At 42.7% G+C, this 288,358-nt stretch overlaps 14 protein-coding genes and 4 long non-coding RNA genes across 33 annotated transcripts; 10 read left to right on the top strand and 8 right to left on the bottom strand.

Annotated features, from left to right (window-relative positions):
• Nucleotides 1–58,628: 58,628 nt before the first annotated feature.
• Nucleotides 58,629–60,934, top strand: tdgf1 (teratocarcinoma-derived growth factor 1). Its single transcript, XM_077020621.1, has 6 exons — nt 58,629–58,934; nt 59,031–59,080; nt 59,169–59,324; nt 59,609–59,723; nt 59,849–59,958; nt 60,511–60,934. Exons 1-6 carry the CDS (start codon nt 58,915–58,917, stop codon nt 60,612–60,614), a joined length of 555 nt encoding a protein of 184 aa, XP_076876736.1. The 5' UTR covers nt 58,629–58,914; the 3' UTR covers nt 60,615–60,934.
• A 17,833-nt stretch (nt 60,935–78,767) lies between these two features.
• Nucleotides 78,768–81,829, bottom strand: c3ar1 (C3a anaphylatoxin chemotactic receptor). The gene is made up of 2 exons (XM_077020617.1): nt 81,376–81,829; nt 78,768–81,025 (listed from the first exon to the last, which is right to left on the bottom strand). Exon 2 carries the CDS (start codon nt 80,977–80,979, stop codon nt 79,942–79,944), a length of 1,038 nt encoding a protein of 345 aa, XP_076876732.1. The 5' UTR covers nt 80,980–81,025; nt 81,376–81,829; the 3' UTR covers nt 78,768–79,941.
• A 1,086-nt stretch (nt 81,830–82,915) lies between these two features.
• On the bottom strand, nt 82,916–110,744 carry apc (APC regulator of WNT signaling pathway). 5 transcript variants are annotated; one of them, XM_077020611.1, is made up of 17 exons: nt 109,350–109,575; nt 104,963–105,163; nt 101,415–101,567; nt 96,151–96,235; nt 95,505–95,700; nt 95,158–95,266; nt 94,925–95,038; nt 94,736–94,819; nt 93,373–93,453; nt 92,370–92,468; nt 91,716–92,094; nt 91,349–91,444; nt 91,101–91,240; nt 90,929–91,006; nt 90,711–90,827; nt 90,388–90,602; nt 82,916–90,281 (listed from the first exon to the last, which is right to left on the bottom strand). In XM_077020611.1, the coding sequence occupies exons 3-17, from the start codon at nt 101,547–101,549 to the stop codon at nt 83,906–83,908; spliced, it is 8,304 nt and encodes a 2,767-aa protein (XP_076876726.1). In that variant the 5' UTR covers nt 101,550–101,567; nt 104,963–105,163; nt 109,350–109,575; the 3' UTR covers nt 82,916–83,905. The 5 variants fall into 5 exon arrangements, with proteins under 5 accessions (XP_076876726.1, XP_076876728.1, XP_076876725.1 ...); XM_077020613.1 differs by lacking the exons at nt 104,963–105,163; nt 109,350–109,575 and adding an exon at nt 110,725–110,744; XM_077020610.1 differs by lacking the exon at nt 104,963–105,163.
• On the top strand, nt 109,942–146,198 carry epb41l4a (erythrocyte membrane protein band 4.1 like 4A). 2 transcript variants are annotated; one of them, XM_077020615.1, is made up of 24 exons: nt 109,942–110,195; nt 110,400–110,660; nt 120,609–120,713; nt 123,398–123,449; nt 124,027–124,105; nt 124,319–124,416; nt 124,604–124,724; nt 127,723–127,810; nt 127,905–127,993; nt 128,242–128,305; nt 128,641–128,732; nt 131,543–131,620; nt 132,134–132,249; nt 132,982–133,072; nt 133,236–133,319; nt 133,670–133,783; nt 135,276–135,323; nt 136,001–136,078; nt 142,245–142,364; nt 142,474–142,521; nt 142,626–142,694; nt 143,523–143,633; nt 143,800–143,878; nt 145,443–146,198. In XM_077020615.1, the coding sequence occupies exons 2-24, from the start codon at nt 110,562–110,564 to the stop codon at nt 145,551–145,553; spliced, it is 2,034 nt and encodes a 677-aa protein (XP_076876730.1). In that variant the 5' UTR covers nt 109,942–110,195; nt 110,400–110,561; the 3' UTR covers nt 145,554–146,198. The 2 variants fall into 2 exon arrangements, with proteins under 2 accessions (XP_076876730.1, XP_076876731.1); XM_077020616.1 differs by lacking the exon at nt 110,400–110,660.
• A 3,069-nt stretch (nt 146,199–149,267) lies between these two features.
• Nucleotides 149,268–154,929, bottom strand: LOC143526039 (uncharacterized). Its single transcript, XR_013133802.1, has 4 exons — nt 154,847–154,929; nt 153,449–153,502; nt 151,968–152,016; nt 149,268–151,842 (listed from the first exon to the last, which is right to left on the bottom strand). It is a non-coding gene; the product is annotated as an uncharacterized LOC143526039 (long non-coding RNA).
• Nucleotides 154,930–155,637: 708 nt separating this feature from the next.
• On the bottom strand, nt 155,638–164,553 carry gal3st1b (galactose-3-O-sulfotransferase 1b). Of its 3 annotated transcripts, XM_077020620.1 has the most exons (4): nt 162,434–162,853; nt 157,760–157,913; nt 157,493–157,598; nt 155,638–157,342 (listed from the first exon to the last, which is right to left on the bottom strand). In XM_077020620.1, exons 2-4 carry the CDS (start codon nt 157,876–157,878, stop codon nt 156,446–156,448), a joined length of 1,122 nt encoding a protein of 373 aa, XP_076876735.1. In that variant the 5' UTR covers nt 157,879–157,913; nt 162,434–162,853; the 3' UTR covers nt 155,638–156,445. The 3 variants fall into 3 exon arrangements, with proteins under 3 accessions (XP_076876735.1, XP_076876734.1, XP_076876733.1); XM_077020619.1 differs by lacking the exon at nt 162,434–162,853 and adding an exon at nt 164,418–164,553 and having other exon boundaries at nt 155,638–157,598; XM_077020618.1 differs by having other exon boundaries at nt 155,638–157,598.
• Nucleotides 164,554–167,547: 2,994 nt separating this feature from the next.
• On the top strand, nt 167,548–170,249 carry srsf9 (serine and arginine rich splicing factor 9). 2 transcript variants are annotated; one of them, XM_077020608.1, is made up of 5 exons: nt 167,548–167,644; nt 169,076–169,273; nt 169,401–169,573; nt 169,677–169,849; nt 169,984–170,249. In XM_077020608.1, exons 2-5 carry the CDS (start codon nt 169,116–169,118, stop codon nt 170,203–170,205), a joined length of 726 nt encoding a protein of 241 aa, XP_076876723.1. In that variant the 5' UTR covers nt 167,548–167,644; nt 169,076–169,115; the 3' UTR covers nt 170,206–170,249. The 2 variants fall into 2 exon arrangements, with proteins under 2 accessions (XP_076876723.1, XP_076876722.1); XM_077020607.1 differs by having other exon boundaries at nt 167,552–167,644; nt 168,888–169,273.
• Nucleotides 170,250–170,291: 42 nt separating this feature from the next.
• On the bottom strand, nt 170,292–174,351 carry triap1 (TP53 regulated inhibitor of apoptosis 1). Its single transcript, XM_077020609.1, has 2 exons — nt 174,097–174,351; nt 170,292–171,409 (listed from the first exon to the last, which is right to left on the bottom strand). The coding sequence occupies exons 1-2, from the start codon at nt 174,241–174,243 to the stop codon at nt 171,332–171,334; spliced, it is 225 nt and encodes a 74-aa protein (XP_076876724.1). The 5' UTR covers nt 174,244–174,351; the 3' UTR covers nt 170,292–171,331.
• An 848-nt stretch (nt 174,352–175,199) lies between these two features.
• On the bottom strand, nt 175,200–190,056 carry sgsm1b (small G protein signaling modulator 1b). Its single transcript, XM_077020601.1, has 25 exons — nt 189,703–190,056; nt 189,561–189,604; nt 187,939–188,014; nt 186,985–187,147; nt 186,586–186,738; nt 186,415–186,482; nt 184,234–184,376; nt 184,027–184,158; nt 183,792–183,916; nt 183,613–183,680; nt 182,102–182,265; nt 181,846–181,972; nt 181,241–181,367; nt 181,045–181,109; nt 180,810–180,955; nt 180,572–180,700; nt 180,320–180,484; nt 179,804–179,875; nt 178,258–179,721; nt 177,973–178,097; nt 177,783–177,865; nt 177,561–177,670; nt 177,387–177,483; nt 176,954–177,121; nt 175,200–176,805 (listed from the first exon to the last, which is right to left on the bottom strand). Exons 1-25 carry the CDS (start codon nt 189,707–189,709, stop codon nt 176,717–176,719), a joined length of 4,110 nt encoding a protein of 1,369 aa, XP_076876716.1. The 5' UTR covers nt 189,710–190,056; the 3' UTR covers nt 175,200–176,716.
• A 1,558-nt stretch (nt 190,057–191,614) lies between these two features.
• git2b (G protein-coupled receptor kinase interacting ArfGAP 2b) lies at nt 191,615–201,219 on the top strand. Of its 4 annotated transcripts, none has more exons than XM_077020603.1 (20): nt 191,615–191,865; nt 192,869–193,002; nt 193,365–193,477; nt 193,688–193,793; nt 193,923–194,009; nt 194,095–194,225; nt 194,352–194,446; nt 194,613–194,658; nt 194,916–194,964; nt 195,148–195,220; nt 195,410–195,507; nt 195,618–195,729; nt 195,895–196,037; nt 196,278–196,430; nt 197,107–197,316; nt 197,497–197,583; nt 198,088–198,158; nt 198,439–198,630; nt 199,551–199,614; nt 199,993–201,219. In XM_077020603.1, the coding sequence occupies exons 1-20, from the start codon at nt 191,814–191,816 to the stop codon at nt 200,197–200,199; spliced, it is 2,223 nt and encodes a 740-aa protein (XP_076876718.1). In that variant the 5' UTR covers nt 191,615–191,813; the 3' UTR covers nt 200,200–201,219. The 4 variants fall into 4 exon arrangements, with proteins under 4 accessions (XP_076876718.1, XP_076876717.1, XP_076876720.1 ...); XM_077020602.1 differs by having other exon boundaries at nt 191,617–191,865; nt 194,913–194,964; XM_077020604.1 differs by lacking the exon at nt 197,497–197,583 and having other exon boundaries at nt 191,619–191,865; nt 194,913–194,964.
• Nucleotides 201,220–201,358: 139 nt separating this feature from the next.
• Nucleotides 201,359–205,504, top strand: LOC143526036 (glycolipid transfer protein-like). Its single transcript, XM_077020606.1, has 5 exons — nt 201,359–201,721; nt 202,508–202,566; nt 202,691–202,824; nt 203,165–203,315; nt 204,137–205,504. Exons 1-5 carry the CDS (start codon nt 201,541–201,543, stop codon nt 204,317–204,319), a joined length of 708 nt encoding a protein of 235 aa, XP_076876721.1. The 5' UTR covers nt 201,359–201,540; the 3' UTR covers nt 204,320–205,504.
• A 2,649-nt stretch (nt 205,505–208,153) lies between these two features.
• On the bottom strand, nt 208,154–226,672 carry LOC143526033 (protein FAM222A). Its single transcript, XM_077020600.1, has 3 exons — nt 225,821–226,672; nt 219,002–219,135; nt 208,154–210,830 (listed from the first exon to the last, which is right to left on the bottom strand). Exons 2-3 carry the CDS (start codon nt 219,090–219,092, stop codon nt 209,458–209,460), a joined length of 1,464 nt encoding a protein of 487 aa, XP_076876715.1. The 5' UTR covers nt 219,093–219,135; nt 225,821–226,672; the 3' UTR covers nt 208,154–209,457.
• Nucleotides 226,673–230,250: 3,578 nt separating this feature from the next.
• Nucleotides 230,251–234,908, top strand: LOC143526030 (ankyrin repeat and LEM domain-containing protein 2). The gene is made up of 11 exons (XM_077020593.1): nt 230,251–231,097; nt 231,338–231,520; nt 231,808–231,995; nt 232,122–232,310; nt 232,399–232,521; nt 232,592–232,655; nt 232,753–232,922; nt 233,000–233,106; nt 233,240–233,421; nt 233,560–234,028; nt 234,288–234,908. The coding sequence occupies exons 1-11, from the start codon at nt 230,716–230,718 to the stop codon at nt 234,433–234,435; spliced, it is 2,205 nt and encodes a 734-aa protein (XP_076876708.1). The 5' UTR covers nt 230,251–230,715; the 3' UTR covers nt 234,436–234,908.
• A 1,290-nt stretch (nt 234,909–236,198) lies between these two features.
• zdhhc8a (zDHHC palmitoyltransferase 8a) lies at nt 236,199–246,595 on the top strand. The gene is made up of 10 exons (XM_077020592.1): nt 236,199–236,832; nt 242,817–242,938; nt 243,078–243,235; nt 243,577–243,749; nt 244,142–244,244; nt 244,374–244,465; nt 244,584–244,713; nt 245,017–245,125; nt 245,212–245,318; nt 245,393–246,595. The coding sequence occupies exons 1-10, from the start codon at nt 236,729–236,731 to the stop codon at nt 246,338–246,340; spliced, it is 2,046 nt and encodes a 681-aa protein (XP_076876707.1). The 5' UTR covers nt 236,199–236,728; the 3' UTR covers nt 246,341–246,595.
• Nucleotides 246,596–248,997: 2,402 nt separating this feature from the next.
• On the top strand, nt 248,998–274,353 carry arvcfa (ARVCF delta catenin family member a). Of its 5 annotated transcripts, none has more exons than XM_077020595.1 (18): nt 248,998–249,119; nt 250,922–251,132; nt 258,969–259,121; nt 259,497–259,607; nt 262,324–263,266; nt 263,747–263,930; nt 264,130–264,247; nt 264,586–264,745; nt 265,145–265,162; nt 265,426–265,497; nt 267,293–267,420; nt 267,641–267,791; nt 272,005–272,197; nt 272,436–272,547; nt 272,691–272,778; nt 273,007–273,083; nt 273,265–273,368; nt 273,752–274,353. In XM_077020595.1, exons 1-17 carry the CDS (start codon nt 249,079–249,081, stop codon nt 273,355–273,357), a joined length of 2,853 nt encoding a protein of 950 aa, XP_076876710.1. In that variant the 5' UTR covers nt 248,998–249,078; the 3' UTR covers nt 273,358–273,368; nt 273,752–274,353. The 5 variants fall into 5 exon arrangements, with proteins under 5 accessions (XP_076876710.1, XP_076876711.1, XP_076876709.1 ...); XM_077020594.1 differs by having other exon boundaries at nt 248,999–249,119; nt 265,381–265,497; XM_077020596.1 differs by lacking the exon at nt 265,145–265,162.
• A 134-nt stretch (nt 274,354–274,487) lies between these two features.
• On the top strand, nt 274,488–276,378 carry LOC143524949 (uncharacterized). Its single transcript, XR_013133529.1, has 4 exons — nt 274,488–274,705; nt 274,889–275,535; nt 275,713–275,740; nt 275,835–276,378. It is a non-coding gene; the product is annotated as an uncharacterized LOC143524949 (long non-coding RNA).
• Nucleotides 275,880–276,553, bottom strand: LOC143524951 (uncharacterized). Its single transcript, XR_013133531.1, has 3 exons — nt 276,398–276,553; nt 276,279–276,327; nt 275,880–276,155 (listed from the first exon to the last, which is right to left on the bottom strand). It is a non-coding gene; the product is annotated as an uncharacterized LOC143524951 (long non-coding RNA).
• Nucleotides 276,380–277,675, top strand: LOC143524950 (uncharacterized). The gene is made up of 2 exons (XR_013133530.1): nt 276,380–277,172; nt 277,343–277,675. It is a non-coding gene; the product is annotated as an uncharacterized LOC143524950 (long non-coding RNA).
• The last annotated feature ends 10,683 nt before the right edge of the window (nt 277,676–288,358 follow it).

Raw genomic sequence — 288,358 nt, 5'->3', positions numbered from 1 at the left:
CAACTAACAAAAACCATACTAGAAAGAAACAGACATAACTACACTAACAGGGTGAAACAAAAGACAACACTACTCTGACTCCCTATGTCCAAAACAGATACGAACCCACAACCCAAACAAAATGGCAGCCACTTCCTACTCACCGTGTGCACACACAAACCACCAATATACATATATCTATACACAACTCTATATAGTTATAGTAAAGGAGCACGCAAATCCAAATCCAAAATCAAAAGGTCATACACAGTATAGCAATATCTCAAAGTTCTCAATCTCTACGAGGTCGGCAAGGCTGAATCGCAACGGGAATCCTCTCATTTCCTCCTTATATATCAGGAAGCCGAGGGCGGAGACTTCATGTTCCCAGGGACATCAGGGAATATACATATGTGATGTCAAATACATCACAACACTATCTGGCAAACAATTTTTAAATTCTTCAATCAGAACTAGCTCCTTGAGCTGTTGCAGGGAAGTCACATCACTAGCAGAACACCATTTGTCAAATAATACAGTCTTTTCTCTGGCAAATTCTACATGTGTCTGTGTGGGTTTTTTCTTCAATTGTCTAAAGTTCTGACGGTAGGCTTCTGGCACAAGTTCATATGCTCTTAGTACAGCAGCTTTCACAGTGTCATAGTCTACACTCTGCTCAAGTGAAAGAGATGAACACACATCTTGGGCTTTTCCCACTAGCTTACATTGCAGGAGTAGAGGCCATACTGCTCTTGGCCAACTTAGTGTGGTAGCAATGCGCTCAAATATTGCAAAATATGCATCAACCTCATTTTCTCTGAAGGTAGGGACCATGCTAATCTGTCTACTGATGTCAAAACGTTCAGCAACAGACACAGGAACAGTTGGGTTACCGGAAAGATGAATGGAACGGGGCTTAGGTACAGGTGTAGCCAGAGGAGCAGGGCTAGTCGGCGTTGGGGAGGCGGCCTTTCGAGGTTGTGGTAGGGGTCTCTCCAGACCCATACTCAGCCTTTTAAGTGTCACCTCCTTTTCCGCATCTATTTGCAAAGCCCGCAGTCGTAACGACTCTGCCTCGCGTTCCTGTATCTTGATCTCCAACTCCAACTCTTTCAATTTTATCTCCATACGTGGATCAAACATGGGAGAACTCCTAGGTCCCATCCTAGGACTAACCACAGCTTCTGATTCAGCTCCAGCTGGGTCTGTGCTCTGGGCCAAACCAAGTGCAATACCTGGAACTTCCTCAGCCACAGGCAGCACACCACGTTCTACTAGAGATGACTCTAGCAGCTTCCTAATGTCCCTCTTGGTAGCAGAGCGAGGTATAACCACATCAAAAAAAATCAGCTATAGACAACAGATCAACCTTACGGCAACGATCTAACAGCTCATATGATGGGCTAAGAACAAACACAGACAGGTCAAATGAAGCCATTATGGAACCCTCAACAATGCAACAATGTGCACACAGCACAACACGCCCACCCACAAAAATGCCTAAGCCAGAACCAAAGGCAATGCCAGCAGAAAAAAAAAATACACAAAGCAAAAAAGAGGGGAAGAGACAGAAAGAAACAGGGAAGGACGAGCCCCCAATTCTGTTACGACCTATCTAGGCTCTAGGCCGTAACAGGGGTGTGAAGGGGTGGAATATGGATGACAGTGATTCAAGAAAATGTAAAGTATTGGTGTATTTACAAGTATTCACAAACAGAATATATATACAGGACAAAGTGCACACAGGTACAAACGTCAGAAGTGACCCAGGCCAAAACAACTAACAAAAACCATACTAGAAAGAAACAGACATAACTACACTAACAGGGTGAAACAAAAGACAACACTACTCTGACTCCCTATGTCCAAAACAGATACGAACCCACAACCCAAACAAAATGGCAGCCACTTCCTACTCACCGTGTGCACACACAAACCACCAATATACATATATCTATACACAACTCTATATAGTTATAGTAAAGGAGCACGCAAATCCAAATCCAAATCCAAAATCAAAAGGTCATACACAGTATAGCAATATCTCAAAGTTCTCAATCTCTACGAGGTCGGCAAGGCTGAATCGCAACGGGAATCCTCTCATTTCCTCCTTATATATCAGGAAGCCGAGGGCGGAGACTTCATGTTCCCAGGGACATCAGGGATTCCTGGAGTGGAACACGGACTGGACAAACCTGTAACAAAATGCTTCACGCGAACACATAAAAAGACAGGGTCATAACAAATGGTTGTTTATTTTCAAAATGCCCAATCTTAACGTCTTCACGTTCTCTCATGTTTCGTCCTGGAATTACATTTGTTGTGAAACGAAGTAGTACTTTAGCCTAAATTCCAGCACTTTTCAAACCTGGAACACAATGCAACATTAAAATTCGTCAGGTAAATGTTTTTTCTTTCTTTTCTGCGCTCCAGATTTCTGTTTACTTTAACTATCCTCCACTGTATTTCCCGCTGTTTGGCGGATACCAGCCGGTTACGGTCGGTGCTGGATCAAACCATTTTTCAGTGGGAGGAGGGGGTGTATGCACTTAATGGAAAATATGCAGATAAAAAACATATATATTTTAGCCATTGAGCTTGTTTTGAGTACAAAATTTTATATTAATGAAAGATTTCAAGATTATTTAAAATTATAGACTTTAAATAAAAATTAAATTGCTGGGCTCTTTGATGGGCCCCCCTGGCCCTGGGGCCCGGGACAACAGACCCGGTTGTCCCCCCCTGTCGACGGGGCTGCCTGGCTGTATCATTGTCATGTTGAAAGACCCAGCCTGACCCATCTTCAGTGCTCTAACTGAGGGAAAGAGGTTGTCATCCTCTCCTACAGTGCAGTTGTCCTGTCCCATGTACAGAAAAACACCCAAAGCATGATCCTTCCACCCCCATGATTCTCAGTAGGGATGGTGTTTTTGCGATGGTACTCATCATTCTTGGTCCTCCAAACACAGCGAGTGGAATTAAGACCAAAACGTTCTATTTTGGTCTCATCTGACCACAGAACTTTCTCCCATGACTCCTCTGGATCATCCAAATGGTCATGGTCAAACTTAAGACGGGGCTGGATGTGTGTTGGTTTAAGCAGGGGAACCTTCTGTGCCATGCATGGCTTTAATCTATGACGTCTTAGTGTATTACCCACAGTAACCTTGGAAACAGTGGTGCCAGCTCTCTTCAGGTCATTGACCAGCTCTTCTGTGTAGGTCTGAGCTGATTCCTCACCTTTCTTAGGATCATTGCTACGCCATGAGGTGAGATCTTGAATGGAGTCCCAGTCTGAGGGAGATTGACAGTCATGTTTAGCTTCTTCCATTTTCTAATAATTGATCCAACAGTTGATCTTTTTTTACCAAGCTGCTTGGCAATTGCCCCATAGCCCTTTCCAACCTTGTGGAGGTCTACAATTTTGTCTCTGGTGTCTTTGAACAGCTCTTTGGTCTTAGTCATGTTAGTAGTTGGAGTCTTACTGATTGTGCAGGGTGGACAGGTGTCTTTATGCAGCTAACGACCTCAAACAGGTGTGTAAGGCAGCATGCTCTGCGGAGCGAGGGGACGGACACAAATGCTGAGAAGAGCGAGATTTATTACAGGGCATTCCATAATCGTCGTCACTAAAGCAGTCAGGGGTCATAACGGGGGGGCAATCATAACATTATGGGCAATAATAACACAAATAAACCGGAATAACGTAAACAAGGCAAACACGAGCAAGGCAGGGAAACAAAGAGTACACGAATCACAGAAGAATAGCAATACACACTGGAACAAACCACGAGAGAACGAATAACCGACAAGAGGCTAGGGAAACACAGGGACAATAAGTACATGGAACTAACAAGACACAGCTGAGGACGATTACGACATGGGCGTGGCAGACAGAAATCAGGGAGACAGACAAGCAAGGCGGGGCTACCACGAGGAACAGACACACTGGCGTGACAGCGAGGAGAGGGGGGCGTAGCCCTATGTGACAGTACACCCCCCCCCAAAGCGTGCCACTCCGGGCACTCTGCATGCAAGGGCAGACAGGACAGGAACCAGACTAGGACAGGACAGGGAACCACGGTACACGGCGAGGGACAGGGACAGCGGACACAGGACAGACCAGAGGGACTGGACCGGGCAAAACAGGACGTGGGACCTGGGGCATGGCAGGGACCGGAGACATGGACACCGGCCAAGAGCAGGGCTGGGGCAGGGCATCAGAGGCAGGGCCAGGGCGAGGTACAGGAGCAGGCCTGGACAGGACAGGACCGGGGACAGACACGGGAGTGGGGCCAGGGAACAGGGCAGAGGGAAACACAGAGGCAAACACGGCTTGGACGACAGACTGGGACAGGAACAATGTGGGTCACGACTTGGGGAACTGAGACAGGGACAGGGACAGAGATAACACCACAGGAAACAGACACAGGAACAGGAATACAGACCTTGACAGACAACCACGGGGACAGGAACCCAAACAAAACCCGGGACAGGACTGGGGATCAAGGGGAACGCGGGCAATGAAACAGAACAACCAAGGGGAGGAGCAAAACCATCGAGTCCATTCCCACTAGAGGGCAGCACAGTCTCAGGGAAAACAGGCGGGGCCAGTTGACGGGCAGTGAGAACAGGAACCGGCATGGTCTGCCGACGGGCAGCGGGAACAGGAACGGGCGTGGACGACCCCTTCCGGGTCGCGGAGACAGGTTGCTGAGGTGAGGAGATGCACTCTGGGGGTGGAGCCGCCAAGCCGACGTCCTCGGGGGGCAGAGCCGCCGGGCCGATGTCCTCGAGGGGCGGGACCACCGGGCCGACGTCCTCGGGGGGCGGGACCACCGGGCCAACGTCCTCGGGAGGTGGAGTCGGCCACTCTTGCTGCGAGTGTCCACTACTCCCCACCAAAAAATTCTTTGGCGTCTCTAGGGGAGAAGCTGGCAGGATCAAAGGAGGGAGGAGCTCCTCAGGGAAAGAGACTTCGTCCTGCGCTGTGGGGGCGGGGCTCTGAGTAGGGGGCGTGGTCTTCCTCCTTCCCCGTTCTGGTCTGCGCCTGGAAGAACATACAGACACTACAGCTTCTCGGTGGCTTTCATCGTGACTCCGCCTTGTCGGAGGCACCGGGAGTTCACAATGGCTCTTGAAAGCCAACCGAGAGCCAAGTCAGCGCTCATCTGCACATTCATTCCGCCTGCCCGAATCTCGCGCCACAGGTTGCTCCTCCCTGTAACGTTTATTGAGTCGGGCAGACACATAGCGCTATCAGGGAGCTCGTCGCTAAAGCTAGAAACCGAAAGTGACTTCGCTTCGAACTGAATTAAACCAGCCAACATCTCATTACAGCGATTGAACTTACCAGAGTCTCGCTCTCTCGCTGAGTCCTTGTAGGGTCGGTTATTCTGTAACGCAGCATGCGCTGCGGAGCGAGGGGACGAACACAAACGCTGAGAAGAGCGAGATTTATTACAGGGCATTCCATAATCGTTGTCACTAAAATGACACTAAAGTCGGGTCATAACGGGTGGGCAATCAGAGTAACACAATTAAACCGGAATAACGCAAACAAGGCAAACACGAGCAAGGCAGGGAAACAAAGAGTACACGAATCACAGAAGAATAGCAATACACACTGGAACAAACCACGAGAGAACGAATAACCGACAAGGGGCAAGGGAAACACAGGGGCTGTGTTCGAAATAGTCTACTACATACTACTAGCATACTGATCGAGCCCCAAATCAGTATGCCGTATGCAGTATGTGACCAAATTGAAAATTTCCAGTACGCGAAACATACCCGGATGACCAACTACTTCCGCAAAATATTCCAGTACGCGAACAGAGCTATCATCATGGTGTACTGCATCCCATCATGCAACGCTACGTTCACGTGACCCCGTAGTGTGCTTTGCTTTTGTTGCATACTGGAAACTGTACTGCATACTACTACGAGGACCAGTATGCAGTATCCAGTATATACAGAGTCCAGTATGCAGTATCCAGTATGTAGTAGTCTATTTCGAACACAGCCACGGACTATAAGTACATGGAACTAACAAGACACAGCTGAGGACGATTACGACACGGGCGTGGCAGACAGACAGAAATCAGGGGGACAGACAAGCAAGGCAGGGCTAACGGGCAAGGAACAACAGAACCACGAGGAACAGACACACTGGAGTGACAGCGAGGAGAGGGGGCGTAGCCCTACGTGACAAGGTGCTTTTAATTTAGAATAAGTGGAGTGGAGGTGGACTAACAGGTCTTTGAGGACCAGAATTTGTGCTAATTGGCAGGTGTTCAAATATTTAACACACAAATAGATTATTAAAAAATCATACATTGTGATATATATATATATATATATATATATATATATATATATATATATATATATATATATTTATATATATATATATATATATTAGTGGTGTCAATTCCAGGTTCCGCGATTAAAAGTCCTCACCAGGATTTTGCTCAAGCTTGCTAGATTTTCTAATTAGCAATCCAGGTAAAATTTGTGGAATCAACACAATCCAGGAAGCCTGAGATATATATATATATAGTGTGTGTGTGTGTGTGTGTGTGTGTGTGAGAGAGAGAGAGAGAGAGAGAGAGAGAGAGAGAGAGAGAGAGAGAGAGAGAGAGAGAGAGAGAGAGAGAGAGAGAGAGAGAGAGAGAGAGAGAGAGAGAGAGAGAGAGAGAGAGAGAGAGAGAGAGAGAGAGATCTTCTTGGCCTTCAGAACAGTACGAGTGCTTAGGTTCTACTGGATGCTGGCTAATGAATTATGTATGAGTGTTTTACCATGTGGACATGATTGCATTGTTCATTTCCTGCAGACTCTATGTCTGCTCGGTTCTGAAGCAAACAGCCCTCTCCGTATCATACCTAAGGATGCTTACTAGGGTTCAGATTTGAAGACTGTGTATACCAATGAAGCAATAAAAACCCGCTGTCATGTTGCTATAGTCACTCAGCGATGGTACGTGCCATGTGGCATTATGCTGGTGCGTTCTCATGCTGTTTAGTGTCCACTGTGGTGAGCATTTAACGGAGTGTGCATAACCGCCTTGGAGGGATGAACATGGACAACAATGATGTCCAAACACACCGTGCCATTCACACGTCTTTTGGTGCATGTCTGGGGCATAATGTGTGAAAACATTACACAGAACAAACAGAACAGGCCACCGCTGCCGGTACCACTGACACCTGACACAAAAGATGTTTTCAAATAGCTTTCAATCCACTTTTTTGTATCCAGTACTCAGAATGAATGAAGTTGTTTGTTTTTTTTTTTTACAATAACATTATAAATGTAGTGCCTGAAATTACTATTAATCATTATTCATTAGTGTAGCAAGTGCATAACTATCAAGTGCAAGGAATAACAATGTAAACATGCAATTAGATATATCAGGATTCAGTTTTAAATAAAACCAACCCAGTTGCTGTCTGAATTTAAAAAGGGATTCTGTGACTGATTACGCACTGAATTTCTGAATTATTTCCCCAAAGTGAAAAACTGCGGTATAGGGTCAATAATAGTGAAATACAAAGTAGATGCTGTGTTTTGACCTAGAAGAATACATATTACCCAGATGATCTTGTAGAGGTGGTTTAAGAATTTGGAATTTTACCTTGGAGTTTAACCAATTCTTTTAACACTCAAGGGACACGCTGTATCAGCATTTACACTGTGGAAAATCTGACTCTCTCATTCTCCTCCACACATGCACAGATGTGGACACACACAAACACAAACACTTGGGGAAAAATCCAGTCAATAGATCCAAAGTGCTGATACCATGAAAGAAGACAAATGAGTGAGAATTAGGATTATAATTATAATACTTTTCTGGAAGTATTGAATATTTTTTCACCCATGGGTCCAGTGCAAATTAAAATATGCTAAAATTAATATTCCCTCATGAGAAAAATCCCCAAATTAGCAGTGACATTACATAAGGTCATCATTATTTTTGTTTTTTTTTCACATATATGAACTCCACATGAAATGCGTCTAGAATCTCTACAACAGTTCATGAGGTCAAATGAGTCTTCTTTCGTTCTTCCTAAGAGAATTTGCGCATATATTACCATATGTTAACTGCTTAAGCTAACTGGAAGGATTGTTCTGGGCAATTTTAAATCGCTCCAGATCACTGTCTGACACCAGGAGGCAGCTTAGCACTTTGTAAAAGGCATTTCACTCAGACGTATCTTAATTGAGATCTTCAAACATTTCAGTGCAGAGCTTCCAATCTCATTTGCTGGCACTACAATTGTCAATGTCAAAATGAAGTTTGAAAAAAAACCTGCACCATCCTTTGGCTCATTTTTATATTTTGATGTTTAAATATATATGTATTTATCATTGCTGACCTTGCATACAGTCTTTAATGTTTTAAATCCACACATTTTTCTGCTTTGTGACACCTAACAATTTGTTTAGAAACTTAATTTTCTTATAAACAATATTAGCTATCTTAAGATATAAAGTACACATATCCCAGTGTAAAATCTATTTCAGAGCTTTACCAGTTTGTTGAATTTAATTAATACCCAGAACTTTTTCACTTTTGGCCAGCCACACAGATAGATTCGTATCTGGTCTTTATCTCGCCATTGTTTGTATGTGATGGAGATGTGCTATGTTTAATCACAAAGCAAGAGCAAGCATCATGTTCTCTACATGGTGTATTATCAGATTCAGATTTGTCTTGTTTGTCTGGTTGTAAGATAAATGAGATGAGAGGAGAACCGACACTCTTCCCGTGTTCCTGAGGGTCACGTTGGGTTGGTGCTGTTGCTCCACAAGTTCCAATGTGAAAAACATTCCTCTCCTTTCTCCAAGACACATTTATCATCCATCATCTATACTTTGGCCAGATGGGTCAAAACAGGTGCGTGTTATTGACCCTCAGAGAAGATGGAAGACACGGGGGGAATTCATTGTGGTGGGCAAAATGTGCTTGCTGTCATCTCTTCTCTAGTCAGGCCATCTCCAGACCCTGCTGGCATTTGACCCTGGCCTGGTTTGAGGTATTTTACTGCCTGCCTTTTTTTTTTTTGCTTTACCAAGACCTGTTCATCTTCTTCTTTAATCAAACGGTTTTCGTTTATCAAAGACGTACTGCATTTTTGAGTACTCTATTTTGAACCGGGGATTGAATTTCGATCAGTCAGATAAACAATGGAAAGAAATGCACATCTGAATAGGCTTTCAGTGACTTGCCTTTGTTGGGCAGAGTTTTGTTTTTAGAGTTAGACATACCTTATAACACATACCATATCTGTTGCCTTTAAATCTCTTTATCAAAAGAAAGCAACATACAGCAATGACAGTATATCTAAATATTTCCTGTCAAATCACTTTTTTTCCAGCTCTGCCAGCTCTTCTATTCAACAGTTTATCAATATTCACACTCCCTCCTACAGCTGAAGTTCCTTTTAAGTGGTAGCTCACCTCTTTGAAGCCATGTTGAACAGAAAGAAATCTGTGTAACAAGACGAACAGGAACTTCAAATACATTTGTGTTAAAGAAGTCACACCCCTCTTCTCTACTGACATGTCTTCTTGTCTGCAAACTAAGTTAACATTATCCTTTGAGAGTTGTACCATTCTTGTGTGGGATGTGTAATTTGATGAATCACAGAATCCTTGAAACACAGTTGAAATACATAGTTATCTCAAAGACAGATGTTTTGTCCGTGCCAGGATAGACTATATAAATCAGTATTTTCTATAGTTATTTGACAAAGGTAAGGTAAAGGGTAGGAAGCCTGAATCGGAGCAGTGGGTAACATTGTGAGATCAGAATGGCTACATTGTATATTATGTTATATTTCTAAAAACAGAGTGGGCTGCATTTACATTTCACGAAGGAAAAGTGACAATTGTATTTGCTGATTTTGTGGGGTGTACGAGAATGTATGTATGTGTCTGGGATGTGTGTGGTGTGTGTGATGCGTAGTGTAAGGGATGACCTCTGTGGTAGACCTAGTTGCTCTCCTGAGTAAGTGGTTGACCCAACTCCAACCCCTCCAGTGCAACTCTCTCACGGGATGACTGTCTACGCTCCTGTCTGTCAAATAAAGCTCCATTATTGATGGCTCTCATATTCTTGCCCGTCCTTGGGCATGTCTGTCAAGTTTCTCTCTTTCTACATTATGAAACCATTTAATGAAATATAAATGTGCATTAAATATTGCAATGAGTGTCTTCTGGCTTTTGTCTTAATTCAGAAGCTCATAAAGCTCTGTCCCTTTTCTCCACAGCACCTGCATACTCTTCTCTCTCTCCGAACATCAAATGGTACTCGTGCAGGGCTTGAAAACTAGCCAACAAATAGGTTTGAGTATTTAGCATTTTCAGGGAAAACCACACACCTTGCAGTCCTGTGATGAACAGCAAAGAAAAGCAAAGGCTGTCTGTGCCGAGCTCTTGCAGTATTTGAGGTTTGAAGGAGATAAGATCTAACTCACAGATATACAATTAAAAGGGATTCGATTTTTACCCGCTGCCATCATTAATGCTTTTGTCAATAGCAGAACTTGAATACGATGCTTGTTATTCTCAGCATTAGGCAAATAGAGCATCTACATTGATAATGATACCTGCTCCTCTAGCCAGAGCAGTCCCACAAAAAAAAAATGCAGAAAGAAAGCAAATCACAAACACTATTTCTCGCTCCTTCCGCCAGCAAGCACTGCCCTGATTCTCTTTCATGTCCTGCAGAGGGAGCCGTGATTTAGAGCAGCAAACGCAGACTGAGGTCCCCACACACTTAAAATCACAGCTTCTCATGCGGGCTCATCTTTGCATGTCCTCCTTGTACTGACATCCAGTCTTTAGATGTATGAGAATGACCTGCTGTGAGCGTTGCACAAAGGCTCAGAGTGAACTGAAACTGTGGTGAATCATACAGAGAAAAGGCACAGAACACATTTTCCTTCTTTTTTCCTGCCTACTGCATGAAACTGTTATAGGTTTAAAATATACGGTGTCCTGTCTTGATTAGTAAAGACTCATACTAAGGCCAGAACGCTGGCTTATTAACTGTATGTACACAAATCCTCAATGTGGACAGATGTAATGCCTGAATCTATAAGGTTATGTAGACACTGCACTGTGTAATTTTCCTAGTGGGTCCTCTGACTTTTCAAGAGAGGAATCACAATTTGACATCAGAAATGGGGTGTTACCAAGCACACTTCAAGCCTGTAAAATTGTTGATTCTGTTCAAGTCACAGGAGCAAAAATCATTTTTAACATGGCTTCTGTCAGCCAAAGTTGTTTGTGAACTACCTTAAGTGCTGATTCACACACACACACACACACACACACACACACACACACACACACACACACACACACACACACACACACACACAGAAAGAGAGAGCGAAAGAGAAACAACATTTTGTACAGAAGTCCTTCTTCATCTGTGCAAGTAAACTGCTCCTGAATCTCTATTTCGAGTAGGAATCAGTTTATATCAGAAACAGTAAATGTTTAAATCAGAACATTCATTCAATGAATCAATGCAAACAAATATGTTATTAATGCAATGTCCATATGTCCATTAGTATGAAAGTGTTTATCCCTACTATATATTTTAATTATGCTATTGCATATTGCGCTAGTGAACAACTTATGATTACTGGTTTCTCACTTTACTAAAATTAAACATGTTAACTTTTATGATGGAGGAATTGTAGTGCAAGTTTGGTAGCTTCTCTTATTTGATCCCAAGTTACAGTGAATCTTGATTGGGGTTTTAGGAGAGACTCTTACGAGTCACAGAGAATCAGTTGTGTTACAAACACACTCCCAACAAAAGTGATTGCTATGCAGACAGATGCAAATTTGGATGTCACTTGAGACCCAGTGAAGCTGTGTCAATAAGCTGAGGGTTACAGATGAGTTGCTCTATGCATAATCTCCATTCATTGAGAATATTTACAAGACAAATAAGAAGTTGTGAAGTAGGAGGATTTGTGGCAGGTGGCTGCATGACATTTCATTACAGTCTCTATGAGTATATATATATGCATATATATATATATTAGTGTATACAGTGTATATAGTGTAGCACTTCCTTTAATTAACTACAATAACAAACAGCACTGAGACTATTGCGAAATATCTCAGTTTGAAACGGCAGCCATTCTGTTAGGAATCTCCACCATTCTTACTATTGTGGCAGCATGAAGATGCGAGCTTTAAGGTCTTATCTACTACTCAACCTAAAATGGAGGAATAACATTAATTCCCAAAAGTCAGCCAGGCTTGGTGGGTTCAGGCTGCATTTGGTGGTGGTGGTGGTGGTGTAAAGTTAATTCTTCCTTTATTGTTTTCTGCCATAGCTTTGAAACTGTGCATCAATAATAGTTTCTTAAGTAAAGCTACCGATCCTTTGTGCTAATATTAGCTTTGGCATTTTTTTATACAAAGGCTTTGGCTCACATGGATAGAACAATATAATTGGGTTTTGAATCTCAATTATAGGAATATATGCCTCTGCATCAGCATAATACCATTTTATTCAGGAACCTTCTCAAACTGCAATATATTCAGTAGAAATAATTATTTTGATACCTGTATGTGGTTGTTATTTATTTCAATTTCTGTTGTGAAAGGCCAGTTACTTGTCTACATAGTATATCCTATTAATCTTTTTCAGTTCTTTATCCAAATATGATTTAGATCAATAACAAAACAAAAAAAAACCCCAAGAATCAATGCTGAAATGGTGAATGACCAGTGTGTGTGTGTGTGTGTGTGTGTGTTCTAAAAATCATTCGAGATCCGAGCCTTCATATAGACCTCACACCTCTTGCTTCTTATCACAGTCCTCATTCATCATGTCTTCCTAGCCACAGATGGAACTGTAGATATTTGCACTCCGAGCTCTTGAGGAAAGGTCTGGAAGTTCAGTAGTGTGTCACACTCACCCTTAACGTAAATCACGGTGACAGCTGAAGAAATCTTACATCGAGCCAACCTCCGAGTCCTCCCCTGTAATGCTGACCTTTTGCATTCAGTTATTCTTTAGAAACAGCACTTTCCTGGCTGTGTCAAGGGCACTGCACAGATCCATTCTGCAAGCAAAACCGTCTTACATGGTGATGGTTTTAGGGGTTTGGTGGACATTTCTAGCAACAAACAGTGACACTTTGTGGTATTTCACCACCTGTTGCCATGTGAATAAGACACGGGCATTTGAGAATTGAAGAGACAGTACAGTGTCCAGTGGCTACAAGTTTGAATCCTGCCGCAGTGTCTCAAAGAAATGATAGCAAATATAAACCTTCAAATGCTGGATCTTTACATGCTTTTGGAGAAAAGATAACATACGTTTGCAGTTTTCTCTACGGGTTTTAAGATCCCAATAGAGGGAAGCATAGTATTTTTGAAGGGAGTTTATTCTAGGTATTTTTACTGGGAGTTTATTTGAAGAATTCTAGGTAGCCCAAAAAAATGCATGGTCCTATATGTCAATAAAGTCAGACATTCAAAAATGGCACTGAACAACAGCTGCAGTTTCTTTCAAGAAAGTGTCAGCCTCCAATTCCTTTGGGAGGAATAATTATGTAAGCATTTCTTAGACATTTCTTATGTTTTATTTGCGGGTGATTAAAGGCTTTGACAAGAAAGCAAAGAACACTGCCCACTGATGTTCAGGCTAAAATCTCAGGGATTTTCAAAGGAAAAGCAAGCATGCTATTCAGAGTAAGAACACAGGCATTCTCACTATATAACTCCCACCCATTCCACATCAATCACAACAAATAAAGGCAAGCATATCTTTTTTGTCATAAGGCTTGTAGTTGCACCTTAAGGTAGAGCCAAAAAGCCAGCTCTACATAGGGTCCCAGTCCCACAGGCCTTGGTGGTTTTGTGAATGTACATTGGCAAACAGTTGGGCAGAGCTCTGGCAGGGTGCAAATCTCCAAAGATTCTGAGCATTTGCAGTTACTTTTATAGAAAATATAAGTAATCGCACTGCTGTGTGGGCAGAGGCAGCGCATTGGACAAGCCTGCAAATCTAGCTGGAGGCAGAGCGCGGGACATCAAATGAATTCTATGTGCAATCTCCCAGGAACAGATATTTTCAGTTCTGGTAATCTTTCTTACAAGTCTAGTCAAATGGGTAATCTGCAGAGGTGAAAGAGCAGCGAGACTTCGGGTGTCACAGAACCAATCGTTCATTCATTCATTTATTCATACATTCATCACAATCAGACTATTCTTGTGATCAAAAAGATCACCTTGCGGACGGGACTCCATTGCAGAGTGCTGTCTCCATCACATTCATTGTCATATTAGTGCCAATCCTGGTGCATATATCTGTCGGACATTAGCAGTCTATTTATTATTCACACCATCATGTTTTTGGCGAGCGCCTGCTAGGAGTCTCACCTCACCGTGGCCAGATGGCTGGTGACAGACCTCAGCGACACTGAGCCATCCCTGAGCAAAATGGCAGTCTGATGGCCTGCCCCAGCTTGACAGCCGACAGGAGCGCCCACTATTCCAAAGATGAGGAAGGGGGAGGGACATTCCCATTGTCAGGACTTGCTGTTTCATCAGCCCCAGAGATCCCAAACATCTTGTTTTGTGTGCCGGCCACCTGATTGATCATGTCTTCGCACCGAAGCAGGGCGATCTGCTGAAGTAAACAATTACCTTCCTATCAGTGACCTGTCATGTACCACATCCATCTAGCCGAGCCTTATTTTCCCATGCCTCATGACAATGAATAGAAAACTAGCCTAGCGTTGCATGACAGGTAAGCATACGGCGTTTTAGAGTCCACACATGCTTAAGGATGATGGTATCAGAGAAGATTTGATATTTTTGGATGACTTCTTGAGTGGGTATACCGTCACAATGACAAAAAATGGAAGGCGGGAAAGCATAGCGTGGAAGGCGAGAAAGCGTAGCGCAGAGTAATCATTCCGATTCGGTTGACTTGGACTCCTCGTTTCTTTAAATGCGTGGCGGTGTCTCATAGTGAGGATGTCAGACGTAGTCGAGCTGGCTGCTCACAACCTCCCAGTTGTTTCCTTCTTACAGAATCAAGCTCAAGAATAGTTATTATCATTTCAAACGCCCATTTATGTAAGCCGTATAAACATCTGTCATTGCAAGGATGGCGAAAAAAATGGAAAAAGTGATTACACCAAAACATACAAGGTCGCTTACAGTTCTGGTAGATTTCGAGGGCTGATTATACGCTAACAGGTCGGCTATAAATGACCAAAAACATGACCCTTTTGGTCTTGCTGTGGGTTTTGTTGTTGGTCTGAAGACACCTCTCCTTATCAAAGGGAAGGGCATATATGCACAGAAGCCCAAGACGAATGGGCTCCAGTCAAGCGTGCAGGGTTTGACCGCCGCAACTTGATGGCCATGATAAACGACCACGTCGCTGTGTAGTTAACCAGTTTGGCCCCAGTATTACATATGCATGGGGGCTGTGGGCACCACGTTGCTGCTCTTCAAGGGCCTTTTCTTAAGGCACAAGCCGCCTGAAGCGTGCTAAGGGTCATGATTACTTCAAATAAATATTGTGGCATGTGCCACAGACTTCAGCCTTGGGCTGGTCATGGGGAGTGAAGAGAAGCACGGCATAACACTGCGTATCTGTCCGCATATTTATTTAGTTGATTCATTTAATGTTTTAGCTTTTGTTTTGAATAGTTTAGCATTCATCTTTATGATACGAGTTAGCGCTCTATAATTGTTACCTTTAGGTGTACCAAATGAGGGTGGGCCTGTGACTGACAGGGCCCCTAAAATTATTACATCATGTAATGTTTTTTCATTAGCGTCAAGTGTGACATCTTGTTTTGTTCTTTAATTATCTTCATCCCGTTTTCCCATTGACTTTCAGTTCCTTCTTTGCTTGTTTTCACTGTGCATCAGCAAACATTGTTAAAGGCTTCAGTGATATAATAAAGATCTTGTTGCTCGAGCAGAAATGCCATCCGAGTCTTTTTCTGTACAGTCAGTAGTGAGATGCTGCCATGGAGCTTGAAGAGATCAAGCAACGCATCAATGAGCTCAAAGGAAGACGGTGAAGACGGGGCGGAGCACCACGCCTACCCCCTATTGGTCGGTTCCTGCCGGCCAAGAGCAAGGTGGTTGGTTGGGAAAGATGATGAAGAGAACAGTTTGGCGAACCTCAGCAGTGGAGCCCAGCTGCCGCCTAGTGAGAGTGAAAGAGCTGAAGACACAGAGGCAGGTGTGGACAACAGGTGCTGGACAACTGGGTGGTATCTGCCATGGACTTCAGCCTTGGGCTAGTCAGGGGGAGTGGAGACGGACATGGAGAAAACTCCCATAATGCCATGCACCTTTTCACAACTTAATTTAGTTTATATGTAATTTTTCATCTGCTGTTTATATAGTTACCAAAAAGCTGATTTATGTGCTTGTTGCTGTCTACTCTGTTTCATATTTTAGTTAAGAATGAGCAGTTTAGAATTATCACCATCATTGTGATTTTTAGTTGTTCATTGCACCTCTTTTACAAATTATAGTAAAGACCGATTCCCTCAAGTGTCTTGTGGAACCTTCTTCCACGCTGGCACTACAGTCTTCATGCAGATGTGCTCTTCCTCATCAGGAGGGGTAATTTTCAAGATCACCCAATGACATGTCACACTTCAGCCATTTTTATCTTTCCATGAACCGCCAAACTGCAAACCTCTCACGAACACCCGCCACTGCAGACTAAACAGCTCAGTCCTCATTATGCTTGATAAGAGAAAGCGTGAGGTGCTGGAGACGTGGGAACCAGGTCAGACAGACCAGCCAGTGTGTCGTGACACAGCCACACTTCTTGCTCATTAGAGGATAAGAGCACATGGCTGAGGCTTCGTGTTTTCTTGAAGTGCTCGGCTAACTTGTGTATGCTGCTTCGGCAGGTAAGACGTGCGAAAAAAAAAGACCAAAACACCCTGAACCCTGTGCCTCTTCTTATCTGTCTTTCTTCAAAAGTGTTGATTGGCTGTGATTTGATGTAACTAGAATAATGAACTCATTAATTACCACAAGAGCCACTTTCCTAAAGAGGACTCCTACGGAATTTACACATCATTCTTCCCTCATTACTTCAGATGACAGTTATTAATTCAGCACATTTGTTTCTATATGCTAATATGGGCAAAGCTTTGATAACAGTTTCAATCTAAGAAATGCAGTTATTCTTTTCATAATACTAAGTTGGGTAATTGAAAGATTGGTAGAGTTGTTAAAAGCCATTTCGTGTTCGCTCATTTGAGATATTTATTTAAATTTCTTGCTTTTTGGAAAAGCCTTTATTGGAGGTAAACAATAATTAATAATTCATTTCAAGATTATATTTTGTAGTTTTATTCGTTACTTTGATTCTGTACATATGATGTTAAGTTAAGCTACATTACCACGCCTTCAAAGTTTCATAATGCTGATGGTAGTTCATTAATACTAATGGTAGTTTCATTTATACTTATAATAGTTTCAATAATACTAGTGGTAGTTTCATTAATACTATTGATAGTTTAAATAATACTAATAGTAGTTTCATTAACACTAATAGTAATTTCATTCATACTAATGGTAGTTTAATTAATACTAATGGTAGTTTCAATAGTACTAATGTTAATTTCAACAATACTACTAATGGTAGTTTTATTAATATGAATGCTTAACCTCTAGATGTAGATACATGGCCATGTAAGTCTGTTCAGCAATTAATATTTCATTATGTTTATCTACAATTTGACAATCCATTACCAGATCAGAACAATATACACTAGATTACAATCAGCAACAATTACTTCAAACTCAGGAAGCCTTTTGTTGTACTTATCTTGATGATATTTCACTTTACCTGTCATATATCAATATAACATCAACATCAATGTGTTGCTATCTCATACATCTTAAGTTAAAGATATGTCAGATGTGTAAATGTGATCTTTGTTCATTTAATCTCCAGGGCTGATTCAGCTGTGCTAGCAAAGTTATTTTCCTTTCTTTCTCTCTGCACACACCTGTGATAAGTTACCTAAACACAGCTCCTTTTGTACGAAGGTTATAATTATATAATTAGCATTGGCATGTGTGAGAATGTGTGCGTGTGTGTGTGTCTGTGTGTGTACCTTTTCATACAAATCCAAAGCCGATGATCCCACTATACATTATATAAACCTAATTAACTTCAGAGGAAAGCTCGTGCTGTCATGTCTCTATATGAAAGGATTTGTGTGCGTGAATGGAATTTGAATCTAGGCTCTCTTTTGAGCAGGGTGTCTGCAGATGAGAGTCCCTCAGCAGCGTAGCTGGTGTCTTTGTAAATGTATGTTGCCCTTATGGTTTACACTCTCTGCAAACATTTATTCTGAAAATAAAAAGTTAAAAAAGGTTTCATTGAGATTCACAAGGGTTGTTTGCAGTGAAAAACTTTAGCTTGAACGATTGAATAGAACATGCTTATGAATTCTGCATCTGCCATATATTTATCTCAAACACAACAATTTTATCCTTTTGATGTGGTAGAAATTTTCTGGTACCTTTAAGAGACCAAAAATGTATAAGGGGCTAAAATACTGTTGAGAATACAGATGACTAAACAGGAGTGTTTATGTGCAATCTCAAAAGTTTGTGTGTCTTTGTATGTGCGTGTTTGTGTGTGTGCACGTGTCTGTGCGTGCCAAGGAGAACTCCTATGTAGTGTGTGTGCATGTTTCTGCGTGTGTGCATATGTGGTTTTAGGGTTTTGTTTGCATGGTTTTGGATATTTTACCCTCTGTTGCAGGTTACCCTTACTCATACTTCTGTCCTTCAAGTGCAGTCAGCAAGCAATATAAAGTAGTGTAAAGCAGTGTAAAGCAGTGTAAAGCAGTGCTGTGAAGTGTCTTAGGAGACCATGAATTAGAACTTGGCGCGATCAGCCTCTGTTCCAGCCTTCACAGTGGGACCGAATGGGTTGATTACCCAAATCTCATTTCTCTGTGTGACTGGAGATAGAGCAAGATCAGCAAAAGCAAGTCAAACGTCTCCATGTCTCCATGTATTTGACTCACTAGGCCAAGAGAGCAAGACCGAGACACTGATGAGAGGGGATTTCCCAAAAGGGCATGACTGAGTGCACTTCACTCATGCACTGTGCACTCGTGTAGAGCTCATTAAAGCTAATTGCCATACATTGCAATAAGGGTAAATTGAATGATGAAAAGCATTTTTTGTCTGTTATCTTAAGCAATAAAGCAAACTCAGGTTGTAATCAAGGTGTACGGTTCTCATTAAACGTGACTTCAATTAAAGGGGTTGAAGTAGGATTTTAATATGAATGTTGCCAAAGGGGACTTTTATAAATCAGTTGCAGTTACTTAATCGGTCACAGCTAAGCATTTGTTTCTAAAGTGGAATTTCCATCCGGAGACCAAAAATACTAAGATAACAATTAAATGAACTGCATTGTGACAAAGGCAACTCTTACTTTATCTTAGAACTATTTAAAGCACATTATACATTTTAATACAAATATTAATCACTAGTTTAAAAAAAAATCATGCTGCTCATTTTTAAATACAGCTTTGTGAATCTTTCGTCTATGTGTCAGCTCACTACATTACAAGTTGAAACGATGGCAATAATGATATTGTTAGTGTCACGCTTCAGCCCCGGACCCCGCCTTTCAGGCGTGTGTTAACATAGTCCACGTCTTTATATGTACTTCGGTGGGCGTGGCTGAGTGTGTGTGTGTGTGTGTGTGTGTGTGTGTGTGTGTGTGTGTGTGTGTATGTTCACTTGTTTCGTTAGTCTAATGTCACACCCGTGACAGTTAGATACCCAGTAGGCTGTAAAATGAATGAATAAATAAATAAAGTTAACAAAAATATTACATTTAATTGCTGAATTATAAAGTTACTAACTATGATTTGATTTTGGTAAAGGGATTATTGTTATTGTTGTTAATCATTGTTTGTTAACTTTGTGCTTTGCTAGCTGATGTTCTAGAATGAAGAGCATATTTTGGAAGGTAGTGAATCTGAGAAGGAGGTCTTAGGTTAACCTTGTCAGCGATTGGTCTGAACAGTTCTGAACTGTTGTGCAAGCTACTTACATCCATGTGTGTACATGTGTAAGTGTGCTACTTGCATCCATGTGTGTACATGTGTAAGTATGCACATCAGGGTTTTTGTCTGACATCCATCTCAAATTTTGAGAATTGTTGGATAATGTAAATGTATTCATTTGGATATCAAGAGGTTGTTTTGTGATGTCCATGCTTCTGTCAGTGGTTGTCTGCACTTCTTCAATGAAGTTTCAGAGCCTTCAGAATGTTCAAAAACGTGTCTAGGATGAGCAATGACTCAGCATGGACTTAACAGTATGACCGCAAGTCATGCATGAGAAATCAACTGACCTGTTAGCCATGGCAATGCTGTGATTGGCTCCTTATGGTTTTGGACATGCTTCTGTTTTGTACATAACTGAAAAGCTCACCCATTCTTTCTTACGTCTTAAAGGTATAGACCAAAAGTGGTCAGCTTGGTATGGTTTTGTGTTTTTTGACTACTGAATATTAGTCATTAAAGTTTAAAGAAAACTTTAAAGGGGACATGGCACTAACAATTTGCTGTACATAAAAGTGTTCTCACCTCCAACTGCTAGACTAATTATTAGGCAGCAGAGACCCAACAGATCATCTCTTCTGTCAAAGACTTTGGGAGTTTTATTATAATCCACAACAACAAACAAAATGGCTCCCTAAGGAGTCCTTAACTACTCTGCATAAGAATAAGAGAATGTAGAGAGAGAGAGAGAGAGAGAGAGAGAGAGAGAGAGAGAGAGAGAGAGAGAGAGAGAGAGAGAGAGAAAGTTAAAACATTACTTCCTAAACACAGACAAAGGTCAGTAGAAACTGGTCACTTACTTCTACAGATTAATGACTAAGATATTAATTCTATTATGGATTGTTACAAATATACTATTATTTATTTGGTGAACAGACACATTACATTTACTATACACATTACATTAATCTATAAGACAGTAGGTTTCATGAAGTTTGACACCATAAAGAGAAATGCACATCTCTGTTAGGTGACCCATTAAAGGTAGAGAACTGAGCTTTTCCACTTATCACGTCCCTATGCTATGCGTGTTCAGGATTCCACTTCCATAAGCCACTAGGAAACTACCAGTTGTCTTAAGAATATTAATTATATACACCTGTTGCTCATCGCCTACTTGCATTTAAAACAGGTTCAGAACGTTTCTTCTCTATTAATATGGACCTGTATTGGACCTGTATTGGATTTTGATTGGTTGGATTATCCCTGGTTATAGAGCATATGTGTCCTGTCTGGTCTTGCTGGTGTTTTAAACATCTGTGTTGTTCTGACTGACTCATTAAATGGATATCAATAAACTCAATCCATGAGCCTCCGAGTTTCTTTGATCTGTTTATTTGATACAGTTGGCCAGTGCACCTGTGGGAAATTAATTATTGCAAGAGGGAAGCTAGAACAAAAACAGACAAACCATATATATAAAAAACACTACACCATTGTCATGAAATACATTATGTATTTATGTTATGCACATGAAGTTTGTGTTTAAACACACTATTGCAACATTGCTGATGAGTTAGATTATTCATCCTATGCATATTTCATATTTAATGTTTGCATAAACTTAATTCTAATATGTGCATAATGTATCCTTCTCTTATCTGAAAGCTCCCAGCCAATATAATCTATATAAACAGTGTCTACAGGATTTGCCTGGGTTGAGGCAATTAATTTTATACCGCTCTGGTAAAAAAAAAAGAAGAGACCAAATTTATCAATTTTTCTGGTAACTATTTGGATGTGCTTTTGTTCTATAAACTGTTTTAATTTCTCCCAAATTCCAAATAAAATTTGTGTTATTTATTTGTAGAAAATGACAACAGCTCAAAATGTCAAAAAGATGCAGTGTTTAACGATCTCAAATAATGCAAAGCTATTTACTTTTTGCACAACACTTTTTTTTTTATCTTAGGAAGAGTTCAGAAATCAATATTTGGTGCAATAACCTCGATTTTCTTCCTTGCTCTCCACCAGTCTTTCACATTGCTCAGTGCTCGTTAAAGAAGATTTGCTTCAAATAATTACCTAACCAGGACCTCATTAAATAGAATGAGATGTGCCTGTGTTAGAGTTCAACAGACGCTGTAATGAAACAGCTGACATACATGTAAAGTAAATTTGGAGCAAATTGGCATGAACCTTTTTCAAGGATCTACATATTATATTTATAGGTTTTAATGACCTACATATATGTAGGTCATTAAAACCAATGATGGGTAAAGTGAATATGATTGATTTGTTAAAGTGGCACCTGTCAAGGGGTGAGATATATTAGGCAGCATGTGAACAGTCAGTGAAGCTGATGTGTTTGAAGCAGGAAGCATGGACATCTTTGACGTGGCCATAATTGTGACGGCTAGACAAGAGGGTCAGAGCATCTCCAAAACAGCAGGTCTGGTGCGGTGTTCCTGACATGCATTGGTTAGTGCCAAAACTGCTCCAAGCGTGGACAACCAGTGGACGGGCGACAGGGATGGGATTACCCAAGGCTCACTGAGGGAGCACGTGGGGAGTGAGAGCTAGCTCATATGGATTGATCTCATGTGAGATCCACTAGATGAGTGAAAATGTTACTGTGGGCAGTGCTACAAAGGTGTCAGAATGCACAGTGCAACACACTTTGCTGTGTATGGTGTTGTGTGGCTGCAGACTGCCTGTAATGTTTCTGTTGTTCACCACTGAAAGCCCCTACGACGGGTACGCGAGTGTCAGAGCTGGACAGTAGAACAATGGCACTTTTGGAACAATGGTGCAATCGTGCTGCTTACCTGGGGAGAGATGGCAGCAGAATGCACTACAGGTAGAAGGCAAGTTATCAAGAGTCAGTGTGGTGCCATCAGAGTCAGTGTGGTGTTCTGGCCGAAGTCCTGCTTGAAGCCCTTGAGTCCTGGTGTTCATGTGAATCTTACTTTGACACGTAACACAAACCTACATTTAAATGAAGCTGGAAAGGGACCTACACAAAATAAGGCAGGTGGTGTTGATGGCAACGGGAAATACAGGGCGTACAGACCTCAGAAAACGTTGGTTTTCAGGAGTGCAGTGAGGCAAGGGCATAGTCAGTGCGGTCCAAGGTCAAGCCGGAGAGCCGAGTCCAAGATGAATCCTAGGGGTAGGCTGGGTACGAGGTCTGAGGGGAGGAGCAGAGGTCAGTACACAGGTAGGCAACACAGGAGAATAGACACTTGGTATGCAATACTTTGCAATGAAGAAGTGAACGGTATTGAAGCTACGCAGGGTGCGATTAACAAGAGGCAGGTGAATGTAATTAATATCCAGGTGATTGGGACCTTGAATTTCGGGACATTGCACCTCTAGGTGGAGCTGTGGTGTTGAAGGGTGAGAGTCGTGACAACAATGTACAACATTGATACAAGAAGTTCAGTACTGATAACATAGACATAGCCTAGATTATCCATATTCAGTAGTTTTGCAGCCTACTTACAATTAGTGCAAGGCTGAAACAAACCCCCACTATGGCCTCAGAAGTACGATTGCTCCAGGTGTTCATTGTTATTCACCATTGTTATTTGTAATTTCTTCCTAAGAGCTTCAATCATAAAATAAAACCAGAAATTGCAGCAATTTTTGTCTCATTACCAGTTTTAAAAAGCTTATTAGAGCCTCTGCCTGAGTTAGGAGGAGGGTAACCTGAGCTGCTGGCCTGTGCTTCTGTTAACATATTAGCTACGTATTCACACTTACATTCTAAACATATGTGCATGTGTTATTGATGTTATCTAATTATGCATGTTCACCTACATGAATTAAACTGTGTTTAACCCCTCTGGATAACAACTTGTTTGAGTTCAATAAAGGGTAAACAACATATTGCAAAGATTAGTGCAAAATGAAATCACCATTTCAAATAAAGGACAATACTTTCAAAAATGTCTAATAATGCTATGCTGCGAGGAGTGTGAATTGTTCAGTTGTGATTTTATCTTGATTCTAATCCAAAAGTTTGAAATATGACTCAAGAGCATTTTATACTTGAATTAGATTTAATTAGTTTAGTTTTTTTTGTTTAGCAAAAATTACATATACTAAATCACTTAACATCAGGACTGGATTATAGTACTCACTACTGGATTATACTTTACTATAGTACTGAATAGAATTCTTCTGTAGGGTAGCACCAGCTGTGGGCTGCTGGTTTATTATGTAGCTCGCTGTGTCAGAATGAGGGAGTAAGAGATGTTATCTGCTGATGTCTATTTCAGAGTGTCTCCCCTTCTTACACTGAGACAGGGAGACACCTTATCACCACGAAAAAGACTTGTCATGGATTTTGGGAGTGACTAAATATGAACAGCACTTGAAAGAAGAATCATTTTGGGGGGGGAAAAAAATGAAACAAAAAACAACAGTGGAATAGAATGGCCTTGCAGCTTCATAAAAATTTCAGCATCTCATGGTGTTGGCAGATGACCAGCGAGAAACTGTTTTCTGAACTTGAGAAGAATCTAGTGGGCAGGTAGCGATAAAATTTAGGGTGGTGATAGGTCAGCTTCCTTCAAACACAAACTGGAGTGGGACAATCCCTGCAGGCAATTAAAGCTTGTTAATGTAGGAGTGTTAAAGTGATATGAGGGGTTAAGGCAGTACTATAATTTGAGCGCTGATGGATGTCTTCGTCAGTTGGAAGCACTCATTCCCATATTTTAACACAAAATGTTCAGTATCTTGAATTACAACCATTTCGACTTATAGAGCCACAATCCTGCGGAGACTGTATATCCAAAGACAACTAATCAGTAATCATGAGTTTTATCTTAATTTTATGATATAATTTGATCCACTCATATATGGCTTTATTCCTCTTCTTCCCTCCCACGATACAACTGATCTGTTCATTTTCTTTTGAACTCCGCGTCTTCTTACAAAGCCCATTGTTCTTCTGTGGTCTCGGGTCGCATTCACAAATTGTTAGGTGTTATCTTGTTAGGCGAAGCCGACATGATAGTGAGTGCAGTGTGGGACGGCTGGAGGCCGGATAATGGGGCTTTGGTTTTAACAGGAGGCCGGCGAATAATGAGAGGGCGTGAGCGATATGATCACCTCCCCACCTCCAACCCCCACTACCCTCAGCTCCTGAAGAGTCCCAGCAGAGCAGGGGCAAATGAGCGGCCATTTAATCTCCACGAGCAGCCACTCTTAGGGACTGGCTCGACGCCATGCCAACCACCCCGCCCAACACCCCCGCAGCATGGTCTCTTCCGCTCAATCTGCCGCTACAAAAACCACCCATCTTCCTGGATGGCATCGTCCCCGTGGTCCAGATGATCATCCTAGAACCTCTTTACCTAGATGACTGAACAGGCGTTGTCTCTACTTGTGAAAACTACCATATACTGTGCGCATACCATACACATAGAAAAATGTGGGGATGATGTCAGCACAATATGTCATGCCTAGTATTTGGGCCGCCCTCACATTCCACTCACAATCATTGGTTCTCATTTTCAATCATTGATTTATTAGTTATTCTGGGTTAGCCCGAGTCGAGTGCATCACCCTTCTGGTCCCTAACCTACCGATGGGTTAGGGGTTTGGTTTGATACTTTTACTGGGCAGTTCTAGCCAGCTCCTCCTCCGATTCAGAGAATAAATGATTTCAAATATTATGGTGCTTTTGCCAAAGGTCCTGCAATTATAACAATAAAATCCAATGTGCCAGTCGAGAGCTTCTTTTCCAGACTCTCTCTGACAAATGTTCCCTCTGATAAATTTCCCCTTTCATTTCTGAAATTGCAGAAGTTAAAGAAAAGAGGCAGGTGAAATGGAGAGCAGGCCTGTGTGACCCTTTGAATATTAATGTGGTTCTATCTTGAGAAACAGGGGGGGGGGGGGGGGGGGGGCAACGTTTTTGCCCTCATTCCCGTGGCTGACAAGAGACCCCAGCGTAGAGTAAGAGAAGGGAAAACACACCGTTCTGATGATCGCCATGAATCAGCACAACATCCCATCACCTCAGCCCAGCTGGAATGTGGCTACAAGGACGCGCACTCATATAACACCCTCCCCCCTCCTCATCTCCCCCCGATCACTCTCCCGCTCTGGTTCGGATGGCACTTTACGCTTGAGAACAAAATGGCTGTGTAGTAAACAAACGAATTTCACTCGGGGCTGTGGCAGCTTTCTTTTCCGTTTGCACAGTTGTAGTCATGCGGTAAAGATGCCCGATCGTTTACATGGGGCCCGGAGCTTTATGGGATTAGACGATGCTTGAATGAGGCATGCGATACCAGGTGGGATTTTCATTCAGCCGAAAGAAAAGATTAAGAAATATTAATGAATTCCTCTGTCATGCCCTGCACTTCAGAAACACCAATATCATGATATAGAACCAAACGTTTCTTAACACAAACAGGGAAACATACAGTTGTGATCAAATTTATTCAACCCCCAATGCTGCGAAGGGTTTTATGGAATTCAGTGCACATTTGTAATTGTGTTCATAATGAAATCTTACAAGGACTTGTTAAAGAACTAAATGCAACTAAGATAGCATCAATTTTTTTTGTCATAAAGTATTAAATGGCCTTTTTGTGATTTCTTCATTGACACAATTATTCAACCCCTTTACGACTACCACTCCTAAGAACAGAGGTTCATTCCAGTGTATTCCATCAGGTATTGAAAACATCTGTGGATGTCAACGAGCAGCAATCAAGCATGATAAGCACCAATTAGGCAGATTTAAAAGGACTGTGATACTCAGCTCCTTCTAGACATCTACTGGTGTGTTTCCAAGCATGGTGAAGGCAAGAGAATGGTCCCAGAAGACAAGAGAAGAGGTTATTGCTCTTCACAAGAATGGCAATGGATATAAAAAGATTGCGAAGTTGTTAAATATTCCAAGAGACACTATCGGAAGTATCATTCGCAAGTTCAAGTTAAAGGGCACAGTGGAAACGTTACCTGGTCGTGGCAGAAAGAAGATCCTGACCGCGACTGCTGTGCGCTACCTGAAGCGTAATGTGGAGAAAAATCCCCGCGTGACTGCTAAGGAACTGAAAAAAGACCTGTCAGATGTGGGCACTGAAGTTTCAGCTCAGACAATAAGGCGCGCACTGCATAACGAAGACCTCCATGCCAGAACGCCCAGACGCACCCCATTGCTGACTCCAAAGAACAAGAAAAGTCGACTGCAGTATGCCAAAAGTCATGTGGACAAGCCACAAAGGTTTTGGAACAGTGTACTGTGGTCAGATGAAACTGTTTGGGACAATGGACCAGCGCTATGTTTGGAGAAGGAAGAACCAGGCTTATGAACAAAAGAACACCTTGCCTACTGTGAAGCATGGCGGGGGGTCAATTATGCTTTGGGGCTGTTTTGCTTCTAATGGTACAGGAAAGCTTCAACGTGTGCAGGGTACCATGAATTCCCTTCAGTACCAGGAGATCTTGGAGGAAAATGTGATGGAGTCAGTCACAAACCTGCGGCTTGGGAGACGTTGGACCTTCCAACAGGACAATGATCCGAAGCACACATCCAAGTCCACTAGAGCATGGTTGAACATGAAAGGCTGGAACATTCTAGAGTGGCCATCGCAATCACCAGACTTAAATCCAATTGAGAACCTCTGGTGGGACCTAAAGAAGGCAGTTGCAGTGCGCAAGCCTAATGTGACTGAACTGGAGGCTTTTGCCCATGAAGAATGGGCTAAGATACCCATAGGTCGCTGCAAGACACTTGTGTCAAGCTATGCTTCACGCTTGAAAGCTGTCATAACTGGAAAAGGATGTTGTACTAAGTACTAAAAAATAATGTCACTAGGGGGTTGAATAAAACTGATAATGATGTGAGCACAGTAAAGACATTTGTGGTTATTCCATCATAAATATTATGTTATGTTTGTCTAATTTATAAGTGCCTCTTTGATATAATTGTAAATAAGATGACTGAAATGATCAAAATCAATGTCAAACTGGCCAAAACACTTTATTTCAGTGGGGGTTGAATAAATTTGATCACAACTGTATGTAATCTATTTTTGTGGGTTTGGTATATGTTGTACTGGATGTTGTTCTGGTGAAACTAAAGCCGACCCGCCCATTTCAGTCTCAGTCATGGCCATTTTCCTCTTCACTGCGGTATACGTAAGGCTCTGTCCTCCAAACCCTCCCTTTACCCATAAGTTAATGATGGCCTCGGGCTAGTTTCACTGCTCCCTGAATTGCTATTCTCTCAAAACGTGCGTAGCGTGTGCAGAAGCTAAGGCCTACACGTGTTCCTTTTAGGATGGAGGCAGCCTTTACCTGACGTGACAAAGTAGGGACAGACCGTCAAACCGTGATGCTGGGCTGAGGCGTGTGAAAGGCACCAGGACGGGAGACGTCTTAGGCACAGCGGACTGGGGAGAGATTGGCCCTTTTTTGTTTTCTTTTCTTTTTTTTCGGAACGACACTCTCGCTGTGCTTTCTGGAGGGGGGGGAGCAGCTCCACTTAAAAAGACTCGCGGCTGGCCGGAGCGCAGTTGAAAAGCCACTTAAAAGCCGACTTTCATCACTCTGCAGTCCACTTAAAGGAGAAGGTCATTACAGCGGCTACGTTCTACAGAGCATAGCATGCAAGGGCATGATGCTCCATGTGCTGTTCTTACTGCAGGGATTTTTGTTAAGGTTGCCCTTTGAATGGTACAGGATAAAGAGCACAATGCAACAGACTCCAGAGTTAAGCTCATCATATGGCTATATTACCAGTTTGTGTGGGCTTCTCAGCTCGTCTGATGGTTCTGAATATAATACCTTCTGTTGCCAAAGTCTGATTCCCTTTGAAAAATGTGTATTTCTGGAATTATTCTAAATGTTCAGGAATACATGTCACTTGCATGCTCAAATCTTTGAGCAGCTCACAAGAGTTCCTTTGTATGTTCCTGTTCTTAGTGACTAGAAAATCTGAGTCTTTCTACTTTTAAATGACACTAAAAGGAGAATTCTATAATAGTCGACATCCATGCTTCTTTCTACGTTCCACAATAGGCTCCACCCCCAAGGAAGATAACAGAGAATTTCTGTCCCATTTTGTCTTTTTGCAGAAGAACCATTTTTTTGCCTTAGCATGATAAAGATCCATGTGATTTAAGTCCATGACAGCAGTTACAGAAGCTCCTTGTAGAAAGTACACTCAGCAAAACCCATCTAACTGGAGACAATGCGTTCTTGCATTCCTGTCCTACCTCTAAGGTAAATACTTTTTCCCCCCAAGTTGACAAAGGAATTGTGCCTTTCATTGTTTCTCTTTTTAAATTCTGATTAAACGCACAACGTTCACCGCCAACATATTTCTAATTAATATTGAGACAGTAGAGACTAAGATTTTTTTACCTCAGCACCTCATTTACTTTACCGTTACTCTTCAGTGGCATTATATTTTTAGTCTGCTTTGAAGTTGTAGGAGATGGCGTCAAAAGGAAAATATGTGAAACCGAGTAATGAGAGTTGAAAGAAAAGGAATCACATGGCACCCAAAGTCGAAGGACGGTATTCAAGCAAGAAGTCTTGCTTTCCTTTCCCCTTTGGTTTCCCTCCTACTGAATCTGCAGATTCCCTTTGTTCAACATGGCCCCGGGCTAATGTACAAATGTTCCGTCTCAGAGTGGAACTACTGCTGTGAGTCCTACTGCTCTGGGCCCTGCAGGCACTGGGACACCTGCGTTCTGTTGGTGGAGAGACTCACGAGTTCCTTGCAGTGTGTGTGGCCACCCAGTGATGCATTTGACAGCTTGCGCCTGCCGAATTTCAAGGACCCATAGATAAAATAAAATAAAATCAATATTTTTTTCTGTGTTTTTTTTTTCAATGCCCAAATGACATGTTTACGCTGTTGTTGAAATCGTCCACCGAGAGAGAAACAGAGGATTATGGTTTTCGCGAGAATACCCACAGGCGAACAGCGCGTTTAAAACCGAGCCTCTTTGCATAGTGGCGCCCCTGTGACAGCGAGTGTGTGTGCGCCACTCTTTCATGCTAAAGAAGGAAACAGATGTGTCGTCACCCTCCTTTCTCCATCTTTTTCTCTCCTTCTCTCGCTCATTTGGATCTTGATCAACAAGCGCACACACACACACACACACGTCGAGCACACAAACACGACGAGCTAAGCAACCATCTGGTGTGGATAGTAGCGTTTCTATCCAGCCTGGACCCTGCTCGTTCGCTCTGAAGAGAACATGGGGCAGATGGACGAGTGATTTTGCTCTACTAAGAGGACGTGCCTTCACGTCATACTAACCACCCAAAATAACCCAACCGCGGCACCTGAGTGTGGAGGAAGACATGCTTGGCACGCGGCCGACCTTCTCTGCCTCACGGGCAGGTTTCTCAGTCGATCCCGTTTTCATTGGAATCCTGAGGAAAATCATTCAGGCCCACAGACGAATGTGGAAATGCAAAGTGTTCTTTTGTAAGTGGAGCAGGTTTCCTTCAGGAGAGATACCCGGAAAGTGCTGACAGTTTGGTCAGCAAACCTTTCCCGAGAGGTGCTTTAAAGAAAGAACACACGGTTCCTCAGTATCCCCTTAACTCGCTAGTGCTCGTCCGATATTAAAATGTCATTTTTTTAATCTATTTTTCTCTTTTCATGACTTAATGAAGGCCAAGGCAGACACAGAGACAGGGAACAGTTGAGAATATAGGTGCTCATAATTGCTTTCATTTTCTCAGTTAAGCTAGCCTTAATGGAAGACAGAATACCTTTAGATGAGAGTCTAATTGAGAAGTTTCTTAAAATTGCTTTGTGCTCATATGCAATGCCAAGGTATTAATTGTTCTTTAATAGAAACAGTTTAAAACACTAGGTGGTGAGTGTTCACTCTCGTTTTACGCCCTGCTACATGTGGTGATGGAAAAGCTGCCACACAGGTTTGCGATTTATTTTTTTAGGCTTTTTTTTTTGTGCTGAACTTTAAACAGGTTGCAGGAGGGATTGCTCCTGAGAACTGACGGCAGCTGAAATCGTTATTGCTCCTCATCTAATGAATGGACAGTTGGCACCATTTTTGTCAGAATTCATTCAATACTTGTTTTTAGCTTAGCCTTTAGAATTTGATTGAACTGCAAATGTGAAATTAGGCATATTCTCTACAAGCATGCCAACATCTGGACAGTTATACTCCATTTAAAATGGATTCTGAATTAAATAACCTAGGAGTACACACACTCACACTCACACACACATGGATGCACTCATTCACATACACACACATGTGACAAGCATCTGCAAATGCTCTAAGCCTAAATTCCTATTTAGGCATCCTGTCTTGCACAAATTAGTGTTAATTTTAACACTGTATGATGGAATGACATAGGCCTACATCACACCCTACATACATCACACCCTACATTTTTACTTAACATCACTATAACCTAAAGTTAGCAATTTCCAAAATTTCAGTCATGGCAGCTTAAAGTTTGTTAAATTATTTACAACATCTAAAGCGATGACTGCTGTGAGAAATGTTCCATGCCACAGCATACTGTATAGCAAGCTTCGCAAAATGAAATTTTCACTTATTGAAATCTGGGATCATCAGCACAATCCAATAGTCTCAACAGAGAGGTAAATTATTGATGTTGACATAAAAAAAAACAAATTGCATTTAGTATTTGAAATGCACGCGATGTTCTGAGATTTGCTTTCCTCATCTCTATTAACCTAATGACTTTACTGATAAAGGAACCGGTCATGTTCCTTTTTTTTTCATTGCTACAAAATCCAATTATACGTTTGCTTTGTGGAGAACATTAATGGTGGAAAGAAGTTAAATGCTGAGCTACCAAGTATTCTGTTCAATGTTACTTCAGAAAAGGAATATACAGTATGTCATGCTACCCAGTGGGCTGACATGGGTTTGCTTGTGATTCCCTAGACAACAGAATGCTTACTGTTCATGTGTTTTTGCAGGATTAATAACATTAATAAAGGCCTTTGTTCATAGATGAAATTACGGCCACTTTTCAATGACTGCAGTGCATATGTGAAATGTAAGAGACCTAGCATGTGTTATTACATAGCTGTAGATAAAAGAGACAAGGCTGTCTTTGTGTTGGTCTCTGGTTTCAGTCAGATCAAAAGTGGCTTCAAGAGGCTTTTACCTCAAAACATTCCATGCAAGGTTAAAAGCCACCACAAAATTTTGGATCATAGGTCTGGGTGCATTACTTTTTGTCTTTAATCTTTAATCTTTTTTATCTTTAAGTGAGTCTTTCTATCTGTCTTATTTACAAGCCTCATTTCCTTGAACATCGCCGGTACCCTAGATGCTGACATTGATCACTATTGCTTGGTTGCTAGCGTAGAACATGAAGTGTTTGAACAAAACATTTACACACAAACACCTATGGCTGTAACTTTATGTTCTGAGATATTTTCAGTAGTTCTGCTCTACTACTGCTTCTGAGATGCCAGTGGTCAGCAGCAGTGGAGAGCCATACGTCTAGCAACTATGAGTAATCCAGCAGCAGTGTCCACACTGGAATCTGAGAGCATGTATATGCAGTGATCCAGGCCAAACTTCCTCCCTGACCTGCACATCCCTATACGGATGTCCTTCATGAAACAAGAGGATTCATGGACATACACGCGCTCCTCCAACTCTGATGACAAATTTGGGAAGGAAGGATAAAACCTGTGATGTTACTTAATGTGGAAAGCAAAGCCTCTCTCTGTCTCTCCTCTTCATCTCTCTCTCTCCCTCTCTCCTCCTTCTCACCTCTGTCTCTCACTTTCCTCTTGACCATTCTATCCTGCTGTATTCTCATCCGTGGCTATTTCTATTTGCCATTCAAGCAATTCTCTCTCTCTTCCGCATCCTGCTGTTTATCAGCGAGGGACGTGGCGGTTCAGATGCGTCAATAGCTAATGGGCACAAAGAGGGAACAGCCAGAGCATTACTGGTGTTCCTATAATTGTTAGCGGCAGTATTAGACCTCGTCACCGATCTGTTCAGTGCTTAAGCTCAGAGCACAGGGGCCCAGGCACAGGTGGCACTGAATAATAAATAATAAAGGACAGAAGAAGTCATAGAGCAACATGTTGGCGGATGCTGTCATGCAGTCTGATGAGACAAAGCTTTCTGTCGAAGTGCACGTACATCAGAGCTCCATTAATGCTCTGGCCCTGTAATAATATCTTGTACATTGTGTCATTCGAGGACATATCACTTATTTACTGTTGTATGACCATAATCATAATGCATATTTTGGATGGAACACATCAGCCTGCAACATTTACAGTTCTGAAAATTAAAATGTCCAGGCAGAAAAGGGACGAGATTTAGACACAAGAATGCCGACATCCTGCGCCACGGTCAGCTAGCGCATCCTTGGGCGATACCTTTAACCCGCGCCTCCCCCAGGGCTAGCGCAGCATGCCCACCTGGTTCCTCCTGCCCCGTCTACGTGGACCTGTTTTTAAAGATTCATGCAGTGTTGGAAAACAAGCTGTGTACATACTGCTTTGCAAATGCTCAGCACCCCAGAGAGAAGATGCATAAGATAACCTGCAATGCGGGCAACTAGGCAGACAGCTGAGAAAGTGAAATCCGTCATCAATGACCACACCTCTGAACACTTAGGCCAACAGCACTGCAGATTTGTATAAACAGAGGCAAAATCTGGGGGAACCAAGAAAAATGATTACAATAAACCTGTGCCGTCATTGACAACCCATTTCTTCTTATTTGTGTAATTATATTCACTTGTGAATTAAAATTTTAAAAGCTGGCAAAGGAATCTGACAGCTAATTACCCTCGTTAGCAACCTGTGCAAAGCCAGATCTACATATTTACAAAAATCCAGAAAGACTTGCACATCGTTCATGGTTTTACATTTTTTCATCCACAAGCCAAGATGAAGACGTAGAAACAGCGCTGTACCTCATCAGCGTTCACGCCAGCCCATTATTCTCCAGTCCAATACAAGTGACTGATAATATTCCCCAATTAGCAAACAGGGTCATTTGAGACGATGCACCATGACTGCAGAAAATGACGCACACAGGTTCCCAGCTGCTCTTTTACTAGCTGTGGATGTCATTCATGAGAATAACAGGACAACAGAGTTTCAGAACTCTTCAAAACGTGATTTTGTGCAGCATCGTTCAAACACGGCACAGAGAGCTTAATAATTACAGCATCAAAACAAGCAACAATCAACGCATGGCATTGGTTGGTTCGGAGGTAATCAGCATATAGTGTCTGGTAATCAAAATGTGTTACGGGGCCCAGTGTATAAGGAGAAGTAACTGGAGAAGCCAGGCAACAGCAGCAAGTCTAAAAGTTTCGTGTTTTTTTATAGGTCATAGGCACAAAAACAACTCTGAACGTATGGCCAAAGTATTGGAAAATCTAACCTTATAGGGTTTGCAATAGCTTGGACAGTTTTACACAGTGCAAAACATGGCATCTTTACAATAATGGCTAAGTTATATTCACAGTACACAGAGTGCATTCGACAGGACAGAATTAAGTGCAAACTAACCTTTTCTAGATTTAAAATCTAATAGAGGTTCCCGAAATATGGTGTTAATACAAGTAAGGTACTCCAGTACAAACAAGATAAGATGGACATAATAAATGCACTTTAGTTGTACCTTTCATATATGAAACAGCCCGGCGTCAGGAGAGATTGGAGCTGTTTACTACCAGATTTGACATTGTAGCAAAATGTCTATGTAGCAATTCGTCGGGTCAGGATCGGGGTACAGACTCAGGAAGCAGGTCTATGAAGCAGAACCCTGTTTTTATTACACAAAATAACAAAAAGTTTACACCAGTTTGTGTCAGCAGCAGAATCTCTCTCTCTCTCTCTCTCTCTCTCTCTCTCTCTCTCTCTCTCTCTCTCTCTATGCTTAGGAACCTGCTGGCAGCAAAGACAACAAATAAATAGGTTAACAAGCCACAGGTGCGACCAATATTAATTACCCGCCGGTTCACCCGGGCCATCTCTCCTCCCCGCAGACAATGTTTGGCCACGCCCCCAGTCCCACAGTTTATTTTATGCTGCAGTTTTGATTTATGCTCGTGTTTGATATTTATGCTGGTGTGTTTGATTTATGCCTGTGTGTACTACAAATGCTAGAATGTTTGATCTAGCGTTTATGCTACACTAGTATTTTGTATTCTGATCTGCAGAGAATTACTCACCAAGGTGCTGAAACGTCAAATGCGGATCATTAAATCATTATTCTGAACATGAAATCATTATATAATGCACACAACGTTACCTCACAACTGGACACGCACTCACCACCCACTTCATCAGAAATGCCCACTTGCCACTTGCACTCACTGGAGGAATATTGAATTCTTTGTTTGCTTTTTGCAGTTATGTTTATAGTTGCGTTTAATAGTGTATCAGTTTGCACAGTGGTGCTAGAAAACAGCACTGATGAAAAGTTGGGGGGCCTTCATCAGATCTACACACCAGATAGGATATAACACAACCCTGTATACCCACGAAGGTGATTAAACCTTAATTTAAGTCAAGGGAGTGCTCAATATATGCCACTATCATTATTAATATGGCGGTATTTACATAGCTGGATAAATGCACAGTGTTTCTCCGGGGCCAAACTTTTCATTCCTCACTACTGAACCAGTAATGAAGTCCCTTTTATGCCACTGTCAGCTGTCTGACTTTTGATGTACCTCTCAGATTTCTATGCATTTTCCAGGATGCATTTGAAAATCAAATGTGCCATCTCTCTGGGAGCGCGGCAGTAATCCTAAGTGCATTATTGAAGCGCTTAATGGGACGGCAGGACTGCAAAGTCTCTCCCTCTGTCTCTCTCGGCTTCGTCCTTCCAAAAGACCCACTCTTAACCTGCTGCCACTGAACCTATGAATACGAGTGTTGCGTTTGGCTCCCCACTACACCTACGCTTCAGGTCACCTTTTTATTGCTAGCTGCTCTGCGAGGCACATCCAGTTTTGTCTGGTTGCTGATTGCTGACTTGTTTCACTCCTGCTGTTTCAGAGCAAGAGGTCAAAGCAAGAAGTCGTAGCTGGTGATGAGCCACGCCCCCACACCTCGACAATCAGACAGAGAGCGCAGAGGCCGGCCCCAGTCACTCTGAGCAATCATTAACAGAATCTGCGTTTAAATTATCGCTGGCTAACAAGGCCATTGCTCTGCTTTTAACCTTCAGCCTGTGTCCTGATCACAATCATATGATGAAGTTTATTTATTTATTTTTCTTGGAACCAACATCATTCATCTTGAGCGTCTCCACAAGCGTTGTGACACTGGATGTGACCCCCTCCCCTCAAAGCCCTCCCATGCCTGATCTGACCTCTATGAACCCTAATTTAACGTTCTGTCACAATAGCTCACTAGACACCGGTGAAGGTGCTGGTGTAGTACAGTGTTTCATAAAATAACGAGGATGGGTGCACCAATGGGGGCGGGGGAGCCAGACGTGTCAAACCATTAACAGCTCAGTGTGTTAGTGTCAACAAGTAGTCGTTGATGTCACCATTACGCATTATTCTTTGTGACGAGGGCGAGACATAAAATTCAGAGTGTGTCTCTCAGTGTCAGGTGATGACCTCATAACTAATTCAGTGATGTCATGCTTGAGTGGAATCTGAATTTTTCCCGACTCCACTGATCAATTGAGAACAGAGAACATCTGAATGAAATGCATTTTACTTATGAAATCAAACAGGATTTAAAGTTCCTTCAAAGACACCAAACTGACCAAACTTCTCAACATGTATTCTAGTCATTGCTTTCCTTTTCCACTGGTCTTATTTCATGCTTGAGAGATCTCAATGCGTCATTGTATTCTGACTTGCAGAAGTTTAGAGGGTTTTTTCTTCTAGATGGCAGAAACATCAACCATGGATAGACATCTGTGGAATACTCAGGAACACACACCATTCAGCTTCACTCGTTTGCCAGATAAAACTGTGGATTCATCAGACTGTGGACACAAGTCTCCCTGCCTTATGTTTAGCAATTTCAAGGTCTAAAAAAGAACAATAATCCATTTGTGAATTTATGAATCTTGAAAACACTTAAGTTCTGCTTAGTTAGATTTTATTTGCAAGTAGATAATTTAATTGTCTAATTTGGAGGGAAACCACTTAAATTACTACTCACTTCATCGTTGGAACAGCCAGTACAAAATTTTTTTGTATTTTTATTAACAGTATATTGGTTTGTTTCTTGATTTGCATTCAAAGATATCTGAATTTCAAATGTTATTTGTGTATGGGAAAAAGGCTATAAAATATTTTCCACTCACCTCCTTAATCCCACCAGCAGCATGACTACTACCACCATCACTAATCATCATCATCATCACCATCATCATAATAATAATGCTAGACTCTACCTGCCCTCAGTTGGTTAATCCAGATTTGAAATCTCCCTTCAGAAGAGCACTGGTGTAAGACTCCTCAAGGGGAGTCCATTCACCTCTTGTGGTCTTAAATGTAATGTCTTTTCCCAGACAAATTAGGGGGCTTGGACGTGTCTGTCATACATTATACCAGCCTGCTGAGAGCGCTTGTCTTTGCAAGGCTAAAGCTAGGTTATCCAAATACCTGGTCATAAATATCTGAATGACCTCCTACAACAGAACAAGCATGACCTTTAGGTCTGCAATATAAACATGCCACTAGCTTATATATATATATATATATATATATATATATATATATATATATATATATATATATATATATATATATATACCTCTTTTAAGTTTTGCTTCATCTTGAGGTTTCTTCTTCTCAGGGAGGTTTTCCTCACCACTGTCCCATTTGGTTTGATCAATGGGGGCTTGGATCCAGACATTTTTGCGAAACTTAGATTAATTGATTGATATAATATACATGATTTCACAAATTGTTCATGTTAACCTGATTAATCTGGAAAAGCCTAAACAAATATATTAGTCATAAATGTAGACTGCATCCATGCACACACGGTATGGGGGGAGCTCTTGTCTGGCTCTTTTGGTGCTGGTTCAAGAGGTAGCACGCTAACCACTCATATAGTTTCTTTCATTTTTTCTGGTCTATTATACCTTTATTAATCTGTTGCTGTTGTAGTAGTAGAAAGCAATGTTTTAAATGTCATCACTTGCCATTACCTGACAGCATTGTAGAAGTAGGCCAGACAGTGTCTGCAACGGGTAAACAAACCTGAAAATATCTGGTGTGCATTTATTTGCAAACTGTTTTTCTGTCACAAATAAAAATGGCAATATGTAAAATTTACTACAGATACATATACTATGTGTAGGCAAAAATTCATATTGATCAAAGTGATGTGTGATGTTATAAAATACGATTTGAAGGCGTCACACAGGTTGTGATATGTATAAGATGTGTATTTTGAGTCATTCTTTGGGGAGAGAGTGCTATTTTTATCATCACTCTTTTCTTCCTGAATGTTTGAGCTAGGCACTCCTATCTTTTTTCCAGGGTGACAGCTGTCAGAGAAGACCAGCTCAACCCTCCTTCTCTGAGATTTGAAACACACACACACACACACACACACACACACACACACACACACACACACACACACACACACACCAATTGTTTGTTGCACATATCTGAGAAACATTGATTTCCCGAAAAATGCTGCGCTGTTATATTCTCTTGATCCAGAATTTGTAAAGGCTGTAATCACTTCTCATCACAGCTGTTATTTGCTCAGATATATCACTGAACTCCATGCGTGCCTGTTAATTCAGCATTGCTGGCAGCAAGTCAGCTCTCAGAAATATTGCTGTGTACCGATACCACCTGCGAGAGATTGAAGTGTCTCCACAGGCGTCATGTGGACTCCTGGCCTTTTGTAATGCAGCATGATCAAGCCTGCAGCTTGGAGCCTCGGCACGGAGATGTGGTCCCTAATTTCATGTGCACGTCCGGCCATCAAAACACTGTTGGTCCTATTCATCACACTGATCACCCACATGCCTACCAGCCTGGTAGTGAGACATGTGATAGTGTCCTCAAATGAGCTGCAGAATTTTAAATATAAGTCAACAAATCAGTGCTTTTCCCAGACCTGGAGGAGCACACATCATACATAGCTAATGTAAGACATGTAGTTAATTTAGGTGCAGGATAGTTTAAACACCACTGACTTACACATCACATTTTGCGAAGGATCTCGGTGATGAAAATTAAGTCGGTGTAGCAAAACGATGTGAAATAACACAGCGCTGTGCCGTGAGTCAGCAGGTGGAAGAGCCCTGGTGGATTATAAGCAGAGCTTTTGTGAGGGACTCCATGTGAAGCATCTGGGGATGACAGAACCAGTTTAAATTGGCTGTTAGGAACGAGCCCTGCACTCCTCCGGGTGCTGCGGAAACCTCGGTGACGGCCTGGCGCTGGAGCTGTGGGGGTCAGCGAGGGTCTCCTCTGCCAGAGACTGCACCCCAAAATGTGGCCGCATCATTACCGGTGGTCAGACAACTGACACACCCCCCCACCCAACACCCCCTTCGGTCACGGAGAACCTGGTAGCGCTGTGTGCATGCTCCCCGTGCCTGGCTGGTAGGACATTGCTCTGCAGCTACAGCTTTCACCCACAGGAGATCCGCAGGGGCATCTTCAGAATTCTGCCCAAACACATCATCACGAGCATTTAAAAAAAGCCGAAGGTGGAAAACCCCCCTAAACACACATAGCTCTTTTAGTCGCAGCATGTGGCTTTTTGTCCAAATTCTCTCTGTCGCTTTTCTTCTTTATTTCAAAGTGCTTCTAGAAGGCATTGTTGGCGTCGATAACATAGGCCGAAGTTTGCCGCGTGAATGTTTGAGCTCGACCAATCAGCTTTTCCCAGTGTGCTGGAGTGCCTCCGGCGCTACATGTAGCTTCTCTTTCTTGGCACTCGCACCTCTTATGTTCACTGTTCACTCTAATGTTCACTGTTCAAAAGGGAATCAGTTCTTCCTCGGCCATAAACTTCAGTAACTATTTCCCAGTACCCATGAACTCAAAGGCCCAGAAGAATGCAGATATGATCATTTTTGTAAACAGGACGCATGATTCTTCACACTTTTATGATCTAAGCCTCAAAGTTATTTTAAAGGCATATCTTCGTATATTTGACTGTATAGTTTAACAAGGACTTTAATTTGATTCATAGAAATTACTATGCCTATCCATCAGTTTTAAAGCCATTTTAAAACAGCAGGTACATGTCATCATACCCCCTTAAGCAAATATGGAAAACGTGCAATAAAGTAACCCTTTAGAAATAGTCAACCCTCATCGAAATGGTCTGTCCATTTCTTAATGAACAAGGAATATATAAATATTTGTAAGCAGGATAAAAATAATAACGGGGAATATGAAAATCCAGAAAGTAATTTTATTTTTTCAACCAGTTATATGATTAGCCAGTGCCATCACTCACAGTGACCCAGGAACTTACCTCAGGATCCAAATTATTCTCATTGGCTGACCTCCAGGTTATAGCCATTATGCAAATGAGAACACCAATCACTGGTCATGAGGTCTGATTTAGGCAAATGCACCTGCTGGAGCTCTAAGCCTAGGATTAACATAGGTTAAGCTCTTCCACACAGGGCTACAACAGAAATTATGAATGAAACCTCACAACTACAAACAAAAGAAAAGCACCAAAGTAGACAACATGAGGGCATGATGCACTCTGGGTTGTCGTCTTCATTAATATTGTCGTATCTTGGAGCAGCCGAGGAGCACGTTTCTGCATTTGAATACATTCGGAGATGAAACTTCTTGTTCTGTCTAAAGAAAAAAATGCAGCAAAGGTCCTTTGGGAAGTTCAAAAGATGAGAGGCTTTGTAGGGATCAGGTGGGCAGGCAGGGTACAAATCATTTGAAAACAGGATGGGTTTACTAGCTGATGGGATGATAATAATACCGCTGTTGTGTTCCGCCTCCTTAAAACCTCCCTGTGGAATGACACAGGAGACACAGCTGAAGGGTTACAATTTGAATGACAACGTAAACGCATGTTTGTGTGTGTGTGTGTGTGTGAGAGAGAGAGAGAGATACTGACAAAGGTGCACACTGCTATATTCATACACTGAGTATTTCATCCAAGTTATTTAAATTGAGTGTTGAGGTTGTACATCTTCTCCCAATAGTTCAATTAGTTCTTCTCTTTCCAAAACCGTGAGCGGGGTTGCGTCAAAGTCCCTGTGACTGGTACCACAGCAATACCACTCCAGGCAGCACATTTGTATATCAGTCACATATCCGTAGCCAATACAAGTCACATATATACCAGAGGAAGGGACTGTGTTCCCTTCCGTTGAAGTGTGATAGCTCAACACCTCGTCTGTGAGGAGCAACACGAATTCATGCTCCTGTAACTACTGTGCAAAGAGAATCACTAATATATTACATTTTGCCTTGACATGGACCAGAAGGGAGGTGAAGGGGGTCTTAATAGTATTTGTGATTTTATTTTAAATATTTTACAAATGCATTTCTCTTAAATGTCAGAGGAGCACGACCTTTGCCCATATAACTGAAGGTCGGCATGATCTAGGGAGCGAAAACAGAACCAGGTGTGCTCTTGTGGAACATTCTGCAAACTTCACTTCATCGCTATGACTACAAGGGCCCAAATATTTGTCCTCTCACAAGCAGAAGTGCAAATAGGATTCAGACACAGCCTTTTCCAGATGAAACACGTAGCATTGAGGGTTTACCACAAATTGCAATACACTTGCAACAAGCTTTGCTGAGTAGATTTCTCAATTTTCTCCATTTCGCTATTATTTGCTGTGGAAGAAAGCTGAACATGAGTATGCACAATTGCATGGAACATGAGGAATACAGCTCACTGCATTCTGGGATAGATTAATTTCAATGCGGTATTTTTAGACCCCTCCATCTCCTCCCTTCTACCCACACACACACACACACACACACACACACACACACACACAAACACACGTATGCCCTCCTTTGGGCTTCTTTCAGCCAAATGCACATTTGACAGTCACTCCTGCACGTTCAGCCATGAGAACCGAGAACCGGAGTACTTACTGGCAGAAGATAAAGCGTGTGAATTCAAATCAAAATCCCCATCGAAGTATAAAGCACTTGAATTGTTTGAGATAAACAGTGCTGAACGGAATAATGGATTGCAATTAGTTGTCTACATGGTGACTTATTTGAAATCATATCTATATGTTCTGTCACATAAAACACATATTACACACATAAATACTGTTAGTAATAACAATATTTAGAATTATTTTACCCATCTGTACTATCATTAGTCATGAACATAAGAGAGAGATATAATTATTAGGAAAAATTGTTGAAGAAGACCAATTTTGGTGACATTTTATTCTGAGTAATCCTGGCTAGATTAAACACTCTGTGACAACTGTGAGGAAACAGGGTGCCAAGCTGAGAGCATATCAATAACGTCTAGCTTGTATTAACGACAGTACGGTACTTCACAAACATGGGCCAATGTCAAACAATGACTGACAAAGAACATAGACAAAATACACACTTAAATACAAGACACAAATGTAACACGTAACAATAACGAGACAGGTGATACAAATAGCACAGATGAACACAGACACTCTAAGAAACACACAGATATAAACACATGTAGACACAGACAAACACACACACTTTAAGAAACACACAGGGATATAAACACATAGACACAGACGAACACACACACTTTAAGAAACGCACAGAGAAATAAACACACGTAGACACAGACGAACACACACACTTTAAGAAACACACAGGGATATGAACACACGTAGACACAGACGAACACACACACTTTAAGAAAAATGCACGGACATATACATCTACGAGCCCGAGGGAGGGGAGGACCATGACACACTCACTTTCAGAACTGGTCTCTTGTCTCATTGAATTATTCCACTTGTGAGTAAATATGAGTATCCAGAGATCATATCTAACCATGTATATGCATATATTTTTCTCTGTTGTATCAAGATGCTGTTAATTTATATATTTGTAAATAAAAAACTGCAAAGCATGTTTAATTAGGGTCCCTTTTAATCTGTATTTAGATTAAAGAACAACATTTAGGCTGGTCTGGCAACAGTACCATCCACATGGCCTTTTGTTTATGTTGTGCCTTTCTGTTGCACCTGCTGTGTGTTCTGGTTTAATGCCATGCCCCACACAGGTCACATGTGTTGACTTTCTTTGACCGTGTCACCTGTGTGTCATTATCTTGCTATAATTTTCCTTTATAAGCCCTTTGTGTTCATGTGCCTGATTGCCGATCATTAATGTAATGTTGATTTTCTTTGATTCCTATTTGTGCACACTAATGTTCTGTTTCATTAAACTCTTCAGTCTTCAAACTTGCGTTAGCATCCTTCCTTCTTTGCCATAGACACAGATTAGTTCATCTGTAATGTAATTAATCTCTAATAGGTATACAGATTAGTTAATCTCTACATTTTTAATGAATCTGTAAAAGATATACAGCATATTTACATATTTCTGTCCTGATGTCAGAAATATAAAAATAATTCTCGTAAAGTTAGTAGACAAAATTTAATCAATGTTAAATTCAACTATGCTCCCTCAGAGAGCAGTTTGAATCTGAAACTAGGACTACTAAATATTAGATCCCTGTCATCTAAAGCATTGCTTGTTAATGAAATGATTACCGATCATGATCTATGCATGCTTTGCTTGACGGAAACCTGGACCCGACCAGACGACTATATGGCCCTAAATGAAGCTTCTCCCTCTGGCTATAGATATGTCCATAACCCCCGTCCAAATGGTCGAGGAGGTGGGGTCGCTACAATATATGACTCTGATATAGGCATTTCTCAAAAATTTGGCTTCAAGTTTAATTCTTTTGAACACCTCATCCTCACTGTATCAAATGTTTCAAATTTAACAAGCAACAAAGTGTCACAGTCGTTTATGTTAATTACTATTTACCGCCCCCCTGGTTCATACTCTGAGTTCTTGCAGGAGTTTTCAGACTTCCTGTCTCATGTAGTGCTATCAGCCGATAAGGTGATTATAGTGGGTGATTTTAATATCCATTTTGAAAATCGGTGTGACTCTTTTAGCATTCATTTTCAAGCAATTCTTGATTCAATGGGTATCACTCAGAATGTGGTGGGTCCTACGCATAACTGTAGTCATACTTTAGACTTGGTCTTGTCAATTGGTATTGACATATCCAGTTTAGCAATTCTTCCTCAGAGTGAGGCTGTTTCTGACCACAGCCTCATAACATACGAGTTGTGTCTAACTGACTGTGTTCATCGGCCACCCCGCTATCAAATTAAACGAGCTATAACACCCAGCACCATAGCCGCGCTCACTGATATTTTACCGGGTCTGACAAACACTGATCCACTTGTAGCTCCGGAAGGACTAGAGCGTTTCACCGAGCACGTCGAGACTTCCCTTCGTACAGCTTTAGACAAAGTTGCACCACTACGATATAAGAGAGCCACGGAGAGAAGAATAGCGCCATGGTACAATGAGCACACGCGTAGCCTCAAACGAGCCGCGCGGATTCTGGAACGTAAATGGCGAAATATGAAGTTAGAAGTGTATAGACTATCATGGAAAAGCAGCCTTATTGAATATAAGCATGCCCTCCATATGGCAAAGTCCTTATACTTATCGGCCTTAATAGAAAAACATAAAAACAACTCAGGACTCCTTTTTAAAACTGTTTCCAGCCTTACGAGGAGTCATGAACAAAACAATTATCTTATTCCACTAGAGTGTAGCAGTAACAATTTTATGAAATTCTTTAATGATAAGATTGATAAAATTAGGGAAAACATTAGTAGTGCTATCTCAGAGCCTGTCAACATGCCAATGCACCTTGACAGCTGTCTGGTCAGCTCTGATGCCCTGTTAGAGTCTTTCTCCCCAATTGGTCGTGAGGAGCTTATTTCACTGGTGAAATCTGCTAAACCCTCCACATGCATACTAGATGCTGTACCAACCCATCTACTTAAAGAATTACTGCACAGCAATGTAGAACCGTTGCTTACTATAATAAATTATTCTCTGAGCCTGGGCTACGTTCCCAGTTCATTTAAACTTGCAGTCATCAAGCCGCTAATTAAAAAACCTGGTCTTAACCCCCAAGAACTGTCCAACTATAGGCCAATATCTAATCTGTCATTCATATCCAAAATTTTAGAGAAAGTAGTTTCTTCACAACTCTCTTCCTTCTTACAGACAGAACATGTCTTAGAGTTATTTCAGTCTGGATTTAGAGCTCATCACAGCACTGAAACAGCACTAACTAAAGTACTGAATGATCTCTTAATATCCTCTGATAAAGGACACATTTCGTTTCTCATACTGCTAGACCTCAGTGCTGCTTTTGACACCATTGATCATAATATTCTACTTAATAGACTGGAGACACTCATTGGCATAAGAGGTCAAGCACTCTCCTGGTTCAGGTCCTACCTGACAGATCGTTACCAATTTGTGCTAGTAAATAACGAATGCTCTGAGCATTCTAAAGTAAAGTATGGTGTCCCACAAGGATCTGTACTGGGCCCCATATTATTCTCATTATATATGCTACCACTGGGCACTATCATTCGTAGGCATGGTATTAGCTTCCATTGCTACGCAGATGATACTCAGTTGTATATATCTTCTAATCCAGATGATACAACCACAACTCTCAAGATTGAGAACTGCGTCCAGGATATTAAAAACTGGATGGCGTCTAATTTTCTTAAACTAAATTCTGACAAGACTGAGGTACTGATTCTTGGGCCTAAAGCTGTTAGAAGCAATTGGGCTGATATTCCCCTTACCCTAGATGGTTTTTCAGTAACACCAAAATCTACTGCAAAAAGTTTAGGTGTCACTATTGATTCTGATCTTTCATTTGACACACATGTATGCAATGTCACTAAGGCTGCCTTTTTCCATTTACGTAATATTGCCAAGCTGAGACACTTACTTTCTTTAGCTGATGCAGAGAAGCTAGTTCATGCTTTTGTCTCGTCGAGATTGGACTACTGTAATAGTCTTCTAATTGGATGCTCTAAACAGTCCATAAAGAAGCTACAACTTGTACAAAATGCCGCAGCTAGAGTCCTAACCAAGGCTAGGAAATTCGATCATATTAGTCCCACTCTCGCTGCACTACACTGGCTGCCGATTAAATATCGCATTGAATTTAAAGTTCTCCTGTTAACCTATAAGGCGTTAAATGGTCTTGCCCCACAATATCTGAGTGAACTCATTGATTACTACAACCCATCTCGCCCTTTGCGCTCCCAAAATGCTGGATTTCTCGTAGTTCCAAAAATTAGTAAAACTACAGCCGGAGGCAGAGCTTTCTCTTTTAAAGCCCCTCAATTATGGAATAGCCTTCCAGCTCCAATCCGAGACTCTGACACAGTTCCAATCTTTAAATCTAGACTTAAGACTCACCTGTTTAGTCAAGCCTTCAGCTAAAATTCCCCTTGTAAGGTGTAGGGGCTTGGGGGCCCCCAGACGTTGAGATTTCTGGTGATCTGAGATGTTGATGCTGTCATCCAGCTGTGTCTTGGCATCACTCTATTTGTGACTATGACTTGACTGGAAAGCAATGTCTCAGTGAGCCCTCATGCCTGTGGTCACCTCTGAACCTCTCCCTTTAGTTATGCTGCTATAGATTAGTCTGCCGGAGCCACATGCTGATCACTGGCACGTGAGCTACGTACATTTAAATCAACGGTGGTTTAAATTCATGTCCACTCAGTCTGTATTATCTATCTTCTTGCATGGCTCTACCCAAGACGATTGGATACAGGCACCTGCAGGCACCTGGGGGATGGTCTGGCTGCCGGTGGATGTGCTGATACCGGGGTTCACCTGGGGAGTAACACTGCAGTCGGAGCCTACAATACCAGCATCACTGCTCCGACACGGAATGAAAGCCTGGCATTCATCAACAGACATTTACAGTGACAATATCAAAACCCAGAACTTTCAATTCTACCTTTTACCTAGTCTGATTGTGTGAATTATGTGTGACTTGTGTATTTGTGTGTTAACGGGCCGCCCAATGGAGGATGGGTTCCCTTTTGAGTCTTGGTTCTCCCGAGGTTTCTTCCTATTCCTCACCATCATAGGGAGTTTTTCCTCGCCACTGTCGCCTTTGGCTTGCTCATTAGGGTTCTGGACCCATAGTATTGTTAACCTTGTAAACCCTGTAAAGCTGCTTTGCGACAACTTGAGTTGTTAAAAGCGCTATACAAATAAACTTTGATTGATTGATTGATGTCCTTTATATTCTCTTCACCAGTGAGTTTAATACCTTGTTGACTATATCCTGAATGACATGAAATTGGCTCTGTAACATCTCATTATATTTTATTATACCATGATATCACATTATTACATGCACAGACACAAAAAAACTATTTCATCCCTGCTTAGTCAGTAATAGTTCAAATTATGGCATTCATATTCCACTATGAATCAACTGTTCAACTGTTTTTGACCCTTTTATTTCAGTACACACTGCATAAACCCTAGTAAATAATATAAATACTAATAAATAATAAATACTAGTAAATAATATAAATTTAATAAATAAATACTCCTTTGAGATGTTTATCTGGGCTGTTTCTATCAATCAGTATTTTGTGTCCTCCATGACTTACTCTTTCAGGAAAAAAACATGTCTTGTGATTGTGTGATGTCCCAACTGAAGAATGAAGCTCTTTACTGGGTTTATTTCCATCATCGCATTTGGTGCTTAATATGCTCAGGAGAATTTGCTTTTCGATTCTGTAATACTGCACTACAGGACTCCATTCATAGAGAGTATAGTATATCCAGTACTCTCATTGAACGTCTACCATGATGCAGAGGCGGTTTGTATGGTGGATGTTCATTGACTTGGTCTCCAGACCCTAACTATTCTGAGCTGCTGTTTCAAAGACTTCCAGATATCTGTCCACTTTGAAATAAAGGTTTCTTTGTCCTTTTGCTCTGAGTTCTAAAACATTTCAGTCTCTGCAGGCTTATGCCTATTTAAAACTAAAAATACTTCAACATGTTTCACTGGGATGTCATCAAACCCTGTTCATCTGATTATATCTTGCTTTCTTTCCATCACTTGCCTTAGTTATTCTTCTCTCAGTTTCTCCACAACTTTTTCATTCTCTGAAAGACTCCCTATGATATTTGGCATTCTGTCAAAAACACAGGCGCATCCTTTGAACGGGACTGAAAACTCCACAACATTTTGTTCTTTTCCACTTTAAAACATGAATCATTGTTTGGTCGTTTTTCTGAGTCAGTGGCTCAGAGAATTGTGACTTGGGTTTTGAAAGCCTTGAAGAACCTCCAACCACACTGTTGATGTTAATGTTAACCTCTTATGAAGTTGTTCCACTGACATCCAGGATTCATTCCATTCAGACGACGACCTTCATTTGTTGTTGCATTGGGATGCTTGAAGCTTGTCAAATTTGTCATGTCTTACTTCCTTCTCACTTATTTGTCTTCCATGGGATTTCTTCCTCTGCTCATATTCCATCCATGATTTATCCTTACTGCTTGGCTGGAGGTTTAGGATTTTTTAGGAATGACCCTGTTCTAGTTATCTATTTTAGTTATATATATATATATATATATATATATATATATATATATATATATATATATATATATATATATATATATATATATATTTAAAAAGGTCTGTGAGGGTTTTCAAGAATTTGTCCATACTGTCAAGGTTGGATGGCTCTTCTTTAGGTTAAGAAACTGAATAAGTCTATTTTTTCTTGGTATGTCATCTTCAGGTTCAATGGGTTTTGCTGACCACTGTGTACAAATCCACTAGGCTTGCCCAGGGCTGTCTGCTTGGTTTTGTTTGTCTGGGTAGGTGACACCTCAGGTGACCCCTCAGGGGACAGCTCAGGTGACCCTCAGGTGACCCCTCAGATTAATTGTCTTCTCTCTCAACTCTTCTTGGTTTTAACATTACAGATGTACACCTAAAATTGCTCTCACTAATGAATAAGAGATCATGTAAGATCTCGCCCTCAGTTCCTTCGTACCCTTCTACCAATAATCTCTCGGTGTGACTCCCCACATTTTCTAATTGTTCTGTCTGAGAATATATAAAAACATAGAAACCACAGCATGGAAAAACATATGTATTTCAAATGTATTCAATTAAAGCTTAGTATTCATTTTCTAAAATAAAATAATCTTACAAGAAATTGCTTTTATAATGAATTGTCAGATCCCTTTACTTAAAATGTCAACATTTTCTACCATTTTTTCTTCTATGATGTATAGTTATAAAAGAACCATCATGTCTGTTACAGATAACATTGATCCCCATTTCATCCATGCACATCAATTAACTCTGTCGGTGAAGTAGTGCCAGTTTTTTAAAGCTCGGAGGAAGGTAGGTAAGTTGCAGAAAAGGTACAATAAACATCTTAGTCACAGTTTCTTTATATCACCAAAATGTCATTGTAATTAACCCTGCAGGGGGCGAAGCTTCTATGTCCCATAATTTTTAACCCATCTCTTGTTCCAGCCCACAGCTTGCTTTGGCTTAGTCATTCAGTGATGATTGTTTGAACAGTTTGAATTAGTATGTGCTGTGCTGCTGACCATGGTGCACCATCAGATACATGTGCGTTCCTCTCAGCAGAGTTACAGCATGTAGCAGACACATTTCAGCATAACTTTCAGAAGAATATTGCCTGCACTTTTCATCCTGACGTTGTAGGATGTGTTTTGAAGAACCTTCTGGTTGAGTTTGGAAATCTTGCATGGTTGGTTTCAGTGGATTTGTCAGGAACTCTTTAATCATAATGACATTGTTCTGAGAATGATTTGGCAGTTTGAGAAGGTTAATGCAGCTGCAGAGATGCGAGTGTGATTACACTCACTCCTCTCTGAGGATCTACTTCCAGCTTATATTACTGCACGTTGTTTATATAGGAAGACTACACTGCAATTGTGCCCTGCTGTTCAGTAGAGGAACTCTGAGATGAATGTGTGCATATGCACTCACCCACACACACTGATGAAGGACCTCTGTGTGAACTGTCCTCTCTCTCTCTCTCTCTCTCTCTCTCTCTCTCTTTCTCTTTCTCTCTCTGTGTATGTGTGTGTGTGTGTGTGTGTGTGTGTGTGTGTGTGTGTGTGTGTGTGTGTGTGTGTGTGTGTGTGTGTGTGTCAGAGAGCCTTGAGGTTGTGCTTTAAGTTCATTCAAATATTTTTAGATGACACCCTTGTGATACAGGTTGGTGGTAATTTATGCAATAAGCCCTGTTATCTCAGCACTTAAGGTTGCCTAAGGAAAAAAAGGTTCTCACTTCTCTGTTAGTTTAACAAGACTGAACATATGGCTCCTCATTCCTAGTTATTCCTAGTTTAATGCTGCAGTCAGGGTGGATAACACGATAAATTGGGCTGCAGAATTCCATCTAGAAACCAAAAGCATATTAACTGTAGGTCTGTGCTCCTCAGGACACTTGATATGTGTGAAACGTAAAATCAGCTTGATATTATGACATCTAGCCAGTCTCCACATACATCAGGAGCACGAGAAGATAAAGAGGAGGAATAGAAAACTCTAAACGAGCTGTTCTTTAATAACCTTGTGTTGCAAACGCTTTGTGCCTGGCCAGCCCACCCTATTAAACATCCTGACTTGTCTCCATATCCCTCAGTAATAAGGTAAGGGTTACTAGTGCCGTACCATATTTATTATTAACATGTAGGAATGACAGAGAGAGATATGCAGCATTCGCCGTAAACTCATATCTCAGCGTCAATAACAATAATAATAACAACAATGATAATAATAACATATCTTCTATCAGGCTTTATTAGAGAATACCTAAAATCACTGGACATTCCAGGACATTAGGTGAACCTACCACATAGTCATAGTTTATAGGTGTATAGCAACAGAGTATAAGACTGCAGCCCACCCAGTGCCGTGTGCAGTGTGAACCATTGTCCTTTCATCTCAGGGGGCAATGCTGAGCTCGTATTATTTGCATGACACACCATTCTTAGTGCAGCACTTACAATGACATAGTAGGGGCATGGTGGTAGGTGATGTACTGGTAGGAGTGTATTAGGCAGGAGAGTATGGCCTGATGGCTATTTGGTACTTCGAAACATGCTTAACTCTAATAGGTTGATATAGTTTCGTTCATTTTCAAAAGGGCTGTACTTTAAATATTCTCGGTGTATTTGTTGAAGACAGGCTCCGAATACTTATCCCTTGAGATAACAGCAAGCATACTTGTGAAAACAGAAAGGATTCATTGCACTGCATATTTAGCTTGATCCTAATTGAAAGTTGTTGACACCCTGATGCTTAACCTTTCAAACTGAACGCAGAAAGGAAACCACCATTGACTCTTGAGACAGCTCATTAGAAAAATGAAGGTCAGTCTCAACATGGCTGATGGTTATTTGACTGTTATCCATTTTGTCAGTTTTATAAATAAAAATCATGTTGTTAATCAGCTCAGTCGATCACCCTCCTTAAATCAGCCAAAACTCTGTCAGCGGATAAACACCCCAAAACTCCCAGATTCTCGTCATACTTCATCTTCGACCGTTTTTCTGTGTTCCCCGACTGATCAGATGTGATTGCATGTTTTGGGGACAGTATACTATTGGTCTATTTGTCGTATACCAGATGCTGTGTTAACAACCACCCTATAAATGATAAATTAAGAAATTCTAAAGTCACTCGTCACTGAACATTGACCTTTTAACCTGTTGCTCATTCCTGTAGCATTGGCCCAGAAGTTACATCCAATTGCTAGATGTTCTGACAGGCATGACTTAAACAGCAACCTGGGAAATTGGGTAAGATGGCCTTGTTTATCTGCACAAAAATGAATGAAGGACCCCTGTAAGAAAAAAAGAAGAGGAAAAGATCTCTGGACAGTTAACAAGGCCTTGTCACCAAGGATGACTAATTAAGCGAACCAATGAGCAGCACGTGTGGCCTTATTTTGTGCCAGCAGGGGGCACCAGCAGGTCGGCACGAGAGTGCAGGCTCCAAGGTTTGCCCTGGCATGCATGGATTGCTCTGAGCCATGTAGGCTGCAGACCTGGGGCATAATAAAGTCAGTGGTGCTTTGGCTTCCCATCACACTGTAATCATCTTTTATCGGCCACATCATGGTTGGGACCAAACTGCATTTAATGGATTTAATCAGTTGTCACCCCATAATGTGTATGGCCTTGCCTTCTGACAATTTGATTTTCACACCAATATTATATGTAGTCAGCACTAATATACTATATGAAGCAGAGGTATAAAACAGCTTATATTAAACAGAATTGGCTGGATACTAAATTATTTCTAATCATTCAATTCAAACTTAAAGACATCAGCTAAGCAGATGACGGCACTACCAAGTTTAAAATACCATTTCTATTTTTTAGACTATTAGGTACAACAACAAATGATTCCCTGACTGAGGTCTAACAAAGCAGCTTTCTGTCAAGGAAATAGGTCAAAATGTTAAACTATGTTTTGGTGACTTTTCATGATAAGTAGGCAGTCCACATGCATTTACATCAGTCTGTGTGATTTGTCAAATGACCAGTAATCAATTCTGTGTCTCCTGTGGATGAATAACTTCATTAACGTGACTTTTACACAAACGAGCATCCTGAGAAGCTTCATTCGGGGTGGTGTCTGGATACACGGATCCGGCTTCCTCCACCTGCTCCTGGCCCCCTAATTAGCACTTCTGACAGGGAACATGGCAAACAGTCAGCCCAAACAGACAGAAGTGCACCTGAGAGTAGCCCACAGCCCACGTACCTCCTCACGCCATCTATTTCTGTCGCAAAACCACAAACCTTTGGCCAACCACAAAACGTGACAGCCGCTGTAGAGAACGAGAGAGAGGGAGAGAGGGCCTCCTGACCTTGGTAGCTGGGAGAAAGACCCTTTTGGTCATTAGCTGATTCTATTCTCTGCCAGATTCATCATTCCAGATACGCTGCTCCTATTTTATCATCTGTAATTAAACATCATCAGCTCTCCGTCACATGCGCAAAATGGACTGATTAACCCCATCTGCTTTACTGTCCCACAGATAAATCTAAAAAAAAAAAACACTCGCTGCTCGCTTTGCCCCATTGATAATGATGTAATCATGGAAATAATGAGAAATTAAGTAATTGCTGGCTGACTGATATAGCAGATATACAGTAAATCTTAAGCTTAGCTGAAAGACTGATGAGGTCATCTTGATTGACAGTAGCATTGAGGGACAGCAGTTAGTACACAGAAGCAAGGCTGTTCACATGGAGTATATTTCGAATTTGGCTTGTTGCGTTCAACTCTCTGCAATGGGTTTAAAGCTCTTCAAACTACAGATGTTAGCAAGATACACTGGCCATAGCCTTTGAGGGTGGAGGGATGTGGGGACTGGTTTTAACAACTGGACTGTAACAAACCAGATTTTCATGTACCAGGATGGAAAGAGAGTGTATTTAGTGTTAATAGACCTGGTTCTGGCCAGCATTGGAAGGGGGGTGTCAATAGTGAAATATATTGGGTGGTTATGTTTGGAAAATGAAATCGAAATATTTCGAATCTACAATGAACACACCAAGTTGCCTTGGGGGTTCTTCACGTACACTGACTGTACAGACGAGATCCATAGAAATAGTCTGGGCTTTGGTGCACACTGCCTCTACCTTGAATAACACTGAAAATACAGGAAGACACCTGGACAAAAAGGAAAACAGTAACCAATAGTAAGCAGTGAAGTTTGATTGAAGATAATACAACTGAAAATCTGTTCTTAGAGTCTTATGGTATTGTCTTATTTAATTTAATAAACCATAGCTAAAGGCTCAGATAAATGGTTTACCGTGATGCTAAATGATGATGTAACAGTTGGTAATACTGGAATAAATCGAAATAACAGGTAAATAAAAAAAATCTGGAAAATCGCTGGGGAGGAGGGCTCACACAGGTATCAGAAGATGAGGTCTGACATGACGTTGAGTAGCTAGCAGGTTTGTATAACAAGGGTCAGATGCGATTGGCCGCATGCGCAAAGATGAAAGTGTTTTATTAAAAAACAAACAGAAACAGGACGATAATGTCAAAAAAGAACAATCCAAATGAAACCACAGACAGGAAACTAGTAGGTTACAGCTACAGCTTACCTACAGCTTACTAACACATCGAACAGGGAAACCATGGGGAAACTAAATAAAAACAGAGCAAAAATACCAAACAAGCAAGAGCTAATACAACTGAAATCAAGAACACAACGACCGACATCAAAGAATAAAGAATACAGGGTTAAAATACAAAGACTAACATGACATAAACTAGATACAGATACTAATGATTAAACGAGGCGGAGACTGAAAGAGGGGGCGGGAACACAGAGATCAAAGCAGAAGCACGTGGCAGAACGAAAGGGCGTTGCCGTAGGAACCGCAACCGACAGTTTAGCGTCCAGTTGTTTTCTTATCCATACAGGTTTATTAAATGTAAAATGCACATAGATTCTGTCATATATCCGTTACAATAACAGTTATAGGTATAGTAACTATACACATCAGTATAGTAACATATAGAAAATTATATTTATTTAAAAAAACTATTAACTAACAAGTATCTAAATTGGCAGTGAAACTTTTTAACTGGCCTGGCAAGCAAACGGAAGTTTTCCAAAGACAATATTGCCCAAAGAAGAAAGAAGAAATTGAAAACAAGTTTTTTTTTCCAAAGCTACAGACAGTCTGTAGGAGATACAATATTTTTTTCCAATGATAGTTGTAATTCATTATTTATCGTTCAAGTAGTGAGTGAAAGTAAGACCTGCACCAAAATGAATGCCTTAGAGTCTGAAAAACAAATACATGCCACTTATTTCAATTTAGGCAAAAACGTTTATTATCATTTTTGCCTGTGTGTTTTAAGACAGCCTGGTCCTTCTCTCCTGGTCACTCAAGACAGGTGTGAGAAAGTAGCTTCAGAGTAGATATCTGCTCTCACCCAGTACATATATCCACCAGTAAATGTACCATTCCACTTGGTTCAGATTAAGGAGTCATGAGTAGCCTACTCTCGGGCCACTCAGTCATGGTTGCATGGTTGCATAATACTTGCACGTTCAACACAGAGAGACCTCGTGTGGTGGCATGTGTGTCATTTCTGCTTGGGGGGGGGGGGGGGGGGGGGGGGGTTAGCACGCATCACCCAACATAACACATTATATGAGTAGTGTGAGCAGGAATTATAGGGTGAGGACACGTTAGCCCCTAAACTATACCTATGTCTTTATGAGAGTGTGGATCAGTGTGCAATCCACTGCACTGACAATTCTATGTTGCATGAAAACCTATTCTGATTTCATGCCATGAATCTCTAGTGTGTGGATATGATCTATATGTTCATGCATGGCACAGCAGATGATCTATATGTTCATGCATGGCACCTTAGATGATCTATATGTCTGTGCATGGCACAGCAGATTATCTATATGTTCATGCATGGCACCTCAGATGATCTATATGTCTGTGCACGTCACAGCAGATGATCTATATGTTCATGCATGGCACAGCATATGATCTATATATCTGTGCATGGCACAGCAGATGATCTAAATGTTTGTGCATTTCAAATGATCTATATGTCTGTGCATGGCACTGCAGATGATCTATATGTCTGTGCATGGCACAGCAGATGATCTATATGTCTGTGCATGGCACAGCAGTGCTTTAGTCACAGCCTACACTCATTGGGATAAAGCAGCTTTAGCTCATTGGCAACACAAGAGTCTGTAAAATTTTTTAAATGTAGTTAGTCTAGTCTGGCTTTACTGTAAGTTATGTATATGTGTAAATGTATTTTGGGTAAGTCAAATCAAGGTTACCTGTACAAGCTTACCAAGGCTACTTGAAGCCCTTTCTTTGCAATAAATACATGTATTAATTTAATGAACACTTAACACGTGAGGTTCTATGCACATTACAACAAATTCCTTTGAAAACTGGGTTGAGTATAGTTCCAGGTTTCCCAGTCAACTAAAGCTTAAAGCTGTATGCATGTAGTGTTGATAAAGACTCTGTAAGTCTTTATTTTTAATTAACAGATCACTTAATTTTGATTAATTAGATGTTGTTTTTTTTAATGGATGTATGACATCTTTGTGGAAACATTTGTTTTCCACATAATTTAAAAACAAGTGTGAAGGGCCTTTAAGAGAGAACAAAAATAACACAACAACATAATTACTGAAAAGCCAGAATGTATTTATGTCTAATTATTTAATTAATTTAAAAATACTGGGCTAAAAAAAACAAAGAAATTAATCACATGGTGAGCATGCTGTTGTAAAAAAAAAACGTTTCAATAAAAATATCTGTCTGAATCAGTTCCGAATTAATGAACCTTTATTTAATTGCTTAGATTATGGTAGTGTGGCTGTTCTTTTAATTAGATAATAATCTGTACATTACATTTGAATATGATTGTTTGAAGGGCCAGAAAATGGAGGCAGGACCAATTCTCTGGTGAAATGTGGTTCCTGATGACGGTTATGAGCAAAGGCGGCAAGGATGTAATGAATTTGAAAGGCTTAAAGAGTGAAAGTTTCCCTGCAGTAGCATTCCACAGGGAAATGAGAAACGCATTGGCCCAAGACAAATAATTTGCATTTCATTTCTTTTCAGAATGGGTTCATTTTCCATCATAGATGAAAATGTAACTAATTACAGACATGATACATAGACCCCTATGGATAAAAAGGAGATAACTGAGCACCATGCATCATTATCAGACTCTTTTTATTTCTTGATACAACATTTATTCTATATAAAGACTTACAATTCTGAACAAAACAAAAGGTGCATATCTGAGCAGGGAGAGACAGTGAAAGCAAAATTAGATGTTTGTACAAAATTAAGATGGAAATGAGTGACAATACCCAGGTGACCTTACACTTTAGAACAACACAACATCCAAATCTTTTGCGGGTGTGGCTACTGATACCTCAGTCTTGAACTGATTCCCCAAGTGAGAAACATGAATATGGATAAAAGGTTAAGTTTAACTTCCTGTCCTATAGGAACTCAGTTTTCCTAATGCCCCCTCTGTGAGGCGTTACATGGAAGAATGTTTATGGCCATTTAAAGTTGTCCTGTGCTCTTTATTTGTTGGTGTCAACCACAAAATGATTCACAAAATAATGAGTCATTAACAAATAGATGTCACTGCAGATCATAGGTCATTTCTCTTTAATTGGTTCAGCTGGCGTAGCCTAGACTAGGACGAGTAATCTTTACCAATCTGATGCTTTTAGTTTTGGATATTGTTGGTCTTTTCAGCAAGGGGGACTTGGGGGTCTTGTGCGCATATTAATGTCTTTAAGGCTTACAGTGAATAATTCCAGAGCGTGAAGAATTATGGACATTTAAGACCCAATCAAAAGCACAAATACTGTAAGGCAGGCCAAATAACGCTTTGAACACTCTGCCATATAATGATGGTTGTTTACCTGCAAAGCTTTTAAGAAGTACAGCCCAGATAGAGCAAGGGACTATTTTTGTTGCTTGAATCAAGAATCCTTTCATTATTAAAGAAAATCCCAACAGTTTTGAAGCATTCTCCAAGGTGTACACAGAGATGTGAGGAAGACCATGCAAACAGCACTCCAAAAAAGGCCACAAGGGACACTTTAAGAGGAAGAGTCTGAGTGGCTCTACAGAACTGGGGATGTAAAGGCAACTGTTCAGCTCCGGCAGTGTTACGGGTGGCTGAGGCAAGAATTAGCTTGTAACAGAGAGAGGGAAGGTGGAGAAAACCCTGCTCTGATAAGTCAAAGCATACTTCTTCACACATGAAACATATTGAAAGCAATGCCATGGACATTTTAATTTGCAGCTTCACTAGAAATATCTCAATTGGTAACGTGACCGCTGATGACAGGTGATTGGTCTGCTGGTGATTTCTGAACTATCAGGAAGAATTCTGAAGTTAAAATATCTGCATCATACTTCATTGGGTGGCATTTCATCATGTGACTACTAACGTCTTCCAGTCAGAAACCTTACAAATTGCATAATATGTGTCCAATGAAATTTGTAGCTATAGGTCTATGAAATGGAATAAATTAGAATTCTGTGTTTTTGGTATATGTCAGTTTTTGGTATGTCAGTGGAAACGTTACATAGCACTGGAAAAGTTTCAGACTTGCCAAGCAAATCATACTGACTTAAATACAGTTCATTTACTGATTGCTCTAGCATGTTTCAGTATTTTATCCAGAACACACAAATTGATATATTTATTATGCAATTACCGATAGGCCTATATTATAATGTGTCTGCTATTTAAATTTCAATCGAGAGAAGGTCAAACTGAAATTGAAATTTAACTTAATTGTGCTATTTTGTTTTTTAATTTTTATTATTTAGTCATTCAAAGGCAAACGCTGACACAAAAGACGGACTCCACACTTGACAGTCGGACAGTTGCTTAGAAGAGTTTGTTCCGTATTTGCATATCGAGTATCCGACGATAGGTCCGATCTCATCCATGCATGTGGGGTGGAGGAGGCAGGGCGTGTATGTGTTAATTGGCCACCTAAAGTGCAGTCTGTAGGTACAGCCCAACATATATGTTTCCAGTCGGGAACTAGTAGAGATGTGCTGTTTTTTGTGACCTGTTCTTGTAGACGGAGAATATTTTAAAACCAGGAGCATTATCTGTTCATTCGCTTATAAACGACAAAGTTAAGACCTCATTAATCCCGTGTGTAATCGGAGCGGGGAATGAGTAATTCGTTCTTCAGGTAAGATTATTCCTGTTCTTAAAACCGTGGCGTTTCAGTTTTCACTACTTTTTTATATTCTTTACTTTCAGGCCTAACGTTGAACTTTTACTGCAGGGTTTTGCTGTCTGCGGTGGTGGCATGCCAGACCTTGACGCTTGGATCAGGTAGTTGAGCTCATCTGCATTCGGTTTCAACACGGTTTTTACTTTAACGCAGCTGTACTTTACTTCACCTGTCCCCTGTTTTTTCAAGGCTGTGAGGGAGTAGAATGTGGGAATCTAAAATCGTCCGGGAAGCCTGATCAGCAAAGTGATTTTTTGAATCAGTTTAATGAGATGAATGCGCCAACTTCGGAACGCCAACACCGCGACTCGGCAGCTGCTTTTCCTTTTATCGGCTTAACTGGAAGTAAGTGGTCGACAATAATGTAGTGTCTGTGCAGTTGCAAGAATGTAACATTAGTTATCATATATTTTAAATTAACTTTTAAAAAGTTCTTATACAAGTGGCGTGCACGAAAGCGTCTGAGTACTGTGGACCCCGGTGCCCTTGGATAAAGTCGGTTGCTTGGAAACATGCGTGAAACCAGCTGTTACTGCATCGCACAGACAATGCAAATATCCTCTTGTGTTTTCGATCACACTGTTTTTTCACAATGTTTTTTGTTTCTTCTTCGTCGTGTATTATTAAAGGTGCAACACAGAGTCGAAACTGTTGTAAGAACGGAGGCACATGCATACTGGGGAGCTTTTGCGCCTGTCCAAAGTACTTCACTGGGCGAAGCTGCGAATACGACGAACGTGTCAGGTAATGAAACCTCACACGGGGGGGGGGGGGGGGGGGTTCCCATTACAGACAGTAGAAGCCCTCCAACCCAATTTGTATTACTGATAGAACAGCATAATTCTGTATGGATATTTTTCTTCCCTCAGGCATTGTGGGGTCATACCTCACGGAGAGTGGGTACAGAAGGGCTGCTCATACTGCAAATGTGGATATGGAATGCTACACTGTTTCCCTGAGGTCTTTCATGGTGACTGTGGTAAGCACATCGGTTCGGTTCATCTCTGTTCGCAGTAACGATTAGCTGTGTGAAATGTTGATGGTTTCGGTCTACCCCATTCCAGTTACAGCTACAACAGCACACACCATACAACAGAGGACAGTGATTATGCAACTTCATCTCACTGGCATAGTAGTGTTGAGTCACCTGTGTTGTTGAGGCTAATGAATATTTAACTGAATTTCAAGCTTGACGTCATATTGGTGCTGCATATCAATGCAGGCAGACGATCTGTCTACATCAAAATCATGATAAGCAGGGGCATATGGAGTGTCATACTAGGAGCTAAAGGAAGTTTTATCAGAGATCGGCTGGAATAGGCCACTGGAAGACTTCACACCTTATCCACTGACCAAATAGGGTTGTGAATACCCTAGCCTAGACTTAATTCCAGCAGACCAATACAAGATTAGTGAGGAGGGTCTTGTTTCTCAGGCCTGGCCACGTGTGAATGGTCCCACTTCCCCCAGGTAGTCCTGAATGGCCTGCATGTGTGTCCTTGTCTTTATTCTGTTCTTCTTCAATTCACAGACGACTCACAGGAAGTGCGTTGGTTTCGTTCTGATGCTCCAGGAACGTTGCTGAGCAAGTGTTTCCTGTCCCTGTCGTTGCTTCTTTCATTACTCTTTTGTTGAAGACTCTGGGATTCTTTTTTATTCCATATAGATTATTCAGAAAATATAGACCCACCCCAAGAGAAGGATCACTCTTTTATAAATGTAAATGTGTACCCTTGTGTTTTTTTTTTTTTCTTGTGAAAGGCAGCATCGAAATGATTTTTTTTTTCTTCCAGTGGAAGTGAAATCTAGCTGTATTCAAAACATCTGTTTTAACATGGAGTTTGTATATATAGGATTTATACTCCAAAATATATTGTTTGTGTTGCTGTGCATTTTGCCCATGGAGCTGTTTCTGCTCTCATATTTGTTTCAGAATAAACAGATATATCGGATGATCCTGTGTTCTGTGACTTTCGATTTTGCTTGTCTCTTACCAGGAAACACTCTCTTTAAAAGCAGTTGTGTCTTCATCTGTAGTCAAAACGTCGTCCCAATGTTCCTCTTGAATGGGAGAGAGTGTGATAAAGCCTAGATAACCCATGAATGTTAACCTTTCTGCTATTTTCCCTTATCTTAAACAAACAATTATCCAGGCCAATCAATCACAACAGCTGCTCTGACCTACCACGTAGCCCTTTGGGTCTGCAAGAGATGTACTGTACTGTCTGTCAGTAGAGAAATGAAATTGTCTTGGGTAATTAATTTTCCCATCAATATCTTGGATGATTATTTACTGACCCCAATTTAGCTTTTTCATCACAAGTAATGCAATACAACAGCGGGTCTGGATAAAAACAGGGTTTGGCTTTACAGAGGAAGAAATGTGGAAAAAAATGTGTTTCTGACGACCTCAGAAAAAGGCTTGCATATAGGAGTCCTTATTGGATAGTGGACAGGCCTTTCTTTGAAAAATGATCCTATTTCCAGTTAAAAATTGTCCAAAGTGTCACAAAGAAATAGAGGTTGGAGCTGTTTTGAAGGACCAAAGACAGCCCACCATTTCGTAAGCCCTTTCATGGACATTTCAATTATTTCTTTTGTCTGTCCTTTTTACATTGATAAGCAAAGTCCCAGTCTTGCCTAATTGGGATAGGACGACTTAATTTTTTAAACAAGTTAAAAAACCAAATACATTTAAAAACTGTAAAGTTTGAATCATAATCTTGAAAGGTAAGTGGAGGTTGTAATGATTACTTGTACATTTTAATGGAACCAATTTAGACACTGGGGTCAGATTTTCACACATAATTGAAGACTGTATTAAATTGTGATTTTTCATTAGTAGCACTTTCATAATTAATCATAAAACTAATACAACTCATAATTCATAAAGCTAGTCTTAATCTGTGTCCACAAACCTTTCCACCTATTTGGTTTATGCATATGAATGTATTATGACCTTTCTCTTTCTGTCTCTATTTATTTATTTATTTGTATAGTCTATGTTTTTTCCATGAAAACTTGGACCCAAAATTGCTACAAATTTCTGTGAAGACGATAATGCATGGAGTTCGCAATGCTGAAGATAAGTACTGCTCTCCAATGAAGTCTCTATTTCTGCCCAGGAATGGATAGGTACCAGCCAAACAGCTGCACTGTGATTATCACTCCTCTCCCATTGAAATGCACATGCTCGTCGTTATTCTGGTCTCTGGGCGAGGGTGCCGGGGGCCGGGGGCTGGGGGGCATTACAAAGTCCTGCAGCTTCCCCATTACTATCAATTGTGACAATGGCCAGTTTTTCTCCAACATTGACAGTGGTCACTGAATGAGATGCCCTTTCTGCTCATGTTTAGTACTTTTATTGTGAAATACCTAGTCATTGTCCAGTGCAGCACTCTAATTTGAATACTTGTTCAAATACTCTATAGTACTTATGGTGATGTTTGACATTAATTATGATGCAAACAAGAAAATTGGTTGTTTTGTTAAAACAGGTGACCCCAGTCTCTTTTATGACATTCCCCACCATCTTGGCTAGGACTCTCAATTATCTACTTAACTGTGTAACCCCTTAGACACTAAGCTGAGGTAGAAGTTAAAATAAACAAGCTGGTTTTCAATACATTCTCAATACATACGGTTCACCTCTATCCTCTGGCCCCTTAAATCTCTATAAGAGGCAATAAGCAATCCTTTTGTTAAGCAAGTTCCCACTGATCTCCTTAACATAAGCTTCTCTGGCCTCTAACGCTGAGTGATAGCATGCGACCAAATGTAGTGTGAGGAACATTCTCATGCAAAGTTCACCTTAAAGCTGGAGGACGTCTGGCGTTCTAAAGAATCACAGTCGATCCTGACCATAAACGGATGGAAAGATAGGTGGGTAAAGGGTGTGCTACTCTCTCAGGTAGGGCCTGTAATAAATCACCTCCTGACAGACCTCCTCTTGCTGGAAGCATATCCTCCTCTGCTTCTTGTGCACCCCACTGATACAATGTGAACATTACAATGGCACCAGTTCGTATGCACAAGCTTTGGCAAATCTCCTTTGATAGAAACCTGTGGTGCAGGTTCTGCTGGGCTGAACTGACACCACAGGATCCAGCAGTATGAAAAGGTTGGATGCATGGGATTACATGAAGGAAACCTATCCACACTGTTGGCAGCTTTTGGTGGGGGGGGGGGGGGGGGGGGGAATTGGAAAGAGTCAGAGCAAACATGTCAGCACGGTATTATGTAGCAGCATGACTGATCTGCAATCATTTTCTATTTTGTGTCTGTCTCCAATTAGACTTGCTCAGAACAACTTTGTTGGAGGGCTCATCCTATGTCCACTCGATGAGAGGAGAGATAACAACAAGCTCTAACAACATGGAAGAGGTCAAGAGACTTCAAATGAGATCCATTTCCTGTCTCCCCAGGTGTTCCCTCTTTGTTGTGCCACTTTAAGAGTGTTTCATTCGATTTAATGTAGCTGCTCACCGCTATAGATATGCATGAACCAGTTCAGTCTCAGCATAATAGAGTGGACCACAGAACATCAGCTTTTTTATTGTTAATTCATGACATGGAACTCCAACCTTTAAGGAACATACCATAAAGGATGCTGGGGTGTAAGGATTTTTCTTTCACAAAACCTACTCATTATCTGAGAAAAGTCTTTCTCGTGAGCCACAAGGCATGTGTGGAGATCCAGAGAAGGGATAAAGGATTTCTTTTGAAGGTTATCTAACTGAATTTCTGCAGCTTTGAAGTTAAAGCCAAGATATGCCCATTAACCAAAAAATAAATTCCTTTCATATACTTTATCATCCACCTTCCAATACTCTTGTATAAAATCTGATTTATTACTGAAATCTAATAAATTCATATGATAAAGCCAAGCTGCTGTTAGACTGTGTGGACACACAGTGTATTCTCTATGTTCTTTAATTCTCATTTCATTTGTATCATGCTTATGGTTTTGTTTATCTTCATTTCATTTCACATGAATTACATTTTTCTTTTTTGAAGACATTTATATGCTCATCCATCCTTATAGTCTCTGCATTCCATCAGAGTTGAAGCCTCAAATATGATTGGTTCCTACAGCTGATTTACACTTATGCTGCTGGTGGTGTTTGAGTAAATATTTTTATCCTTTCATTTCAAATCAAGAGACTTAATCATTTTACCTTTGTTAGGACCACAAGTGTTTTGCTGTGATTCCAAACTGATGCAAACCTGGTGGATCTGGGGAAAATCTCAAATGAAATTCCACTTCTTGGTGAACTCTCTTGAGAATTGGTTTGCTGTTTTTATGCACACCTTTAAATGCACAGTGGCTGGTATTCAACTCAATGCTGTTTCATGAAGATTCTTATATAACTTGCATATGCTTCTAAAATCAGTTCAGGACATCACACCAGATCTGGAAATCAGATGAAAAAAGTTTTAGTGACCAGTGCAAGCACAACTGTATAAAAAGATTATTTTTAAATTATTATATACTGTATATTCCCTTGACCGAGCAGTGTATGTATAGAAGGTTTCATGGCTAGAAGCATAATTTACTGGGAAAATATATATAGGAGATATATATATATATATATATATATATATATATACAGTTGTGATCAAATTTATTCAACCCCCAATGCTGCGAAGGGTTTTATGGAATTCAGTGCACATTTGTAATTGTGTTCATAATGAAATCTTACAAGGACTTGTTAAAGAACTAAATGCAACTAAGATAGCATCAATTTTTTTTGTCATAAAGTATTAAATGGCCTTTTTGTGATTTCTTCATTGACACAATTATTCAACCCCTTTACGACTACCACTCCTAAGAACAGAGGTTCATTCCAGTGTTTTCCATCAGGTATTGAAAACATCTGTGGATGTCATCGAGCAGCAATCAAGCATGATAAGCACCAATTAGGCAGATTTAAAAGGACTGTGATACTCAGCTCCTTCTAGACATCTACTGGTGTGTTTCCAAGCATGGTGAAGGCAAGAGAATGGTCCCAGAAGACAAGAGAAGAGGTTATTGCTCTTCACAAGAATGGCAATGGATATAAAAAGATTGCGAAGTTGTTAAATATTCCAAGAGACACTATCGGAAGTATCATTCGCAAGTTCAAGTTAAAGGGCACAGTGGAAACGTTACCTGGTCGTGGCAGAAAGAAGATCCTGACCGCGACTGCTGTGCGCTACCTGAAGCGTAATGTGGAGAAAAATCCCCGCGTGACTGCTAAGGAACTGAAAAAAGACCTGTCAGATGTGGGCACTGAAGTTTCAGCTCAGACAATAAGGCGCGCACTGCATAACGAAGACCTCCATGCCAGAACGCCCAGACGCACCCCCTTGCTGACTCCAAAGAACAAGAAAAGTTGACTGCAGTATGCCAAAAGTCATGTGGACAAGCCACAAAGGTTTTGGAACAGTGTACTGTGGTCAGATGAAACTAAATTAGAACTGTTTGGGACAATGGACCAGCGCTATGTTTGGAGAAGGAAGAACCAGGCTTATGAACAAAAGAACACCTTGCCTACTGTGAAGCATGGCGGGGGGTCAATTATGCTTTGGGGCTGTTTTGCTTCTAATGGTACAGGAAAGCTTCAACGTGTGCAGGGTACCATGAATTCCCTTCAGTACCAGGAGATCTTGGAGGAAAATGTGATGGAGTCAGTCACAAACCTGCGGCTTGGGAGACGTTGGACCTTCCAACAGGACAATGATCCGAAGCACACATCCAAGTCCACTAGAGCATGGTTGAACATGAAAGGCTGGAACATTCTAGAGTGGCCATCGCAATCACCAGACTTAAATCCAATTGAGAACCTCTGGTGGGACCTAAAGAAGGCAGTTGCAGTGCGCAAGCCTAAGAATGTGACTGAACTGGAGGCTTTTGCCCATGAAGAATGGGCTAAGATACCCATAGGTCGCTGCAAGACACTTGTGTCAAGCTATGCTTCACGCTTGAAAGCTGTCATAACTGGAAAAGGATGTTGTACTAAGTACTAAAAAATAATGTCACTAGGGGGTTGAATAAAACTGATAATGATGTGAGCACAGTAAAGACATTTGTGGTTATTCCATCATAAATATTATGTTATGTTTGTCTAATTTATAAGTGCCTCTTTGATATAATTGTAAATAAGATGACTGAAATGATCAAAATCAATGTCAAACTGGCCAAAACACTTTATTTCAGTGGGGGTTGAATAAATTTTATCACAACTGTATATCTGCTTGAATATAATCTGTGTTTGGTGACATCTGCTCTACCTTTGTGGCATCATATACCATTATGAAATATTGACAGTAATATCTACAACTCCGCCTTTTGTGTCTCTCTATTACTGTGTCTGTCTCTTGTCTCTCTCTATCTGCTCTCTCCGTCCTTCTGGGAGTGGCCATGGCACTGTGCTAGAATGCTGTGTGGCAGTGGCAAATGCCTCTGTTCAGTGGGAGTAAACAGAGCTGAAGTGAGTAAACAGCAGGAAGGCCTCTGGGGCTCGCCAGGACCAGAGCTCGGACTCTGGAGACGACCCCCATGTTCCCCGTAATGGGAATGGCGGGTTAGCAGGAGAGCGCTGTCAGACTTACACTCACACAACAGGCAGTGCCGTACATCACACTGGCCAGGGACATATTTACCCTTAACAAGCACCGGTGGGTGGGGCAAGGTTAACTTCCCATCAGCCACAACAGTGTAGGTCCTCAGTGCCAGCGTCCCTTTATACTCTCGTTTTGTTTGGTTCTGTATGGATTTTATCATCCTCGTTCTTGCTTTCTTGATACGTGTTGGTATACATGTTGGTGTGCTCTGGTTGTCTTGTGATTCCTACATCATCCTTCTCCAGAGGCTTCTCTTCTTATCTGCAGTGCATTACCAGAGTAGGTCTTGAAAATACTTCCCAGGCCATCTGGTTTCCACACTGCTGCCACAGTCCAGAGGAGCAGCTGTGTATGGCCTGGGTGGTTAGCATTCTATCAAGAAGCCTCATTCCAAATATCCTTTAGTCTTATCTTAACAGGCCAAGAATCCTGTGTCTAAACTGTCAAGAGCCAGGTTAACAGGGCCACAGGAACTCAATTGTCTCCGGAATGTGTGTCGATGTGTTCTGCACTAAAGTCAGTAACATTTTTAGGAAGCAGAACCCTATCGTATGACACTCGAAATGAGCAAATGATGTCTTGACTGATAGAGGCAGCAATGGAGTGTGTGGACCAAACATACTCTTCAGACAAAAGAATCATCCTCAGGGTTTGTACTGAGTCTGAATTAAGAAGCGAATGCAGTGAAACAGAGACTCATAAACTCTGAATCTATACATTTTCTCTTGGCTTAATAAGCCCCGACCACTGGATTTAATAAAACAATACCCTGATTCTTGATTTGGGTGCAGGAAGAGGTGCTGTAGCTATTTCGGTCTACATATTTTCATGAACAGCATTCTGGGTGCAAGATCCAGAAATCAGTGATATTTAAAAACATGTTCCAATAGCGCTCTGTGTCAGAGTTGTTGCTTGTAAACAGTGGAGAAAAAGCACAACATTTATTTTTTTTTGTTTATAATGCGCTACGAATGGCTGGGATAATAATAGGCTAATAAGATAATGTAGTTGTTCCGAGCTTCTAATGCGTGCAAAACAGGTCTCCTCTATCTAGAAGAATAATTGAACATGAGCACAGCTTTTAAGTACACAAGAAAAATATTGAGAAGGAGAAACTCTTGAATTAGTTGGAAAAAGCCACAGGGGTGCAGTAAAGGAGAAGAGAATGGATGGAAAGCTGAGGGGGAGAGAGTGAGACAGAGAGAAAAAGAGTGATTGAGACATCTCGGCGTGGTGCTCCTGGAATTGGTGGTGGTGTTGGTGGTGAGGCTGGAAGGCTTTGGGAGGAGGTCTAAGGTCAGAAGGAGGGAGTGATTACTCCAGCTGGAGATGCCCGGGTCTGCGATCCATCACCCCACCACTCCCCCCCCACCCCCCCCACCTCCAACCAACCAACCGTCACCACTTTCCCCACACACCTCCCCTCACCCCTCCCTTACCCCGCCTTCTCCAGGATAGCACGCGGCGTAGATGGGGAACAAGGTGAACCGTATGTGCCCGAGTCCCCCTGGACCTCAGCTGCTTACCATAGGCATCAGCTCCGACCACTTCATTAAGCGGCACTGTGGAGCCATGAATCAGCCAGGCAGTGACGCATGGTTCCCTTCGAGCTCCCACCTGCAGGCCCAGGGGGATTTCTTAAGGGCTTGTTATGGTGGAGATGCACCTTTTCATGGTATTGTAGGTAGATGAATTATTTACTCTGATCCCAGGACCTGTGGTTAAGTTGCAGGTTGGACATGAGGGGTCAGAATCACTGGTATTCTACTGCCTTACTCTCTAAAGCAGGCATCAGCATGACTTACACGCATCTGAAAGCAAGATGTTTGACTTTTTTATTGTTATTAAAGTAAGATTTGTTCTTTTATTCCCAGGCCCATTGCCTGCTTTAAAACCTTAAGACACCGAAAGATAGCACTTAGGCTCCTTTAGGAGGAACACATCACACGCGTAGAAAGCTATATAATCTTGAGTTCTCCTAACAGAGACAGAGGCCACAGATTTAAAGCCGTGTATAAACTTTAAGTGGCTGTCAGCTCCTTGGGTGCAAAAACATCTTGTCCAAACCGAAATATCTTTGGCCGACAAATTCCTCTCTCCACATCTCTTGGGATACAAAGGAAATCTGTCCATGATTCATGAACAATGCATTGATAATCAGTTTGCTTTTGATCACACACACACACACACACACACACACACACACACACACACACACACACACACACACACACACACACACACACACACACACACACAGGGACTACATTAAATGTGGACAGGGGTTTCATAAGGGGAGTCGGGTGGGGGGCGTAGGATGTATGATGATTCTAGGACCAGAGACTGACAGGGGGCCCAAAAAATGATTAGATTATTAGGTGGTGGCGCAGTGTGATATCTTGTCTTGGCTCCCAAACTCCTGAGTGTGGATGGATTAAAACGATCTCTTCCCCCTTCTCCTTCTCTCACTCCTCTCCCGCTGTTCCTTAAACACGTGTGAATCGATAAAGCTCAGTTATCATTAACTCCATGACTGAACTCATGGGTCATGGACACACACACCCCTCCCCACACACACACACACACACACACACACACACACAACCACCACCACCACCACCACCAATGTGGTCACAAATCTGTCCAATCCTTTGGCTCCTTTAATATCTTCATCTCAGCCAGGACTCTTGAGGAGTGTAAGGTAGCACCACAGTTCTTAGTTAAAACGGATGAGAATACATTTTATTTTCCATAAATGTCCTTAACGAAACTGCATTGTTTCTTTATTAACAATACACTATACAAGGCTACTTTTGTAAGGCTGTAGTTTTTGATAACTGCTCAAGTATGAACCCCAGCAACCCTATTTTAGGGCAGAAATGACGGAGGCATTTCCCGCTGTCAGTAAAGTGGATGCTGTATTGCCACTGTCAGAAACTGTGCTTCACATCCACTTACCCTGAGGTGTAGGTGCTCTCAGGAGAGCGTATCCTGGGGGAAGACGCCCTTTTGTTACAGGCATGAAGTTGTCAACGCTGAGAACGACGCGTTTTCCAGCCACCGCCATTCCAGTCCATGCACAATAGCCTACGCGCGCACTCTGGCAGAAGCACGAGCATTTGTCACCATATTTGGTGACTCAACTGTTTGACTAAAGAATGCTCCTGGGAACGTTTGTTAAACCTATTCTCGGTGCACACGTAGGGGAATTTAAACGCACGAGCCACAGCGATATTAATGCAGCTAAAATGTGTATCTGGAAAGGGCAGTAATCATCATCGTTTATGTGGTTTCAAGACTATGAGGTGTGACTTGCACATGCTGGTTTTTTTTTTTTTTTTTTTTTGGTGATGGAGAAAAAGACTGGATGTGCGTTTTAAAAGCTTGATCTCTCCGCTATCGATTCCTGAGACAGCATAAAATGCAACACTGCCATCTTGGGGTGGAACTCTAACGCTTCTACGCGGCTTTTGGTCGTGTAGCATGTTAGATGTAAATGAGAGCGCGTGTTCCATTAGGGATGTGGTCGGGTGCCCTTGGCGCCGCTCTGCTGGGAGTTACCGCACAGAAGCAAAAGACAAAGTTGCAGTGGCAAAAGTGCAGGTCACGGTGACTTGTCTCTTGTAATTCTGCTTGCAAAGCGCAGACAGGATGTGTTTGTGTGTGTGCGTGTGTGTGTGTGTGTGTGTGTGTGAGAGAGAGAGAGAGTCGCGAGAGAGTGTCGCGGAGGACGAAAAGAGTAGTCACATTTAGCATCTACATTTTATGACACCAGGATCCCTGGCTAAATTATCAAACAAAGCTTTGGCATAAGTGGACTTGCAGTGAGAGACAAGCAGTTATATATGGAGTGAGTTCATTTAAGACGCATCCCGGGCATCAAACCGATTAAACTCTTTCCATATCCATTTTGCTGACAGAAGTTTAAATGTGAAAATATGATTCCTGTGCATTTCTTGCATTGTTGTATACCACGCGTGCAATACCGCGGCGATAAATATATAAAACTTTATTGTCTCATATGCAATCTAAAAATACAACCCTTCTTTGAAGATGGTATAGTGTAACAGAAGGAGCCATTTCACAGTAAGAGACAAAGAGCGATCCCGTTGTGCAGCACCAGACTACGGCAGTACTACGAACACAGCAGACCTCACACCTTTTCTGTAATATGTAAGGCAGCAATAAGACATGGCAAGTCCCGCAGCATTTACCCCCAGGACAGTAATTCTGGTTATGCTCAACAAATCATGGGAGCAAAAGTTATGTATCCGGAGTCACCTTTACTTAAGTCTGACTTAAGGCCTTACGCTGTAGCAATGTACAGTCATCACCAATTGTGTCAGAAACCTTACACCTTGTAAGTCTGTGGTTAGGGATAAAGACCTGCCTGATGCTGTGAAATTCATTGTAATAAATGTTATACTGCAACTGTCCAACATCAACAATCAGTTTCTGCTAAAAGGGGCAGAGGGCTGGTGAGCACTGGATGTCTTTGAGACGTATTCTCCTCTGAGCAGTGACCAGCACAACACCTGCTGCCATGCCAACTATCAAGTTAGCGTCACTGTATTGACAATGACCTGCTGCCATTGTGTTGAGAACAACCTACTTCCATATTATTGAGGATGACCTACCATCAGTGTTTAGGAATGACATACCAGCACAGTGTTTAGAATGAACCACCATCATAGTGTTTATGAATGACCTGCCATCAGTGTTGAGAATGAACCACCAACATAGTGTTTATGAATGACCCACCACCATGGTGTTGAGAATGAACCACCATCATATTGTTTAAGAATGACCCACCATCACAGTGTTTATGAATGACCCACCACCACAGTGTTGAGAATGAACCATTATAGTGTTTATGAATGACCCACCATCACAGTGTTGAGAATGAATCAACGTAGTGTTTATGAATGACCCACCACAGTGTTGAGAGTGTTGAGAATGAACCACCACCACAGTGTTGAGAATAAACCATTATAGTGTTTATGAATGACCCACCATCACAGTGTTGAGAATGAACCATTATACTGTTTATGATGACCCACCATCACAGTGTTGAGAATGAATCATCGTAGTGTTTATGAATGACCCACCATCACAGTGTTGAGAGTGTTGAGAATGACCCACCACCACAGTGTTGAGAATAAACCATTATAGTGTTTATAAATGACCCACCATCACAGTGTTGAGAGTGTTGAGAATGAACCACCATCATAGTGTTTATGAATGACCCAACACCACAGTGTTGACTGATGACCTACCAGCACAGTGTTGAGAATGGCACCAGCTACACACTTTGAACAAGGTAAGCTGCTTGCTGACGAATTATGCATGGAAACTACAGTCTTACATGGAGAAGCTACAGTCTGTAACTATGCCTATAAAATGCACCGATAAGACCGATGTGCTTAATAAAAAGTCTGGTGGGTTTTTAATAAAGTTAGGGTATATTTAATGCAGCCAATAATAGTTTTAATATCTGATCTCCAAACAGGTGTAAAACAGCTCGATAGACCATCTTGACAGCTAATTTAAAGTTATGGTTTCGACCATGAACTTCTCTAATCATCATTCTGCTTAGACAAAGTGAAAGAACAACACTGCTCTCTGGCGGGAGCTCATGGACAACTCTGCCTCCTTGTGTTTAGTAAGGGTATTGCGATTCTCCTACCTGAATTGCATGCGATGAAACAATCACATTGAAAGCCGTGTAGTACAGTAAAATGACGTGCCATCTACCCATGAGACGCAATATTGAAAAGGTAGAGAGAGAGAGAGAGAGAGAGAGAGAGTGAGAGAGAGAGAGAGAGAGAGTATGCAGCACTTTAAATATTTAATATTTAGGCAAAGATGAGTTTTCATATTACCAATAATTTACTTACTAAAGCAAATGGACACTATGGGATCATTGTTTCCCTTTCTAGTACATTTATTTTCTTTCACACCTGCCTTTCCCACGGGTACCATGTAATTAGTGTGATAGAGAGAGAGACAATGTCCCCGAATGCCCACTATCAGAGCAGGCTGATTAAAACTATTAGTCCTAACCCTGCAGACACCCTGACCTGTCAGAGTTACTTAGTGACTACTCTTGCCTGGGAGACAACATGCTGAGACGTTACTTGCTCTCTCTCTCTCTCTCTCTCTCTCTCTCTCACTCTCTCTCTCTCAACCAATCAGCAGTCCCATTATGGTATCGCTCTCCCCTCTGGTCCCGGTCTCTGGTCCAGGGTCTGAAAGCTTGGCTTCATCCTTTTCCATGAAAGGTCTTAGTGATCCTATTCCACCCCCGGTTCACTCAGCCTGTTGTTGCTCCATCACTAGCGTTCCTCTCGTTCACGCGGTCCCTTGCCCTGCGCCTCTGGCACCGGCCTGGGACTTCATGGCGAGGTCTTCTCCCTGGCATCCTGCCCAGAGACAGCTGCGAGGGTAGAGGCCGTCGAGCTGGTGGAGGTGGTGGAGCTGATTGGAAAGCTCTACACATTTGTTTATAAAATACACTGTTGGATTACTTGTTAGCTCGCATTTGGCACAGCTATCAAAGAAGGTGCAACATTTCTCATCCACATGCCGTTGTAATGGATAATGACGCCTCATACTATATATAAGCTGTAAATCAGCATCCAGCTATATATACCGGCAGTTTGGTCAAAACCCACATTACAGGCCCACACAGGGCAGATCACTCATTTGACCTGCAAGATTCCAGAGTCACGCACATGTACCAGCATTCCTTTGCAATTAGCACAAGGAAAATTTTGACTTTGCAAAGTCTGGGTGATAATCCCTACACTGCTGCTGTCATCAGCTATTGCTTGGTCTGGTGTCACATACTGGAGCCAAAGGTAGAAGCAGTGTGTGTGTGTGTGTGTGTGTGTAAGGCTCCAGGACTCTGTGACCTCTCTCGCAGGGTAGCATTTTTATGAGGCTTTAATGAACTGCCCACACGCCATAAACTGAAGCTACATGAGACCAGCAGCCAGGCGGTGAAGCTCTGTGTCTCACTGTGACCTCATTCAGAACTCAGAGCTGATGACACGCAGACAGAACCTCTGACTGCCTCCCACATTCAGCACAGCAGCCACCGTTTCTTTAAGTGATGTTTGTTTTGACCCTAGGCCACTCCTGTAATTCCTGGGGGAGTCTGGGAGTAGACTGGGGTCAAAAATAAAAATAGAAAAATATGGGAATTATGGGATAATAAAAAGATCTAGTAACATCTGACTTCATCTTTGTCCTCACAACTATATACAAACACACACACCCACCCACACACACACACACACACACAAACACACGCACACACCCTACACAGTGCCAGACTGATGGTCCATGAGCACTGCATCCCACACCCAGGAGACTTTCCAACAAATCCAAGCAGGCAGCTGACCATCCCACTGCAGGAACATCAAACCACAGTTTTGTCATGCCTTCTGGCTGACTGTACACACTTACACACCAAGATGATACCCAGACAAACTGTAGACAGGACAACAGTCTACATTGTTCATCGTGGGCACCACAGAATGCAATGCCAGCTATAAATTCCATAGCTGAAAACGTCACAGTCAACTGCAGAAATGGAGTTTTATTGGAGATATTAAAAATAGACCTAAAACACACTGTTATATTGACTTTGGGGCTTCACCACAAATGTCAATTTGTTATTTATATATTTATTTGACATATGTTTATTCAAAACATACTTTCAAGAGACTACTTGAGGTGTTTGTTTGTGTTGTCTGTTCTTACATTAGGTCAAGTGAAATCTTACACATATAACACTTTTTACAACACATCACTACAAAGCAGCTTTATGAATGCGTGGGTTCACATCCCTAATGAGCAAGAGGATAGTTTGAATGGCAAGGAAGAGCTCGCTGAGTAGAATTGGGGAAGAACCCTTGGGAGGACCACGACTCAAGAGGGAAGTCATCCTCCACTGGGCATGGCTATGTCCACCATATGATAAGGCAAGGCATGTTTATTTTTTCTTCTTCTTCTTCTTCTTTCGGCTATTCCCGTTTAGGGGTCGACACAGCGGATCAAATTCCTCCATCTGGCCCTGTCCTGAGTGTCCTCCACTGACACACCAGTCACTCTCATATTCTCTAACACTGCATCCATAAACCTCCTCTTAGGTCTACCTCTCCTCCTCTTGCCTGGTAGTTCCATCCTCAAGAACCTCCTACCAATATACCTCTCCTCCCTCCTCTGTACATGTCCAAACCATCTCAATCTCGCTTCTCTAACTTTATCTCCAAAAGCATGTTTATTTCTATAGCACCTATATGTACCAGAAATTCAAAGTGCATTTCACAGGAAAAGAAGAAGCTTATTACGAACTGAGATCTGTCATCTTGAGACGGTTGCTGTGGAAAGATATAACAGATGTTGCATGATTTATTAAAATTTAAATAAAAATCAAAAATAAGAATTTAAAGGAATAAAATAGAACTTAAATGTATTAAATAAAGAATTTTTTTAATCAAATTAATAAAAAGGTTTACAATAATACAAGAGTTGAGAGATTGAGAGAAATTAAGATAAGGAATGCATAAAGAATTACAAATTAAATAAGATGATAATAAGTAAAAAATAGGAACTGGAATAACAAATGGAACTAATGCAATATTTTAAAGTACAATGCCATAGTACCATAAAGCCTGCACTCCGAAGTCCAGTGACATGTATCATAAAATAACTTTATTAAAATAAATATACAACTAAAATCTAATGTAATTGCAACAGTACAAGAGTAATTCTAATTCTAAAACGAAGAAAATTTGCTGCTTAAAACATGACTTGTCTGGCCATTTCTACGAGTATAAGATGTAATGCGAGCTATGAAATTCTTTTCATAGGAATTTATGAATTTCTTTTCAAATTTTAAGTCTGGCTGAATTATCTTTAAACTCCTCTTTTCCCCTTTCAGTCACGGCACCATTTTAGCACTGAACCTGCTGTGACACACAGATGTGTGCTTCACTGCTTCACTCCACACTCGTAAAGCACCACGTTCAGAAAACACCTCGGGATAAGATCAAACGCTGGCTACGCGCTTAAGGCTGAGAGTTGAGATTTAAGTAGAGATAATATCTTAGTAGGTGCGTAAAGTTCTTTGGAAACATTGCTGTCGACGAGGAGATGTGGTGAGCAGATGGGGGGCGGGGGGCATAGATCCTGGACTGGAGGGGTGAAGCTCTGTGCTCTCTGCTCTCTGTCAACATGTGCGCGCACAACTTGATTGACAGCTCTAATGGCCATCCAGGAACTCTGCCTTGTTTCTGCCCGATAACTTCTAGCTCTAGCTCCTCCTACCCCACTGCCTCTCTAGGCGGCCCATGGATGACTTGTACCTTTGGTACTGAGGGACACGGATTCACATTGGCCTCATCAGCACCAGCCTGGACAGACACATTCAGTCTCTCACCCATCTCTCTGTGAGTCATCGTTCCATGTTTTTGTTTGTTTGTAACTAAATGCTGCATGCTTTTTTGGGTTCTTTCTGGATCATTATGTTGTCAACATTCATGCATTCGGTGATACAAGAGTCATACTGGGCCATAACTGCTTTCGAGTCATTACGAGTCATGAAAACTAACCTGTTACCATTGAATGCAACGTTGACGCCAGCTTTCGCTGCTCATCCATCATCCTGAATGACTATGCCTGAATCATCATTGCAGGTGATGAACTTGGCCCGGATTCATGACAAACACAAGCTAAAGAACTTCTGGGAGCAGAAGATAGAGAGGCACAGTCAGACGATAAGGAGTGAGGAGTACAGAATGAAGAAGAGTGCTTTGTCAAAGTGCGTAAGACTGCCCCAACTTACACCATGTGGACTAAATTACTTCTCTGTAGCGGTGAAAAGGTCTCCATCAAGGCGCATATTGTGTTTCTATCGCAGGGATTTTTCTGTCTGTGTTATTATTGTCTGGAGTAGGTAATTACCAAGAAAGTGCCTGTCTAATATACAGAAGTTGTCTAATATAGCCTACAGAAAACAATATACAAAATGACTTGGGGTCGAACTGCCGTATTGGCAGAGAGAGGACAACCGGGTTAAGAGGTGAACCTTGGAAAAAATAATTGGATTTCTGCAAAGTCAAATCTTTCTACGCAGTTTAGGCTTTGGGGTGGAAAGCGGTTTGTTCGGCGGTTTCTAGCTTCAATTTGTGGCCATTACCGAACTTGATGTGCAGCTTATGCCAGCACCAATCAGTTTGTGTCGACGCCTTCCCGGTAGACACGGTGCCGTGCTATACACTCGGACATAAATAACAAAAAAATAACTGTGTTTTAACCGGAGGCTGAGTACCTCAGGATATGTAGCTAGGCCTGCGAGTGGGCGCGATCCGTGTGAGACGAATAATTTCAGTTGCATTGTGCTCCCCTGCACGCTTAACGGACAAAGTGGTGGTAAGTCTTGGTTTCGAAAACGGTGCATTGACATTTTAACGCTGCTTCATGCTGTGAGCCACGTTCCTCCTCCGCTGTCCCTACCTGCACTAAGGTCAGCGTGGATTAACACGTGCAGAGTTACAAATACCCACTAATCCCTGTGCTTTGGTGTTCCCACTAATCAATGAGAACTTGTTGCTTTAGCAACAGCTGCAGAGACGAGGGCTGCTGACCAGACCTGTAATGAATATAAACATCGCTCACACACATCCAACACAATAGGCTTCTGGGCAAATCCATCGGTTCATTAATAAGGGACGTGAAGTTAGCATTAAGTCTGAGTTAGAATGTAGCTAGTTACGGCTGACAATAATCAGGTGTCGGTTTCGTCTGTTCTGCTGTGCGCTCTCCTATTACTGCGGCACGGCTATTTACGATTACACAAATAAATCGATATGATTCGTCAGGATTTTGCTCATGTGCCATATTTCCTGTAAAAGATTTAAAAAGATAAATCATAAAATATATTTTTTATACTAAATATAGTGAATATTCGGTAGCCTATAGAGACGAGATCTGTCTGGGTTACATAAACCTGACTTTACAACATGGTAGCAGTGCTAAGAGATTAATTCGATGGTTGTAATGCCCAGTACATCTGTCACCCTCACACAGGTTACGGGAGGAGTGGGTCAGGAGACTACAAAATCGGAACCAGCACCTGAATGACTGTATGATGGAGGAGAAGATTAAGAAGGCCCGGAGACTTCAGGAGATTTTAGGCTTTCTGAGAAGCAACTAAATTCCACCATCATCCGGCCCAGATTCCACCCAGATTTGGCTGGCGTACACTTGCACTACTTTGCACACTATACATTCAAATCCTGCATAGAGTCTGAAATTATTCAACGTGTTGATGTTTCTGAGTGTGTATTGGTGTTTCTTTTCACAGCTGTGGTACAGTAAGACCCACCCGTAAAAGTACCCATCTAAAAGAAGCGTCCATGTCACATCACATATTTAGACTTAGATAACAAAAAGAATTGGATTTTAACCACAGGATCTGTGGCTAGAAAGCTTTAGTATAAATGAATAAATAAAGTTTCTCGGCAACTAAAGGCAGTATGAGGAACTCTGAAACTGGAAAGTTTCATTTTGCAGTTCATTTATATAACTCCCGCTGACATTGCATTAAAAAGGGGAAGAAAATTAACATGGAAGTTGAAAGCTGGATGAGAAGGAAACTAGTAAGTTTTGTTCAAGAATTTGATTCTCTGCAATAGGGCAACGTCTAGAGCTAAAACATGTTGCAAACACCTTGAGAAGCAAACGTCAGCCTTGCTTTTCAGTTGTGCTCTGGTGCCACCTGGTGGTCAATAGAAAAACTTGCACACAAAATGTATCGCGTTAAAGCACAGAATCTGAAGTGAAGTGAAAAGTCTCCATTTCCCCTTTTTTGTCCCAGAACGCTACAGTATTCATGATAAAACATCATGAGGATTGGTCTACAGACCCCCACCCCCAAAAAACATACAAACAAATTAAATCAATTTTGTGTTCCATGTTTACCAGGTATCAATCCAGTATAACCCTTTGAACCTCTTTGGTCTTTTTCTGTTTTGAGGTATTATTTTTCCATTTAAATCATGCATTAACGCCACAAATTGTCAGTGTGCTGTAAATGAGATTGTAAATGATCAACCTTAATCTGACTGATACATCCAACATTACCAACAAGGTCAAGCCTATCTAACTTCTCTGGTGCAAGCGAGGCTTACACAATTCAAGAATGGCCAGGAATAGAAATTCTACATAAGCAGTTATTTATTGAAACCTCAGAAATAGAAAGTGAGATTAAAAGGAAAATTCCTCACAAACATTGCCCACTGCACACATTGTAGAATGCTGACTAAAAGGATCATTCTGGAACATTCTTCAGGTTCCTTACATTACCCAAACTGAATATGAAACAGCCTCACAGCTGAAAATGAAAAGCAAAAATATGTTGTTTTTTTTTATTATTATTATTTTTCAAATTTTATCAAATAAAATAAAATTACATTTAAAAAATCCCCTGAAAATATTTTAAAAATTCGAATATGTAAAATATCACATTATGATTGTATAAATATAAGATATAAAAACACATTTTTATAAGATAACAGTCAAGATTATGCCTTAACAAGAGCCTTGTGTGTGGGCTCAGATTTCACTTTTACAACATGGAATCAGCATTCAGACAGATCCAGCGCTGAGTAGATAAATGTAAATTAGACAAAAGCTGACTGCCAGGCAAACAGTTCTCTCTTTGATTTTCTTTTCCTTTTTTAGTCAAAAGCAAGTTCTGGACTAAGTCTGACAATCTATTCAAGAATGTCAAATTTTCCTAGTCATATCCTCCTTAAATCGACAGTAATCTCCTGATAAAATCTTCAGTGCATTGCATTCCGTAATTAAATGATGGAAACAAGTAATTACTGAGGAATGCTGTCTCACTGGACCACAAGTACAATCACATGTGTGGGAATGGCCATGAAAAAAAACAGTTTGTGAAGCTAATGTTCTTAATACTTTCACTATAGTCAGAAAAGTACAATAAAGAAAAAGTAGTCAATACTTAATGGCTGCTTAATATCCACACAGTCTAATAAATGTATAATTTTTATAGTAATAGAATAATAGCATATTATAGTATAATAAATATATGTTTATTTATTGTAACATTCAAAGTACTCTAGCTAAGGATAGCTTTACCACTGCACAATTCTGTCAACTGCAAAGTAGACCCTATAGCCAAAAAATGTCAGTGATATGGTAAAACATACCTTCTACTTTGTTATATTAATACTAAGGATGACTATGTTGACAGGTATCTATGTGCAATATATTGAGTCCCAGTCATAGAGTTTTATTTTCTTCATATGGCCTTATGTGGTCAGAGCTGTGCCTCTGAGGAGTTGGTCGTACGAGACTGAAGTCCTTTGGTGTTCACTGTAGAGTTTGGACCATCTTCACTGAATGCCTTCTCAAAGACCCGTCTGAGAGAAAGCTTAACCTTCTCTTTGAAATCCTGTCCCATAAACACATATAGTACTGGATTCATGCAGCTGTTGATGTATGCCAAAGAGATGACCAGTGGGTCCAGTGCACTGGCTTGCTCAGAGACCTGTTCCCCTCCGTACACTTCTACCAATCCCACCACATGGTAGGGCAGCCAGGACAGGAAAAACGCCACAACAACGGCCAGCATGATGCGGAAAGCCCTCCCCGAGCGGAACTGGCTGCTGCTCACCCTCCAGGCGATGAGGGCGTAGCATGCCACGATGCACAAGAGCGGTACGAGGAAGCCAAAAACAAACCTGGTCACGGCTGTCGACTCGTACCGATGCGAGCCATCGGCATCAGTGCCGTTTCCGTCCCCGTCCTCGTAAACGTACGCAACTGTGCAGATGGTTCTGTTGCAGAAGTCCTCGGTCTCCCTTAGGATCATGATGGGCAGGCTGAGTAAAAGGGCCATCAGCCAGGCGATGGCACAACACACCCAAGCCAGCCTAAGGTTCCGATTATTCTGAGCCCAAACTGGTTTAACAACCTGGATGAAGCGGTCAAGGCTAATGAAGTTCAGGGTGAAGACGCTGGCAAACATGTTGAGGACGATGACGGCGGGTAAGACTTTGCACATGACATTCCCATAAGGCCAGTGGCCTTGTGAGAGGATATCTGCCACAACGAATGGTATGGAGAGACAGCACAAGAGGTCAGCAATAGCCAGGTTAAGAAACCAAACAGTGTTCACGGTCCTTTTCATTTTCAGTCCAGCAACCCACACTACCAGGGCATTTCCAGGTACTCCCAGGACACAAGTCAGACAGTTGAAGACCAGCGACACCTTTGTGATAGAATTACTCTCCATCGGAGTGTTACAACATTCCTCAAAATGTAAAAAATCTTCCAAGCAGTTGATATCATTCATTCTGGAAAACGAAGGAATTCTCTTGGCTTCACTCTTCCTTTAATTACTAGATGAAAAGATGTTTAGTGACATATCATATATATATATATAGCCATCTCAAGTAACCATCTCATGTTAAATGAAGACTATTCTAGATAGGTTAAATGTTTTGGTTTTTTTTTGCTTTACATGGTAATTTGTTATAAACATTACAAACAAGATTATGTGAAGTGAACATTAACATGATACTGCATTCACAGCTTTTATCAGTTTTTAAGAATGTTCATTTTGAAAAGGTGTAAAGGTTAAAAAATGTAATTCTTATATCTTAGAACTTACATCTTGAATGTTTTGCACAAGTTTTATATATTTATTTCATTCAAATATTTACCACTCAGAAAACAGAAAGCGACTTACCCTGCTGAAACCGTGACTGTCTGTAAAGTTCTGCAGCTGTTATAGTAACACGAAGAGGAAAAGGAAACACTTTTGCAACTGCAATTAGTCCAGCCTTTCGTATCAGTGATACATTGAGGGCTGGACACACAAACCAGCAAAACAAATGCATGCTTTAACTCAACCAAACAAATGCTGCTACCAAATGTTTTAGTGACCATAGTATCCCCAGTATGTTTACAGGTGTTGTAAAAGTAATATTTAAAAAAATAAACAAACAAACAAAAAACGTAGCCAAATCTGTTCAAAATTGTTTCAGAAGGCACAAAATCCATGGTCCATCTCAGTCCCCAGACCAAATAGAAAACCTGTGGTGTAAACTGAAGAGGAGAGTGCATAGAAGACCCATGACTCTGGATGATTTAGTGAGGTTGCGCAAAGAGGAATGGTCGAAGATCCCTTTCTGTATTCTCCCATCCTGTGAAGAGTTATAGGAAAAGATTAAGTGCTGTCTTGTTGGCAAAAGAAGGTCGTACAAAGTACTACCAGAGTTGACAATAATTGTGGCACACGATTTCATACATAGATTAAGATTTATTTCTTAATGTGAATTAAGAACTCAAAGATTTTATTAGAAGCCAAATAACATTTCTTAACCAGGGGTGCCAATAATTATGGAGGGCACTGTAAAAAGCCATAGATCATAGCTGATAACAGGAGCATGAGGCAGCATAATTCTTCTTTTATGCTGATGCAATAAAAAAGAACTCATTGTGTCTATTTGTGCATTTTTTTTCTGGTCAGAGTGCAAAGTACTACAGAAACAAGTCTTAAAATGTATGTGTCAAGAGGAAGTTAGCAGAGGTGTCATTTCCATTATCTATGACGGCGCACTCAGGAAAGCCTATGTTTATGCATGTTTAAACATATTAATCACTGACTTCATAGTTTACTGAAATAATCTGTTAAATCACATTCATAACAGACGGAAGGATGTGTTTATTTATTGGTCAAAACAACTGCACAAAAATGTAATCAGAACTAAAATGTAATCAAAGGTGATTAGTCAGTTCACTTAAAATATGAGCTTATCAAAAGAACTAGTTATCAGACCGGTGGACAGTGACCAAATCCAGCTTGTCAAATCATTTACACAATTAACACCAATTAAACTGTGTAGAAAGACAAAGTGTGTAAAGAGATTTACAGCAGATTCACACTGTTTTACAGAGTGAATAGAGATTTACAGCAGTGGAGTAATCACACTGGAGCAGACAGAGCACTCAATGTAAAGCATTTAAGTGCTTTAGTTTAACAAGTTTAGCCAGTTTAGCATGGAGTGAACTAAAGACCAGGACTTGAAAACTTTCAGGGTAAAAAGTAAATTTTTGCGAGACAAAGGGAGCACTTAACAAGGATTTTCGGCTAAAGAAAAATTTTTGAAGCCAGAATAGCTAGAAACTTATGAACGTATAACTTATAGATTCTTTAGTGCCCCTAAATGAAATTAAATCTGACTTCAGTATATATATGGAAGTACATAAAATGCACAACAACCAACTCTCACCAAAATGGCGTTTATTATGCAGATTTCCCATTTGTAATTCGAAATGTGTGTCAAACATCAATCAGTCTACTTTATTGCATGAGGAATAAAAAAAAAGAAGAAATGGTCATTCACAACATATTTTGGGCAGAGTATTATATCTGATTATGTGCTTTAACAATAACTGTGAATAAAGGATAAAGTAAAATGGGAAAAAAAAAATGTACCAACACCAAAACCTACAGTAATAATTTAAAATTTGAAACTTCAGTCATTCCAAGACCAAAGTGTCCTTTAAAAGACACTCACCTCACCTTGAAACATTATACACAAACAGCAGAGCAATGAATCTATCTATGTTTTATACAATCTATGTCCAATGTAATTATCCTCATTTTTTTCTGAGGTTAATTCCTTACTTTCAGAAGCACACACAAAAGTGTAAAATATTACACTACAGCTATCAGTACGTGTCCACAGAAATGTTCATCTTTACTTCAGGAAATATACCAGACCATTGGATCGGTTCATGCAAGGAGCAAAAATCATAAAACGTACAGTATGTGGCAATAAAAATTAGCCTGACATTTTGAATTAATACAGGTGTACACTTTGCTTAAAAATCAAAGTCATTAGAACTGAAGCCCACCAAAGGTCTCTGAACATCCAAAATATCCCACTTAAAGTGATTATCTATGTCAAGTCAGGCAAGATGCAAGATCTTGGCACAAGTTTAAATTAAATATATACATAATTAAATCTGTACAGTACAAATTGACATACAATGTCCTTTGCAGAGTGCCCCTTCGCTCGCTCACTCTGATAAGCAAGTGTGCCTGCCACAGTTCTACCAGCAAAAATACAAGGCCTTACATTGGCTTCAACTACAACACTTTCAACAACAGTTGTACTTTTTCCACAGAGAAAGACGAGTGAAAAATATGATCCAAGCTTGTTTTAACTATTTCTGTCCTTTATCGCAGTTTAATGGGTTGCATTTCTCCTTCACACAGAGGTAACAATATAGGACCCACTCTCTGTTGCGTCTCCTTTAGAGTCTTTCTTTTTTACACTGCTGTTAACTGGAGTAGGTATCTGAGATGGTCGTGGCGTTGTACTGTCAGCACTGCTCTTTCTGGGGCTTGGTGTGTAATTAAAAGGACTAACCCTGGCAGCAACTGCACCACCTGGGGAGCTGTGTTTGCTGGAGTTGGTCGAGCTGAAAGGCGTACGCTCAGCAACTGCAATTTCATGACCCTCTGTGGCTATGTTTGGGTTGCTTAAAACTGGCTTGACATCTGTAACCTTTTTGTCAAGACTCTCACTACTCCGAACTAAGTTCAAGTTAGTTTCCGAACCAAGATGTCGTGGGGCAGCATTCTCATTTGCTGTTGGCTGCTTATGGTGCACTTCACTTAAGTCCCAATCGTTGGGAGGTACTTTTCCTGGCAAACTATCAATAACTGGAGGTGTGTTTCCTGTTGGTGACTTACTAGATCTAGGGTTATTAATAGGACAATCTTCAATCCTCACCCAGACATCTTCAGTTTTAGAAACTGCAGCGGTCATCTGATGCAAGGTGCCAACATGAACTGAATCGTTACTTGTATCGGACAAGTCGAGAGTCATTGAGGGGCCTGCTTCATTCTCTTTCATTTTCCTCCAAGTTCCTTTCCGTTCTAGTCCCCCTTCCTTGTTGTGTCCTGGTCGCTGAGGTGGATTAGCTGGTTGGCGTTCATCTTCACTTCTACCCTTTTCACTGGATTCAGATGAGGCAGAAAGTATGGAGGAGCTGCTTCCTGTTCGTTTCCAAGTCCCAACTCTTGGAAGAGAAGATGAATGTTTGCTGTGTTCTCTTTTCCAAGTTCCCGTTCTGTTAATTGGGAGTCTTGAGGGGCTCTCTGAATGGGATCGTGAGATGTCATGCCGTCTAAGCACCTTACCATCTCCATTTTCAGAGGAGTTCTGGCTTTGAGGGGACTTTCTCCATCCACTTCCTTGGTAAGGCAGAGAAAGAGACATGTCTGGTAAAGATGGGCTTGACACAGGTGTTTGTGACTGGCTAGGAGAAGGAGACAAGGATTCAAAAGAAGCAGATTCTTCTAATTTCCTTTTAAGCGTAGGACTAGGGGCCTCCTTAATAAAGGTAGACTGGCGAACAAGTCCAGGTTTCTCAGATCGGTCAGACTCGCTCCCACTTGACTTTGTGGATGACATTCGAGACAGCTCTGCCTTTTTTGAAGATCCTGTAGTTCCACACTGATTTAGACTTTTTGAGGCAGATTCACTCCTGGGAATACCACTCGTGCTTCTTGGCAACCCACTCTGCTTTGGATGAGTTTGTTGGCCCAACTGCCTGCCTGGAGAAGTGTAAGGTATTCGACTAGACCCTGATGGTTTGGATGCAGCACCAGGTGAAGCAGTACGAGGTATCTGGGAGAATTTATTAGGTGGAGTCAGACCATTCCTACCTGGTGAGACAGAGGTGCGACCAGGAGACTGCATGGGCCTTGTTAGGGATTGCTGAGGTGGTCTAGAAGGTGTGGAATCTCTGGATCCTGATCGAGAAGAGGCTTTACTTGACCCTCCTTGAGAGGAAGGTGGTTCTCTGGCTGGACTAGGGTCTGATTTTAATGGGGTCTTTATGGTTCTAGGAGAGTTTCCAGAATTTGGTCCCTGGGGTAGGGGTTTCATGAGTTGACCACGTGCAGGAGGCTTTTTTGGAATAGGGCTGGTGCTGGGAGAACTGCTTCTCACTCCAGGTACATGAGTCATAGTCCTTCCTCTAGAAACTATAGGAACTTGAGTTTGTCGCTGTTGAGAAGCCATGCACTCAAGACTGGGCCGTGGCTTTCCAGTGATGAGACTTTTATAAACTTTCTTACCGCCTTTTATGCCTTTGGCAGCTTCTTCATCTTTCTTCTTTGTCTCCAAAGTACTCTTTTCTCCAGGTTTCAATATTCTTGGGCCTTTGTTGTTTAGAGGCTTATTGTCATCTTGATTTGAAGGGATATGGAAAGGTGAACCAATGGACATACCAGACTTAAGAGAAAGGATAGAGTCTGAATCAGAGGACCCTTGCCTAGACAGACTAGCAGCAGCTTGGTGTAGACTACTAACAATTGAATTAGCACCCTCTTGGATGGCTTTCCAGTCAAATGACTCCGAGTCTGGTGATAAGGCTTGCTCTGAAATAGGACTGTGTGTATCTGTGAGATCCAGTATGAGGTCTGGTTCTTCTGCTAAAATGCCATCAGCCAAAACATTTTTATCCTCCTTAACTACCTGGTCATCACTCTTACTTCTTGGCAGTTGCTTCTTTTTCTTTGGCATTGCAGAACTGATACATTCTTGCAAAAGGTCGTCCTCAGAATCAATACTGAGAGAGCTAAGGGAACTATTCCGAGAGAAACACACTGGGGTATCTTCAACGTGAAAGGCTTTTGGTGCATAACCAGAGGCTTGGGGCCTGGGCATTTCCACCTGAGTTGTGACCTCTTTGTGGGAGCAATCTTTGTTATTGTTTTCCTGGTCAATGTCACTTAGTGAACTGAGTGAGGAGTTTCTTGAGAAGCATACTGGAGTGTCCTCAATTGAAAACTTTTGCTTTTCATCAGGCACCGTTGCTGTATTCTCTTTGGACCCTAGAGGAAAACTTGGCTTCTGAAGGGGCTTTGTTGGGGCAGTCTGAAAGACAATCACTCTGTTGGTGTTTCCAGTCTGCTCTACACTGCTCTTTAAGGTAGGATCTTTTCTTTGTTCTTTATCTTTCCGGAGCTCAGCCTTTTCTTTAGAAAGGTCAAGATCGTCATCCTCAAAGTCAAGTGAACTCAGTGAATCATTGCGGGAGAAGCAATAAGGAGTACCTTCAATTGGTGTGTAATGATGCGGAGAATCAAAGGTAAAACCTGGGCGTACCCTTTCCTCAGCATTTGCAGGCTTATCAGCAAAATCTCTGGGACCTGCTTTGGGCTCTACCTTTTTTGTTTCTATGTTTTTATCAGGAAATGATGCTGCTTCTGATAAGTTACTGGGAACATCTGGTCGTTTAAACATCTTTACTCTGTACTCACTACTTTGTGGCATGGGTTTCACAGGTGACGTTGGCTTCTTCTTTTCAAAATCATGTTGAACTAGATTGCCAGTGGCCGTAGGTGGATGCTGAGGTGGATCAGACATTTTTTGCACTCTAAAAGGCTTGTGTATTTTACCTTTTGGCATTGCGGAATTGATACACTCAGCAAGAATGTCATCACCTTCATTCTCAGCTGGTGCACCTTGTGCATCAGAAGATGCAACAATATCTTTTGTTTCTGCACTTTTACCCTCTGGGACGGTGTCTCGTCTCTGACTAAATACCTCTACATGAGCAGCTGGAATGTCAATAGTAGCCGGCTCATTTGGAGGTGAATCAATAGTAAGGTCACTAAGTGATGTTGCCGTGGAGAAGTTAATGGGCGTCCCTTCTACACAATATACCCGAGGCAGGTCTTCTCCATGAGTTAGTGCCACATGTTTCTGCTGTTGTCCTCTACTTTGTGAGGGAAGTAATTTATAAACAGGTAGTTGGCTTGGTTTACGGGCCACTGGTGGAGGTATTCTTGATGTGGTTGGGGGTGTTTGTTTCTTGGGTTTTCTTGATGACTTTCTGGGCATGGCTGAATGTATACAGGCTTCCAAAATTTCAATATCATCATCATCATCAGAGTCATCCAAAATGTCTTTCTCAGCTTCAGCACTTATTGGAGGTTTCTCTTGCAACTTGGACTCTTTATTCTCCTCTTTCTCAGGTTCTGTCTCATTTCCATGATCATCCTCATGAACTGGAGGCATTATCTTCAATTCAACATCCTTTGGAATAAATGGTTCATCCAGACTTAATGCACTAAGGCTGGAGGCACATGAAAATCCATCTGGTGTGCTCTCCATTGCAAAGTGTAAAAGTGTGTCATTATCTGGAAGGACTTGCACTTTTTGCACAGCAGCATTAACAGCTGCGTGCCTTGGGGCCATATCCCGTTTTTCAGTGTGGGGTGGTACAGTAACTTTCTGTTTTATAGATGTTGAACGTGGAGGTGGTGGAGGTGGTGTCTTGCTACGACTGGGAGGCATTGTTTGACCGGGGCTGTCAGGCAGATCACTAGGGCTAATTATTCCACTGACCATTCCACTACATGGTTCACTCTGGACAGAGCTTGCAATGGAGTGGCTTTCAAAACTCTCAAGAGAGCTGACAGAAGTGCACCTGCTGAACATGAGTGGGGTCTCTTGTACATAATGTTCTGGGGGACTTTTGGGGGTCTGGGCACCACTCTTGGATGGTGATTTAGCACCTGATGAAAATTCCACAGTCTTATGATGTCTGGAACCATCTCCATGGCCCACATGTGATCCCTGGTGCCGTGGGGGCTTTATTCTAACATAATGGCTAGATGACTGACTTTCTGTTGTCCGTTGACCTGGAACATTAGTGGCTTCTTTCTCAGAAGCAGGGAGAGTGGGGTAGTTACTTGCTGCATTGACATTTCGCTTACAGCTCTCCATTTCATCTTCTGAAGACAAGGATGATAGGGAGCTCCCCCTTGAGAAACAAATAGGTGTATCCTCCACACAGTAGGTCTGCAGCGTTTCTTGATTTATTGTAGGAGCCTTGCAGGTTGTTTTTTGAATAGCTCTGCCAGGTCCTGGCCGAGTTTGAGCTGAGGATGGGTGGAGTTGCTTTTGCCTACTCGGATTCTTAATAGATGAGACAGAAGATGAACCGTCCTGGTTTAACTGGTCCTTGACAGAACTCTGAGAAGATGTTTTTGAGTGACTGAATACACCCTTCTTAGAAGAAGCATCAGAATACTTCAAACTGTAATCTATAGGTTGTTCTACATGATGATCTTCATTGTATTTCATGCTGTAATTGGTAGGCTGATCATCAAGCTGCTCTTCTTCTGAATAGCGCTCACTGTAGTTGGTTGGTTTATCGTCACCAAAATCATCCACACTGCAAATTGTCTGACTAATTTTCTTAGTCATTCCGTGAGCAGGCCCACTACTACTCTGTTCATTAGATGCCCTTGTTCTGAACCCTCCAGACATGTCATGTTGAACAAATCTTGGCTGGTATTTTTTAAGTTTATCTTCACTTTCACCATTTCCCTCTGTGTATATTGGGTATCCTGGACTTTGGGACCTAGGTGGTTTCTGATCAGAGCGTTTCATTTCATCCTCTAGGATCTTGGGCCTTGCCCACCTCTCATTCTGGCTTGGGCTTTGACGACCAGAGTTAAGCTGCTCATCTGAATATTTCAAACTGTAGTTAATTGGTGTGTCCAGATCTCCATCTTCATCCTCCATATGATTTGCATTGTGTATCTTATGGGCTAGATCAGCTGGATATTTCCTATACACACAGCACTTGCTTTCATCATCCTCAGAGTAGGAATCCACTGACGGCTTCATCTGACCTCTTTTGCCATAACCATCAGTACTGTTCACGCTATTGAGGCTGTCATTGGATGCTCTGTACTCCAGTTTGGGCATTGGGCATGGTCTGCATGATGGGTCTGGTTTGTTGTAGCTGTAAATGTTCTGGTGACCGTGAACTCCAGTCTGCCGTCTCATCATGTCATCTTGCACCATGTGAGGGTCCGGGATAGAGCCTGCAGTCCTGTCCTCCAGGCCTAAGTGCATACCTTGTACCTCCTCCATTACCATTGCTATTTGCGCTGCAGTAGTTGGAATCTGCATTCCCATTCTTTTACCAGAGTCAGGATCTGGGTGGAAACCCCTTCGTTCTCTATCTAAGCTCTTGTCCCTCTCAGCTCTAACATTGTCTGCATTTCCCCTGTTCTCCCGTGAAGATGGGCTGGAGAGCACCGGTGTGTTCATGTAAGGGGACCGAACTCCAACACCGCTAGTGTTATAACCATCTGACCTGCAGACCCCATCATAATCACCATAGACATTGTGCTTGTGTCGAGGTTTTGCCCTGTGAGAAGCCTTGGGACTCAAATTGTCTATGTTATCAAATGTTTCAGAAAGATGTTGGGCGTCCAGTTCCTCAATTAGTGCTTTCTGTTTTCTTACATGTAGTGAAGGAAGGCTCGACCCAGGGGACATTATGTTGGCATCTTTGTATTTGGCAGGCCGATTAGCCATAAGGTTCCTCAGGGCTGCAGCGCTACCCATAGCAATCATTTTGTGTTTGGAGTGAATCAGATTCTTTAGCATGCTAACTGCTCCCATGTCCCACAGTGCCTCTTGGTCCTTTGCATTTCGAGCTGAAAGATTCCAGAGAGTTCCACAAGCATTGCTCACTATGGTCAAACTGTGAGACTTAAGGTGCTGAAGAAGTGTCTGCAGACAGCTGTTCTCCCTCAGGATTTGCCTAGGGAAACATCATAAAGAAGCATACTTGAGCAATTCCGGTAATAAAATTGCGATAACAGCAACCATTTGCCTGTAACGGCAGCAGCAACATAAGACAACTGCACCTGTGCTCCTCGTTTGTGGCTATAAGACTTGATACATTCCTCAATATGCCTCCACCACTTTCGATGATGGCAAGGTTGTTGGTCTGGCTTCTGTAGGTTAGAGTGCTGACTAAAAAGGCTAATGCCCCAGCAACAGAACAGATATCGGCCTTGTTTTCAGTACAGTGAGCTGATAGGTTCCAGAGGGCACTCAGGACGCTTTTTAGTGTGGATTCCTGAAAGAAAGAAATTACTCATAAATAAAGTAATTTATATTATATAATACAACAATGAAGTCTGCCCTGCTACCAAGTCAGTTTGATCATGATGTAAAGGGCCCTTACCTTCTGCACCTCAAGGGCACACTCCATTAAGGCCCTAACGCTGCCAACCTCACGCAGAGTCTTTTTACTATTCACGTCTGCACGCCATGACAGATTTCTCAAGACGCTGGCAATTACCTGAGCGGAAACAGCATTATTTCATCCACCTTCACACGTGTTTGACCAATGAGACATGTGATTCTAAAAATCACCCTGTGATTCTAAAAATAAAAGTGTACCTGCTGCAAGTCCTCACTCTCTGACTTCAGCTGAGCCACCATAGCCCTCATACAGCCCTTCATAGAGCAAAGAGTGGCCTGAAAAAAAATTCAGCAGTATGTTTAAACTGCTGACTGACTTGATACATTGACCGGTTCAATTCATAAACGTGCAAAAGAGGTGCCTGACTACCTTGTTGGCTACATCCCCAAATGTGAGGTTAGTGAGGGCCATGCCAGCATATCGTCTTAGTGTAACACTGTAGTGGTCACTGGTAAGACCATAAATCTCACAGTCCACCTGTAACAGCTCTCCTATAGCCTGCAGTCCCCCTACACACAAAGTCAACCATTCTCTTAAAAACATCACAAACGCTAACTGCAAATCAAGTTACCGTACGAATATGGGCTGAGTAAAAGGCAACAGTGAGTGAATTTTACCAAGTTCGTTCATAGCATGTCTGTGCTCCTCATCAAAGGACAGCTTCATAAGGACACAAACCGCTGGGCAGATCTGATGCTCCACAGGGGAAGGCACTAGAATTATAGAAAACATTATTAATAATAATAAAAATGGCACTCAGCTGTAATATCAGTCAAGATTAATGTGACATCTTTTAATGTTTGTTCATTTAGTTTTTGGATGTACTACATTTTTTCGAAATGATCTCATCCTTCTCAAAGTGGGGACAAAGATAAAGTGGGGACAATCCACACACTAAACTAAAACGAAACGTGCACCTTATCAATACGACCGTGCGTTCCAGATTGGTTATACGGATGGATTACACAGCATTAAAGTAATTACTAGGGTTTTTATCCTGGTCCACGCCTTGCTCGTGGCTTTCCTGCCACTCCCAGCAGGTCTCGCAGTACGCTCTGATCTGCTCCAGCAGGTGAAGCACCCGTATCTCGCGTCGGCCGCGCTTGTCGTCCGGCTGCGAGTGGATGATGTTGTGCAGGGCGGCGCTGGCCCGGGCCCGGGCCTCCTTGCTGCCTCGCGAGTTGCCCAGTAGCACGGAGTCCTTGTCGTTGCCGTGCAGGAGCTGGATGAGCAGCGGCAGGCAGCCGGACTGGCGCATGGCGATGCAGCTGTCCTGCGAGCTGGACATGGCCAGGAGGGTGCGGGACATGTCGTCCTTGTCGTGCGTCCCCAGCATGGACAGCAGGGAGTACACCATTTCCACCTGGTTGAGGGAGGAGAGCGGGAGACGTCAGTTTTCACAGGTACGCTGCCAGGACTCTACTAATTCAGTTCTCCCCCATTAATAGTTCTCAATTCTACTATGAAACCTCAATTCTAAATGAAACCTGAAATTTCTCCATCCCATTTGATTTATATTTGTACCATTCAGAATAAAAGAATATCCACCATCAGATGTAGTGGATTTTTTTAGGCCTCTCTACATTAGACCTATACTGGCAGTAAAGGGAGAGAAGAGTTTCATGTCTGCTGCTTTACCTTGGTACCCAGATGACTGGTTAGTCTACGTGGGACCGAATAGCTCCCCCCACTACTCATTTCGCTGGCTGTGTCGTGATCCGCACGAGAGCTTGTTGCCTAGGAGACATAAAAAAAGCGTGTTATCATAAAGTTTGAAGTTCTATTATTATATATTATATTAGTTTGAAGTTTTATTATAAAGTTTGAAGTTCTTACTCTCAGGGGAGAAAAAAACCTGGTAAAGTGCATGCTAGCATGGTGCTAGTTTGATTCCCAAGGAGCACATGTCCCATCATACTGATAAACATGCCTAGATAAAAGCGACTGCCAAACACCGTTAATGTAAACCAATCCTTAACCTCAGGGCTACTATAGCGTCATAAGGATTTGTTCCATGGAGACATCTAAGCACTACTGTGAGGTGGTCTGGCCCAGAGTGAATACTGAATGCTGTTCATACACCTGAAGATGATTTCAGGAAGTTAGTGCACTGTAGTTAAAGAAAACATTTAGTGAAGTACTGAAGGTTTCCAGAGAAACTGGATATTTTTGACAGAGGAGCATCAATAGGCTGTGTGTATGGAAAGTGTTTCTATGGAAAAAGAATTCTCTTTCTTAAACACACGCACAGGCATATGTATCTACATATGTAAGTGTAAAATAACTTGATTTTTGCACCTAATCCGGTGATTGAGACTGGCACCATCTGTCCGCAAAATACCATTGAACCCCATGGCAGTAAGCCAGGAAAACAGTTCACAATTCACCTAGGGCCCTGTGCTGGAGATCTGAAAGCCCCCCTGGCTGTGTACGGCCACAAACATTTCCATCGCATTTGCATTCAGATCATGAACACTGAGGGCACACTGAGGCTCCTGGCATGAACCTAACAGGCTTCTTAAAAAGGCCGCTTACTTGGAGAATGCAAAAATGTTCGTTTCCGTTGCCAAAATGACACTAAACCGTAACGGATGTCCCTCAGTGGGGAGTGAATGGAAAATTGCGAGACTGTTTGTCTTACCTGAGAGCAAGCTCCACTCCCAGTGCCCGTGTCTCCTGAAGCCTGAGCCTCTTCAGCTTGGGCTCCGAGGTCGTGCTTGGCCTGAGAAAGAGAGGACGAATCGCAATGTTACGGAGTGGACAGTAACGAGGCCAAGACGAGGCGGACAGGAGCGTGCGGACGGAGAGTCGACGGGATGGAGATGGAGAGGGCAGCCTAGCCGTATGAGAGAGTAGAGAGAGAAGCAGCGGACGCAGGGGTGATGCGCAGCAACAAAAGAGACGGGACAGGTCGTGTGTTATAAGATAAAGCGGTCATTGAGGACTGAATCACTGAGTGCTTGTTAGAGAGAGTGTGAGCTAAAGGGTGTGTGTGTGAGAGAGAGAGAGAGAGAGAGAGAGAGAGAGAGAGAGAGAGAGAGAGAGAGAGAGAGAGAGAGAGAGAGAGAGAGAGAGAGAGAGAGACTAATTCAGTAGTTGCTAGGCTGGGGCAGCTGCAGGAGCATCCTGACCTACATAAACTGCTCTTTCAGCCTGCTGGATTAAGAGTAACAGAGGGGGTGGGAAATCGAAGGCGTCCAATAGGATTCAACCTGTCAGACAATAATGTCACAGTACACCAGCACTTGTAAACTGCACAAACGTGGCACACCGAGGAACCTACACATACATTAACATGCAAACCACATTGGTGTACTTGGACATACATGCAAGCGACATGCTTAACACAGCCTAATCTTTATTAATCACCATGTACGCACACACCCAATACAGTAATTTGTGTATAATCAATGATGCGCCCTGAAACCAAGCGTCATGGTCCCTGACGTCTAGATCTGGAAGCTAAGTCACGCTCACCAATATTCACATTCAGGCATTAAGATAATCTACTTTTAGTAAAACAAGCCCAACTAAAATTCAATGGTGACAATAAAAAAAAGTTTGTATCCCCTCCTGTAATCACAGGACACAGTTAAAGACAATGAAGAAATAATACTGGTTTATAGCTATAACAAGATTTGAATAGCGGAACAAGTGGATTAGAACTGGAACAAGAACTGAGGGCCTTTAGTCCTCTAAGGGACATTAATCTCCTTTAATATCCCTGAGAGCCCGAAATGGCTCAATAATACAATTACAGCTTCTGGAATCTTTCAAATCATCCAATAAAAACTACAACCTAGAATCTCAGAGTTATGATTTTAATATTTTAATACGCCCCTTGTAGTGAACACTAGGTCAAGGCATAGGCACAACCATAAAGTCTTATGAATGTCAGGGAAATCATTCTGAGTGACTCGGGGGCTGATCATGGATCTGTTCTCCGACTGCTTAAATGTGCTGATCCTGTCTAGATCCTGATCGCTGGGGGATCTGTAACCTACCTCAGCCTCCGCCGACTGGGAGTGCAAGTGCTGCCGGATCCTCAGCATGTCTTTCTCGATCTGCTGGATCCGCGCCACCCGCGCCTGAGAACAAAACGAGACGGGAGTGAGAAGTGGACGAGGCTGTCTACGGAGAGCTCTTGGGAGCGGAGGTCGGGTGTCCCCGGGCGGGAATGGCGTGGGACTCACCTGGGCCCTCTTCTCCATGTCCTGGCACGTGCCCAGCTGTTCCTCCATGGCTGCACGGATCTGCCTCGCCTCGTACTCCAGCTGTCTGCGTGTCATGTCTGTTTGCAGGGAGAACTGCACCCCACCCACAAAAAAAAAAAAAAAAACTCTTTACATTTCAGCATCATGCAACAAGTTCAGATTGTACGTTCCATCACATCACTTTTCTTGAGTGGATCCTACTTCAAACTCACACTCTCAGTCAGGGGCAGGCTGTCGATACGTTTGGTGAGGTTCTGTAACTGGGCGTAGTACCAATCTTTTTCCTTCTCTTCTTTCTCAAGCTCTGCCATTAACAAAGATCTGAAGAGATAAAAAATAAATAAATAACATAATAAATTCTGATATGCAATCTTGACGGTATTACACAAGACTGTAATAGATCATTTCTCTGCTTGTCAGAAATAAGTGATACTCTATGTCAGCCTAGCACCAGCAGTAAACACACCGCCCACAATCCTTTTTAAATGCAAGTGTGCCCTCGCAGGAAAATATTGGAGCTGTATAGAAGCAGCGGCCGGGTCCACCCGTGCAGCCTCACCTCTCCTTCTCCAGCTCCTCCAGGTATCCGCCGCTGTCCCGGCCCCCGTTGCCCACCCCGCGCCTGGGGAAGGAACTCATTGGGCTGGGGCTGGGGCTGGGGCTGGTGTCGGCGGAGCGGCCAGAGCTGGAGCCCTGCCCAGAGGCCTTCGCCCTCAGCTTCACTCCCGGGAAACCGCTGGGGTCCAGGCTCATCTCTGGATGATTGAAGAGAGTTACAATGAAGACACCCGGTAAAATGAATAGCTAGGCCTCTAGCTACTGGATAAAAATATAGTGGGTAAAAATCTAGGTGACGGTTGTTTTTTTTTTTGCATGTGTATGCAGTACAATGTAATAACTTTACCAAAATACTTTATAAAAAAGGGATTTTTTTTGCCCCTTGGGAGCCCACAGGTTGTCCACATTTTTATTCTGTTCCAGCTACAAAGTCACCTCTGCCAGGTAATCAAGGTGCAGGATGCAGATTACTTCACTCAGGTGTGTAAGGATGTGGAAATACAGGTCTAACTCAAAACAGTACACATGATGAAAGAATCCAGAACAAGCTGAATTCCAGTCATCTGATAAAGTTTATGGTGCATAGATTTACCTGAATATTAGAATGCGACGCTGTGACAAAGCAAATCCCAAAATCAATGTCATACCTTTAAGTCTCTCCAAAAAGTCGATCTGCCCTTGTGAATCTTTTGAGTCTTCTTCAATACTTCCTTGGAGCTGCTTCAGCACTTCCTGCAGCAGAAAAGCAAACATGTATTTTTTCCTCTCCTCTGATATGCCAAACACAGAACCTCCATCTGAATCCTCAGATCCAAGAGATCAAGCAAACTACCAGAGTAAAAGGCAGCAAACGTCTGATTCTTTCTCCTTGTGGGTTACGGTGGCTGCACTGAACAGGGAGGTAAAGAAAACGTCCAGCGGGACGCTTTGATGTCAACGACATGGCCGTGAGGAACACCAATCTGCTTTGAAGTCACACGGTTGTGCTTTTGCTAATCCCTCATGGTTATGATTACATTTCAGATGTGTCTCTGGGTGTGAGCTAGGGGGTGCTGATCGCCTTGTTAAAAAAACATTATCTTCAGCATGTTGTTAAAACGGAGCTTCCCGTCTCCACGGGCATCAGTGTTGGGTATTAAGGGCATCGAAGCTGTGACCCTGAGTTACTCCAGACTCTGCAGTATTTGGCAAACAGGCGATTGTGACACAAGACTTGAAGGACTATGCCAAAGAGTCCAAATTTTTATAGGAGATTAACCTATGCTTGAACAAGGAGGTTAACCTATACTACTGAAAGATCTGGAAAGAAATTCCATTTTGATCACTTTTAATTTTCATCAGAGATGTGCGAGGTGCATATGGCTCTATTCAAACAAAATAAAGGCAACCGCAAACAAAGCACCAGGTACAATCAGGTTTAGAGAAGGACTTCAGAAACTTTTAACTTCTCGGCATCGAACTCATCTACTCAACTGCCACAAAATACCAGTGCTTATTACCAAAATACCAACCAGTTACTAACAGAGTCACCCTCCTCTCTACTTACCACAAGTACCTCTTTGCATCCTCACAGTCACACCAAAAAGTATCCATAAACATTCGCCATGTCAGAACGCAAAAATCCAATAAACGAACGCTAGCGACAACCCTCCGTCCAGAGGACCGAGTCCGTCCACCTAATCAAGGAAGTAAGTGGCAGAAAAGGCCCCCAGCAGAGCGACCGCCCCTCACGAAGCAGCCGCTTCCTCTCGTCCCGTCGTCACAGCTGCTTCCCAATCGGAGCATTCAGCAGCTCCGCCGGGAAGACCAGGGGTGGCATGTCGGCTGCCCTCTGACCCCTGTGGCCATGCGCCGTCAGACGTGTTTGAAAGCCCAGAAAGAAAGGTCGGCCCAGCTCGCCCGCCTTCACTCGGACGCCGAACAGAAACGGGACAGCGGCGAGAGGCGGTGCACTTCCTCGAAAGGGAGTGACGACTCTGAGCAAGCTCTGGAAACAACAGCTTCATTATTGGTTGGGGGCGTCATATGATGAAGGAGCTCTTCCCTGGCCCTGAGTCAGAGCGCTAGACGGAACAGGCCACTGATAACAATGCTGGTTTTGGCTTAGCGGACTTGTTATAAGCGGACTTGTTTGGCTAAAATAATAGTTTAAAATAAACTGATAAAACCCAGGGAACCGTTATTATATTATTTTATTGTATTATATTATTGAGTCCCTTTAAATCCACATTAGGGTAAATTCAGTCTGATGCTCAGGCTTCGTGAGTATAATTTGGTTTTCGTTTGCACAGTTCAATGTCATAGACGGTGTTGGCTTACGGTGTTCCAGAAGGGACAGCAGATGCCCTTGAAAGTCTTTGTATCGGATGCACTCATGCATGGAGGCCCCACATGCACCCGCACAACCCCACACACACCTACTTTAAAATGACATCCTATCCTCTCACTAATGGAAATCAATGTGCAGCGGTAGCCATCTGTGAGAAAAGGAGCTACAGATTTGGGGGACATCAGACTGTTCTACTCTGAGGATTTTCCTCACCATGAAGTCGGTCAACAGAGTCACAAGGCACGGCGTCATGATGGCGGCAGCGTTTGTGAGCAGGGGGTGATTGATAAAGTGGCGGTCTAAGGAAGGCCCATTTCTGTGCGGCCATGCCGATAAAAGAGCTCACACATACAGGATATGATTAGGATTAAATGGGGTGCTGGAAAGCAAAGAAGCACATTTACAGAACAAAACCAACTCTCCACCTAGGAACCTTCAGACTATGTTTAAGGTATGAAAAGAACTGCAAGATATGCTATGTTCAAAAGATTTTTACGATTCCCATAGGATTTGCTTTGAATCTGAAACTAGAAACCTTTTTTTACTTTAATGAACACATTGTAATGAATCTTTTGGGGGGGGTGTGTGCAGGGGACACACAACAAAATCCCCCTACTTACGCAACCACAAAACAGAGTCCCTTAGAGAATAATTGCACTTTAGACAAACCTATTTTGGTGCAATGTCCAAGTTGGCTTCAAATCAGTGTCTCTGCTAATGAAGGCACTGGCTACTCCTGTTTAAGTGGTGAGATCAGAACAGCTCTGAGTCATGTAAGTGGCGAGGCTCGTGGTGTGACAGTGTTCACAGCCGAGCATGGGACCTTGGAAACGGGATTCTTCCAAAGCACGTGGCTGTGCGGGAACCACACTCACCACGCTCGAAAACACCGAGCCGACACAGCCGTTGGCGAGACCAGTTCCAGCCTCCACGGGACTCTCGGGAGTGATGGTGGTGTTGCAGTCAAAGCTGGCCCAGACAGATGGGAGTAAATGGGTGGAATTTTTGACAGCAACACTTCTTGCCTGACACGAAAAATTTAAGAGGCTTGTGGCCACTGGAGAACTAAAGTTGTCCAGCGCAAAGGAAGCGAGCCGACAGAGGCGAGACATTCACGCACATGTTTGTCTCCAGCAGCCGTGGGGAAGAGGAAATGGCCACGGGACGGAAAGGAGCTGCATTCATCGGGGAAACAAAGCCAGGAAGGGAGCGTCTCCAAAATACCCCTAAAGGAGGGGTGCACACGGCCCCTTACAGGGGGAGGCCGCGGTGTGAAGAGGACAGGTCTAGGATGTCAGGCATGCGGTGATGCCCCTGACAGCCATGAAAAACAGCGATACAGGGATGTTCTGACGAAAAACAAGCGATCAGATTTGATTAACTCGTCGTTAACCTTTGCCTAAAGGAAATCGCTGACCACAAAACGGAAAAACAAAGGTCAATAGTACAGTAGACAGAATACAGACTGTGCACATTCCTCCATTCTCTTATAAGAGATTACACCTCGCTGAAAATACTGAATATCAAAGGAAGAGCATTCCGGTTACAGCCATGGTCAAAAAGAGAAAATACTTCTTAATGAATACTTATTTCACTAAAGTTTCATTAATTCTACACCTTTCTAATTAGGTTCTGGTTCTGAAAATGAACAAGTAAAAGGCTAATGTTGTGAAATCTTTAAAAGTTGGAGGAAGGCAACCCACTATCCACATTCTTAACATCCATCAGAGCTAAAACTGTATTTGGCCAAAGTAGCACTTGATTAGTGCTGCAGAGGCTGTGATTACTCCTAGGGTTGACATAACCACTGGCACTGGGGACAGCTGAATGTGCCCACATGGAGAGTTCACTCACATCAGGTCTCCTAAATGTGGGATCTCTTACATAACTTAAGCATGAACAGTGATTTAACTCAGAACCTAGACAGATAAAAGCAGATCTTATCCCTCTCTCTCTCCCTCTCTCTCTCTCTCTCTCCCTCCCTCTCCATTAGCAAGCAAGAGATGATGGCATCTTGCTGAAAGGGATGAGCGCAGGCTGCAGTGCCTGTTCTTTGCAACAGAAAAGCATCTGGTCGACAGTGCTGACTGCACTAAAAAGTCCTCTCAGTCACGATAACAGAATTACGGTTAGACATTGCAAAAAACTGTCTGCAAGGAGAATGAAGAGACGGACATGAGAATGGCAAAAGGGGTGCAAACCGATTTGGAGCGCAATCTACATACAACAGCTAGCATGGCGACATACAACATCTAACATACAACATAGAGCGAACACACAAACACGCAACAACTTGCTGCAAATTTTTTTTACATTCTATGAGTTCCCCAGCATACATTAGATCACATCTCTCATTTTTAGTACATAATACTATCATGACTGACTTTGGTTAAACAACAGGCAGAGATGTAGGGATATACCCAATCAAAAATGCTCCATATCCCCTTAAGAGTCCAACTGCGAATGAACATGTAGCACGCAAATCTGCTTCCGCCTCAAAGATTCCCCCCTAGCAACACCAAACACACCTACATTAAATTGTGCCAATACCTTTTTTATGCAGGCATTCTCAAACATGGCAATGCACAGATTGAGACTCTGCAGTGTGCTCTTTTCAAGTCACCTGGTCAAATACCAGCAGAGCATGTAACCGTTCAAACTTGCATTCGAAAACTACCTCATAAACGTCACACTGGATAATCTGAGGTGATTTAGTTTTGTGCAACCGGGAGATCTGAAAAGTTTTTTGAGAAAGAAAAGTGAATGTCTGTTCGCATTCAGTTCTTGCTCTCGCACCCCCTCGAGTCCCGGCTGAAGGCTGCCAGGTCAAATCAAAAGGACCCGCCTCCCACCTAGCAGGCCGGCCCCAAGGCATCAAAAGACCCCAAGAGCCGCACAGAGCCCTCGGTTCCGGGCTTTTAGCAAGAAAGAAGGGACATTCAGATGGATCAAGGGGGACACTTTGCCACGGAAGGCTGGACGGAGAAATGCGTACAGTAATCAAAAGCACTTTGACGACTAGGTGCACAAGAACTGGGATGAGAGAGACATGAAATAAAAGGACTCTTTGGGATAGCAGCGGTTTGAGGAAATTCTGAGTGACGGGGTCATTTTAAACGGAGACAAAGCAACAGCTTTGTCTTTTCTTAATGTCAATCGCCATTTTATTTAGACCCATTGCTCTAATATTCATTGCCTATGTGATGTATATAGAATTCAGAAATAATAAAGTCAGTATTGACACAAGCCTCAAGATACTCTGGAGACAGCTGAGACTACTCGCATGGTCTACATGTCTTGAAGGCATTGTTGAGCTTGAATGTACATCTGAATATGAAATGGCCAAATATTTAACTGCAGTCAAAAATATACAAAACATGGTGAATACACAAAAGAGGTGAATACAGATCATGAAAAATAAACAGCAAACACCTGACCAGCATGGCTCCTTCATTTTTGGAAAAAAAATTTGTAACTGCAGTGAAATGGCTGCCTTCCACCTGATTCAATTTTGTCTGCTATGCTGTTTGTGAATTTAAAAAATGTTGTGGTTTGTTTTTTGCTATACGTGTGGAAATGTACCTTCATATTAGAGGCCTCAGTCTCCAGTTTGTTGAGGTGGTTGGAGTTGTCCTCAAGCTCTTGTCTCAGGTTGGAGTTCTCCATCTTCAAGGCCTCCACTTGCTTCAGCAGCTGGTCATAAGATGCTGCAGCCATCTTGGACTACCTCTTGACCTGCAAGTAGAGACAAGATTCCCGTTGGAAAGATGCCCGTTGGAATTAATCCTGAACATTATAATTAGTGAACTCGTGGGCCTGTGTGCACCATTTCCTGATACTAAAAGAGAAAGGGTACATAGCTGGAAAAATATCACATAAGACAAGGGAGAAACAAGGCGGATGAATAAAAGACTCAGACCACTGAACTCTGCTTTCAAAGTTCTGGGATCAAATTTTAGCCGTTAGTTTTACTTCCAATTTCAATTCTGTGAACATAAACTGTAGCACAAATCAGCACCTCGGTGACGTGCATGTCTCCTATACGTTTCCTCAGAGCCTAAATTTAGGCTACGAGCCCTAAACAATAAGCGCCTCTCTGCAAAATCAGATCCACTGGAGTCACGAGGAGAACTGGTACCACGCAAAGCGGGGCAAAGCAGGCGAGAGTAGCAACGCAGCGTGGCTTCCGTCGAGGGAGGCACTCGGGGCATCTTTGCAGCGAGGGGAGGTGGTGAGGTGGAGGAAAAGGAATATGTGCATCACTCTGTTGCCACAATGTTGACAAACACGGCTCAGTGGCTGGCTTAACGTTACGGGGAGTTTAACGGAATCACCGCATCATTACGAAAATGTCGCTGTGTGAGCTCCAGGGCAGAAACAAATATGCCTGGAAAACATCCCTGGAGGATGTTTGGTGAGTAGAGAAATTAGTGATTAAAGCATATGAATTACTCTACGACAGGTTACATCACCACTACGATATGAACCGACAAACAGCTTAATTCACGGAATTCCAGTCAGTCTACTCCGGTGTGCAATAAGGAAGTCATCAATGGATCTGCTGGATGCCTAATCAATATAACCCTATCAATCCTGTACACAACACGTGACATGAGTGAGTGATGACCGATTTGCATCCATTTTAAAAGCACACAATATCCACTTATCTGTGGTGTGAATCCCAGATGAGGTGAGGCTACACTACACAACACAGATGACTGCAAACAGCATCTGAGTCCTGTCACAACTCAACAATGTTGCATTTCTATGAATAATATAAAATGAGGATTATGAGGAAAGTGTGGCAAACGCATAATAAGATCACATCTATCCTGATTTAAGTGATGCACCTTCCCTCCAACAACCAAAACTGGTGTTTAATGTATGAGAGGGAACCAGTGACCCTAAGGGAGATCGAGGGCTGGAATTTCGGTTACAAACCTACACACACTTGCTTTGACTCATCGTCATCGTCATCGTGGCTATTCTTCCCCATCATACATCATCCTGACGTGCTTTCATTTTTACGTTAGCTACATCATGACATGCAAATTCGTTATAGTATCAAAGGGAATAAATAATTTAACCCAAGAACAATAACAGATGTTTATACATATGTATGCACAAAGTATGAATATAGGAGATGGTGTATGTATGCGGTGTAAATAGGTGTCGGGTTACGTTGGCAGCGCCTTCGTGTTTTGCTATGTGTGGTATGTACTTCACCACCAGAATGCAAGCTGTTTGTGTATGGCCAACTCTGCCTTTATTAGAGGTCTAATAACCAGTGCATCAGCCCTGACTGGCATGCTGTGAATTTCTGTGAATTCCAGTACTAGCTAATTAACTTAATCAGGCTCCTGTGCTTCAGAAACAAATCAACGGAGGATATAACAGGGTTTGGGCATCGTGACAAAGTCCAGGCAACCAGGCCTGGCTGTGTACACCGTACGAGGTAAACCTGAGCAAATAGTCTACCATCAACCAAGGTGACCGGTTCAAATGACCAGCATTTATACATCTCATGATATCCAAAATCTTAGGAAGACACGTCTTGGTGTTTGACCCAATAGTTTCCCCCCTAATTTGGCCTGTGATCTGCCCACAAAGACGAGGTCTTTACAATAGATTTAATGCACGACGGTCACTGGACTAAACTGCTCCTCCAAATCTAGACTGTATTACAAAAGAATAGTTAAATCACATACCTAATAAAATAGGAGTTGGCCCCATAAAACAAGCCCCAGTCTCCTCCTACTATGGTAATCATACCAGCAGTTTTCCCTATATTGTTGTCCATATGATACTGCAAAAGAAGGCAGTGCCTTACAAATGGCTGAGAGCAGAGGGATCACAGGCAGCAGCCGCCAACTGCCACAGAAATCTGCTGACACACATCTGCTGACACATATTCAGTGAAGGAAACTTAAATGCAGCACAGAAGCACAAAACGCATTTTTAAATATATGCATCCTAAAGGACCAAGTTCAGACGACACCGATTAGTCCAGCGTGAATTCCTGTTATAATCCCTTTAAGAGTCGCACCATTTCGGAGTGTTTCGTTACAGAACACACCATCGTGGAAACAAGTCTGGGGATGAGAGGAATATTTACAGGAAGCAGCAAGGAGGGGAGGCGGCCTCTCTATGATAACCAAAGCAACTAAAATGGTCGACACTGTGACAAAAGGTTTACGCGAGGAAGGGGAGTGAGCAGCCTCTAAAGGGGGGGGGGGGAATGACACCAAGAAAAAGGCTTTGCGGTTCCTCATGAATATTTCAATAGGTTCACCCTGTTTGTGCAATTAATGTGATGTGCAGCTAATGCAAAAATAAATAAATAAATAACAACTCCACACCCCCTAGTTTGATGACCTTAACTGTATGCATTTTGACAGAATACCTTTGCATTTGTGGTGGCCACTCAGGGGTGCAGAGCGTGCATGCATGTGCATATGAGCAGTAATACCGAAGAAACACAGGTACCACCCACCCCACCACCGCAAGCCTGTCTCAAAAAAAAAAAAAAAAAACCTGCAGTCAGCTGCAGAAACGCAATCGCCCTGCCCCACGCCCCATAAACACCCTTCTGACACCCCCTCACTCTCAGTGCACACCCCCAGCTCCGTTCTCATCACTATACATCTTGCCCTGGCGACAAGATCGTTGAGGAGTGGATTGCAGGCGGATGCTGAGAATGCCGTTGCCGCCACGACACACCTGCTTTGTTTAAAGCATCCCCGGTAGTCTGAGGAACACCGTCTCCCTGCCACCATCTTAGCTGTGAAACCTTCCGTTTCATCTTCAGTGCAAAGCCAAGTGCTTCGTCCCTATCCTAGTTTGGCTATGCTGTGCAAGACGTACATAGATCGCTGTTCCCCTCCCCATCACAAAGCCCTTGTATTCTCTCAATAATGGAGCAAGGAGACCATCGGCGCACATCCCCCACACCCTCCCAGTCTGTCCCTCAACCACCATCAAAACAAAAGGCTTAGAGGAGCCGCCTCGCTAGTCACGCAAACACGCTAATGTCACTCCCCCAGGAGGTGCTCCTAGTCCCTGCAGAAAAGGGGAGCAGCATGTGCGTTTGCCATCTCCTGTGCGAGAGTGGAAAAAAGGAGGAAACCTACCCCATTTCGATGCCAGTGACAGCCTCCATCCCATCTCCCCTTCAACTGTGTCATTTACATGGGAGCATCCAGGCAGCCCGGTCACATGGGTGCAGCGCGAGCCAATCACAAGACGCGGCTGTCAAGGCCAGTGTTGCAGTGGCCGATGCTGGCTGGCTTGCATCCAGGCTGACGTGCAGCTGTTTTCCCTGAATTAAAGCGCTGATGGGGGGGTGGAGCAGACCGGGGCACCACACCGGGGGGAGGGAGGGGTGACGCATCATAATGGCTTAAAGTCACAATTCTGATCAATAATGTCAGTTCACGTTCAAATTACAGACAGAATTAATATTGAATGCATTGTTATAGTAGCTATCAAATTAAATAAGCAAGAAAGATGAGCAAATTTCATCTTTCACCTAACCCCATTTCCAGATTGTCTTTTCATCTGAATATTAGAAAAGCTTTACTACACTCCCACACATTTACTACGCACCCACACCAAGGGTTAGGTTCACTATAGGCTATAGTAAAAGGTTCACATTCACTATAGCAGGGGTACTCAACTGGCAGACCGCGGTCCGGATCCGGACCCGAACGCAGTCCTGTCTGGACCCAATCTCATTCCTGATTAACTGGATACGGACCAAAAAAAAAATGGAGCATTTATTTCAGGGCTATTGAAAAAACACTCCATCACGAGTGTTACGTTTGCCACATTTAGTTGAGTACCCCTGCACTATAGGTTATAATAAAAGGCCCATAGAATTATTACTTGAATTAAAATGTGAATTTCTGTATTGCAGATAAAAATATTTACAATATTTCACGTCTATATTTATCTCTCATCATGACTTCCATTCCATGACATCTAGCACATTAGTGTTTTTTCAAAGCATGGGATGGGTTATAACAGGTGCTCACCAATGAACACTGCTGTGTGATGTTCTCAAAGTGTCTACTTAAGCAGCTGAGAGTTCCTGCATGTTTCCAATGTTTTAGCAGGGAACCCTCAGGTATATGTTTGATTCCAAGGTCATGAATTTGTAAATTATGTGTAATAATAATAACAATACATTCATCACAAAGTAATATGCCTCAAAAGTACACAAATCTGATATCAAAACAAAAATAAACTACAAAGTAGAATGACCAAGCAATAGACAGTAGACTATAGAATTGCATCTATATCTGATCACCTTTAAACCATTATTACCAAGACAGAAGTCAAAGTTATAAACATTACACGGACTGAAACACACTCATTTGAGTCAAACAGTGACTCCCATTTTAATCATCAAATTTTTACTAGAAAGCTTAGTTAATACGTTTATTCTGATGTATGCCAGTCAGGACAATGTGGACTGTGATCTTAGATGACTCATTAAAGTCAGGCCAAGTCTCTTTCAGAGATCTCAATTACAACTAATACGAGACGTCCTGCAAAATAGAGCAGCTTTAGCAGCTACGTCGAGAAACTCACCTCGTTCAGACAATTTATCACCACACCCAAAGCAAAGACAAATCTAGCAAGATTTTTCAGAGCACACAAATCCTTTAGCATTTTATAAATACTTTTAAAAGCATTTTTGTAAAGGGCTCATCTCACTCCAAGACTGCAAAGTCAATATTAGAAAATAATAATATTAATCATTGTCCAAAAAAACTTTCTATACAACACTGTCCCTGCATGGGGTCACACTTTCCATCTTGAATATCGTGTTCTGATAAATATACAAAAACAATAAGTAATTTATGGTGCAATCCTCTTTTCAATGAAAGTCAAGTCTCATCTTAAAAACTGTTGAGTGTTTCTGATACTGTTTGCAGTATCATTGCCATTCAGTGAGCACTGGCACTGATGATACTGATTAGCAAATATGCCTAACTTAAGGTTTGTTTACCTGTGAGCACCAGTTACTATTGTGTGTAAACAAAATGACTTGGTTTGTTAAAATAACAGAGAGAACCATCTGACATATTTTGGAACAAATAGGGATTCGTTTCTACATTTGTTTCTGAATGCTTTAATACAAATCACACAAATCACAATTGCTATTCGGTCGCATATGGGGGACAGGGCCAGACCAATCATAGTGCAACAGTGAATGATGTAAATAACAATACTGCTGTGCCTTATAAACCTGTACTAGCTCAACACCCATTTCCATGGGTCAATGCCATGTTGAGAAATATCTGTCAATCACATTACATCCTATCAGCAGTGTTCAGGCCCAGTGATGAACAGGGTACAGTATTAGATATCTTGTAGTTATGGCTTACATGGATGGAAAAATAACCTGTCTGACTCAAAAGTAAAAGCCTGAGACCTATATATTTCTTAGATGGAGATTTGAATTAGAGTCAATTTAAGACACCAAACTAAAGTTTGCCATGAGTTCAAACTGAGGCTTCTTGACTCTTGACATAGTGAACTATTATAGTGTGATTTTGTAGAGTTTCCATATCCACGGAGAAAAAAAAGCCAGGTGTGGGCAAGTTGGAACCAGGTAAGCCTTCCAATAAATCCCAGTGGTAATAACTACATACGTACTGGGAGAAAACCTGCGGTAAGAAAGATGACATGAAGAATTCCATTAATCACAGGGACTTAAATCTGTTTAATGCAGCCCTGCTTTAATGAGTGAAAGGCATAGCCGAGAGTCAAACTGCTCTGAAAACACACTGAAAACTCTTTTCCAGTTTACTGGGAGTGTCTGTCTCAAACCAGCCTACAGCTCCAGTCTGCACTGTTAACATCATTGAACCCTAGAGGCCTTTAGTATTATCGTGCATCACTGATACTGTAGCAGAATTTTCAATGCAGAATTAGAGCCCTAAGAATTGCTGTCCCTGAAAAAGTCCTTGTCAGCATTAGGTTGAATCACATTCAATGGCCTGGACATTTTTTTTACTGGGTAAGTGAATAGAAGGCCTGGAAGGAGGAGGATGTACTCTGTTTTTTCCTTTTCATGTAAATGAGTTCTGAGTCTGTGAAAGACTTGAAAATGAACACTGGCATGGGCCCTTGTTAGACAGGCCACTCTCACGGATGCACTCACTAGGAATGTCCCACACATTATTCCCTGTGTGGGAAAATGTTCTATGGGAAGTGATGTACAATTAAAGGCTGAATAAGCCCCCCCTCATCCCCCCACCACGTTTTCCTCATCTAAACTGGTAACATTTTGAACACTTGCTTAATGTTACCAAGGATCCTCAGACATATGGATTAATCAATTAAACAATATTTTTCACTAACCCAATTTACTTAATTGGCATGTAGCTAACTGGCCTCAAATATTACAGGTGCTCCATCAGAGTTTATTTTGTAATACGAGTGCACGTACATCCTAGGGTATACGAGTACAAGAATGTCTTCAAAGTATTTGGATTCTTAGAAAAATAATATAAAGTGTTATCTCCCTGTTAAAAGTTGACCACCTCTGGTTTAATTAAATCCAGCGTTCAGTAGCAATCAACCGCAAACGACGATGGCACACAAGTTAATCTTCAGCAAAACAGTTAAGCTAGCGATAGCTAGCTAGCTAAAGATGTTTCATTCAACGCTGTGAACTTTACTGACGATGACTTACCTCAAACTCAATGACTTTACCCATCGAGGATTATTGTTAGAAACATCAAGACTCAATTATTGAACGTCGTTCGTCTTTTTCTCTCTTGCATAGTTAGCTATCCTAGCTAGCTACACATAGTACTGCACATTAAAAACAAAGACGGGGTAGCTAGCCAATTTTAACGGCAGCAAAAATAAATAAATCATTTTCCCCTCGTACCGAGTCACTGACTATCGTAGACCGTATCGTATATCTAGATACGGTTATACACCTTCTCATTTGTATTTTCTGAAACACCAAAGTAGCATTAAACAAAGTAGTAAGAGACCTTGTAGTTAAGTGCACCACGGACCCACAGCCGCTGGCTGTTGACTAAAGTAAACTACAGTTATACTAAAAGTCCTTAGACTATATTTAACTGGCTGTGCTAGCTGGCGGTGTTTTTGACGAACTTTTCTAGGACGGCGACGGGAGGCTTCACGGTCATTTGCTTTCGTGAGAAAACCAAACGGGCATCTCGCCAGGAACGGGGGTACAAATAGTTGCCCGATATAGCTGCGCTGGACGGAGATGGAGCTTCTGCTGCACCACCGCGCTGCTTGTACTCCAGCCAGCACACACAACAAGCGAATAACTTCGCAAAAAAAATAGTTACGACCTGATCCTGCGTTCAGAAGACCACACTTGTCTAAAACGCGAATCTAAACGTATATATTTAAACCCGATTGGAGAGCTAGACTTATGAACGAAGTCTGATAGATGAGTTTTAAAGACTCGTTTCACGACTGCTTGTCTTTGCTAGCTGGGCTACCAAGGTAAATTCTTCTTACCTGCACCAACATTCGTCCACTTCGCCAAGTTGTGCGACTCTTATCGCCCTGTGCAGAAATGACCCAGTAAAAACATCATCCTCACTCAAACAAAGCACCTCGCTCTGTTCAGTTACAAAGTCTCTTCTCCGCGTCTCGGACAAAACTTTTTCTTTTGTGTCTGAATGTTCTCTGGTAACAAGCGTTTACCCCTGACTATCACGCCATATTGTGAATCGTCAGTACACTCATACGCATGCGCACTGAGCTGTCGCTGCTAAGGGACTTCACATTGTTTTTTCATAGCAGAGTCGGCGCGAGAAATAAATATAATAAATAAATACAATAAAATAAGGCTACTGCATATATGTGTTAAGCTATAGTCTGGGGTGCAATGCTTTCTCGTCCGGAATAACATGCAATTACTTAGTGATATTAGCTAGTAAACGAGTTAACTGTCTATTTCAAAAGGTCAATATTTTAGTCAGGGCAAATAACCTAATTATAAATTCATATAAACGCATTTATAGAGCTATGTGCTTATAAATAAAATATAATGGCTGACATTCTGTCTGTAGGTCCATGGAAGCACAAGCGTGCGTCTTTCGTTTTATTCCGACAGATGGCAGGAAAGTTGTGCTTTTCGAATCACTTGTCGCGTCCTAATAGTAAGTGGAGTAACGAGGGCGGAGTCACGTATGTGGGGACAGTGTAGCTCCCTGGCAACGGACCGGCGGAGAAGTGGATTCAAGGCACCTACGTTTTCAGGACTGGACGGAACATTTATAGGGACGCATGTTGGCACGCAGATAATGGTTTCGGATGAACACGAACAAGAAGGGAACAGACAAAAAACGCGGCTGAAGGGTGAGGAATTACTTTTGCCACTTAAGATCAGCAATTCACCTGACAACCGAACGTACCATCATCAGTATTTACAAGGAACTGTGTTACTTGGTCTTTGGGTGTTCCCAACAAAGGAAAATGCCGATGCCCATTTCGGTGATGCTAAATTTGAATAGTTTTGGCATAACGGATAAATAAAATAAAAAAACACTCCTCTTGGTCCAGTATGCAACAAAGGAGTCCACCGAACAAAGTGACCGGGTGGCCCGCGTATGGTGTCTCTTCTTACTACTAAGAGGAATTCTCGTGATAAATCCCAACCTTATGTAGACCAGTACGAAAACATTTACGGAATCTGTAGCCAGCACTGTCACCGTCCTGAGCAACATGAGTTGTTTCTGTTCGGTCCAAGAGGAGTTCTACTGCGAGGTGCTGCTTCTGGACGAGACGAAGCTCACCTTAACGACCCAGCAGCAGGGCATTAAGGTGAGCGATGGTGACTTACGGAAACAATTATGAGGATTTTGCGTCCTCCAAATCTGTTACTCACTGTCTCCCTCTCTTCTCCTTTGTCCATATGGTTCTTCTAATACATGTACACATCCAGGAGAATTCCAACAGTTCCACCCCGTTTCCAGACATCAGCGCTCACACTACTGAGTGCTATAACTGTTGTGCCACACCTATTGGACACAATAGTAATGCTCTAATATTAAACAGCATATTGATTCAAAGACACAAAAATTAGTTCTGTTGTTCAGCTAGAAAGCAATGTTGAATTGTGGTTTTCCCCACAATATTGTTAAATAAAGTATGATTTTTGTAGTTATACAATTAAATTCTGGTGAGGAAACAGATGAGCATACTCTTTGTATCTCTATTTCTATCTTTTATTTGTCCATAGTATTTACACTCTATGAATTTAAAAGTCATTGTACTTGACTTTTAAATTCGTATACCTGTTGTAGGTTCATTTTGGAGCTATATTTATGTGAATCTTTGTCCACAAAAATGTCTGATTTCTGATCTCGGCACATCTTGAAATAGAAATATAGCCTGTAATCATTACAAATATCTTGCCAGATGTTTATTCTGTTATGCTGTTTTTCTTCAGTGGACTGCATAAAGTGTATTTTTACAAAACCCTGTATCACCTTCAGATGTTAGACATACTCTACCACATCTCCTCTGAAACTATTTTTATCTTAGCAGGGTTTTTGCAATAGGTCATGATAGGATGCACACGCTCACATACACATATTATAGGACATACACACACACACACACACACACACACACACACACACACACACACACAGCATTGGTTATATCAGGTTGCTTATCTGCTTTTAATAGTTAATGGTGAGCAGGTGGACCCTCTGGTGACTTTCTCTCCATACATTATGTGTCATATGTAAGTAGGGCTGAAGCCAGGAGAGACTGTCCTCCTCCCGGGGGGGCCACAAACCAACAGTGTCGATCCAGCCCTAATGTAACACACCTGCAGGTGCCATTTGCAGCCTCCTCAGTGCTGTAATGACCTGCAGCAGGCGTTTTAGCACATAAGCCTCCAATACCCAGCAGTCCTCCATGAACAGCGTTGGCTGTCCTTGTCCACTGTCTCCATACAAGCACACATTTACATACTACAACTTGTTCGAAGACAATGCAACAATGCTTAGTTTCAGTTGGTAGGTGCTACAGATAGGAGGAAGAAAAATCATGCAACAATATAGTGTGGGTCTCAAGGGCTATAATGTAAACCTCTGAAACATGATGTGATTTTTCTAGTTATGTGTGTATGTGTTTGCTACATTAATAATCTAGTTTTAATCTAGTTTTATATCTAGTTTTAAAAGGTTGTTGTTCTTATTATTATTGCATTCTTAGTATCCAAGGCAAGGATGCTTTAAAATCAAGACACTGCACAATTCTTTCACATCTAGTCAACACACCGGTGAGAACCAGCAGCCAGTTGCACACCACATAGTCTTAACCAGAAACCACAGCCCCCTGGATCACGGTATCAGCAAGGGGAGGGAGAAGAACTGCCAGGATAGGGTGCCATCCATCACTGGGCATGCAGACATACAGCCATTCACACAAACTCACACCTGGACAGTTATTTTGGGGAGGCGATTCACCTAACCTGGGTAGCATTTCTGGTCTTGCGGTTGAGTAGACAGACGATGCGAGAAGCATTTCAGAAGGGCAGTTGGATCACAGTGTGGACTCAAGGTCGCAGGGGCATTCATGCACTGAAACTATGTTGCGGTTCACCTTTTAATTCTTTGTTCAGACAGGTCAGAGGCTGCTTTGTAAACAACGTCTGCTGGGGATGAAAAGCTATTGGTAGCTAGCCGTGTCCCTGACATAATATGGCAGTCTCGTTTACCCTGACAGCCTCCTTCCTCAGAATTCAGTACTCATGCGTGTGACAATCAATAGCATTGATCTTATGACATCTAAACAAATGACATGTATCAAGTTTGATACATGACCATTCCCGGAAGTCAACCAGCTTGCGCCACTCAGCACTGACGAATGTTGGCGAGGGGGTAGTGCCCGTCAGCTTGCCGGCCCTCAGGGGCCACGTCGCCGGCATCAGGGTCTTAGAGGCGTCCGCCACGATGAGGAGCCTGCACGCATGCTCATCCGTGCACGCTCTCACGCTCATGTGCACACTCGCACCCTCTGCACAAAGGGCCCATTGAGCTTGCCCGCGGGGTGTGCTGGTACTTTATGTGAGCAGCAGAGCTGCTCGTGGGTCTCCAGCTTCACTAAGGAAAGGCAACTCAGATCAACAGCTCAGACCAGCAAGGCAAGGCTTTGTTTTGTCTGGCCGTGCGGGCCGCAGCCTCCTGACATTTGTTAACAAAAGCAAGGCCATATTTTTTTTTCAGCCCGGACCAAAGGTGCTTCTCTGGTGCGATTTAAATCATCTTAGTTTCTCTAGTTTCCTCCTACACAATGGCATCTATGCGCTAACAGGTTGTGTCCCTCGATGGGCAAAAAGAATAGGCAGTGTTTCATGCCTGAAGAATCCCATGTTATATATCCTGATAAATGCCCTCTAGGCCTCAACAGGAGTCGAGCTTTAACAAAATAGACCCAGACCTGTTTCCTTAGATTCAGTAGAGTTCAGAATAAACATCACAACAGGATTTTCTGATCTTCCTGCAGCTTGGACTAGAGTGCGGTGGAATGGTTGGAAAAGTTTGGGACGTCTGTTGGGAAAAGTAGGAATTCCTGCATGTGTAAAGGGCAGTAAAGCGTCACGGATTCAACGGCTCTCCCAGCCCACGCCTTCTTCTCTCATCACTGAGTGGAGGTGGAGCTGGGGGAAGGGGTGGAGGTGGACGGGGCTACGTTGTTACATTTGGGAGCGTGCCTGGTGTCCTGACCCTCTCTCGGCACAATGTACGAGGCATCTCTCTGTAGCACGGGTGTGATGGGCTGGAACGGATTCCCTTTGACTGGACTTTGGATCAGGAACCTCATCCTACTTTAAGGGGTTATCTCCTGATCTTCTGGAACTGGTATCTCACTCTTAGTGCAGATGAGTGCTTCCTTGTTTTGCTCGCTGCCGTAGAGCCGCCTGTACTGAATAACCTGTTTGCTGTGCGCTTATCAGGTGCCAAAGAACCAGTCAGCTGGCAGCATGCTGTGGTAATGCAAACTTTTAGATGCTGGGCCTTCCCACACCAGCGATTGGTCATTTTATGCTGGCTTGGGGTGGATTATCACTGATCCTGTAAATCCAGTTGTAAATACGTCTGCTCCACTCAAATCTGCTGTAGTAGAGAGTGTACTTTAGTTGACCGTAGTCTGGTGATCATTTCCAAGTCTTCCCATGTTCCATCCCATCCCGCAGTTCGCAAGTGGCGAACACGGTAACAAACCCGACCCTTTATGACACAGGACTTTATCCCGCTCAGAAAAAAATCAGTTTGCAGACAGATTCACTGTTGCCCTAAAGGAACGCACCTGATTGGCAATTGCGCAGACATCCTGCGGCATTCCTCAATTGCTCACAGAGAGCTGACAGCAGACAGCAGGTGTTTTTTATGGTTTCTAAAGGCCTACGACACCTATGGCCGTAAGGGCAAACATCGCCAAACTGCTTGCGTTTCTCAAGATGATAAGTCAACCCTTAAAAAAATATGGCTTTATATATGAAGCACAGGCAGTGTGTTTCTCAAACGAGTCTTATGAGTCTCATAAGTGTGTGTGTGTGTGTGTGTAGGCGTGTGTGATTTAGTGCCTAATTTTATGACCCTGTTAGAGGCAGGTACAGGCATTCCCCGCGCCTGCATTCTACAGAGCAGGCGGCTCATCTGATCCGTTGCCGCTCCCATGCTGCGGCCCACGGGTTCACAACGGTGCAGGGTCATCAGGAGGCAAACGAAAGATGACAAGACGGTGACATGAAGGGACGGCGCAAAGCACGCTGTGTGACACCTCACCAGAAACAGAAACTTTGTTCGCAAAGCTGGGTTTGTGGAGATAATCAGAACATATCACTGGAACATGAAATGACCATGTTTCCAGCTTCAACGTGGCAGTGTTTAACCAAAGCAGAACACCTTCACCCCGCGAAAAAAAAAAACTGCTTTTTAGGTCACTCTGAGTGAAAGTACTTCCCTGGGAATGCAGTGTCCATCTCTTAGGCTTTTCTTATACACAGGTGGACCTATTAAAGGAAAACAAGGGGGATGAGAGAATGCACGGCTGCCTCTCCTGTTGAAAGTGAACGTCAAATCAGATTTTTAACTATTAATTAACCCTGTCAAGCAGAATTCTTCTTAAACCTAGCCTCATAGCCTTGAGCAGTCATTACCGATAATTAGAAAGAACGAACTCAAGACTTGCATGAAATCTGAACAAACAGATGCTCAGTGCCTGCAATCTCCATAACAGGTAACAATTGGGAAGAGTAAGGGAAACTGTTATTGTTTACACAGTTACACCTAGAATGTTGGTTTAAACAAAGGATATTGGCTTGCATATTGAGAATAAGATTCAATGTCATAGAATGGATTGGTTATTACTCCATTAACAATTAAAACTGTGTTAGGTACTGAAAAGGTGCTTTCAAGAGCTGTTCTAATTAAGGTGCAATGATTTTACCGGCATAGAAGCTTGCAGCATTTAGAGGGGCTTTGGGGTGAGGGTGAGGAGAGAACAAGCCACGCACCCCTCAGCATCACTGACCGTTTTGAAGCCACGCAGTTGAACGAGCTCCCCTGTGTAGCCTATAGGAATTAACTTTTCGTCTACATTCCTTAAACACATTAACCACAATTAATTCATTTTCTGTTGTGTACGTGAACATGCTGTCGCGCGTGTTTTGGGATGTATTTGTATCTTTTGAAAACCCTTCAACGTTATAGCGTTTATACTGCGTCATCGTGGTTGCAACAAAATACAAATAACTCCTGAAGCATTATGACCATCCTGCCAGGGATTCACAACAGCGATGTGCGGCACTCTGTCTTCTCTGTTCCTTCTTTGCTTGTCATTATTGTTCCATGGGGCCGAGGAGTTCTTCCTTGCACTGAATACAGAAAGGCTTCGCTTTCCGTCGTCTAATTGGCGTTTGAGGAACGACGTAGCCCCACTGCATTAATAAAGGCCTATTACGCATGAATTTTCACTGATCCTGTAAATCCCAGTTGTAAATACGTCTGCTCAACACAAACGTTGTCTTACTGGAGAGTGTATTTTTATATTACGGTAGTCTGGCAATTATTCCCAAGTCTTTCCGCCCACAGTCGTGAAGAGACGCAGCCAGGCGTTCGTTGGCGGTGTGCTTGGTGCACCTGACTGAGCTCTGATGCTGGATGATAATTACCTCAACCTGGTGAATCACGTGTCGTATTGAAACACAGTAAAACCTGCTATAACGTATGTGGGCCCAGGGTACTGAGTCTAATGTGTAGTATACACGGCGTTTAGATCAGTTTGTTGAGGTTTTAAAAGAGGCAGATAATATCAACACATGGATTTCCAGCGAATAAGCTAAAGTTGCGAGGACGGCGGGGTTATAAAGCTTCCATAACAAAAGCTTGGTGCTTTCCGTCAGCGACATACTGACCCATCCCTTTGGAATATTTTATTTCTCGAGCAAATAAAAAATAATGCCCCTACCTGTATGTTTTATTAGATCACCCTTCGTCAATTTATTTGTTCATCCACTTTCACCCTCGAGCTAGCTTCTATTCTGTTTAACGTGTTTAAATCGAGTCTGATAGTATTGTTATTGCTGGGAATGTGAGCTACCGGGAGTAGTTTCTGCGGCTTTCTGCAGCCTTCTACCGGAGCTTCACGCGCTGCTGGGGTGTTTTGTACGCATACATACATCTCCGTGGCCGCGTTCACCCCACGCTTCTCTGGTTATATTGCCAAGTGATCCGCACCCTTTGCTTACCCATGCCTACAGTGTTTTTCTAGTGCCTTTCTGGGCAACATATTTAATGTAAAATGTAATGTTTAATTTACTTATATATGGTCAGGTAACATTTTATACATGCTTATAACCATCCACACAACAATTTGAGTGAAACCTCTAAAATCTGAAACAGTCCTAACATGGAAATGTGTGGTTTATTGCTAGGACCTCTGAACTGCCCTTATTTCAAGAGCTTTGTGTATTGCCTGGTAACTATGGAAACTGGGAGGGCCTAGGATTGACCTGTTGGGATGGTTTCATGCATCTGGATGGTTTCCAGCGGTGACCAAAAGATGGTGGGAAAGGGAAGTGGGGGGAACTGCAGCTCATTGTGATCATCAGACACATAATGGGGCCATCGTGGCTGCTGACCTCGCCAGTAGTCGGTCCAAGTGGGTTGAGGCAGCAGACATATTCACTGGGAGACAGCGTCTGTGTCAGCGAAACATCTGCTATCGAGGAACCCTCCACAACACACACACCCAAATTCACCACCCTCTTGCATTCAGTGATGCGAAAACACACACACATACACACCCAGAGTTAATGTGCCAGTGGAGAGCACAGTCTGCAAAATCGCCGATTGTTGCCACACCCATACAGCCTACAGCAGCAGATGGCCAGATCCCATCATGTGATGACCCTGTTGCCATGGGGACAGTGAAGCATGGTAAAGGGAGTTAAATGTTTCGAAGAACACCTTAAATGAATCTCTGTAACCACAACCACACATAACGACCTAACCACACTCTCACACGATCAGTAAAAGCTGCCTGTTGGATTCCAGACACATTAACAAACACACTCCCTAGCGTTGTCTGGGTCATATTTCTCACATATTGTTGAAAGGTGTTGTTGGTTGTATAAAGTATACTAGTATATCGGTGCAGGTGTTGTTTCACTGTCTCCCAGGGCAATTACAATGAAACAATGACCCATATTCCCAATGAGCGTAAATCTCCTTAAAGTTGTAGTGAGAGTATCACAGTGTTCCTTGTGAGCTTAGCTGAGCCAGCTGTGGTAGAAGGGGCGGAGCATGGTTACCGAGCAACATCTGGCTAATCTCTTATGTGGATGGGTGGAAGCAAACAAATACAAATGAGCTCTATTTAAAACCCATTGGCACATGGGGAAACAGAGGGGAAACATTCAGCCACATCATGACCTGCCCAGGCACCTGTAAGTGAAAAAGAAAGTTTAAAAGACAGCGGATTAGGCTCGGTGTCGTATGACTTATCCATGTGGGGGCAAGGTTATCCTGTGTAAAGTTGTTCGGCTCAAGCATGCGAGTTTAGCTGCAGGAGGGTTGTTGTAATTAGCTAATCTGCCTTGCACACCTGGCACGTAATACCACAATTAAGGTACTGTATGGTTCAGCTTTACCCCAGAGATCAATATATAACCTTTTTTTCTTTTATGTGTCTCAATAACTGGCCTTTCGCTAATTCGTCGTATTGATTGCAGCAAATAGATTCAAAGGCAGCTGTATTACAACAGTCTTTTAGGTTCAGTTCATAGTTTGAGAAACAGCTTTAACAGATTTTAATGTGTATGGCTTAATTGCAATAATTTATGTAACAGGCCTTTTTCATATTCTGCATGGAGAAAATTATTTCACAATCCACCCTATAATGCAATGTTTGTTTCTGTTTTGGGAATCCAAAAAAAACCTTTCCTCTCACATCCTCCATCTCTAACCTCTGACCTGGACCTTCATTAAAAATGCTACACCATTAAAATTTACTGCTGAAATCCATCTCTGTCCACACATTTCCTTTGTATGTTTATTATTTGAGACTGAGGTTTAAGAACTATCATACTTTTGAGAAAAATAAATTGTGCCCAACAATGGTTTCCAGGAGAAAACCATCCAGTTTAAATGTTTATTTCATATAGGTTAGTTTAATGACTAATATAGCCTTCAGCTTTTGCAAGAGCCAACTGACCTTCTCCTATAACAAGCAGTTCCCTCTGACGACAGCAGGAGAGGGTAAACACAGTCGCTAAATACTCGGAAACCTCATTTCCTCTTCGTGCTTCTCTCACCAGTGTTATTTTAATGGTTCCACCCTGACCATCCGCAGTATCTTATCAAGGAGGGAAATATGGCGGGAATGCATGCAAAGGTTTCTGGAGGAGCTCTACCAACACATAACGGGACCTGCAGCGCTTTTCCCGGCTGGACCCTGTGCCAGTTTCACCACGGTTCCTCCTCACACACTGGTGCCTTGGCAAAATCTCACTTCCAGAGCTGTGCCCCCGCAGGGCATCGTTGGGGTTGAGTTACCTGACTGACAGCAGAGATGGCCAACAACTCTAGTTACAGTATTTCATAGTAACTGAGGTGGCTGAAGACTATACTACTTTTGTGATGGCCTTTGGGAATACTGAAATCCTGGGGATTCAGTTACAACTGGTGTAGCACTCAAAGTTTGGCCACATGGCTAGAATAGCTGGTAAAAAATCTTCTTGCACAAATGGTGCACAGTTTTCAATGTGAACAATTAACGATCCCCTGAGTATTTTCTGCAGAGAATCACTGATGGCTGTGCAGACTGATTCTGCATGATTAATTGATGATCTATGGGTTTTGAGTCATCTCTGAAGTTTTCCTCCTGAGTGAGTAATTTGAGCTGGAGTGACACATTGTGGCGCAGTTGAAGATAGTCTATATGTGTGTGTGTGTGTGTGTGTGTGTGTGTGTGTGTGTGTGTGTGTGTGTGTGTGTGTGTGAAAGAATAAGTACTGCTCCAGGCAGAAATACTAGCCACAGTTCAGGTTCCTCTCAGTCCCATCAAAGGTTGTGTCATTTGACTCAACATGTGTCATAAGTGTGAGCTGTACAACAGCACAGACAACACACAAAAAGATTTATTGCTATCTGACATCATAGATTTATGACATCCTTTAATTAAGACCTTTGGTTGACAGGACTGAATTGCAACATAAGGCTATATTAAAATGTCAAATATCAAAAATGTGTAATTTTCTGCAGACCTAAGTATTCATCAGCAATATGTTTGCATGTTCCTAAGTGATCGTTGGGTCTGTAAGAGAAACGTTACCTCACAAGTGTCAAACAAGGTGTAGTGCATAAGCTGTCATGTCTAGTGACTGCATCTTCCCTTTTCAGTGAGAGAATCAGTAAACGTGGAGTATGTCGTGCGGCAGATCCTGACATTAAAAAGGAAACATTCATACTTGTTATATTAATGTTTCATAACCCAGTAGCAGGAGGGCGGAACAATCACAAATGCCCTTCCAGACAAAACCACAGAGACATCTGCAAAGCATCTGACAGCACATCCACGATCACTGTCTGTTAAGCTGGGACGTGAGCTTTGTGTGGGATTTGTTTACGATTTACAGAAAACATATTCACACAGGCAAAAAATAATGGATGCCCAGAGAACTCAATAACACAAGATAGCAAGTATGATCAGTTATATTTTGCTGTCATATTCAAAATTGCCTCAGTTTAGTCAGTTCATCACATTTCTGAAGTAAACATTATTATTTTAAACCCATTCTTATTTATTATGGAAGGTAAATATTCAGCAATGTTAGTCACAAGGTAAAAGTATGCCTTCTTCATCTTTGGTCTTTAACATTGTTGGTCTGAGCAGAGGTTGTTGATCATTGTGGATGAGTTGAATGCTTCTTCACAAACTGAAGCTAGAGGCCCTCTCCCATGTCAGATGATCTGTAAGAGTGAAATGGACAATCAATGGATAGATACTGCTCCCCAAAGAGGAAACCCAAAATGCACTTCCTGATCAGCCATCCTCATTGCTTGATGTTACACTGAGGTGGTCAGTAACAAATACTTTAGCTTGTGGAATGAGTTAACTTTAGAATGTTTTAGCTTACTGACATTGCAGGGCTGAGACAGGTGTAGCAGCAGTTAATCACTGTTTGACTGTTTGATTATTTGACTACAAGAGGTCAGGATTGCATTGTTTTCTACCACTTTTCCCCCACAGAAATCCACCAAGGGCTCTATGGTGCTGGACTATGTGTGTAGCCACGTGAACCTGCTGGAGAACGACTACTTCGGGCTGCGCTACTGTGACCGCGGCCATCAAACCGTGAGTACCTCTTACACACTTCTCAGGGCCCCTATGGACATCGGCACAGGTCCGGGAGATTGTCGACTCTTTTCTGAGGCTTTAAGGTTCTGTGAGATGGCCTCCAAAGAACCGAACACATTATGAAAGGTGTTTTAAGAGGTGGAGAACTGCTGTGTTTGCCCCAGGGAACGAATGCTGCCCCGGGTTATCGGAGAAGCCATAAAACAAACACAGCAATAGTCTTCTCATAATTTCTTTCCAGAAATTTCAGAGGTCCTTTTGACTTTTGGGGTCTGTCCCCCAAGCTTGTATTTATTGCCAATCCAATAATTGGCGAGAGGTATGCACTGTGTAAATATATCAACTTCTAAAGTGGTGATTAAAAATGACTAAATGGGGGAGTATTGTGCTAACTTCTTTTTGACAGATGTGATTTTCATGTGATCCTGTCTCATAGCTCTGTTACTTGATATGGAATGAAGAGACTCTGCATTAATTCAGACACAAATCTCCTGTTATATATGAGCTGGATGTGTTTCTCCCTTCCTGTTAGGTATATGAAGTGATCAGCCCCGTCGACAGGGGGGGACAACCGGGTCTGTTGTCCCGGGCCCTAGGGCCAGGGGGGCCCATCAAAGAGCCCAGCAATTTATTTTTTATTTAAAGTCTATAATTTTTAAATAATCTTAATCTTTCATTAATATAAAATTATGTACTCATAATAAGCTCAATGGCTCAAATATATATGTTTTTTACCTATCTGCATATTTTCCATTAAGTGCATACACCCCCGCCTCCCACTGGAAAATGGTTTGATCCAGCACCGACTGTAGCCGGCCGGTATCCGCCCAACAGCGGGAAATACAGTGGTGGATAGTTAAAGTAAATACAGAAATCTGGAGCGCAGAAAAGAAAGGAAAACATTTACCTGACGAATTTTAAAGTTGCATTGTGTTCCAGGTTTGAAAAGTGCTGGAATTTAGGGTAAAGTACTTGAAAATGCTTGAAATTGTAACTACTTCGTTTCACAACAAATAGCTGTCTGACTGAACAGTTCTCGTGAAGACGTTAAGATTGGGCGTTTTGAAAATAAGCAACCATTAAATAATGTGATAAAAAGCGAATTATTTCGAATCATTTCGAGTATATGTATAAATATTTAACTTAATTAAGTTTAACGTGCTGGAAAATATTGAAATGGACCTTTAAAGTGATGTACACGTGCTTTAATTCCACCTTATAAAGGTGTATGAACCCTACAAACAACTTTGTTCATTGCGCTGAAGCGCGGCGCGCGCGAAGTTACAAAATTCGAGAGGTGCACGACCTCGCGAACCGACAGCGCGCGGGCGGAGCCACTGCGATTACGTCATTTTCGCGCGAACCCTCGCGCTGAGGGGAGGGGGGGGGGTACATGAATCTTTCTTGTCCCGGGCCCCAGCAAGACTCAACGGGCCTGGAAGTGACATCACAGGATGTCTAAGAGCTCCCCTGCACTCACACAGCGTCTGCCAATAACATTTGCTCCAAACATTATCTGTGCAAAGGCAGTATGGTTTGGTTTTTAGTGCTGGATCATACTATGAAAAATCATCTCTTTTTGCCTTAATTGGCAGAACTGATGCCAAGCAACAGTCCAAAGGCTCTCATTTGCATAAATCAGCATGTACTATAAAAAACAGCTGCAGCTGTGTGATTATTAGATAAGACTGGCCAATTCAATTAACTTATTCTAATTTGATCATGTCCAGTACTAATTGGCCTCCCTCTGTACACAGATGTTTCACCTTGTGTGTTTGTGTGTTTCTGTTCCTCAGGGTGTTGGGGTTTTGAGAATCCCTATGGTTGTTCTTTAACTTGATTTACTGACAAATTATTTTAGGCACCTTCATTTACATAAAAAGCTCTGAGTACAAGTAAAGACTTGGTATATAACCGTGATCCAAACCTACATAAGCAATACTGCATTCGCTATTTCTTTATGAATGAGCCATACTATGAATTAAGCATAATTCAATTAATAGCTTGAATTAATTGAATTGCACAGTCAAAATCTATAAAAACAGCCCGTTTTATACAATTCTCAAATGCATAAACATGATAAATGTGTGAGCATGGTGTGCTGCTTTATTAATTGAAGAGAGAAGGCATGGAATATGACTTATGTGACCGACACAAAAACCAGGCGGCCCTCTCAAATGAGTCAACTCCTCTGCCTTAAAATTAGTATATCACGAGGCCGTTGCGTTCAAGCGGACGACAACAGAAGATGTAGGAACGAACCACAAAGTGTCTAGTCAGCCTATGATATTCACACTCGATCTCTCGACACGACGGAGTATAGGAAGCGTCACGCGAAGTCTGCGTCCCGCGCTGCTAATCGAAGTCAAGTCGCGAGCGCTTCTTTCGGCGGCTACATGCCGCAACCCGCCCTGCTTCATGTTTTATTGATGGAGGCAGAATTGCCTCTTGCCCGATTTTTTTTAACAAGCCGGTTTTACAGTCCAGTTTAATTGGCTTCATATTTTGCTGCCGTTTGCATGACTGAACATCTCGAGGAGCCTAAAAGTCTTCTCAGTGTAGCACTTCACAGTTTAATAAAGTGCGTGTTCCCTTTTGATCTTGGTAAATGCCCAAGGACAACTTTGCACACCACGCTGGGCTAAAACCATTCTAATATATCTTCCTGTATGGTTTTGCAGTATTGGTTGGATCCAACGAAAACCCTCGCTGAACACAAAGATCTGATAACAAGTAAGTGTGGCCTGTCTTTCTTGCCGTAGAGGAGATATCGCTGGTGATGAATCGAGTACCACCACTGTTCGGCTGGATGTACCTCCGTGTCCGGCAGGAAAATGTTCTGACCTAATCATTACTCATCTGTCTCTGCTGATTAGAAATTGATTATCCCAGCATGAAATTGTGCAGTTATTTTCCATAACGACCTCTTGATTAAAATAACACTTCTCCTGATCTTTTTAATGAACCACTTCAGACCCTGCTGGCTTTAAGTAATTAAGAACTTGATTGCATTGGCTTTTGTGTGTCTATCTGTGTGATTATAATTGGAAATAGATATAAATAAATTGGCCAAAACAATTGCTATGTTCTTATTTAAAAACAAGTGCATTAAATTGTGATTAAAATCAATAAACCAATTACACAAATTATTAAAAATGATCTTACTTTATTTAACTACTGATTGCTGCCAAGTACTGAAATAATATTTAGGCTTATGGGTGGCCATTATATGATGGAAACATGTATATGCAGTAATTTCAGGGTGCAAAAGATGCAAAATCTCATGTCTGTCTTATCGGTCATTTTACAGCTGGTCCTCCATACACCCTCTACTTCGGGGTTAAATTTTATGCAGAAGATCCTTGTAAACTGAAAGAGGAAATTACAAGGTGCGTTAATGTCTGATAATGCTTAGAGGGAATGGGAGTGTCTGATAATGCTTAGAGTGAATGGGAGAATTGCATGCTCCATACCATGTACCGTAGTGCATTTGGCGTCAGGAATCAGACAAACATGGTGAATTTTGGTTAAGGCTTTATGTATGTCATTACACAGTCGTACAGACAGCATGTGTGACTGATGTGGCCCAATTGTCTTGTTAGGTACCAGTTCTTTCTTCAGGTGAAGCAGGACGTGCTGCAAGGACGGGTTCCGTGTCCCTCCAGTACCAGTGCACGCATGGCTGCTCTGGCTGTCCAGTGTGAGTTTGACATCTGTGAAGATTTTCCATTAAAACACGTCCTCTCTGGCTGGACATCAGGAGGCAGTCTATTAAATGTCTGCCATGTTTATGCAAAGTGTGTGGCTTGTGACTATAAACATTAAGATCCTAAAGAGAGAGAGTGTGTGTGTGTGTGTGTGTATGCTTGCCTTTCCTTTTTCATCAGCTGAGCTGGGAGATTATGATCCATACAGGCATATGCCAGGCTACGTGTCAGAGTATCGCTTTGTTCCAGACCAAAAGGAAGACTTGGAGAATGCCGTTGAGCAGATTCACAAGACTCTCGTGTAAGATAAAAGCCCTTTAACTTTTGTCCTGCTCCATACAACACTCTTAATAAGGAGTGTTAATAATGAATGTCATAATTCTTAATCCTGCTCATTAGAGATTATAAGCTCTTTATCTATGGAAATGGTCTGAATAAGACAGATTCCCTGAATCCCTCCTTACATGGATTATAAATGTGATCTAAAGAGCAAAAAAAAACCCATTATATAATTGGGGCTCCGTGCAGACTTAATCACCCCAGCAGCACCTACACTGACCTAACATGAATTTACCGTGTTTACTACTCCCATTTTACAGAATGTCGCCATAAGCTTCCACCTCAGAAAATGGCACCCTTTAATTTTCCCTCTCAATTTTTTGTTAGTTTTACTTTGGATGAAAGAATGGGCAGAGTGTAGGGGGGTGTCAGCTGGCTCACCATGGGAACGCCGTGTGGTTTGGAATGTTGTCCAAAGGACAGTGGGAATTCATCTCTACAGCTGCCGGACGACCGTTCCGGAAGGACAGTCAGCCCTCTGAGATTGGGATGTGTGGAACGAGCCGGGTCACGTGCCAGCAGGAAAGGTTGAAGAATGTTCGTGGCATGGATGGTCTCACATGGGTGTGGAGCACTGAGGTTTTAGTGGAAACAATGATTAGCCAGGGCTTTACCATCGCATAATTAGGTGACGGGGATGTTTCTGCAATGGTGTGATCACAGGGATTGAGGTGATGTGTGTGGAAGGGTCTAGGATATACCACTAACATGGGGAAAAGGGGAACTAAATTAATAATTGAGCACAGGCTAGAAGAGACAGACACAGAGAGAAAGACAGAGAGAGAGAGAGACAGACAGACAGACAGAGAGAGACTGTGAGTTCTGTGATCCAACAATGATAAGGCTCACAGTTATATGACAGAGATTTATTCATACCAGCAAAGCAAATAGCTAAAGATCTGAAGTCCCAGTGCCTGAATCCATATGGCAGGTGCATCAGAAATTTATAAAGCATCCGTACTGTATACGGCACAAAGTATTTAAGACATCATGTCACGTCCTCTGTGACTAATGGATACACATAATGAGTCAGTCCAATGGTGATGACCAGAGGGTTTTGTTGTATTCAAGTTCGGATTGAGTATATGCTTGCTTTGAGACACGGTTTTCTCTGCTGTGTGTGTGTGTGTGTGTGTGTGTGTGTGTGTGTGTGTGTGGGTTGGATTCATGACTGTCACGTTCATTGTCCAGCTGGTACTCACGTTTCCGCTTCAGCTTTCTAAATTGCCTTCAGTTTTGAATGATTGCTGGCGAGCTGCCTGTTGAGCACCCTGCGAAGGAGCTGATTGGCTGTGGTTGGCGAGTGATTGGCTGGTGAGAGTAGACATCAGAGCCGCGGGTGGGTGGGCGGTTTTCAGTCCTCCTGGTTCCACTGTCTTAGTGATGGATGAAGTGATGCGCCACGATCTCTCGCCGAGACCTTTCATTAGAGACTGCGGGGAGGAATGACGGGGCAGGGGGAAGGGCGGGGTCATGAGATTGAGAGACGCAGCCAGATTAAGTCCTTGAAAGTTTTGATGTGGGAGGTTCGGAGGAAGATGTAGGGAAGAAATGAATGAGGAGAGACAAGAGGAGTGAAAATACAGAGGAAAAGACGGAGTTGGGTCGTAGAATTGAAAAGGTCGAGTCAAAGGCATTGATGCCTAGGTTTGACTCTCAGGTCTGCACGGTACCTTACACGACTCCCGCATGAAACTGGAGACTCTGTGTATTCGTTTCCAGCATCTCCCACTCCCTCACCGCGGTGGTGTGCTGGAGCCAAGTGAAGCCCGCTGGAACCCGCTGGACAGTAAATAACTCCCCCGCCCACTCTGCGTTCGTGACAGGGCATCTGTAATCATCCCGCCACCACGCCCATCCCCCGCGTGCCCAGAACCAGTCTCCTCTTCGAAGGAGGATTCGCGCTGAACACATGCACTGAGGAAATGACCTAACCTGCCGGGACCGAGGGCATGCTGGGAATTGGGGAGCAGAGGCGGGAGCAGGATGTGTGCGCGCGCCAAGAACACACAGATTATACCGTAGCCCTGCCGTGGCCCCAATCTGTCTTAACCTGCTGTTTTAAGGAGTGATGAGATGACAGCCAATCAAAAAGAGTGGATTAAGACAAGAGCAACCTCATAAAGAGACATGACTACGTGCAGGTCTTTCTGTCCTTTCTGTGAACGATGTTATAGCAGTGGTGGTAAGAAAGTAGGTCCATGGAGCCTTCAGTATGGAGTGAAAGATGATGGTTGCAGGAAATCTGGGTATTTCTGTTTCTGTTATTTGGAGCAAAAGTTTTTTTCTGCATGACCTATATTTGAATACATGTTAATCAGTAATAGAAAGGCACACCTCTGCAGCCTGGTAGTTACCTGAATATGTTTGAAAGAATGCTAAAAATGTCAGAGCCTACTTTTTTGAGAGGAATTGAGTTAATGATTTGCAGTCATAGAACAAGTTTGAACAAACGTCTTATGTGCAGGTTGTGAAACTACTGATGCGATTATTTTACAGTTGTTTTTTTTCTGCAGACGCACAACTAGAATTCACCATCACATTGGACGTAGCTCCGCAATTTACCATTTGATAACCGTTTTTCATTTGTTTGTCTTGAGGGTTTTATACTTGTATCGTTGCCGTTGTGATACTGATGTCATAAAAGGCTAGAATACGCAATTTCCTTCATTGTGAACGTCCTGACCCACCTGAGCTGTTTAGTCTCCATTTTGACAGATTACATTTACATGATCACCCCCCCCCCCCCCAAATAAATGATTGGAGTAATATAATACAGGCCAGTCCATAGCCACCTATATTTTTTTTACTATATTGCAAGACATGTCACAATCCTAGCGTGTAATACTCAAGCGTTACACCGGGATCCCCCACAGACAAGAAACATGCCACATGATAAGAAACTGACCAAACAGTTGTATTTCAGTAACAGTTCATGATGGGTGAACTTCTCTGTGCAGGGGTCAGAAACCTTCTGAGGCAGAAATAAATTATTTAAGTATTGCCAAAACCCTGGAGATGTATGGGGTGGATCTTCATCCCGTATATGTGAGTAGAAACTGGGCCAATACATATTTACTTTAATGATATTATGTTTCTATATTTTTCATTGTATTTGTATTTGTTTTATTTCTTTTTTTAGGGAGAGAAGCAGTCTGAATATTTCCTTGGGTTGACACCAGTGGGTGTTGTAGTTTACAAAAATAAAACCCAAGTTGGCAAGTATTTCTGGTAGGTCCATTTACTGATGCAGTTTGTATTTGGATGAACTTTAATCTAGGCTTGACTAGCTTCTATAATATTTGAATATTATATATAGTATAGCATAAATTTACTTTCTGGTTAATGTATGCCTAGATTAGCTTAATACGTTTTTGTCTTAAGCTCTTTTTTTCTGAAATATATTAATTGAAATATTAAATACTTTGTGAAATATGAAACTATCCTTAATTGACACATTTGACTGTGTTACTCTACAGGCCAAGAATTACAAAGGTGTTTTTCAAGGAAACACAGTTTGAGCTGCGTGTTCTGGGCAAAGATGTAAGTTACACAGAATAAATTATCCAGACAACCATCTAAAATGTTTTTTTCCGCCTTCAAACACACATATTTGCCAAATTATTTCAACCCATAGTAGATTAGACAGGTGCGTCCTTCTGTCTCTTCTCCCTTCTTTCTAATAGTGTAACTTTTTAGTGGTGAACTTTGAGGTGATTTTAGCAGGAATTACCTACCCTCCCTGTTAACAACATCTGCTAGTCTTCCTCCCATCACCCAGAGTGAATATTTCTCTATGATCACGAGGTTGGAAGGGCAAAAGCTCCTGCAGTTTCCATCTAATCCTGAAACATTTTCTCTTTGGCCCATTTTCGCAGTGTAGTGAAACATCATTCTTCTTTGAAGCTCCCAGCAAAGCAGCATGTAAGAGCCTATGGAAGTGCTGTGTTGATCACCACACCTTCTTCCGGTGAGATGACCGTGTGTACTTTGCTCCAGGTTGGGTCTGCAAGATGCCAAAATAAATGAATTAATAAATAAGAAATTTGTTTTGGAATTTGGTTCAAACACCATTAAATAACAATGAATATAGACTTTAGCATTTAACTAATATTAGATAATGTAGCACTGGCATTTCCTGGTCCGAAAGAGCCAGAGAGCAGTGTGGTATGGTCATTGACCTGTTTAAACACTCAGGATCACAGAGCAATCATTAAACTTTGCTGGACTCAAGCCCTCCAGGATCTTAAACACCCCTAATCTAGACATTCATGAGGGTTAAGCAGAGCTGTTTGTTAACAAACAATGGATTGGAGCCACAGATAAACCAGATTTCACTACATTTAGTTCCATTGCTATTTCTATATAATGTCTATTTCTAGACATTACTAGACAAGCCAAGATGGCATTGTGGTGATTCTGTCCAACTGTAGGGTTAAATATGAAGCAGCACTTCCATCGTTTTTCTTTAAATTTTTATATATTTTTTGCTTCTAATCAAATCACCAGTTGTACTGAAACTTTCTTTGGGCTTAACCCTCCTTGTTAAAGGGAACTCCGGCTGATAACATATGTAAGCCTTAATATCGTGTAATTACTCTAAATTATTAAGTAATATCCCAAAAATATCACAAAAAGTAGCAGATGTCTTCGTTTCTTCGTGCGGTTCTCGCTCCACATTCTGGGGCTTTTGTACTTTCTGTGTGGGAAAACTGTGGGCACTGCACTGTGTTTTAGTCTACGTTTAAAACCAACAGCACCCGTCAGCTCTCTCACCAGTCGGGCTCTACTGAATGACTCAAACGCATCGGGACTGAAGAGAGCAGAGCCGCGGGTCTTTTGGTAGCTGTGTTCGTCCACACGCTGCTTCCCAAATTTTTCTCCTCTTTTTATCTTTGCGAAAACTGTGAAGACTAATATCAGTCTTCCCACTGCCTTTCGACTGGAAATAACATCCAACGGCAACACAGTGTGGCATGGTTTTCTTTAAGGTAGCTCAGCTAACTAACATTAACTCCTTCCAACTGCAGTCAAGTTTAACGCGCTGCAACCATTTGACGTCATCTACCCAGCAGGCATTGCGCGTCAGAAAACATGGCTGCGCCCATATGTCAAATATTTCGAATAAAAGCATTGATTTGTGAATAAATCTGCTGCTTTTTAATTTTTTTTTACAACATGTCTTAATAATTTAGATAAATTACAGCATATTAAGGCTTACAAGTGTTACCAGCCGGGGTTCCCTTTAAGGCACACTCACACTTCCTCTGTCCCTCTGTATCCCTGAGTGGTCTGTTTTTTTTTGTGTGTGTAATCAGACTTAAGTTGTTTCGCAAAAAGGTCTTATAGGACACAAAATGCATGAGACTTCTCACTGTTAATCTGAATGTGAAACCTCACTGCATGAAGCACAGAGCAGAGTGGTCAAGAAACAGCATGACTCCTTATAATAAGGCTTCTGCTTCAGGGGGATGTATTTAGACACCACGATAAATATTAAAGGGCCATTGTCATGGAAGATTTGCTTTAATGAACTCTGTAGCCCCACTAACGTATACTGTAGTTGCTTTTTGACTGAGGTACAATGCTATGCAGCCAATCAGAACAAAGCTCCTTTATCTTATAACTGTCTTTTAAAGGTACAGTAACAAACAGCCTGTTTATTTATACGTCATAAAGAGAGATTTGTGGTCATATAAATACGATGTGTATAGAACACAGAGCCACATACGTCGATATCAAGGAGAAGTATGAAATAAAAATAAAATTGTGGGATACGGGCCTTTTAAGATTGCTGCCTACCAGATACCAGTGGCTTTTGAAATGCTGAAATTGATTCTAGTGTCTTGTAATCGTATGCTGGGAGAAGATCTGATCTAAGAAAGTCTGACTGTGTCAGACATTGTGACATCTGGAACTGCGTAGATCTAGGTTTTTCTTTTTGTAGCTCAGTGTAAGCTACAAACAGAGAAAGACTTCTGAAAATACCAAATGAGGTGTGATTTTGAGGCTAATCCATTGTGTACTATAGAGAGAAGAGTCAGCTCTGAATCATACACACATTAGCTCCAATAACAGGGCAGCAGACACTAACGCTAATCCTTTTGGTTATTAATGTTATCATTTTTGGAACAATTTCGTTAAGCACATCATGCAAAGGGTCTACCATAGTCTCAGCAAAATGTGGAATATCTTACAACACATTTTAATGAATATGCCTACAGTGTCAGTACAGTAAGTCATTCTCATTCTATTTGAAAGTATTATTATCTGAAGAGCATGGCATATCAGAGCTCAGGGCTTTTATTATGTGTAGGTTCATGACTTTTATAATGTCTTTAAGCTGCATTTTTTTCTCTTCCAGAACTGTTCTTTAAAGCTATGCATTTTAATGGGAGCCAAAAGCTCTGTGGTGTTTTTTTTAGCCTGTAATTTGCCTCATTAAAGTACCCTATTGCACAGCTGAACTCTGCCTGAGAAGTTTAGAGAGACTTAGTTCTATATGGAGCAGTAGTCGTTAACTGTTGTAAAATTGGTTTTAGTTGCGTAACTCAAAACAAGGCAAGTATAAGCAATCCAGCCTGGGCTTGTAAATGTACTTTATCTACAAACAATATGCTCCAGAAATTTTTGTTAGCTTTTTAGAGAATTCTGGAGCAGAATACATTGCCAGAAGTTTCTTGTTCTGAAAAGAGTGGAAATTCTCATATTTTATGTTTACTATAGTGTAATTATCCCTCATAGTTGTTTCTCTAACATATATATGTACTTGTTTTGTAGAATGCCAGAAAATGACTCCAACAACTTGACAAGAAAGTTGTCTAAATTTGGCTCTCTGGGTTCCAAACATCGTTACAGGTTAGTAACTTCGGATATTCACGTTGAAATCTGCGGTGCATCTCATCCAGAAAACCTGTCAAGCAGTGTGGGAGAGAACAGCTAGTCTCTTCTGATAGTGAAACCAATGAGTTCATGTTTAATAATGTAGTCAGTTGAAGTCCGTGAGCTGAAATTGAGGCTGTAGAGAATCATCTTGAAAGGTGAGTGTCTGAATAATACAGCTGCGTTACAGCTTTTGCATACAGAAGATGGACCAGGCAGCTATCGAAGAGTTGTAACTATTGTTCACGCATCACAGTTTATTGTATCTAATGTTTCTTAGCCTTTAAACATATTTTACCTTCTATATATTTGTCCAATTAACTAACATGCTCTGTGTTCTGAATATAATAATGATATATATTTAGCCTAAACCTTAAAAAATAAATAGGAATACATAAGGAAAGGGCACACTGAGGTGTTTGTGGGGGCTTCCAAACGAAGAACAGGGAAAAGTTCTCATTTCTGTGGCTTCCATATTCCTTGTTTTAGTGGGAAGACCGCCCTGCAGATGGGGAGAGATCATTCTGTGGGCTTGCCCAGGCCGGACCTGGAAGTGATGCGTACTCGCAGCAAGACCTACCCCAAGAGGAGCGCCCAGCCTGCAGGTGAGCAGGCCCCATATGTCAGCCTCCTCCGATGTCCCGCCTCCCCACTAACGTAACCGCCGCTCGCGACATCTGGCCCGAACGCGGCTTCCCTCCGTCGGCCCAGGTCCTCGCACAGAGCGCGAGGGATTTGGCTCGAAAGACATCCGCATTCCGAAGGAGGCATTGCGTGCGTTTGACACAGGTGTGTACCGTGTGCCTGTTGTTCCCTGCAGGACTGTGGAGGAGGAGTTGTTCCAGTTTTACCAGAGTTAATTACTTCAGAGTCTGGAGATTAGGTTCGCTCCGGTGGCTCCCTGGCACGAGCTGAGGTGCACGTGCACGCTACCCGCCTTGGCAACGAGAAGCTCGTGGCGCTCTGATAAAACCAGAATTTCAGAACCAACTACCTGCATGGCAGCAGGGCATGTAGAAAGCCGTTAGAAAGTCATGTGCAGGCAAAGAACACGTGACCATTCTTAAGCTCGGTCCCATCCCACTCTGTCCAGACCCACTTTCACCTGATCTTTCCTCAAAGGGCTTGGCAGTACGGGCATCACATGCGATCAAAAGAGAAAACAGAGGATCCCAAGATAATAGTAATTTGAGATATTTGAGATGAGATATTTTTCAAGGTCCATATCTCCATTGACATTGTAACACACTCCAAGTTCAGATGATACATTGCTCTGTGGAAATGAAAGTCGGAGGCTGAGTGGAACAGCACTCATACCCCTTTAATCTGTCTTCTAGGACTGAACAATGGGAATAGATCAATCGCAAAGACAGGAAATTCCCTCAGCGAGAGCCAGGCTAAACCCACAGCATTCTCACCAGCCAAGAGGTACTGACCTAATAGTCACAGATTGACTGTCTGATCTCCACTTACAGTAAGTGCAGCTGAGACTCCAGATCTTTGTGTTTGATGGCACTGCTTCTTGTGGTCATTAGTTATTGTGGTTATAAGTAATTGCGAATGACCGTAAAGACCTTGTCATGTGTTCAAGCCCCAAAGAATCCAAGACAGAGGTCAGCTCTGAGGATCCGACGAGCAAGCCTGCAGCTCCCTGGGACGAGAACGCACCGCAGAGGTAAGGCACTGTCAGAGGTTGAGCTTAAGACCTAAAGAATCTGATAATCCTACTTGAATGCATGTAAACATGCACGAACGCACAAACACACATGCGCGCACACACAAGCCGCAAGGTAACACATGGATGAAAACCGCACGTTTGAGCTGGTTCCTCCTCCGAGCCCTTCGAACATAGCAAATCAAGTCTCCAGAAGTGTCGTCCGGCTTTTACGGCAGCAGTGTGCGCACATGACAAACGCTTCCCGAACGCGCGCCAGCTGTTTGCCATATGACGCTCGAGTCGATGCTCTGTGCCGCCAAGCTCATTACGCCCGAGTGAAAGTCTGTCTCTTCTCCACTTTGCCCCAGCGGGCTCTACGGCTCTGCCAGCGAGCGGAACAAATCACCCAAGTTCCCCGCCGCGCGCAGACGTTCGCCCTCCGGTGGAAGCGGGAACGAGGCGGCCAGCTCGGCCAGGCACAGGTGAGGAGCACCCACGTGTGTATTTGGGACGGGAGTGAGCGTCTGGGGCCTGAAATCGAGTGTCCTGATGTTACCCAAAGGGATGGCCACTCTAAATGATCAGCTCCTCTGGACATACCAGGAACATAGTAGAGGCACACTGGTTCCCTCTAGTGGGATATTTCTGGAACAGTGTTTTACTGATCTGCTTTAAAGTCTTTGGGTAAAATATTATACATTACAGAAAATGGTTGTATGATATTAAACTGGACAGTTATATTAAAAATTGGGCACATTTTCAATTAAAAACAAACACATATGAGGAAACCCTTCCCAAAACCCAACCACTGGCTCACTTGACCTAGCAAAGAATAGGCTGGGCGTGGCCATAATATGAGCACACTTGATTGACAGCTCATTGTTACAGGCCCAGTCTGCCATGCTGCTCAAGCAGGAGAATCAGAGTAATACTGTCATACATGTATGAACCTGTCAATGAGGTCACTGATGTGAATAATTCTGAGGTTCAAGCACCAGATCAGCCTCATTCCCTGAATACTGAACTAGGTGACGATTTTTTACTGTTTACTGTCAGGATGAAAATAAAACTGTAAGCTTAGACATAAACAGCTTGCTCCTTTCACGGTAGAAAACTGAAAAACTAACTTTGCTTAGAAAGGACTACCTTAACATTTTCATGTAGTTGATGAGACAGAGGATTATGTAAATTTATTCAGATTTTTATTATATTTAGGATTAACTCATGATTCCTCAAGATGCAACCTTAGATGGCCTAATCTGAATGAGACTGTGTGATTTGTAAATTTAGGTTTGCATGTAGTTATTCCAAGGCAAACACTGCAATATTGAACTATGTATACAAACATTAGTTTCACTATGACAGCACAGCTACCGCGAGCTTTTAGAAGCTTTAATTACTGCAAATTAAATAAGACTAAATAGTCTGCTAGCTTGGTTTTAGCTTGGAAATTGGAAATGTGAAGTGTATGGGAGGGGTTTATATAAGACCCACCTATTCGACATCAGAAGCACAATAAATTAACAGCTTTCTGGACTTTGAAATGGTATGCAGAGGACATACTTTGTATTTGTACATTGAGTGCCTAGAAGAACAAGATTAACCTAATTAGTAAAAAATAATTTCGTTTACATAAGTCTTAAAAGTGATGAAAAATTACGGATTTGTAAATGAAATAGCAAATTCTACAGGTACTATACAAACATCCAAGTGTGTGAGGGCAAAGCAGTAAATAATGTAAATAATGGAACTCTCTGCACCACATTGTGCTATTTTGTTGCATTTCTCTTTTAGTGTGGGAAGGGATTCTAATCTGGAATTTCATAGATTTTCATGCAAAGTCACTAATTGAAAGGTGGCAGGGCAGGGCAGGGGGGGCGGGGCCAGGGAATAACATGTCTGAAGTTCACAGCATCAGATTGGTGTTTGTGCACAGCCTGATTAAAACCCTGCTCCAATCACGTGCTCCCATAGGAGAGGCCAGAGCCAGGAGGACACAGGCAGCAAGCAGCGTGGGAGAAGGTAAGCCGCTCCCATTATACCTTTAAACCTGTTCCATGTGACTTTTACAGTGAATTGTATTTCATCCCTGGTATTGATATTTAGGGCTGCAGTAAACCCAGTCACCCACTCAGGCTACACATAAAACTTACATACAGAAGTTAATCCCCTAGTTGCTCCTTTGATATATGTGCTAAATGTGTGATTTGAAGGGCTTAGCATAAATTGTTCCCTGAGCACAACACTGTTAAGCAACAACAAACTGGTGCAGTTCAGCATAGCTTTAGAATAAACCACAGACAATAGCACTTCCAGGAATTTTTCAAAGGATGGTGGGCGTGGACAGAGTGTGATACGGTGATGGTGGGCGTGGACTGAGTGTGATATGGTAACAGTGGGCATGGACTGAGTGTGATATGGTGATGATGGGTGTTATAAAAACATAAATGACTGATTCAAATGGACAGCGCCTAAAGTAATATATTATGCAGCATATTATGAATATTCAAGAATATTTCTCTGTGGGGGCGGAGTCAGTAGGGGGCTGCAGTGACACGCCCTCCCACACACCCCACCCCTTCATCAACAGCAACACTGATTTTAGGGGAAGTATAAATCCTCTGTACTCGCTGTACCCCCCCCCCCCCCCCCCCCCCTTGCACTTTTGTCAACTTTTGACCCTTTCTGTTTGCCCCCAGGTCACGTTCCCGTGGCAACACAAGCAGCGGCAGCGAGTCTGAGAATTCCAACAGGGAACATCGTAAAAAAAGAAACCGGTAGGGAGTCTCATCACACGCTAGAGGACAGTGGCGGAGACACAGGACTGTGTCCCCGATGGGCTGCTTCAATCCGTACCCCGTGTACACTGCGTCAGCTGTTTTGACCAAAGCTCCAGTATAGGCTGGATGCTTTAAATACACACCAAGATGCACTTTAAGGGTAAAATAAGGATTTCTCATCTCTAGTGGCAAAGCAATGTGATAATAATGGACACTGCATTAATGACATATCCACATATCCGATGGCAGTGCCAGTTGTTGCTATGGCAGTAATGAAACTGAAAGGAATAAATGTTCTGATTTAAACATCTACTGTTTCCAATGTAAACGGATTCCTCATAGATATAGAGATTCAGCAGCAGTTTGCTTGCACAGCTGATGAAGGACCTCTGTCCAAAAATGATATTCCTCTGGAAGCCTTGTACTTCTCTACAATTCTGAATATTTCCAAGTAGTGATAGAGGCATTTGAGGCTGTGACCCCTAAGATGGAGGTGTATATATATATATATATATATATATATATATATATATATATATATATATATATATATATATATATATATATATATATATATATATATAGATTCAGACTAAATTCTTCTACCAAATAATAATCTGAGGGTGCAGTGCCGTAATTTGGCTTTTGGCTGTACTGAGCTGGACTGAGATTGATGTAATTCCCAGAATTCACTGTGTTCCACGTTAGCCATTTCTTCCGTCTGTCCCTGGTATTTCTCCAACTTTATACACTCCTTCCATTGAGCACATCTGTGCAACCCTCCTTTGAATGTTCCCATCACTTGGGATTAGTTCATCTATTATCTTGCTATTTTTTGCAACTGTCACTGTCTGGTGTTTTGAAATTACTTGCTTGTCTGTCTGGATCTGGGGATCCCACAGGATTAAAGTTTTTTCTCCCTATTCTGTAGTCACCCCATATATATATTATATATATTAGGGGTGGGACGCGATAAAAAAAATTAATCGAATTAATCGGAAGCTTTGTAATTAATTAATCGAAATTAATCGCATTTTAATCGCATTTCAGTATTTAACATGAGAAATATTAATTTAAGTTTGAATGATGAATAAATCAATGAACATAAGCATAAACTTCAACATCTTGTTTATTTTTTCCACCAGTCTACTACACAGACCAATAAATGAGTGCAGAAAGCATTCAGAACACTGGAAATTCTGACCAAAAATGTTGTTTAATTTTGGGAGTTTTGCTCAGGATATTGGAAGAATTGAAGTAAATCAGAAGATGTTTTTTAATACCATTTTAGATGGTATATTTTTCTTTAATTTCCCAGGCCTCTGCCACAGGCATCTCCATAGTGCCTAGAAGTGGTCTTCTGCATGCGCAAATGACTGGATCTTCATCATCTATAGATTCATTATCTATAATATGAGCTGTCACACCAAGATAATTCTTGTTGCTAACAGAGGTCCAGTGATCCCCAGTCAGAGCCACATTTGTGGCGCTCTTCACAATAACCTGTTTTACTTCCCTTTCCTCATCATACAGCTGCTGGATTTTCTTCGACATTGTCTTTCTGGACGGCAGTTCGTAACTTGCATCAGTTGACGCAATTTGCAGCGCGTCTTGTAAACCTTTATCTTCCACCACAGAGAGCGAACAACAAAAATAATGTGACGCGTCATGTATAAACGCGTGCGGTGTCGTGAGCTACGGCCACTTGCGAAAGTTGAATCCAGTCTTAATGGTCCAATGAAGGTAATATAAAAACCAGGACATTTCCTCACTTAAAAAAAAAACCCGGGACGCCCTGGACAGGATGTGAAATACGGACATGTCCCAGGAAATACGGACGTTTGTTCACCCTATCGCATCGGCGCAGATGGAAATTCTGAATTGAGGGGGACCAAGCTGTACAATATATACGTTTATGCTTGTAGATGCTAGATTTCGGATGGGGTCAATATAAATCTGGAGGGGACCTGTCCCCCCCGTCCCCAGTGCCATCTGTGCCCCTGCCCTATCGTACTAGTAATACATTTAATACATTGACCCAGATAGGCCCCAACCACTGCCCCAATGAACCGATTGGTTTTGACTGTTATTTTAGATCAATTTATATGAAATATAAATGAGTACAAAATAGCCAAAGTATACGTGGTACAAACTCCCCAGTGCACTGGTGCTAGTTGCCTAGAACTCTACCTGACCCAAGTGGATCTCAGCAACGTTCGAGCAAAAAGTCCCCCGTGCTGGGCGATGTCCTACCTTTCATACCTCTTCTCTAAGTTTCGATTCTTCTCCAAGTTTCGATATCTGCCCCCACCTTTGCTACTCTTCCTTAGAGCCCCCCCTGCTCTTCACTAGCCGTCCATCTCCTTATCTCAAACTGCTTGTTTTGCAGCGTACACTGAATAGGCCCATTCTATTCTCCTCAAGGCCACTGAGGCCTCCTTACTTCTGTTCTTCCACAGCCTTTCAGGAAAACATTACGTTTAAACATTAAGTTATTCACCTTTAAATTTCTTTTTTCCAACAGTAGCCTACATTTTATTGAGCATATTTTTTCTTCAAGTATCAAAGTAGAACAGCTTCTTCAAGCAGTCATTGATGCATTTTGGAAACAGGAGATGAGCCCCTGGTCTAATGCACCCTCTGTATTAAGAAACCCTATCTCAAAGACGGTGACTTTTAGTCATTACTTGGGTAGCACGCATATGAGCCATTTTAATAGATTAATTTCAAGATTATGTGTATATATATATATATATATTAGGGGTGGGACGCGATTAAAAAAATTAATCGAATTAATCGGAAGCTTTGTAATTAATTAATCGAAATTAATCGCATTTTAATCGCATTTCAGTATTTAACATGAGAAATATTAATTTAAGTTTGAATGATGAATGAATCAATGAACATAATCATAAACTAAACTAAAAAACTTTAAACTAAACATCTTGTTTATTTTTCCACCAGTCTACTACACAGACCAATATATGTGTAGTGTGCAGAAAACAGTTCAGAACATTGGAAATTCTGATCAAAAATGTTGTTTAATTTTGGGAGTTTTGCTCAGGATATTGGAAGAATTGAAGTAAATCAGAAGATGTTTTTTAATAGCATTTTAGCAATTTCTTTAATTTCCCAGGCTTCTGCCACAGGCATCTCCATAGTGCCTAGAAGTGGTCTTCTGCATGCTCAAAGCAAATGACTGGATCTTCATCATCTATAGATTCATCATCTATATGAGCTGTCACACCAAGATAATTCTTGTTGCTAACAGAGGTCCAGTGATCCCCAGTCAGAGCCACATTTGTGGCGCTCTTCACAATAACCTGTTTTACTTCCTATTCCTCATCATACAGCTGCTGGATTTTCTTCGACATTGTCTTTCTGGGGTGAGTTTCCCAAAACGTTCTTAGCGCCAAGTACTTCGTTACCTCATTCTTACGTACGAGGTTAAGAAGTACTTGGCGCTAAGAACGTTTTAGGAAACTCACCCCTGGACGGTAGTTCGTAACTTGCATCAGTTGACGCAATTCGCAGCGCTTCTTGTAAGTCTTTATCTTCGACCACAGGGAGCGGACAACACAAATAATGTGACGCGTCATGTATAAACGTGTGCGGAGTCGCGCGCTACGGCCACTCGCGAAAGTTTAATCCAGTCTTAATGGTCCAATGAAGGTAATTTAAAAACCAGGACATTTCCTCACAGGATGTGAATTACGGACGTTTGGTCACCCTATCGTATTAGGAATACATTTAGCAGCTAAGTTATCATTACTGACCTGCGCATTAAGCTGGGCGTACACTGCGATTTTTGGCCCATTTTCAGCCGATTTTTCACTCTCAATCGCGTGTCGTGCATCGTATAGTTTACGCAGGTATACGAGGAGCGATTCACAACTCCCGATCAGAAATCGCAGCGTCGCAAGAATATCAAACATGTGTGAAATTCAAATCGCTCCTCGTGAGAGTATCGCACTGTTGAAGCAGCTCCACGAGCCGACTCTCCCTGCGATTTAGTCGTACAGTTTGAGCTGGAGCTGAGTACACGATTTAAAATATCGCACAGTGTACGCCCAGCTTTAGCCGCAACATGTTTTGCGTTGAGGTGGTAACGAAGGGTGGAAGTGCTCCTGTGATAAGCGAACTCCTTCCTACATAAAGTGTAAATAACACTATTTTTGTTTGTAGCCTACTTCCATCTGGTCCATATAATCTGTATGTCTGGAACTCGTTCACTGAGAAACATTCCACGGTGCAAAAGTGTCTCGTCCGTTAAATGCGTTAAAATGCGTTAATTTTTTTAGTGCGTTAATTTTCCTGTAATTAATTAATCGAAATTAACGCGTTAAAGTCCCACCACTAATATATATATATATTAGGGGTGGGACGCGATTAAAAAAATTAATCGAATTAATCGGAAGCTTTGTAATTAATTAATCGAAATTAATCGCATTTTAATCGCATTTCAGTATTTAACATGAGAAATATTAATTTAAGTTTGAATGATGAATGAATCAATGAACATAATCATAAACTTCAACATCTTGTTTATTTTTCCACCAGTCTACTACGAAGACCAATATATGTGTAGTGTGCAGAAAACAGTTCAGAACATTGGAAATTCTGACCAAAAATGTTGTTAAATTTAAGGAGGTTTTGCTCAGGATATTGGAAGAATTTAAGTAAATCAGAAGATGTTTTTTAATACCATTTTAGATGGTAGACTTTCTTTAGATTTCCCAGGCTTCTGCCATAGGCATCTTCATAGTGCCTAGAAGTGGTCTTCTGCATATGACTGGATCTTCATCATCTATACATTCATCATCTATAATATGAGCTGTCACACCAAGATCATTCTTGTTGCTAACAGAGGTCCAGTGATCCCCAGTCAGAGCCACATTTGTGGCACTCTTCACAATAACCTTTTTTAATTCTTTCCTCATCATACAGCTGCTGGATTTTCTTCGACATTGTCTTTCTGGGGTGAGTTTCCCAAAACGTTCTTAGTGCCAAGTACTTCGTCACCTCGTTCTTACGTACGAGGTTAAGAAGTACTTGGCGCTAAGAACGTTTTGGGAAACTCACCCCTGGACGGTAGTTCGTAACTTGCATCAGTTGACGCAATTCGCAGCGCTTCTTGTAAGCATTTATCTTCGACCACAGAGAGCGGACAACACAAATAATGTGACGCATCATGTATAAACGCGTGCGGAGTCGCGCGCTACGGCCATTCGCGAAAGTTTAATCCAGTCTTAATGGTCCAATGAAGGTCATTTAAAAACCAGGACGTTTCCTCACAGGATGTGAATTACGGACGTTTGGTCACCCTATCGTACTAGGAATACATTTAGCAGCTAAGTTATCATTACTGACCTGCGCGTTAAGCTGGGCGTACTCTGTGCGATTTTTGGCCCATTTTCAGCCGATTTTTCACTCGTTTCGGCTCAATCGCGTGTCGTGCATCGTATAGTTTACACAGGTAAACGAGGAACGATTCACACCTCACGACCAACTCCCGATCAGAAATCGCAGCGTCGCAAGAACATCAAACATGTTTGAAATTCAAATCGCTCCTCGTGAGAGTATCGCACTGTTGAAGCAGCTCCACGAGCCGACTCTCCCTGCGATTTAGTCGTAGTTTGAGCTGGACCTGAGTACACGATTTAAAATATCGCACAGTGTACGCCCAGCTTTAGCCGCAACATGTTTTGCATTGAGGTGGTAACGAAGGGTGGAAGTGCTCCTGTGATAAGCGAACTCCTTCCTACATAAAGTGTAAATAACACTATTTTTGTTTGTACTTCCATCTGAAAGTTTCTTATATTTAAATTTCCCATCCACCAGCGTAGCCTCTTCAGTCATCTCCATCATGATCATCTTATTGTGTGTCCATAATCTGTATGCCCGGAACTCGCGCACTGAGAAACATTCCACGGTGCAAAAGTGTCTCGTCCGTTAAATGCGTTAAAATGCGTTAATTTTTTTAGTGCGTTAATTTTCCTGTAATTAATTAATCGAAATTAACGCGTTAAAGTCCCACCACTAATATATATATATATATATATATATATATATATATATATATATATATATATATATATATATATATATATATATATATATCACAATATATATAGTGACCACAAATGTTGTGGTCCTGCTGCAGGTCTCGTCAAGAGAACGAGATGGTGGACTCCGGACCGCAATGGGAGGCGGTGCTTCGCAGGCAGAAAGAGAAAACCCCGAACGAGGCTGGCCATCGTCGCTCACGCCACCGCTCCAGATCGTCAGTACCTGTGATCAGCTGCATTTACCCACACAGGACCTGCTGTTGAGCAGAGCAGATGTTTCCGAGAGCCGTTATCTGTGTTTCCTGACCTCTGTTTCCTTTGTAGAAGAAGTCCTGACGTGCAAGCCAAGGAGCAGCTCTGGAAGCATATTCAGTAAGCTATGCCTACACAAATCTGTGACCTCTGTAGTCTAGATCGCTCTCCATTCCTTCTTTTGTGGGCTGCTCACCATGTCTGCAATGGTTTTTGTAATGCAGAAAAGAGCTTGTGGATCCTTCCGGGCTCACGGCTGAACAGCTGAAGGAGATCCCTTATAAGAAAGTGGAGTGAGTGGACACGTCGCGCCGATGCCTCATTCATGCGAACTGAGATAAGCAGACATTGGAATGGTTTGGGTTGGGTAACGGATAGTAGTTTCAGTTTCAGAACCAATGTCAAGGTGTGGTAAAATCTGCCTTTGGAGTAACTTTTCTGATGCATTAATGCATTGTTGAGTCGTATTGAGAGTATCCAAAAAGTCACCTAAATCATGATTCTAGCCGTCTGGGTTCCTGATATTTCCTCATTTTCAGTTATTTCCCTCTGGGATCAATAAAGTGTCTATCTATCTATCTATCTATCTATCTATCTATCTATCTATCTATCTGATATAGGCCTACTTTGTTGTTTTAATATGTAGTTTTCAGGATATAGCATTCAATATTCTGTTGTAATTGCTGTAATTACTACAACATGATTGTTCTCAGCACCAGTTACATTTTAGACTGGTAGTTTTCTTTCCCAATCCCATTACTTTGAGAAATAATCAAGCATCATGAAGGCATCTGGCAGGCTTTTCTTCATATACCTTCATTCAATATCATCACCTCAAAATCCAAGCTCCTTATATCTACTCCAGATTATAAGTACCTAAATGATTAGATATCCTGCCTAAAACGTCCATCCCCATTGCTACACTGGGTCGCCTTCCCCCCTTTCTGTAATCTTCAACCAACAAAGGTGTTTATAAGGCACAATAAATTATTCAGGATGATAGTCTGAAAGCAGGCTTTCAGAAGCTTTCAATGCTCATAACAGTGGCACACAAGGAGCACTACATTTAGCCTCAAGGAAGACCCAGAGTGCCCAAGTAACCAAGCCGTATCTCACTGCAGAACCCAAGGTGACCCCATCCGCATCCGGCACTCTCACTCTCCAAGAAGCTTCCGCCAGTACAGACGCTCACACTGCTCTGACGGGGAGCGCTCCGTCCTCTCCGAGGTCAAGTAAGTCCAGCCACAGTTTCGCCTAATTCCCCCCTCCCCCGCTCGTTCACAAGCAACAATGTGATCCGGTGACAAACCGTATTGTAGGAGGCTTAATCATACTACGTCGCTGTACTGAGGTGAGTTTCCTTTTTGTGCTTTGAACAAACCTTCGCTCTGTCTGCAGTGCTCAAACTGATCTGGTTCCCCCACTTCCTGTTACTCGCACTGCAGACATCCCTGGGTCCAGCACTGCCACCTCACAGGTCAGTCACCCCCCCACCCCCCACACGTCTGCTCCTCAGAGCACTGCCATACACAGTTTCACATTGTCCCTGCTCGGTTTCACTTGATTCTTCATCTGACTGTGTGGGGAACCGGCCAGTGACCTGAATGTTTGAGCTGGAAAGGCGTCAGATTGTACTAGAACTGGGAAACACTGAACTAAGACTGTTGGTGAAAACTTTCCGGTGTGACACTCCCAATTCAAAATGCAATACATTGGAAAATACACTCACCGGACACTTTATTAGGTACACCTGTCCAACTACTCATTACCGCAAATGTCGTATCAGCCAATCACATGGCAGCAACTCAACACATTTAAAGCATGTAGACATGGCCAAGACGATCTGCTGCAGTTCAAAATGAGCATCATATATACTGGGATTTTCGTTCATAACCATCTCTAGGGTTTACAGAGAATGGTCCGAAATAGAGAAAATATCTAGTGTGTGGCAATTCTGTGGGCACAAATGCCTTATTGATGCCAGAGGTCAGAGGAGAATGGGCAGACTGGTTCAAGCTGATAGAACGGCAACAGTAACTCAAATAACCAGTCATTACAACTCGAGGTATGCAGAAGAGCATCTCTGAATGCACAACATGTTGAACCTTGAGGCGGATGGGCTACAGCAGCAGAAGACCACACTGGGTGCCACTCCAGTCAGCTAAGAACAGGAAACTGAGGCTACAATTCACACAGGCTCACCAAAATTGGACAAGCGAAGATTGGAAAAATATTGTCTGGTCTGATGAGTCTCGATTTCTGCTACGACATTCAGATAGTATGGTCAGAATTTTTGCGTCGACAACATGAAAGCATGGATGCATCCTGGTGGTGCAATTGTGTGGGGGATATTTTCCTGGCACACTTTGGGCCCATTAGTACCAATTGAGCATCGTGTCAACGCCAAAGCCTACCTGAGTATTTTTGCTGACCATGTCCATCCCTTTATGACGGAAGTAGCCATCTGAAGATGGGTACTTCCAGCAGGATAACGCACCATGTCATAAAGCGCGAAGCATCTCTGACTGGCTTCTTGAACATGTTGATGAGTTCATTGTACTCAAATGGCCTCCACAGTCACCAGATTTCAATCTAATAGAGCACCTTTGGGATGTGGTGGAACGGGAGATTCACATCATGGATGCACAGCCGACAAATCTGCAGCAACTGTGTGATGCCATCATGTCAATATGGACCAGACTCTCTGAGGAATGTTTCCAGTACCTTGTTGAATCTATGCCATGTAGGATTAAGGCCATTCTGAAGGCAAAAGAGGGTCCAGCCCGGTACTAGCAAGATGTACCTAATAATGTGGCCAGTGAGTGTAAACTACAGTACATTTTGTATATATTGTAAAATGAGCATATAATTGTAGATTTGTGTGATGTTTTAACTTGATGTCTCCGATACTCTGTAATATTAGGCAGTAGTCTATGATTTTGCATTGTGAGAGTTCAAGCTGGCGGACACTCAAAGGGATGAGACGCAAGACATTTTAAACAGCCAATTGGATCGGTCTGCTTTTTTTTGTCCCGCTGCAGAAGAAGAATGGCACCAAAGATGACCTATCAGAAAGCTCTGGACAGGAGACAAAGGGCAGCGGAAAGGAACTGAAGACAACACGAGGCCATCGGACCAGGAACGAAACATAGCTGCCTTAACCAGAGCAAGGGGTTGAATAGAAGTGTATACTGAGACGTGGACGTATTGAAGACTTTTAGATTAAGGCTCTCCAAATTTGGAGCTCCTTTCCTTTCTAAAGAACTTCAAGATATCTACGTTCATGCCACAAGTCTAAGCATTATGTTATCTTGAATGCAGAAAAGGGGTATAGGGGTCTTATCAGTGTGACTAATTGGATCATTACCAAGCGACATATTTTTAAATCCATATACATTCTGACAATCAAATGAAGGATAATTGATCATTTGTATAGCAGACACAGCACAATCTTGGAGGTGTTACAGCTGCGTCAGACACCACAGCAATGACTTCAAAATCAGCTTCATACAGTATTAAATATTTCAACTCATTACATCACACATGGATATTATCATGGAAAAGAACTTGTACTATGACTAAATGCCGTAAAATGTAAATGACTTTCGTGTCCTCAAATATTAGAAATTACTTCTCTCTGCTGTAGGAAATTTTGCTGCTGTATTTTTTGTATTGTTTTTCTCTTTTTTTTGCACTGTTACAGACTTGTCGTTTTCTGCTCTTTAGGAAAATCACTGAACATGGTTTACTGTTGCTGAGCCGAAGTCTCATTTATGGTCAATAAAAATTCCTGTCAGTCTAAACACTGGGTTTTTCCGTGACACCTCTGTGAATCAGTGCTGCATTGAATACCACCAGTAGAGGGCGCCAACGAACCAGCTGACGTTAAAATCAAATTTAAAAGCTGACAAATTTACCCTCTCATTCTCTTTGTTCCAAGTGCTCTTAGCAATTGCTGATTTATTCAATAGCCTTAAGAGACCGCTCACAAGTGGAGAAGATATCTAAACATCTCTTAATGGAAACCCAGTCTTTAAAACAGGGCCAGTCATATTAACTTGATAGCTATAGCAGCAAGTGAATTTTGTTAGGTAAAACACCAGGCTATCTGTAAAACACTAGTCTATCTGTATAGGAATTTGTATAATTGAAGGATGAATTTTACCTAAGCTCTTACTTCATAAGCTGTACAGATCCTAAATATGAGGTCTGGATAACAGCCTAAAATGGAAGGTTTTACTATACATTAATCTGAAATTCAAACATTCATAAAAGCTACAAAAACCTCAACCTGTATAAACAGACACTATTGTCATCGCATAAGACTACAGATATGTAGTCTAAAAGCTAATAACTTGTGCTTAGACATAATGGGTCCAAAGTTTCATACTGTTGAACACAATGAACAAAAGAACCTACATTTCCATGAATTACCAAGTGCCTTAATCTCAGCCTCACCACTTGGTGTGTTAACTGCTCACTCACAGGACTAATACTCATTGTGGGGCAACAAAGACTTGTTTGGGTAAGGCCGCTGGCTTGATGTTTACTTTAGTACAACACGTGTCCTGACTTCAACTTGATCTACCGCATGCACAAGATCCTTAAGTTTAGTCTACAGAAAGAACATGTTTGGTCTGGAAAAGCACATAAGAGTCTGTCCTCGAGGTGGAAATGGAGGCGTGTCGTCTTAAATGACGGCCTGCGGTGCAACGTTGCCAGATGTGTTCATTTACTCCCCCCCCCCCTCACTCACCGCCACCGGCTGTTTCTAGCATGCTGAACTGACTGGAATCTGCAGCAAAGCTACAGATGCATCACAGTTGTGTGCGCATGTGTCATGGCAGGTCATGAAAAGAATGCCAAATGCACTCACTCACCTCAAACAGTTTGGAGGGGGTGCAGGACACAGTGCAGAGATTCAAACTTCGTTTTTGGTGTTGGGCTGGACTCCTTACACACACACCCCATATAGCTGGTGATGTTGCATGACTGAGTAAAGGCCCATTGGTCTTTCCCTTTTCTCCTTACAATCAAGCTTCAAATTTTGAAGAATAGAAAATGTTGCACTTGCTTCTGCACACTCTGAAGTGCATGAAGTGTTCCTTTCTCATAATGAACTAGTGTCAGCCATTTAAACTCAATCAGTTCATGCAGTTTTATGATAACGTGCACCCACTTTAATCTGGCATTCCATTTTTTGAAAGTAAATTCATACAGGAATGCAAACAATTTTATCTGTGTATGCTGACCTGAAAGTATGCTATGGGCTTGTGAGGACAGCAGCCTTAAACACACAGGATCATGTAAACAGGATACCATCCCCTTCCTGTGTGAAGACTTCAGATCACATTAGTGGACAGAACGCTCATTGGTTATATGTTGTTCTACAACTAGCTATATCACAGAGTTCCTCACAGTTCTGGAGACAATTTAAGGTTAAATGACATCCCTTCCCCGAATTACTAACTAATTTTAAAACCATTAAGAGTTCTTTTCACTGATCAGGTGTGCTATAGCAGGAGAATCAACAGCTTTTGGGAACTCCAGGAGTGATGTTAAGATACTGAGCGAAGACACCATAAGAACCGCTTTAAGATCAGGATTGTAGGACAAACCTTGAACACAACAGGGTCCCGTAGGATTGTTTTAAGAACCTTGCCTGCAAACTAAGGCTGACCAATCCTGCTCCTAGACGTCTAATGTTGTCCAGAATTAAGTGTCAACTCTACTGCAGCATACCTGCTCAATTTAATAAACTGTTTTCCAGCTCTTGATCATTCTAGTCAGATAGAATGGGTGTTTAACAAGTATGAAGTATGTAGGACAGTAGTTGTAAATGGGAAAGGGGGACCTAGAGCATTAGACCCTTGGCCATATGATCAAAACTGGCCAGCAAATTAACCTTCTTGAACTTTTCTCATTGATCTGAATTGAGAATCAATTAATCATACACACTTTGGGACCTTGGCATTATTTAATAAAGGCCTCTACTGCTACAACTCAACATAGTTCATTAAATGAGAGACACCTCATATCATTGGTTAAAGGCAGTAATGTTATGTAAACCTGAACACCCATCTGGTAATGCATTGTGAATGACATATCTTTTTATTGAAGTGAAGAGATTAAATAGAAGGTTGGGTAAGACTAGCCAGGCTCCATATATCTGGGAGTCAGGCAGAAGCTAACGAAGTTTGAAAAAAACTGTATAGATCACGCTACATCTCGTATTCAAACCTTTAGATTTACTCTAATGGCAGATGTTGGGCCTACAGTCTGAACACAAGGATCAGTCGCAGCCCCTTAAACACCTAAATAAAATTAATAAACAGTTGTTTATGAAGGAAACTTTAAGCATTTATGAATACTGGAATTTCCAAACGTACATTTAGAATCTTGTGGAAAAATGCCAGGACTGGGGTTTCCTGAAGAACCATTTAGACTACAGAGTTCCAGGCCTGAGTGGCCAGAGTTCGGAGAGGCATTCCCAAACCTGGAATTTCCTTGGTTGCAGTTTCCATGTGACTGCAGATATGAAAGGTCTCTGTTCCAGCATTTTCACCACAGAGGGGTTTGTCTAATGAGGCCAATAAATAATTACAGCCTTCATTTTCCACCAAACCCCACAGGCCTGCAGGTTTCCATATGACAGAGCATAATTTGTATATTATATAACATGATTTAAGACTGGGTTTAGTTAGGTGGTAAAGTTCTCATTTCCCTCACATCTGAAACTTATAGTGTGGCTAATAAATCACCGAAGACAACAAATAAATCGAGAGCTTGCATATTTATTTAACTACTGCTTAAATTGCCAAAATTACTTATACAATACATAGTGCATTATCAACCACAAGCTGACCTTTTATTTCTTTTGTTTTTTTTTACACCAATAGTTATCACGTAGTATTGACATACTATAGCAGACTCTGCCTAAGCTACTTGCTATTTACAAGACAGCTGGTATACCTGATCTACATGAAAAACACAAACAGAATTAGCTTCAAGATGGAAATAAAACATTTAACAAAAACAAAAAACGCGGGAAGCAGAAAGCATGCTGTTGGTACGCCAGCAGCACTAGAAGGACTAGACTGGGAAGGTCCCCACTACAGTGGAAAAACGGAAGACAAAGAAACTGACGTGGGCTTTCAAGTTGGTCATTGAATTAGGATTGTTAAAATGACATGTTAACTGGAAGCAAAGACAAAACTGCAAATACTGAGTAATAATAATAATAACTACTTTGCTACTGAACTCAATTACCCGAACGAATAAATAGAAAGCTGTTTTGGTTTCTATTCTCAAAACAAGCAACGACTCCTCCATAAAACCATTGATTAAAAAGGTGAAACTATCATATCAGTGCTACATTTTTAGCCCAGAAAAAAAAAAGAAAGCATGATCAGATTTTGGCTACTGAGCGCTGGGATCTCATTCGCCAGGCCACACAGAAGCCCAGAAGCATCCAATAATTACCAGCTGGTAGAATATGCAGCCAGATTAGTAACCCTGGAGCAGCCATTGCGTGGGGATTCACTGCAAAAAGCAAGATTTCTCCAGTAGCCGGTCACCCGTAGGTCAATCGTATCTGGGTGACCAAGCTACGCAGTTGATGGACAAATCCTGCTTTGTGGAATGACCCTCGGGCAGACAACACACATTTAGTATTCATACGCCTCAAGGAAGAGAGCGGTTGCCTTAAAAGAGCCCAGCTCCACCCGACCTCCAAAGCGCCCCCTTCAGTTTCAACTGTGCAAACAATATTAAAATAGCAACGTCTACATTATGCAGCGATATCTGTTCTGACTTCCTGTGTATTTGAATAAAGTAATCACTAAACCATGTGAAATACACTCCTAGACGCAGATCTTTGACACTATTATATCAAAGAGGAAGAGCTCACAGATGGTTTGCTTTGTTGCTATTGCCAAAATGACTAGTGCCAGGAAGGGCCGCTGTCCCTTCACACTACCCATCAATCTTAAAGGGAAAACACTGTTTAATTGCAGTTTTGTGATTGCTCCCGCTCTCTTTCCGGTCATAAGATTGCAAGAGATTGTCTCCTCAAAGAAAACCGTTCACGTTTTGTCGATTGTTTTAGTTGTAACGTCCATCCTTTGAAATCCAATGTGAAAGCCGCAGAGAAACAACAGGAGGGGGGAAAAAAGTCAAATCCAGACCGAGTTACGACAACCATACAACGAAGAACCAACACCTTCTTTGAACGTTAAAATATGAAATAAAATCCATCTTAGCTACCTTACCAAGGAGCAGATTACAGTCCAAAATAGCACCATTCATCAGTGTCTCAGATCCGTGGCAGCATCTCAATCACTTACCACAAGGAAACGATGCGTTTTCTACAGCTACTTCTATAATCACAATGCACATGATTACACTTTAATATACTGGCAGAGCAAAAGAACATTTTAAGAAGCTAAAAAACCTTTAAACAAGGTTAAAAATAAACTAAACAAAAAAATAATAAAACCCTATGCAATATAGAAGGTTCTATTAACTGCATGGGAATTAGGGACTCTTAGCCTTAGTAAATACTGTAGAGTGTGAGATTGTAGGTTTTGTTTGAGCAGTTTAGATGTGTGGAGACAGATCAGTTGCTGTAGAGTGGAGGCAGAGTTTCATCTGAAACTGAGGGAGAACCAGTGTAACAGTAACAGGAACAGTGTAACCAGTGTAACAGGGACCAACTAACTCAATGAAACCAGTGTGGCAGAATTTAGGAGAGAGGGATTTGTGAGCTGGAACAAGAAAGTGTATTTGGCTTATGGACATATTTGCCCATAGCAATGACACTGCAAATAGGGAAGAGAAGAAACCGGTAGGTGTGACCCCAAAGTGAAAGGTCCTTGGCGGGTCCATCATGGAGCTACAGAACGATACAAACACAGAAATAAAAAGGATCCTGCATTTGGGGGTGTGGTCAAGTGGGTGACATGCTGCTGCAGGCTTTGTCCCGCCCCTGTGAGGGGGGTGCGGGCTGCCCATGGAGGTCGTAAACAACACAGACGTGTGGGTCTTTTACAGCTCCAATCTGTCATGCCTGTCGCGAGGTGCTTTGTGTCATTTGGCGTTTCTCCGTCTCCTCCAAAAGACTTGAGCATATCAACAAGGCTTAGAGTCCCAAGCGCTTCTAACATAGTATTAAATCACACACACGGGGTGGGGGGAAAAATCAGCCCCGGAGTCAGAATTCATCTTTACCACATACCATAAAAAATAAGGATGTACACAATTTAGAAAACAAAAAAATGGGGGTTGGGAGGGAGGGGGGGGGTCATCCCCCCTCCCCATCCCGCCCCACCCAATTACTGTTAATGTAGAGACAACATCTATCCCACATCAGGCGGAAGGAATGCTGAATTTTCACAGCAGCATTTCTGCATCCAGGCCAGCACAGGGACCCAGCGGCCAACCCTGAGAGAGATAAGAAGGAATGAGCCAATGGTCTCTGCGGCCCTTTGACCAACATAATGGCTGTTTGAACTTGATTTCATGCACTTCCCGGCACTTTGTGCAGCATTCAGGAGGCTGGAACGTACCTCATGGGATCCTCCATTGCTCCCGTTAGTCAGTTTTTGAAGCACAAACCTTTAAGGCAAACAGCAGCACCATGTGAATGAGTGTACCAAGAAAGAGTTGTCAACAGCAGGCCAGGTTATAGCCCTGGAAGGAAGAAGAACTGGAAAGCAGCATTAGCAATCACTTCATATTCCTTCACAAGTTCTTATGTCCAAAAAGGTTGCTAATGACCTAACTCAGAAATACCTGCCCTTGCCTCTTCTTTGACTATGTATAAAAATGCCCAATTAGAATGAACACAATTATAATTTGATCCATTATTTAAGGAATCAAATCATGGTCATCAAAACCAGATCCCAGAGAGCAGTATTCTCAAGGGTGCTTTATTGTCATTCGCTTCACATGTGGTGCATGAAGTGGAACGAAATCGAATACTCAAGGTCCCATTTAAACCCCAAATACTCCAAAGGGGATTCTAAAACCAGATCCAAGAGAGCAGCACTCTAAAACCAGATCCAAGAGAGCAGCACTCTAAAACCAGATCCAAGAGAGCAGCACTCTAAAACCAGATCCAAGAGAGCAGCACTCTAAAACCAGATCCAAGAGAGCAGCACTCTAAAACCAGATCCAAGAGAGCAGCACTCTAAAACCAGATCCAAGAGAGCAGCACTCTAAAACCAGATCCAAGAGAGCAGCACTCTAAAACCAGATCCAAGAGAGCAGCACTCTAAAACCAGATCCAAGAGAGCAGCACTCTAAAACCAGATCCAAGAGAGCAGCACTCTAAAACCAGATCCAAGAGAGCAGCACTCTAAAACCAGATCCAAGAGAGCAGCACTCTAAAGGTCCTGCACTACGCACAGCGTGGCATTCCTGAGCAACCCAGTGGAACAGGCAGGGTTTAGAAGTCCTCCCCACAAAAGACCAAGAAATAACAATGCAAAAACACGTTCGAGTCTAAAGCGAGCCCACATGGTCACAATAGTGTGGCTGGGCACCTGTTCAAATCCCTTCTATTCCACTTCCCTGACTGCAGCTTGGAGCACCTCCAAAGTCCAGTCAAATGAGGTCACATTCTCCCCTCCCACTCCCCCCCACAGCACTCCCCATTTCAACCCGCCACTGTGAGCGCACGTAAACCCGATGAACCCTCAGCCTGCTGCAGCACAGACGAATTCTGGAAAACACGCCTCTATTGAGACGGCTCCAGCTGAGCAAGGAGGCAGACCCTAGCGCCGACACAAAGACCGATGCTACCTGGTACCGCAGGAGAACTAGGCAAAATGAGAGCAATTCTAACAGGATGTGTATACAGAAACAACTGAAACATTTAGGAGACCATTAACAAATTTGCTAAATGATAAGACTATCAAAATAATTCAATGAACAGAAACACCAGGGAAAAAATCCAAGTCTCCTAATTAAAACATTAACTACTACATATTTTAATATGGCATCATATTTAAGAAATATGAAAATTGAAAAATATTAAAAGGCTTACCATGATTGTCTGCACAAATAGCTCTTGTACTGCAGTGGATTAAAGGAGAAAACACTGCGGGACAAAAGAGACGAGTGTCTCGTCAAATATTTGTATTTTTACTGAAATAGATCATGCCCTTGGTGTGTGCATTGAGCATTTTAAGATGGGGGACAGTGACGAATTCGTGTGCGAGTGTCCTACTGCAACAACTCTCCTGCAAGAGGGACATGGCCATGTCGTAGACCGGATGCATGACTTCATCTATCCTTGTAGCTACCTATATTTAGGACGGTGCGATCCTTGCAACCAACAGCTGCTAGAACCTCGCAAATCAATAAACCAAGACAAGCCCCGTGTCAGCTCGGGGTAAAAATGCTGTAATAGATGCGTTATAACCTAGATGTGGTCTTAAGATATTGGTAGTTAGTCTATTAACATTATTACATTTAATAGAGTTCGTGTTCCCGTGTGAATCCAGAACTCTGATTCATGTCCAAAAGGAACTGTGTGTTCGTCTCGGCTACCACGCGTTTGTGAAAATACGCTGTCTGGCACATTTTTAGAGACACTGGGACGTCTAGGTGGATAACTTTGCACTTCGGCTCCTTGGAGGATTCAAGTACAAACCGCAAGCTGTAACGCTTAAGAGGAACTGGACGTTTAAATCACGCCAAAGTGTGAACCAGATTCCGCACCCCGTGTAGGTGGGCTGGCTGGCGTTTCGGCTGATCCTAACTCGCGTTTGGCCGTCTGCATTAAGCCTCGCCAGCAACCAAGCTTCTTATTTTACACGCGAATTACTCATTTGCGCAGCTCATTTTAACCCCGAACGACTTTTCAGTTACTGTAGTGTCAAAACCACGTCGACTGCGGTTTTAATAGCACCACTTTATTCTCTGAGGCAAGATTCGCCGAACAAAGAATGACCGAGCTAGCGAGGCTAACTAGGTCCCATGAAGCGACCGCTAGCGCCGCCACACTCTTGATTAATGGGGGGTTTGGTCGTCCGCAATTAACCACATTTCCTGTCCACACTCACGTACAGCTGTGGTAAAACGACCAACTAACGCGCTAACGAACCAGCTAAGCCAGTTAGCGAGCCTTGTCGCTCACAGCTACACAACCAGTTGACCTAACTAGCCCGCGTTGGCTGTGATGTCTGCCAACTTATAACTACCAAACCAGACACGCCCGGCACCTATAAAGAACCAAACCACGACCTGGGTCTCGGCGGCGCACACAGGACAGCCGAACTTGGCCAGGGAATATTTAGTTAGCTGAGCTGGCTAGCTGCCTAGTAACACAGTGGGGACGAAGCTAACTAGCTGCTGTGCTAACGCTAGCGTGTGTGTGTGTGTGTGTGTGTGTGTGTGTGCGTGTGAAGCGGCCGCGTACGTGATGTGGAGGTGGACTCACAGTTACAGCCTCGGTCGGTTCGTCCCGGTTCGCCCGAAGTTTCACAGCAGACCTCTACGGCAAGCAACCGATTTTTTTTTTTTTTTTTTTTAATTGACCAACTTGGTAGTTTAAAACAAACCCTCTGTGTGAAACTGCTCTCGCACGAGGAGCCAGGCGGCAACCCGCTACAAACGCTTCACTTCGGTGACTAATTAACGTTAAATTAATCAGTGAGTTGGCTGATTTAGCCTAATCTGTGGCACGGGGCCAGGCGCCCGTTCGGGCCGCGGTGCAGCCCAGGCTAGACTGAGGGGAGGAACGGCAGGTCCCCCTCAGACTGAGCACGAGCGCGGCTCCGCCAATCACAGCCCTCGCGGCGTTCCGCGGGTACAGCGATATGATTGGAGGACTCTTTTACCTCTACCCAATAAATACACAGAGCTGATTCCTCTTGATTGCCATTGGCTAAAAGAGAAAGCCTTCGCTCTTTAAAGAGCCACTGACCGCAGTATTTCTACAAATTATCGTTGTCATTTAAACTTGAAATTTAAATATTGAATTTTAGGTACAACCTACATTGTAAGGCATATTTGATTAATTTAAACACAATGTCTTGAATTTTAATTCCATCGTGTTCCATATACACAATTGCACTCAAAATCACTTTCTAAAGGCAGCAATTCCTAAAGGAACAACTTAACCGACAATATGCATAACTAACATGTATGATGAGGCTGTCGTGCATGTCTCATGTCGATATATCAATACATGAAGAAGAATCAGTATGAACTTTTCCGATTTATGTTTATTTCCAAATAAGTACATGACTCGTTCATTAATGTAGTCGTTAGTTCGTTCATTTATATTTTCAGTAAGCTCACATATTCTCCCATATCTATTTCTAGACCATGTTAGAAAGACTCTCCAGTCTACACTAAGGGATTTCCCTGCACGCGTACGCACTGAAGTCTGCTTAACTTGCAATGATGTAAGACCATCCTTCGAACTCAAAACTGCCACCTCCAGGTTTCAGCTGGTATTACACACAGCCCAGTGTTTTCAGTTAACACTTAATGGTGTTTTACAAAACAATTCACAATAAGAAAATTAACTCACTTATAAGTTATTTCTAGCTTCCTTCTATTTTTTCGATAATTAACTATGGAGTATTTCGAAACTTACTGATAATTTTCAATATTTCATAATTATTTAGCAGTATGTATGAAAAATGATGTTATATAAATACATAATGCTCCATAATAAAAATAATAATAATAATTTAGCTGTTGTTCAGACTTTTTGAACATGAAACTCTAGGTTTTGAACATGAAAACATTGGCAATTTCATTCTCTGAGCTCCTACACATACTGTGATATAATATTTAAAGTACTTGATATCTGACAGCATGGTACAACTGAGTGATGAAATGCACTCACACACACACACACACACACACACACATACACACACAATCACACAGCTGCGAAGCTGCGATCTAAACAGTGCACATTCTGTTCCATTTCAGAATTACTACACCTACTAGTAGTTACTACATTAAACATAATTTACAAATAAAGAAAATAGTGCAAAAAAAATGTTTTTTCAAAACATATTCCTTATAATGATAAGAAATCTTTGAACCAGCCCCATAATCGAGTGATCCACAGATTGACTCCCAGTTCTGATAAGTACTGGATCTCAGGGGTGAGCATTTTTCGGCAGAGCTCACGGTACTGCTGGTCAATGTTCGTCCTTAGATTATATCCTAAAATAGAGCTTTCTCCCACAGGCTGCCAGGGCCTCATGCTCTGGTCCCTTATGTCTCCCTCCTCCACTGCTATCCCGCCGTCAATACAGATGGCCGACATCTCCGTGTTCCTTCTACGCAGTTCTCTCACGTCCTTCTCCATCCGCTTCCTGCCGTAGGCGTCCACTTTGGCCCATAAGGTGGCATTGAAGTGACGATAGAGCTTCCAGTCTATGCTGTTCCACTCACGCGCCTTGGCTCTCAGTTCAGACGTGAGCTGGGACACGCTGGCACCCCTGCGAGCGTTCAATTTAAAAAACAGCAGATCATCTGTCTCCCAGCAGAGGGCATCCTTCAGCAAGATGAGGGATTCCTCAAAATGTTCTGCTATCAAAATCAACTGGAAGCGCTCTGAAATGGCACGGATGGCCCGCTCTACTGTCGGATCTTCCGGGTCTAAATTATTGTCATAGCCCAGGTCAAAAAACTGCAGGTTCTTGAGGTAGAAGGAATTGAAGCCATCCGTGGCAAAGTAGTGGTTGGGTTCATTCAGGAACGCAGTCAGTTTGTCCTCTTGACGGATCCTCCATGTCAGAGGCACGACCTTCTTGTAGTAGTGGAATGACGACTCGAACACCATCGCTGGGTCTCTGAGGATGGTGAAGAAGAACGCATCGTGCGGAAGAAGCACCTCCACCTCTGCCGCGTTGAAACGCATGTGGTTGCAAATTATATTGAAGCAAGCGCCCGGGCTGAAGTCCTTCACCTGCGTGCGGACAAAATGAGATGGGTAGAAGAAATCATTACGGCTGTCAGGGAGAGCAATCTTCAGCCTGTTCCGCTGGCCAAAGCGGAGGAGAATGTTCAGGACGGTGCTGCTGGCCGTCTTGTGTGTCTTTAGGAACATCAGGTCCACCTTTGGCTTGCACCTCTTCATTTCCTTTAGGCCTTTGGAAGCCTGGGGGATTTCCCTCTTTTGTATTGCGAGTGCTTGATGTGTACACGGAGCAGTTCTCGGAAGTCTGCAAATTATTGAAACAGATCATTCACAGGTTGTTACTTACCATTTTGCCATTTATTGTCAGTACATTGAGAGAATTGGTCTATGTGTTAAATATTGGATACCATTATCTTATACGCCTTATACTGTTTTGACTCTTGGTTGGTTGAGAACATGGCTTACCTCTGTGTGCTGGCTTGGAGAGAGGGTGTGGAAAAACAGTATAGAATCATTGTTACACAGGTGAAGAGGATACCCAGAGTCAACCTTTGTGCAGCTAACTTGTGCTGGTGATGGGACATAGTTTCACTCTCCCTCAAACAAAATTCTAGGAAGCCTGTCGATACAAAAGAATGCAAAGGTTAATCACGGCGGGGACACAACGAAGAACAATCACATGATCCTGTAATAACCTTTCATCTTTTGTTTATTTCTATATGATATGTCTATTCTCCTATTTAAACATTTTGTATGTACCTGACATTGACAGAATAACAAAGAAATGTAATTATGTTGTAATACAGTTCTTAGTAAAGTATTTTCATGTATCTTATTATAGCACTAGATGTGAGGAGTTGAGTCACTTGGTGTGAAATTCACATATTTTGGTTACTTGGGATTTGACTTTATTGGGGGTCCCTGACAACAACTGGGCTGAGCCTGTTCCTGTCAGGCCCTTATGGGTAGTTTAACTTAACAACATCCCTCACCAGCTGCATGCCCTGACAACACCCTGACACTCCTCTTTTTACACAACCATTTCTAATCTCTCTTTATTATAATGTTTTGGATTAAAGAAGTATGATTCTGTTATTGCCTTTAAAATAGATATAAGATTAAAAAAAAAGCTCTGTACTGATTGGCTGCCTTGTATTGTGCCTCATTAAAAAAGGACTCGGTGCTGAAACAATGACCAAGGCGATGTAAGTGGGCGGGGCTAAACTGCTGAAGGCTGATCGCCAAAGAAATAGCGATTTCACAATAGGTTGTTTTTACAGGTTAGATGGGCTGTATGGACTGAGGGAGTGAATGGTGTTTTGAAACAATATTTACATATGATGAAATATTTACATGACAGGGACCCTTTAACATTATAGGTGGCTGACTCTTTAATGTATTTTGTGGTTTAATAGTTGTGGGTTGTGGGTTAATACAGCTGTGAAGATGATGAACAAGTAAATTCAAGCATAAAAGTTCTAAAAAATCATAAGTGACTCCAAAAAGTGAAAGAAAGGTGAAAAAAAATGCAATTAGTTGGTTGACTTAATCAAACTTCCTAAACTGGATGCTTACGTCAAAAGACAACAGACACTTTATGGCTTGGTAGTTCTGTCCATTAAAATGCCAGATACAGGAATTCTGAAGTCTTTCATAGACTTTGTTAAGTGCAAGACATGTTAACTTCACCTGAATGCAACAGTGACCTACTGTCACATGATCTCTGTAACAGAGACTATAAAGGACGTCTGTAAGTGGCTCTAGATAAGGGTGTCTGCCCAATTCTGTAAATGTAAATGAAGGAATGACTAGCTTTTATCTCAAGGAACAGATCGGCCTTGACCCTTCCTGATTCCATTTTTTGTATGATTTGAAGCATAGAACAATGTCATGTTAAGAAAGACTGTCACTCCCTCAAACGAGCCAGTCATGTGTCCAACCGTGACTGATGTAAGAAAAACTGTGTGCAGAGTCAACTCACACACACATAGAAAGCTGCAGGACCAGATAAAATTTCTGACCTTCTCCCAGTTCTCAGAAAAAGTTCTCAGAGCAAGTGGCTGATATTCTCAGGAACATCTTTGACATCTCCCTGAGCACCGCCTCCATCCCCGTATGCTTCAATGCCACCACTATTGTTCCCACGCTGAAAAGATCTTCAGCGTCCTGCATCAATGACTTCCATACCGCTACATTCTGTCACGGCTAGCCCCGCCCCCACCTGTCAAGTGTACCTTTTGTTTTTCTAACCATGTGTCTATGGTTTGATTCTCCATGTGTTTCTCTTGCCTCTCCCATGCCATTTGTAACCCCGCCCCATGATTATCATTCCCACCTGTTTCTAGTTGTTTCCCTTGTTAGTCCAGTGTATTTAAACCCTGTTCTTTGTCTTGTTCAGGGCTGGTTATTCTGTAATGCTGAAACACATGGGGAACCAAAACAGACACACACAGGTGGAGGCAGAGCTAGCCATGACAGACTCACGCCAAACATCACTAAGTATTACGACAGACTCGTACATGGCCCATCTCGCTTATTGTCCCAACCGATACTCAGATGATGCAATCGCCAACAGCCTTTATCTGGCCCTTACCCACATGGAGAAAATAACAGATCAAATGTGTTAAAAGTGTGTTGTAACTCGAACAATATAATCAGATTCCCATATGACTGTGGTATGTCTCATCAGCAGGGATGATGGGTCAGTTTACAGTGAAGAGGTGCAGGGACAGTGGTTGACTAAGAAACCATGTTGTGATCATTCTACAGTCAATATCTACAGCTCCTCTGAAGAAATCATTGCCAGGTCCATGGCCAAGAAATCCAGCAGTGACAAAGAAATAAGCTTGACTTTGAGGCCAAAGACATAAACTTGCTTCTACTTATAAATTGTTCTTGACATCTCTTTGAAACATTTATAATTTAAATGAAGCTTTAGACATCTATCACTTACTACTTTTTTGAGTGTATTTTTCAGGATGTTTCAGCATTATTACTTAAAATGTTTATTGTGTGTATATTTATCCATACATTTGGGTCAATAAAGCAAACTATTGTTTCACCTACAATGATGTAAATATCATATCATATATCATATCACCTATAAATTATCATTACAAATCACTGAAAAGTTCTTATTAAACCAATGAAACACTGCTCCATGCTAACATATATTTGAGTTTTTGTTATTTCACGGCTTTGCATTGCACATCTTATAAAAATTACAGGAACATGTCTACATTGATCTAGGTGTGGACTGACAGGCAATAAAAACATTCACACCCACAAAGTTCCTTTTGCAATATCAGCAGTGGCAGACTGGAAATGAAAAGAGGGCCCGTTCATTTACTCATATTACTTTTCATGTACATAATCTAATGTGTGAGGAAATATGAGCTGTCCAGGTAAAAGTAAACATACACCTGGAACTGAACTGTGATCATGGGAAACCAGGAGAAGTGCCTCCTCTGCCCCACAGACATTACTGCCTTTATTATGTATGTCCTGTAGATACAGGCGCTAAGTGTTCTTAGTCACTGTAAGAACACTTAATAATAGATATAATATCAGAAAATATTATCAACTGCATTCTGAAGACCTCTCAAAGAAACATCTCTTAGAAAGGTCTTAGCGATGTTTCCATGGCATACTCAGAACAGAGCATTTCCAAGACATTTTCGAAGACTCGGCAGGTTGCACGTTCAGTCCCTGATGGTGCTACAGCCACCCACAAGTAGAGGCCTGGTCCTGAGAGAGCAACACTCACCGCGCCCTCAGAGATGGAGAGGTGGCATACACCATTCTCAACGTGGACAATAACATCATGTCACTTGTCTATGAATGACTCATAGAAAGGGCCTATAAAGATTGTGAAATTAAAATGCCTTTCAAATACTCCATTTGTTTCAAATTGCCTGCAAAGTACAAAGTACAATATGTTCAAAAGGGTTTTAAGCAAATGAAATACATATTTCAAGCAGAGGCAAATGAAATGCAAACTGGTAGGCCCAACGTGTATTTGTGGTGAACCTCCGGAGTAATATGTGATGACCAGGATATATCAAAATCAGGGTCACACCCCTTTGGTTTCAGAAGAAACATTCAATACCCCTCACACAAATATTTAGAATGCTGGGACCATCAGCAAGAGTGTTTCTTTATTAGTAATTACAGAATATTTATAAAAAATGTACAAAGAAGAAGGATCCTAATAGAAGTCAATGTGAGAAGGAAGCAAACTGCAGATTATCAAATCATTTTGCTCATATTTATCAGCATTCATTGACATGTACGTCAGGCTTTTGAGCCCAATTACAAATGTTATTTTGCTCTGTTGAGATGCTGAAGCACTGGCTTACTTCAATGAACCATACATCAATGGCCATTTCTACATTATTTAATTAGGAATGTAGACTTGATTTTAGCTCTTTAATTGTGAAAATCACAACTGACAAATATGGCACACTTCATATTTCATGATTCAGATTTAGTGTTTCACTGTGTCAGTAGACAAGCTAAACAGAAGAAGTGTTTGCTTTCTAAGCACGTGTCAGAATCACTGATAAACGGTACACTTATCTCCTACCCTCGTTAATCATGAAACTAAGCCCAAGTTAGATTTAGTATCAGTGAACCAGATGCCAGACGTAACTGCTCTCTATGTAAAAGCTGTGCAAACGACTTATGACAGGACTCGCCAGTTAAGCTTTCAATGACAGGAAAGAAGACTTGGATGGAAAATACAATGTCATATTTACAAGAAGCGAATATGGCCAACTAATGATTAGAATATAGAAAATAAATCAGGAAGTCTTATTCTCTAAGAACAGTTCAGTACAACGGTGCCCTGCTTTCTTACAGTATTGCACAGCAGGGCAGAGAACAGACAAACAGCTATAGGTAGCATTCACTGAACCTGTCTCAAAGGTGAACTTAAAATTAGGAAGTATTTATGACTGAATATTTTTTTTATTTCCTTTTATTCTCAGTTTCCTCTCTGTTAAGACACTGTAGCAAATTTAAATCGCACCACTCAAGGCACAATTTAGAAATTTTAACTTCACCACAAAATGCACCTCGAGGCATTCCTAAATGTGTAACGTTCAAACAACTCAAATGATTAAAGTAAAAGCTAACTACCTGATGGAAATGAGTGCTCGTCGATTCAGGGACAGTGCTGTTCTGAAGAGATTTTAAAGCAGCCCGGAAAGTCCAGCAATTTTTGCCCAAAGTGGATGAGTTTCCATTAGTATCCCACACCATGTTGTACCTGCATCACAGTTCAGTCAATATAGGTCCTAGTCAAGACTCAAATCTCCCAGGCACCTCCAAAAAACCTGTTTGGCAGCATGAGAATTTCCACGACTTGTCTTCTCTGCGAAAGGGCATGTGTATAGCTTCTACAAGGTGTTCTCAGAGCATTTCCTCCTAAATGGGTTGGACTACCTTTTGAGAGCCAATCATAATCTTTGTTTTGACAAAGATGGTATCATGACTGAAACCACAAAAGCATGCACAAAGCAGTGAAAATTTTAATTGATACATTATATTTTATGTAAGTAGACTACATAGGACATTAATAGAAATGACAAAAGGGCAGTCACGGCCTGGTGGTTAGGGAACTGATCTTGTGACCGGAGGGTCGTGGGTTCGATCCCCCAGACCTGACCCATGACTGAGGTAACCCTGAGCAAGGCCCTTAACCCTCAATTGCTCACTTGTATAAAAATGAGATTGTAAAATAGCATAGTCACATAGAAATATGAGACTTCATTCCTTTTGTGATTATTTACATATCTAGCACTCACGCAATCGCCCATCACAAAAACTTACATACAACTATAATAGTATACTATTATATATATACTATTATATATATATATACTATGAGCTTCTCCTCTGTTCTGTTCTCTGTTCTTTTCTAGTTTCATGAGGCACTTCTTTACACATGCTAAATACACGTAGGACTGAATGGTTACTGATCAGTTCACTGAGCACTTTCAGACCATCGTGATAAAGGATGTATGACCTGGTATTTTAATACTAATGGACATTGCATTGATAACATATCTGTTTGCATTTGTAGTTTCAAAACTCTTTTATTCCAAAAGAAGTAAAATAACTGATCTACACTCTTGGAACTTTAGAACACCATGGAATGCATGTTATGATTAAAACAATCACTTTTTAATGCTACATAGTAGCATATATAAACTGGTTCATCCTACTAATTCAGAAGCACTTTGCTTGCACAACTAATGAAGGACAGTGTTCCCTCTACATTGATCTAGGTGTGGACTGGATGTGCCACACCCACAAAGTTCATTTTGCATTATCAGGAATGGCAGACTGGAAATGAAAAGATGGCCCTTTCATTTACTCATATTAATGCTTTTCATGTACATAATCAAATGTTTGAGGAAATATGAGCTGTCCAGGTAAAAGTAAACATACACCTGGAACTGAACTGTGACCATGAGATACCAGGGGCCTCATGTACAAAGACTTGCGTGGATTTCTTACTAAAAATTGGCGTACGTACAAATCCAGAAAATGGTGTACGCATAAAAAAATCCGGATGTATCAAACCGTGCGTACGCCGGAATCCACGCACATTTCTTTTGTACGTCCCAATCAACGTGGAATTGAGCGCACACGGTGACACGCCCCCCTATAAATATGCAAATTCATTTAAATTTGCCCTGTACCGGAGAAGTTTGCTCTCTGATCTATCACAAACCATGTCTAAACGGGGAAAAAAGAGGAACTTCACCGAATGTTAAAGTAGAGACGCTCCTGAGGTATGAGGTAGAGGTGCGGAAAAAATTTTGTTTGGCACGTTGTGGGATTACGGCAAAGCGCAAAAGGTCTGAGTGGGATAGCGTGTGTGAAGCTTTAAATGTTGTGGGGTCAGAATAATGCACACTGGCAGAATAATATAAGGCACCTAAAAATATCAGTGATGCGCTCACTAGCATCAGTGACTCAGTGGTTAAAATTTGCGCTGCACATTAATTTGTCCTGGCTCTGGGTTCGCTGGGTGCTCCACCACCTCTAACAATGGCACAGCATACCTGTGCGCAACATTGTGCAGGACCCCACATGCCCTCACAATACGACACACCTTCTCTGGCCGATACACGAGCATCACCCAGTCCTGTCCAGCCAGCGCCACCGGCTTTTCAGCTGCCCAATCGCCCTCTCCACGACTGACCGGGTGTGAGAATGGAGAGAATTGTATCTACGCTCCGTTGTCAGTCTGTGGATTACAAAGGGTCATCAGCCACGTCTTGAGCACGTAGCTGCTGTTTCCTAAGTAATTTAACAATTACCCATGTTTAAAATGAATTATTATAACCTGGAAATGTCAAATGCTTTTATTTAAATTTTGTTGCTTACCAAGAAGCCATCCGTCACGCACTCTGCTAGCTTGTAATCTCATCCCAACCATGCAGTTTTTAAGGATGCACGAATCATTGGGTTGATCCAGGCCAACGTGCCACTACATTAGTAAGGCACATTTTTGCATCACAGATTATTTGCACGTTTATGGGATTTAAGTGCTTTCTATTCACATAAGCAAATTCCTCCTCAGATGGTGCCTTTATAGAAATGTGAGTGCTGCCGATCGCTCCGATTACATTAGGGAAACCGGCTATCGCTGCAAATTGCGCTTTAATGTTTGCCTGGTCAACCGCTTCATATGGGAACTTTATATACCTAGCTGACATTCAGATGATCCCATCCAAAACAGCTGGCATGGCCCGGCTCAGAGATGACTGGGACATCCCCGACCGGTCTGCCAGTTCTCTTTGAAACGAGCCAGTCGCCAGGAAGCCGAGCGTTGTCAGACCTGTAAAGGAACTCAACTGGCAATGCGCGAATCCTCGCGTTTCTCTCTCGAAAACTGGACCCAACTCAGCACAAGAGGACAGCTCTTGGAAGTCTGAAACGGCTTATAAGCCAGTCATCATCATGGGCCAAAAAATCATAATGGTCACGGACAAACGCGCTCTCGGCAAATTCGGCCATTAGCAATATCTTCCAGTAATGCCAACGCTGCCATCTCCCAAGAACACCAGCACAACATTTAATGCATGTTTATATAATCTAGGCTAAGTGGAAACACGTTGAATGATTATTTCAGTAAAGCAGTGAAATTGTCTGATTAATTTACTGTTTAATTTTCTCATTAATTTACTTTATTTTACCCAATAAGGGCTTACTACAATGTGTGCGTGAAGGTTATCTTAATAGTTGTAATTTCAATGCATCACCTCTAAGTGTCGCTAATTCACGAAAACACATTAGAAACATGCGTACGCCTGAAGTGAAAGTATCGTGGGTGTACGCACTTTCTCACGTTCAAATCACATTTCGTAAATCTGACCGTTTGCGTGAAACATAGCGTACGCAATGTTTTTGTGCGTACGCACCGTTCGTACATGAGGCCCCAGGAGAAGTGCCTCCCTCTGCCCCACAGACATTGCTGACTTTATTACATATCTATGTTCTCTAGATGCAGATGCTAAGTGTTCTTAGTCACTGGAAGAACACTTAACAATACACATGTTCTTTAAAAGTCTGAAGAAATGTCTCAAGAAATATTTCAATGGCATTCTTAAGATCTTTCAAATGAACGCTTCATAGAAATGTTTTAGCAACGTCTTCATGTTAGATGGTCCTTATGTTATATTTTCAAGTGTTTTATTTTAAACTGTATTTTCTATTTTGTTGATCGGTTCATACACAGGTTATCAATACTTTGGGAGTTGACTCCTATACTACTTGCAAGAGATGTGATCAGTTGTACAGTACATTGGAGAAGTCAAAAGAAGGCGTACAGATCGGCTCACTGAGGACTTTCAGACCATTGTGATTAAGGATGTTTTTTACAGTGACTAGGCAGTTTATACTAAGGGACATTGCATTGATAACATATCTGTTTGCATTGCCAGATGTCGCAATGACAGCAATTAAGCTTTGCAACTCAACAAGAAAGAAAAAATAGCCTATCTATGAATTTTAGAAACAATTGGAATGAATGCACTTTTTTTTTAAACATGCACTTTTGATATACCGACTGGTTCGTCCTCTTGCGTCATTGGGCTGTGGCTGGACAACAAGCTGGACTGGCCCTGCAACAACGACCACCTGTACAGGAAGGGACAGAGCAGGCTGTACTTTCTGAGGAGGCTGCGATCGTTTGGTATCTGCAAGAAACTCTGTGGATGTTTTACCAGTCTGTGGTTGCCAATGTCCTGTTCTACACTGTGGTGTGCTGGGAGGCAGCATATTCTAGGAGGACACATCCAGGCTGAACAGACTGATCAGACGGGCTGGCTCGGTTGTAGGCATGAAGCTGGACTCTTTGGTGACTGTGGCAGAGAAGACGACCTTGGACAAGCTGCTGGGCATTATGGACGATGCCAGTCATCCTCTGAACACTGTCATCAGCAACCAGAGGAGTGTGTTTAGTGACCGACTGCTCCTTCCCAAGTGCAGGACTCATGTCCTTTATGCCATTGGACTGTACAACTCCTCTTTGCATGGGAGGATGGGTCACAGGAAAATGGACTGATCAAACACTTACCTACATACAATAACTTTAAAGGCTCATTAAAACATAGCCAGTGCAATAATATCTTAAACAGAGTGCAATATATATATATATATATATATATATATATATATATATATATATATATATATATATATATATATATATATATATATATATATATATATATTGCTCCTATCACCACTTGGACAACCTTGGTGTGTTACCCTTTCCCTTTGACATTCTATTTCCTCTTTCAGTCCCTGGTATTTTTCCATCTCCTCATATTCCTTCTCTTCAATGGATTATCACTTGGGACTGCCACACCTATTACCACTGATGTTACCGCATATTACCTACTGTCGTGATGTCTGGTTGGTTTGCCACTATTTGTTTATGTATCTCTGGATCTAGAGTCCTACAGGTGTTTAGCCTTGTTCTTCACCACTCTCTGTGGTTCCTATTTAGACTCCAGGGTGGCCAGCTCATGTGCCTTGGATATTTCTGAGTATGATCCAATGATGATGACAATTGGTTGTCTCTCTACCATACGCCATCATAAATTGTATATAGCCTAGTCTATGATTCTGAGATATATATACAGACACACACAAATCTATGCCTATTACAATTACCCGCGCTTGACCTTGAAGGGGCGGGTTTTGATTTGAAAAACGAGGGAGCGGCAAAGTGGGTGGAGTAACCCTAGTAGTCATCAGACACTTCCTGCTCCGGAGGAAGCGAGTAAGATTGTTTATCTTAGGTTAACTGCTAGCTTCTATTTACAGGAGGTATGTCAAGCTTTTAACATATTTATCGTGTTTGCATATTCTGTACACAAGAATGCACACAGATGCTTTCATATTCGGTGGTTTCTTGATTAAACTCCGTTTGCACGAGCAACCCGAGTGCGCTTCTCAGCTAGCGAGCTAGCTACCAGCATTGTCCCAACAAAGAGACACGGTAGCAGTGTAGCTGGCTAGCAGGCGCTTTAATTTAGTTCAGTTAGCCGACATGTCGTTTGACGACGTTAGTTGCTGCTGCACGTTTATACGAGTCGATTAGACTCCGAATTGCACATGCAAATGCATTAAACGGCAAAACATTTAATTGTTGGCACCGTTTCCTACTAGCTGCCGTACTTAGCAACTAACATTAGCTAGTGATAGCTGACGCAGCTAGCATAGTTAGCTAGCGAGTTGTCTACTAAATAAGGAACTACAACACCCGGCCATTTAGGTTATTTAGGCCGTCGAAATATAACCTACCTGCCCAATTTGTAATAAAGCCAGCTATTGTACATCTCGTGTTGTGAAAATTGTTATTTGCCGTATTTGCGTACGTTAGCTAGCTAGCTACCTCATAGAGCACGTTTAGCAACTTAGCTGGCTAGCTGTCTGTCTCGTACTGCTCGGATGTTGGAGAAACGCAGCTGAAGGGCCTCGTTGAATGACAAGATAGTGGCCAGTTAGACACACGCCGTATTCGGACACACAGCTGGCTAATAAGTGACGGCCACACATGCCATTTATATTTAGCGGGCTAGCTGTGTGATTTGGCTAGCTAACTATAGTAATTGGCCGTGCGGGATCTAGGTGGCTGGCGGCGCTGTAGAATGACCCACATGGATTTAGCAAGATGCTAGTAGCAGCTTCCTGATTTCAAGGTGTTAACGACAGTTCGTGCGAAAGAGCCCCGGTCAATTCACGATCCCGATTTGATAGCCAAATCAATGTTTCTCACGTTTTTTTCTATCGTTTAAAGCTTGTAAAGATAGACTTTCAAAATTTAAACTCCTTTTCAGTACCTGTTATAACAGTAATACAGTGTACAAAGCGACAAAAAGGCCTCCGATAGGGTAAAAAAAGCGAATCTTGCGGGTCCCTGTTTAAATGTAGTCTAGGACCCTTTGATTCATACTGAAACTATGTAAGCCAAATGTGTTTCATACAAATACACGAGTAAGTAGCATTACAGTTCTTGTGATGCATTTTCTCTATTAACAGAAATAACTCATTATCCTGTGTTTTTAAGTTTTCAGACTCTGATGAGGTCTTGAAGAGATCCTATGCTGTGTTACTTGAACTCATCATGTACTTCTACTGCTGCTCTGCCCAGAGTTTAGAGTTTTAATTAGGAGGACTAGACATTTTTAGGAGGACGGACTAGAATCGGGATTGTCTTTCAACACCCTTTTTTTGGAACCCTGTATCTCCTCGAAGGCTGCAGGTCCATTCAGTTTGCATTAGGCCTATTTGAGCTATGGCGGACGGAAGGATCTATGTGGGGAACCTTCCCATGGACGTGCAGGAGAGGGACATTGAGGAACTCTTCTTCAAATATGGAAAAATTCGGGATATCGAGCTGAAGAATAACCGAGGCACCATCCCCTTTGCCTTTGTTCGTTTTGAGGACCCACGGTGAGTTCCAGGGCTGCTGTTTCATTTTTTACCCTGACTGGCTGACCTCAGAGAATCATGGAGGAGACATTTCTCAAGTGTCTTTCGGTAGAAAGAAAGTTAGGAGCACTGTACTCTCTTCCCATAGGGATGCGGAGGATGCCGTCTATGGAAGGAATGGATATGGATTTGGAGACTGTAAGCTGCGTGTGGAATATCCTCGTTCCTCAGGATCCAAATTTAGTGGACCTGTTGGAGGAGGACCAAGGGGAAGGTTTGGACCTCCTTCACGCAGGTCCGAATTCCGGGTCATAGTGACTGGTAGGTTTTATGCCTTCAGCGTACCCCTTGGATCAGATTCAGCACATGTAGGTGCTATAAATGATTGGGTAGGGTATGCAAAGTGCTGGTCTTGCTCTCGCAGGTCTTCCTCCTACTGGAAGTTGGCAGGATCTCAAAGATCACATGAGGGAGGCAGGAGATGTGTGCTTTGCCGACGTGCAGCGGGATGGCGAAGGAGTGGTGGAGTTCCTCAGACGAGAAGACATGGAGTATGCTTTGCGTCGTCTAGACGGCACGGAGTTCAGATCTCACCAGGTCAGTGGCGTCGTTTGAATAGTTTAGGACGATCAGGATGGATTGATTCACACCTGGGTTTCAAAGCATGTTTTTTATTACTATTATTATTTATTATTGTACTCCCTCCATAGCTGCTTTTGTTTGTTGCACAGGGGGAGACTGCCTACATCAGAGTCATGGAGGAGCGGAGTTCAAGCTGGGGGCGTTCGCGTTCCCGGTCCAGGTCTCGTGGGCGATATACCCCTCCCTATCAGAGCAGAGGCTCCCCGCCCCCTCGCTACCGCTCACCTCCACGTCATATGTCTCGTCATAGCCCCCCTCCACGACGAGCCCCACCCCAGCACCACAGCCCACCCCCACGCCATTATCGGTAAACAGCCATGTGGTGCCAGAGCTGCTGAAGTGTCACCCCCACCCCCCATGTCACCCCCATGTTCTTTTAAGTTTTTTCTCCCCCTAATTTTGTAATTACATTCCATCATTGAGACAACCCCAAAGGCCTTAATCACTGTACAAGATCAAAAATGGTATTACAAAAAGACCCTCTTCTGGTCAACAACAGCTGGGAAACTGATAACTGCCAGGAAGAGTGTTTTAATGAGACAATGTTTCAGAACAGTTATCTTGATGCGTGACTCCAGGTTACAGTGACAGTGTGAGCTTTTAACCTGTGGCATTTAGGACAATTCTAATGTTAACTTTTGTCCATGTTAAACATTATTTAAAAAAATGTGGCGAAGCAGCTGTCCTGACAGGAGTTGTAGTAATCTGGTCAAACTTCTAAATTGTTTATTTTTTTCTTTTTTTTTAATAAAAGGCAGATCTTTTTAAATCATTTATTTTCTTGTGTGCCCCCTTTTTGTATCATGCAATAGATGTGCTTTATGCAAAATGCTTTTATTTCTTTTCTTTTTCAATTAAAGCATTGAGTCATGAAGTTGTTCTCCCAAAGTCTGGTAATGCGTCATTTTTGTAGATGAGTAAAGTCAGATTTTTTTTTTTATGTACCGACTTCCATGATTTTGTGGTACAGCTACACTGAAGTTATGGAACATACAAATGAGAAAAAGATTTTCCCCACAATGTTATGAAACTACTTCAAATGCATTACTGTCCAAAATGACCCTGTTTTGGAATCATACTGAATACTTGTACATTCCAGTTATTGTGTAATTCAAAAAGAATTCCATTGCAGAAGTGCACATTACTGTCCACCTGCTACAGACAGCCTCCATGTTCAAAAGCAACAGGGTTACTGAGAACTTGGCCAAACACACCTTTTCATGGTATTTTTCACCAATTTAAGATTAAATATTGAGTTTCTGTAATATATTACCCATCGGTCCGATTCTCTGTATCTGATAAAGGTTTGCAAATGTAAATCTTCCAGTGTCTTGCTTTCTAGCGGCAGTTCCACCGGTGTGGCCGAGATAGACGTCCCGTGCAGACTTGGGTGGAAGAGGCCGTGTGGGAGGCTGACGGCTCCTTTATGAAATAACATCAAGTGCCTGGCTTCTCTTTATTTGGACCCATGAATTCCACCCCATCAATGGGGATGTCCTTTTCTTTTATGGCTTTCTGGAAAGGAAAATTGCATGTGTTAGGAGTCTTTTAATGAACCCATTAAGACTTGACTGCAAATTCCATAATGCTCTGGACAGGCCCTTTTCAGTGTAATATGTAGTTGGTTAGTTACAAGTACACAGCATGTGTAGCATTTATACAGGACAAAATTTGTGCTGTATTTAGTTATGGCTAAAAGATATCAAAATCCAGCCAATTTGCTGATCTGATTTGGCTTCAGATAAAATGGATGGTTGTAGAGCACAGCTGCATAATGCTGTTGTAACATATAAAGGATCACACAAATCTTGTATCAAATATGACATCTGGTTAACTATAGTATATGTCAATGCTTTCTTCCAGCATAATGAAAATATGATAATGGTGATAATAATTTATCATGTAAAACTCCATTCAGGTTTACATGGGGCTTAAAGGGCTTTTTAAAGAAATGTAAAAACAAGCAAAACCATGAAATACAAGATAAAATCAGAAAATATTAAACATGCAATAACAAACAGCAGTATTAGAAAAATACAAAACACGTTCAAAAAGTATTAATGACAATATAATAAAAAAGTAATGTAAATTTAATGTACCAGTAAAATAAGGAAAATAACTAGCAAAATGCTATTGTAAAGACAAATGGCTGAAACTGTTTTAGCTGTTAGGGTTTTAACAGCGATGTGTTTATAAACCTGAAAGACTGCTTCACCACTCTTTCATACACGTAACATCAAGAAGGTTCACACTAGAAGACCTAATTACACAATTGTGAATATGGTTTATCAGAACCATAAGGGTGTATAAGTTAAACATTTCAGAGCAATGGAGGGAAACTTCTGCGTATGGGTAAAATGCAGAGATTCAATTTCCCCTTGGGGATTAATAAAATACCTGTAATCAGAGTGTTTATAAAATGGAAATAATCTTGGATCCTAGTCCATGATAGAATTCTTGTTACATTTTGCACAAGTTGTAGTCCATTTATTGTAGTTAGATAATGTCTTGTGACCCATGCTTTATCAAGGTAATAAAACACAAAAGCATGGATCATGGATGGCGTGTAACCAGAGCTGCAGTCTCACTCTGGTTATGATCTCAAATCATGTCGCTAAATCATGCACCGGTGTCGGTGACACTCAAAGGAAAACACTTGAATGTGGTGTAACAAATTGTGACATCCGATGATGTATTCCAGATCTGTGGTTATTATAAATGTGAACATTTTCGATTTCTGCAGATACAAATTACAATGAAAAGGTTCAAAAATATTACAAAATATTGTAATCCACAATGCTTTCACAGTGTACATCAGGGGTAATCTATTACAGAAAGCAGGTTTAACAAACCTTAACCTTGAATTCTGAGATGGCCAACCACCATAACCATTTTTATTCCAGTGGCATTGCCATCTCTGTGATGTGGCACCATATCCATAGTACCAAGGAAATCATGATAAATTTGTGTGACTGTGAAATTTGTTGTAGACTGCAATTAATCACATATCCAATTATTAGGCAATTATTATTAGGCTATTAACATATATTATGTATAACTTAACAATTAATGATGGTGGAGAAAAGCAAGTATACTGTGAAATAAAGCACAGAAGTAGAAGAAAATGTTACAATTTTGTCATTGCCTGTACAATGGAATGATTTCTATTCTCATACATTTACTACTGAAAGATCAATTATAGGAATGTGACTCTTTGCAGGACAATAAATTAAAGATTCATAGTAAGAGTCATAGTGGTGAACTGGCCAAGCCACATATAGTTATATTTAAAAGTTCTAATGAAATTAATTAAATTGATGTTGTGGTTCATATTATTGAATGTTCTTCACTATTGAATTTCACATGAAATGGTGAACTGAAAGTAAAAAAGAACCACTTAAATAATCTAGGTGCTGTTTTCACCATTCTGATGATTAACTCTGGTTTATGTCCAGTAATCCTGCTTGAGCTCGAATGAAAACCCTCAGTTTCCACGAATTCCGAATTAAGAATATGGTTTAGTTGACAACCCCTCTTTCTTGTATGCCCCAAGTCTTGAAGAAAAAAAAACCAATAAGCACAGGTAATTTATTTAGATAACACAGTCGTATGGGATTATTGATTATTTACCACAGAACTGCAACTGTGAACTGGGGTAGGTTTCCCGAAACGTTCGTAGCGCTAAGTACTTCTTAACCTCGTACGTTTCAGACGAGGTTACGAAGTACTTAGCGCTACGAACGTTTCGGGAAACCCACCCCTGAAAACTACTACGGGATTTCTGTTAAATGGCACCAGAAAGACGAGACTATCATGACAATGTGATTTATTTAGTGAGTTATCAGCGTCAATGCTCCAAGAAGCGTAAGTCTATACGAAAACAGCCCTACATAATCAATATACGCTGTTGTTCGTTGGCACCGGGGAAAAACTGTACTTGGAAAAACAAATAGGTTACCACTAAGAACGTCTCTTCTGCAGACTGAAACCACGTTTTAAGCAGTATCAAATGCAATAGAACACGATCCATCCCGGCAAACGTTCAACCTTCAGCATCTGTCAGCAGCCTATGGCCTTCACAAAAACATCTGTGATAGACAAGAGCTTCATTCTAAAGTAGTAAATACGATCAAATATAACCAAATTGACACGGGGTGAGTTTGGCTATACATAATTGATTTTTGATTAAAGTTTTTTTTTACCTGAACACAGGACTGATATTTCTTGAACATCTCGGTGCAAGGATCACCACTGCGATCTCCTTTTAAGAATTTTTCAGCGAACCAGCGGTTAAAACATTGGTCATATTCTCTTTTAAGATCAGTGCAACCTTCACCTACGCTGTTCATTTTTGGGAAAGACTGGCTACAAGTTTTCTGATGTATGACTAACGCTGTAGCACTGTATGTCCGTCATACCCGGTTGTGATGTCTGGAGCTTAACTTTGCTTGCACCACGTGGTCCAAATACGGGCCAGGCGCATGATTATGACGTGGTATGCGAAAAGAAATATTACAAGCGAATCACATAAATAACAAAATTGCTAAAACGTGAAAGCTAACGTATCTTGGACCTCTACACAAATATAAAAAAAAGTTAATAAAGGCCTGCCCAGTGTTTTATTTACACTAAACAAACATATAAATAGGCCAAACTAAATTGAATAATGACATTATTTTAGAAAAGTTTAGGATACACTTAAGAACAATGTGTTACCTCAATAATGCTTACTGGATGTTTGTTATCTGAATAAGCAATTTAAACATTCATGTATGTGTTATTTGATCATTAATTTATGTGTGTTAATTGAAAAAGTATGTGTGTGTGTGCATGTATGTAAATGTAAATATATATATATATATATATATATATATATATATATATATATATATATATATATTTCTCTCTCTCTCTCTCTCTCTCTCTCTCTATATATATATATATATATATATATATATATATATATATAGAGAGAGAGAGAGAGAGAGAGAGAGAGAGAGAGAGAGTTTTGTTTTCATGTGTTGTGGAATTTTATCAGAATAATTTACAACTTTGCAAAACACAAGCATTCAAAGGATCATTGATAAAAAATGCACAACAGACTTTAACATTATATAAATTTAATTCTATGTAGATAATTCGAATTTTTGAAGATAGAATTTTCCTTATATTCCATATCAAATTTTCTGCATGAACGTATCACTCAAAACACACAGAACTCAAGCATCAAACAGGATTCAGATGTCAACATCATTCAGATGATGATTTAGGAAACAGAGAGAAAGGCAAACAAATGGAATACAACTGCTCTTCACAGTTCACATTTATTCCATATTACAATACAGATTATCATTAGCGGCACAATGTTCTGACAATATACTATGTAGTTACACAGATTACAATAAAAATATATAAGCATACAGTATAATCTTTCAACATAAGCTAGGGTATTCTTTATTTCTTTTCTCATAAATAAAATGTCACTTCCATAAGCCAAATATAACACTTTTAAATATAATTCATAAATAATTAATTTTTTTATATCATTCAATATGTTTGATCTTTCATTTTCTGTGATTTATCTTTTTTATGTGTACAGAGCAATTAAAAATGGTAATACAGAGATATGACTGGGAATGGCATATGGGTGAAGGTTAGTGCTGAGAACACTGACACTTGAAACAACTGGTCAGAATTACAAGCATTTTGCAGATTCTTACAATCACATTGAATCCATTGCCAGAAGTGTGAGACAACCATACAAAATTCTGCTTGCTGGTAGATCAGAGCATACACACACACACACACACACACACACACACACACACACACACACACACACACACACACACACACACACACACACACACACACACACACACACACACACACACACACAAATGACCATCCACACACAAATGCCCATACACACTCACCACATGTAAATGCTATATATATGTCGGTAGTGGTGTATGAACAAGTCTCGCACACAATATCCTCACTCAACCCACATTCTCATGCAGAGCCATACTGCCTTCGCTGTACAGTCACTCACCTATCAGCAACAAGCTCACTGCACATGTCCCTAAATAAAGGAACTTAAGGCAAAAAGACTGATAAAAATAAACACATCTCAGAGATTTTAGATATATAGAGATTGTTTTCGAGTAAGGTCGGTTCGCTGAGTGAGGTACATAATTGTGTAGCAGCTCAACACGTCACTGAGTGACAGAGTCACTGGGGGCTGAAAGCTTAACTGATAATTACAAAAATCACTTTTCACCTGCAATATAATTCTGATAATACCTGAAAATAGCAAGATGTACTGAGACACAGACTAAGATTTCCGTGCAAATATTATTTGTAACAAACAGGAAATATTAAATAAATGCCTTTTTATAGTCAGCACCCCTCTTGATATCATTGTTTATTTCTAATTTGCACAGATAAAAACAAGACACCATGATTTCAATATTTTGTGCTTTTCAAAAAAATTGGTAGAGGATCACTCTATCACCTCCACTACTGTGACCATATGAATATAATACAAAACTGGCTATTCTTTTGGAAAGGGCTGTATGTAACCTGCCATAATATACATCCATTTCCCAGTGTAATTTGTTATTGTATGTTATTACTATCCAGCAAGAAAAATTCAAAGGGTTCTTTTGGCTCCTGCTTTACCTGCTTCTCCCAGCAAGGGTCGATGGAGGCCAGGAAGAAGACAAAATCTAACAGTTGGGTGTGAATATATGAAATGCCAAAAAAGGCCACAGTCTTTTTTATTAGACTACAGCAAGTGAAGTAGAGAAAGATGTTGAATCACTTGTTCTCTATGAGGATCTGGACCTTGTGGACCAGGTCACGGGCCATCACCAGCAGCTTTGGTACGTCATGCCGCTCCGCCATTTCTGAAAGAAACCATGGACATGAAGGAAGGGAGCGTTACAACAACACTCACTGAACACAGCTATTGTGTGCTTCAAGTACAAATGCACCATTGATCAGATTGTCGACTTAAGGTTTATTCTAACATGAAACTCTTCAGAGATGTCTTACCATTGAAAAACTTGATAATGTCAGTGAAATCCATATTGTTCTCAAGGATGATATCTCTGTACAACTCAACCAATGCCAACGCAATGAAGAGCACAAAGTGCCCAGAAGAGATAGTCCGGGCAGCCCAGATGGTTTCCCATACGGAGAACACGTCATTATACACCATTTCTTTGAAGGGGCACACAAATGATAACATTAACATATCTATAACCAGATGGCAATCTCAGATGTTATTCTCTGGAAATTAGTTTTCCATGCTTCATGAAGTGTGTGTGTATGTGTGTTGCATGATTCACAGCACCAATGACAATTCAGTGAGATATCTTGGTAGATATTTCAGATTATAAATTAAATACCATACTTGTTTGGCTTTCACTTCTACATTTGTATAGCTAGTAAAAATACTACTACTCTGTACTACAAATGATCTTACCTCTCTTAAAGTCTAAGAGGAACCATCGGTAACAGAAATAAAAGTGGGTGTAATCTCCATTCTGTTGCATCAACTCGAAGAGTTCTGAGTCAAGAATCTAGAAAAAATGCAAACAATGAAGAAAATAAACCATTCTAGAAAGGTGTGGAAACAGTGAACAAAAGTGAATCTTACTTGAATGAGGGAACGCATGTTGGCAAAGTGGGTGTCCATCGCTCCTCCATGTGGGAAGTTCTGGTTCATTCTTTTCATGAGTTCTGTAAAGCAGCTAAATGCCAGGGCCTCTAAAAATAAAAAAAAGACAATGAGTGAACACTTAGCAAAACTCAAATACTATCACATGCTTTGGGAATTCACTGTCCGTTATTATTTGGTGTTCACTTGGTGTGAACTTACCATCGTCAAGAATCACCAGCAGAGGTGCAAGTAAGTCGCACATGCCCTGCACGTAGCCAATATCTAGATGTTGCCAAACATAACTAAGAAAGCAAAAGAACAAAGGTGACCTCTTCGCAGTGTTGTGTTGCATCAAGAGTAAGACTGGTTGTTTTCTTGGTCAGAATAAGCCCAAGAGAGTCAGATTCACCTGCACATAATGTTGCGTAGTTTCTCTAGGTTGGAAGTGGTGAAATACCAAAAGTTCCTGTCACACCTTTGGACATCTTTGTCAATGCGGTGCAGGTTTAGGGTATAAAGGTCTAGCAGCTCTTGCTAAGAATCAAAAGAGCAGGGATTACAATGCACACATAAAGCACATCATGAAGATAGACATGAGCACAATATAGACATGAGCACTCCCACAGAGTGACACTAACAAAGAAGAGAGGGCACTCAATCACTTTTCATGATGCATTTACATCAGTTCACTCACAGAGTAAGTGGTCCCGATAGAGGACACTGGAGATGCAACGTCATTTTTATGTTCTCCTCCTACAGCTAGACAGTCTGGTTTGGGGAAGAGACTCTCCATCTCTGGCTCTTCCTCAGACAGGGCTGATTCGGTGCCCTCTGGGCTCGTAGTTGTGCCTGCCTCCATACACAGCTCCAGAACAGGCAAACCCACCATCGCCTTCTCTGGAGGGGTTGACAGAGTCAAGGGAGAGCCCAATGTAATGGGCGGCTTGGACAGGATTTCCTCTGCAGGCATAAAAATCAAGGCGGCTGGGATTTCCTCCATTTCAAGAGCAGACGGGGAGTCATCAGACATGTCTGGTGATTGCTTTGACAAAGACAAGATGGAAACACAGCCCCCGGGCCCAGGTTCAGTCATCGGGTGTATTAATGCCTGAACCCTGCACTGATCAGAGTCCCAGTTCCTTGCAACTGGGTTCCCAACATCAGACAAATTGTTCATTAGCAACTCTATGCGGTATTCAGACAGAAGCTGAGGAGGCTTGACTTTTGTTTCAGGAAACTCTGTGCTTGGTTCGCTGGATTTCTTTGAGTCCAACGTTGTTACCTGTTCATCGCTCTCAGATTTGTTTGCATCTATGGTTTTTGTTTCATCCACAGAACATTCTTTAGCTGGTTCTTGAGGAAGATCATTCTTGATGGGTGTTTTTTTGTTTTCTTGCATTTCCAAATCTATCATTTTCGCAGAGACTAATTTTTCTTTATCTATAGTTTCAACATTTTTCTGATCCTCAGTCTTCATTTCTAAGTCCCCAATTCCCTCTAAGGATAAGGTCATCTCTTCAGCAGGAGACTCTAGTGTCTGAAGTCCTTCTTTGCTCTTTTCGTTGTTTTCTGATTTTGTCTTTTCAGCTTCAAAGCACTCAGTCTGCTGTATTTCAGGTAACGTGGTATCTACTATTTCAGAAATATTAACCTCAGGTGATTCATTTAAATGTACTTTCTTCTTCTGAGATTTTATGAATTCGATTGAGTCAGTCCTTGTAGCTTCTTTGGCATCAGAATCCTCAAATTTTTCATTTTCCTGAAGTTTGATCATCTCATCTTCTGAAGCAAGGTCACCTGTGTGTGATTTCACATGTTTCTCATCCTCTGTCTCTAAAGCTGATGAGCTCTGTTCTACTTGTTCTTGTTTGATCCTGTTTTCAAGGCCAAAGGTAGTTGGAGGTTCTACAGAAGTTGCTGACGATGGCTCTGGTGCCGCTGTTTTCGTTCCAGACTCTTGTGTGGATGCATCCTCTGTGCTCGGAGAGCAATCTGACAGTCCCGATGCGACAGAGAAGTTGCGAGAGGATGGATGTCCAGAGTCTGGAGAACTGGTGCAGTTGGGAAGGGTACCATTTGGAATTCTGGGCTGTGGCTTCTCATCTTTTGGCTTAGGTTCAGATTCAATTGGGTCAACCTCATCAACAGACCCAAACACCTGCATAAAGCAACAACTAGAGGTAAGAAAAAATCAAATGGGAGTGCTATGAAAACCTCATAGTTAATCAGCTAAGACTCACCTGAGTGCTGCTGTTTGAGTCACTCTGAGAACAGACATTGCTCTGTTTCTCTGAACTGCTGCTCTGGGAAGACTAGACGGCAAAAAATTGACAAGGATGCATTCAGCCATTTATTCTTCATGCTCTATGAATATATTAAATACATTTTGTAAAAATTAAGAAATTCTGGAATTTACTCTGATGCTGTAGTAATTCGGCCTTACAAACCCTAATGCTATCTTGTTCCTTCACACACACAAGATAGGACTGATCTACTTCTTATACATTAAAGCTAATATATGAAGAGGGATGTCTTAAAGTTGGTCCCATCTTGCACTGGAATTTTGTACATTTTCCTCCTAAGACAGCTTGCACCTGAATCTGTATGACATTGACCAGGATCAGCAGTTGTAATATTTTGTGCAAGAAAGGGCATGTTCCCATTTGTTAATTCAATCAAAATAAACCTTATCAAGTATTTTTAACAAGCTAGCTATCATTAACCTGTAGTCTATTGTCCATGGCAATATCTCTTACATCAGTGCTAATGGTGGAGTCCTGCTGTAGGTCCACGCTGGCTCCAGAGGCACACTTTGCAAGGGCTACAGCATGTTGTTCCTTCTCACGCTGCCTCACGATGGCCTCACAGCCCAGCCACTCACTCATGGTCTGCTCATAGCACGTGCGGACCTGCTCGTCCACCTGCACAGAGCACGATGCGCTCAGGACATCCACACTTGGGAATATTTGTTCTCGTCCTGCATGCCAGTCAGGAGCATCCTATCCTACCTCTTTCCTCTCCTCTGAAGTCATGGTAAAGTGATAGTGGCCCAGCAGGAATGGCCAGACTTCTTTACGCAGAGTTGGTTCTATGCCGCCGTAGTACACCAGACGGAGAAGCTCTGCCTCTTCATAAGCCTTCCAGAAAGAAAGAAAGTACAAGATTGACTGGTGCCTTTTGGTATATATAAAAAAAAACCAACATTCAGGCATATGTTCGGCGGACATGGCAATGGTTTCTGCTCACAGAACTATCCTGAAGAAACGTTTGCCACACTTCTGTGGAGAGTCCTCCTTTGGCATCGTAGGGAATGTCAGACTCAATGATAGTGGGATTCACAAGAGCAGAGAGGTGTGTGCGGACTGTGGACAGGTGGCGGCAGTAGGCCAGCCCTTAATGACAGAAATGTATGAAATAAGAGCTTTGTAGGTTTTGTAAAAGAGGCAGACATTTTGGAGGCAATCTTGAAGATGTTACGTACAGCCATAGAAAGCACGAGATATGATCTGGTACTTCATGGTCTCGCAAAGTAACTTCAAGGGTGCCCTGTAGAAGTTAACAGATTTAGAATTACAACCTCATAATTTTTCAAATTGTATTTATGTATCTGTTAATTTGGGTGAGTGTTGGGTTAGGGGCGTGTATGGATAGATAGTGTGGTTATGTGTTAAACTAACCTGTCATGATTGCAACCATTGGGAAGTCCCCCATCAGAAGAGCCATTCTGAGAGCAGGAGGAACAGGAAGACTTCCTTGGAATGGGCTGCCACATGCTCAGGTTCTGGTCCATCAGTTCTGGTCCAACTGTGTCATTATGAAAGTATCCAAAATATCACAATCTGCTGCTTTTCCCTCACTAAGTTCACCATCGCCATCACCGTCACCACCATCATCATCATCATCACTATCTGTGCCATAGTTCAACGTTGTATCTGAGAACTACGGTTTGGAAGAATGAAACTGCGTAACTAAGGTGGAAGCGAACAGTGACAGACCAAGATCAGAGACCAGGTTCTCTCTCTCTCTCCCAAAACAGAGCGAACCATGAGATGGATGGTGCACAAATGGAGAAGCAGAGGTATGAGGGGATGCTCATGCCATTTCTGATGAGGTGGGAATGATGGGATGCTGTGGCACCATCACAACCTATAGAAACAGGAGGGATGTTCACAAGACAGGGTAGAAGGTACAGGCCAGATGGGGAAGAGGAAATACTTTACAATGACAAACCACATGTGACAACACGGCACCACAGTACAGGATACCACCAAACACCACATACCAAACTCTTGACTGCCTGGATATATTATCCGGAACACATAATCCGTTGCCTCGTCATCGTCCTTATCAGAAAAGGACTCACAGGAGCCATGTGGACTTCTCTTCCGTAATTTTGGGAAAACTTTCCCCTGTTAAACCACAAAAAGTATTATTTTCTACTCAATAAGTACATATATCTTGTGCCAGCAATCTCTGGTCTTCCCTAGCCATGTCTGGTTAACAGATGTTAAAATTTTTTTGTTTGTTTCCATGCTCACCTTTCCCCTTTGGGACCACAGGGGAGGATCGAGCTGGCCGTGAGGCAGAAGTCCCGTCTCCAGACATGTGAGGAACTGCAGCAGATGTCCTCCTTTTGGGAAGCGGAACGGTGGTCTCTGGATCCCGTCCTGACTCACCAGAACCACAGTGCCCCCACTGTCCACTACAGACACCAGTACATCATAGGGAAACGCTGAATGTTTGCGAAGCATACAGAGTAGCATGTAGAGTAGCGTGTAGAGTAGCGTGTAGAGTTGGATGACTGGATGACTACTGGACTCACGGATGACTACTCACCACTTGAAGCTCAACCCTAGCAAAACTGAGCTTCTGTACATTCCAGGAACCCCAAACCCACACAACGACCTAACAGTCTCCTTTGAGAACATCTTGTTAACACCATCAGAAACTGCTCGAAGCCTGGGTGTAACGTTGGACAACGGATTGTCCTTCTCAACACATGTTTCAAAGCTGACCAGATCCTGAAGATTTCTCCTCTGCAACATATGGAGAATATGACCCTTCCTTTCACAGGAAGCTACTCAAGTGCTTGTGCAGTCTCTAATAATCTCTAAGCTGGACTACTGCAATTCCCTACTTGCAGGTCTTCCTCTACGGGTCATCAGACCTCTACAACTAATTCAGAATGCTGCAGCACGACTGGTCTTCAATCTCCCCAAGTTCTCACATGTGACTCCTCTGCTACGCTCTCTTCACTGGCTTCCAGTAGCGGCACACATCAGATATAAAACCTTGATGCTTGCTTACAAAGCCAAAAATAGACTGGCCCCTCCCTACACGATGTCCATGGTAAAAAGCCGATCTGTACAGCGAACACTCAGAACCTCAAGCTTGGTTCGACTTGAAACTCCATGCTTCAAGTCTCATGGAAGACAAAGCTCCAGACTATTCTCCGTCCTGGCTCCAAGGTGGTGGAATGATCTTCCATTAGCTGCTAGGACTGCAGAGTCTATTGCTATCTTCAAGCATAGACTGAAGACTCACCTGTTTGTTGAGTTCTTACCAGAGCACTAACTCAGCTGATACCACTTGCCGTTGTTCTAAATTGTATGACTGTCTATGGTTATTTGTGCTTCTTGGCAAACGTCTAACTTGCAAAACACTAGGTAATGATATTGACTCCTGTAGTTTAGTAGTAGTCTGACTCAATGGTGTCTTGAATGCTGGCCTATCCGTACTATTACCTAGGATGTATTCTGTGATCAGATGCAAATCACTTTGTAAGTCGCTCTGGATAAGAGCGTCTGCTAAATGCCGTAAATGTAAATGTAAATGTTAATGTAAATGAGTAGCATGTAGAGTAGCGTGTAGAGTAGCGTGTAGAGTAGCGTGTAGAGTAGCATGTAGAGTAGCGTGTAGAGTAGCATGTAGAGTAGCATGTAGAGTAGCGTGTAGAGTAGCATGCGTACACAGACTAACACCGGGTACTGCTGGATGATATTCATTTAGCAGGAGCCTCAAATCCATCAAGGATTAATGTCTCATTTACCTTGTTGATGGCAGTGCAAATACACAATTTCTTCTAGACGAATGGTCATTGCATAATCCCAGTATACACTGTTAAAGGAGCATACAAGAAAAAATAAATAAGCCAAAGAAGCAGACGCACAGACCATTCAGAAACTACTGTATATAATCCTGTATGTTTTTATTTATTTATTTTTTTACCTTTTTTCATAATCAAACTCTCCCATGTTGCCATTCATCAACTGGTTTGGTGTCCACTTCAGCGTCATGAGCTCTGCAGTCTGATGAAGAGATAAGTATCCTGGGATAGCCTCCATGTCATCTGTCTACAGAAACAGACAAGGCACAAGATGGGTACATTCATTTTGACTTGTCAGGGCCTGCTCAGTGAGGTCCGTTCTCTAAAGATATTGAATCATATTAGTTGATTCCGTACTGGCTGAACCAGGACGTTATTCTTGCCAAACAGCAGCGTGGCCCTGGAGTTCTGATGGAGAGACTCCACGTAGTCCCGGGCCCACAGAGACGGCCTGTCATCCATGCTACCACTCGACTGCCTTTTCTGGATCTACAAAAAAGTAGTGCATGTATGAGATGACTGCATTCAGCATTTGGCCCAAAGTGGTGGTGAAGGAGCACTAACGAGAGCAGGTCGTTTGGTGGGCGAGTCCTGTCGGCAGTGGCCACTGTGGATGCGATGCCTCTGCACCAGCTCATCGGCGGAGGGATCTGTCCAGAAGTGGTTAGCTGTCTTCGCCTTGGTGTACTCCAGAGCACAGGGACCAACTAGAGGACATAGATCAGTATGGGACACAATCATTGTTAAAGGAATATGCCACTCTGCTAATATAGCTAACTGGGAAATTATATCTATATAATGATGGCAACTAGCATAATTTCCAGAGTTCTGATTAAGAAATTAGCTTTCATGAGGAAATTTTTCACTAGGTCATTGTGAACAGTTTGAGATGAGATACAGGTGGTTGACCTGGATCCACCTGGCTCATACGACATGCAATAACACACTATACAAATTTATAATTTTTTCATTAAAATTTTCATTAACAATTTTCCTTTTATTCATGTTTAGTCGTTGGGTCAAGCCATTCATCAATTATGTCATGGTACAGCCTTTGACCCCTCCCTTCAGGTGTGTGTTTATGTGGTCTGAATCTATTGCCATATATGTACTTCCTGTGGGTGTGGCTGTTTGTGTATGTGTTCACCTGTCTCGTCATTATAATGTGTTAGATGCGGTGCTTGTTATGTGTTAAGTATATACATTAAGTATATATATATATATATATTGTGTTCTGCGTGTTCTGCGTTAAGTGACTTGCCATTGTCGCTTATGTTAAATAAACTACGTGTTTTGCATGGTACTCGTCTCTGCATCCTCTCAAACCTCGCACATGAAACTCTCACCAGATAACTCTGATCAAAAGTTTACATACCCTGGAAGTTGTTGCATGATAACATACACACAAGTTGACAGACGCAGGTTTAAATGGCCACTAAAGGTAACCATGCTCACCTGTGATCTGTTTGCTTGTCAATCAGTGTGTGAGAATTAAAGAGTCCATAAGTTACAGTGCTCCTGACAGACTCTTACATGAGACATGGGGAAAGCAAAAGAATTATGAAAGGATCTGCTGGAGAAGATAGTTGAACTTCATAAAACAGGGTTAGTATATGAAGAGATATCAAAGGAACTGCGAATGCCAGTCATCAGTGTTCAAACTCTAATTAAGAAGTGGAAAATGAGGGATTCTGTTGAAACCAAGCCAAGGTCAGGTAGACCAACAAAACATTCAGCTACAACTGCCAGGAAAATTGATCAGCATGCAAAGAAAAACACAGAACTAACGTCAGCTAGTATGTAGGACTCTCTGAAAAAGAGTAGTATGGCTGTTTCACCATGCACAATAAGGAGGTGCTTGAAGAAAAATGTGCTGCACGAGTGTGCAGAAGAAACCCCATACTACGCCACTGCCACAAAGCAGCCCACCTACAATATGCCAAACAGCAGAGAGACAAGCCTCAGCATTTCTCTAACAAAGTTATTTGGAGTGATGAGACCAAGATTGAACTTTTTGGCCACAACTATAAATGCTACATTTTATAGAGGAGTCAACAAGGCCTATTATGAAAGTACACCATGCCTACTGTAAAACATGGTGGTAGATAGCTGATGTTTTTGGGATGAGTGAGCTAAACAGGCACAAGGAACTTGGTTAAAATTGATGGCAGGATGAATGCAGCATTTTATCAGAAAATACTGGAGGAAAAGTTGTACTCATTAGCACGGAAGCTGCTCATGGGATGCATCAGATGTTCTAACATGACAATGATCCAAAACACAAGACCAAGTCGACGTGTCATTGGCTACAGCAGAACAAAGTGAAGGTTCTGGAGTGGCCATCTCAGACTCCTGACCTCAACCTCATTGAGCCACTTTGGGGAGATCTCAAACGTGCAAAAACAGCCCAAGAATTTACAGGAACTGAAGGCATTTTGCCAAGAAGAATGGGCAGCTTTACCATCTGGGAAAATAAAGTTTCTTATCCACTACAACAGAAGACTTCGAGCTGTCATTGATGTTATAGGAGGCAATGCACAGTTTAGAGGACTAAGGCATGTGAACTTTTGATCAGGCTAAACAATTGTTTGATAATAAATGGCTTGACCCAACCACTAGTCAGTATTACTCTCTGAGAGTGTTTTTAAAAATCACAAATTCTGCCAAGGAATTTAAACATATGAGCACAACTGTAACTACATACATATTATACCATGGGCTTGGAAAATACAATATGCTTGATACCCAGTAAGGATGCAAGGATTGGACCATCAACTGGGTCCCTCAGTAAAGCCTCTCTCTCATAGAATTTACTGAAACAAAATGAAGACAACTCTATGAACAATGCAGCAATGTAAACTATATACCATGAGGGATAGTGCACTCATACACAAATATAAATAATGGATTTCTAACCTGCTGTTCTCCACCAAGTACAAAACAATCTTATCCAACACTTTCTCGGTCAGCGCAGTGCGGATCCACAGGTGTTTAATGGCCTGAGGTGTGAGATTAGGAACCCGGGCTTGCTTACGGGTGCTTTCCTGGCTCATCTGAGACTGGTTCTGTCTAGAGCATTGCAAACCATCCATTAAAAACACATGTAAATAATTGAAAATCATATAAATATCACCCATCAAGGGGTGCATTAAGTGTTCTTTAAACTTCAATTAAAGGAATAATCTACTGGATTTACTGGACACTGGAGGCATATGAATTGTTTATTTATTTACAGTGTATATTATAGATTTATTCCTAGACTTGTGCCCTCGTGCAAGCACACAAGCCAAGGAGCATTAGATATGTAGGTCTCACTTGTTTTCGACAATCTGCTCGAGCTCCTGCACCTTCTTGCACAGCTCCTCAGCAGGAGGAAAGATCTTCCCCACCTTCATGAAAAGCGCGGCCAACTTGTTGCTACGCAGAAAGCCTGCTGCCCGCCTCTTCAGCCCATGCAAAACGCACGCTTCCACCACAGCTGCGAAAACATTGCGTCCGTGCCACAGATTACACAGCGTGTGCGCTGTATGCACACACTGGGCAAACAAATACGCATGTGCTTAAGATATGCAAAGTGGCTGCACAAATGAAAATGGATTAGGAGCACAATGGACAATTTTATTGCTCCTCTTAGCAAAATGCCCCATGGTTCAATAGCAGGTGAAGCCCCTTGTTTATCAAGCAGAGTTTACCAGTTTGTCTATTTGCTTACTTGCTGCACCAAAAAAGACTATAGTGAGTGCTGCTTCCTCTCTCTCTCTCTCTCTCTCTCTCTCTCTCTCTCTCTCTCTCTCTCTGATCCTGTCATGATGCACAGATTGGTAGGTGGATGTGGCAGAGCTTGACCTTTCAAAGTGTTGACACACACGGATATGATCTCTGCCTTCGGTCAAGGCAGTGAATGTCAACGGTCATTAACCACCATTAGAAGGCTTCCCTTCACCACTCAGTTACTGAACCTCCACTGAAAATGCTTCTCCTCTGCTAACAAAACAGCTCTTTACATTTACTGTACGTCAACAGGATCCCACCACAGTTTGGCATTATAACGAATCAATGCAGTTTCTCTCAATAAGATGGATCAAAAACTTTAAAAAGATTTTGAATCAACCCATTAGTACTGTGTAAAATATTGATCTGTATGTGCTGAGTGAGTCATTTCCTGTAAAGGACACAGTGTTGTACAAACAAAGCTCACGCTTCCTTATTGAGCATTCAAAGCTGATTCAAAAATAGTTTGTCTGAAAAGGCAAGAGGTCACAAGCTTACCACAGAATGAGATAATATGGCTGCTGTCCTCGTGAACAAACTTTCGAGTCACCGCCTCCTCCATTATCTGCTTCACCTAAACAGGAGGATGTGAAGGAGGTGGGCAAACATTTCACTAACAAAAGAATTAATTTATTGATAAAGAGCTGTGGAAGATGGTAGAGAAAAGGACAATTAAAGATTGCCAATTACAGACGTGAAAGGCAGGTGGGAACGTGAAACAGAGACTGTAAGTCGGACAGGTGGGCGTGTTCACACATGATGATTTCCACTATGTGTTGAGCATTTTGAGGTCCTTGCTGACAGTGAGTCATATGTGGTGTAGGTCTAGCAGGGACAGAAACATCCACGGTATTGAGTAAACTAGCGTCCTCTGTCACTATGACAAGATTGCTTTTTTAGGCTCTCTGCAACACAAGGGGATGATCAGTGTTGTAACGTATTGGTTTTAGGAATGACTTAAAACTGTAATTTGGGGCTATTGCAATGACAGGACATTTTAATAAAGAAAGAAGTTCATACACTGAAAAAAGCTGTTCCTGCTAACTGGTTTCCAGTTAATATATGGCCTTGCCATAGGGAGAATGTATCCTGGAACTGTATTCCTGTATTCCTTTATTCTAGGAACGTGCACATCTTTTAAAATCTCATGTTTTCTACCTAAATATTGTCAGATGTAGGCTATCGTACCTATGTAGCTGTAATGTTATCATTTTTAAAAAGCCTTGTTTTGTTATTATTCAAAAAGCCTTGTTGAACATTATAATTATGGAACAATCTATTTTATTTATTTATTTTTGTATGGAAAATATTAAGATTTCCTGTTATTATTTTTGTTACATTTGTTACAATTTCTTGCATTACTCTGCGATATGTACAACGGATTTATAGTGTCATTCTTGCTTAATTTGTTTTTGTGCATGCCTTCCTCCAGTAAACTGAATGAATCATTCTTAAGGGCAAGGTAGCCTTTTTTAACGGAACAAAATGTCATGTCTTCGCATAATAAAGGAAAACGATACGGGTCTTTTTTCCATTTCAAGCGTTAGGCCCACCCACGATGAGCTGTCGTGTTCTTGTGAATGATTTTCACCACTGAACCGCATGTGATACATCTAAATGAAAGCCATTCAGTTACAATGTACTGATAAATCTGCCTTAAACGGGATATTCGAATACAGTATAGCTTTATTTTGCCAGCGCAAAATGTGGATTATATTGACGTTTAGGCACCAAAGGACAAATAAAATGACCTTGTTTAGATACATGATTCTCTGGCGTAACAGTTTCCCCCATTAACGTGAAGACTTGAGTGACAGTACCACAAAAAGCAAGAACAGACGAAAACATGGCATCAGCATCAATGCGAGTTCTATCATTTTAATACTCCACCAAGCAGTGCAAGGGCTCAAACACAAAATAATGAACAAAACGAAGTGGTAGTCATATATTTCTTTTAGACAAAAATATTTATTCAATTGTTTATGTCGTCTTGTTTCCTACAGGCGATATTGGGACGCAATATATCGAACAAGGCAAAACAACGGTTGCTAAGGAAAGCGAGACAAGCTCGGTCGTTTGCAAAAGCTAATTATTCTACTGCCGAAACACGGATTACCCACCTCTTTCTTCACGCTGCGCAACAATCGCTGACGCGTCTCTGTCTCTACAAGGTAAACAAATCAATATTCTTGTCATAATGACTATGTCCAGTACTCTAATGAGTTTGTCACATCACGCTGGCTTTGAGAAACAAATTCTTACCTCCCATTTTGATTTATGGTTAATATGTGTTATTTCAAATTGTAGACCTCCTGTTATCCCTCACCAGCTCGGCTTACTGATGAAAATGTACGCAGGATCCGGCGTCGGTCACACAGGCAGAAGCACTGAAATTGTCACCGTGAGTCAGTGCTGCGTATTTCCAGGGTGTGGCATCACCGATTTATCTTTGTTAAACATGAGATTTCGCGCCAACATTCTCTGTGACCAAAGCCGAAATGCTGATTTACTGTAATACCTTAAAGCTCATTATAATTTCAACTATTCTATTATGTTTATGCGAGGTCTGCATACCACTCTCTTCCATGCACGCCCTTGTTCATTGGTTACATGAAAGCCAATCCTAAAACAGAGACAGCTGTGCACGTTATGGACGCGCCCCCTTATCATGAACCTTATTGCCAAGTAAATTAATGCGAACGTAACACCCGTGTGTCATATGTATATTTACGAGTTTCTTTTTACATCATGACTAGTGAAACACGCTTTGCCAGTTAGCCATGTGATCTACTACCTCAATGAGTGAAGCAGCGTTCTTACAGCACCATGGACAGCAACCAAGTATATTGTTTTAACCCAATACAAGTAACCAGACAACCAAGTGGGTGAATTCATAACAGGTTATGTATATTACATATTTTAAACTTTGTCTTGCATGTTTAGTTACTGTAATCTATTGCAATAATTTGTTCAAGGAAACACTTTGTTTAATAGTAAAAATGGAGGATGCTAATATTTACGGTTTGGGGCTTCTAACTGCACCTATTTGGACAAAAAATATATATATTTGGCCTGAATGGTATTTTTAGATAAGGAATCTTTTTGAAGAGCTGTTGGTGACAACAGCAATGTAAAACATAATCAGCAATGCAAATGTAAACCCTTAATAAAAAAGTTAGGACTAACGATACGTTTGAATCCTGCAGGTTTTGCTACATTGGATTTTTTTTAATCATTTTAATATAATAATCAATAATAATATATTAATAAAGGCTTTTCAGTTAGGCTAATGGTTAGGTCATTTAGTATCAGGTACCATAAATAAACATAAACATTAAAAGCATGACCGTGTGTCGCTGTGGAAAACTGCTAAATGCTGCCAATGTAGTTTAATGCACCAACCAGAAATATTTTGCCTCCAGAATCACCGAAAGAGTTTACCTCACACCACAGCTGCTTCTACTCGCGGCTTAATATTGACCTTTTTGCGTGTAATTGGCTTAAGTGTGCAGATATCCAACACTACTGAAAATAGTGATATTTCTTTAGAATAGTAGACGTCAGTAGTTGCAGCAAAGTCATAATTTATTTATCAATTGAAATAAAAGCAAATAAAAACATATGGCCTTATTAAATATAGATCATTATAATGCTAATCATAAGTATAATATTAATACAAACACCAAATTAAAATGTTATACCATATAACATAGTATAACCATGCCATGCATGTTCCTATTAAAATTCATTTACAGATAATAAATACAGTGCTGAACAAGTAGAATAACTTTCTAAAAATTACATTGTACGCCACAAATTGATGTTGACAGAACTGTAAAACACACATTTCAAAAGACAGTACATTATTATTTATTCAGTGTAACTTAAAATGATAACATACATTGTTCTGCACCAACTAAAAGGAATCTGATGGAAGAAATAGAGATTATGTCCACTGCAGTCGTGCTCTGAAACCGGGCCTCTGAATCTAATCTCTAATAACACAGACGACCCCATCTTGGCCATTTTATACAGCCAACATCACGTCGTTTAATGTGCTAATCTTCTGGACCAGCACTGGGTATATAAAGTCAATAAAACCACCTTCACGAGGTTTTACAGAATTCTGGATAAGAGGTGAGATGCTCCGCTGCTGTGTTTCCTCCGCCCGTCTGCGGTACTATAGCCGGTCTCCTCCCCACTCAGGAAGTAGACAAACAAACAGGCTCCAGTGAAGTGCACGGAACAAGGGCGAAATTGTTCTCCTTTACCTTCTTTTTCATTCTGTAGTAATTGTTTTTTTCCTGTGATACAAGTATTTAATCTCATGAATGTGAAAGACAAGAACATTTCAAGGACTTCTGAAGTAAACTATGTCAATGAGGCCTCGAAATAGGGAAATATGCGCTGATTGCAGCGCCCCTGGTAAGTCAAATTTTGAACTTGGCTATCCGTTAGCTTAGCCAGCAGCTAATTAGATGGAAAAACCGCCTTACATTAGAGTAAGATCGCACCTACTGACAGTTTGTCTGGTATATACGGACAGTGTTGATTTATTTCGCTGATGGTTTTCATTTAGATGATTGATTCTTTTCATATTTTCTTGCTTATTAGCTAGCCGCCTGGCTATAGAGCTATCCTAGCTAGCTAGTTGGCTTCTTTCTAGCTAAGTGGCTAGCTAGTGAGCACAGAACGCGTAGTTAACTAGCTAACTAACTAGTGGACTTGAAGAAGAAAGACCAACACTGTCAGTCTTTTTGAGAAATGTCTGTAAGTTTTTAAGGAGATTCTTATTCTCTTGGCAGACGTATTTGTAGATAACGGGCTTAGCCTGTGGTGTTGATTTAAGCTGCTCACAGCCCTTCGGGACAGTGTGGGTCGTGCTACAACAGCGCGTTGTAGAAGAATACAAGTGTTAGTTTATGTGTATTTGCAATTAATAGCCATGAATTTTACACTAGAGCACGGACTGATATTTCTTACTAGCGAGGTAACTAGCTTAGCTTTATGAACGCAAATCTGCCAGGAAATTTACCAGAAAAAAATAACAGTAAATCAATGTCCCAAGAATCTCCGATTTAATGGCATTATAACGTTGTCCTTTTTGCGCATTCAGAAAACGTCGGGTGTCAAAGAAAAAGAAATATATCAACACGGACAACTCAAAATATTTTACACGTAGCCTACATTATTCAACAGGTTTAAACACTCTTCCCATCAGAATATTGTTTGATTTATTCCTGCGTTGCCTTTGAGGGTCAGCCATACAGATCGTGGTTTAAACCTAGTCCTAGACATGATAAGAGTGCCAATATTGGCTGAATACCACGGTTGAAAATCTCGTTTAACCTAGAGTTACGTTTAATAGGAGGCAAATTATGTTTTTCGCCCACGGACATATTTTTGTCACCCACAATATGCTCCGCAGAGCCTCGTTGGGCCTCGATCAACAGAGGAGTTCTTATCTGTGATGAATGCTGCAGCATCCACAGAGGCCTGGGCCGCCACAGTTCTCAGGTCCGCCACCTGACCCACACGGCATGGCCGCCGTCCCAGCTGCAGGTAAGAAGCGCCGGGACGCTTGGTTCAAACTTTTAGGCGGATGGGTCGCTTTCCGTGCAGTCGCAGCCCAGAGGAAATGAGCTGTTGTGTCACACTTCCCCAAATAGAATTACAGAGAAGCAGTACACGCTTCTGTAGGTTTGTAGGTTTGTTCGTGATGTGGTGTCTATTTAAATGTACTTAGAGAATTGTTTTAGAGAATTGGTGATACTGGTTGGCCAAATCCAGGAGACCTTATATTGATGCAATGAAATCATTACAATGAAACTGTGATTATTACATTTTTCTTAACACTTGTGTAGGAATATTTTGTTTTTATACAATTTTTATTTTATGTTTTGTGCAATGTGTTTCTACTCCAGATGGTTCAGATGTTATACAGCAATGGGGCAAATTCGATCTGGGAGCACAGTCTTCTAGACCCCTCCTCCGTCATGAGTGGAAAACGTAAAGCCAACCCACAGGACAGAGTGCAGTGAGTGACGTGATTTACATCCTGGTTATGGCTCTGGCGGAATCTGCAGCATTGTTATTGGAGGCTTTCCTTCAGTATAAACATGCTTGATGTTTCATAGCGAGGAGGAATTTTGGTGGTGGAGAGTGGGGCTCGTCTGCCTTTGCTGTACATAATGAGCTGTTTAGTGTCTAATTCTGCCTGTCAATGCACCCATGCCTTTTGATTTAGTCCCAATAAGACAGAGTTCATAAAGGCCAAATACCAGATGCTGGCCTTCGTGCATCGCATGCCGTGTAGAGAAGATGATAGTGTGACTGCAAAGGACCTGAGCAAGGTAAAACTGTGCTGCACGTTTAACTGTATTTGATTTAAAGCTCTTATTCTGTATTTTTCTGTGTGATCCATTGTAATGCATTTGCTTAAACCTCAGCTCAAACTAATGCTGAAATGATCTTGTCTTCAGCAACTCCACTCCAGCGTGCGGACCGGTAACCTGGAGACATGCCTGAGGCTGTTGTCGCTTGGTGCACAGGCCAACTTTTTCCACCCGGTAAGTTCCGGAAATGATGTCTATCTCGCCGTGCGTGACGGAAGGCCATGGGTCCAACGGAGTCTCGCTCTGTTTCGCCTTGCAGGAAAAAGGGAACACTCCGTTACACGTGGCAGCTAAAGCAGGACAGGTGCTGCAGGCCGAACTCCTCACCGTGTACGGGGCCGACCCCGGCGCTCCAGACAGCAGCGGGAACACGCCCATCGATTACGCAAGGTGAAGCCGACTCGCATCAGCCAAGCCAGATAAAGAATTGTGATTGCAATTGTGATTGGCCATTTGTGATTGGTCAGTCGGGATACAAATGAACACAAACAAAGTCTTTGCTGTATGTCTCCTCAGACAATCAGGGCACCAGGACCTTGCTGACCGACTAGTGGAGATCCAGTTTGAGTTATCGGACAGACTAGCGTTTTATCTGTGCGGAAGAAGGCCAGGTAATGAGAACTGTAGAGATCCTGGTTTGAACAGTTTGTATCTTGGGTATAGCAGAAATCAGCCAAATATGATATCTGTTCAGCTGTTTTTTCATTGGTTTAAGTTAGAAGTTGAAGAAAAGGGTGATTGTGTGCAGCTGTGTGATTTACAATATGTTCATTTCAGATCACAAAAATGGACAACACTTCATAATCCCCCAGATAGCAGACAGGTATGAGTAAAAAAACGTTTAAACAACTTTGTACGTGTGTGTGTGTGTGTGTGTGTGTGTGTGTGTGTGTGTGTGTGTGTGTGTGTGGAAAAATGTAATTTTGGATTGGTTTTTCCTCACGCTTACCTTTTAACGGATAAGGAATATGTAAGTATGAGAACCTTGTGGCTGCACGTTCGTAAGTTTTCCCTGTTTACGTGTTTTCGTGTGTGTGTGTGGTATACAAGTGTGTTTTTATCTGTGATTTGATACAGCAGTCTGGATTTGTCAGAGCTGGCTAAAGCTGCAAAGAAAAAGCTCCAATCGGTAAGTCGATATTGTCTGTTAGTTGAGTAAAGCTGAGGAACGTATTATCTCAAAACCTCAGAAATGTTCTATGCATTCAAAAGTTTCACTGGTTGATTTCAATCTTGGATAGCGTTCCAACACTCCTCAAGTCCTGTTGTTTTGAGCTTTAAGTCTAACACGAGCAAATGCTCCTTATTCCAGCTCAGCAACCATCAGTTTGAAGAGCTGGCCATGGACGTGTACGACGAGGTGGACAGAAGAGAAACAGACGCAGGTTTGTTCGAGTCCGTCTCTTCACTGTTGACATCTGGGTCTCGGTTACCACACTGAACCTGGAAGAAGGCCTTAGTGTACGATCCTGTTACGGTCAAGAATAGCTAAATGCCTCATTTCAGTAGTAGATTGGTTGATTCTATGAAAGGTGATGCCTGACGATGGTTTTGTCGCCACCTTGTGGCCGCAGTGTGGCTCGCCACACAGAACCACAGCGCTCTGGTGACGGAAACCACTGTGGTGCCCTTCCTCCCCGTCAACCCCGAGTACTCATCCACCAGGAATCAGGTGAGCTGGCATGTCGCCTCCCCAGCCTCCGTGCAGGTTCTGTCCCTCTCACACGATGGAGTAGCGACCCCATTTTCAGCCCTCCCCTCTCTCTTCTTTGGGGGTAACAGGGCAGGCAGAAGCTGGCGAGGTTCAACGCTCACGAGTTCGCCACGCTGGTGATCGACATTTTAACTGATGCCAGGCGGCGTCAGCAAGGGAGTTCTCCAGATCACGCCAAAGGTGGGGAGAACTTCAAGCCCCATCATGAGCTCACAGCTAACACTGCTGCGTTATTCGTAAAAGACTACTAGGCCTTAGTTTTTAAACTGCTCAGTTTGTAAACTGTCACTGCCGGCCTGTTGTTGTTGCCGTCGTTTTGGACACCATATCTGTCCTTTCTCCCAGAAAACGTGGAGCTGATTCTGAAAGACATTGGCAGCCGTCACGGGAGCGAGAACCAAGAAGTGGACCAGCCCGACTACGACAGCGTGGCGTCTGACGAGGACACCGAACGAGAGGCTGCATCTGGCAAGGATGAGCGGACTAAGGTGCTTTTGCTGGTTGGCCGTGCGTGGAACCGTCCCCCAATTAGCCACGGGGCTTCTCCTCAGGGGTGTGACGGAGGTTGTTTGAGTCGAGAACCTTCTCAGACCATCTGTGCTGTTTGCTTCCAAACATGCGTTTCCCAAGCCCTAATGGCTGTTTGTTGTGTCAACAGCTGAGTCTCCTACCCTCCACATCTCGTTATCTCTCCCTCTGTCTGCGTCCCCCCCTCTCGCCCCTCCCAGAGCTCGGAGTCATCCGACCTGTCGGACGGCCCCATCACGGTGCAGGAGTTCATGGAGGTCAAAAGCGCCCTGAATGAGTCGGAGGCCAAGATCCAGCAGCTCCTCAAGGTCAACTGCCACCTTAGCGAAGAGCTGAGGGTCATGCAGACCAAGGTGATGACCCTCTACACCTTCCTGCGCCCTGCTTGGTGCTGCCGTGTCATTCCAGCTCCTGTTCTTGCTTGCTGTGGTTATCTGATCTGCATAGCTGAGTGGCCCCTTCAAGATCCCTTCAAGATTTGATGGGCTATCGGATTCTGTCTCCTGTCTCCTCACCCCTGTCTCTCCATACCACACTGCCTGGTTCTACTCTCGAGTGTTTACCCTGTGCACAGAACCAAGTTTTAGACATAGATCAACTCCCATTCTGACACAGTGAACCCCACAGAGAAATTTGAAGCCTTTTTAAAATGTAAAATCTGATAGCGAGTTGTTTTGCATCCATTCTTGTTGTCATGGTAAACCAGGGCATGGATCATTGCACGCACCCTCTCTACTATGGGTGGGTTTTTTGGCAAAAGGACCTCTCCATGCTGGTGACGTTGTCACAACATAACATAAGATTTTGTAAAGCTATGCTAACAAACTGGAACACACTTGATGCACAATAGTAGATCATTATAAACACGAATAATAAGAACATTAAAATGGCATGGTTTTTTTTTTCTTTTCTTTTCATTCAAGCTAAAAACTGTGATATTTTGCATTTACCTAGAAAGGCTTGTGACAATTTATCACATACTTGGCATATCTAAAGGCGTGCGTGTGCGTGTGCTCTGTATGTGGACAGCTGAATTCCTTGCAGACCGAGAACAGTTCTCTACGATGGCAGGGACCCAACAGCCCTCAACCTCCAGAGCCACAGCGCCGGGCAGCGTCCCGCGGGGGCAGGGCCATGTCCATGTACGAGACGGGCTCGGGCCTGAAGCACTACCCCCCGAGAGCAGACTCCGCCCACCACGGCCCCGGTAGACTCATGCTGCAACCCCTCCCACCCAACGTAAGTGCAGGACCAAGGGGAGCATTAGGGCTTGACTCCTCGCGGTACCTTTTCGGGCTGTAGTCGGTACCGGTCGCTGTGTGATCCTGGGTTTGAGGTGTGGTTTATCATCTGCCATTTGTCAAACTCCTCCCCTCGTGCCTTGGTAAAAAGACAAAACTGGATTTGAACCCTTTCTAGATGGGGAAGGGTCCATCCGTGGCCGCCTCCTGCTCCCTTCCCAGCTTCCCCTCCTCGTCCTGGGCGTGGGATGAGCGGGTCCAAAGGGTGATGTACTCCCTCACTGAGCAGGCCGTCCTCCCTGGGGAGGGTTTCTCCGCTGCCTGGCTTCCCCTCTAGCCCAACCCACTGCCACCCCCCACCCCTCCCATGTCTGCATGCACCCCGCCCCTTACCACCACCACCACCATCCCGGTTCATGACGGTCATGCGACAGTGTGCTACTAATCTCACGGAACAACCACAGCGAAGGCACGATGGCTTGGAAGTCTGCGCTGGCCTCTCCGCCTGACGTATGCGGTCGCCGCCGGCCGGGCGCTCTTCTTTACCGCTGCGGCGACTCTCCTCCGCTGTGTTCTCCCGCGTTTTCCGAGGAGGCGTTGCCGCTGCGTGTACGTCCTCGCATGACGCCTGCGCTGCTGCCTGGGGCCGTCGTTGCCGTGCGCGTGTCTCGTCTTGAGTGAGCCTCGTCTGTGGAAAGTGGGCGTGGTCGTCGGAGGGGGCGTGGCACATGTGGGTGGGGCTCTCACCGGACTCTATGACTCACCACAGGGCTCCAGGGTGGAGGGACAGGGCAGCGACTACGACAACACACCCAACCACGTGGAGCTGGACGACTCTGGGTACGTTTCCCTGAGCTCCACCTGAAGGTCCAGAGATGCTGATGTCTGTTCTTGCTAATGCTGATCTGTTAATCTTGGTTTTATTTAAACTCAACACAACACACCCGATCGAGATAATCAGGTTTGTCATGAGGTGTAAGTCATGTTTGATAATTAACACTCCAGGGCACTAAATCTACAAGGAACAGGGTTGGGCTTCTCTGGCCTTGAGCTATTATCGTTGCTCAAAGATGTGAAAGATGTGGCACTAATATGGTGTTCTTTCATACTGGTGTACCAGCCCTGGTCCCCTGAGCATTCCCAGGACAGGGGGCCGACTCGGGGAAGGAGCCATCCCTGAGCTGGGGGACCCAGACGAGCATGAGGCCGACCCCACTCTGCCCTCCACGGAGGACGTCATCAGCAAGACTGAACAGATCACAAAGAACATTCAGGAGCTACTGCGGGCTGCACAGGAGAACAAGCACGACAGGTGACTGTGTGCATGCAACACACACACACACACACACGCACGCACGCGGCCATACTTGGAGCCTGTGGCTTGATATCTGGAGTTAATTTCAGGCTGTGGCAGTGTCATTTTGTAGGGCGGTGGTTCTCTCCATTTAGTACTATTGTCGGTCTGCTTTCACTTCCTCCTTGCCGCTTCCCATTGTGTTTTTCTACACGTGTCACAATTTTACTCTGCAGGCGTCCCAGTACAGCGCCCCCTGCCTGTCTCCAAGGCAGACTGCCACCTGTGTCTGTGGGCTCTGGGTGGTGGGGAAGTTGAGCGTCTTTGAGCAGCGCCCCCTGGTGATTTGAGCTGTTGCACAGGCAGACAGTGCAACGGCTACGGCTACATATATCTACATATTTTATTTATGAACACCTTTTCTATTGCTGGATGGAAAGGTTAATCAGATCTTTTGGTGCAGTTGTAGGATCAGAGTTTTTCGATCAAATGGGCCATTTATCTTTAGAGCTTTTCTAAAAGTGACCGTTGCTTTGCCGACTGCTTCCCTGTGATGTAACGGACCGTGTGCCTGGTTTTCTGGGTTCCACCTAATTTGCACCATACATGTGGAGTATTGCTTCAGGCCTTGGTTGTCACCAGGTTCTTTTTGATTCGCATCCTCACCTGGTTTGTTTTTTAATTAAAAACCTCATATCTTCAAATTTACCTTTTGTTGAATGAACACAGTTCCTTTTGATAATTTCTCTGTCTCTGGACTGTCATGCAGTTTCTAGACTAAATAGCAGCCTTGATGTGAGCAGTAGATAAATGAACATTGTCTATAGAACGTATCTATAGAAGACTCAGTATTCGGTATTCTGGTTTTTGAAGTGTCTTTCCGTTGACGCGACGCATCTCTTGACATCATCTCACTTGTCTCTTGTCCATTTCGGCAGTTTTGTTCCATGTTCAGAAAGAATTTATCAAGCCGTGTCTGAAATGGCAGCTCTCTTTCCCAAGGTAAGGTTGTTGTTTTTTTTTTATATTAGGAATGCTGAACTGACATCAGTTTTTTGTGGATAATATATTTATGAACAGTGGACTAGTTTGATCCTACCTAAGGGGATATTTCATGAAGCACTATTTCTCAGTAAATTGAAACCCAGTTTGGATTCACCAATTAACAATGTCTATAGTGTTTCCTCTCCTATTGGACTGTCTTGACTTGCCTTAAATTATCTGGCTAACTGGGGAAAACCTGCTTTGAAGAAAATGTTTTGGGAATACAAGCCTACATTTGATTCCCACTTTACTGCCAGCATCATGTTGAGTTTAAATAAACAGCCGCCCCCACCGGGTGTGATAATGGACCCCCCCGTGACCTGTCTCCCTCCCCAGAGGCCGAGCTCTGAGATGGTGCGTGGGTCTCTGCGTCTGCTGACGTCCAGTGCCAGCCGGCTCCAGGGTGAATGCCACCGTGCCACGCCCCCCGATTCCTGCCCTGCTGATGCCCAGCTCGTCACCCAACAGCTCATCCAGTGCGCCTATGACATCGCCAAGGCTGCCAAGCAACTCGTCACCGTGACTACCAAAGAGAGTGACTGACCTGCTACAGGGCTTGCCCTCTTCATTTCAGAATGGAAAATGTCACTCTACATTACAACTTTTTTTTTATGGCATCAGTATTATAAAGTATTTTGTCTTTTTTATTATTTAAAAAAGGTTTAACCAAGGTTTTAAATTATAACCTTTGCTGAATAACCTAAGGTTACAAATGTTGACACATAATGGTATATTAACATTTCTTTCAACATAAAGGCCATAGGTTCTTACATTCTACCACCATGTACCGCAGTTGGTACTGCCAATTTCTGGTAACTTGTCAATGTGCAGTAGATGACAACAGTATTCTGTAGATAAAACAACCAGAATGTGTTCAATCCCTGCCCTCTGGACATTTCTGTGTGAACCATCACTTTAACCAACAACCTGTAACTTTTAATAGATGTACAGTACTAAAAGTGTCTTACATGTATGCTCTATCCTATAAGCTATTACCTCAGTCTGTTTTATATAATATATATAAACACTTTATTCTCAACTTCTCTAACCCGTTCCCACGGTTCGGAGACCCTATAAAGGTCGGAGACCTTTTTTCATTTTTTTTTTTTTTTTTTTTTGGGGGGGGGGGGGGGGTGGAGTATTTGACCACACGTTTTTTTTTTTACGACTTTATTTCGACCCGTTTTGTTGATAAATGCTAATAGCTGACTGGAGCATCTGTTACTTTTCACTGCGTTTGTGTGTAACCGCGATTGTGAATGGAGATCCGCTCGGAGGACGTGTTCAGTCGCCACGTCTCCACTCGTCACTCTGTATGTGGTGGTCTTCGTTTGTTCTCGTATATTAATTCAGTACGTTGTATAATATAAATGCTGCTAGCTGTCTACTATATATGCAACTAATAAGATGGTGTTAGCTAAAATCCCATCCATGTCACAATTTGGAATCTGTTCAAGGTGCACCGATGGACCATGTGGATTACGTAGCTAAAATAATAAGAAACACGTCGGTTTAGCTTCTGTGAAAATCCTTCCAGTAAATATAATAAACCACGATTTGTTACATGCGTTTCGTGCATAAGTAAACTGATGTTCATGTATTTCAAATACTCCCTAGAAGATTGATACGGTTAGTACATTCTTGTATTTATAGAGCTTAGGAACGGAATAGGAGAGGGTTGTTTTACCCAGAACATAGAAAAACGAGTCAGTTCATAGAGTAGTGCTATTTTAATAATTCACCAGTGTAAACACTGACTACTGATTCTGCAGTCAGCATACATACTACTTTGCATAAACAATGAATATGCAGTGAAACGTTGCCCGTCTCATTGGCTCGCTACTTCCCACCTGTTGCGTAGGGTACAGCCCACTTCCAGTACGAATGACTACGGGTTCCGGGTTTGTGTTGCGGCTGACAGGGTACGCTTTTCCTTGTAAAATTTCATTTCTCTCTTTAAGAATGGCACTATTGCTGGACAATCAGTTTGTCCAGCTGCCTAATACAAACGAAGTTGATACGAAACATTTTTTGGATTCGGTATCTCATCTTCCGCCCTTCTTTGGTGAGTAACGTCCCCCCTTGAAACAGTAACTTGTGCAGTTAACGTATACGTGCTGGATTGTTGAAACAAGACGTCATGAGCTGGTCCTCCTTAAGTACTAATTAATGGAGTTTACTGTTAAGAGCTGAATAGTGTTGGGTGACCACTAGGATTAACGTTTATTCCACAAAGATGCTTTATTTAATAAAATTGTGTAACTTCCCGTGCCTGTAGGCTTTTTTGAGCTCCAACCCCTCAAATGAAACTTGAACTGGAGAATATTTAAACAGACCTAAGGGTGCCAATGATCACACGAATCCCCTGAGAGTGCTGGCCTAATAAGGGTGTTATTAAATATTCATCAGACAACATGGGCATACTGCCATGTTCATTCCTTTAAAGTACATACTGTGATGTCTAGGTCAAGGGGCTCAGCAAAGTTGAATAAAACTGGTTAAATTAGCCTACGGTGTTTAGTTATGATAAAGTACTCTCAGTGGTTCATGAACATTTGAAGAGCTCCACCCAACACATATCTCAGTCTGCCCCGTTTCTGTACGATCAACCAAAAGCATGCAGGTTTCCTTGAATCTAAGTGCTAATGATATTTGTCTGGCAAAGATCTGTAGGAATTTCTGAACTGATATTTATTAGTATGCTCTAGCTACCTTTGTATTAAATTTCAAGGAATGATCACATCGACATTACTATATGAGCACTTGATTTATCATGATAATATCTCTAATGAAAATGAACCATAAAGCTAGTCATGTTAATCCCATGTTACTACCTTGTCCTTTTTACCAGATTGTCTCGGCTCCAAGGTTTTTGCTCCTATCAAATCCGACATAAGTGGGAATATCACAGTAAGTATGAAACGTGCCTCTGGACTTTCTTGTTTAAACACATCCAAGCACAAGCGTTCAGACCCATTTATATGAGCTTCTCTCTGCCTTCTTGCTTTATTTTATTTTATTTATTTATTTCAAGAAAATCAAGGCTGTTTATGACTCAGACCCAGCACAATTTGAGACCCTACAGAAGATTCTGGAAGTGGAGAGGAGGAAGTATGGATCAGAGTGGCCCAAGGCTGGGGCCACACTGGCACTCATGTGGTTAAAGAGGTGAGAAGAGGATCTGGGCCTCAGATCAAATGGCTGGACTGTTAAACAAGTTCTATTAATATTACTAAACACTATATTGTAATGCAAGTTGGTTAGTTTTGTTCTCGCAAGCAGTTTGGCTCTGAGTCCTTGTCTGGAAACACAGTTGATGTCAAGCCATGAGACTTTCATGTAAACACTGAAACACAAAAAAAATAAATTCACAAGAAGCTTGATGGTTAATGGCTCCGTTGGGGTGTTATTTAGAATGCCATCAGCACTACGCTGTGCGCACAATTGTCGAGAAGCACAATTTGTTTTTGGAGCTCAGACATTACTAGTTGCTAACTGCCTTCCTCAGAGGCTTGCGCTTCGTGCAGATCATGCTACAAAGTCTGGCTGACGGGGACAGAGACGAGCGCAACCCCAACCTCATCCGCATCAACATCACCAAAGCCTACGATGGAGCCCTCAAGAGGTACCATGGCTGGATTGTCCAGAAGGTCTTCAAGGTATGAAAGACAATGCGAGAACTATTGTGGGTGCACTCACCAATGTGAATGACTAAATTGAATTAAATAAGCTGCGTTCGGTTTTACTGAATGTACACACAATGAAGTTGGGCAGTAACAACAACCAGCACAGCATTATGCTGAGGTAACTCCCCTGACACAATGGTATACGAAATGGTAATATGAAGTGTGAGAAGTACGCAAATGTAGATTCATATTGGCTGCATAAAGCAGTAAATGAATCATGGGCAATATATGGTGTGTTAGCCCAAAAACTCCCAAGCAGGTGTCTCTGAGACCACTGTCATTCCTGTAACATATCTTCCATAGTGGTTTCTGTGCAGTTCTGAATATTTCACAGTAGTTGCTGAATATGTTTTAAAAGTAATAGTCAAAATGATTTGCCTGGAGTTCGAGGTTAATAAAAGAAAGTTCGCATCAAGAATGTAGCTCTCAGAGTGAATTGGTGGGATCAGTGTTGCCTGGAAAAGTTATATAGCGGTATCCTGTTCATATGTACATATGTGGTACATTGAGTGTGTACAATTGCATGAATCCAAACCCAGTGTATGGAAACTGCAAAGTGATCTAAGATTCAGATTTTAGTTAGCAGAGGAATGCATTGGTCATTCATCTATGACACAATCACAAACCAGTTTTTACAAAAAAAAACAACCACAACCTGTAACATCTTTCCAAGCTAGCTGTCCGACAGAAGTCCAAAATCCTGATTTCACTGCCTTGTCGTTGTCATAAGAGGCCCCAGAACTCTTCGGGCCCCTCGGAACCGAGTGTCACCTCGTGTTTTCCCTCCCCGCTAGGCTGCTCTTCTTGCTGCGCCATACAGATCAGACTTCCTGAAGGCCTTATCCAAAGGTCAGGAGGTCACAGAGGAAGAATGCCTAGCAAAAGTGCGCCAGTTCCTGGTGAATTTCACCGCCACTGTGGATGCCATCTATGACATGTACACAACAATGGACGCTGAGCTAGACTACACAGTGTGAATTCCCTTGGTGTGTGCGATTATGGTTGAGGTCAGCTGTTTTCTCAGGTCAGACAGCATTCTACTAGAGTATTCTATTAGAGTATTCTACTAGACTACCCCTTCCTGGTCGCTCTTCAATGCTTTTCTATTTCAGGGCTTTTTGCAAAACCTAAAAAAAACAGGGTCTTCTTTGCTTATTACCTTTGTAAGGTCTTGGATACCTACAGCAGGCACCAGTGTCAGGAGAATTCCTGTGGCAGTGATACAGTTACTCTGAAAGTATCATAGACGTTATCTGGCCAGGAGAACTTTTTCTTACAAAATCTTTTTATGGTTTGATTATTGTGTTTTTGTTTTGTTTTTTCACATTGACCCTTGCAATCAGTACATTTCAATACAAATACAATGAAAACCTCCATCCAGCAGGGTTTAGTACCTAATGTAACATACCAGGATGTCTTCAGGATCTGTAAATAAATGTGTTAGGCTCACTCTAGGACTGAAATCTCCAGCCGTACAAACGTGCCGCTATTTTACAGAAAAAAACGCTTGATCCCTTAAAGGGGCTCATTGCTTTGCGTTTAGTTCACATGCTGCTCAAAGCGGATCTCTCGAGGAAAAACAAGACGAAGTGCCTCATGATAATCAGCGACTTCTTCCCTGTCCGTAAAAATATTATCGAACAATGGAAACTTGACAGACCAGCGGCACAGAACCGCTTGTCATTATTTAATACAGTGCTGAGTCGGTGTTGGTTACAGGGCTAATTAGCCAATACCAACCTCACCTGCAAACAGACACTCAGGATGAACTGCCTGATTATTAGATATGCTGTGCAAAAGGGGAAATGATCAAACATTTATCCTAGTTTTGGAAGGATCATTATGCAGTACAATGAAAACGAGCGATGTAGATGCTTATGTTTGAATTACAAACTTTCTGATGAGTACTGTTACATTTATATAAGGCGGATCATTTTCACTTTTCATTTAAACCCTTTTAAAAATCTGTTGGTATTTACCCAAATGAAGTATTTGTGTGTAGAATTACAAAATTGTTCACTACCACATAGTGAACCCATTATTATGAAATGTCAATTTTATTTATTTGTGTGATTGACACCTGTTTCTGACATGCTCTCATTGTCATATTGATGTACTGATATTGAGATATTGGCATTAAAAGGAGGGTGTCTGAAAGAATGAAATTTTTTTTTAGTTTTATTGGTGCAAAGTTGATGTCGGTATTGTGTGTTATGTTTGCACTAATTTGCAAATTTGTGAATTCAATTTTGTCTTGCTGTCCAGCCTCTAGAGGGAGACAAAACGCTATAGTTAATTTCAATGTCTCCTAGAAGCTTTTGGCGTCAATAGATAGCTTGTTTCCGTGGTTATAATATGAAATGGACCAATAATTTTTAATATACCAATTTAATATATTTAAACTTAATTTTATCACGTTTCATGAATGTGATAAAATTAAGTTTATTATATAAACAGTTTTTCTAAAACGTGAAATATGAATTTCAGTGAATGACAGGAACCCGCTAGGAGAGAAACATACACACGCACACACGATTAATAGAGAGTTACATTAGCAAACAGCAGGGTGGACGCATTGTTATTGCGCAGCGTCTGATCCGCAAGGTCGCGCCCGCGAGCTCAGGCTAAAATGCAGCCAGCAATACCCCAGCAACGCAGCAGTGGGTGCCCGAGGCTCCTGCTGGCGGAGGACAATGTGGATCTTGTGGCACCTCCCAGAGGAGGCTAATCCTCTTTCTGAATTCGAACGGACCTGGTAATCCCGTAGCTTTATCGGCACAGCTGCTTCTAAGGGAAACGCGACAGGCGCGGTCATACGTAGCAGGCCTCACAGAGACGGCAAATTCCTTATTCTACAACTGTCCTTGGCAGCAAAGCTGTATCGACAGCAGGACTCAACTCTGAAGAGCACTGCGTTCTTTGTCCACAGTTTTTTAAGTCCAGACGAGAAGCAGATCAACCTACTCGTTCCATTCCACAAGCTTTAAAATGAACTAGACCTATCAACACGTGGGGAAACTCAAACCGTACGGAATAGTGGTAACTTTAAATATGATCCCCGTGTTAATCAGGACTGTGCATTGCAATGCCTGTCCTAAAACGCGTCATGTTAAACGAACTCTGGTGCGTCACATCTATTAATTTGTTACTTTATTTGTGTAACTTGTTCTATTCGGTTTAAGAGGTACGGCTAAAGGCCCCGGACCTCAAGTAAACTTCCCAGATTATAAATTGAGGCCATAGTTTATTCAGTTAAATGTATATATATGATTTATTTTAATGTTCCCTACGAATTTTCATTTGTAATAATAAAACAAGTTCCCCACTTACCAGGCTAATTTATTGTCCCTTTGAAGAGATCACTTGTTTTCATCTTTGTATTTGTAGAGGCCATAATCCCTGTTAATGGGGTTTTGTAGAGTGCACTGGTTAATGCATGTTGTAATCTACTAATCCCTGCAAATGTAGCGTGATCACCACAGAATGTAAACATAAAAAATCTCGTCTTTAAAACGAATCCTGGTTAAAAATATATAACTTTAGCTAGCTGCATGAATGATCACTGCGTTGGTGTTCCATTTTGATTGCTTGTCTTTATTGCAAGAGAAAGTCTGGAACTGTACAACTGGCTCTGGACTGGAAAAACGCAAAAACCCTAAAGCTAAATTTGCATATCCCGGGAATCTCACGATAAGCAGCCAGCCGCATTGTGTAGGGCCGTCCGTTCCACAATATCTGCGTAATACGCTTTATTAAAAGTAATATATTCTAAGACATTTAACCTGAGAGGAGCGCGTGTTTTTCATGCACAAATGCAACACTGCAGGGGAAAAAGGAGGCCTTATGGATTCCTATTTCCATATATATGACTTTCTCAGGATTGTGCTGGTTCCACCTCGTGCTACGCCAGCACTCAATAGTGTGTAGAAGTTAAAGGGAAAAAATGAAAAAAGAAACATGCACATCCACAGTTGCTTCTATTGGTAATAATGAAATCTGTACAATATACGCATGCATAGCGCATTTTATACAGTCTCTCATCTATATATATATATATATATATATATATATATATATAATGTGTGTGTACATATACAACTTTTATATATTATGGGCAATATCAATTTGTTTTTGAAAGATTTTTAGCACATTTATTTTAATAGGACTGGTGATTTAAGGCCTAAACGCAGACACATGTAGTGGTGGTAACGTCAGCTAGTGCGGCATTTGGTGTGTGCAGCTCAAAGCCAAACTGGTCCTGGCACTATTCAGCCCAACACCCTGTTGTTGGAACTAATGGCAGCCTCACGGTCTGGTTTCCGTCAGCACCTCTCTCCCTCTCTCCGTTTGCTCCCCATGCCCTTGAAGAGCTGATAAAAGAGGCTGAGGAGATGTGTGTGAGCTCAGGTCACACTGAAAGCTGATTAGCCCCTGTCCCCGGGGTGGATAAAGCCAGTGTAACCTCAATGCCCTGCCCTCAGAGGGTATCACTGCTCCGCCTCCTGTCACACAGCAGGCCCCAACCGCCACTCGGATGACAAGTCTGGGAGCCGTCGGTCTTTCGGCCTCTGTCGCCACCAGTCACCGACGCTTTTAAAATTTGTTTACACACAAAATGCCTCTCCTAGTCTCATCATTATGCTCAAGTGATGCTAAAATGTAAACATCATCTTAGAAATGGGTTACACCTGCCTGACTGTGTAGCTAGTTCAGAGGGTATGATTACGTCTCTAGAGGGTACAGCGTCTGTGCTATTTAAAAAAAATAATAATAAATAAAACCACACACTCACAAAAGACAAAACAAGCAGATTTAGAAAAACATCCCTAAATTAGATTTATTTGACAATCATAATTGTGGAGGAGATTTCAGACAGTCATACATACAGTAGTAAATAGAGTCATTGAAGCGTAACAAGGGAAGAGGGCTTATCCGCCAACATCATAATTGCACTTTTTAAAACATCTAGCCCATTGTGTGCCATTTAATTCAAATACTCCTTCCAAGGACTCCACTTTGATAGTGATGAAAGCCAACAAAAACACATGACAAAACCATTCATGTATCTGAATTTCAGACACCAATTAGTACCTTCTAACACTTTACAGAAATTCAAACTTCAATAAATAATAAATGAAAGAAACATGCGGATCACCGATGAAGAGATCCACCTGAAGTTCTCTTAAGACTTCACAGTAATGCATTGGTGGCTGGACATCAGGTCACTGATGGAGCCGGTACAGAAGTTGAAGCTTATTCACCTTCCAAGTCCATCAATAAGGCCTGTTAAATAAAAGAGAAAAGCTGGACTGGCTACAGCAGACAACAATCAACTAGTAATCAGCTTGCCAGGTGCCAGCAACAAACTGTATTCTGACTGCAGATGTGAGAAGTGAGATAAAAACGTCCGACATGAAAAGCATCAGTCACGAATGTAGGTGAAACAACTGGAACACAGAATGTTCATAAATGTGCTTGTTTACGGATTAACACAAGCATAATACAGAAAAAAAAGTTCAAGTTTTCTTTTTAGGTGAAATGTTCCTAGAACTGATCCAAGCCAGACAAATCATCATAGTTTTTATAACAGTGCAATTAGAGACAAAGAAAATCAGAACTGTTATGATTTAGTACTATTTAACAGGGCTTTACACATCGTTCACCAAAGGTTCACTACATGTACAGTTTTCATCAGTTCTGGTTTTGAAGTAAACAGCACAGACCTGAAGTCGTCACAATGTCTTGTAACTAGTGGGCTTCCTGTTATGCATTTGGCAGCTAATCTGTAAAGGGTTTTTTCCCCCTCAGATTAATTACGGTCAGCAGTAATGGTACAATAACACGAAATCCCTGTTGGTGCTAAAAAGTATCTGAGTATATATCTGAGTACTTCTTCCTCTGAGTACTTCTTCAGTCTAGTTAATACAGGTTAAACTGCAACTCTGTGACCTTTCCAGATGGTCAGGATTGCATTTAGCCTTTCTACTCTGTGGAGACTCACTGAGCCCTTCACCAATGGCACGCTTCCGCTAAAAGGCCATGTCTGACACCAATCTACTGGTCTCTTAGTATGAACAGTCCATTTCTGACCCGCCGCTGACCTCCTCAGATGCCCCTATCTGAACACAGGCAGCTGGATGTGCAGGGGTTGGTGGTCCAAGGGGCGTGGCATGGCAGCTGCATCGTAGCCCCGCCCCAGCATCCGCTCCTTAATGCAGGGCGGGTGGATCTCGCTGATCAGGCATTCCAGAGACTGCAGGCTGCTACTGAGAAGGGATGCCTGACACAGGCCCCGTCCGGGCATCCCACAGCACGGGCCGACGTAAGGAGGCGGGACGGCATGGGCGTGACCCTGACGAGTGTGGGTGGGGCCATGGGCGGGTCCCAGCCCCACGGACCCCAGGGGCAGCTCCTGTGGGTTGTAACAGTCGGTGTCGGGCGTTGCGAGCACGCCGTTCCAGGGAGGTGGGAAGAAATGGCCGACGGCGAGCTCACCATGGGCCGCCACGCAGTTGAGAGGGGAGGGGCTGAGTTTGTCCAGCATGCCCACTGTCCCACCGCTGAGGGTGTGGCCTCTGTAGGCGAGCTGGGTCGTCCCCACCGGCAGGCAGACCTCCGGGGACGCGCTGACGGCAGATACGCCTCCACCGCCGGCCCCATACACGCGCAGGGCGCCGCCCTGCTGGTAGTGCTGCTTCTGCTGCTGCGGATGCCTCTGGTGTTTGGGCTGCCACAGAGCGTAATCCATACCGTCCATATAGCCCGCCGCTTTGGCCATGTCCGCAGGCTGCGCGGGGAGCACGGCTCCGGAGTAGGCTAGGCTGCTGTGGGCGGGGCCCGCCAGGCTGCTGTGGGAGGGGCCCGCCAGTCCGAAGCTCACGTCCGAGCAGACCGCGGCGGTGGCCGTCTGGCGGGAGGGGCTGGAGTGGGCTTCCCCTGGCACGTGCGGGCCCTGGCTACGGGAGGCCCTGGCCATCTGCCTCACCACGCTGTGCGCAGTGTGGTCGGAGTGAGGCGCCAAAGCCAGGCTCCGCCCGCCGGAGAGGCAGACGGCCGAGGCCACCGCTGCAGCCACCACCCCGGGGTGCGTGGGGACGCTGGGCGCGGCGGGAGGCTTGCACAGTTCTACGCCGCACGCCCGCTGCCGGTGGCTGGGTGGTGCGTACGGGGCCACCGCCATTTGGATGGGCGACAGTCTAGTCCTCTTGCCATCAGAGCCCTTCAACACGCACTTGGTCATGGTGCCGGTCGTTTTGGCGATGGTCAACAGCCCCCGGTAGCAGCCCGAGTAGGGCTGGCCATACGGGCCGAAGCGCTGGGCTGTGGTGTCGAGGCCGTTGACGGTGCGACCGACCTGCTTGTGCTGCGGGACCCTGATGTTGGAGGGGAAGATCTTGATGGACAGCGGGCTATCTGCCGTCTTCTGCGCATAAGCGTCCAGCTCAGCGGCGGAGGGATACCGCGTGGACCGCATGGAGCTCAAATCACCTGCACAAATGGACACGGTTCGGTTAGCGGGGTTAGTGGAGCCAAGACGCGGATTTTCCACCAGCCCAAGGCATATTTGCTCAGATATGGATATGCTTGGAAGTTATGCTTGGAGAAATTTGATCCAGTAAATTCTCACGTTACACCCAAGTTACACCCAAGTACATTTGCGTAGAAAATAAAAACACGAATAAAAACAGCAATAGGGGGTTTTGCTGTGGGATGAAAATGATCACATGACAGCGTTCAGCAATAAACAGGAAAAAAATATATGGGATAAGTAAAAATGATCAAGGATCAGACACGAGGCAAATATATATATATATATATATATATATATATATATATATATATCATCCAATATAAATGGAGATATTGGATTGTCTGCCCTGCCCGATTTATTTATTTATTTATTTATTTTCCCCCACGCTCTTTTCCTCTGCCTCATTTCCTCTCGTGGATGTTCATCCTTAGACATCTGCATCTTTCTAAAAACTCATTTTGTGGAGGGAGACACCCCAGGCAATGTTTGATCAGTGCATTATGAAATTAATTTGGTCTTTCTTCAGGACAAAATTGGATTACCCTGGGAAATCAAGAAAGAGCTGAGAGGGGGGAGGGGGGTAGAAGCTAATTTGGTTTCAGTGGCACTGAGTGGAATTCATTTCATGCCGTTTGGCTATGCAACCCACTCAAAAGGGGCTCAAATATAAGCACGACTAAGTGCTGGGGACAGGGAGAAGAAAGAAAAACCACTGCAGTCAATCGCGCACGGAACGGGACGAGCATCGGCGCAGATGGAAATTCTGAATTGAGGGGGACCGAGCTGTACAATATATACGTTTATGCTTGTAGATGCTAGATTTCGGATGGGGTCAATATAAATCTGGAGGGGACCTGTCCCCCCCGTCCCCAGTGCCATCTGCGCCCCTGGGGACGAGACTGGAAATATTTCCCAAAACAGCTGTATTTGAGCTGCATCCAAACGGGGACTTGCGTACAGTCAAAATGAAACAGCAGCTGACAACCCCCAGCAGTAGGTGATAATTATGGTCAGTGGAGGAGAAAGACACGGGGAGGGGGTGCTGGTGGCCATGTGCACCAACAACCGTAATAAGTAACAGGATGGCTGCATTACGTGTCGGTAATGACTCCATGTGACTTCCACAGTCGAACAGGCATACGTATTGTTGATTACAGGGCCCATTTCTACGGTGGGTTTAGAACTTCTGCTGAAGTCTAGTAATGGAAAACAGCAATCTCCAGGGGGGACCTACGTTCAATGATGTACGGAAAAGCTGAAGGGACAAACCAAGATTGAATTTAAACACCATTATTCAGGCAATTTCATGGCTGTTTAGTTCGCCCGCAACAAAGAGAAGAAAAAGTGTTCCACTCTGAAGCAATAAATCTGCTGGCAGAAATTACGGCCACTGCTCCGAATGACACCTTCATGGTATTTCTGACATGAAAAGAAAAGTGCTAAAATTAAGCTAGATTACCTGATAGTCAGGGAAAGTGACTGCATCTCTCACAGGAGACAAAAAGTGGTGTCCAGGAAAAAAAAAGACTCTCCTAAATAAAACAATTCGGTCCTCACTCCGATAGCAGAAGCCATTTTAGGCGGCTGTTGCACAACCGTGAGGTGGCCGAGATCACTTGTTCCTGTTCAGGATTGATTTGGGAGTTCATTCCATTTTCGAACCCACAACGAGCCTCTGACTGTGAAAATGATTCAATCTACAAGATCCATCTCATAAAAGAAATAAATTGGGTGTTTAAAATGGAGAAACGAGGAGAAGGGCAGAGTGCCAGCAGCGCGTCTCCCAGAGCTGCGTGTAGCCTGCAGTCACACGGCGCTCCACCGGGGTCATTCATCACAATGAAACACCAGAAATAGACAGACAGATGGGTAGGAATTTATATGTCATTGTTAAGAAAGACCGCGAAAGACCACTGGTGATAACAGATCATGAGAGTAGGGGCTATTTTAGAATAGGTGCGTGAGCCAAGAACCACGACGCACCACCCCGCATCGCTACTTTGATCTGGAGCGCCCCAAAAATCGACTTGTTGTTCAGGAAGCACCTGATGCGCCGTGCGTTCCAGGGGCTGCGCACCCCCGTAAATTCGACCGTCGCTCTTTCCTCTCGATGAGACTTTTGGTCATCCTGCACGTCCTTATTTCAAGCCTCTGCGGTTCTCCGACATGACAGTCCTCTGAAAGCCGGGGACATTCTGTGGAAGCGCTGGCTGATTCTGTATGCATAATGAATGAGCCTGCACTGTGGTCTGGCAGGGCCCAACTATGCTGAAGTCGTGCCTAAGCTTTAGGTTGTTAGCTACAGCATGTGACGGAGGGAAACAATTAGCGTCCTGACCCTAAGTACTTAATCGCACGGAGCGGCCCAACGGCCAACCTGTCAGAGCACCGCCCTATCGCCGTCCACACCAGAACCACGGCAGAATTTACCTAGAAGCTCAAAGCCTCTCAAGCGGACACATCACTAATTCTAAAGCGCGATTTGCCATGTCCAACTTACCCAGGGGCATCTCAGAGTGCTTACCAATTTACACTATGCAAGTCTTGTAAGTGGTTTTCCACCACCTCGCAATAGGATCGCCTGGGGTGGCACGCGTGGGACTCAAACGGGCGCAGACTTGCGCGCGAGCGTGCAGCCATTACCTGCAGCTCCCAGCACGCCAGCAGAGAGAAAGGGAGTCTGGCAAGTGCTGCCCAACTGCCCAGCTTCACAGAGACAAGGTCAACCCTCTGATCAAACAAAGCTCATGAAAATGACTTCTATTACATTAGGTCAGCCCTGGGCAAAGGGGGAGGGGGAGACGGAGGGGGGGGCAGGCTCTGAAATCTCAATTAACACTCGACTAATTAACAGTGCATATGACAAGAAACAGCGCAAACTCTTTAAAGTAGGACGATGACAAGAAAGAAGCGCAATGAGAGGGCAAGGAAAAAAGATGGAGAGGACGGATGGGAATGTGTGCTTGGGCAGAGATGGCCCCACGACCATTAACAGCATGGAGGATTCTTTGCGAAACGAAAAGAAAGAAAAAAAGGAGAGAGACAGACAATAACATGTACGCTAATGAACGGGTTTGAAAACGTTGCCGAGTTTTATCGCTGCTAACCTCTGGACTGCATCCGTCTCCCCACGAACACACGCAAAGCTTTCAGGCCCTGTAAGCTGCCTAATCTTTTTTCCCCATGGCTGCACTTAGAGCACTTCCCCTCGGATCAAGAGAGGAGACCTCATTGTTTTGTAGCTGTTTGACTTAATCAGCGATTAACTGGGAAACCAGCCGAAGCTTTAAAAAAAAGGGGAAAAAAAGAGCAACGCTCCCTCACTGAATTTCCACTGAGCTCCAGTTCTCAAATGTAGCCTACCAATCAAAGGACAATGCTTTACTTTCCATTATGAGGCCAGCGCACGTTTTGGAAAAGCTTGGTTAAAACTATTAGCGTTTTTATTAGCGACATAAAAACAATTATTTGCAAAGAACCACGGGAAGGTGCCAATCTAAAGTTCACTGTACGTATCCAGAGCAACACAAATGTGGTTTACCTAAAAGTTGGGGGAACTGAATCGTCCAATGTTTGAGGTAATTTTCTAATTCCAGCACATGCCAGGTTAGCGCTGCCATCAACACAGAAGCTCCTACAAAAGCCATCACAACTTTCTTTGGGAACTGTAGTGTTTTTTTTTTGCTTCTCTTTTAGAAATAGGCTACTACTTCATCCACAGACCCGACACATGACCATCTGAGATCTGGAATACATCAGGCTAAGAGGAGACAAATGCATTGCTGACCAATCAAATTGGACAGTTGTTTACAGCGGTATCTTAACACTTACCCCATTAAAGCCAAAAATATTTAAATAAAAGGCCTTAGGCCCATTTAAGAGGTTCACTCTTTTTACCTGGCTCACAGTTTGAGGGGCAAGAATTAGCTTCAATTGTTCAGAAAAGTATAAACTATGTAATATGCAAATATGAGTCATTAGAACTAATAAATGTGAAAAAAGTCAAAGTTAAAGCCAAACAAAGGCTTCTCGCACGTTATGAGTCTCATGCTCTCTCAGTGCATTCGATTCAGCAGTGTTCCATTAGTACCAGAGAGGTTCGCTTGAGTGCTTAAAATGCTGCAGTTAAATCAAACGAGTGGGAGGTAGTCATCCTCTTCAACACAATTACGTCTGTTAAAACACGGCAGCCCGAAAATACAGGACGTCACTTTCAAGTGGGGGCTGGATTATGGGGATGTGCTTAGCAGAAATTTCTCACCACCTGTAATGCCAAATACAGCATTGGTGTCTTGGGAAGTGGACAAAGCTCCAAACCATGTCCCCTACAGGGGCCAGACCCTTGTGAAGTGAATGAGGCCTTGAACCACGTCCCCCATGTGGCCGGACCCTTGTGAATTGCTCCCAGGCTCGCACAGGACCGAAGTTGCGGGGCCTATTATTAATATTAACAGACATTAATACTAACTGACATGAATCTCAAAGCAGGCGTCCATGTGCAGAGATATTATAGTAGCAGGGTTGGTGGGAGCGTGGTCACAGACTGTCCTCATCCAATACCCAGGCTATATTTGACACCATTGGTCCTTAAGTTCTTAAACAGCCAAAAACAAGAACACATGGCAAACCTTGTCCGATTTGGACACCTTCAGGCAGATGCACCTGGGTTCCCCTCATTGGGCTCTCTTTCTTCCTCTTTGTGGCGTCACGGTTGGGATCCTCCAGAAAGAGGATAACTGTCAAGCTAGGCCACCTGAAGATGTCAGGCATGGATGCCGTTTTACACAGGCACCAGTCCTCATTCCACTCAAATCTGATGGAGGGGTGGGGGTAGGGGGTGGAGCGTGAGGTCTTATGTTACCAGCATGAACAGAAGCACTGAACTTCCCATGGTTGGTGCTCACTTTACTGGTCATTCTTAAGATAAGAATGGCTCCCGCGGTACTCCTCACCACGTTCTTTTAATGGCCGGCTGGGAAGTGTCCCTCTAATGTTCTACTGTGATGATATATGGATTGACACTAGAGGGGAGAGAGTGACGGTGGATTTTCAAGCCTACTCTGAATGGCTGCCTTTCAAGAGTCTAGATGTTGGAGGTCAGCCTTACTCTTTGATCCCAAAAATCTCCAAACCAAAACCCGAAGATGCTCGTAGAGCCATCAGTGGAGATCGGCTCTCAATTTCCCAGAGGGCAAGGTCATTGTGATTTCACCTCAAGGACAACCACATCAGAAACTCAGTTCCATCCAAGGAACCTAGCAGGGTAAGGGGCGGGCACCCCACTCTTCAGCGAGAGAGGGGACCGCGCTGAGGAGGACGTAGAAGACATTACACAAAAGTCAACGCCGCAAACTTTTCAGTTTTGCCTGGCACGTGATGCCAACAGTCACAACATGTTGCCAGGAATGTGGCTGGCTGATAAACCCTCAGTGTGATGCATGGTCCAGAAGTTGCTGAGGCAGACATATGCACTGTATATTCCTCACAGGGCTGTAGCGGGCTCCCTTCCAGAATAACAAATATGACACATGCCTCTAGGCAACTGCCGCTTCAGACTCACCAGCTGCATTTCACTCCAAGCATTAAACCTCCAGAGATGGAACAGGGGAAGAGAGATTAGTGCATGGCACAGCCGCAAGTTGGGAGCCCCGGTTTCACCATTGGGTGAAACGTCAGCTAAATCCTGCGAGGGCCAGAACGAGAGATCTCAGGCATGGTAAAAGTTCAGGCGTTGTGCTGGGTGGCACAGTGAGGGGGAGGAGCTGTCAGAACACATCACACTCCAAGTGCTTCTGGGGTAGGTAAACAGGGAGGGAGTGAGGGGAGGAGGGAGGGAGGGAGGAAGGAGAGAGAGAGAGAGAGAGAGAGAGAGAGAGAGAGAGAGAGAGAGAGAGAGAGAGAGAGAGAGAGAGGGGGCACCCGAGGCTCTGCCTGCGGCAAAACAGAGCCCTTCTGTTCCAGCATTTAGCAGACAAGTGGTCCACTGATTCCAAATTAATATTTAATAACGCGGCAGACAATGAGGTTTTACCCCAGCTGGATATGGGGGTGCAGAGATGTGCTCCAAGCCTACTGCCGTAGCGAAATGCTGAACGGTTTTAAACACCACACACGGAGGAGAGAGTGCAGGCGGCATATTACTGCTCATTCTCAGTTTCTCCATCTTAAGGGCGGTTTAGGAAGTTCCAGACCTTGTTTTGGCTTTGGGTTTATATTGCCTGATTTATCCCTCTCCTAACCAAAGCACAACACTCATCATCCTTTTGCTTCCTAATGAAAGATGATGCAAACACACAGGGATCAATTAGGCGCATACAAGCAAATCCTGGACAGGCTCTCCATGAGCATATCATCAGTGAGGAATAATCAATGTCCATCGGTTTCAATGGCCAACAACTTACAAGGATAGCAAAAAGTACTCTCATTAAATGTGAGCATGATGCATACTGACAGAAACGATAATTAACAGACTCCCATATTCACGTTCGCAGATAACACTCTGAACTACTCTTACAAACCGAGACAATATGAGTTTACTAATAAGGAGGAAGTCCTGCAGTGCTGCTTGGGGGGAAGGCTACTGTGGATCAGCGCAGCGGACTGATGAGATCAAAAGCATATGATGTGCAGACTCGCGAAAGTCCACATTGCCCATAGCGACCGCATGAAACACTCGATCAGAGAAAGGTCGTGGCCAACTCGAAAGCATTCAGAAAGGCGTCCAGTCGTCATCTCGTACACAAGTCGCGCAGCAAAACAAATGAGCAAAGACGTTGCAGTTACAGAGCTTGATAACCGGAACGCCCACTGATCTGCTGTAGAACTCAACCACCCTCCGGTTCTCTGGAACAGACGCAGGCTTTATTCGTTACTTCAAAGTGACTGGCACTGCTTCTCAGACATCTCGCCCCAGGGGAACCGGCCTCATCACTGCGATGACAGGCAGACCGGAGAGGGCGTCACGGCAGAGCCGAGTCCACCCTTGGAGGGGAGAACGAGGCGGCGTGCACAGGGCTCGGGAGCCGCTGATCAATGCCCTCATGAATTAAATTAAAAAGGAGGCGAGATGGGCGTGACCGAGATGGGCGTGACCGATAAGGGCCGCGAGCAGGGCTCTGGACGATCCAGGCTGCAGATAAATCTAGAAGTGTTCGGGAGCTGGCGGAGGCCAAGGTGAACCTCATCTTGGCTCTCCTCTTATCTAACCTTCGAACAGGGTCACTGCTTTAGTCTTATTATTCCGCAGAACTGGAGAGGCCTAATTAAGGCAAATTAATTCGGAAGCCTAATTTATTAAGCAACGTTTTTCATCAAAGAGCCCTCGTTTTTTTTTAAAAACACTTGTATTAAAATACACCCCCTCTTTTCCTACCACCTAAGAATAAGGAGCATTGCTTGGATAGGCAAGATGGAAATATGGATTCTTTACGAGCTTGGTCTAGTTATCTATATAGGTTAGTCTAAGTAGACTTTTCTGTGCGTCCTACTTCAGAGCGGCAGAATGAAAACGTATCCACAGTTCTCAGACCTAATGGATGAAAATCCATCGTCTGGATGGAGGATCCATCATCCACTCAATACGCTTAAACCATGAAAATCAAAGGTTAGGTTACCTCTGAAAATTGAATTTACTGTGGTATTTTTTTTCCTCAGTACCTCGCTTCAGTAAACCGTTTTCCCCCCCTTCCCCCTTCCCCTCTCTTTCTTCCTTTCCTCCCTCTCCCTTGCTCATAAAAGCACCCTTCGCCACTGAGCCTTTCCACCGTCAGGCTGGCTCTGGTGAGATTGCTCCAACACCTCTGGATAAAGGGCTAAGCTCCACTCCAAATCATCTGTTATTGCGGCCAGAGGGGCCTTCTGGTCCTCTGGCCACAGAAGTGACAGACTAAAGCCTTCCACTTCCCACGTCACTCACCACTGGCTGACTGCAGGTGAGCTGGTGTGCAAAGAACAAAAGGTCTCATTCAAAAACTACCCCACCCCATCTGGGTATACAATACAGCCCGGTATGTGGACCTTGTCCGGAACAATCCGCGGGAGCTTTTACTATCTGCTACAGGGTGCGCGGTTTCTCACATGCAAAGGACCGAATACCCCCCCAGGTGGCACCCCTACTCCTCATGCTCACTTTTCTGGATGACCGGAGCGTCCAGGACCTTGGCGGCACAGAGTTGGTGCTGGAGGGGCTGGTTCTGTCTCCGCTGCAGGCAGGCCAGCATGGTGCGGCGTCAGGCTCTACGGCTGCAAGGAGCCCCCAGGGATCTGTGGGAGAGCAAAGCAGAGGAACTTCACTGAGCATCAGGTCCCCATCATGTCCCGCCCGAGGAAGCCCCGCTACCCTTCCATTCATGCAACATCAGACGCAGCGTTTTGTAACTGGACGCATACGATCCGTATGCTTCCAGAGATGAGAATAGTGTCGATTCCCGCTTGCAGACAGGATTCTGGGTAAAAGAACGTTGGTCATGATGGGTCTTATAAATATACCATTCTGGAAACACAAAAGATCAACACAGCAGAAATACCCTGGTGTCTCCATGGTCCTTGTTTGATGTATCAATTGTCGAACATATCAATAGTTAAAATCCAAGGGTGTGCGTCTTCTTTCATTTTTGTTGCCGTAAACAGATCTGTGGTGGAAGACTGCTCGCAGAGGTGATTGGGACCAGATGCAACAGCAGTGACTCAGCAAGCGTTTGTCTTTTGGTGGGATTTGGAGGAGCAGGAGAGCATGCCGGGCTTATGACGGCCCTAATCAATCTCCCAGCATGCCAGAGATCTCACCTCCCTCTGCTTTCTGCTGCTAAGCTACATAAGGGGATACATCCAGGGGAAAACTGACAGGAATAATAACACAATGCCACCACGGGTCTAACTCGCCAGGCATCCTACTTCATCTCCCTGACGCTCTCTCAATGGAAGGATCTATCCAGCAGTCATGTTTAATCCATGTTTCATCTTTTGCTTTTTCGGGAATATTAAAGTGCTTGGTATCGCTCCCTGACATTTGACCTCACTTAGGAATTTTCGATACACCTTTCTCAATTACTTTTTACATTTACATTATGCTTTAGTCATACGTCAGAACTTCTTAAATTTTTAAGTTACCGATGGGTGACTTCATATCTATCCGTTTGGCCAGTTCTTTTCTTTCCTTCAAAAAACCTTCTTTGATTTATTTCCTGTCCTCCTTATTACTCCCATATTTCCTGCAGGTTCCATAGGCCAGTGTCTAAGTAAGTCCCTAACTGGAGGGGAGTGTTCGGAAGCCATCTGTATAAACTTGATTACCTACACCTCAAAGGATAAAGGAGACAGCCTGGCTTTCATTCTTGTCAGGAGCCTGGAGAAATCTTCCTCCTTTTTCAGCCAGTACACACACAGAGCCCCTCTTCAAACCACACAGCCGGTCTGTGATCACAGACAGCTGAACAGCTAAAAGCCTTTCTCCTGACTATTTTGTGAGAGGACCAATTTCACAACAAGGCTTCCATTACTGCACATTTGTCAAAAGAAGATACAGGTTTTGGAAGAGAGGGGGTGTTAAAAAAGAGACAAACACAGGATCTCATGGGAAATGCCTGCACAGCTTTATCAACAGGAAATGAGAGACAATTGTGAAACTGCCATCCATTACTCTTGCGAGTGGCTCAGGGATAAAAATGCATTAAGACACTTTCCCCTCCCCCTTTTATTCGAAAAAGAGAGAAAAGAGCTTTGTTTATGGGGACAAAAAAAAGAATCTATTCAAAGAAGAGGGTGAATGAGAGAGTATGGAAGAGGAAGAGGACCACTAAGGCCATTCAAAGGCGACAAGGACCCACGGGCTCACGCCGGGACACGCTCATGGCCTAAAAAAGGTCCAACCGTGACGGCCCAGTCCCTCCACGTGATGGTCTGCTCGAACCCCTGGATTCTGCTTTGACGCCCCGGACCGCAGCGGTCTTCCTGGGGCCGCGGCCATCTGCCTTGAAACGGAGCGCGCGGGTGACAAACTTTGAGCGGCAAGGACAGTAAATCCTTGCCACTCTTCCGTGCCATCGGTGCAGCCGATAAGACGGGCTTATCTGCCCCGGCGAGGCACCAGCGAGGGTCTGGCGGGGAGATAAGGGTCCTGCAGAACGCTGCTGATCTTTTGTCTCCCAAGGATTTCTGATAAGATCACACTGGCAGACAAATTGTCCCCTCCGTTTTCCCCCTCTCTTTTTCATCTCTCGCTCACCCGCTCTCAAGCCCGGAGGCGAGCTGGATGGAAGGTGTCTAATTGTACATGCTACAGTGCGTAGCTGGGAGTGTGTGGAAAGATAAGGTCACGTTGCAGAGGGAAAATTGGGCTCTGTTTGGGGGAGGCGAGGGGGTGGGAGGAAGAAACGGTAGCTTTATTCACTTTATGCCCACAAAGCACAGAATGTTGGGATCCTTTTAAATCAAATCTTATCCATGCAGAATCCCTTTGAAAGCAAAAGAGTAAAAGCCAATAGATTAGACATGGTAAGCTAATTGCGTGACAAGCAAAAACAAAGCGAGAGCATACATTAGTTCATTAACGTGGTCCTGTGTGGAACACGTTGAAGCAAAAAAATCTCAAAACGCCTGAGCACACAGAATATGTTTACAATCAAATGCCATGTGCAAATACATTTATACACATACGTGCATGTTTCATCACACACAACACACATCCCCCCCCCCCCCCCCCCCCAATCCCCTGGAATATAAACACCTAACACATTTTTTCTACATTAAAACCATATTCATTAATTTCATTTAGTTCATTTCATTATAGCAACTCTTGCAGCTGAAACTGTTATGCGCTCTGTGAGTAAAATCAGAATAAAGCAGACCTGATAACCTTCTACTCCTACTTAAGCATGTGCATACACTCACTCTGGCCCACACACACTCTTGCACGCACACACACACACAATCACTTCCCACTCCCAGCTTTACAGCTCTCAAAACCCAGAGTTAATAATTAGATGATAATGAAAAAAGGTTTAAGCCAGGCACTCCTTCACTCCTGGGTTAGATAGGATTAGCATGAGAGCGCTGGTAATTTCAGCTCCTTCTCCTCAGTGTCATCCTGGCTACACCCCAGGGGGAAAAGCCAACAGTCAGTCAGACCACTCAGAATGATTGGAGACTGACAGGGACAATGAGTTAGAGAGTTAACTGATCGCATATATATATATATATATATATATTATATATACACACACACACACACATATATATAATTTGCGATCAGTTAACTCTCCAACACATTGACCGTCAGTCTCCCATTATACATACATACATATATATATGCACATAGAGAGAGCTAGCCACGGTGGGTCACAGGCAACACTATTGTTTAGTGATTCACACTGAAGTTCTGTAAGAGTTCTACTAGGCAGACATTCTGCAATTGGGTTTCCATTTCAAAATTGGGTATTGTTGGTCCGTTTCTCTTAAATTGCATTCAGTAGGACTAGAAGAGTAACCCGAATGACGTATATTTTTAGTTTTCAGAGTGAAGGAATAAATGCAGTAGTTGACTACAGCCATGAAAACACCAAGTTCCTTTCAGGTGCGTCCTGCAGGCTTGAGCTATAAGACGAGTGAAGACACTCTCCCCTCTGCCTCCACAAGTTCAGTCCGTGGCCTCTTCCAAATCAGTAGCTCAATTATGAATGACAGCGATGGGGGGGGCGTCGACCCCTCCACTGTGATGCTGCCAGTCCGGCAGCAGGAGCAGGGGACAAGCGCTACATCAAAAGCCCCGTGCGACGGCCCCTCTGAACATGCCGCTGGGAAGGGGTTGGGGCCGGCCAGCGAACAACACTGCACGGAGCAGAACCCCCCCAGACAGTGGAAAGATAGCAGAACCGTCACCCCCCCCCCCTCCCCCCCACCTCCAAGAGCTGGGGGCTGCCAGGGGAACTGGCTTGACAGACAACGGCAGCGGATTCATCTGTAAAGCTCCTCATGCATTTTTAATGGAATCTATTACTTCAGGATTAGGAGATAAGAGAGCGGGCCCTGGTTAAATTTTCTGGTAGTTAGCATAATTGGGATCAGAAGCGCAGGAGAGAGACAAAGATCCCCCCCCTTTTCAAATGCGGCTGTGCCGTATAACCTCTTAACCAACTGCACAGGCGTCTCTCACACAAAGAGTGCACAGGCTGAGATAAACAGTAACTCACTGATTCACATTAGCATCAGAGACCGTAAAATGGGCTTACAACATGAGTTCTAGCATTTCTTCACCTGCTCATGATGCACATGTGTAAACTTACTTTGTTAGGTGTAAATATCCTTGGCTAACAGACTGGTTCAGCATTATTCCAATTCCATTTAAATATGGCCGTTTATTTCCCTAGCCATGGCATAGTCTTATGTTAACAGCAGTCTGCTCTAGAGCAAGGCCTGGATATACACTGGGGCTTATGGCGACCGAGAGCAGGCCTGACCTGTGGGATTTACTCCGCCCACATCCCTACCCACCAGCCCGGCAGGGCAATTCATTATGCAGTTAAGGGTCAATGCTTCCTTCAAGTCATTAAAAATGGTAATAAAACAGAACTCATGAAAAAGATTGGCCAAATGTTTCCTGCAGGGTATTCACACGGGAAGAACTTCAACCCCCCCCCCCTGGCGTTTAATGACCAGCTTGGCAACAAAGGACACACAGGAACAGAGGACTTCCAAGAGAAAATGGACTTCACTCTGCTCCCAAAGTGACCTCCGCCTCCTGCCTAAAAGCAGAATTATTACCAATGGCTTATACAATAGTCAATTCCTATGAATGAGTTTTGTATGACTTTTTTGTGGCTCCAAAAAAAAAAAGGTTAGGACACTGAAGTGCTTAAGCCACTCCCCCTTCCACCTGCCTGAGCCTTTGAGCCTTGTGCTCCTTAGCTCCCTTTCACTGCTCCCCCCCCACCCCCAAACACCTCATCCCATAAAAATAAAGAGACCAATTAGGCAGATTTCAAAGGACGGCAGCCGGCCTATAATTACACACGACAACCTTAGGAGATAAAAGGTGATTACTGTGGATGCAGAGGGGGGAAAATTGCTTAGCAACCAAGAGATTGACATTATCCCAGCGAGTGGGGTTGGGTGACCATCCATCCGCTCTCTGAGGTCACTTAACCTTCCCAGAGTGCCCTTATCTCCAGCTCCGTTTAGCACATAGCCTAATCACATCAACAGAGGAGCTGTTGCTAGCTCGCTAGTTGCTGATAGCTTGCTGGTGGTGATCGGTTTGGAAGGGCACGTCGCTTTGATCAAAGGAAGCTACCAAGGTTCCTATCTGTTGGCGCTTAAGAAAATGTTTAGACAGACTTTGCACTGTAGTAATACTTGCATATGAAGACTGCCTTTCAGCTGCAGACAAGATGAATGGGGTGGGGGGGGGGGGGGCATATAAAGAGACCTACAGATTGTTCAAAGGGTGCAGATAGCAGTAGCCTGTGTTTTCCTGACATCTTAGCTAAGAAAAGGTGCAGCAGTGTTTGGAGTACAAACCCAAGGCCATTAACCAGCAGATAGGAACACTGCAGCAGCAAAACAGCATTCAGGAACAAACGATAACAAATCTCACCAGTCCTGCACAGGGAGGGGAGATGGTGACTGGCCAGAACAGTGTGAGAAACGCACGTCTGGAGTCCACCAGAATTTGGTTCTTTGGTCGAAATGAGCAAACGGGAAGCGTAGCGGAGCAGGATAATTATGCAGATAACCCCTCCATAACAGTAGCCGGGGCCACCGTGGCCAGTGCTAATCTTTGAACCACTCTGTTAAAAATGCAGACTTGCCCTTTGTCTTAAAATAGTGTGTCAGGTATCCAGTGACACAGGCAATGTACAGCAGGTATAATCTGAAAGTAATTACTTTGGCTTTAAATGTCATCACATTCCTTTTAATGCACATCTGAGTGACATGTAAAATTAAGATTTTCTGCTGCTGCTTTTCAAACTGCAGAGCTTGTCAAATATGTGAAACTGGTCCAGTAAAAGTGATTGGACATCAGCTCATGATATATGAATAAAGCAATTTCCTTAAGGGTTGGCAGAATGAGTTGGGGGAGGGATGCAGGTCTTTTCCTAACATTTAATTATGTTCCCTAACTCAAAGGCCACAATGTTTATTTCATGGCCTGACTTTACCCAGATGTAACAAAATGTCATATGAAATCAGAAGTAGACTTTCTGGGCTGTAGAAGGCACAGAGCTGTAGGAATGAGGAGTGTAGATTCACAAATTCATAAGCTTCATGCTGGGGTTGAATTATCTCACTTCATTTAAGAACCCACGAACTAATATTTGGGGGGGGGGTTGTTGTCCTTAAAGAGTCTTTACAATTCAAACATGTCAAGACATTAGGAATTCGCCGGATCGTGTTAGATCGTTTGTCATGTGTGTTAGGAGCACACTTCACATATTTACATAAGAGTCGACTTGTCTGCAAAGCACATATTTTAGCACCTCCTCGGATCAGGTACCGATCGGCCGACCGTAAACTTCTTAGTCTCAAATGCGTGTTTATAGGCCTTCGCTCCCGCCAGCTCCGACAATGGAATTGCCCGTCTTAGCAGACGCTTTGAAAGGCCGGTAATATACTTCAAAGCATTTCCTGTAGCCATAGGGACCCTGACACAAGGCCCCCTTTATTACAGTTGCATCAATCCGGATGGAGTCAGCTGACATGAAAGGCAAAGCGCATTTCCGACAATATGGGTTTACACGGACACTAATCAAGGATAAAAGACAATTCACCGAAAAAACAATGGTTTGAAAAACAATAACAAAACATAGAATGTTTCATTTCTTAAGAATTAAAGGGATGTAGCATAAACCATTACTTTCCAGTTAAGTAAATACTGTAGGCTATAACGCACTTACAAACGTGAAAAACTCCCATATTTAGAATAAAAACAAAAAGAATAATGAGACATGTTTACCATAAATTAAAGAGCAGATGGATTTCCTATATCCACATAGGTCCGGCGTGTTTTAAAATGGTCTTATTCCGAGAGCAATCATGCCTGCCGTACCACTCAGGTCCGCAATTCTCTTGTGTGAAGATTTATTCGGTCAGTTGCTTTTGCACGACCACGAAAAACCACCCACAAATGTTTGCGATTGACTCCATGTAGTCTCAGGGAATATTCAGATCCCCAAATGTGTTATCCAGACGTCTGTAATTGTCCCACGACTGCACAGTCGATGCTATCCCAAGACGCAGTTTAAACCCAAAATCTCCATCAATTGTCCTTGTAAACACCTTAGTCAAATAAAATAGCTTTCATCCCTTCTATCCGTATTCCAGGTACGATAATGTGTCTCCCGATGAAATTAACGTGCTGCATATCTGAGCCGTTGGGCTGCGTTCACCGACCCAGGTGCCACACTCTGCGAAGCAAAAGGCGTTTAACTAAACGCACCTGCTACGAAGCTTCTTAGCCAAACACAGCTAGCGATCCCATAGAGCAAACCTTACAAAACAACATAACCAGATTAGCTGGCTAACTGTTAGCTATCTGATCCTGGCTAAATAGCCAGATGGCGTGCTAACAACAGAAAAATAAGGCTGTTGATATCACACTTGCCTAATCAATCCACTAGCAACGTGCCCACAACGAGGCAAAGTTTATTCTGACTAGAGAATCGACCTCTTTTTATGAAATAAAACAGAAAACCCCCGATTAAGTGGTAGCTAGCTTTTTAATCCAGGTATCCGCTTCCGAGACAAGTCTGTTCTGTGCTCCATGCCCGACAATCAATACGTCTGTGTACACACGGCGGCTCATTCTAACGAGTCCACTAACCGGATACTAAAACAATCAATTTAGAGCATCTGTTTGAATAAGCCAACGTATCAACCAATCATTGTTAACGGTAGGCGGGACCGGGCTGTGACGTTTTGAGCGTACGGGCTACAGCTTTTCCTGACCACGCTGAAAATTCGCGGAATTATTTAAAGGGGAAGCAGGCTTCTGGGAGGAGCGCTTGTAATAGCCTGTAGACTATATGTTATAAATACTCCCAACACAGGATATATATAAAATGTTACAGCAACATGAAATAACACGTGTGTTACATTCAGATTTTTGACATATGACAATCAAAATGTTAACAGCATTAAAATGTTGTTGCCACTTCAACATACAACAGGTATTTCAATTTTAATGTAGCTAACAAATTAGGTATCGGCCTGAACAGTAAATGTGTGTTTATCAAAAAGTTGGCATCGATGCTTTTAGAAACGACTTGCTTATCAAGTTTGCATTTGATTGATATTTGCTTCGCATCAAATGAATATGGCACAATTAACTTGTGTTTCAAGAACACGGTCTTTAAGAAGCAAAGATTAAGGCAATATTAACAGCAGAAATCTACAGCCTTGCGTGGTTATAATGGTTAAACTTCTTGAGAATTAACCGAACTGAAGTCAACTCAGCAGGGATCGACTTCTGTTGTGGATGACTGACTCCACGCCCATGAAGTGCTATTCTGTTTCGGAAACTCGACCCTAACTGCCAAAGCATACCAAGTTCTTGACAGAATTTGGTGATTACCCCAGTAAATCCTCCCCCTTGCCCAAGGACAAACGGCCTGCTATGTCGCTTAAATAAATGTATAAAATGCAACAAATTAATAATAACACACACACACACACACACATACACAAACAATGGCTTGTTGAATATTTTTCAGTTTGGTATTCTTTATGTCGGCTATTGGATGCATTTTATGTTTGACCTAAAGTACTTTCATTAAAGGTCTTCTGTTTACGTACTGATCCTTGTTCTCGAATTGTTGGGCATTTTGTTTGTTTTGCTGTTGAATAAAAAACAGTATAATGATCAAAATAAGCACACGTTATAAAGTCAATTCTTATTCCCATATAATCCATCTTGCCTACCTTCACCAAATTAAACTCATTTTTTATAGAAACAATTGTGTGACGAGAGAGGCTTTGCCGTGAACGTTTGAGGGGGATGAATGCCTTTAAGAAGATTGAATCCACTGAGAAATATTCAAAACCCAGCTTTAATTAAATGTGATTCGGCGTGGATGGGGGTGGGGGTGGGGGGGTCTTTTTGCCTGAAATTATACTGCACAGTAGACACATAGGAATGAGACTCCCTCTTATTAACATTACTGGATCATTTGAATTTCCTATCCAAGGCTAATTATGAAAGTGATGCAGTCTTTATATTCATATGAAAATCTCTCAATTTATTAAATCCATCCGAAAAGAACACAATGTGAATTGCATGTGTAAAAATTCATTTAATTTCCCCGTTTCTTTTTTCACTCCGTTTGATGTTACATTAGGAAATAATGACTTTCTCCATGAAGAACGCCTTTGATATTGCACTGAACAAGAACCAGAAGGGGAAAGAATCGGCATTTTAACTGGAAACTCAACAGCCGTCTTTCATCCAAATACCTTTGCTTATGTTCTAATTTAGATGGAATTAACATTTCCAAACACGCTCCCCGCAGCTCAATGCAAACAGAATTCAATGAACTGAAATAACACTTTTATCATCACCGCAAATTTGCCTTTTGACTTTAATATCACGAGACGTCTGTGGTTGATTGGAGGAGGCTAATGGGAAAGTTGGCGTCCTTTTTCGAGCTTCAAACGGGGGTTCGAAGACTAACGGCCACGCGTGGGATTTGTGTCCGATGGTGCTGTCATCTGCTGAAGGCTGACCCGTTCTACCTCAGGCCCGCGGTGACATGCACGGAATCACTCAGGCTTTCAAAATCAATCAGGGCTTCCAGGTGTAGTCTGGCGATGACCAAATCCTAAGCGTGGAAAGAAATTCAGCTCGGTTAAATTCAGTTCTGTTCTGTCTTGTTCGCTTTTCTCTAACCGGTCCTGGAAAATAACCCAGCGTGTGTGAAATCCCCCAATTTCCCGGTTTGCCGCCAGTGATATGCTTAGGCCTGCTATTTGACAGAAGAAAAAAAGATTTATGGTTGTCGTGGAGTCAATATTTTTCTTTGGTATTATGATAAAGCACAAACAAAAGCAACTGTAAAACACACGCTCTGCAATACATATTTGTGTGTCAAGGGTTTTGGCTTTCGATGCTCTCCGGGACAATTATTGTATAAACAGACACTTTTGAAGGCGTATAAATCTTCATCATCTGGACAGCCGGTGAAATATGTGACTGTCTGCTTGTGTAAATTACGGGCTCCAGCAGCCCGTGCAATAAAGCGCCGGGTGGGCGGACGACACGCTCACTTGGCTTGCGCACGAGCTCACGGCTCCTCGGCGCTGCCATAAATCACATGATGGAGCGGATGAAGAGTGCACGCGGTCAGCGGTCAGCAACTAGGCCAGCTGGCACCCTCAATCACCCGGCCGACGCTCGCTGGACACACCGATGGGAAGGGAGTGGGACAGGGGAGAGGTCACCTGGAAAAATGCCACAGCGGGCAGCTTTTCATGCCGTACGCATCGCAAATGGCTCCCGTGGTAGTGCACATTATTAAGAGTGCCGGAGACCCAGCGGAGAGAGCATCTACCGTTGGGCACATGTACTGTCAAATTTATGGGAGGTTCATCTCGGAATACGTTTATTATTATTATTATGTCAAAATAATTCTGACGATTCATCATTGAGATTACAAATAAAGGCAATGCATATTTTAGAGCCTGCTGTCAGGGTTTCAGTGATATACATCCTAGCACAAGGAAAAATACTGATGTTTCAATAATGTTATGAATCCACTGGCAATGTTCGGAAGAGAAGGCTATGGTTATAAAGACTTATATAGATAAAGTTATATATAGTTTTATAGTTAAAACCTCTCAGCAGGTTATAAAGGAGACTGAGCATTGGCAGGCAAAAATCAATATAACGCAGGTCAGGTCAGGAAGGAAAACAGAAAAAAAATTAAGTGCACCTGCCTTTTCTAAACATCTCAGCCCTAGGCATGACTAAAATGAGTGTATATACGTTTGTGTTTATGTATGTAAATACAACGTCACGCCTTTTAACGGATCTTACATATTATTCCCACTCAGACCGCTGTAATACGAGTTTCGGACAATTTAGTCTTACCCGCAGCACATTAGCGCCATCTGCCGTTTCATATATACCTTCACACTCGGATGTTAGGAATTGTGGCAACATTCCTCAATCTTATTACCAACGACAATAAAAAAGGACGTTCTGTCCTCAGACAAATTTAGTTCGAATACAGGATATGGACGAACTTTTCCTTAGATCGACTAAACTATAGACCCAATGGGTGGGGAATTCTGAATTATTTTTGAATTATTTTTGATCCAAGAACCACCCCTAGAGAAGAACGTAACGTAACGGAATTGTGTCGAGTCTGCGCATTGTTGCGTGTCTGTCTACAGAGCATGCGCAGTAGTATGTCAACACGGGACGCTTCTCTCCAATATGACCACTGCATGACGAATGGCATAGAATGTCTTTTAGGTCAAAGTCGTACTGAGACATGATTTCAGATAACTGAGATCTCTGTGTATCGTGTGTGTATATCCGGTACGGCGGAGATTATGGCTTGATTCGTCTAGTTGTAAGGCTTTGCTGACACGTGTTTCAAAGTAGGTGTGGAAACTTGTTACGGGAATGTAAAATTAGTTCGATGTCTAGATAATTACCTACACTGCTAGATAGCTATCCCAGTACGCCGACTAACAGGCAGCTAGCGAAATTTTATTTGTCTGAAAAGTAATCGTTAGCGTTTTCACTTGGTCACAACAGCATACGTGCGGGCGAAATCTGAAATCATAAGGCTACGCAAGAAATGTAACATGTGTAACGATCCCTTAATTATCTCGTCAGATCGCCACATTATGGAGGCGGTCCTGAGTAGACTGCAAACGCTGAGTCCAGAGGCACTTCGGGAGGAGATCAAACGGGCAGGGCTGAAGTGTGGGCCCATAACAGCAACCACTAGGGGACTTTTCGAAAAAAAGTTGGCCCGGACACTTTTGGAAATCAAAGCGAGTGATTGCACAACGTCGGATGTGGCCATTGGAGAACCAGGTGCCGCCGCATGCTGTTCGGAGCAAGAAGAGTTTCCGGTCGCGTACCCAGAAGTGACGAAATTAGAGGTGGATGGTGCGAGTTCTTCTGGTCAAGCTTTGGAACATGCGAGTCAACAGACCTCCCCTGAATCCCCTTCCCGTTTCTATGGAGTACTGACACCCCCGGACGATCCATTGCTTAATGACGGTTTGTAACAAACAAACAAATAAATATATATGGCACATTGCACACACACACACACACATATATATATATATATATATATAAACACACAAACACTGTATATATGACTGATAACAACAACCCCCCCCCCCCCCAACACACATCCCCAAGAGCACTTTTTTGACATAATGGATGTTATTTCTCTTTGTTCTTTGTGTGTGTGTGTGTTTTGGGTTGGGTGCAAAATAATGTTTCTTCATATAGGTTCTCTCCATGTTTATACTGACAAGCAGAAAGCTTTGAAGGCTGTGACAAAGATGAAAGGGGCCAGGTTCAAAGCTTTCTCCAATAGAGAGGATGCTGAGAGATTTGCTAAGGGCATCTGTGATGGTGGCCTGTCACCTCAAACACACTCAGCAGACAAACCCCACACTTCATCTCCGGCAGGTAGACCGAATCATCCGCTTAGGAAGATGCTATTGTGAATATTGTTTTTCTAAGAAACTTGCATCTATTCTCAGGGATATATGTTCATGAAAGGGATTTTATGGCCATTTTAAAGGTGGTATGGTTAAATTACTATTAGATTATTAGATACAAGCAGTAAATAGATTGGTAAGTGATGAATGATGATCAGGATGATCTATTTTTACATATTGCTTAGTAGGCTCCACCTAGCTTTTAATCATTCAAACTTAGCATGCAGGCATGAAAAATTGTTTTGAATTGGCCAGAGAAATCATTGGATCTGGAAATGGCAAATGTGGAGAAGGCTAACGAGTTCAAAAGTCCACGCACACAAGATCTGACAGCGAAACTTAGGAGAGCCGTGGAACACGGAGACGAAGAGGCATTCAGAGAACTCGTATGGAGTAACCCAAGATACCTCATCGGATCTGGAGATAACCCAACTATTGTGCAGGTGCACTTGCATAAACCCATACCCTTAAGTCAATTACTTGCCAATGCTGCACTGATTTCTGAACAGTTGAGCTTTGTTGTATCTGTAAGTTGTCATGGACTGAGATGTACACTGTACTTTATCTAGGAAGGATGCAGATACAATGTTCTGCACGTGGCTGCAAAGGAGAATCAAGCAGGGATGGCACAGCTTATCCTCGACATTCTGGATAGCCCAGAGTTCATGCGGCTCATGTATCCCGCTGACCGGCAGGACATGTTATTGCAGCGAATTGCCTATATAGTAGACCTGTACCTCAACACACCCGATAAAGTGGTTAGTGGAGTGTGCTTACAAAATCCTGACTTCAGTTTGAATTAAATGGTGGTAGGTGTGAACTGTGCATGTGGTGACGTTCCCACAGAGCAACGAGACACCGCTTCACTTTGCCTGTAAATTTGGATGTCCGGACGTGGTGAATGTGCTTTGTTCACATCCAGCCATTGATAAAAACGTCAGGAACAAGTACGGGCAGAAACCCTCCAGTGTAAGTTCTGCCTTTCTTTGTGTGTGACCTCACTTTTCCAATAAAAAAATAACCAACCTTACTTTAACAGGTGATATGTGAGAGGAAAAACAAAAATAAAGAAGTTAAAGAGAAGATCAGAGAACATTTGGAAGGTAACCGCTCCTGCGTGTGAACGGTACAGGGTAAAGTGATGTTGCTCCAGTAAACAAACACCCGTAACTCCATGATGACCTTTGTCTATTTCCATAGATCGTTTTTTCATTCCACTGCTGAGAGCTACAGACAACACTCTTAACCCGGTTGTCGGCACGCCGTGGGCCCCTGGCTCGTATCAATGTGGGGAGCTGTCTCTTACCCCAAAGCCTACCAAGGATAGTATGACCGTTAGGGCATTAGTTGGCCCTCTAAATCTGCAGAAGGTAACTCAAGCCTTGTGCTGTTTTAAACTAGCTTCAAAACTGCATTTATAGCTGCCTAATTAAAATCCCTTCCTCAGGCGGACGACTTTTATAGGCTGTGGAAAACTCCACCACGTGACCGCGCCAGATATTTTCATGACATTTTAAAGTCGGATTCGGATCGAGGGGCAGAGCGGGTTGGAAGGTATGAAAAAAACTTTAAAATGCAGCCTAGAAAATGCCATGCCATTAAAATAAGTGTGATAGTCTTGTTGTGAAAACATTGGTAATCAGCATTTGTTTTCTATTCAGTAATGGCTGCTAATCTTTGTTCACAGGGAATTGGCACATGAGATGAGGTACCCTTGGGCTGAAAACTGGGACTTTTTGAATTGCTTCACTGACCTTGCTACAGAAGATGGCTTAAGAATGTTGGAAAACTTTTTGAACAGCATTGGTCAACAGAAAAATGCTATAGACAAGGACTGGATGTATTTAAAACCACCTGCTTCACTCACTGGTGAGGCTTGGTTTTAGGGATTTAAAACTGAACAATCTTTGCTTTGATTTAGGTTTTGTGTGTAATTTTGAAATGTCAAAGCCTTCAGCTTGGGTGCAAATGCTTGTCTTAGTGTTATATTCTCGACATCTTTTTCAGGTCAGGAAAAGGGGTCCAGTTCTAACTCCAGTTCTAACTCCCTAAATTTCCCTGTGTGTAACCTCCTGCATGAGTTTGAGAGGGTTTCCTTCGACCAGACTTCTGCAGACACTGCAGACAGTACTGTGGATTCTGGCCTAGGCTTCCTCACTTTGCCTGGTTCTGGAGAAGGCGATGACCTATGTGCGGCAGATAGGAGCTCCCTTAGAGGGTCGGAGTGGACCCAGACCGAGGAGAATGACTCTGGCTCAGAGGAGTACTACACAGCGGACGAGGACACAGAGGAGGATGGACATGAGAGGAGCTTGTTTTCTGTAGGGGGAACACTGGCCCAAACCATTCCATGGAGCCATGGGGAAAGGGGGCGGAGCAACTCTGAATCTACATGCTCCTCCTACAAGTCCACATGCAGTGTTCCTGAGGAAGGAAGGCCCACCGAGGGATTTTGGCAAAATGTTTTTCTAGCTGAGTAAGCTATTCATGCAGCTGTATTCAGTCTTATCTACAAAGGGCCAGAATGGCCACAGGTGTTCGAATCAAGATGTTGCACAACTGATTCCAATTATGCTCATTTTCAATGTTCATCATTTTATTTATTTTTATTTTTTAATTTACTTTCTAATTTTGAATGTTGTTTTGATGTTGAAATGCATAATTTGGTGTGAGTTAATTAAATGAATTCAAATGTAATGACTATAAATATATTTTTAATTTGCACTCATGAATAGGGCCTTGCCCACCAAGCTGGACAGTGATGTCCTGTTAGCACTAATGGGAACGGAAATTGATGAGCAACTGTATCCCTGCGTTACAAAATGGAGGAACTCCGTTCTTTCTTATCCTGAATCTCAAAGACAGAGGTACAGTTTTCCCTAACGTCCGCCAGCCACACATTTTGTTTTGAATTAAAAACGCATGAATCTCATTGGTCTCCTGTTTGTGGTTCAGATGGCTGGGTGTTAAGGCAACAAACAGACACCCCAGTAGTCAGACGACCACTCCATGCACGCCTAACCGGAGCTGGCTGACAGGATCAACAGGCTTTCTCGATTTGCGGACATTCACCCCAGTACGGCATCTCTACGATAGCGTCGACAGCAAAGCGTCCCCGAGCCACTGAGCCGTTAATCTGTGTCACACTCTGCCTATTACAAAAGGTGAAGTGAACTGGATTTACATGGTTACAGTTAACAGGTCATTAAAGAATCAATTACATCAATGATGTAAGAGTATGCGAAACTGACATTTCACAGTCACATTTGTTGAATCTGAATCTCTTTTCCCAGAATTCCTTTGTCCATCCTCTTGACAGAATTTGTACAAGTTGCTATTTAAACAACATTACATTGCTATATTATAATAGGTTATGCAATGTAGATGTTGAAACTTCTCTACAGTTAATTTAAACAAAATTAGATGTCTGCTTTTTAACCATTTACTAAATTAAGTTGAACAATTAATGTGCTGCTCATGTCATCCCTGTAAAGCAGTAATTTATCTAATTTGAAATTGAGACAAATTTGACTGCGTAAAACCAAAGACAGCCATAATGAGCGCTTTGGAGGCCTGCAAACCTCTGGCCTGGCATCTTGCTTTCCTGCCACCTGTTAGGTAACTGCAGTAAAATTGCAAGGCCTTGATTGGTTATACATTTCCAATGTATGCACTTAAATCTTGTTATTCCTGAACCACTGGGGTTCTCTCCTACTCTCTACACCTTTTAATGATGTTTTTAAAGGTATTCTCAGCACTTATTTCTATAATTATTGTTATTATTATCAGCACATATAGCACTTTTAAAACATTATATGATCCTAAGAAAATATTTTACTATATTGTCTATATATTTGTTTGTAAAACTTTATTACACTGAAATATGTATGAAGTTTAATTTTCATTATTATCAATGCACAATTATTTGAGTAATTGCATTATACACGTCGGTTTCTTTATGCTTTATGTTTTGCAAAATAAAGTAAGTTTGATGCCAAACAACATTGTGCAGGTTGTAATTATAGAGGCGGAAGTCCGTCATGAAGGATTTTGCGTATGACCTCATCACGTTCCAACAGCTGAACTCAGTCATGAAGTCGAGGGACTTCGCACCGCAATTACTTTCGTGGGCTCTAGGAACTTTGTGTGCAATGAGCCATGTGCAGTTTTTTCCATAGCTCATGTGCCACTGTGATCTATGTGACGCTATGCGCACTTGAACATTGCTGCATACTGTTGCACTGTTTGCGCTGTTTTTCTGAGAACATATTTTATCGAGATTTTCAATTACCAATTAGGAACTGCGATTAACTCAGTATAAAGCTGAGTTATAACACACACACACACACACACACACACACATATTTAGGATATATATATATATATATATATATATATATATATATATCCTAAATATGTGTGTGTGTGTGTGTGTGTATATATATACATATTTGATAGTAAGTATTGATGACAGTGTTTGTATTTAAGGGCCTAGGTGGGGAAACCTGTCTGGCAGTGACTGTCGATTGAATATACGAGTTTCATTATTGCCGCACAGACTGCAGTGCTGTAGTTTAAGCCGTGTGCCACCAGAGGGAGATGATGACCTCGTTCTGTATAGGCCGTATACGGTCTCTGTTCTGTACACGACGCTGCACAGGCCTACGATGTAAAGCAAGCCTGAAGGATTGTTTATTATACTGAATGTAGATTTTGGGTATTACTTAACAAAGGGTTAAGAATTCATAGATATGTACAAAATGCAGTATGAATGCAGAATTAGGCTTTTAGAGTTCCGTTGTATTATTAATTATCGTTGAATATAATGTAAAAATTGCGCGTTCTAATTAACGCGTAGGCTATAACAATGTACATTACGTACATTACCGGTTTGAATAGTTTACCGTTTGAATGTCGTGTTATGTACTTTATCAGACGAATCCCGAAAGTAACGCATATCAGGGGTATTTGCAACGTCATTTCTACACTGTTGTGCTCCGCCTTCAGACCGGTGTATTGACACAAAATTTATTTAGCTCGCGGGACATCACTACGCAGTGGATATATTTACGCATGATTTAAATAACTTCTCATCGTTATTATTTTTATTAATTTTTTGCTAACCTTAAAATCCATTTTGTTGGGATAAACGCCTGAGGTATGTGGAAACAGCAGGATGCCAACGAGCATCGGAGATCGATTTAAAGTAAGCGCGCACATCCCTGTGTCCATTGCTGTCGGTTTCCTGCTGGGACCTTCCACTCTCTTCTTCGCGTTCACGTAAGACATTACACTTCACGAGTCAAAGCAAAGCGACGGACAGTTTATTTCTATACTTTTGAAACTTTGGAATCGCCAACATAAAGTCGTTAACGCAGTATCCTTCAAATGATTGATAACGCGATTTTAACCTTCTTTAACTTAATTTTTTCATCCGTTTAATTATGAAAGAGGACTATTATCTAAGTGTTTCACTAATCTAAAGCACTAGTACCTGCACAATTTGCACACCTCTAACAGGCATGTGTCCTTTAGTTTACAAAATAACAGAAACAGGACAGGATTTTGGACTGAGAATAAACCTCTGTAAGGTATAAAACTGAACTAGTAGGAGTGTTTGGAGAAGTAGCCTACATAAAATGTAGATATTCAATTTCTCAAAGTAATGACAATTCAGGCTACATACAGAAACTAGGGCAGTGTACCATCAAAGCCGAAGTGATTATGCCCAGATAAAAATGACTGGGGTTTTCAAGCCGATCTGCAGGTATCATGCAGTTTTAGAGCCCTTATCGGTGTAGCTTACATTATGCTCAAACTCTGGACAAAGGCTAGTGTTTAAGCCTGGGCATTGACAGCAGCATGTGAGTTCACAGACAGGCTGAAGGAAGTCTGGACCTTTGCTGGACCTTTTCAGTCATATTGGTCCTGGGTTTTGTTCACTCTTGCTTTTAGGAGCCAGAAATGTGGATGGTGGATGGTCCATGTAAACCGGCAGTTCAAGAGCGGGTGAAAGGGAGGGGGGTGTTGTGGGGCTAACTCTTGTGAGATAGTTTAGATGGTGGAGAGATAAGGAGATAAGAGGAGATGTTTCATCTAATGTGGTTAGATTAACAATATGGTTGAAGGTAGAGTGGTGAAAAAGAAGAGTTTTTACTGCAGGTAATTTGAATTCAGTCAGTGTACATAAATCTGTCAAACGTATAGTTAAAATGTAAATTAATCTAGCACTTCCGTTATTCCTGTCTTAGTAAAATGTGTTGATCAAGGCTCAAGAATTCCAGTTCTGGAAAGCTGGAAAGTCATAACAGAAGGAAATTAAATTGGGCTGAAGTGCTCCTCCATCTGATTTGGCCCTTTTATTTGATTTCATTTTGAGATGAGAAGCTTTGGCTCACTGTTGTTTACCCTAACAGCTTATATTCCTGGATCAATTCCCTCAAGAATTCCTGGAATTTAATTTTCTTCTGTTATGACTCAAATATCCACTTTTTTTTCCAAGCCCAAACTCCTCTGCTCTCTTGGTTCATTGTATTCATTTACACAATACGTTGTAGTGCTTGGGCGATTGAGATCTCCCATGTCATATATCAGCCAATGCCGCTGTAGCCGCTTAAACACTGCAGCCAATGTCCATCTTATGTGCATGGTAATGAGCTCAAACTACTGGGTCTCTAAGATTAGTTCCTCCTCCCTCAGGTATGAAGGCATAGATGAAAACAGCTACTAGGGCTGAACGATTTTGGAAAATAATCTAATTGCAATTTTTTATCTATAAATTGCGATTGCGATTTAAAATCGCGATTTTTTTTCCCATTGTTCCACTTCAGGAAACTCTGTTTCGGCATTTTTTATACAGCTCAGATACAGGGTTGCGGGGGGGGGGGGTGTAAAATGGACTAAATTTAAGTATTATTATTATATCGTGATCGATCGATCGCCTGTGGTTGGCGCCAGAGCGAACTACTAACTTTTTAGTCTAAAGCCTGGTGCGCGCTACGGTCGCTCGCGAAAGTATAAACCAGGCTTAAGACGCTCAATGCGTGGGAGTTGGCAACCCTGCAGGTATAGCAACTTGGTTAAAATATGTGCGTGAGGGCATTTGGTAGCGCATATCCAGTGTGTTTAACAAAGCCATGAAGCCGGGATTGTTCACTACATTAACGGACATCATGTCTTTCACTATGAACTCCGTTACTGCCCGAGTTATTTCAGCGTGCCGCTTCCAATTACATCCATAAGGAGTTACAGTTTCAAATGGTTCGGTCAGTGAACCCTGTCTGCTGGACCGCGGTCAAGCTATCTGCGCTTTCGCGATTCATCCGTGCTTTAAATCCTATTGCGCCTATATACGTGATTTTACGGTATTTCGCTGCTCACCGCATACTAAAGCTGTATAAGCGCAGCGAAACACTTTTGTGTATTTGAAGATACAGCACTGGTCGTTGGCATTTTAGCCTTACAAATATCATACGAGGCTTTGTGGTGTTTTTCTTAATGCTGAAGAAGGTTTGTAGTGTTACCTCGCGTCGTAACAACAGTAGCAAGGCACGTTTTGCAGGGTACCTGACGTTGAGCAGCATCTTTTTAAAAGCCAAAGTAATTTCACACAACTGATGTGCTGCCCCTCTTTGGTAAATTAGACTTTCAGTTGTGTCAGCTTCTGTCGAGCCTGAAGCCATTGTGCAACAAGTTAAAGTGCGCTGTGTTAACTTCACTTCTCCACCTCCCTGCCTCCTGCTCGGGTTTGCTCCGTTCATCCTCGGCTCGGCTCGCTCCCAAGTCACGTGACCAGTTTAAATCGCAGCCTGTGCGATTAGACAATCGCGTTTTAAAAAATCGCGAAATTATCGCAAATGCAATTAATCGTTCAGCCCTAACAGCTACTATAACATAAGTGCTTACCATTGGTTTGGGGCAATTCAAAGTTCCCATTGCCTAAAACCAAATTTGTTGCATCCCAGCTAAGTAGATGTCTACTTATCTTGAACTGAAGGGTGAGAGAAGAAACATCTTTTCATACCTCTCAAGAATTAGAACCAGCTGGCACTTGGCACCAGAGGTGTATAATCCAGGTTCAGAAAGTAAAAGTCCTCACCAGGATTTTGCTCAAGCTTGCTAGATTTTCTAATTAGTGCAATCCAGGTAAAATTAGTGGAATCAACACAAGCCAGGAAGCCTGAGCAAAATCCTGGTGAGGACTTTTACTTTCTGAACCTGGATTATACACCTCTGCTTGACACAACTGAGATTCGAATTTGAAAGCTTCCACCTTGGCACCTTGGCACCGCTTTATCTGTTACTGGGTGTGTGGCATGAGGAAATTCTCCATGTAGTTACATGCAATATGTTAGGCACAATGCTAGCAATTGTTACACAGCTATAGATGCACAATGGTCTTAAACCTATATAAACCCCAGTGTTCTGTATTCCCTAGTGGCTTTTGTAAAGAACTGATCAGGCTTTTCCCAAGCATTTCCATTTGCACCACATTACAGCAGTACTGTAGTAAACAGCAGTTTCTCAACCTACAGTGCCAAGTTGGTACAAAACATCATTACAAAAGGAGCTTATTTATGAGATTAATCACTGGGTCTTGCCATTGAGATAGATTACTTCATGGCGACGCTAATGTGGCTACAGAGAGCACCACCATCCTTTCTCCAGCAGGCAGAATTAATGTTGGTCAGCATGGCTTTTGTTTGCTTAGATGAAGTTGTCCTAAATAGTCCCAGTGAGGCAGCACAGAACAGCTCACGGAAGTCTCATTTGTCTGAGAAATTAATTACTTTCTATAATACATGCATTCAATATAAGAACTGAAATAGTGGACTTTACCAAAAATCCCCCATCCCAGACCAGCACTACAGAGTGGACCAGCACTACAGAGTGGACCAGCACTACAGAGTGCATTAACACTATTCCATCACTGCTTTCTGCAGAATGTCTGCCTGTCAGAAGGCTTAGGTTTGCTGAGAAGAATGACCTGTGTCGGGTTTTTGAAGTGAATACTTCAAAAGCTCTTCTTGAAGTAAGGTCTTCTGAGACCTTACAAAACAAATCTTTACTTTACTCTTGCACCTTCAGCAGAGTCACATTAATGGTCCACTTTTTTAAAAGTAGCAAATCACTTAAGTTATTAGCAAACAAGTTGAGGGCCACCTAAAATCACACATTATAAGGGTTTTCTAGAGAGTCAAGTGCATGGAGGAAGTGACTCTTGGTTCTCGGTGTCAGGAACCCATTCTTACGGGTATTACCTGGCCTTGACACAGATTTTAAGTAACCTCACACTCCATCCCAGTTTTATGCATTTTGATGCAGCTGATGAAATTAAGCAGTCTGTTGATTTCTCATTAACATCCCTCGTTTTGTGGCCCATCCAAGAGGAAGATGCTTTATATCATTGCAAGTCTACGGATGTCGTTTCATTAAAGACTGAATGCAGACGACAATCGGGCCTGAGATTTAAAATTGCTCACATGGTTTGTTAAGCACTGGAATCTGTCAGTGAGGGAACACTGCAGGATGAACTCTCATTGCCGTCCAGATGGTCGGAAATTGGTGCTGCGCAGGTCTAGCAGAGATATTCGGAGTAATCCTTTGGAGAATAAATCAGGTTCTTAAAGAGATTGGGGCTTTTCCTATTGGAAAACATGTTTATGGAACGACACATATTAGGGAGAATGGCAATTCACTGCAGCTGAGAATAGAATAATAGTCAATACTGCAGAGACCTATGGAAGAAGGATGTACAATAATTTATTGTATATTCTAGATAGAACAGAAACAAACATGTATGGAAGGATGTAGCATAATATCATGGCAAATACATCATACAAATTGATGCATGTTGCAAGCACAGTGTCACATGCCAGCAGGGAACTATAAAGCCTGCAGTCTGGTGATGAAGAGACTTTCTGTTCATCCAAAAACAGCAGCACTGCCAGAGTGAACTAACTGTCACATGCAGAAATACGTCTGACACTTAAAAAAAAAAAAGTGTCGGCCAGGATTTTATAAGCTCTCAAGCATGAAGGACTCTCTGCTGCATTGCCATCAGTTTGCTTGTAAACAGAAGCCATGGCAATAAATAACGTCTAGACAGATAAGTAACATAAGGGAGAGTTCAGCATTTACGAAGAACTGTGATCCGTGAACTCCTTGCATCTTGTTTCTGTCTAGTCCATCAAATGCATGCTGTAGAAAAGACCAGTGTAGAAAAGGCCAGTGTCAGAGGTGGTTATTCACTTAAACTGTCCATTCTGTCTTTTCTGTAAAAAAAATGTTTTTTAATCAATTACTTTGATTTTTACCTTCACAGGTTATAGTGATATACTAGAGATGTCCATATCCGAACTCCAGTTTGCTGTGAATAAGCACAAAACACTGTCATCCCAATTCGGTAATCTGGGATTATGGAAGTGCACCTGGCAGAGCCCTTCCCCCAGTCCCTGCTGCGGGCCCCATGCGACAGAGAGATCTGCTGGGTTGGGTGTTGTGCTGGCCAGACTAGTGCTAAATGGCCATCCTTCAAGGACTTGTATGAGCTGAGCCTGTCTCCTAAGTCCTAAATGATGATAGAGCTCTTAAATTGCTTTATGGGACTTGGTAGTGGGGTAGGTATGCTGTTTATAAATAGAACACAGAATTTGCCATGCAATGTAGTTTAATGATGGTTAATATGGTACATTTTTCAATTAATAAATTTTTTTAAGGCTACCTCCATCCGTACATCTAATAGTGTTAATTGAAGCCTTGTTGTGTGACATTAGTCACCTCCCATGCTACACTTAATGTAGTTCAACACGTGAGCTCTGTGCTGAAAGAGTGTGTCTGATCTACTACTCCATCAGCTGTCCAGAGGGAACATGATTACCTTTCCATCTAATCTCCTTCTGTGTGCTGAATCTTCCCCTCGACTAATCTCTTTTTTCTTTCCGTTTTTTTTATATGGATCTATCCGCGCTTTCATCTTTGTAGTGTGGAGATATATTCTACCCAGAGGCTCTATCTAAGGCTGTATGAAGGGTCTTCGTTAGGCAGGACGCAACAGCTAGAAATCTTTCAACATTCCCTGATCAAAAGCAACTCTGAGGGACTGAATAAAAGTTTGGTGCAGTGTGCCCATTGTGACATTTAAAAAGAGTACGGCGCATTCGTGAGGCAGCGGCGCTACTTATCTGAACGCATGATGCTGAAATAGCCGTGGAGGAACGCTGGTCTGTGATTGTGAATGTCTTCCCCCTTTATTCCTGTCTCAGGTGTCCTTGGCTGGTGGAGAACATTTCCTTTGCTCTCCCGGCATGCGTTGGTGTCACGTTCCTCTTCGTCATGGCAAACTTCACCATGGCAACGTTCATGGATGCCGGCGTGCTTCCGAGGGGTTAGTCCAGTTGACTTGATTACGGCTAACAGAAATGCAAGCGGTTTATTAAGCTTATTTGTATGAATTGAACCTCATGAAAGATGGCGTATGAAAAATGTGAGGCGTGAATGTTTTGAGGCCCATGTTTTTCTCACAGCTGCTGACGATGAAGACAAGGAGGATGACCTCTGTGCTCCCCTTTACAAGAACGTGGACGTGCGGGGCGTCCAGGTTCGAATGAAGTGGTGCCCCTCCTGCCACTTCTACAGACCCCCGCGATGCTCCCACTGTAGTGTGTGTGACCATTGTGTTGAGGTAATGGGGTAGGGGCCATGTTTGCCAACCCCCTGTGTGCAAAAGCAGGTTTATTCTCTTTGCCCTGATTGTGTTGTCACCTCTCAGATGTAATTTGCATGAAGTCAGCTGTATTTAGATGGCCAGCAGGGTTTTATGCAGTGAGCGCCATACACTTCTCTGAAGCATGTTTCTTTGGGAAGGTTACAACACTACCGAGTGACCTGTTGTTTGCCTGAAGTGAAAACACAGAATATATTAGAAACTGGTTGAATAAGTACGTTATGCAAATGCTATTGTTAAAATGACCTCCAATATTCCGCCCCAGTAAAATATACTTTTCAAAAAAACATTGTTCTCAGGACTTTGACCACCACTGCCCCTGGGTGAACAACTGCATCGGGAGGCGGAATTATCGCTGCTTCTTGCTCTTCCTGCTGTCTCTGAGCATCCATATGGTTGTTGTTTTCTCTGGGGGGCTCTTGTATGTGCTGGAGCACCTCCAAGACGTTTGGGAGCTACGCACAACTGTCACGTATCCTTCTGCCCGCAGTGTACAAGATCTGTACAGATCTACGATCTCAGGCTGGAAGAGTGACGTTGATAACATATATGCATTCATAGGTGATGTTGAGGTAACGGAGCTATTGTTCAGCCAATGTAACGCAATGGTAACGCAACAAGGAAATGACTTCAAGTCTATCACTACATGTCATGCTATTGCTACGTCATGTTACCATTGCGTCATGTTACCATTGCGTCATGTTACCATTGCGTCGTGCTATCATTGTGTCACGCTTTTGTTACATCATGCTACTGCTAAGTTATGCTAGCTGACACCTTTTAGCTTTCATTTGTCATTAGCTGCATTAGTGTTTGGTTGGACAACTGCTTTAAGAACAGTGCTCCTTGACTGGGTTGGGTCAGGCTGGCAGTCATGAGCTTGTCAGGCCTTTTCTTCATCCCTGTTGTGGGCCTTGCATGCTTCCATCTGGTCCTGGTGGCGAGAGGGCGAACCACAAATGAACAGGTGAGATGCTGTAGGCTAAGCACGAGTCCGTAGTCGAACAATTTGACTCCAGCCATCAGAGTTAACTCCCTCACCGCTTCAAGATGTTTTGACCTAGATAGGATACTTTCTCGCTAAAAATCCTTACAGGTCACTGGAAAGTTCCACGGTGGAGTGAACCCTTTCACACGTGGCTGTTTTGGCAACATGGAGTTTGTCCTGTGCAGCCCTATAACTTCAAGGTGAAAAACTTTTCTGTACTCCTGTAAGCCTTGTACAGTCTTGTGCAGACTTTGTGTGGGAAACCAGGATTTACAGGATTTGCTGAAGCCACCATCCATCATTCCTATTCACTGGCAGATACATTGAGAAGGCTGGACAGGCAGGGCCTGTTTGTATCCAGCCTCTGTTTCAATCACCCAAGTCATTCAGCATGCCTCCTGTAAAGGTTTGGGACAATGGGATCCAAAAGAAAGTACTCCCCTCAAAGGTAATGCATAGTTTTGACCTATGTTTACCTTTGTTGTTTTCCAATTATACAATAATGTAACGAACTATGAGTATCGCAGGCAGCTAAATGAGGAGTTTTTGAGTTGCGATCTCCCAACACGTCTTTTGCCTTTTCAAACGATTGTTAAAATTTCGATCAAGGCATGCGAATGTGCCATGTGCACGTATTGGCTTTTATCTCCTCTGTAACTGCAGAGGAGGGGCATTCGAAGTGTCTGTGCATGTAGCAGAGAAGGTGTGGTGCGTCTAACATGGCCCCTCCTTTGTTGCACACCACACACAGCCTGCACAAAGGTTAGAGGTCCCGGAGTGCAAACGGATGAACACTCCACCTCCGCTGCCCCCTACACCTGACCCAGCTCTGCTCAAGACACGCCTGGCTTACCTGGAAGGTGAGTGTCTGTGCTGCCATCACGTCTTAGCTGTTGTGATCAGTGATTCAACTCAAAAGAATGGAAATTTTATCTTTTGGACTTAGAGCACATACTCCAATCCAGAACTGCCATGCGTCCCGTCCAGGACATGAATCAAATCAGCCCATTACGGTCACCTTCCAGAGTGCACTACCACGCTCCCGTGGAGAAGGTGAGTGGACACTGTAAAATGGGTGTTACATTCTGCTTTGTCAGACTAACCTACTTCCAGTTTTTTTCGGTTAGATGGGGAAGAGAGAAAGTTGCCAGTTCAAAGTCGGTGCTAGGGCCCATGAATCCAGTTCAGAGCAACCAGGGAAGCACCATCCCATCTCCACCCATCTGGCAGCGCAGTACAGTTCCTTGCCTCTGAACTCCGTCACCCTCAACACGCAGTCACTCAGTCTGAAGCAGGCCCACTGCCAAGGGGACAGAGCCCATCTGCTCGGCCACCGCCCACAGGCCCTGTCGTCACACGCTGGCCAGAGCGTCCCCTCACCCGGTGCCATGAGTGGGTTTGCCAGCAGCCTCTCTTACGACAGCCTGCTCAGCTCGACCGAGCTTGCCCAGCGCAGGGTATTACAGCTGGGCTACCAACCTCCTTTCCTTCCCTTGGAGTCTGGTCTGGTCAGCAAGGACCCCACTGCCCCTTGCCGCCTGCCCCTCTGTACCTGCAACCCATTGGAGTCAGATCTGTGTCGCCAAACCTTGCCTGTGATGCACCAGGATGACCTCTCCACACCTCTCGTGAGCTCTATCCAGCAGTATGGTGAGCTGGAGAATCACGAGAAACAGCTCTTGGTGCTTCACGTTGAGCCACCCCCGTCTTTCCAGGCTGCTGGTGTGTTCGACACTCCTGGCAGACACTACCTGCCACTTCAGCTGCGTGTCTCGCCGTCCCACGGGCACACGCCACCTGCCTGCGGCTCCCGGGATTTCCCCATCAGCACTGCAGCATATGACCGGACTCAGCTGGCCTGCTCCTCGACCTCCTCCCTGAACCGAGCCCCTAGGACCTCTGGCTCATCCGCATGTTACGATGTGGGGCGCCAGAGCCACTCGCTTTCACCCTCAGCCTGTCACTTTCTGGAGCACTCATCCACGACCCTGTCTGGCATGGGCTCCACTTCCTTCGACAATGCCCAGAATGCACTGCAATACATCACTAGCCCAGAAAGGAAAGAATCCATATAGTCTGATTCCTGATTCTCCCACTTTGTGTATGTCGTATGTTTGTATTAGAATTGAGATCGTTTAGCTAGAGAGTGCTTTAATTTTATGTGGCAGGCATAGGACAGTTGCTTTTTCTGAAATGCAGTAACCATTTTTATGCAATGAATTCATTCCAGTAATGAAATGCTGTATGTTTGTTTTAACCTCTTTTTGGTCTAATTATTATGTAAATTATCAGGACGTTTTGCAGTTTTAGTATTTCTGTGCATTTGTAACTTGTGCAGCCAATAAAGAAATATTGATTTCTTTTCTGTAGCATATATTTTTTTAATCATTTTTAGACTTCTGACAATAATTGCAATGGCTCTGTATGCAACAGCTAAGTCTCCAGACTCTGTCTCAGGAACCGGATCGAAGATATATTGTTTTCACAGTGAAATTAGGCCACTGGCATGAGTCCACCTTACTTATCATGTCTGACTTCCACTGCTGCTGCCTGCAGTTAGCTCTCAGTAAAGCAGCTAATGCTTTCTCACCGACTCACCAAGACTACATTGGTGACAAAGATGTGCTGTCGATTTAGCGGAGAAGTATGAACAGCAACAACTAAACCTTAATCTAATCTCATGCCTTGCTTTCACGTGTTTCATATCCTTATATCCCGATTGTATCAGAATGTACATTGACCGGATTCCGTTAACACTTTTCACACTTCGACACTTGCATTGTTTCGTTTTACTTCTTGAAACGTGTTTACTGGGTATTATCATTGTATTATATGACAGAATATTGACAGAATCCGTCTACAACATCCAACGAAGCGCCTGCCTCGGGGCAGGAGGAAGCTTTGTTTAGCAGCTACTGTCATTTCATCGCCTACGATGCCAGACATTCAATTTAATTTGAGAAAGCTCAAGTGCTGTCAGCACTTGAAAAATTATTTCAATCAAATAACTATGCGAAAATCGAAACGCATTCAGTTTACATGAGTATTAAATGTGGTCAAAACCCGTCTCTGACTACCTCCAATGTTGTTTGAGTGATCCGCTCGCCATGTGTCTTGGGTGAGTTTGCACCTGTTTTTCCATGCGATCAAGTGAAATCCCGACGTGATCCGATTTTCAATAACGCATTTTAATGCAGGGTACACAACAGACTGACATTTTTAGTTTCGATTTGGGACGGATTCATAAGTATTTCAGAAATACAATCAAACGATCAGAAATGTTACGTCAGTCCAGTTCGACCTTTATTGGAAGGAGTGATGAACATTACAGTGTAGGGACAGTGAGGTAAGTCGTCGTGTTTAGCTGCCATAATTCCAAAGGCTCATTGCAAAATATTGTCCCTCTTTGGTCTCCCGATAATTTGCTTCTGAATTTGCAATCACTGAGTGTTAACATAAGCATTAATGTTAGGCTAGCAGCTAGTGTTACTGTTGACTCAATTTTGATTGTTAATATTTGGCAACGTGGAGCTTTGTCCTTCTGCGCATTTAAGTTAGGAGGTCGGTTGCAGGTCACACTGAAAAGATACTGTAAACAGCCTAACCACAAAGTCGCATTTGGTCTCAAAAGCTGATATATGAGCCCAAGAGAAAGGGTTAGGGTTAACTGACCTCCCGCAGTTAGAGCGCCCCCTCGTGTTAATGGGAAGAGCTGTATGAAGATCTAGCTTAAAAGCCCAGTGAGTTCTTCAATAGCACGTTTTGTTAGAGTTAAATATCTCATGCGCTCCTTTGAATTTGGCTTCATTGCGTCTTGGTTCTCGTTAAAGCCATTTTCCAGAGCAAATGTTATGACAATAGTGGGTAACGGTAATTTTACCCGTTAACAAACAAAAAGGACAGACAGCTGGTGGAAAGTAACACTGCACAGAAGACGTGAAATATCGTCATGACATACGGCATTATCGTAGGACTCACTCATCATTATAAAGCCTGGCGCCAGCCCATGTGATTCCAAAGATACTGTGTTTCTCCAACAAGCATCAATTACAGACAGAAAGCTTTTGCCAGATAGGTTCTTGAAACACCGAATCTTCATCAGAACTCTGGGTCAGCCTGACCAACATTTTATCGTGTTTTTTTCTTTTTCTTTGTCTTTTTTTCTTGCTGTGTTGCTGCAAAAGATGCAACTTCTTGTATATGAACCGTTTCCTTAAGAAAGAGACCAACGGATGCAATTTTCCTCCACATCTTTCATCTCTGATCTGAGCTACGGCCCATGACCCAAAAATATATCCAAAGACGACGCCTTTTGATGAGTAACTCTCAGAACCTTACACCTCCACCCATATACTGCACCATTGCCAGTGCTGGGAGCGAGCGAAAAGCTTGACTTCGACAAATCAGAGCAGGTAGACTTTGTGCTGGAGAAAGTGTCTAATTATCGAATTCTTTAAGCATGCTTTATCTTTGAAAACTGCGTGTGTACTGTCCTATTTTTTACAACACTGCTCTTGAAAAAGAAACATATAGGTCATAACAGTCTATATTGTGCATGAGGCACCTTTGAGCAGTTAGGGCGAAGCAAGAATGCATCAGCTGGATGTACCTGGCAACTATGGAAACACTGAGTAGACATGAAGGTTAGTGTAAATATAGACAAAGTATAGGGGCTGCATGAGGAATGACAGAAGTTAGTAATTAGTTATTAAAATGACTCTCATCACATACCTAACACTCGCTCGTCTGCTTCAACCAACGAGAAGAAACAACAGCAGCAAAACTGCTGATCATAAATGAAACATGCGTCTGAATGGCCTGCGGATGGTTCTGCCTTTGGATCTCCAACACGCTGTTAGTATTATGACACGTTCAGTCGGCGGAGGGTTACAGCACAACGTCGCTTAAACCGCCTTTGATCAAATATTAACACGCTTGCGGCTCGTTATCTCCACATTCGAGAGGCGAGTTTTTATTTTTTTTTAAACGGCCTGGGTTTGATGTGCGGTGAAGGAAGCCGGGCAGGCCTGGGGAGGAATTGTAATGAGGGGAACTGCTGGAGCTAGTCACTGAGGGCAGCTGAGGATGGAATGATCTGCCGTAGATACTAGGCTACACACTGATTTAATTGCTGGTGCTATCTGGACGGAGTGCGGCTTTATTTCAATACACGTGTATTCAACTCCACGTCGTTACGGGAACACGCTGGGGATAAACTGCTCCGTGGTATTACTCATTAGATGAGACGCATCCAACCGAGTCATAGAGGATGTCGCGATTTTTTGTTGTATTTCCAACACCTCCGAACCAGGCTGATGCTTCCGGACTGTTACTCTTACTATGTCTCGATAATTCATTTGATTATTTATAACATTTATAACCGTCTTTAATATAAGTTTATAAGTTTGTCTCGTTTTATTTAAGTTCTTTCTCACAGACACACCACGCACGCACGCACGCACACGAACGCACGCAATCTCCTTTTATTCTAATTAAGTTGCGGGCGCAGGGTCGTTGCGGTCGCTGCTGATTTTGCGGTTGGAAATCTGTGTACATCTCTCGCGCACTCTTGGTCTCGCATGATGAAATGCCTCCCGTGGCGACTGCTGACAGAAATGAACCGGATAAATCATCCGCCCTGATAGTTGCTGCCCAGAGAAAGTTCTTTTACATTTAATCTAATCACAATTCGGATAGAGTTGTACACTGTTCATTATTAATCATAAAAGTTGCAGTGGGCCCTCGGCCAACGTTGCGTCGCTGGAAGGGAAAGGCGCCCTACAAGTGTTTTTAGCGTGTTATGCTGTGCCAGCATCCGCAGCGCCTCAGCAAGTAATGTCGTTAACGCTGACAAGGCTCGCGAGTTAAACACTCTGAGTCAACGGTTTCGTTCTGATTTAAGCTCGTGAAAACGGTAACCATATTTCCTCGCCTAAAAAGAGTCGCGCGCACAGAACGTTATGTCAAACAATTATTTGCGGTATCACAGGACCTCGAACTATTAACTTGTTATGAAAACAAGTCCGTGGTTTCGGAAGGAGAGGAATGGTACAGGCAGTACATTTAAAGGGCGTCACCGATAGGCCTTAGAAGGCGGCAAACAAATGGAGTATGTGATGCATGTAGAAGTATTTGTGGGCTGAACATTCTTGTTACATATTCAGCTTGGAATATCTAAGCAGCATTTGTATGTTACATGTCTATCCGACTTCAGCTAGCTTCAGGGCTATGAGGCCGTGACATTTGTGTCATTTAAAAGCGAGCTCGAGTGGACAGCGTCGTCTGAACCTCCATGGCCCCTTTGTGAGGCTAGTAAACGCTAGTAAATGCCCAGTGGCAGAAAATTACACAGTGGGGAAAACTCATTTCTCTGTGTGGGTATATATTGTAGATTTGTAAATGCACCCCCTCCTTACTTTCTGTCAAAACATAGTCTTTACGATTAAGGACACTGAATTGAAAGAATGTATTCAGAGAGAGAGAGAGAGAGAGAGAGAGAGAGAGAGAGAGCATGTAGTATGCGTAATTTGCTATTTTGATTAAGTAGCTTACTTTACATATGTGAACGTGCCATTAGCAAAGGATTAATCACTGTTTAAACATAATTAAATTACATGCTGAATCATAAATTACATGCTGAATCATTCCTTTGATAGGAATTCCTCAGCAGAATGGAGCAAGGTGACGGAAACGTTATGGCCCGTGCCTCGACTCGAGAAGAAGAGCAGGGAGGTTTGTCAGGGATGTTCTGTCTCTTCTCCCAGGGACCTGAATAGGGGTGTTTTCCTTAAGAAAGACACAGTTTCTCCCCAGGCTGTCTCCCAGAAGAGCAAGGAGGAGGGGAACAGACAGCCTACGACCGACCAGGTAATATCTCACTCAGAAGCACTGCTGCATGTAGATCCACACAAAGGGATAGGGAAGTGATGTTGTTATCATCTGAATGCATAAGGTGCAATTTGCCTTTGAGAAACCTACTGCTGTTTGAAATGTTAACAGTGCGGCAAGATACCACCGGAGCAGGAGTGTATCTAAGATTTTAAAAAATCAGGGGGCAGTCAGGAGCTCTATAGGGGTCCTCCCGCAGAGTTGGGTTCTTATATTTTGATATTCACAAGCAACATTTTCACACCATTTCAAGATCAAAACTTTATGAAACTTCGATTGAATGAAACTTCAGTTTATATAGCACCTTTCAAGAACCCAAGGTCACTTTACAATTAGCACAGGTACGAGCTTTTACAACCATTCACACACTGGTGAGAAGTGGCAGCCAGTTGCTCACAGTGTACCGGAAACCTGGGGGACTGAATTAGGTGCAGGAAGGGAAGAGAGGACAACACACAGGACAGAACACCACCCACCACTGGACATACAGACACACACATTTATGCACAGACATTCAGACAACTGTTTTTATATGTTAGGCAAATTGGTCATCCCTGATTCCCTGACAAATTCTCCCTGAGTGTGTCTGTGTGTCTTCATGTTCAATAAAAGCAGTTGTCTGAGTGTGTGTGCATGAATGTGCGTGTGCTTGTATGCCCAGTGGTGGATGGTGCTCTGCCACTAGGGTCTGTCCTCTCTCCCCTTCCTGCACCCCATTCAGTCCCCCAGGGGGCTGTGGATCCCGGTAGAGAGTACGCTGTGCGCAATTGGCTGCCGCTTCTCGCCGGTGTGTGAATGGTAGTGTAAGAGTTGTACCTGTGTTAAAATTGTAAAGCGACCTTGAGTATCTAGAAAGGCGCTATATAAGTTGAGCATTCATTCATATTGCACAAGGAGAGACACACAGTCACACACACTCTGGGAATTTTGTAGGGACAGTCAATTTACGTAACATCCATGTTTTAGACCTTTAGCTATCTCTTAATTAGAATCATTTTTACTTACCCATAATTGTCGAGTACAGGACTTTGCTTTGGTAAGATGAAACTGCTCCACAGACTATACCACACAGACAGGACACGGTACACAGACATTACTGTCAATTATGGAATCAGTGCACAAGGCATGAGGAACACAACAATATTACAAGTAAGAGGATTAACAAAATTCACAGTATATAGATGCAAAGTGAATACAAATATTGTGACAGAACTGTTCAGTAGTGCAGTATGCAGGGGTGATAGTGGGAAAAATTCCTGAGCCTGAACTTTTTCTGAGCGGGGGGGGGGGGGGGGGGGGGGGGGGGGGGGGGGGGGTTGGTGGTGTGTGTGTGTGTGTGTGTGTGTGTGTGTATATATGGAATACTATATTATAATATATATATTATAAGTCAGGTAATCATTATGGTGGAATATAAAAAAAATTATATTAATATTCTGAGAAAATGCTGTAACCTAAAGATTCTGTTAACACAATATGTTAAAAAACAGGCATGATCAATTATTTATTCATTACTATTAGTAAATTATAGGATACCAGACAACTCAAAGAAATTATGCAAATAAAGTTTAAAAGAATTACAAATATTATGATTATAGTTAGTTTTAATATATAAAATATTTAATAAATATTTTGTGTTGGTTTATTCGGACATGCATTTTGTGCTTTTGTTCATGTATTACACCTTACGCCGTAAGTTACAGACGGCCATGATGAACCAGATCATCTGACCACCTGTATCAGCTCAAAAAAACCACTTTCTTATATTTCTGATAAAAATTAAACTTCATCAGAATAAAGATAAAATACCTAAAGGCCTATCCTGACGCCGTCCTCCACGGTCCCGAGCCGCGTAACCGTGTATTCTTCCGCCGCGCACACCAAACACCAAGTTCCGTTTACGAAGCAGAACCACTTAGGTCCAAACAAGGATTTATACAGTAAATGGGAGAAAAATCGTAACTCGGGAAACTCGTAACCCTGGGACCGCCTGTATGATGTTTATGTCGATTGAATCGGAGCAATAATGACCAAAACAAACTGGACTTAAGGCTGGACGGAGGTAACTTCTCTACGTAATGTCCGAAAATCAGCCGCAAGTCAATTAAACTACACCGCCGTCATCCATCCAGCGCTGATGAGCGCCAGTGACAGTATCATATTTCGGCCTCAAAACAGATAACGCGCGCGTGTGGTTTATTATTATGATTTGACGGATTTTCCCCCAAAAAATTCAAATGACGGAAATTCGTCGTGGTGACGGAGAACTTTAACTCATGCACTAGCGAACCTTTTTTTCTCGAAGACACGTCGGTACGCCGGAATTCCGGCGTGGCGCCTGAAAACTATCAGGCCTGAGTATGTGTGAGTCACTTCAGCAGTGGTTACAGTTCAGTAGTGCAGTATGTGTGAGTCACTTCAGCAGTGGTTACAGTTCAGTAGTGCAGTATGTGTGAGTCACTTCAGCAGTGGTTACAGTTCAGTAGTGCAGGCTGTGTGAGTCACTTCAGCAGTGGTTACAGTTCAGTTGTGCAGGCTGTTTGAGTCACTTCAGCAGTGGTTACAGTTCAGTAGTGCAGTATGTGTGAGTCACTTCAGCAGTGGTTACAGTTCAGTAGTGCAGTATGTGTGAGTCACTTCAGCAGTGGTTACAGTTCAGTAGTGCAGGCTGTGTGAGTCACTTCAGTAGTGTCACAGTAGTGAATAGTAAAGCTTCAGTAGTTAGCAGTGAAGTTCCAGTAGTGGTTACACTCCTGTGTTTTCCAGTTTGACTTCTGTGTTTTCAGGGTTGGTGGAGGATGGATCTACATTCTCACATTCCACAAAAACATAAAACCGTTCCATGTGTCTTGCACATTATCTCATGAAAATACATATTTTGTGCATTGCTTCATTTATATTAACATAACCTTCCTTCAGTTAAATTATTAACCCTAGGTTCTATAGTTGTGAATTTCACAAATTCAAAATTTATTGTTGCCATGGAAAAGCTAAGGCATATTAAAGTCTTCAATAGAACATTTTTGTTCAAGAGGGACATTACATCAGAGGAATGGTTTCATCATGCTTTAAATAAATAATAATCTTCATCTTCAACTCAACAAGTTTTCCTAGTGAGCCAGACTCGTTGCGGCGATCATGTCTATGATGGAGAGAAAAACAAAACAAGCCAGTGTAGTCAGGTCTTAGATTTATTTTCAGAAAATGTCCCAGTCAGCTAACTCTTCACGTCTTCTGTAGAAAATCGAGTCGGATGGCTTGTTGACAAGATATGTTTTTCCACCCCTTCCTTTCTGAACACAGATCATTTTTATAAACAGTTCTGTGCCTCATAACCAGTAATAAAAAATTTATCAGTGACTAACATTCCAAACTCCAGGGCTGCACTGGAAGGCAAAAAAATACATTCAGGGCTGGACTCATATCATTAGACGCTGAAGCCATGAATGAAGATTTCTGGCAGAATCTCTGGAATGAGCACTACACTAGCTGAACAGGACACTCCTCATCACAGTCCTAGAAGGTTATGTGCCAATGAACCAGATGATGACAGGGCTGATATGTTGAGTTATTTTTACAGTTCTTTTGTAGTTTATCAGATATGGTGGCAACCCCAATAACAGTAATTAAAAACTAAACAACATCCTGTTAAAATGAGACTTAATGAAGTTTATAGAAATAGTCAGTTCTAACTACAGTATTTATTTGCACATTTAAAACACAACATAAAGCAAGAACACCCTAAAAGTTCGATATATCCCAGAGGGAACAGCTCCTTCTGCATCTTAGTTAATTAACCGAGTAATTAATTTTTGGATGTTATAACCAGAGACTGTCCTGTTTTAATTAGTGTATAGTCTTTCTTTCTAACGAGCTGAGCATGCTTTACTGGAGTGTGACAGTAGATTTCATTGGCATGCTTGTGCAACATTCACTGCCCTTCACTCCATCACTCGTGTCTGCTTGGTAGGGCTGGAGCTGCCTTTCTCGCTCACACACACACACACACACACACACACACACACACACACACACACACACACACACACGTGTGCACTCTCCTTCGTCGTTTCCCCTCCTCTCTCTCTTACACACATGGTGTGCATGTATGTAAGAGAGGGGAAACAGCGAAGGAGAGTGCACATGGGTGTGTGTCCTCTCTCCCATCTATCTATCTATCTATCTATCTATCTATCTATCTATCTATCTATCTATCTATCTATCTATCTATCTATCTATCTATCTATCTATCTATCTATCTATCTATCTATCTATCTATCTATCTATCTATCTATCTATCTATCTATCTATCTCTTTCATTCAATTCCTCTTTCATCATGTGAATAGAGGATTAGCCTGTCGTCCCCAAAGGGAAGTGTGCGTGCGTGTGTTTGTATGTGCGTGTGCATTCTTCTCTGCAGCTGAGTGAGTGAGAGAGTTAGAGAGAGAGAGAGATAGAGAGAGAGGGTGTGAGAGAGATGGGGAGAGAGAGGGGAAAGCTGAAAGCGCTTGGATTTCGACCTTCCACTTGCATCTCCACTTGCTTCTCATCTCAGAAGCGTCTCCCTATCAATTAGCAGCGTGAGAGCCGTGCGCGGATAGCGAGCGATACAGCAGAGCTCCGGACGCCATTGCCTCAGCAAGACTGTTTTGAATGTCCTGTGGAGCGGCAGGATTTCACTGCTGTTGTTGATTTAGTGTCTCGCTCACGAGGCGCAGTCTGCCGAAGCGCCTCCCGAAAGACCGGGTTGGGGGAGCGCGTGTGTGGCGGGGTGTGTGTGTGTGTGTGTGTGGCGCGCACATGAGCGTGTGTGCATGCGCGCGCGTGCTCCCGCGTGCGTTTGAGCATGATCGTGTGCATGTGGACACATGAGCCGGGAGGAAGGACAGACGCTCTTGCGTGAGTCGCTAAGCAGCGAGACGACTCCGTTGCCACCGAAACCCCCTGCACGAGACGTGGAAGGGGACAGGGGGAGAGGCAGAGCGTGAGCTGGGGTGGGGTGGGGTGGGGGGGAGACACGCCAGCCCGCTCAAACAACGCCGCTAGAGATCCGCTGCGGAGGAGACTCAGCATGCCTGCGGAGGTGAAAGAGGTGAGTGGTGGGATGGAGTCTGCTTTTCTCGTCTCACTCCGCGATGCTTCTCCCGTGCCTGCAGTGACCCGCTTCTGCGCAAAGCTGCCAAGCTTTACCGGTCCGGGAGGTTGAGCGCGCCACTCTCTGGATATTTCCGTGACTACGTAAGAAGCAGTGCCTCGCTGCGTATTTAAGGATCTGAGGGCTGCGTTGAAGAAATACCTGTAGCGAGGGCTTTGAGAGGAGAGTTGAATTTGTAATGGACGAAGCCCTCGATGGGGAACACGTCCGTCCCCTGCCCGCTGTTGAATACCACGGTGGAAGGTGACGCAGATGTGCAGCTTTAATGCGTGATTAGCCGTCCTCAGGCTGTGTGCACTTGTTATGGGGGGTGGGGTAGTTAGAAGGGGGGTGATTCAGAGGTGCATGGCAGGCATATACCTCTGGCTTTACACTGAAGCAGTGCTGGGCTCAGTTCCGTAGCAACCAAAGCGAGGGTGGGTGTGTGTGTGTGTGTGTGTGTGTGTGTGTGTGTGTGTGTGTGTGTGTGTGTGTGTGTGTGGAGGGGGGGGGGGGGGGGTAGCCCTGTTGCAATGATGTTTCCCACTAAGACAGACAGGCATACTGCAGAGGCACACGGCACTGCTGTGAATAGGGTGCGCTGTCAGTACGAGTTGGCCCAGGCAACCCGCAGTGCACACTGAGCAACTTGGGGTGGCGGGCGACGTTGTCGACGGCGGCGAGAGACGAGACGTGGGAGTCGAGCGTGGGAGAACACAAGAGTCAGCGACCGCGCAGAGCTGTGTAAAATAACTTACTCAGAATACCTAAACACGGGAGACGTCTCCTGCGCTGCTAAAAGCAACCAAGTTCCCGGGGGGGGGGGGGGGGGGCTTGTGTGTGTTTTTCTTTCATTTTTCTTCACTGAACTTCGTCACGAAATGAGTCGCGCCGCACAAGGTTTCGCGCTAGATGTTACGGCCTGCGTGTGCGCGCCGTGCCCTTGAGCAGGGCACATGCGGCTCATTAGGGATGTTAAGCCACCAGTTGTTTCCCTGTGCATGTGTGGTGAGCCTGATAAGAGTTTCCACGTGTAAGCGGTGAACGCAGCTCATGGCACGGCTGAGAACCGTGGCTTGAGGAGGGAGAAAAAGGATGACGTGGTGATGTAGTTCTGCAATCGCTCACGTGCTTGCTCGAGCAGTCACGTCAGAACATTTGTGAGTGTGTGTGTGTGTGTGTGTGTGTGTGTGTGTGTGTGTGTGTGTGTGTGTGTGTGTGAGGGTGGCTGTGTAAGGGGGCTGGGACATGGAGTGACAAGAACCACCATTAGGCTGGCATGCTTATGCAGTCTGTGTAGGGGGACTGCATGAGGACTCTGTGATCACGGAGACTCCCGTGACCCATGGTTATGATGGCATACAGGCTGGGTAAGGCTGTTAAATCCCAGCAGTCTAGCTGCCTGTTCCCATATCCACCCACTTCCTTGCATAGATCCGACTCCCTCAATGTTCATAACGTTAGGACAAGGGTCCGAGGCTGACGTTGGGAATCTCTCAGCACCCAGAATGAGATCTGCCAAAGTCGTGTGCACTTTGATCATCGCAGTGACCTCTGTCTGTGAACGCATTAAAGAATGATTGCCACTATTTGATGGGTGGCACAGGTAGAATGAGAAGATATTTCCATTGACATGATTATGTCTTTTGTCTCATGAGAGAGAGAAAACCTGTGTCTTCTGGCATATGGAGATTTGTGATTGCTAGACTGATGCTTGTTTCCAGCGTGATCAGCCATTCGTTGCCATGCTGCAACGCTGACGGTCCATCCATTCTAGTGTCGGCTCTGTAAACGCACGACTGCCTCCCATAACTGTCTCATCAGACACTCATCATGTCATTTAAAGGAGATTGCTATATGATTTGAGGACCGCACAACTGCAGTAGATGCCATAAAGAACCAGATAATTACTCTGAGACATGGGAGAAATATGACTACTGAGAAGAAGTAGAAGCAGCAAACATTTGCTCTGGTATTTGGCTCTTGGCGAGATGAATGGAGTTTCCTTCAGGTTTGCCTGAGCCTTAAGGAGTAATTATCTTTATGCTAGGAAATGCAGGCACTAATAGATGTAGATTAGGCTCTACTTTTAAAATTAGGCATTTATTCTTTGTTATTCTTACAAGCTTTCAAGAGAAAGGTCTTTACACACACACACACACACACAAACAAAATATATTTTAAGTTTGTTGTGTCTAGAAAGTTCTAGTAGAATAACTCTATGGAGGATGTTTAGAGGAGTACATATTCACGCATTTTCACAGGGCAGACTTATGCATTATTAACTGGTCCTATGAGTACTGAGAAAAAGCTATTCTTATTTTTCATGAGAATGTTTGTGAGTCCAGCTGTGAGTTAAATTGCATTAGGTGATTTTCCAGGCTTTCATTTTCATCATGTCCTAAAATGTTCTAATAATCTAAGGTGTACATTTAGGTTCAGGTCCATGAGGAGAGAATGATAACACATCAGACTCCTTGAGAAAAGGAGTAATAAAATGCCTCAGTAGCAACAAAATGCCTCAGTATCCTCCTCAATGTAAAACCTTTAAGAACTTATTTTAAAAAGGGAAACTAAAAAAAGAGAACTCACTTTGGCTCATGCTACAATTCTTCTCAGGTTAGCCCTTCTTATGCCTGAGGCCTCTTAAACGGATCTTTCTTCCACCCTTCTGCTGAAGGAACAGAGCCCGGATGATCCTCTGGTGGTGCTTTCAAAGAGGCCGGATCAAACGGAGGAGGCGTCAGGCTCGGGAGAAGCTCTGAACACGCCCTCCTCTGACCTGTCCACTCTCACTTCAACCAACGGAAGCCTCCCAAACACTGAGGCTAATGTAGGTGCCCCGCCCCCCAGGGAGAGTTAATGTTTCGGCGGCAATGATAGAAGCTGATGGAAGCTGTGCATTATCTGCCCCATGGTGATATTCCATTAGCTTAATCACTCAGTACTTAGTGAACAGGAACAGGCGTTATGTCCAAAAAAAAATTGGTTATATAAGGCCACTAACACGTGCAGGTTTAAATCCACATTGTGTTATGTATCTTGCTTTTCTTGCTTTTTAATTTTATCAGTCTTTCAGTAAATAATCATGAGCCATTATTCCAATAAAATGTCAAGATTTTGTTGTCAATTGAAATTTTTGTGCGTCTCAAATCATGTTGAGCTCATCTCCCGGTAATGGTGTGATTTTGCTGGACTGTCTTTGCAGACTGATGAGAGTTCAGGTTTAGGCACAGAGAAGTCCTGCAGTCCTGACACTGAACTCAAGCCCCTCACTGCCAGCAGTTCTCATGAGGACGTGGTGCCAAAACGGTCTGAGGTGAGCCGGCTAACACCTTCATTAAACACAGTCTGAGGTGAGCTGGCTAACACCTTCATTAAACACAGTCTGAGGTGAGCTGGCTAACACCTTCATTAAACACAGTCTGAGGTGAGCTGGCTAACACCTTCATTAAACACAGTCTGAGGTGAGCTGGCTAACACCTTCATTAAACACAGTCTGAGGTGAGCTGGCTAACACCTTCATTAAACACAGTCTGAGGTGAGCCGGCTAACACCTTCATTAAACACAGTCTGAGGTGAGCCGGCTAACACCTTCATTAAACACAGTCTGAGGTGAGCCGGCTAACACCTTCATTAAACACAGTCTGAGGTGAGCCGGCTAACACCTTCATTAAACACAGTCTGAGGTGAGCCGGCTAACACCTTCATTAAACACAGTCTGAGGTGAGCCGGCTAACACCTTCATTAAACACAGTCTGAGGTGAGCCGGCTAACACCTTCATTAAACACAGTCTGAGGTGAGCCGGCTAACACCTTCATTAAACACAGTCTGAGGTGAGCCGGCTAACACCTTCATTAAACACAGTCTGAGGTGAGCCGGCTAACACCTTCATTAAACACAGTCTGAGGTGAGCCGGCTAACACCTTCATTAAACACCACAGAACCCAAACACTAAATGTTTAAAACGGTCTGAGGTCAGCTGGCTAACACCTTCATTAAACACAGTCTGAGGTGAGCTGGCTAACACCTTCATTAAACACAGTCTGAGGTGAGCTGGCTAACACCTTCATTAAACACAGTCTGAGGTGAGCCGGCTAACACCTTCATTAAACACAGTCTGAGGTGAGCCGGCTAACACCTTCATTAAACACAGTCTGAGGTGAGCCGGCTAACACCTTCATTAAACACAGTCTGAGGTGAGCCGGCTAACACCTTCATTAAACACAGTCTGAGGTGAGCCGGCTAACACCTTCATTAAACACAGTCTGAGGTGAGCCGGCTAACACCTTCATTAAACACAGTCTGAGGTGAGCCGGCTAACACCTTCATTAAACACAGTCTGAGGTGAGCCGGCTAACACCTTCATTAAACACAGTCTGAGGTGAGCCGGCTAACACCTTCATTAAACACAGTCTGAGGTGAGCCGGCTAACACCTTCATTAAACACAGTCTGAGGTGAGCCGGCTAACACCTTCATTAAACACAGTCTGAGGTGAGCCGGCTAACACCTTCATTAAACACAGTCTGAGGTGAGCCGGCTAACACCTTCATTAAACACAGTCTGAGGTGAGCCGGCTAACACCTTCATTAAACACCACAGAACCCAAACACTAAATGTTTAAAACGGTCTGAGGTGAGCTGGCTAACACCTTCATTAAACACAGTCTGAGGTGAGCTGGCTAACACCTTCATTAAACACAGTCTGAGGTGAGCTGGCTAACACCTTCATTAAACACAGTCTGAGGTGAGCCGGCTAACACCTTCATTAAACACAGTCTGAGGTGAGCTGGCTAACACCTTCATTAAACACAGTCTGAGGTGAGCCGGCTAACACCTTCATTAAACACAGTCTGAGGTGAGCCGGCTAACACCTTCATTAAACACAGTCTGAGGTGAGCCGGCTAACACCTTCATTAAACACAGTCTGAGGTGAGCTGGCTAACACCTTCATTAAACACAGTCTGAGGTGAGCCGGCTAACACCTTCATTAAACACAGTCTGAGGTGAGCTGGCTAACACCTTCATTAAACACAGTCTGAGGTGAGCTGGCTAACACCTTCATTAAACACAGTCTGAGGTGAGCCGGCTAACACCATCATTAAACACAGTCTGAGGTGAGCTGGCTAACACCTTCATTAAACACAGTCTGAGGTGAGCTGGCTAACACCTTCATTAAACACAGTCTGAGGTGAGCTGGCTAACACCTTCATTAAACACAGTCTGAGGTGAGCCGGCTAACACCTTCATTAAACACAGTCTGAGGTGAGCTGGCTAACACCTTCATTAAACACAGTCTGAGGTGAGCCGGCTAACACCATCATTAAACACCACAGAACCCAAACACTAAATGTTTAAAACGGTCTGAGGTCAGCTGGCTAACACCTTCATTAAACACAGTCTGAGGGGAGCCGGCAAACACCTTCATTAAACACTGCAGAAAATATATACACAAAAATATTGTATTAATTCTGTAGGGTGAGGCCATAATTAGTTAGCAATATGTTACTACATATGCATTTATGTCAGTATGTTTAACCTAAATATCTATATTGATATCTCCTTAGTCATTGACAAAACACACTTTATAAGTGTACACAAGCTATCCAATGGGTTAACGTAGACAGGTAAAAGTAAATTGGATCCGCTTCATTGCATCAAACTGCTTCGCTGTTGGCAATTTACTGAGCTCAATAGGAGCTCCTCTAAACTGCATTTCATCAAAGCCCACATTAAACTAATTTTCAGCCAAGTGAAAAATTGTTTCTGCATAAGCTGTGCAAGTCAAGTACTCGGATAAATATATTCAACCCTTGCTTGTTGCCAACACAGCAAAAATCATCTCACAATTACAGGAATAAACGGTTAGACGTGTCTCTACTTTTTGCTTTCGTGTGGAGCCCTGTCCCTAAACTGTTATGATAATAATATCATAATATCTGCTGAGTTTGAGAATGAATGGAATGAGGTTCTGTGAAAATACGTGGAAAAGTTGTGTGACAAAGTACCTCAATGGCATTCACTCCTGTCTCAGGAAAGTACAGCGGTTGCCACAGAGATATTCCAGACAGCGTGCAAAGCCTCGCAGGATACCGAGACCCTATCCCCTCCGACTGTCTCAGTGGAGAAGGTGGAGGAAGGTGCGGGCACTTCTCCCGTCCAGGCTGCTACTGAGGCCAGCGTCTCTTGCGACACCCCGGGGGAGAATGTCAAAGAGCAGCCTGCTCAGCACAGCTCCCACCAAAGTCCTCGGGTGGGGCTCAGTGGCCATGGCACCATGCCTCATGGCTTCCAGTACCCTCCTCCCTACTCAAACCTGCCCGCCAGGAACTACTTACCCGAGAACTGCTACACCCTTCCACTCCACCGAGACTTTGGCCGAATCGGTCAGGGCGTGTCGGTGTGCAACGGAGCAGCTAAAAGAGACGAGGACGCCTCTGACCTGAGGTCAGGAATCCCTGCTGTCAGCCACCCTATGATGGGAGGCACGCTCCACCTGAGACCCACGCTGGACCTGGAGGTCGATGATCACCTCGGCCCACTGGTGCACCCCTACCTTCAGGACCTGTACAGGATGCAGACCCTGCTCCCGCAGAAGCGCGCCAGCATGGTCAGCCTGGACACCATCCGCAAGGACCCGCGGTGGAGGGATCCAAACCTGCGGGAGGTCATCGCCATGCTGAGCCACCCCATGGACCCAGTCAAGTCCAACGCCGCCGCCTACCTGCAGCACCTCTGCTACGAGAACGACAAGGTGAAGCAGGATGTGCGGCAGCTCCACGGCCTCCCCGCGCTGGTGGCTCTGCTGGACCACCCAAAGGTGGAGGTCTACCGCAAGGCCTGTGGTGCCCTGCGCAACATCTCCTTCGGCAGGGACCACTTCAACAAGGTGGCCATCAAGAACAGCGACGGCATCCCTGCACTACTCAGACTGCTCAGAAAGTCCAGCGATGTGGAGGTTCGCGAGTTGGTCACAGGTTTGTTCTATCTCATGTGCGTAAAGCACATACGAATGACCATCAGTCGAGCTATATGGGTACTAAAGTGTACACAGTCTCGATTGGAAACACCATTATTATAGCAGAGATACAAGGTGTTCACATAGAGATTATAGCCCAAGAACAATTTGTATTGGCCATTATCCAGCCCTTCATTGGCTGTTAGGTTTCAGACTACAGCACTGCTGTTATACTGATATGCTCTCACCAGCTCATCACAGTGCTGCTGTTGAGAACAGGCCACTGAACAATAAACATTCGGATGGCAGTGGTCTTGTACTGCAAAATCAAGCAGAGATTAACAGGGTGGAAGGTGATTGACAACTTTAATTGTGCTTTAATTAAATGGTCAGTGGATGTAGATGCAAGACAGATGCTTCTAATAAAGTTGGTTAGTGAGTGTTTATGTGTAGTTCATAAACAATAAGGACAATTATTTTCATGCCACTTCCTGTCCAGGAACACTGTGGAATCTTTCCTCTCATGAACCCCTGAAGATGGTCGTCATCAACCACGGGCTCCAGACACTGACAGACGAGATCATCATCCCACATTCTGGTTTGAGAGGGGATCCCAACGACCCTTCAAGGCCTGGGGACCCAGAATGGACCACAGTTTTCAAGAACACCTCTGGATGTTTAAGGTACTTGTGCATGCTTTGCCAGATACAAGGTGTTACATCTGTTGGATTTCCCCCAACAACACCAGAAGGTTGGCTGGTGTTGCACCTAACCGTATGTGAAATGTGATTTAAGCAAGTCGCCATCTGTGAGAGTGCCCTGCGTGAACTGTAACATGCTGGCACTGTCCTATGCTGTTTACACGAGCTTTCACTCCTGCAGGAACGTGAGCTCAGACGGGGCTGAGGCCCGCCAGCGCATGCGCGAGTGTGAAGGACTTGTGGACGCTCTTCTTCACGCCCTCTACTCCGCTGTGACTAAGAGGGACATGAATAACAAGGTAGAAATCCATAACAGGATCACTATGCCGCCTGCCTAATGAAGGTAAAGGCCATCCAAAGGAAGAACAGATTAAAAACACAAACAACCCACAGAGACTTGGCAGAATTCCATGAGGTGCTGGAGCTGTACACCTGGACCTAGATATTGCCTTTAATATTACAGTCTTATTGCACTGCAATATGATATTCCATCTGTTTTCCCATAAGGTTTTTTGCCCAGTCCTGCGATACGAATTTAAATTACTATATGTTCGGCCACGGTCAAAATTATACCTGTTATTTTTTATCTTTAGCCCACATGCTTTTTTGAGTCATTTTTCAATTGTGCTCTATCTAGTCTGTGGAGAACTGCGTCTGCATCTTGAGGAACCTGTCCTATCACGTGCACAAAGAAGTGCCCGGGGCAGAGAGGTTCTATGGCAACCCCACTGCTCCGCCCACCAAGCCTCGCAGCGGTCAGAAGAAGAAGGATGAGCACCACTGCTTCAGCGGGCGAGGTAGGGGCAGCTGTCTGGTGGCCTAACATCTGTAAAGATCAACTCTACGATCTAAGTCCCTTACTGCTTACAGTTTCACTGCAGCTGGCAAATCAGTATGAGTGGATCCCATGATCTAGAGATGGTCCCATGATCCAGAGAAGGTCCCATGATCCAGCACAGGTTACAAATGCAGCGTGGCCTTTTGAATATACTGATATCTTGTAATAAAATCTTGAAACACTAAATCCTGCACCGACAGTCATTTCCCAGAACCTGGAATGTCTAAGCAGCATATAATACTAGTTGTTGCACTATTTCCCATTTAGGTTGTTACATACATTGTGCCATTGTGGTGTGTTTTTGTTTCCCCCCATGTGGTCGCATTTACACTGTTTCTCTGGCTGTCTTCATCTGCAGAGGAGTGGTTCAATCACTGTGAGTTCGCTTCTGTTCCTGCCTCGCCTCGTGCGTTTTTGTAGTCAGTGGTGGGAAAACCTTGATTCTTTTATTCCATGCCACTTACACTCGGTTTATTCAGCTCTCCCACTCCCAACACCCACACTGCCTCCCACACATACTCAGGCTTTGGAAGATGTGAGCGCTTGCTACATCAAATCGTTTTTTTTTTTTTTTTTTTTTTTTTTTTTTGATAGGCTCCAAGCAACATAGCGTCGTTGACGGTCCTGTGTCCTTTTCAGGCAGAAGACATGGAGCGGGTGACAAAACGTACAGCACACTGGACATGCCCAAGCGCACACTGCCGACGAAAGGTGCAGAATTTCTCCTCCGTGTTTATATCCAATCAGGCTGCTGGTCGCGGGCATGTTTCATGCAGACGCTTTCACTACTGGAAAACCACCGAATCCATCTTGTCTTGCTGTGAATGAATATTAAATGTTTCAGTGCACAACAGAAATGGTAGGCACTAGTTTTAATGTACTGCATGTGGACTTCCAGTAGACGGCCCTGAGGTGTCAGCGGTATAATAAATACAGGGTGGAATTATGGGTGATGTAGGCAGCGAGCAGCAGCGTTTAGCCTGAAGTTGAGTGCCTGTTTAGCTAGGAGCATCAAGGAGGACAAGTGGGGTTACTGGGAGACACTCCTTTGACTTTGAGCGATGTGTCAGAAGCACAGGTCAGTCGAGACAAGTGCTTTAATCCGAGACGAAGTCTAGATGAAGACCAGTCCGAGTCAGCTTTCATCGCATGCAAGGAGGTAATTAAAAGTGTTCGGCTGCTGCATCAAGCGCCCGGGGAGAGGAGAGGCATTTTATGAGCAGAGAAACAGCAGTGCGCCAGTACGGTGATATGCCGTGATGCACACTTGTTACACTAGTGTTTTGGTCTCATCGCATCACGTTGGATTAGCACGTTTTGTTTCTGCGAAAACCTATTGCATCAGTGAGACACAGCCTTTTGTTCAGAGACAAAGTGACAAGTGTCTTGTGGTTTTATGTAACTGGGTTATCAAGACTAAGAATATGAAAGACTCAGATATCTGAACTTATTGTTATCGAAATCTTTTCATATCTAAAATGACATCAGTTCAACAGGGAAGATGTGTGATCGAGTTCAGGCCATTGCGATCTGTTTATGTTTTTCATGCCCTTTGTACCATGCATCCTGCCACAGTGCAGATTTTGTTTCATATCCTTTTCTCATGACCAAAGAAAAGGATAAAAAAAAAGATAAAAGTTCCCAAACGCTGATGTTTCTAGCCCTGAAATACAGAGGTTCATTCTGGTGTCAGACTTGGTCGCCCTGGTTCGGGTTCTTTGGAATGCCACAAGACATTGGGATGTGTCATGAGCAGAAAGGAAGAGCAGGTTCACTTGCTAACATGAATAAGTGAAGACACTGCGTTGTATACTCGTGCGGGTAATGCATTTTTATTGATTCGTTGTTACTGCCAGGGAGCCGAGCGGGTGTTGACAACGTAAACAGATTCTGACAGCTCTGTTCCCCGTGGAAGCTCCTGTCCCTTGGGTCACCCTTCCGTCTCCTTCAGAAAGCTTCGGCAGAGATAAGTAGGTTCAGTGCAGAGGATCCAGAGGATCAGAAGCTAGGCTCGTAGCTGTGCAGGCTGAATCGCTAAACACTCTTGAGGGCCTATGAAAGAGTTCTTAAAGAGTTTTGGCTCTGTATTCAAGCCAAGCTGTGGATATATGCCTTAGGTCATCCCTTGCCATTGTTCTTTTCGGATCTAGTCTATACCGATTGGGCGTCTGATGCTTGAACAGGCCCTCTGTAGGGCTTTAAAGGTCTTATTTAAATAGATACAGCAGAGAAGTAACTTGCTTGGCATATTAATACCATTGTAATATACCTACATATTACTACCGATGAGATATTTCAAATATGTCATTTTTTGCTGTAGGCTACACGTTCATGATAAACGATCATATATCACATTTATATGGTTTACTGTGCATACTGAATGTCTGTCATATCCATTTCATCCTTGTGGTTGACCTGGCACATTATATATCACTCCTGCCAGCCTTCTATGCCGTTTGTAGTTCAGAGCTTTGATGTGTGTGTGTGTGTGTGTGTTTGTTTCTAGGCCTGGAGCTGCTCTACCAGCCAGAGGTGGTGAGGCTGTACCTGTCACTCTTGAAGTTGAGCCACAACCAGAATACACTAGAGGCTGCTGGAGGGGCCCTCCAGAACCTCTCTGCTGGACACTGGGCTGTGAGTGGCGCCCTTCTGCACGTAGAGCCACATAAAAAATAGACAGAGAAAGAGCAAATGAGACAGAGCCTTTCTAGAGGACATACACCCATGGCTGAATGAGAAAACCTTTTATTCAATGTGCTGAAATTATCTTTTGAAACCCGAACATGTAAATTAGACGCCTTTGAAATGAATGCATGGTTTAATAGACCATCATTTTGTCTCCCCTGTTTCTCAGTGGTCCAATTATATCCGAGCGACTGTGCGTAAAGAGAAGGGCCTGCCAATTCTGGTCGAACTACTCCATTCAGATGCAGATAAAGTGGTGCGGGCCATTGCCATAGCTCTTCGCAACTTAGCTATTGATCACAAAAACAAAGATTTGATCGGTAAGAATACAATTAATATCCTTTTCCCCTTTTACCCAAATCTGTTGTCTAATTTTGGTTAATATTCCCAATATTAGTAATTACTCCAATTCTCCAACTTAATCAAATTGTTGATTTTTTTTTCAAATTAATCTCCAACTCTTATCTATTGCATGATAGCTAAGAATGGATGAAGTCTAACACATACATCCTAAATGCTATGGGTAGCCAACAAAGTCAGTATAATAAACTTACTTGCATTGCTAACCACACAAATTATGTATGTGTGACGTTCGGGCGCAGCCAAGGACGAGACACGGAATCCTTGCTTCAGAGCACACGTCACTTTTATTACTGACATATACAGTTGTGATCAAATTTATTCAACCCCCACTGAAATAAAGTGTTTTGGCCAGTTTGACATTGATTTTGATCATTTCAGTCATCTTATTTACAATTATATCAAAGAGGCACTTATAAATTAGACAAACATAACATAATATTTATGATGGAATAACCACAAATGTCTTTACTGTGCTCACATCATTATCAGTTTTATTCAACCCCCTAGTGACATTATTTTTTAGTACTTAGTACAACATCCTTTTCCAGTTATGACAGCTTTCAAGCGTGAAGCATAGCTTGACACAAGTGTCTTGCAGCGACCTATGGGTATCTTAGCCCATTCTTCATGGGCAAAAGCCTCCAGTTCAGTCACATTCTTAGGCTTGCGCACTGCAACTGCCTTCTTTAGGTCCCACCAGAGGTTCTCAATTGGATTTAAGTCTGGTGATTGCGATGGCCACTCTAGAATGTTCCAGCCTTTCATGTTCAACCATGCTCTAGTGGACTTGGATGTGTGCTTCGGATCATTGTCCTGTTGGAAGGTCCAACGTCTCCCAAGCCGCAGGTTTGTGACTGACTCCATCACATTTTCCTCCAAGATCTCCTGGTACTGAAGGGAATTCATGGTACCCTGCACACGTTGAAGCTTTCCTGTACCATTAGAAGCAAAACAGCCCCAAAGCATAATTGACCCCCCGCCATGCTTCACAGTAGGCAAGGTGTTCTTTTGTTCATAAGCCTGGTTCTTCCTTCTCCAAACATAGCGCTGGTCCATTGTCCCAAACAGTTTCATCTGACCACAGTACACTGTTCCAAAACCTTTGTGGCTTGTCCACATGACTTTTGGCATACTGCAGTCGACTTTTCTTGTTCTTTGGAGTCAGCAAGGGGGTGCGTCTGGGCGTTCTGGCATGGAGGTCTTCGTTATGCAGTGCGCGCCTTATTGTCTGAGCTGAAACTTCAGTGCCCACATCTGACAGGTCTTTTTTCAGTTCCTTAGCAGTCACGCGGGGATTTTTCTCCACATTACGCTTCAGGTAGCGCACAGCAGTCGCGGTCAGGATCTTCTTTCTGCCACGACCAGGTAACGTTTCCACTGTGCCCTTTAACTTGAACTTGCGAATGATACTTCCGATAGTGTCTCTTGGAATATTTAACAACTTCGCAATCTTTTTATATCCATTGCCATTCTTGTGAAGAGCAATAACCTCTTCTCTTGTCTTCTGGGACCATTCTCTTGCCTTCACCATGCTTGGAAACACACCAGTAGATGTCTAGAAGGAGCTGAGTATCACAGTCCTTTTAAATCTGCCTAATTGGTGCTTATCATGCTTGATTGCTGCTCGTTGACATCCACAGATGTTTTCAATACCTGATGGAAAACACTGGAATGAACCTCTGTTCTTAGGAGTGGTAGTCGTAAAGGGGTTGAATAATTGTGTCAATGAAGAAATCACAAAAAGGCCATTTAATACTTTATGACAAAAAAAATTGATGCTATCTTAGTTGCATTTAGTTCTTTAACAAGTCCTTGTAAGATTTCATTATGAACACAATTACAAATGTGCACTGAATTCCATAAAACCCTTCGCAGCATTGGGGGTTGAATAAATTTGATCACAACTGTATTGCGCAATAGCGCACGAATCCACAAACAACAGGCACACACACAACGTGCAAACTTAGAGAACAACGACAAACCACATTAGCCCCACATGATTACGAGATTATCACAAGACACAACCACAACCACGAATATCCACAGACGCATACGATACACGTGGACAACGTAAACACACGCCCAAAAGGGAGGGGCCGGGGTCCTCAACGTGACAGACTCCCCCTCCAAGGGCACTACCAAGGGTGCCAACAGGGCCGAGTGCCCCGGACCCACGTCGATGGGCGGATCCGACGCGCTCAGTCCTGCGTCTGGGAGGTGACCGCCCTCGGTGAAGCGTCCGCCACGAACCGCCTAGAACACCCTCCCTGGGAAGACGGGGGAAAAGACGTTAGACACACACAACGGAATGTTCACAAACACACAAACAGGTATACTTACACAAATAGGCACAAACGGGAAAAGGGGGTTTGGCAAACATACGGGAAGACTTACGAATACTGGAACAGACAAACATGTAACGGGCGCCAGACTTCGCGCCATGAGGAGAGCGACCAGTGAGGAGAACACGGGAGCCACAGGTGCTGCAGGCGCTGCGGTGGGCGGTCCTCCTCCTGCCCTCGCTGCAAACCCTTCATCGGTTGCAGCGCGGCTGGCGGACGCGCCAGGTGCAGCGCGGGTAGTCCCTCCCCTCGGTGGGCCATACGGGAGTCCATCCTCGCCTTGCGATCTCCCTCTGGACCCAGCAGTGGGAGTGACTTCCTCTTCCTCCATCGCCTCCTCACTGCCACGGCTCCAGCTCATAGGCTGCTCCGGGCTGCCACCCCGGGAACAGTCCATCTCGCTACCTGGGGAGCGCTCGGGGGATGAGCCCGCCTCCGGACTCCTCCTCCCCTTCACCGTCCCGGCGGAGAGCTCCGAAGGGGGTGGACTCTCCTCCTCTTCCTCCTCCGTGTAGGACCCATCGTCCGTGCGCCCGGAGTCACCCGAGCACATGGACGGAGGGTATTCCTCTTCCTCCTCCTCCCTCCCACCGTGGTCCACGGTGGAGGTGGAGTCCTCAAACGGAGGGTAGTCTTCCTCCTCCTCCCTCCCACCGTAGTCCACGGTGGAGTCCTCAAACAGAGGGTAGTCCCCCTCCTCCTCCTCCTCGCTTGGAGAGTGCTCCTCCCCAAACTCGCTCTCCGGGGTCCTCTCCGTTGAGCAAAGCACAAACGCACCCACCCTCAGAGGCGAGGGGTCACGGGAAGGAGAGGGGTGTCGCTCTCGCCATATCCGCAGTACCTGCTCGTGGAAGTTGTCCGCTATCTCGGGGACGGTGGATTCCCGAGCCATACGCAGCATATAGGCGCATAGCGGGTCCTGCTCCATGAGCTCGGGGTTGGCGGTGGCTTGGCAACGCTGGCCAGGAGAAGAGGCACGATGTCGCCGCTTGCTGGTTCGATTGCCCCTCTTTGGCCGGGTTGTGTAACCTGGCATCGTGTCTCACAACGGCTCGTCGTTCTGTGACGTTCGGGCGCAGCCAAGGACGAGACACGGAATCCTTGCTTCAGAGCACACGTCACTTTTATTACTGACATATATTGTGCAATAGCGCACGAATCCACAAACAACAGGCACACACACAACGTGCAAACTTAGACAACGACGAGCACAGGACACTGCGCGAACGCACATTAAATAGACAAACCACATTAGCTCCACATGATTACGAGACAGGCCACAGGTGAGACGGATTATCACAAGACACAACCACGAAGATCCACAGATGCATACGATACACGTGGACAACGTAAACACACGCCCAAAAGGGAGGGGCCGGGGTCCTCAACGTGACAGTATGCCTAACACAGGGGTTTGCAGCCACTTGACAGTTTTTTATATTCAATTTAAATGAAATTTTATTCAAACATTTCTAAGCAATATAATAAGCATTTTCGCAAACCATTCCCTGGATGAGGTGGGTTTTGATTTGGAACAAAATAAAAATGGCAGCTCTCTTTGACTCCCAGGCCATTGATGGAGATGATGGAGCTTTATTGGGATCTGAACTTGTGTCCCAGTGGTAGGATATGAATTGCCTTTCTCCAGCTCAGTCAGTTAGCTACCTGTCCAGTCATGCTGTATGTGTTTACATAATGACCAATAATGCTATAACACACTCGGCCCACAAATGAGAAGAAAACTGGTGCTGTATTCATTGTAACCTTTACGGCACCTGAAGGTTGGCTCAGATGGCCCTTTGAGATAGTACTTTTTCTACCTTGGTAGGGAGTTATGCCATGAGAGACCTGGTCAGCAACCTGCCAAGCGGACAGCAGCGTCCGGCCAAAAACCTGGAAGGCGACACGGTGGTGGCCATCCTAAACACCATACACGAGATCATCACGGACAACCTGGAGAACGCCCGCTTCCTCATTCAAGGACAGGGCATCCAGAAGTTGGTGGCCATAAACAGGACCAGGTGGCAGTAACATACTTTTCTAAAGCCTCACTGTTTGTTTGATAAACATTAATAAGCACCAATAAACAATAAAAATGCCTCAAAAATTAAAAATGTCAGACTCTAAAATATTTTCTGAACATAAAAGGCATATCATGAAGTAATGAAATACAGATTCTGTTAAACAGTCGAAGGTCAACCTTGCAGAACGTGGTCCAAGCAGCCTCTACATAATACATGTGCACTTTCAATTCCCTAGCCAGTCTTTGAGAGAAACCAGAGCTGCATCTCACGTACTGCAGACTGTGTGGGCCTACAAAGATTTAAGGCACACATTGTCCAAGGGAGGCTGGAATAAAACTCACTTTAAGGTAACACATTTTCAATCATACGAAACTTAATGGTGCTAAACAGAAGGCGTTAAATAGTTGGTCAAGGTTTTATTTAAACGTAATGAGATATAGATTACTTAGACACCTCTAGCTGACTGTGATTTTGTGATTGTGATTTCCAGCCCGCGGTCTCTGGAGTGCCCAAAAAGCAGAAGAATGCAAAGCTGGGAAATGATGACATCACACTGCCCTTAATGGAGAAAAACCAAGGTCAGTGCTACCCTTGGGCTTTGTACCCTTCCTTTCAGAATGCACACTCATGATGCCCAATTTAGAAATTGAACTTTGTGTGTGTGTGTGTGTGTGTGTGTGTGTGTGTGTGTGTGTGTGTGTAACACTCATGGTTTCCTGAAAAAAATGCATTCGTGCATTTTATTCAGGACAGGTGGCATTTATAAGGAATGTGCACTTATATTAAGCACATCTATCTCCCCGTAGACGCATACTGCAACAACGATCAGAGTGACAGAGTCGGGGACGGACAGTGCCATATGATAGAGAGGGAGACCTTCCAGGTGATCATACACACGTTGGCTGAGTGTGTGCGAGTGGAGTAACACACTAACATCAGTCTCTGTTTGTACATTTGTCCGAGTACTTTCCAAAGGCAATTTGCAGTCGTGCTAAATTATTAGCGCTACAGGTTCTGAAACTAGCTGTTCAAATCACTGTTTGTGTGGGTTTTTTTTTTGGCAGGGTGCTAATGATAAGAGGCATTTCATCAGGGCTAGCAGACCAGCTGTGGGGCTAGTGGAGCGGACTCCCCAGCCCTTGGACTCTTGGGTCTGAGGTTGTGTTGGGTGAGCTCCATTGGAGTTGCTATGCCTACATGTTGCATAAAACACATGGAGAATTGGCCTATTGTTCAATTTTACTCTTGCATACAGGCTTCTGGGGCTGTTAACAGTCTTTGATCATGGTGTAAACATCTAAGCTACACTGTTGCTTGAGTGAGATGTTGGAATGCTCTCTCAAAAGCTGACAAAAGCTCACCTCGAGGGATTGTCAGCTTCTGAGAAAACCATTCTTCTGGGTTCGTCTAAGCTTAAATACATTTTATGCTTTCAGACACATTAAGGATGATTTAGCCAAAAATGACCTTTGGCCAAAATATCAGTCAGAGCTTTATATTTCTATGGCTTCATGAAGTCTGATTTGTCTTAATGTTTTTTTTTTTCTATAGATGTCTATTCTGTCCACATCAGCGAGAAACTGGATTAACAGATCTGCATCTAAACTGACTTCAACAAAAAAACCTGTATAAAAAGAAGAAAATAAAGCATATGAATGCTTTCATTTCAGCATCCTCAGAAAACAGATCATGGATTTTTTATGTTATGGAGAACATGATTGGTTGTGGCTTTTTCCATACAGTGTTTTTATGCAGCTGCTAAAATATTCTCTGCTATTAGCTTCTTTCATGAATTACCAGTGACATTATTCCAGGACACTTTACATATATGATCCCAGTATTGTTTAACATTTGATTATAAACCATTTCCTTGTATATTACGTTTTGGGTCGAAAAGGCATATAATAGTGATAGTATTCTTTAACTGTAGGCAACACAGACAAGTATTCTATGTTGTTTTTTATGTACAGCAATGAGATGCAACCAGAGCATTATATGGATATTAAATGTGACTGATAGTCTATATAAAATAACAAACGAAAATAACAGATATGGTCGTGCCATTAGTCAAACAAGTAATTCTTACTTGAATGATCTGTTCCTCACCACGAGTGTTTTAACTGCTTGGAAAAATAAAAAACTTTTTATCTTTTCTCGTCCTTGGGCAAATGGGTTGTCATTTTTCCTAGGCTACATAAAATGAATATTCGCTGAATTCGCTAGAATGTCTCGAGCTCATCTGTGTAACCACGGAAACGCATCGAACTTTCGGAAGTTTGAAAGAAATTGACGCGTGAAGAGATCTGAAAAAGGTGTTAAGAATTACCGCATTAAAAAAAATATACGATCGGTTTAAGCAGCTAATTGACGTTTCTGAAAGTTTTCTGGCACAAGATCGCTAGTGTGGTTCTTTTTCCAATGTGATCAGCAAGATGAAGGCAAAGCAACCATCTCCCAAGAGAGCAAAAAATATCGACAGCGATAATATAAGAGCACGTACCGAAGGTAAGCGAGCCTAGTGGACTGATTTTGGACTCGACGTCTTTGCCAAAAACAATGACACGTTATCCTATGTTAATTTATTTCCATTAGGCCAGTACTTTTTAAAAATTAGAGTCACGTATTGCATAGAAAACCTGTCCATTAGCCTACACCTGTAGTAAGGGCGCTTCTCTCCTCTTTCATTAGCGCTCTTATCGGACGACACAGCGGGACCTTCTTTGGTAGCAACTGGCAACCCACATTCACCAGCTGCCAATAGGAACAAGTCAGTAAAGGGTCGGCATAAACATGATAACGTCTCAGTAAAGTTAGTTAGGAAAAAACAAAGAGATCCTAACCATCACGAAAATCTCAGTCGAACCCGCACTAGACAGAGACATTCACAATCTCGCTGTCGGAACATGACAGCTAAAACCAGATCTGCTGCTAGACAGAGAAGATCCACGTGTTTAGAAACAGTCCAACGTAGAAAGACAATAAAATCAAAACTGTTTTGGAAACTACAGCTATGGAGACAGTTCAGCAGAATCCCACGAACTAGCAATCATCATCCCTCAAAACTCCAGAATGACAAAAGACAGCACAAACAACAGATGCCGAGTAAGATCGATGCAGAAGGAACGGCCCGTTCGTTATCTAGGTTGGTGCGGTCTCTGCAGCTGTGCAGCTCAAGCTCTGATTCGTCACCGTCTCCTCCGGCTCCGGATTCTCAAACCCGGTTACGTAGAAGTGTCCGGACGCACCGGACCCGAGTTTATGGGAACCAGTTAAAGTTGTACCAGGCCCTGCGCAGCATTAAGAAATTTAAACAGAGCACCCCAAAATTAGACCAAGTAAGTAAAAAAGATGGATAAGTGCACTGATCCTCTTTGTTGCATTAAATTAATGAGACACTCGTTTTGTTTTTAAGTAACAAAATTGAATAACCTGCAGTTTAAAATGACGTTATTCATAGTTGTCATGGCCAAGAGTACAGAATGACTGTTTGTTAATCTTTCATTTAAAAACAGACTGCTTCAGGAGCCTCAGGTGTGAAAGGTTCGTCCATTATTATAATTTATTTGCTCCTTTATTTGGCATTTATAGCAAACAATGTTTCTGAAAGTGTCATAAGTGTCATATTTACCTGTAGGTGTAACATATCAGAAGATGGACAGAAAGAGATGCTTACCAGCAGCCCAGAGTCCTCCAGCAATACAGAGCTCATTGAAAAAGACCAGCCGTAGGTTGTGGCGTCGGCAGTTGGACAGCAGTGGTTCGGATTCCCCCATGTCAGAGGGCAGTGCCAGCGCCACCCCAGTCTGGTCCAGCTCTCGGCCGTCCAGTCGCCCGACTGACCGAATTGCCTCGGACACCCTCACCTCCATGGAGGCTGCTCCACCATCCGTCGTGGGCCAGGGCCAGTCAGTGATACCACCTGATGAAGAGGGTGGTCCACGCACGCTCTGCCGAGCTTGGCATGAAAAGCATGACGTAACCAGAGTTACAGTCACACATTTGAAAGAACAGCTGAGCTTGGTAGAAGCAAACTGTAAATTGACAGACTTCAATTTTATTGATATTAGTAGTTCAGAACCTTCTGGAAGTCTGCAAAACCAGTCAAGACGACCAAGCCTTCCTGTTGTCTGTAAATGCAAAAAAAAAATAGCAAAACATCTGAGGTCTACTATAATACAGCTCAAAAACCCTAATGACCATGTGGTAAAAGAAAAACAGCAGACAGGTAAGTCCCAAGTGATCAAAGTCTTAGGTCCTTGTCCTCATTGTACGATGAGTCCCAGTCCTGCTTTAATGGATATTCAGAAGCCTGCAGATTCCAATATGGGTACCAAACATGCCTGCCAAAAATCTTCATACAATCCTTCACAGATGGAAACAAGATCAGAAGCTCATTCCCAAGCCAGGGATACGTTGCTGTTGCCGAAAAGATCAGAGAAATGCCCTGCTTCCAAAACAACACTAATATATTTCAAACACAAAACTTCTGCAAGCTCAAAAACTATTACTCCCACCACAGGAGAAAACTACACTCCAAAGATACCCACACCTTTCCGAAAACCAGACACCCCAAGGCCAAAAAGCGACTTGGAATCTCTCAAGTGGAAGAACGTTCTTGAGCGAAGGACTGAAAGCACAAACCTTGGCGCTGAGATCATGTCTGGACAAGGACGGTCTTCAAAGAAAAGCTCTTTTCAACCATCCTCCAGTGCGACTAATGCAGAATTATCCTCTCCAGTATTTGAAAAACTGGCTGCACTTTTTCCTGAGCAGGGCTACGAGTCCTCTGATCACGCACCACCCTTGGGCAGCTTCGCTCAGGAGCCCTTGCATTCGGGCAGGCCTGCACTCAGTTATGAGGCTCTTTGTAATATGGAGCAAAGGCGAGACGGCAGAGGTGAAGACACGGAAGGGCAGGATCCAGCTGGCGCATCGCTGACCCCAAACACACCAACTCTAAATGACATCAGAGGTAGGCTGGAATTTCTAATCCTCTCCAGTCATCACTGGTATCCAGCTTGTCTTCCTTTAGATACTTATAGAAATGGCAATGATGTTATGTTGGCATGGATTTTAAACTCAGCAGTAGATATATGCAGGTGTCCTGAACTGATTACCATTTCCATTTTTTTAATGTCCTAGCTGCAGTGCAGAGTCAGATGGTGGAACAGCAACAGCTCGGCACACCACATCGTCCCCCTGAACCCAGGAGTCTCCTATAAGTCTCCTATATATCTGCCAAGGCTTTCAGCTCAGAGCTCATCCAGACCATATTCGGTTCTGTGAGCTTTTTTATGGGCGGACAGGCAGTAGAACATGCTGCACAGTTTCTACAGGACTAGTGAAGTCTCTCTGTTGTACTTGCTAAGAATCACCATAGGATGGCAATGTTGTATAAATGAAATGCAGCACTCTGGTCATCTCAGTTTTACTGAGAATAATGATAATGTCAATAAATAGGACATATTGCAGCTTTATCTGAAATCTTGCTTGGAGCCGTCATAAAAAACAAAACATAAAGCAGTGATGTCAGTAAACTAATATAGAATGTGACATACAGATTTACATTTACGTTTAGGGCATTTAGCAGACGCTCTTATCCAGAGCGACTTACAAAGTGCCTTTGCATCTGATCACAGAATACATCATAGATGTATGCTACTGCTACTGCATAGACAGGTCAGAATTGAAGATACCCTTAAGATACCCTTGAGTCAGACTATTACTATCAACTTCAATATCTTTTTGAAAGTTTTGAAATATGAATGAATATAATGGTGAGACCTCATGTGAAGTGTTAATAAGTGACAGGTTGTGTTCCTCTCCCGCGGGTGATGCATTGTATACCTACCGTCAACTCATTTACCTCCATGTCAGTCACAGCTTGTTGTCATAACAACAGAACTGGTGAACACTACATGAGAATAACTGTCTCCGATGCTTCATCTTCATGCGTTCTATTTTTTTCGAAGTGCAATTTTGAAAATCATTGAGTGCTGTGATTGTGTGTGGTATTCTACCACATCTCAAACCCCTTCGTCGCACGAACCATTGAACATGGTCATGTCAGAGTCACTTGACCCTGCATTTCATCTCACAGCAGACGTGACACCCCACAAAGAACGATTTTCTTGTGATTTCGGGAAAGGGTTTCCTAGTCACCTCCTGAATTTAACATTACAACCTTATCTACTGCAGTCTCGACAAAACAGGAGTCTGACTGAGCGATTCAAAAGAATTCCAGGTGCAGTGGGCAAAAACAATTCTCAGAAAGAAAATTTTAGGCATATTTATCATTTTAAGCATATTCATTATGCCTTGGCTGTTTTTAAATATTATTTCATGGAAAGCAACATAAGGTTTTGACTGTGCTTTACGCCTAGGAGCTTCTTCATATTTTTAACTATTTAACTCTTTGAGCTGGGCCTTCTTTACTGATTTAGTAATGGTGGTAATAATGAGAAACATTGGAATAGAAGTAACGGATATCTGATCCTAAGTGTTATCTTAGGTGTAATGTATTTTTTTCTCATACAGATGAGTAATTACATTTTGTTGATTAACTAGTAATCAGATTTCAGGGAGTTTCATTCTTCATTTGAGAATAGTGTTGTTAACAGTTATTGTCTTGATTACTCGCATATCTGATAAAACAAAACCCCTAGTGGATTCCACCTGTGTAATTGGTGTACTTGAGAAACAGCCACTGCTTACCATGAATGGTAATTATTATTATTCTGTGTTAATTTTTAATACACAATCATCTGGTGGTCGCTGTGTTCAGAGATGATGAATGGGACAGAGTATGGTGACTGTGCCTTTAGAACGCTTGTAGTCCGTGTTTGTAGATTATATTCCGCAAGAAAGGCATACACAATAAAGTGTAAAGTGTAAGCTTTTCTTTAGAATACACTTCTGTGGGTTGGCACATTTACTTACCAGTAAATCAGCAGCACTGACTGAAACAATGTAGTCTGTCTTGGAGAGGTAGATGGTAGGAGAAGACCTAGTTTGTAATTGATGCCTTAGGCCCAAATTCAGCCATGGGTTCTGTGCTCCAGTGGACAGAATTCACTTTTCACTTTTATATATATATACATACACACACATCACACTAAAGTCTTCCATTATATATAAACTAAAGTGGCTGTTAGACTCCTACACATTTAAAGTGAAAGACTTAATCTTTTTAAAGCTTCAGGCTGACACAATGGATGTCAGCCTTGTCTCTCACTAATACACTTGCTAACCATTTTATTGGAAAGACCTAAATTGTCCCTGGACCAGTGGACGTTTTATGAGGTTTACATGCAGCGACAGGAAGATGTTGGTGAGCTGCTTTGAGTCACCTAGGCTATTGCCTGAAAGGCAGCTAAAATATTGAAGACATGGTCTGAACACTGAAGGTCATTGAGGAAAAAATACATGTTCGGAATACAACATGATTAATATGTGTGCACAATAAGATCTGATTAAAGAGATTTTAGAGCATCTTACAAGAAATGTTGAAGCTAATAATGAATAAGTCAACAAAACCAATTGAAAAGGCTTGGGCATCCATCGATTCACAGTCAGGCTCATAGTTTGCAAATGGAAGAAATGAAAGATCCTTAGCTGCTTTGCCCAGGTGTGGAGTTTCCAGCAAAGATCGGTATATGTGCATCCTGCAACATAGCAAAGATCCATACAGTGACAACCAAGGATCATCCGGCAACCCCTCAAACTTGATTAGATGTCTGCAGGGCCGGAGTTGGCCCCTTTTTCAGCCCGGGAGTTTCATGGCCAAATCCGGCCCAAAATTATTTTTCCCTCCCAATCGGCCCAAACTAGAGACTGACATGAGCCGGCCCATCGGGAATACTCCCGAATCTCCCGATTAGCCACTCCGGCTCTGGATGTCTGCCTGAAAGCTCACCATAAAAATACTTAATAAGAGTGGTGCTCAATGGAAGGTTACTAGAGACTAACTCCTTTCCAAAATCAAAACATTGCTGCTTGTTTTTGGACATTCCGCATTACTACTAGAGCAATATTCTGAGAATAAATTAGATAGAATAGCTTCCCAGTGAAAGTAGATAGGCATATTTGTGAAGATGCTGCTCATAAAACAGTGCTCATGGCTGGCAAAGAGACACCAATGAATTCCAAGGTGTAAAAAGATGTTCTAAGGACAAATGTGAGGGTGTCTGTGCTCTAAAATCTGACACCCATTGGATTAAATTTCCAGTGATGAGATTGGGTGATGCAAAACGACAATAATCCACAAAAACAGGAGCAAATCAATCAGAAATGGAAAAAGAACATTTGTATTTTAGAATTTCTTGACCAGTGCCATGAAATGCCATGGTATGACCTAGAACTGTTCAAGTAAGGTATCACATCATTACACATACACTGAAGCGGTTTTGTGTATTCGATAGAAAGTACTGGGGTGGGTTTCCCGAAACGTTCGTAGCGCTAAGTACTTCGTAACCTCGTATGAAACGTACGAGGTTAAGAAGTATTTAGCGCTACGAACGTTTCGGGAAACCCACCCCTGATCAGTATTGCTAACAACTATCTTTTCGTTGAAGGTAACAAGGCTACACTAATTACTAACAATAAGGGGTCACATACTCAACCTAGCCACTAGAGTGCACACACCAGTGTATTTTAGTGCCGATCCCATCCCGGATAAATAGGGAGGGTTGCGTCAGGAAGAGCATCTGGTGTAAAAACTGCGCCAAATCAAATGATGCGGATCAAAAATAGAAATTCCATACCGGATCGGTCGAGGCCCGGGTTAATAACGACCGCCACTGGTGCTGTTGTCCAACAGGGCATTAGCGTCTTAACTACATATAGTGGTACTGATCACTGTAACTACAGACTGTAGTACTGAACAATCTTAACTACATACTGTAGTACTGATCACTCAAACTACATACTGTAGTACTGAACACTCTTAACTACATACTGTAGTACTGATCACTCTAACTACATACTGTAGTACTGATCACTGTATTACATACTGTAGTACTGAACACTCTAACTACATACTGTAGTACTGATCACTGTATTACATACTGTAGTACTGATCACTGTATTACATACTGTAGTACTGAACACTGCAACTACATACTGTAGTACTGATCACTGTAACTACATGCACACACCAGTGTATTTTAGTGCCGATCCCAAGCCCGGATAAATAGGGAGGGTTGCGTCAGGAAGAGCATCCGGTGTAAAAACTGCGCCAAATCAAATGATGCGGATCAAAAATAGAAATTCCATACCGAATCGGTCGAGGCCCGGGTTAATAACGACCGCCACTGGTGCTGTTGTCCAACAGGGCATTAGCGGAAATTGGCAGTGGTAGAGGATATGAGAGTGGCTGGAGTGTCAGTGGAGGACACTCAGGACAGGGCCAGATGGAGGAGTTTGATCCGCTGTGGCGACCGCTAAATGGGAATTGCCGAAAGATGATGATGATGAAGAAGAAGAAGAAGAAGAAGAAGAAGAAGGGGTCACATACTCATCCTGTAAAAGATCTTGATTTATAAACCACTTGTCAATGCAGATAAAGCATAAGGAATGTATGTTGTGTATTAAATGGGATTTATTATGAGTATGACTTAAATTATGTTAAGTTCACATTTTCATTGCCATTCTTATAGAAATCCAGGAAATTCCACAGAAGTACTTACTTGGAACTGTGTTTTATTGGTGTGTTTAAAGACAGAAACACACCTTTTGACGATCTCAGTTCATCAACTGCTCTCTAGCCAAATCATTATGAGTCAGTTTCTGACCACAGCACAACTGCTGACTGAAAATAGTTTAGTGGCAGATCACTCAGTCAAGCAAACAAAACAAACAACAAACAACAATGAGCACTTTAAACTATTCTTACTATTCCCTTTAGATAGAATCCATTTATATAGAAAACTTGTTTATTGTATGCACGTAATGGCAATAAAGCATCATAGTTCTCGCTGTATCCATTTATTAAGCATTAAACAAAATACTGCAATGTCCCACTATAAAAACTTTAAAATATAATAGAACTGCATTGAGTGAGTAGGAAAAGGTATTCTTTCTATTCAGTGTCTTCTGTATAACTCTCCACAGGCTGCAGAGTTGTGAATGAATTGAACTCTCGTAATTTGGTAGGTAAACAGCTAGGCATGACATGCGCACAGACCAGGATTTCTGTGTTACACTGAGAGAAAGTCAAATAAAGTTCCAACATATGTAAGTTAGTATGGTAACAGTTAGTATGGTACTCCATCAAGAGTGCAATCAAAAGCAAAAAAAGCAATGCCTAGATTCTTAAACTAAGATGACATGTGAAGAGAATTGCCATTAAAGAAAACTATTGTTAGGTTATTGTAACAATGCCCCTGCTGTTCAAATGCCCCCCCACCCCACCTCGTGTTATTTTGCACATTCTTTTTATTCATGTACTATCCAATGTTTGTTTAGACTCTTCCCACTTTTCCTCAATCCTCAGCCCAGGGACAGTCACCTCAATGATCCTCACCTGTCTCCCCTCCCTCATGTTAAAGTCCCTGTGTGTATAAAGTCCTCGTGTGCCTTGTGTAGCCTACTTGTTTGCTGTGTTGCTGCTTCTGTCCTGTCTGCAGTATTTATGGTTTTCATTAAGTGTCTTATTTTGGATTCTACACTTGCTTCCTGTCCCCACCATGCACCATTACAGTGATTTACAGTTTTGGTTTTAATCCTATTTAAAAAATTTAATTCCGTTGCAGGTGAATGAACACATGAAAGTTGTGGGTCTTTTAGTTAGGTGTTTTAGACATATAAGAGATAAGTGAAGATGGCTGAAATGGAATTGCAGACAAAGAAGGTGCATACATATGTGTGTCAACAGCATAATATCAGATAAAGATACTTAAGGAAGAAGGTCTTGTGGTCAGGTGGAAGGAGTTAAATGATACAGAGGAAGGGGTATCAAACACATCCCCATGGATAACGAAGGTGAATTTAGAGAGAGAGTGAATGAAACAAACAAAGAAAATGACAAAAGAATGTGAGAATCTGAACAGTATGTTATTGAAAGCTGCACTATGGTCAAATAGGATAAGAACAGAGAGCAGACCAGAATTAGTTATCAAATTTATTTTAACAAACACTATTTCTGTGCTAGCAAATGGTTTCTAAAAATAGTCTTAAAATAGTCATTCAGCTGTGACTTGGAGTTTGACATGTTTAGCAACTGTGTGTTTAAAACATTTAAGAGCACTTTGGCAAAATGGCCATTGCTAGAGGCTAAAATTGAAAACTAAAAATTTCAGTACGGCAGAATAAATTAGCATTAAGCTATTTGGCACTGTTACCAGAAATGCCTCTTCACTGAGGCGCCTTCCAACCCAGCCATGTTTTTCACATGCACACAGAACGGCAGGCTAATGGTGTGTGTATTACACCAGCGGTGACACAATACTTTACACAAGTTTTATATGATTAAAAGCACCTAAAGATGGATCCACCGTAAAACAGAAAAATGCCACCAACAAATTGTTGTTGTTGTTGTAGTATTATATGCAGTAGAGCTCCCAACACATGATGTTCAAGCAGTAATTTCTACTTAATATGTCACCTTACACAACAAACTATATGGGGGATCATTAAAGATATTTGAAAGGGTACAAGTGAGCTATTAGCTGCCCATTAACTGTCCTGGTGCCTGACTGAATTTGTTTCATGAATTTGTGCACAGCTGAAACATAAACAATCCGACTTTCTCTAATTCATGCCATTTCATTTCACCTGCTAGTATAAACGAGATGAGATTGGTTATGTATTGAGAGGGGAACATCGTGGCCTGAGCTTTTTTCGTGCATTGTTTAAGCCTAATAAATAGGCCCTCATGTGCTCACAGTAGAATCAAAATTAATTTATGTTTAATAGTGAATGTGGTAGTGATGGTTCCCACTGAGACCTGATTCTGTGACGCTGGCGTGTTGGAGGAAGGAGGAGACACGACGAGCGTCTTGCAGTGCACACAGAACGTTTAATAACAAAAACACGAAAAGCCCAGCACAGACGGTGCAAGCACGCAAAAGCGAAGGCTTACACAGGCATGAACTTTAGACAAAGACGAGCACAAGACACTGCGCGAACGCACATTAAATAGGTGAATTACACAGACCCACGTGACCTCGGGACAAGGCACAGGTGATACCACGAACACGCTCACAGACGACCCACGCCCACGGAAGTACAAACATGGACATAACGACAGGCAGACTACGTAACGGCACGCCCACAGGGAAGGGTCCGGAGCTGTGACCGTGACAGATTCCTGCGTCCGTGCTTTTTGGACACTTCTCTGCTTCTTTGTCTGTTGCCAGGGGCGATTTTAGGATCTGGTCTTTAGGGGTGCCCAGCCCCCAGTGCTCACAGAGGTACAATACCAAAGTATTGCGCGGGTGCAGAGCAAGTTTTTTGCATAATATAATATTTAAAAAATGTGTTGAGCCAGGGGGTGCTAAGCAACTTCACGGTGGTGCTCTAGCACCACTAAAAATACCCTAGCCTCGCCCCTGTCTGTTGCCCATATTCTAACTTGTTTTCAAAAGTAATTTTTTCAAGTTGCTGACATCATTATTTCAAAGAAATACAATGCCAAAAGTGGTCACTTTCTCTTGTAATGTTCTAATTTCTGAGATTAGTGCTACCGATACTGACAGGGACATTCCTGTTGCACAGTAAAAACATCAGGTTTCTGAACATTTCTGCTGTCAGAGAAGCTGCACTTTGTCCTACAGGAAATGACAGTGCTAGAAAGGAGATTTTGGAGTTTATTGTCTGAGTTTAAAAGCTGGCATTTCAGTTCTTTGTGAGGAGTGTGAGAGTTTGGGAATGACGACAGTGGATCACTGTATACATATAGCTCTGTAGCCTTGTCTTCTACCCCAAAACAGTGTTGATTCATCTACTGCTAATGCTAAAGCTAGCAATGTGGCTCAGAGACTTCAAGACAAAATAAGATTACTTCATGTGCAGAACAGATTTGTACCGCTGCAAAACCTCACAGAAAGAACAGCAAGTGCCTGCCAGCCTGACCGCTACAGCAGAGCAGCAGAGCTTCAGCTTGTGGATGTAGCCGACACCATCATAATATGGGACGATTCTATCAATTGCATGACATATCAGAAACCCACTGTTCACTATGAGCTGAGCATCACAGTTTCAGAGTTAAATGATAAAGTACCAGACTTCCCCTTCAGCACAATAACAAAACTCATTTAACAAACAAAACATTTAATAAACAATAAATCATTCAAACATTTATCAGCGGTCCTCTGCCTGCATGGAAAACAAATATTGTCTCAATGCTCCTCAGATTAATCACTTGGCTACACAAAAGCAGCAAGTCCAACAACCTGAACTTTATTAACAACTTCAACCTGTCTTTTGGAAAGAGAAAATTGTTTAGGTGAGATACATACAAACAAGAGGGGTGTTAAAACTTAATATTCTCTGTGCACAATGAATCCATCCTACCAGTGACCATGTGCTAGCACAAGCACCCAGAGACTCCCTTTCACCAGTTTTATCACTCCAGAGCCACATCTTTCCACCACTGTGGATGCCCTGAGGGAGCTGCAGACCTTCAGTGAGAACCATGATGATGTTTATCGTTTTCCACCACAACCGTGTGAGGAGTCTGTACTGTCCTCCTTATCCACCCCCATCCACCCAACCCCCACCCCACCTGAACCTCCCAGAAACAGTGCAGATGCTGATATCAGCTGGGACGAGGATGTTATTTCCCTGTCAGCCAGCCCTCAGGTCTAGCGTAAAATCAGCCCAGATCCCCTTTGGCCTCCTCCCCACTTCCATCCTTCAGACCCTCCTCAAAGAAATGTCAAACTCCCTCACCCCCCGTGGAGCCCCAACCACCATCAGAATGGCAGCTCCACTCTCTACCGCATCACCAACAGGACCCCCGCCCACCATCATCCACTGTGATGGAAGTGAGCACCTCAATTTCAAATAGAGGACCAAATTGATATTCTTTGGACCCCTGCTGCTACAGTAATGACATTAGCAGTACTTGTTTTCAAAAGTAGCTCGGACCCAGCATGCCTGTAATCTCTCACATTCAGTGATTAACAGAAATAGACAAAACATCTCAGATACTACAAATGTGGCAAACCTGCAATATGTAATATGTAATAAGTAAACAAAGCACAAATTATTTAAAGTTAATTCAGATCACTAATAAAACAAACTTCACGTAATTAATGATTTTATTATAATCCATGGGCTGGATTTTTTGCTTTTATGTGAAACATGGTTAAATTATTGTGTTGCCACAATGACATTAATTGAGTCAACACCACCAAGCCTCAAATCCATGTTTCTTGAGCCAGCCAAAAAGGTAGAGATGCAGGATTCTCCCAAGGCAAGCAGTTATCATTTGGTTATGTTACTTCTTTTGAGTATCTCTGACAGTCTATAGGTCTTCAGAGTACAGTGCAGATTTTATTGATGAATTTACAGATATGCTATTATTTCCAGTGATTTACACTATTTTTGAATTGCAGGGAATTTCACCATTCACACTGACAATCCTAAGGACAATTATGCCAAGGATCTCTACCAAATTGGACTTGTATGGTCTCTCAGCACGTGGGTTGGTGTACGCATGTCATTGTAGCACCCTCGATTTGGTTTTTGCAAAAGGTCTCATAATATCAGCCACTGTTGAGGATGTACCTCTGTTGGATCCTTACTGTGCTTTCTTTATGTGACCCTCTCTAGAACTATTTCCATGAACAAAATGAGCACAGCACAATACCGACCAACTGGCACTGTCAAGGCCTTACTGAACTCAACTGAAACTGTTAGTGTTATGGATGAGTTTGTTCCATTTAAAGCTAAAACCATTTCAGGTTAACAGAGAGCACCATGGAGAAATTCTGAGAAACATTCTTCTAGCAAGCAACGGTTGACAAATGAACAGACTTGCAATAACAAATGGCTCATGTACTAATATTGGATGGAATTGGATCCTTTTTAAAACAAAAATTCTCAAATATCAGATAAGCTATTAGTTTCTCTATCAATCAGTGAGTCTGTGACTTGGCCAGCACCATGTAAAATTACAATGAAAATGTCCCAATTTAGTGCTATTAACAATTACATTTTAATTGATACAGTGAGGAGCATTAAATCATGTACATGCAACCTTGATACCTTACTTATTACGTGCTTAAACTACCATCACAAATGGCTGTTTAGACAAATTTCAGTCAGGATTTCAATCTACTCAAAGTACTGAGACTGCTCAAATCAATGTAATGAAAGCCATTTATTTGACACAGATTCAGGGTAGCTGTATGTTCTACCACTGTTTGATGTTAGTGCAGCCTTTAATGATGTAGACCATAACATTTTATAGATAGACTTGAAAAGTGGATTGGACTCTCAGGAACAGTTTTAAAATGGTTCAGTTAATACCTAAAAGGCCGAAATAATTTTGTAGAAATCGAAAATAAGATTTCTTAAAGAATGCCAGTGACTCCTATTTAACATGCTTCGACATGTCCAAATCATTCAAGATTCTGGACTATCCTACCTAATGGAGATGACACTCTGGACTATCCTACCTTATGCAGATGACATTCAGATCTACTTAGCCCTTTCCCCAGACAACTATGGTCCTTGTAACTATCTCTGCAAATGCCCTGAGCATGTCACTAACTGCATGGACTAAAACTTTCTGCAAATGAATAATGACAAAACAGAGATTATTATATTTGTTAATAGCAATCAAAGGTGTTGACTATGTATTTGAACTCAAAATGCCTAAACTCCAAAGAGCTGGCTCGTAACCTAGACATCCGAACCTAGACTCTGATCCCTTAGCAGTCACATAAGACCCCTGTCTGATATGCTGCAGGTTTATGAGCCAGACAGAACTCTTAGGTCATTAGTAACAAATGTTAGGTCATTAGTAACTAATCAGTAAGATAAAAACTAAGCACAGAGAGGCAGCAATTAGATACGGTACTGTTTCTAAAAGTTTCAAACATTACTACTTGGGGTTTTGGCAAGTTTTAGGTATTGTTAGTTCAGTTCTTATTGCACTGCATCTGATCTTTTAAGCACCATAATTATTATTTTATTTTTTTACTTAGTTTT

The sequence above is a fragment of the Brachyhypopomus gauderio genome, chromosome 10 (genome assembly GCF_052324685.1).
Source record: "Brachyhypopomus gauderio isolate BG-103 chromosome 10, BGAUD_0.2, whole genome shotgun sequence".
In the NCBI taxonomy this organism is placed as follows: domain Eukaryota; kingdom Metazoa; phylum Chordata; class Actinopteri; order Gymnotiformes; family Hypopomidae; genus Brachyhypopomus; species Brachyhypopomus gauderio.
The sequence above is the reverse complement of the archived record's forward strand: the minus strand, read 5'-3'. Positions and strand labels throughout refer to the sequence as shown.

Coding starts and splice junctions, on each gene's coding strand:
- tdgf1 (XM_077020621.1), top strand. CDS start 58,915: ATGAGTAATTCGTTCTTCAG. Junction 58,935..59,030: donor ATGAGTAATTCGTTCTTCAG/GTAAGATTATTC, acceptor CTTTTACTGCAG/GGTTTTGCTGTCTGCGGTGG. Junction 59,959..60,510: donor GGTCTTTCATGGTGACTGTG/GTAAGCACATCG, acceptor TTCAATTCACAG/ACGACTCACAGGAAGTGCGT.
- c3ar1 (XM_077020617.1), bottom strand. CDS start 80,979: ATGAATGATATCAACTGCTTGGAAGATTTTTTACATTTTGAGGAATGT.
- apc (XM_077020613.1), bottom strand. CDS start 101,549: ATGGCTGCAGCATCTTATGACCAGCTGCTGAAGCAAGTGGAGGCCTTG. Junction 92,469..93,372: donor GGAGTGGAGCTTGCTCTCAG/GTAAGACAAACA, acceptor TATGTCTCCTAG/GCAACAAGCTCTCGTGCGGA. Junction 90,828..90,928: donor AGAGTGAGGACTTGCAGCAG/GTACACTTTTAT, acceptor GTTTCCGCTCAG/GTAATTGCCAGCGTCTTGAG.
- epb41l4a (XM_077020615.1), top strand. CDS start 110,562: ATGAGTTGTTTCTGTTCGGTCCAAGAGGAGTTCTACTGCGAGGTGCTG. Junction 142,365..142,473: donor TCACGCCACCGCTCCAGATC/GTCAGTACCTGT, acceptor TTTCCTTTGTAG/AAGAAGTCCTGACGTGCAAG. Junction 143,879..145,442: donor CCAGCACTGCCACCTCACAG/GTCAGTCACCCC, acceptor GTCCCGCTGCAG/AAGAAGAATGGCACCAAAGA.
- gal3st1b (XM_077020619.1), bottom strand. CDS start 157,878: ATGTCCCATCACCAGCACAAGTTAGCTGCACAAAGGTTGACTCTGGGT. Junction 157,599..157,759: donor CTCCAAGCCAGCACACAGAG/GTAAGCCATGTT, acceptor AATAATTTGCAG/ACTTCCGAGAACTGCTCCGT.
- srsf9 (XM_077020608.1), top strand. CDS start 169,116: ATGGCGGACGGAAGGATCTATGTGGGGAACCTTCCCATGGACGTGCAG. Junction 169,274..169,400: donor GTTCGTTTTGAGGACCCACG/GTGAGTTCCAGG, acceptor CTCTTCCCATAG/GGATGCGGAGGATGCCGTCT. Junction 169,574..169,676: donor ATTCCGGGTCATAGTGACTG/GTAGGTTTTATG, acceptor TTGCTCTCGCAG/GTCTTCCTCCTACTGGAAGT.
- triap1 (XM_077020609.1), bottom strand. CDS start 174,243: ATGAACAGCGTAGGTGAAGGTTGCACTGATCTTAAAAGAGAATATGAC. Junction 171,410..174,096: donor AATATCAGTCCTGTGTTCAG/GTAAAAAAAAAC, acceptor TTTCCTTTCCAG/AAAGCCATAAAAGAAAAGGA.
- sgsm1b (XM_077020601.1), bottom strand. Junction 188,015..189,560: donor TGCGCAGCGTGAAGAAAGAG/GTGGGTAATCCG, acceptor CCTCCTGTTTAG/GTGAAGCAGATAATGGAGGA. Junction 180,485..180,571: donor CTTCAGAGGAGAGGAAAGAG/GTAGGATAGGAT, acceptor TGCTCTGTGCAG/GTGGACGAGCAGGTCCGCAC.
- git2b (XM_077020602.1), top strand. CDS start 191,814: ATGTCAATGAGGCCTCGAAATAGGGAAATATGCGCTGATTGCAGCGCC. Junction 193,478..193,687: donor AACCCACAGGACAGAGTGCA/GTGAGTGACGTG, acceptor CTTTTGATTTAG/TCCCAATAAGACAGAGTTCA. Junction 195,730..195,894: donor TTCTCCAGATCACGCCAAAG/GTGGGGAGAACT, acceptor CCTTTCTCCCAG/AAAACGTGGAGCTGATTCTG.
- LOC143526036 (XM_077020606.1), top strand. CDS start 201,541: ATGACTACGGGTTCCGGGTTTGTGTTGCGGCTGACAGGGTACGCTTTT. Junction 201,722..202,507: donor TCATCTTCCGCCCTTCTTTG/GTGAGTAACGTC, acceptor CCTTTTTACCAG/ATTGTCTCGGCTCCAAGGTT. Junction 202,825..203,164: donor GCACTCATGTGGTTAAAGAG/GTGAGAAGAGGA, acceptor TGCCTTCCTCAG/AGGCTTGCGCTTCGTGCAGA.
- LOC143526033 (XM_077020600.1), bottom strand. CDS start 219,092: ATGCTGGCCTGCCTGCAGCGGAGACAGAACCAGCCCCTCCAGCACCAA. Junction 210,831..219,001: donor CGCTCCGGTCATCCAGAAAA/GTGAGCATGAGG, acceptor CCATTTGTGCAG/GTGATTTGAGCTCCATGCGG.
- LOC143526030 (XM_077020593.1), top strand. CDS start 230,716: ATGGAGGCGGTCCTGAGTAGACTGCAAACGCTGAGTCCAGAGGCACTT. Junction 231,098..231,337: donor CGATCCATTGCTTAATGACG/GTTTGTAACAAA, acceptor TTCTTCATATAG/GTTCTCTCCATGTTTATACT. Junction 233,422..233,559: donor ACCACCTGCTTCACTCACTG/GTGAGGCTTGGT, acceptor CATCTTTTTCAG/GTCAGGAAAAGGGGTCCAGT.
- zdhhc8a (XM_077020592.1), top strand. CDS start 236,729: ATGCCAACGAGCATCGGAGATCGATTTAAAGTAAGCGCGCACATCCCT. Junction 243,236..243,576: donor TGTGTGACCATTGTGTTGAG/GTAATGGGGTAG, acceptor CATTGTTCTCAG/GACTTTGACCACCACTGCCC. Junction 245,319..245,392: donor ACCACGCTCCCGTGGAGAAG/GTGAGTGGACAC, acceptor TTTTTCGGTTAG/ATGGGGAAGAGAGAAAGTTG.
- arvcfa (XM_077020594.1), top strand. CDS start 249,079: ATGGCCTGCGGATGGTTCTGCCTTTGGATCTCCAACACGCT. Junction 263,267..263,746: donor GGTTCGCGAGTTGGTCACAG/GTTTGTTCTATC, acceptor CTTCCTGTCCAG/GAACACTGTGGAATCTTTCC. Junction 272,198..272,435: donor GTGGCCATAAACAGGACCAG/GTGGCAGTAACA, acceptor TCAATTCCCTAG/CCAGTCTTTGAGAGAAACCA.